This window comes from Erpetoichthys calabaricus, chromosome 4 (genome assembly GCF_900747795.2).
Source record: "Erpetoichthys calabaricus chromosome 4, fErpCal1.3, whole genome shotgun sequence".
Lineage (NCBI taxonomy): Eukaryota > Metazoa > Chordata > Cladistia > Polypteriformes > Polypteridae > Erpetoichthys > Erpetoichthys calabaricus.
The window spans coordinates 219,483,753-219,772,110 of record NC_041397.2 but is presented as its reverse complement, the minus strand read 5'-3'; positions in this window follow the sequence as shown (position 1 = coordinate 219,772,110).

The following is a 288,358-nucleotide window of genomic DNA, read 5'->3' as shown; positions in this document are numbered from 1 at the left end:
CTTTTTGTTTCCTTGCTAAATGTTAAATCAATTCTGCCTATAATGTTTTGCTTCTACTTTTCTTCACTTTTTTCACGTGACAATTCTAATATTAATGTTACCAAAAGCCTTATTTGCTACCTACATATTGCTAAACAGTATATTAACTCAAGTGCATCAAGTTTAACTTTACTGGCTATACTCTTAATTTTAAGTTCTAACTAACAACATGATGTTCCTTAGTCTAATAATTTTCCATTTTGCTAACAGCTAATTTCTTTATTTCAAGTTAAATTTGCACTGTGTTCTGACAGACAAAAAAAGATCATATGATTTTCTTTAAAGAGGCAAGTTGCAGTTGCTTTCCATCTGTGGTCCCAACTACTTCCTAAACCGAAGGCCCTTAAGTAAATCTTTCAGGAAGTTAATTTTCTTATTTACTGTAGAATTCAGTTTAGGCACCAATGCAACATTAATACACTGAAATCTATAAATGTGGTCTAGTAGTTTAAAACCTAAAGGGTTGTATGTTATACAGTAACTAACTGTAGTGATTACCATATTCTAACAGGGGCACAATCTACATTAGAAAGGGTTCACTCATTTTTCCTTTAATCAAACTATCATCCTCTTACATACACATGCATGCACTGCACCCAAAGGAAGGACAAAATGCTTAAACATTATTCAAATATATCAGTCAATTTGACTTTATGAAACAGTTTCATTTCACACACTTCCATTCTTTCTCAGCTGCCTCGTGTGGATTGTTTGGACAAAAAAGTCCAGAGGCTGGATGGCTTGTCTGTATGAAAGGGCAGCATTCTGATTCTAAACCATAGCACCAATGGGTATTGTAGGTAATACCTTGTACAAATATTATTTACAAACATTAGATAAATAATCTTTTTATGCAATATGTTTTTATATCTGTCTATTAACTAGAACATTCAAATTCTTGCCATATAAAAATATAAACATGTGCTCTTGAATTACAGAACATTTTCTCTTTGTACCTACTATATATTGTTTATATTGAACAAACAGAGACTTGTTCAATCCCTGTAGTCTCTCCTGGTGGTTTAAAATAGTTTTCTTTGTCTTTTTTCAGCATCTTTTGTGTAGTGCATGCGAAAAGGGTAATCAAAATGATTCAAAGCTGTGTGGAAGAAACAATTTGTTTGGCAGAAGAAACTAAGACCTTTATTAACAAATAAATGCTTGCTAGTAAGGAGAACAGGATATCAATAATATACCAGCTCATTTTTTAGAGCCACAGAATACATCAAATATGCAATTTAAACACCATTAGCTGCAACCCATTCACTATTCCTTTTAATGATCTGATAACTATAGATTAGGCAGCCATTTCACATCATTTGGTACTAGACAATGGCTAGGGTTAACTATAGCTCATAATCCTTATTTAGTCATTGTGATTAAGTCCAACCAGTCTTAGTGAAGGTGTTGTTGCAGGTCAAAGTATAGCTTTAGGCATAGTAACAGAAGATTCTAGGATACTTAACATATTACAAATAATCTTCCATATGTGAACCATTAAAAGAAAAAAAAATAGTTAAACTTGAACAGAATTGAATACTAATACACTTGTTACACATGTTGACAAAAATGTTTCCCTGCCACTTAAGATATTTTATTTTGCTTGTATCTGAATAATGTCTTCATTATTGGCATGGCACATTCCACTTCAGATTGGAGAACAGGTGGCATTTACACAGGACAAGGTCTGGGAATAAGGTGGGTGTGTCATCTCTTTCAACTCTTGCAACCTGTCAAGTGTGAGTGGGATTATTATGATGAAGCAGAAGTGGAATGGCCAACGGCATCTCTTGCTGATTTCCCTAACTAACATCAAAGCAAATCAGCATAATACCAACCAGTTATAGGGGCCTTTTGATACAGATGCAGTAATCAAAATTAATTATACCGACATAGACAATTGTGTATATTATCTTGCCAGCATGGGCATTTTCCTGGAATTTCTCCAGTCTTGGAGCATCACAATACTTCCATTGTTTCTACAGTTGTCTGAGTACAAAACCATTTACTGAAGAATCTTGATGGAATATTTGATGCAATGATGTTTCCATTCAGGAGCCAACATTTTCAGTACCCAATTTGTGTAGACACTGCTCATGTTAAATTGTTTATGAATAGTGACTTGCAACTATTCCCTATAGTTCTGGTACCTCATACACTCTTACTGTTTAATTTTCAATTATAATTAGCTCATTAGTGGCAACATTTACTCCTTTTGTTGACATTAATAGCCAGTCTCACCTTGGGTCATCTTTTAGAGATGTCCTTCAATAAAGGCATTCTAAATCTCATCTTTTGTTGTTATGTTTTAGCAACACCAAAACACCCTAAAGGGTGAGCATCCACAAATTAAACAAAAGCCAGACCACCAGATCAGGGGGTATAAACAGTGCGTACGCACAGAAATGTTGCGTAAGAACGTTTCCACATTCAAATCGCGATGTATAAAACTTAAACTTGGCGTAAAGTCACACACATTTCCATGGTACCTCATAACCTGTTGTACGCAAGTTCTCCGCTCGGTTTTGCAGACTGGCGGCACCCAGCGTCAAAGCAGTGCTACTGTTCCTGTGTGGTTTATCATTCTTTTTCAGATCCACGTCCCTGACACGGCTTTATAAATACACTGAAATTAACCACATATTGTTTATTAGTTTAATGCACCTGATTGTAATTAACCAGTAACAATATAATGGTCTACGGAATGGTCAAACTATTCCAAATACCATAACTGCTTTAACGTTGTTACTCTCACCGCACCTTCTTCTCCTTCTTTCAGCTGCTCCCATTAGGGTTTGCCACAGCAGATCATCTTTTTCCATATTACTCTCACTGCACCACTCGGAGCAACTGATCAAAAAGAGAATTATCGGTATACAGCATCAAGCACATGCTGCCTCAGCCATGCTTCCTATTTGAACTGCTTCTCACACGGCAAACGCTTCAAACCTTTCCTGTACGGACCTCGCAGTTCAGAAAGACTTTCATCCCAAGAGCTCTAAACGTACTCAATCAGTCCATCAACTGCTCCTTGTAGAACTGTTTGGACTTATAAGTACAATCACCTCACTGTCAACTTGCACTACAGTTATAATATTGCACAACCTGAGCCACTTTATAAAGCGCTTATTTACATATGACAATGATATCATTTTTAAGATGAAATGCAGCAAAATATGTTTATTATATTATACAGATAAAAGCACTGTATGCTTCACTGGGACAGGTGTGAACGATAGAATAATTAAACATGTACTACGAAGATATTTCAATGTTCCTTAAAAGTTTTGAAGAATTGCCGTTATAAACTTACAGATGGCTTAACGTCTATTACAGAGCTGATTGTGTGGCGATTGGTTACTTGGAGAAAGAAAACGAAGGACAGGAATTGGAGGTTAGTACGTTTGAAAGAGACAGTACTGCAGGGGCTGGCCTTAGACATGTGCAAACTGTGCACCTGCACAGGGCCGCCAAATCCCAGGGGTCGCCATGCCAATATATATTGAATATAAAACAGAAAGAGAAAATAACGACACAGCTAAAAACACAGCGGCAAATTTCGGCAAAAGTTAAATGCTTGTGTCATGAGCACGAGGCGGCTATACAGTGTCCGCAACGGACGTGGCCATCTGCCGTGCATAAGATACCATATTGACATTGGCAAGCGAAGGGGCCACCGATTCTTTCTCTGCCCAGGGCCGCCTAGAGCCGCTCCTGAGTATTGCTGCAATAAATTATTTCATCGAAGGTCACGCACAATCACTACGCCACCGTGTTCCCATGTTTAATAACTGCTTTAACTCCTATCATGATGAAAATGATATCACGTATACATCTCAGTATTTTAGTTATTCAGAGAGCTGTAATATCACGAATGTAATGGATTCTGTGTCCTGTCGGAGGAAGAGAAAGCTGGTTTAAGAAGCACGTAGTGATTCACACACATAGAGCACATAGAAGAACACATACAAAACAAAGCATTTAACGTGCACTTTAATTACAATGTGATTTGAGAAACTGTTTAATTAAACGATTTTAAGATGAAGTTTATGATGTTCTACTTTAATGACAAAATAAACTACGTAGTTAAAGTGGAAATTTCGAGATTGAAGTTGACATTTCGTGCTTTTTCCCCACTGTGTGCCTTTTTTTTTCTCTATACCCTAATAAGTTTTCATATGACACTCAGATGGTGGGCTATGTCTCGCCTTTTCACGGTGACTTTGATATCTGACAACTTCTTTTTTATTTCGGGCACTGTGCGACTTTGTAAACTTGAGCTTCTGAGTTTCTCCGACACGCTATGTCAGTCGATTAGTTTCCTTCTGTTGTTTATACCACTGTTTAAATCAACAAATAGTACGTTTTTCCTTGCCTCCACTTGGTATTCGCTGAAATTCTTCCGTTTTCCCTCTTGCTTTTCCCATTGTCTTTTCACAGAACACTGAGCTTAAGGGCTATTTATATTGCTTTGCATATTCAAATATGTGTAATTCTGGGAGGTGTTGGGGCGGGACAGCAGGCGCGTGCACGAGCGTTACTTTTCACACTGGTCGGGATTTATGTAGCGTAAGAATGTGGAAGTTTGCATACACACAGATTCCTGCATCTGGATTTTTCTGTGCGTAAGCACATTTCGGGTTTTGTGCTTACGTCATGTTATAGTGCGAATTCTACGCACGGCGTTATGCATGAGGCCCCAGGACTTGGGCCTCAGAAGCAGACATCACACCAGATGGCCTAGTCCCAAACTCAAATGTGAAGCCAAAACAGACCTAAAATATGGCTCAGTGTTTTTGTAGTTCAGTAATTTAAACTACTGAAAAATTTCCTTTGAGACAGAAATGAAATATATATATTTCAATAATTTATTAAATAAAGAAATGGGAGAACAAAAAAGGGAAAAAGAAAGCACAAAATACTCAAATGTTACTCAAAGATATTTGTTGTGTAAGTTCAACTTGATTGTATGCAATGTTATTTTCTTGAAATAAAATGAATAAATAAAAATTTTAAAAGGGGTTTACCTAAATTGGTAACCCAAAGCAAATTGATCCTGTTTGAAACCCAAAAGCAGTATCCTAAAAACAAATCAAAAATAACCTGAAACATTAAACATTAAAAAACTGTTCCTTAGTGCACACACCTCAATGGGACTCTGAAGGGCTTTATTCCTTAGCCAGAATAAATAGGCTGAAGGCAGTCCTTCAGCACTGATATCATTGTAGACCCATCTTTAAAATAAAACATACCCGAACTAGGGATCAGACCATGGCTATCATATAGTAGTAGGAACACTTGTTTGTAAAAATAAATTGGTGCTGCATTGTGAAAAAATGTAAATTGCTTGTCATGCGCACTTAGAACAAATACTTAACTGGGAAGAAATTGTTTCTGGATTTTTTCTACATCCCCCTACTTAGCCTTATGGATGGAAAGCTATTACATTACCTTAAGCAGTACATAGAACAACTCCATGGCACAGTGATCCCACAAAGAAGAATCATTATTATATTAGTTTAAATGTTAATATCACTAAAAGGTGAACAACTCAAAATAAGTTGCATTCTATTAGAACTTGTGTGGTGTTGAGGTGTCACCCATTGCACAGCTGTGCTGGGGTCCTAATTTGGGATCCTGAGGTTGTTCATCATTTGGTGGGTGTGGTAACGTGCTGTATCAGTGCATGCTCCCAACCTCTCCTCTCCCCTCTCCCCTCTCCCCTACTTAGCCTTACGGATGGAAAACTATTGCAATACCTTAAGTAGTAAATAGAACAGCTCCATGGCACATTGATCCCATAAAGAAGAATCATTATTAGATCAGTTTAAATGTTAATTTCACTAAAAGTTGAACAACTTAAAATAACTGTTTAATGTGGATAAAAATAGAAAAGAAATCCATCAGCATGCAAACTTCGGCAAATAAAATAATTTTATTTAATGTGCACATACAATAATCCAATACAGTACAACTTATTCATGGTAGAGTGCCTGCAATTGCTCCATCCTGGGTATAATGTTAACCTGCATCCAGCCCTGCAAGCAGGTTCTCCAACTTGCAGGGAGAACTCTGGGGTTGGTGGCAGGACTGGCAGTCTAGCTATTGTAAAAAAAAACCTCACACTGTTCTATTCAATTCGAACTAGTGTGAGGCGGAGGTGTTATCTGTTGTACTGCTGTGCTTAGGTCCTAATTTGGGATCCTGAAGTGGTTTTGTTATGTGGTGTAAGAGCTGAATTTGAATCCTGATCCAATTTGCACCTAGCATGTGTCTGAGTCTCATATCCTTCTGAACTTATGATTAAAAGCTGATGCTGTTATTTTATTATTCACTATGATAAATTAATTTTTTGTTATTTTATCTAACCCTTAAGAGAAAATGTTAGATTTAATCGTATAATCATTTTTGTATAATTTGCTTAGTACTAAGTTTCCTGTTGATGTAGCCAGCTGGATTATAAATTTAGACCATTGTTTTTCAAATCATGAGAAACAGGATAAACATGAAAAAACTCACATGTCTCTTAAGAAAAGAATAAAAATAATTCATTTAAAAAGTCATGTACACCCTAAGCTAACTAAACTATCAATCAACCTAGTAGATGGGGTTAACTTGTGGTCATTTAAGGTATCAACGTTCGTCATGTCCTGTTAGCAACTAGGTGTAACCAATCATGTTAAAAAAAGTTTTCTGATTATGTAATGAATTCCTTTTTTGGAGTAGCAACCTAATCAATGAATTGTATATATATAGCGGAGAGGACACTTTTTTTCTTTGTAACATGTTGCTAATAAGATATGCATTTGTTGCCTCTTGCAAGATTTAGATAAAGAATAATGAATGATGTTTTCTCCTGCCTGTGTTCTATTGCTTAAATGGGGGCATTCCAGTGGTGGGTGTCTGTTTAAAATTTTCTTCCACAGTGATGGGTGCAGCAATTTGCTGTATCAGTGCATACTCTCAACCCCCACCCCTCTCTTTTCACCAATTGCTACAGTAAAGTACTGTGAAATTTCTCAGTTAAAATGCAAGTATAGATTATACTTATTACTAAATATTTAACTGGTACACATGTAAATGCAGATTTGTTAAAACACACAGAACAAGTTAGAAAACTGATTAAACATAAATGGAAATCAACAGTATCTGTTCATTAATTAACTGATGAACTATGGCCAGTTGACAATGGTGCAGATTAAAATCATACAAGAGAAAGTCATAGTAAAGTCATAGTCCTGGAGATCTCAGCCACCTATCTACTTACCGGCTCCTAGGCTTTAAATAGTGAAGTCCAATTTGATGACAGAATCTGATGATTGCAACACTAATTTATTAGAGATGAATTTTCCATATGCAGGAAAGCGGCCTGACAGTAGAGCAGTGGCACAAAGTGTCACATTCAGGTATAAAGAAGAGAAACAGAACAGAGGAGAGTTAGTAATGGTCTGTAAATACTGTAATATGTATATTTCAGTACAAACGACTAACAAACAAAAATGCAGTATGCACTGCTAATCAGCAGCTCTATGTCAGGGTATGCTAGACTAAAGTATTGAGTCTTAAGCCTAGATTTAAATGCTGAGACTAAAGGTGCATCTTTTATATTAGTAGGCAGTTCATTCCACAGATTCAGAGTCCTGTAACTAAAATTCAACCAACCACTGTTATTTTTTTAATACTTGGAATCTTAATTAGGCTGGCATCTTTAGTTATCAAAGTGCACTGTGGTTTATAAGTAATGATAAGCACAGATAATTAAGCATGGCCTTGATCATTTAAGGCTTTATGCATATACATGCTATTCTCTATGGTGTACTGCAGGGATCAATTTTGGGACCATTATTATTTTCACTCTACATGCTTCCATTAGGCCAGATAATTTCAAAATATATTGTAAATTACCATAGCTATACTGATGACACACAGCTCTATTTATCCATTGCGCCTGATTACCCAGAGACTCTAAACCCTTTAATCCAGTGCCTTACTAATAGAAAAGAATGGATGAATATGAATTTCTTTAAATTAAACAAGGAAAAAACAGAATTGTTAGTTATTGGCAGCAGTAAACAAAGTGAGAATCGTAGAAACAAAATTAATCATCTGGCCCTGCGAATCAAACCAGAGGTTAAGAATATAGGTATTATTATTGACTCTGACCTATTTTCAGATTGTATATTAATAATATTACCAAGACTACTTTCCTCCATCTAAGGGACATTGCAAGGGTGCAATCTCTTATAACATTTAAAGATGCCAAAAAGTGAATACATTCGTTTCTATTTAGCCATCAAGATTACTGCAATGCATTCCCATTAGGACTGTCTAAAATGGATGTATATTGGCTGCAGCTCGTCCAGAATGCAGCAGCAAGAACTTTAACCAAACAGAAAAAATATGAGCATATATCCTGAATATTTTTACATTGGTAGTCGGTGTCCTTTAGAATTGGTTTTAAAATACTTCTCTTTGTATATAAGGCTTTAAACAGGGCGGCACGGTGGCGCAGTGGGTAGCGCTGCTGCCTCGCAGTTGGGAGACCTGAGGACCTGGGTTCGCTTCCCGGGTCCTCCCTGTGTGGAGTTTGCATGTTCTCCCCGTGTCTGCGTGGGTTTCCTCCGGGCGCTTCGGTTTCCTCCCACAGTCCAAAGACATGCAGGTTAGGTGGATTGGCGATTCTAAATTGGCCCTAGTGTGTGCTTGGTGTGTGGATGTGTTTGTGTGTGTCCTGCGGTGGGTTGGCACCCTGCCCAGGATTGTTTCCTGCCTTGTGCCCTGTGTTAGCTGGGATTGGCTCCAGCAGACCCCCGTGACCCTGTGTTTGGATTCAGCGGGTTGGAAAATGGATGGATGGATGGCTTTAAACAATCTTGCTCCTACCTACATCTCAGAATGCCTGTTTCATTATGTACCTAATCACAGTCTTAGATCTGCAAATTCTGGTTTTCTTGTAATTCCTAGATATAAGCATAAAAGAACTGGTGAGGCAGCTTTCTGTTCTTATGCACCTAAAATTTGGAATAATTTACCAACAGAAGAATGCCAAGCTAAATCTGTTGAACATTTCAAAAAACCTCTAAAACCCTTTTTTTTAATCTGGCTTTCCAGTAATTATATAATAATATAGTGATCTGATTACAAGTCTAGCTCTTTGATGCATTAATAAGTACCTAGCATTAATCCATTGCTTTTTATTGGTTTTTGTCTCCCATCCTGTGTGGTGCTGCTATGTACCACCCACACCTGCTCAGAGTGCTCTATTCTGCAGTCATCTGGGGTACTGGAGGAAACAAGGGGGACTTGGAAACCTTATTATCGACTGTGCTGTTTCAACTGTACCCAGTGCAGGGTGGGTGACCAGCTGGCCTAGGTCATTCAGATTTTCATGGTACAGAAACTTGATTACCATCAGACTTAACTATTTGATGTGCTCATTTGTCTTCCAACCATAGCCTTCCAGAGGTTTATTTTTCTCCTTTGGCCCATTGTAGGAGTTTTTTGTTTTTCTCTCCTCGGTATGAACTGGTCAAACAATCACATTCAGGAATCAAGAACTTCATCTACATCCTAAATCAACTGAAACCTCTATGGACCATTCTATTTGCTTTTGTATCTATTCACTAACTTTAAAAACATCAGACTTTTTCCACTCAATGGGTGGCCATGTATATATGCCTAGGTAAAATATAAATATACACTGTATATATTTATTTTTGTATATATATTAATTATATTTGGTGGTTTGGCGATTCTAAATTGGCCCTAGTGTGTGCTTGGTGTGTGGGTGTGTTTGTGTGTGTCCTGCGGTGGGTTGGCACCCTGCCCAGGATTGGTTCCCTGCCTTGTGCCCTGTGTTGGCTGGGATTGGCTCCAGCAGACCCCCGTGACCCTGTGTTTGGATTCAGCGGGTTGGAAAATGGATGGATGGATGGATATTTGGTGGTTCTGTTCTCAACCTTAATGTACAAATATTTTAATTAGAACACCTTTGTTTGATAAGAGTGAAGGTTTGTTTTGCACTTTGGTGGTTACATTTTGCTTAACAATACCTGGTTGATTTTGTATTTAGTATATCTACATTTATTAGAAATTATCATAGTATTAATTAATGGTAATAATTTAAGTTAATGTGGTATATCTTTGTTTTTGTTGATTAATCTGTGGAAAGCACCATGAGTTGCGTGTAAATTTATGATACGGTGATATAGAAATAAAGTTATTGTTATTATTATGATTTAGTAGTTTCCAGCAGCTCCAAGTAGGATTTTATCTTCTTTATCTTTGTACCTTTTTCTCTATCTCTCTGATCACTCCTACCACTTTCTTTTATGTGGACTTGTTTCCTGGACACTTTTTACTACTTGGACATGGATTTTTACATGCTGAGTATCGTCTATTCATGTAGTCAACTTCTAGCGCTGAGAACAAAGGCCTGTGCCAGTGTAGTTCCTAATTTACCTGATGAGGTAAGAAGGATGTATCGTGGCAACAGAGCTGGCACTAAGCTAAAGTCTAAGCGGCTAGCGAGGAAGTGGCGATACAAGCCTTCGGTGCCTTCTGTGATCCTGGGAAATGTGAACTCACTAGCAAATAAGATAGATGAACTGGCTGCGCTGGTGAAAAATGTCAGGAACTACAGAGAATGCAATTTGTTGTGTTTTTGTGAAACATAGCTAACAATTAGCATCCCAGATGCTAACGTGGAGCTACCTGGATTTAGCACAGTTAGGGCAGACAGAGACGCAAATACCTGCGGGAAGTGGAAAGGAGGAGGACTCGCTCTCTATGTGAACACAAGGTGGTGCAACCCTGGACATGTAAACGTCAAAATCTCCACTTGCTGCAGGAACATCGAACTGTTGGCTGTAAGTCTGCATCCCTATTAATTTTTTCCATACAGACGGCGAAATTTTGTTGATAAAGAGATTTATGTTTACTTGTGATATTTACCCCTAGGTATTTAAGCTGATCTGCAATAATTAAAGGGAAGGTGTCCAATCTAATATTGTATGCTTGAGAATTCACTGGAAAGAGCACACTTTTATTCAAGTTAATTCTGAGACCAGAGATCTTTTGAAATTCTGTAAGTGCTGTTAAGACTGCAGGCACAGAATTTTGTGGGTCTGATATATACAAAACCATATCATCTGTATACAGAGAAATTTTCTGTTCCAGTCCTTCTCTGATAATCCCCTTTATCTGATAAGCATTTCGACAGTGAACAGCCAGTGGTTCAATGGCGATTGCAAATAGCAATGGTGACAAGGGGCATCCTTGTCTAGTCTGAAGTAGTCTGAGCAAATGTTGTTAATACAAACTGAAGCTTCTGGATTGGTATACAGTAGTTTGATCCATGCACAAATATTCGGGCCAAACCCAAATTTCTCTAATGTAGTGAAAAGGTAGTTCCATTCAATCATATCAAATGCTTTTTCTGCATCCAATGATAATAATATCTCCAGGGTGTTTGTCTTTGCAGGTGAATATAGTACATTGAACAGACATCGGAGATTGGAAGCTAAGTGTCGGCCTCTAATAAATCCAGTTTGATCTTGTGATATTACCGAAGGCCGCACTTTCTCCATCCTTGTAGCTAGGACTTTGGAGAGCATCCTAACATCATTATTCAGAAGTGAAATTGGTCTGTATGTTGCACATTGTAATAAGTCCTTATTTTGTTTTGGAAAGACGGTGATTAATGCTTGGCGAAAAGTTTGAGGTAGAATTTGATTGTCTCTAGCTTCTGTAAATGTTGCTAATAAGAGGGGAGTGCAGAATTTCTTATAAAATTCGACAGGGTAGCCATCAGGGCCTGCTGCTTTCCCGCTCTGAAGTGACTTTATAGCATCTAGTAATTCTGATAGCACCAGAGGTTTATCCAATTCCTCTGTAATAAAAGTATCTATTTGTGGTATCTGTAATGTATCCACAAATGCATTAGATTGTGTGTTGTCTTCTTTGAACTCAGTAGAATATAAGGATTTATAGTAGTTTTCTAAATGTATGCATTATATTTTTATGGTCAATGATTTTATCTCCGTTCATGTTGGTGATTGTTGGGATTGTATTGTGAACTTCTTGCTTGTGGATTTGTTGAGCTAAGAGCTTATTAGCTTTCTCTCCGTGTTCATAGTAATGATGTCTTGATTTAAAAATGAGTTGTTCAGTTTCTTTGGTTGTTAAGAGGTTGAGCTCTGAATGCAGAACCTGTCTTTTCCTATGAAAAGCTTCACTTGGACATCTGGCATGTTCTTGATCTATTCTAGTAATTTTGCTGGTTACCTCTGATACCTTCTTGGTTTCTAATTTATTTCTGTGGGAAAGATATGAAATGATATGTCCTCTTAAGAAGACCTTTAGAGTTTCCCAGAGAATTCCTGCAGAGATCTCTGGGGTTGTATTTGTCTCTAGGAAGAAACTGATTTGTTTTGATATAAATTCAGTTCTCATCTGCTAATAGAAGTGGGTTAAGATGCCATCTGCGAGTTGAGTATGTGGGGCATAATGATTTCAGCTCCAGGATCAGAGGGGCATGGTCATAAATAACAATAGCGTCATACTTGCAAGATTTAATCGCAGGCAAGAAATTATTATCTATAAAGAAATAATCCATTCTTGAGTAACAATGATGTACTGATGAGTAGAACGAATATGTTCTTGAGTTTGGGTTTAGAAACCTCCAGGAGTCTGATAAGTTGTGGTCAGTTAAAAATTGTGTAATTGTCTTTGCAGTGTTAGATGTAATCCCCCCTGTGACAAGAGACCTATCTAAGAGTGGATTTAAAACACAATTAAAGTCCCCAGCCATTATAATTTTATGAGTGTTCTCATTGGGAATAAATGCAAATACATTTTGCATGAATTCCCTATCATCGACATTGGGTGCATAAACATTTATCAAAATCACTTTACAGTTACATAAGTTGCCCATGACAATCACATATCTCCCTTCAGGATCAGATGCTACATCTGATGCTGCAAATAACGACTGTTCTATGTATAATAATTCCCACACCTCTAGCTTTGTAAAGCTGGAATGGAACATTTGGCCAGTTCAGTCTTTTTGCAGCCGGAACTGATCTTTGCTTAATAAGTGGGTCTCCTGTAAAAATACTATTTTAGCGTTTAGACCTGTTAGGTGAGAGAATACTTTCTTTCTCTTTAATTCGTGATTCAGGCCTTTAACATTCCAGCTCACAAAGTTAACTGTCCCATCGTGGAGACATAGATTCTAAATTTTTGATGTCATTTTGTAGTCTTAACTGGAAGTGAGACAGCTTTAACCTTAATTTCAAATTTGCCCACAAGTTATTGCCATGCAGCCTATTGTTACGTTGGAAGTTACAATTGTAAGGATTAAAAGGATAGATTCGATATAGCTTGCTCTCTTTCTCTCTACCCCCCCTTATCCCCCCACCCCCCATTTTGCCTCCCCACATGAGGCTGGACCCCACATCACAAAGTCCAAGTCCTCTGACATACCTAGAGACAGAGTATGTCCAAAACAAAACAAACCCCCCCATCAGGGGCATTTGAGGATTAAAAAGCAGACATATCTATTGCCAATAAAGTCTAAATACTACAAGCATAAAATATAATCATCAAAAGTCTTGAAATATTAAGACAGTAAACCCAGGAAATGGTGGGTTAAAATGTGGCCCTGGATATGCATAGTAAACCCTAATGCAATAATAGCAATAACAATAAACCAAGGGTATGATGTTGAACAGTCTCCTTTAGGTTAAAAAAAAAAAAAAGAACTACTGTACTTTTATTTCTTCCACACATATGCATGTAATTGTAATTAAAACATAAACAAAAAGTGTCCGAGAGGAGAAAAGGATGTATAATTATGGTACCTGTATCATTGCAAGCAGATCAGCCAGCAGGTAATATGCTCTTGCCATACCATGACAGGATGCAACTCACTTTTGTATTTCAAAAAAGAGTTGGGATCAGCTTTCTTAACTCCTTTTCTGCTTCCTCCTTGGAGGAAAAGATGTGGTATTTGTCTCGAATATCCACTTTCAGTTTGGCAGGATACAAGAGGCTGTATCTGATATCGGCTTTCCGTAACCACTGTTTAATGTTGTAAAAAACTGCACATTTAGCAGCTGTTGAGGGTGAGAAATCAGGGAAAATACGAATGTGGTTATTTTCAAATATAATCTCTTGTTTGTGTCTGAGACATGCCATTACATTAAGCTTAAATTGTAATCTCTCAAAGCGGACAATTAAAGTCCTAGGTTTAGAGGTATTTGATCCACGTATGTGATAAGCTGCTGCTATCTCAGTGTCTGATTTAAAGTCTTCTCCAATTATTTTTGAGAATAGTTCAGCTATGAATTTCACTGGGTTTGGACTTTCACGATTCTCAGGTAGCCCTTCAATTCTAATATTATTCCTTCTGCATCCATCTTCCAGAACCGCAAGTCTGTCTCCGAGTTTTTTGCATTCGGAATTTGCAGCTGTTGCTTTTCCATCGGAATTAGATGCCAATTGTTCTGCTGTTTCAATTTGAGCCATGAATGTCTGCTTAACGTCTTCCAGATGATCGGCAAGTTCTCTCAGTTTAGACGCATTTTCCTGAATGTGTTCCTCAACTTTTCTCAGCATATCTTTAAAGACTGCATCAAAATGATTATATATACGTTTTTCCAAGTCTTTACATTCCTGCCACATCTCTTGCAGCTCCAGCTGCAGCTTCTCGTTTGTCTTGAGCAAGCCATTTATTTCTTTCTTCATATTTTTCTGAATGTCTTTCATGGCCACGGCCAATGTTGCGATCATTTCCTTCATTTCGGACAAATTGTTTCGGCTTTCGTGCTCCGTGGGTGAAGTGGCAACCCCCGTTACAGCCAATGCTTCCGATGAAGCAGTGGAACAGGGTCCTGGGAAGTCTGTACTTTCGCCTGCCTGTTCCAGGTCAGTCTCTGAAAGGCCGTACCTTCTACTTGCACTTGCACTTAGGCCTGCCACCTGTCTTGGCTTGGGTGTAGTTTTAGATTTCTTTTCCGTTTCTTTTTGACCCCCTTTCTTGTTACTCATGTTTATATACTGTAGTAGAGACTGTTTTGGTTAGGTAAATACTGGATACCTTGGGATAATAAGAAATAAGAGAAAAAATAAAGCTGCTGCAACGGAGCTCCGCTTCAGACTTACATCTCTCATAACAGACAAGACCGACTCCCCTCATCTTGTTTCTTTTTATCAACTGGACAAGATAAAAATGTTGTTTGAATGGATGGCCATAGTCATTCTGGGCTTTGTTGACAGATTGTTGGAAGTATCAATCAAGTTGGTTTTGCTCAAAATAAAGGACAAGACTATTGCATCACAAGTTAATGACCTAGCAAAAAGACCACTTTACCTGCATTAATTATGTAGTTAATGATAAGTAAAAGGAGACTGCTTTTTATTCTATATTTTTTGTTTCAATGCAATGACTTACTATTACAAATGTGTTAAATTCTACTAGTAAATGTTTGAAAGTATTCCATTTATAAACAATTATGTAGAAATTCGTCTTAATAAATAGTAATTAATTTTGTTTAGAGCACTGACTACCTGCTATCCCATCCTCCATCAACACAGCTGAAGTTCTCCCAGCTAAAGGTGAAAGCTGCTATTGCACTGGTGCCAAGCAGAGTTATGTTGTGGTGCAACAGTCTATTACCCAGCGAAAGTGACGTGAAGAAGTTGTCTGTTGTTACGATTCTGCCTTTGTCCAGAAACAGCTCCATAAGCTTTATGACCACAGTCTTGGAAAGTCTTTCTCCTGTGGGATGACTGGGATCTTTTGCTAAATCAGGAGTGGCATTGCACGTGTACATTGTCAGCATGTCCATGTCAATCAAACACAGGAAGCTAACTTTATGCTGTAGGAAGATAAGTAAATAAATATAGGTAAACAACATTCAATGTGGCTTTTATATAAGTAATATATAAATGTTTTTCATATAAAGACCATCAAAAACATAAACACAAACAGAACTTTTCACGATATATTGACGAGCTCTGTAGGCCCTGCTGTTTCGTTGAAGGACATGTGTGTGCCAGATTTACTGGTAGGATGATGCCCAACCTCTTGCTGCATCCAAACAGTGCCATATTTTGCCTTTACACCTGGTGCAGCTGTGTTGTTCTTATGTGTGAGTGGACGTTTCTTGCTTGAGGGCTTCTGTTCTCTTTCTCTGATTTAGAACCCTCATCTGAGTTCACCTCTGTTATACCATGTCTTTATTTGAAAACTAACAGTGTCAAATCAGGGGGAGCATGAACATGACTGAGAGAATAAAACTGAATAATAAAAAAAACACTAACCCCCTTACAAGTACCATAAATTTACACTGGCTGTTACAGACTCAAATCAAATGTATGTTTTTTATTCTGTAATAGTAACAATAAGAGAAGGTCACTACTTAAAATGGTAAATGCAGGAAGAACCCGGGATTGAACCCACAACCTCTTGATTATGAAACAGCAGAAACAGACAGTCAAGCAGATGTCTCAGCCTCCTCCCCTAACCCAATTTCTTTTTCTTCATTATACAGTATGTTTGAATAAAAGTGCACTTGTTTTGTTGTACTTGTACCTTTTGTGAAAGTATTTACTTGATATTCGGACTTCAGTCTTCACACATTATACACTTTATGTCAACATTTTGCCAATTATTAGTACAACATGAAAACAAATTCTGTTTTAGATATGTGTTCAACATTTCTTGCCTTGCATTTTCTGTCATCCAACATTTACCCAGATCATTGTATACACGGAACACGTGAATGAGTGCATGTATTCCAAATAACAATATATTATTTACCCTATACAACTCCAGGCCCCTCACACCCAGACAAAGAGCCTTTAGCTGGGAGAAATTCAGCTGTGTCAAATGGGGATGGGATAGCAGGCTGCTTTCTGCCAGTGCTGATCGACACATTTGTAAAACAAAGACACTGATGAGGAGGAGTGAACGAATTTAAGGTGGCCTGGGATTACAACATTTTTCGTGGGCTTCAGGGATTCTAGTGTTAATCTGCTTTACTAGTTAAACTATATATATAAACTATGTTCACTGTGTCTGATCTAAACTTTATTTTTATCAATTTCAATATAATATTTAAAATGTCACCATGGTTTTCTCAAAAGCAACCAGACACAGCCTCTGAAAATGGACTTGAGTTTACAACTCAAGTGTCACAAGGGCAACTCCTAAACCAAAAGAGGAAGGACGGTCCTTAGGTGTGTGGGAACTGTTAACATTTGAATATCCATCCATCCATTTTCCAACCCGCTGAATCCGAACACAGGGTCACGGGGGTCTGCTGGAGCCAATCCCAGCCAACACAGGACACAAGGCAGGAAACAATCCTGGGCAGGGTGCCAACCCACCGCAGGACACACACAAACACACCCACACACCAACCACACACTAGGGCCAATTTAGAATCGCCAATCCACCTAACCTGCATGTCTTTGGAATGTGGGAGGAAACCGGAGCGCCCGGAGGAAACCCACGCAGACACGGGGAGAACATGCAAACTCCACGCAGGGAGGACATTTGAATATGATGATTGTATTTAGCGCAGAACTGACATCTCTGTACTGTTCTGTCCTCTACATCTCCTGGAGTACAAAAGAAACACCACCATGCACCAACATGTGGAGACTGGGCAAGATGGGAAAAAAAAAACTTGGTCACTGACTACAACCGCATGAAGGTATGTGAATGAATATAACGTTGCATTAGTGCAATGTTTTCTGAAATGAACTATATAGATCATAAAATTAATTATTCCAAATGTCATATATACCTATGTCTCTCTTTTTTGTCAGTGTGGCTTTGACATCATGGACCAGATGTGTGCATACTAATTCAGCATGAGCAGGAACAGTCAAGAATAAAAGTGAATAAAAAAAAATTCACATCCACAATCATTCTTAGTCATGCACACCACTCACACCCATGTCCACAGTTTTCCCAGTCTCGTTCGTGCACAACATCTGACAATGCTTTCAAATAAAGAGGTGGTATAACAAAACAAGTTTGTTTGATATACCACATCTTTATCTGAAAACAGCATCAGATCGGGGGTAATGTTTGTGGGAGCATGAACATGAGTGAGAGAATAAAACTGAAAAAAAAAACGCTAACTTTGACAAGTACTATAAATTTACATCGGTTGTTACAGACACAAATCAAGTGTATGTTTTTATTGTATAATATTAACAAGAAGAGCTGCTCACTACTCAAAATGGTAAATTTGGGAGCAACTGGTATCGAAGCCACGACCTTCTCTATTGGAAGTTAGCAGTTCTTAGCATTGCACCACGCAAGCTGTAGTATCAACAGCCTACCCTAACCTGCTTTCTTTTTCTTTGGTTATATTCTTGAATAAAAGTGCATTTGTTTTGTTATACTTGTACTTTTTGTGAAAGTGTTTATTTGATATTTGGACTTCAGGCTTGATACATTATACACTTCATGTTTACATTTTGTCAATTATTACTAAAACATGAAAAACATTTCTGTTTTAACAATGTGTTTACATAGATTGTTGTAGACACAGAACACACATGAAATGTATGTATTCCATATATTATTTACCCTATAAAGCTCCAAGTACTTGAACTCCAAGATAAACACTGATCACTGAGAACCTTCTTTTCGAATTGAACTATGGCGGAGGGCAGGAGGATGGGATACCAGGCTGCTTGCTGTTTGCGCTGATCGACACATTTACAACACAAAAGACGCTGATGGAGAGGTGTGAATAGATTTAAAGTGGGCCAGGATTACATTTTTTTTTGTAGGCTTTTATAATTCTAATGTTAAGTGGGACAAATGTGCTTAAACAGGGGCAGCATTCAAAAAATGAGCTACAAGAAACTACAACCCTTTAGGTGAAAGTTTGCTGTGGGGGAAGACAGGCAATGAGGTAAAAAACATGGCAGTATTTCTTTTAGAATGTCAGAATCTCACAAAAACATTTGATAATAAAAAAATTGTATATACATTTTTTTTTACAAAATTGACATGCATATGCTGTTTAACAATATGCATTCAATCTCAAGACATGGATCAATACTTAACATTCTTGACTTGAAAATGAATGTATTTAGTATATTTTAAGGCTTTTTTCATGCTCCGCCGATCCCATTTTAAATTACAAAAAAAAGGCTCAATATTTAAAAAAATGTTAAAAACTTAAATTCCCAGAGGTAAATTGATTGCATGTCATGATTGTGGAAAGATAACTTTGATCTGAAAAATGCCAAACCTGTCCTTTAAAGCATCAAATTTACAATATTACAACACCTAATTGTATTAATTAAGTATTGGTCAACTTTTTAACATTTTGCAGTGTCTTTAGATTTTTTTTTTCTACAGTAAAAGGAGTAAACCAAAAAATGAAATTTCAGTGGTTGTATCACTCCAAATTTAAGCTTATTAATTGATTAATATTTAACATTTCAACTGACATGTTGGCTCATTAGTTAGTGTTGTGTCTCAAAGGGGCCCCAGTTGTACTCCTGTTTCCTCCCATGGAGGATGTGTTTTAGGTTAACTGGTATCTCTGAATCAGGTTTCCAAGTAATTCTGTGTTTAATGGATTAACCAAGGATTGCAAACTATAGGGCCATAAGGTTTTCTTTGAAGTCAAGTTTTTATTTAAAATGTAATTATTGCTGCTAATAGTTAATATGTTTTTGACTTAATTTTACTTTTATGATTTGTTAAATTTTGTGTTTATTCTTAAGACTCTCAGACTCTTTAATTTCTTAACCAGCTGCTAATAAGTAATAAAATGTAGAAAGCAATAATCTAACTTGGTGCCATTTTCAACTATTTAGATAAAGAAAATACATAAGCAAATCTGTTAATTATAAACTGTTTTCTGTTTCAAAAATATTTTTGAAAAATAGTAAGAGGGAGAAATATGAAAGATGGTTCTAATTACTGACAGTCTACAAACATTTAGATGATCTTTGAAAAAGGGAAAATGCTGAGTATTAGAAATATGTGTATGCACAACTTAAGAGCACCAGCAAGCCACATCTCATTAACATCAAGATTGTGCTTATAAATAATAAAACTAGCTTGAAATGAAACCCTTCTGCTATTCAGAAACAGTTTGATGCCCATTTAGTAGGTCACTCTCTGACTAGCTGACCAGCATTTGCTTCCTTTTATGGCTTTCATGTAATGCATTGTCATATCCCTACTACATCAACTCCTACCACTTCAACTGGAATGACCAGTGATGAGTCCACCTCTGACCATTACCATTTGCAGTCTGTAACTAAATTGGGGACTCAATTGAGGAAGCTATACACTGGAAAAGCTGCAGGACCAGATGGAGTCAGTTATTGAGTTCTTAAGGCCTGTGTAGACCAACTGTGTGGTATCCTCTGTCACCTGTTCAGTTGTCCTCAAGGATTACGAAAGTGCAGCTGATGTGGAAAACATCCTGCGTTATTTCTGTTCCAATGACGGAAGGTACCTCTTCACCTAATGATTACAGATCAGTGGCACTTACATCTCATATCATGAAGACATTTGAGATGCTGTTCCTGGACCATGTGAGTTCTTTTGTGATAGATCATCTGGACCCACTGCAGTTTGTCTATTGTCCACTGACAGACTGAGACGATCGTTCCTCCCACAAACTATGCGACTGTTCAATTCCACCCGGGGGGGTAAACGTTAACATTATATAAGGTTATTGTCTGTTTTTACCTGCATTATTATCAATCTTTAATTTAATATTGTTTTTTTTTGTATCAGTAAAGTGCTGCTGGAGTATGTGAATTTCCCCTTGGGATTAATAAAATATCTATCTATCTATCTATCTATCTATCTATCTATCTATCTCAATTGGAGTGGAGCAGGATGCAATTATCTTTTTACTCCACAAGACCTATTTTCAAATGGACAAAGCTGGCAGCACTACGAGGATTATGTTTTTTGATTTCTTCAGTGACTTCAGTACCATCTAGCCACCCCTGTTAAGGGATAATCTCAGATATATGCAGGTGAATGAGCTTGTTGTGTCCTGGATAATGGACTATCTGTTCGACAGACCATAATTTGTAAGACTGAAGAACTGTTTTTCTGATACAGATGTAGCACCATAAGGAACAGTCCTGCCTCCCCTTTTCTCCATTCTGTACATCTCTGACTATAAAAATAACATCAGGTAATGTCACTTGCAGAAATTCGCAGGTAACTCTGAATCTTATGGGATGTACTGATAAAAGGGATGAAATAAAGTATCGGTGTTAGGTGGAGAACTTTATTTGTTGGTGCAGAAGAAATTGTCTGGAACTTAACATTAGCCAAACTAGTTGATGTACATGTGGTCCACTCCTTCAAGTACTTTGGGTCCACATTAGTAACAGGCTGCACTGGTCTTGTAACACAGAGGGACTATATTAGAAAGGGCTGAGATGTTTTTTCTTAGTAGACTGCATTCCTTGAATGTGGGTAGTGGCATCCTTCACAGGTTATATGCTTCTGTAATAGCCTGTGTGATTTTCTACAAAGTGGTGTGCTGTGCTAGTAATATCACTTCAAGGGAGGCCCACTGAATCAACAAACTAAAATGGCAGGCTCAGTTATGGGATGCACTCTCAACCCCTTTGAGGTACAGCAAAGGAGAAGATTAAAACAAAACTGAGTGCCTTTATGAACAATGCTGCACATCCTCTCTCTGGCACACTAACACTGTGGCTTTCAGCCAACAAATGTTTTAACAGAATTGTGTGTGGCACCCGGACGGGGCTCACGCCCGGCCGGGACGCCCAGGAGGACAGGAGGAGGGCTCATTCCTCCTCCAGAACGCGAGGGGGCGTCTGCCCTGGTTGTATTGGGGGCCCGTGGCCACCGCCAGGGGGTGCCCCGATGCCTTGGGGACCCTGGACCCCAGCGCTTCCGCCACACCCGGAAGTGCTGGGGGGAAGAGAAGAGGGGACACTCGGAGTGCTTCCGGGTACACAGCCGACACTTCCGCCACACTAGGGAGTGTTGGTGGAAGATTGCCGGGGAGCACCTGGAGCACATCCAGGTGTGTATAAAAGGGGCTGCCTCCCTCCAGTCATGGACAAGAGTCGGGAGGAAGGAAGATGATGTCAGGAGGACGGCAAGGAGGCGGCCTGAAGAGAGAGAAGGCATTGTGTTGTGGCCAGGACTTTGGGGTTTGTGAGCACAATAAGGACCGTGTAAATACTGTAAATAAACGTGTGTTGGGTGACATGAGCGTGTCTGCTTGTCTGTGTCCGAGCCAGTTACCACATGTGTCAAGAAATGCTACTGGGGCTCCTTTATACCAAGAGCAATATATCTGCATAATATCTCACTGTGACTGTGTCTGCCAAGTCACAAGTCTTCCTTCTTTTTAGCTTTCTTTCTTTAGATTTTTTCTTAAATTTTTCTTTCCCCATTGGATTAAAAACGTTTTATCTAATCCATTCAATCTGGTGTGTGATCTGACCATAGCATTTGTATGTATGTGCTTATAAATTTATCTATTTCTTGACTTAATGAGGTTCTGTAAAAATCTAAATTTCCTCCTGGAGACAATCTATCTATATACGGAAGGCTGACACAAGACTAATGGCTCCATTTTGAAGAACACCAGGGTAAGATTTAGAAGTTACACTGCTTCTCATATTTGCCTTTTGTTTTTGGATAACAATCCAGAAGAATTCTCCTTGTTCACTCCATACTACATAGCCCTTAAAATTCAACAAATAGTTGTTAGTTAGTTAAAACTATCTCATTAAGGCAAATGTGACTGGACAAAGAATCCTTGGATTTATCTTCTTTTTATTTTTCCCCTTGTCTGCTTACCTTTTGTGCGTTTTTTTTTTTTTTGCAGCATATAACTTTTCTTTGTCTCTGGTCCCTTTGTCTACAAGAGTAATTTGCTAACTTACTAACTGTACACTTTACAAATTCATTTTTTGATGCCTCTGGGCAACATCTTTCTAAATCCTTACTTTCCTTACTACACACAATGACATGCAACACATTGTGTTCTCTAGCTTACCTGAGTGTGTTCAGTTTAACTTATCTATTACTGTAATCAATGTCTAATTTCTTCTTCTTCTTCTAATGTCTTTTAGTCTTTCTTAGGAATTCACCTTTGCTCTTGACTGCTCTTAAATCAATGAATTTAAGTAAGGGTGAATTTATTTACTTACAGTTGCAGTAGTCCGTCTTCTGGCTGCTGTTCCCTCCTGCTTACAAGTTGGTAAGTAAGTGTTACCTGTCTATGTTGAACGGTCTACGGTACATGCTTTGCTCATAAATTTTAAAACAACAAGAACAATCTAATAGGAAAAAGAACTGTAGAGTGGCATGGATACTTGCCTACAAAAGGTATACACAATTTGAAAAACTGCTCTAACAACAGCATCCTAAAACCTATAGTGATGTCGCTGCTCAACAAGCTCTCTGTAATCATTCTGTTAGCAAAGTAAGATAATGATTAGAGTGAGCAGTTATTTGATGATGTACTTATTGTAACTTCATAAATATATTTGCATCTCATTACAAAATGCTTATTTCTATTTTATTACTGATACATTAGATATTAAAAATTTACTTAAAAATGTATGAGTAGGATTTTCTGCTCTTGGCAAATTAAATGTGCTTATTTTGTCATTAACATTTGTGTTAAATGTGCATGAGAACATTCTTTTCATTTACCTTTGTCAGATTTTCTGGCATCTGTAATTCACATTATTTTAGTGAACCCTTCTCTTGGTTGAGTTGCTAGTACAATAGCGACTGATGAATAATTGTTTTTGTGACAAATGGAAAGCATTTTAGACGAATAGTTGATTTTGTGCATTCAGTCTTTTGACTACTGGATGACATTCTGACCTGGATACTGTTTGTGTGAGAAGTTTCATTCTTTGATTAGGTTGATTTTTATCTAGATACTTTGTTTTTGTTTCCCACAAAGCAAAGACATATGCATTAGATTGATTTGCAACTTAGAATTGGTACCTTATGAATGGAAGGTGTGTGTGCCTTATAATGGACAGTGTTGGCTACAGCCTTGCAACTAATACTCAAAGACCCTTTATTGGATTAAGTGGTTTGAAAAGGGATGGACAGATAATTTTTCATTAGAGTTACAAATATCATTTCTTTTTTCCCTGGCCAAATTTTTTGTTCTTAATCTATTCAATGCTGCCATGGCTAAGTATCTATCAGTCAAACATGGCCTCAGAACTATTTGATTTTCTTCAGTATACCTGTGATGACTTAAGTTTTTTTTTTTTGTTTTTTTTTACACTCACTGGCCACTTTATTAGGTACACCCATTCAACTGCTTGTTAATGCATATATCTGATCAGCCAATCGCATGGAAGCAACTCAATGCATTTACGCATGTAGACATTGTCAAGACGACTTGCTGAAGTTCAAACTGAGCATCAGAATGGGGAAGAAAGGTGAATGTGGCATAGCCAAATGGGTTGGTCTGAGTATTTCAGAAACTGCTGATCTACTCGGATTTTCATGCACAACCATCTTTAGGGTCTATAGAGAATGATCTGAAAAAGGGAAGTGGTAGTTTTTTGGGTGAAAATGCATTGTTGACGCCAGAGGTCAGAGGTGAATGTCAAGACTTATTCAAACTGATAGAAAGGCAACAGAAACTCAAATAACCACTCATTACAACCAAGGTATACAGAAGAACATCACTGAATTCACAACGAGTCGAACTTTAAAGCAGATGGGCTACAGCAGTAGCAGACCACACCAGGTGCCACTCCTGTCCGCTAATAATAGGAAACTGAGGCTATGATTTGCTCAGGCTCACCAAAATTGGACAATAGAAGATTGCAAAAATGTTTTTTGGTCTGATGAATCTTGATTTCTGTTGTGATATTTGGATAGTAGGGTCAGACTTTGCCGTCGACATCATGAAACCATTGATCCATTCTACTTTATATCAACGGTTCAGGCTGGTGCTGGTGGTGTAATGGTGTGGTGGATATTTTCTTGGCACAGTTTTGGCCCCTTTGTACCAGTTAAGCATTGTTTAAATTCCACAGCCTAACAGAGTATTGTTGCTGACCATGGCCCTTTATGACCGCAGTGTACCCGTCTTCTAATGGCTACTTTCAGCAGGATATCACACCATGTCACAAAGTTCAAATTATCACAAACTGGTTTCTTGAATATGACAATGAGTTCATTGTACTCAAATGTCCTCCAAAGTCACCAAATCTCAATCGGAAACAGCACCTTTGGGATTTGGTGGAATGGGAGATTCGCATCATGGAGGCACAACTGACAAATCTGCAGCAACTGGATGATACTATTCTCTCAATATGTACCAAAATTCCTGAGGAATGTTTTTAGTATGTTGCTGAATCTATGCCACTAAGAGTTGCGGTAGCTCTGAAGGCAAAAGGGGACCCAACTCGGTACAAGTATTGTTTACCTAAAATTACGTCCGGTTAGTGTATGTAACATGATATTTTGGTCATTTTCTGCTTTTGTGTGGGTTTTTTATCTTTCTGGTTCCATGTTTGATGATGAGCCCACTACTCAGAGTCATAGCAATGACAGTGAAAACAAACTTCTATAGGTGGTGGCACTGGTCACTGCCAACAACTGTCAATTATTTGCACTTTTATGATATCTCCTTGTGTTAAATAGCAGCTCCATAAAGTTAAGTTTTTCACAGCATCAAATTTCTATACCACACACAAAGTAATGAATTTATAAAATGAATACAGACTGCTATTTTTTTCAGATGTGAACATAACTGACAAAGTAAGACTGAATAAACACAATCCAGTTTAAACAAGCCTCAATTATCTTAGTATTATTTAAGACATAATTTTTTAGCAAGAACACGTTTCCTAGTTTTTTTTTTGTTTTTTTTTTTGTATTTATGCTTATACTTGCTTGATTGTTGACTGCAGATCGGTCCGGTTTGAGAGAGCATGAATGTGTTTACTCTGAAATGGTCAAGATGGACCCATATCTTATTCAAGATTAGCTTCTCTTATGTGCTCAGGATAGACTCCAGCTATCAGCTACCCTGAACTAGAATTAGTACATTAGAAAATTTTGTGATGTTTTATAAATAAACCATTTTAGTAAAAAGAAAAATACATCATACATTTAATTACAATGAAATTCTGATTTTCATACTAAAAATAAACACATACACACAACGTCATCAAGTTAATAAATACTGGAAAAAATGTGTGGAAGTCCAAAATAGGTGCAGAATTTTAACAGTTAGAAATACTTGTCATTTTCTGCAGTGACAACTATTCTTAGGGGGCTTCACCTTCAGGCTATTACAGATGTCATGGAAAATTGAAAAAGCTTAATAGGATGTCTCACATTCTGGATACTCCTTGACATTTTACTTTCCAACCAAAAAGTTTCCAAGAAAAATCAATCTGGCAAATAAATAAATAAATAAATGTGTTTAACAGTGACAGGTGTGGGGGCTGATATTTCACGGGGGGGGGGGGGGGGGTTGTCTTGCTTATTATAGATACAGTATATACTGCATTATTTACAGTGGTGGATAATATAGAGAAGAATATGCAAATGACCTGATCTGTTTTTCAGTAAATGTATTACAGAACTGTCAGGAAAATTCAGCAATCAATTACAACACCTAGCTTGCATTTGTTCAATTTTGATGGAGGATAGGAAAGTGGATGAATACATATTTGTGCAGCTTAATGTTTTTACAATGCACATTCATTGTTCCGCTATAACATTTCCTCACTGGCTGTTTAAAAAAAAGAATTTGTTATCCAAGCTGCTTAACTGAAATCCTGTTGTTCTTTTAACTTTCAATGATAATGATGGTCATCACCTACTCTGTTTTTTTGTCAGCCTGCCTGAGTAGCTACAAAACATATGTACTGTATATCAAAGACATACTGTATTATTTTTGCATTATGTATAATATGATTTAACAAATACTTGCAATTTTTATTATAATTGCAGTTATTAAAAAAAACATGCCAATACTTTTATTCAATTTTATGACACTTTAAAGTTGTCCATTTGGATAAATATCAATACTTTAATGCCTTTTCTTCTTGATTGTTCCAAAAGGTCTAAACTGTGGTCTGCATATAATATACTAAAACTTACTTTTTAACTATGTTTTTTTCTTTGACTGTGACTATATAAAATATGGCTACCATATGCTGACAGAAAACACACAGCTGGGATGCACAGTACTCTATGTTTCCCAAATAATATTGTACAGGAGGACAATAAAACTTGGCAGGCATTACTTAAAACTGTTTTCTGTAAATAAATATTCCTAAAAACATGTTGTGCTGTGGGCGAAAAATTGTTTATGATCAAAAATTTTACTTGAGGCCATTGGGCATTACTCTAATCCAGAATAAAACTGACAACAATATAAGCAAAGTGAAAACTCCCTCCAAATATCAGAAAACATTAAATAAAACTTGTCTACAATCCTAGCAGATGCTTCTCTAGCTAAGGCTGTCATTCCCTGTCTAGCCGGTTAACTTGCCCAACTTGAATTTGACAAAACCACACTTTATTTTGGCTTCTCTTCCTCTTGTTCATGCCTTTTTCTTTTAGGATAGCCTATCTACTTCTCAGCCTTTTCGTCTATTGATACATTACCTCTAGGGTCATGAATATTAGGCTTTTGGGCCAAGACTGTCCTTTATCAGCAAATGAGATAACATTTCCCTCCAACCAACACTTGGTTTGGGAGAACTCATCTGGCTTCCTTCCCATTTACTTATTTTGTGCCCCTGCAGAATTCCTTTCTGGTGCACTTGCAAAGCTTATCTCCATAAAGGCAAAATATTTTACCTCACTGGCTTTATTCACCATGCTGGCTTCCTTCTTCCACTGTATGGTCTTGCACCTTCTGCCACTTTCAACTAAAAATGTCATCTTTAAGGGTTTAAAGAAAAAAAAATTACACAGTTCAGTATATACATGTGCAAAACATATAAAAATACAAATAAAACAGAAGTGACTTCATATGGTGTTTATTGATTTGGGGAAGGCTTGATAACCTCACACTGTTCCATTCCATCTGAACTAGTGTAGTGCTGAGGTGTCACCCATCACATGGCAGCACTCGGGTCCTAATCTGGGATCTTGAGGTGGTTTGTCATGTGGTGGGTGCAGCAACGCACTGTATCAGTGCATGTTCCTAACCTCTCTCTCTCTTTTATGACAAAAGGGCCACATCAACAGTTCTGGAGGTGCATAAGAGAGAAAGAAGTACCAGAGAATTATGTGTGGATTGTCCAGGATATGTATGAGGGAGTGAAGGTTATAAGCAGTGCTGAGGTAACTGACAAGGTCCCAGTTAGAGTAGGTCTGCACCAGGGATCTTCTTTAAGTCCTTACCTCTTTGACCTGGTTATGGATGTGTTGAGTCATGCAATAAAAGACCAATTCCCCTTGGTGTATTCTTTTTGCTGATGATATTGTGTTGTAAAGTACCAGAAAAGAGGAAGTAGAGAGGAAGTTGGAAGAATGGAGAAGGACTTTGGAAGATAGAGGACTGAAGATAAATAGGAAGAAGACTGAATACATGATGTTTAATGTTAATCAGGATTCAGAAAATAGCTTCTCAGGGAGAGCTACTGAAAAGAGTGGATAAAGTTAAAAATCCAGAATCAGTGGTATGCCAAGATACAAATCTAGATGCAGAGATAACTCATATAGTGCAGTGTGGATGGAACAATTGGGAGAAGGTATCAGGAGTGATAAGACAAGTCATGATGTATGGAGCTGAGGCATGGACAGTAAAGGGAGTTCAAGAAAAGATGTTAGATGTGGCAGAAATGAGAATGTTGAGATGGATGTGTAGAGTTACAAAGAAGGACAGAATAAGAAATGAGACAATCAGAGGTACAACAGAAATGAGAGAGATATCTAGGAAAGTACAGGAAAGTAGGTTGAAGTGGTATGGACATGTGATGAGGTGAGACAATGAATTTGTGGGCAAAAGAGTGATGGCAATGAAAGTACCAGGGAAGAGAAAGGTAGATGGACCAGGGAAAGCGAAGGTAGATGGATAAAATAAAAGAAGATCTGAAGAAAAAGAGCATGACTGGTGAGAAGGTGCAGGATTAAGCTGTTTGATCAAGCACATTGACTCCACATAGAAACGGGAAAAGATGAAGAGGAAGAAGAAGTATATATATATATATATATATATATATATATATATATATATATATATATATATATATATATATATATATATGCAGATTAAATCAATTTTCTGTCATTTCCGGTTCTCCACTTTTGAAAAAATGTCATCACTTCCTAAAATGGGAAACTTGACACACAAATAGTTGTTTATTTGGAGATGCTGAGAATGGTGTTTTCACACAGTTAAAGGTGGAATTTACTAACTAAAAAATACAAATCAATTTATTCTTATTAAGCATACTCCCATTTATATGCCAAGTGTGGTATACTGTAAAAAGAAATACAGTACAAAAAATTCCAGTTACATATTTCCATGCTTATTCAGCAATTGTAAATGCAAATTTGACTGACATGTCCATCTGATTAAAATAAAGCAGTACTGGTCTGTTTGTTGACATAACCATCTGTGTGAGCAGGATAGAAGAGGGGTGATATTTTCACTCTCTATCTGTGCAAACTGTATCATTTTTAAGTTTTTGTTAAAATAAAGTCTTCTTTTCTGCCTGTCTCAAGTTACATATAAAATATAACAGTTGTCATCTTTTTAAGTATAGTCACCACATACTTGTTTTAGAACACAGATGATCAGCATAAACAAATGTTGCTTTTGTCATGGAGAAGAGTCACATCTGGTAATTAATTAGAGAAATAAAGCTGAGGTGAGCCCAGCACAACATCTGTGACTCTGCTGCTCCCTGCCTTTGCTTTTGTGAGCTGAACCATCTGACGCTGTTTATGCACAGGTGCATATTTAATTCTGTTACCTATTTGCTTTACTATTGTATCGATTATTGATGTTAATTTCTGGCTGGTTAATGTATTATATTAATCTTCCAGACAAGGAAAGGGAAAGAGAGACAAAGATGAATGTGCTGATTGCTTTCAATTGTAATTTTTCAATTCCAGGGACTCAGGAATTATAATTACAATAAAAAACACAAAATGTACTCTAATATACTGTAATACAAATGGTGCCACAAAGGCCAAAACATACAAGAGGTGAACAAAAAGTTTTGCACCTGACTAATTAAGATAAATACCAGTAGAAACAAAACAAGATGTTTTTTAATCCTCCTGAACTCTAATACACTTGTTATAATGTTCACAAAATTCTTCTACACCACTTAAAACATTTTTTCTTCTTTATGCAATTGGCATTGCACATCACTCTGCAGTAGTTTAGATTCTGGAACAGATGGTAGTCACATAGGGCCAGATGTGAGGAATAGTATGGGTTTGGCATATCTACCAGTCTACACATGCTATAAAGCATTTGCAATTCATGCAGTGTGAGTAGAGATATGATCATGAAGCAGGAGGAGGATGATTGACTGTGTTACTTGCTGGTTTTCCAAGACTGACTACCATAAAATGGCACATTAGCATACATTTTGATCAGATATATGGGCTCTTTGAGGGTTCAATATGGACTGCACCCTCAATATCATCCAAAGTTGTGCATATAACCTTTCTAGAGGCCTAGATCTTGAATTTCTTTGGTGTTAAAGAATTGACAAGTTTACATTGTTTTGATTGTTGTTTGGAGATTGGGTCATAGTGATATGTCCAACTTTAAACTCCTTTTATGAAAATTTCTTCAGAACTGAAGTCATTACCTCAAGATATTCTATGGAACTCTGGCTGAAGGAAGGCTTAACTTCAGTTGTCAACATTCTGGTCGTTAGCATACACAAACTTTGCTCATGTTTAATTGTTCCTGAAGAAGGGGTTCAAATGACCCATAACTAATCCCTATAGGGGTAACTACCATACACCATCATTTTTTGATTGTCTATTATGATTCACTCAATCGGGGAACATTTTGTTCTGCTCTCAGTATTGAAGGCCAAACAAATGGGGTCAAATTCGAGAGATGTCCTGCCATGAGAGAACTGTGCAACTCTTTTCCTAATCCAGGGGACGAACATGGTACATGTTGTCTACATGAGTGTGAATCTCCAGAGTACGAAATTCTATGATACCTTTACAAAATTAACACTGTTGAATAAATGAACTAAAAAAGTTTTAATCTTCACGGTGGCGCAGTGGGTAGCACTGCTGCCTCGCAGTTGGGAGACCTGGGGACCTGGGTTCACTTCCCGAGTCCCTCCTTCATGGAGTTTGCATGTTCTCCCCGTGTCTGCGTGGGTTTCCTCCGGGTGCTCCGGTTTCCTCCCACAGTCCAAAGACATGCAGGTTAGGTGGATTGGCGATTCTAAATTGGCATTAGTGTGTGCTTGATGTGTGGGTGTGTTTGTGTGTGTCCTGTGGTGGGTTGGCACCCTGCCCGGGATTGTTTCCTGCCTTGTGCCCTGTGTTGGCTGGGATTGGCTCCAGCAGACCCCCGTGACCTTGTGTTCGGATTCAGCGGGTTGGAAAATGGATGGATGTTTTAATCTTATTAATAAGGGAAAGACATTTAACAGTTTAAATATAAAAATAGCATGTCACCTCCAGCCATAAGTGCTTCCCAGAATAGCACCTGCAGCAACACAGCTAGTAGCCACAGAATCATAAATAAATTTTACCAAAGCATTAGTTTAAAAAAATTATCATTTCACAAGAAATGGATTATTTCATGAATGCATCAAACCATTACAGTGTAATTACAATTAGTGCAATAAAATGTTACAACTTCTTCATTTGGGGAAAAGGGTGAAGAGGTGACATTGTAAAAAGTACAGAGATGTACATTAAAAAAACAAGTTAACAGAAAAGGAAAATACCTAATGTCTTTAATTTACAAGGAAGCTATTCTTTCAACAAGATACATATTTATAACAGTACCCTATATTATCAAAAACAATAGGTTTTGCAACTCAAACCATAGTATATCTACAAAAGTCAAATGGGAATCCATATTACTAACTGAGAATGCTAAACCGGATGGACGCAGGGACATCCGGCCATGGGCCGTGGCCACAAAAGACGTACTGCGCAGGCGCCCCACAAACCCCCCCCCCAAGCAATGGAAACCGGCCGGATGGAAGGCAACGTAAACGCACGAAGCCATTGCACACGAAATGGGACACACACAAAGAAGAGGATTGAGACCCACGACACCCAAAGCCCCCCTCCAGTAACTGAAATAAGAAATGATGCCACGCGCTCCTAGGACACCAAAAACAAAGGAGTCACACGCAGGCACACATAGCACACGAAACGGTTCGCACACAAAAAGGACGATTCAGCCCCACGACACACAAACACCCCCTCCACTAACAGAAATAAAAACTCAGGCAACAAGCCCCCAGCACACAAAAAAAAACAAGCCACGAGCGCCACACAAAGCCCATTGGACACGAAACGGGACAGACTACGGACATAGCACGCGAAACGTATACAAAAAGGACGATTCAGACCCACGACCACACTAACGATTGCGCCAGTTAGCTGACAGCGCGTTCAATAATAAGTCCACTTTTCATGAAAATTCATTGGGATTAATGAATGTCATTTGCAATCATTGTCATTCACTTAACTTCCCTGAAGAAACAAATGGCAATACAAGTAATGAATTTACATGTTGTTGTCAAAAAAGTCAAATTACACTGCCTCCTTTACATTCATATCCTGCATATCTACAGAAGCTTCTAACTAACGAAGTACCTGAAAGTAAAAACTTTATGAACTGCATTACATCCTACAATAGTTCATTTGATTTTGCATCTACTGGAGTAAATATCAGGTCACCAAAAGGCAATGACCCATACTGCTTTCGCGTATGTGGACAAATATTACATCGCATTGGAACAGTGCACCCTGAAACAAATCAAGAACGCAAATATGCACAAATCACGTCGGCACCTACAAAGCGCTTCTGAAACCGCGGAAGAAAAAATGTCTCGGCTCCAAAAACACATGTCACTCCTTATTCCAAATACCGGTCCCAATCACAGAAACATCGGTATCCACTATGACAATGCACAGTAACAATGCACGTGACATCCGTCTTGCCACACTATTAATTATAGATGAATGTACAATGGCATCCAGTCACTTACTCAACACCATTGATAAACTTCTACAAACGTTGATGAATAATAATATTCCCTTTGCGGGAAAGGTACTTTTATTAGGAGGAGATTTTAGACAGTGCTTAACTATTACTCCACTTACAATGCGCTCAGCCATTGTTCAGTCCACCTTAAAATACGCGGACAATTGGCATCGCATTGATGAATAATAATATTCCCTTTGGAGGAAAGGTACTTTTATTAGGAGTAGATTTTAGACAGTGCTTACCTATTGCTCCACATGCCATGCGCTCAGCTATTATTCAGTCCACCTTAAAATACGCGACGATGTCATATAAACAACACGAGACCGAACTACAATACATATACAGGCGCGAGACCTGATTGGTGATAATACGAAGAAACGAACAGTCCGCATATTAACAGTGAGTTCAATCCTACTTATTACTTATCCATATTCCTAACGATAAAGATCAAACAAGTCATCAATTCACGATCACGGATACAAAACTAGACGGCTCGAGTAACAGGAACACAAACACGAACCCGCATCAAAAAAAAAAATTCACCTCGGCGCGCTTCTAAAACCGCGGAACAAAAAATGTTACGCGAACAATTGCCATTGCTTTCTAAAGATACACTTGGTACAAAACATGCGATTTCCAGATCCCGAATATAACAATTGGTTATTACAGCTAGAACATTGTACACTCACCAATACAGATGGACTTCACCCAGATATTATTACAATTCCTCAACCCTTCATCTGCGACGACTTACTTACGGAGATATTTGGAACAGCGGTCTCATTAGACCAAATGCCCCTTTTAACACAACGAAGTATATTATGTCCAAAAAATATTACTGTTGATCACATTAATAACCAGGTCATTTCATTACTTCCTGGAGAGTCACACCTCTTTCTAAGCTCTGACAAAGTTGACTCTGATGACGACAATGACCATCTTAATTTCCCCTTAGCATATTTGAACACTATTAACCCAGCCGGATTACCACAACACAGTGTTAGCCTTAAAAATGGAACAATACTCATGCTATTAAGAAACCTTAACACTAAACAGGGTTGATGCAATGGTACACGTTTAGTCGTCTACACCAATGTTCCCTCTAATTTTTTATAGGCTATGTGCGCAAAAAATATCATCCGTGCGCATTTTAAAGCAAGACTAAATTTTTGTGCGCTACAGAATATTTGTTGGAGTTCAGTTATGGCCATTTTTGGGCAGCTCTTTCAGTTTGTCTAAATCAAGTTACAAAAACACAATGTTATTTCAGTTATCAATATCAAACAAGTTTCATTGTTAAATGCTATACCTATTAATAATGTGTAATTATATTTTATAGGTAGCATTTCGAAAATAAGAGTAATTTAGTTTTCAAAGTTTTTCTCTGCGATCTTTCATATTTATCCAGTCTGAATAAATTCTGTCAAGATCTATCGTGCCTCCATCTTGAAGGTTACTCTTAATACGCATCAGCATTTCCAAATGTTCTAACTGTAAACGGTTCCTTTGCTTCATTTTCAGATTGTTCATTAAACTAAAACCACGCTCACAATCTGCACTCGAAGCTAAGAATGTGGCACCAATGTCCATCAATTTTGCTAATTCTGCAAATTGATCATTCTGAAATGCAAATTTCGTCATCTCTGGAAAGCTGTTTATCAGATTGCTTTTGATTTTTTCTGCAACAAGGAATTTAAAGTCATTGTATTGTTGAATAATGACACTTTCCTCCTGAAGAAATTGTTTGTACTTTAAACAAAGAGATCGGATATGTTCAATTCCAAAGTCAAAGTCGCGTTGTGCTATTGCTGTACAGTCAAAAGCAGACAATTCCTCAATTTCATTTTCAGGAAATCTTTCACCCAGATGCAAACATAGGATGTTGATGAAGGTTAATATGGAATTAGTATCCACTGAAACTTCTTTTCCAGACACCTTGTCAAGAAGACTGTTAACTTTATCACTCCATTTAACCTTCTCACCAAGGTACTGCATTCGAAGTTTGTTCAGTTTACCCTGTGCAAGATGATAAGCTTCCAATGGCGTCAAACCACGTTTTTGAAATGCCATAGTTAAAGACATCATTCAAAATTTCCAATGTTATATGAAATTGTTCACTCTTCAGCTTCTTATAGCAGTACTTTGATATAGGATCATTATCTTTGGATTCTTCAAAATATTTTAATAGGGGATCATAATTTCGAATAATTGCTTGAAGTGCAAAGTGTCTGGATAACCAGCACACTTCATTCAGAGGTCTGAAAGCAATTGATTCACATTCAGAAGCATCTGCTATTTCCTGAAATTTGTATCTTTTAGTAGAAGACCGACAGAACACGGTGTACACAGTTCTCATTAAAGTTTCTACTTCTTTCATTAATTTCACTTCTTTCCATGAATCAGAAAGTCCCAAATCTTCCCGATGTGCAACACAATGTTGTTGCACTAAATGAGGAACATCTTTTCTCAGCTGTGCTGCAACACCATTTATTTTGCCCAACATAACAGAAGCACCATCGGAAGTGAACATAACCATTTTATTCAGGTCAAGTTTATGTTTCCTATAGAATTCCCTGACTGCTGTTACTATTGATGTAGCATCGCATGCTTCCAACTGTAGCATCCCACCAAATGATGTTCTATACTCCTTTGAATTAACTGGCCGATACTTAAAGTAGAGTATTAAGTACTTGTTGACAGAAATGTCTGTACTTTCATAAACAGTTAACGTATGATACGTTGCTAATTTAATGTCAGCCATAAGATCCTCTTGCACGATACCATTTATAATTCCAAGAAATTCGAACGCATAGTTTTTGCTCCTCCAGCTATGTGGTATACTGTACTAACATACTTTGCCATGTGCTCATTGATATCTTGAACAGAGAGCAATGAGATATTCATCTTAATGGCCAGCAGAACACTGTCGATAAGAACCTTAACTTCATCAGGACTGGAACACTTCCGTTCATTACTAATTTGCCTGTTTTCTTTTTTGGTTGGGCTTTCAAGCAACATGTGAACCAGTCCCCCTCTTAAAGTTGGATTTTTACTTCTGAGTTTCCTAATACTGTCGGTATGAGACTTGCTTGATAGATGGCGTTTCAGAAAGTCCAGTTTCCAGACATCATTCCATACTTTTCCCGTAGAGAAATCACCAGTTGCTTTGGCATCTCGACAATAACAGCAAACAACTCCGTCGTCTTCGTCATACGTAAATATTTCACGCAGTTGAACACGCATTATATTTCGAGATTCCGGTGTCTCCATTTCAACAACTTCTTCAAGCCATTCAGACTTAAAAGCTATTGCAGCTCTCTTGCGTTTTGCACCTTTTATCGCTTGCGGTTTCGACATTTAAAAAATTATATCTAGCTACAAAGTACCAGGCTGTACACCAAGATTCCACGAAATAAACAATACAACGGAAGTCAAAGAATCAAAAGTTAGCGCGTTTCGTACAAAGATGTTATAGGCTTTTAGGCAAAAAAATGTAATTTTTGTGCGTGCTATTTTAATTTGTGTGCGCGGGTTCGGAAAGTCGTGTGCGCACGCACACGCGCACAGCTTAGAGGGAACAGTGGTCTACACCATAACACACAATGTTATTCAAGCAACAGTTCTTACAGGATCACATGCTAACAATACTGTTCTAATTCCTAAAATTGACCTTACAAGTTCTGACCTGGAATTACCTTTTACACTTAAACGGAAACAATTCCCCATTAAACCTGCCTTTGCCATGACCATCAACAAATCACAAGGACAAACCATGCACAAGGTTGGCATCTACCTATCTGAGCCCGTTTTTGTACATGGACAACTTTATGTGGCCTTCTCACAACTTCGACGTTCATCTGACGTTAAAGTTAAGGTCATAAATGCTCCATGCCAAGGAAAACTCATTCAAGGACAAGACACCATCTTTACTACTAATGTTGTTTACAAACAAATTTTCCAATAAATCTTTACACTGTGCCAAACACTTTATTGTTTACTTCCTATCTGCGTCATCTACACCTTCACACTATGCTATATCTCATTCATACATCACGCTCTTTGTAATTTCCTAACACCAGGGGTTGGCGAGCAAAGCGAGCAGGGGGTGGAGCCCCCTAGTGTTTCTACATTCCAATATTTTGATACATTAATAAGCAATATTATCTCAGAAAACCTTGTTCATTCTTTGCTTACTGGCATTAGATCCACAAGGCCTAAACTTATGAATAAGTATGGCACCGTGTTTAATTAAGTATGGCACCATGTTAAATCTACATTTGTACTCGACTTCTAGATTTGTGTAAATTTGTTTTTAGACTTATTTAATGTTTATTCCTCTAATACAGGATGTGTCACTGTATTTGCTGAGCCAATGGTTTTCCATGAAGAGTGTTTGCTTGGGATTGTCCGATGGGCTTTAGTGATGCCTTTCACTAACTTGTCATGATCTGGTGACAGATCTAGGAAAAGTTCAATACATATATACATCTACCAGTTTATAAATATAGTTTTTTTGATCACTATATTGTTTATTTTGTTTTATGTGACAGAGGTTACTTTTTGATCACTGTATTGTTTATTTTATTTTGGGTGACAGAGGTTAAATACCTAGGTACTAGACAAAATATTGGTAAAAATTAGGCAAAAGCAATTAACACTAGAATTACCAGAGCCTGAGAAAAAACTTGTAGATCCGTCCCACCTTGAATCTCTTCTCACCTCTCCGTCAGCGTCTTTTGTCCTGTAAATGTGTGAATAAGCAGCAAACAGCAAGCAGCCTGCAATCACATCCCCCCACCCCGCACAATTTTCTCAGCTCAAGTCTGTTTACCTGCGTGTCAGTTACTTAGAGTTGTATAGAGTGAGAAGTCAAGCAAAATCACACCTTTTATAAATACTATATCGTTATTTGGAACACATGCATTTCATGTGTGTTCCGTGTCTAGAATGATCTATGTAAACACATTGTTAAAACAGAAACGTTTTTCATGTTTTAGTAATAATTGACAAAATGTATACATGAAGTTTATAATGTGTGAAGCCTGAATTCCAAATATCAAAGAAACACTTTCACAAAATGTACAAATATAACAGAACAAGTGCGCTTATATTCAAAAATATAACTGCAGAAAAAGAACCCGCCTTAGGGTGCGACATTGACACACATTTACTATGACTGCTTCGGTGGCGCAACGGTATCAACTGTTGACTGGTAATCAAAACTTCACGGGTTTGATCCCCGACGAGTCCGTTTTGAGAAGTGAGCTGCTTTTATTCTTACTATTTTAGAATAAAAACATACATTTGATTTCAGTCTGTAACAGCCGGTGTAAATGTATCTTGTAAAGGTTAGCTTTGTTTTGTTTTTTTTAATTCAGTTTCATTCTCTCAGTCACGTTCATGATCCTACCCTACACATCTGACACCTTCCCCATCTGACACTGCTGTTTTCACATAAAGACGCGCTATAGCTCTGCAGTGTACTTGTGACTTGACGCTGTAACTAAATAAACCAAGGTAAATAAGTAAATAACATTTGATCTGGCTCTTATATACAAAGTACAGCGATAATAACATCTTATTTCTTGCACACACTATTAAAAACTGCATGAAGGAACAGAGAGTCTGCCGCATGTACAGTATTTTCTATAAGAGTTTCACCTATAACATCACACGTAGGTGTATCTGATGACATCATCAATGTGAAACACAATGAGCTTCATAATATAAGCATGGCAAAGAGGCCAAGAATTGTCTGAAATAAAAACAAAATGAAAAAAAAGTCTAGAAACACCAAAAGCCTGTCAAGAGTTACTACAAATAGGAGTCCAGGACCTTTTATCGATAAATCTTGTACAGCTGGAGCTGAAGCATGAGGTTTGGTGGAAAGTTTGCAAGCTTTCCAGAAATGTATGTAATCGAACAAGGACATTATGACCTCTGCAGACCCTCAAGGTCAGAAACATGAAACTCATTGCATTATTCGTTTTTCTGGTGCCTGCCATCTTCCTCGTATGTACAGCATGTAAGTTTTCTAAAATTTCTCCTGTTATCAAAATGTAGCTCATCAAACACCTAGAACTGCCTGAAGAATACTTTGATGAATACTCTATCCACCCTTGCAGCTCTCAGGGAAGTGTGTAGATCTTGGGCCTTTTGGTGAAGCAATTTGCATGACCAAGATAAATTGTCTTGGCTGTAACAGGATAATTTTATGAGGGTGTCAGTATCAGTCTATCCATATCACCACATTGTACTAATAGTCTTAGACTTGTGGTCATCTCTTGCTTTGAAGGCATTGAATTTGGAGTGATCCTTAACATGTTTTCTATGCTGGACCCAGTAAAAGGACAAGGGAGCACAGTAATCAAAATCATCACTTCTCCTTGCCATTCCAAGTTCTTTAAATGGAGGCAGAGGAAACCACAGTAAAAATTGCTAAGACATATAATTCCACAGCCATTTTATGATAACTCACCATATTTAGAAAATAAGCCACATATGTGAAATAAAGAAAACTGAAGAGCATCAACAGCAAACAACTTGCAGGGATCCATGTTTATGCCTTGCCTTTCATAACACATGTACAGCATATACTGTACCCTCCACATAAGCAGAACGTGCATATAAATGCTCAGTCTTCATTTAAACTGTATAATATGAAATCCTACAAACACTGGCTGAAGCGCAACAGAGGGCAAAAGGCAAACAAAAATAAAATAAAATTGCAAACCAAAAATGAAACCACAAACAAAAATGATGAAAACTGAAGCAAAAAATGAAAAAACCAAACAAAAAATAAAAACAGAAATGATGTCACTAGCAAAAGGGGAAAGTGTGTGGTTCATTAGCGAGAACAAACAAAACAGCAGTAACACTTCTTTCTCAAGAGGCAGACATTCGTGTAAGTCTGGGGGCAGTGGCAGTGCTGCAAATTCAGTTTCAGTTGAGCTGCCTATCTCATGCTTCAAAGTCAACATGCTGATCTACTATGCCCAAGCTTAGCAGATGAAGAATCTACTTCTGAAAAGGGTAACTTGTATATGTCCTTTGATAACAGTAACTCAAATAAAAATAATTAATGATCAGGTCGTTCAACGCCTAACTGAGCCTCATACAAGCAAACATATTAGAGTTGAAACAGTGATTGCTTCTAACTGATAGGGCAACTTTAGTCTACAGATTGGACTTTGCTTAACTAGCATGTCCTGGTTTTGCTCTTTATATTCAATTGCACATGTGATTGCTCAACCATGATTAATGTGATGATACCTTCATCTTAAAAGTCAAGCTTAAATGAATGACATCCTAGTCCTTTCATTTCCTACTTTTTCTATTTGCAGCTGAAGTTGGTGCTCGGGACATGTGGAGTTCCCCTCTCTTACCCTCTTCCAATGCATCCCTGTAATCATTTTCTTCATCCCCTTCTCATAAATCCAAACAGTATCTGGCCTCTGTTCCCTCCTCTGCAAGGCTTCCCTCTAAACTCTCCCAGTCATGTCTAATTTACTATTAGACCTTTCCCATTCTCTGTGTTGTGCTGGCAAACTAGTTTAAAAATATCACAAATTGTTCTAAAAATCTTAATCGCTAGCACACACAATTTAAAATTGTCCTGTACCCTAGATCCCCTATGTCATCTTTTCCCTATTTAAAGTCCCTCCATATGTTCTAGAAATGTCCTCCGGCTGTGGCTGTCTGGTGGTATGTGACCAAATCCCGCTCCAAAATTATTTCTTTCCCCATTCCTCTGTCCTCTCAAGTTCTCTTCCTCTTGGACCTTCCTTCTCTTTCCTTGCTGTCCCTTTCTCTCATCCAGAGGAGACTTTTAATGACTGCTACCATGGCAGTTAAGTTGCTTTAAGCCTCTCACTGTAAATCTCCTGCCTTTGTCTCTCCTGTAGTATGGAAATCTTTACAGTAATCCCTCACCTATCGCGGGGGTTACGTTCCAGAGCCCCCCGCGATAGGTGAAAATCCGCGAAGTAGCGACCTATATTTATTTTATTATTTATACATATTTTAAGGCTTTATAAACCCTTCCCACACTCTTATAAACCTTTCTCGCTCTCTTGTTAACCTTTCCCACGCTCTTATAAACACTTCCTATGCTCTTAAACACTTTCTACATTCTTAAACACCTCAGACCAACACTGCACACTGCACGCAGCGATCAGACGTCAATGTGTCTGCACTCGCTTTGTGAAGGGGGGCAGCTGAACTCACGCTGAGCAGAAATGGACTTTGTGCTGCTTCTGCCAGAATGCCTGCTTGTCGCTCTGCGCGTTCGGAAGGAGGAGGAGGAGTGTGTGTGTGGGGGGGGGGGGGGGGGGGGGGGGGGGGGGTGTAAGGGCTGAACGCACGTTCGCTCAAACCCCCCTCCCCGGAGGCGCAGTACGCTCCTGCAACTTCGCATTGTCAAGGGGGTGGGGAGCTGAATGAACGCTAAGGAGAAGTGGACTTTGTGCTGGCTTTGTGCTGCTTGTCGCTCTGCGTGTCAATAATTTAAAAGCCTGTACATCACCAATTTTCCTGTCTCACTGTCTTGTCTTGCGTGAAGTTAAAATGTTTTATAATACAGTAATCCCTCCTCCATCGCGGGGGTTGCGTTCCAGAGCCACCCGCGAAATAAGAAAATCCGCGAAGTAGAAACCATATGTTTATATGGTTATTTTTATATTGTCATGCTTGGGTCAGAGATTTGCGCAGAAACACAGGAGGTTGTAGAGAGACAGGAACGTTATTCAAACACTGCAAACAAACATTTGTCTCTTTTTCAAAAGTTTAAACTGTGCTCCATGACAAGACAGAGATGACAGTTCAGTCTCACAATTAAAAGAATGCAAACATATTTTCCTCTTCAAAGGAGCAAACAGATCAATAGGGCTGTTTGGCTTGTAAGTATGCGAAGCACCGCGGCACAAAGCTGTTGAAGGCGGCAGCTCACACCCCCTCCGTCAGGAGCAGAGAGAGAGAGAGAGAGAGTTAGAGAGAGATAGAGAGAGACAGATAAAAAAATCAATACGTGCCCTTTGAGCTTTTAAGTATGCTGCACCGTGCAGCATACTTAAAAGCTGCACACAGAAGGTAGCAACGTGAAGATAATCTTTCAGCATTTTTAGACGAGCGTCCGTATCGTCTAGGTGTGCGAACAGCCCCCCTGCTCACACCCCCTACGTCAGGATCACAGATAGTCAGCGCAAAAGAGAGAGAAAGAAAAGTAAGCTGGGTAGCTTCTCAGCCATCTGCCAATAGCGTCCCTTGTATGAAATCAACTGGGCAAACCAACTGAGGAAGCATGTACCAGAAATTAAAAGACCCATTGTCCTCAGAAACCCACGAAGCAGCGAAAAATCCGCAATATATATTTAAATATGCTTACATATAAAATCCGCGATGGAGTGAAGCTGCGAAAGGCGAAGCGCGATATAGCGAGGGATCACTGTAGTGAGATGTTACTCATATCCTTAGCCCGACATCCACATATCATATGTGTTAACAAAGTGTGTTTTATAAGTTTACATGTGTTTAAAGCATGTGGGATGGGTATTTTAAGGCTTAAACTATAAACATGTTTATTTATATGGTCTTTCTATATCGCGGATTTTCTCCTGTTGCTGATGGGTCTGGAACATAACTTCCGCGATAGGCGGGCAATCACTTGTATTTAAAAACCCGCGAAGTCGTGAATCCGCGAAAAGTGAACCGCGAAGTAGCGAGGGATTACTGTACTTTATAATCTTAACATATTTTGAAATTTATGCATCTCACATCCCTAACTCTTCTAGCTATACCATCCAAAACTGACTTTATGCTGTTCAATTAGTCAAAAGCTTGCTCCATGATATAGTTTCTTCTTTCCATCTTTCTTATTTTTTCTTCCTTTCTTTGCCATGTGCAAACACCCATTAACTAAATGTTTAATTGTGTTCCTATATAGTTAGCTGTCACTTGTGGGGATGAACCCACCAGCAGTGAGTTTTGTTTTTGCTCTTACATAGCCCAAAGATCAGTTATTTGTGGATTCCTTTTACTGTGATACTTTTTCACTTTATCAGCAAAATTTTAATCACAAAATAACAAACAAAAAAAAAACAAATAGTTCACTTGATTATATTGCAAAAACATTCTTTGTCTAGACCTGAGAGGGACGTTTATTAGAGGGTTAAGAACTGTCAGAGCTAGCTTCTTGAAGAAGCAGTTCCTGAGAGCATGGAAATAGGTGGCAGAGACAGAACACTTAAGAGAAGCACTTAGAGAAGACCATGCCTCGACCTACCTTTGAGTAAGCTTCTGGAGCTTAAGAAAGTTTGGCAGAGAGTGTTGTCACTGTTCCCAGGTAAACAATATGAGGCAGAGTAGCAGAATGTATATGAAGTTTCAGGATGAGGCAGATAGGAACTTGTGGAGCTATAGATAGTTGAAATGGTGTTGCAGAGTGTCAAATGAGTTCGACTACAGAGGTATCAACTGTCCTTTCAAGGGAAACCTACTGCAGACATCGCCAAAGTGCTAATTCCACTCCTCCTCATACCGTGGGTTGTTACTATATGTTTAGCTGATGTCCTAATCCATGATTAGAATAAGTCACAACTATTTACATCTGATTTTTTTACAAGTGTAGAACAAACTTGTTAGGTGCTTCAATCATCATCATGATCAATGCAATCTTTGTTTTAAAGTCTAGTGCCTTGGCCAGCAACCCACTCTCCCTGCTTATTGTTCAGTACTAACTGATAATGCAGGAGTTATTTTTCGGTGCCTCATCAGAAAGCTATTCAAGTGTTTATCACATGCTAGTATATCAGATTTTGCATCGTCATTTGCTCAGAAGTTCAAGAGAGGGTCTTTACATAGGAAACATGATACTGTATCATCATGATAAGTTTGAGATCGTGGGAAAGCAAAATGATTAAGTAAATAATTAACAAGAAAATTATTTCTTTGAGTTTCTCCATCAATCCACTTTGAAATTCAAGTATCCAGTTCAAGGAATAAGCATGAAGTATCACTGGGCATCTAATCTGTAAACTTACAGGTTCAAAACCCTGCCTACACAAGGCACCCGTGAAATTAAAGACAGAAAAAATTAAATAAATACACTGTTTCTTCAAAGAAAACAGGCTGACAGTAAATTGCACAGTGATCCTTGACAAACACTGAATGGATATGGAGCAAGAAATTTACCTGAGTATCTTTATTTTGAAATGGGAATGTAAGCCAAATAAAAGTGAAGTGATTACTACTAGAAATGATGTGTAGCCACTGAAGATACACACATTTTGCAACTTAACTCAAGTAGCATAAGCTGTGGAGCTGCAGATTTTGCTGAGTTCTGATCATAAAGGGATGAAGAATAAGAACTTTGATTATTTTTTGGTTATTGGATTACTTAAAGAGCTACAGTGTAAAATCTAGAAGAGAATATATAATGAATGTGCGGAGTACCAGAAATTGTTTTAATACCCTATTAATAATGACTTTGATTAACTGCAAGTTTAATGGTTACAGCTAGAATAAACTTGGTGAAGTTTACTTTTATTTGTGGCAGAGGGAATAAACAAGAAAATAATGAAACCATCATAGAACCAATAGGGTTCTGACACTTTGTTTCATGGTCTTCTAGGCAGAAAATGTATAACATTATCATTATAGCCATGCATACAGTGCCTTCAGAAAGTACCCAGACCCCTTATGCTAAAACCATTTAAATTCATGTTTTTCCTCATCAGAAAACCTCAATACCAAAGAAAGACAAAAGAAAAAAAGGATTTTATGACTTTTTGTAAATTTATTAAAAACAGAAAACTGAAATATCACAAGTATTCAGACCACTCAGTACTTAGTTAAAGCACGTTAGACAGTAATTATAGCCTGGAAGGTTATAGGGTTAATCTTAAAGTTAATCTTTCAGGGTACCCTGATTAAGAAAATGTGCACACAGCAATTAAAAATATGTGATATGCTGTTCCAGAAGATTTGAATTATTTCCTTGCCAAAGGTCGATTTTACTCATTTTTTTAATCCTCATCTTGTACATTCAATGCAGCATTTTCTTTTGTAAAGAAGAAGTTATACTGTATGTCACTATTCTGTATCCACTCAAGCATGTACTGAGTGTGGCTCTTGTTATTAACTGTCATATGACTCATATTATGAGTTCATATTTAAAACAAGATTTAGAGTTCAGAACTAGCTTTGAAATATTTGACTTTAATGAGTGCAATAGACTTTTTCCATTACCCGTGTGAAAGCTAACAGAGCTTTATTTTTATAGAAGCAGTAGTGACTTAACCTACACAGATGACCTTCTGTCACTGCAGGAGCACTGAAATTAAACTGAGAGTATAGCTTAAGGATCTTTAGCCTAATCCCTTAGCAAAGCAGTGTTTTGAGCCACTGGGTTTTGTCCTTGTGTGTGTAAGTCATGCTCTGGGATATCAAAGTAATGTTGCACAAGATTAAGTGCTTTGGGCTGCATTTCAGTTATAAAACTCAAAATAGGGAAACAATATGGAATGCCAATTTTCTTTTTCTATGCTGAGCATTTGTCTTTATGGGATTTGTATGTCCTTAGCAGAAGACATACACTTTAATAGTCTAGCCTTATGCATCTGCCATGTACAACAGTTCATTAAGAAATAATTCAAAATCCTGCCAAAAATGTTTAATTAAATAATAAAATACATATTATGGCAAGTTTTGGCATTTCTTGTAAAATATTAGTGAATTGTATTATTGATGGATACTAGCAAGGTTTGTACCTAACAGGATTTTGATTGAGGGTGTTGGATTTAGAAGTACTGACCCTGCCAGAAGAGTCCAGAGGGCACTGTGTTTTTATCTGTATTCATACATTTTGTCTTAGAAGTTGTACTGCAAGAAAATGCTAAAGAAAAGAGGCACTGAAAAAAATAAAATCAAGTAAGCATCAATATACAACCAGAGGTTGTGACTGCTTTTTCATTCCTTTTATTTCAAAATTTCATGCAGGGTATTAAAATGCACTCAAAGTTAACAAATCAGATATAATTATATTTCAAATATATTTTCTGTGACACAATATGGCAAAATGCATTGAAGTCAATAGGGAAGGAGAAACTGAACTAATTTGGTGCAATGGATGTTTGTGTCCCTGAGGCCACTGCCAACTATTCTGGAACAACAACAACAACAACAATATTTATTTATATAGCACATTTTCATACAAATGATGGAGCTCAAAGTGGTTTACAGGATGAAGAAAGAGAAAAAAGACAAAATATAAAAATAAAAGAATACTAATTAACATAGAATAAAAGTAAGGTCCGATGGCCAGGGAGAACAGAATAATTGCCCTGAATAATTGTTCTTGCCAAATATTGACGTGTGAGGAAGCCGTGGTAACCTTTGCACCACTGTGCCTCCCACAGATAAAATGAATAGAGTTAAATATGAGAATAGTAAAATTTCTTGAAGACAGTGGCAACAGGAAACCCCACAGATTCCATTGTAGGTATTCACCTCTCTGAAACTAAAATGTACAGTTTGTTTTTTTTTTCCTTGATGCTCTTGCTTGCTCACTGCCACTGCTACCAAATAAGAAAAGCACTAAAGCACATGAATTCTTCACTCCTTCCTGTTTAAATCAACTACACAGCACTCTGGGTAATACTATTTCAGGGGTAGGCTTACATACTACACACAGGTCACATACAAGTCCATACAAAAAGACATTACCTTTAAGACACAAATACACTGACATATTTCCAGTTTCCTTTTGCATTTATGTTTTTTGTGTTTAAATGTATTCAGAAGTTTTCCACTAAACTGTAGGCATCCATACTGGAAGAACAATTTCATCTGGTATAGTGATTGATCTGACATACCACCTGCTACTGGGATCTGCATTATATACGTGAGGAGCTGCTCCATTCAACATTGGCTGCCTCAGCTCTTTCATGACACTCTGGCCTTGCCTAAGCATCATGGTGCGCTTTGAGAAAAAATTTGTCTAAGCTTGACACACATCGAATTTTCAGGAAAATATTTGGTGAACCAGATCACCAGTGAACCCCACAAATTTGCTGCAAAATCCACCAGAAGCAAACATGTTTGGCCCCAGCCTGTACTTCGACGAGAGACCATCTAGGAAAAGCTTTGGTTGCTGCTGGAAGAGGTGTTTGTAAGGCCAGCAGGGGGCAGGGGGTGCAGTGACAGGGACACTGTGCTGTAAAAATGGTGTTGTCCTTCGGATTAGACGTAAAACCAAGCAGGGTATATCCTGATGCCCAGGCTAAAGCCCACCATGGCCTGGTCTTTCTGGCCCCCAGTTATCCCCTGCCTCCAATTAGCTGTCTCTCTCACCTCTTCACCACTTAATAGCTCATGTATGGTGAGCACACTGGTGCAAAAATGTCTGTTATTGCATCATCCAGGTGAATGCTGCACATTAGTGGTGGTTGAAGTGGCTCCACATTCACTATAAAAAGTGCTTTCAGTAGTGAGAAAAGCACTATAGAAATGTAAAGAATTAATATTGTTAAAAAATGTTTTGAATTTTGCCAATCAACATGATCAATTTCGCTGGTCACAGTCAGACCTTCTTTTTCACTAAGTAAAGGAAACAAAAAATACTAAACCAAAGATGAATGAAAGGACACAAATTAGAAGATCATCCATCCATCCATCCTCTTCCGCTTATCTGAGATCGGGTTGCGGGGGCAGCAGCTTGAGCAGAGATGCCCAGACTCTCCCTGGCCACTTCTTTTAGCTCTTCCGGGTGAATCCCAAGGCGTTCCCAGGCCAACCGAGAGACATAGTTCCTCCAGCGTGTCCTGGGTCTTCCCAGGGGCCTCCTCCCGGTTAGACGTGCCCGGAACACCTCACCAGGGAGGCGTCCTGGAGGCATCCTGATCAGATGCCTGAGCCACCTCATCTGACTCCTCTCGATGCGGAGGAGCAGCGGCTCTACTCTGAGCCCCTCCCGGATGACTGAGCTTCTCACCCTATCTTTAAGGGACGGCCCAGACACCCTGCAGAGGAAACTCATTTCAGCCGCTTGCATTCGCAATCTCGTTCTTTCGGTCACTACCCATAGCTCATGACCATAGGTGAGGGTAGGAACATAGATCAACTGGTAAATTAAGAGCTTTGCCTTGCGGCTCAGCTCCTTTTTCACCATGGCAGAGCCCGCATCACTGCGGATGCCACACCGAACCGCCTGTCGATCTCCCGCTCTATTCTTCCCTCACTCGTGAACAAGATCCCGAGATACTTGAACTCCTCCACTTGGGGCAGGATCTCGCTCCCAACCCTGAAAGGGCATTCCACCCTTTTTCGGCTGAGGACCATGGTCTCGGATTTGGAGGTGCTGATTCCCATCCCAGCCGCTTCACACTCAGCTGCGAACCGATCCAGAGAGAGCTGAAGATCACGGCCTGAAGAAGCAAACAGGACAACATCATCTGCAAAAAGCAGTGACCCAATTCTGAGTCCACCAAACCGGACCCCCTCAACGCCCTGGCTACACCTAGAAATTCTGTCCATAAAAGTTATGAACAGAATCGGTGACAAAGGGCAGCCCTGGCAGAGTCCAACTCTCACTGGAAATGGGTTCGACTTCCTGCCGGCAATGCGGACCAAGCTCTGACACCAATCATACAGGGACCGAACAGCCCTTATCAGGGGGTCCGGTACCCCATACTCTCGGAGTACCCCCCACAGGATTCCCCAAGGGACACGGTCGAACGCCTTTTCCAAGTCCACAAAACACATGTAGACTGGTTGAGCAAACTCCCATGCACCCTCCAAGACCCAGATAAGGGTGTAGAGCTGGTCCACTGTTCCACGACCAGGATGAAAACCACACTGTTCCTTCTGAATCCAAGGTTCGACTATCCGATGGACCCTCCTCTCCAGGACCCCCGAATAGACTTTTCCAGGGAGGCTGAGGAGTGTGATCCCTCTGTAGTTGGAACACACCCTCCGGTCCCCCTTCTTAAAGAGGGGGACCACCACCCCAGTCTGCCAATCCAGAGGCACTGTCCCTGATGTCCATGCGATGTTGCAGAGGCGTTTCAACCAGGACAGTCCTACAACATCCAGAGCCTTGAGGAACTCCGGGCGTATCTCATCCACCCCTGGGGCCCTGCCACCAAGGAGTTTTTTGACCACCTCGGTGACCTCAGTCCCAGAGATGGAGAAGCCCACCTCCGAGTCCCCAGGCTCTGCTTCCTCATTGGAAGGCATGTTAGTTGGATTGAGGAAGTCTTCGAAGTACTCCCCCCACCGACCCACAACGTCCCGAGTCGAGGTCAGCAGCGCTCCATCCCCACCATATACAGTGTTTACACTGCACTGCTTCCCCCTCCTGAAACGCCGGATGGTGGACCAGAATCTCCTCGAAGCCATTCGAAAGTCGTTCCCCATGGCCTCCCCAAACTCCTCCCACGCCCGAGTTTTTGCCTCAGCAACCACCAAAGCTGCATTCCGCTTGGCCTGCCGGTACCTATCAGCTGCCTCCAGAGTCCCACAGGACAAAAAGGTCCTGTAGGACTCCTTCAGATTGACGGCATCCCTCACCGCCGGTGTCCACCAATGGGTTCGGGGATTGCCACCACGACAGGCACTGACCACCTTACGGTCACAGCTCCGGTCAGCCGTATCAACAATAGAGGCACGGAACATGGCTCATTCGGACTCAATGTCCCCCACCTCCCTCGGGATGTGGTCGCTGGTCGAAGTTCTGCCGGAGGTGGGAGATGAAGCTACTTCTGACAGGGGACTCTGCCAGACGTTCCCAGCAGACCCTCACAACACGTTTGGGCCTACCAGGCCTGACTGGCATCCTCCCCCACCATCGAAGCCCTCTCAACACCAGGTGGTGATCAGTTGACAGCTCCACCCCTCTCTTCACCCGAGTGTCCAAGACATGTGGCCGCAGGTCCGACGACACGACCACAAAGTCAATCATCGAACTGAGGCCTAGGGTGTCCTGGTGCCAAGTGCACATATGAACACCCCTATGCTTGAACATGGTGTTTGTTATGGACAATCCATGATGAGCACAGAAGTCCAATAACAAAACACTGCTCAGGTTTATATCGGGGGGGCCATTCCTCCCAATCACGCCCTTCCAGGTCTCACTGTCATTGCACACGTGAGCATTGAAGTCTCCCAGCAGAACGAAGGAGTCTCCAGAAGGTATGCCCTCTAGCACCTCCTCCAGGGACTCCAAAAAGGGTGGGTACTCCAAACTGCTGTTCGGCGCATACGCACAAACAACAGTTAGGACCTGTCCCCCCACCCGAAGGCAGAGGGAGGCTACCCTCTTGTCCACCGGGGTAAACCCCAATGAACAGGCTCCAAGTCGGGGGGCAATAAGTATGCCCACACCCTCTCGGCGCCTCTCACCGGGGGCAACTCCAGAGTGGTAGAGAGTCCAGCCCCTCTCAAGGAGATTGGTTCCAGAGTCCAAGCTGTGCGTCAAGGTGAGTACGACTATATCTAGCCGGAACCTCTCGACCTTATGCACTAGCTCAGGCTCCTTCCCCTTCAGAGAGGTGACATTCCACGTCCCAAGAACCAAGTTTCTGTAGCCAAGGATCAGACCGCCAAGGTCCCCGCCTTCGGCCACCACCCAACTCACACTGCACCCGACCTCCTTGGCCCCTCCCATAGGTGGTGAGCCCATGAGAAGGAGGACCCACGTTACCTCTTCGGGCTGTGCCCGGCTGAGCCCCATGGGTGCAGGCCCGGCCACCAGGTGCTCGCCATCGAGCCCCACCTCCAGGCCTGGCTCCAGAGGGGGGCCCCGGTGACCCGTGTCCGGGCAAGGGAAAACGTTGTCCAAAGGTTTGATTCATCATTGGAGGTTTGTTGATCCGCTCTTTGTCTCATCCCTCACCTAGGACCAGTTTGCCTTGGGTGGCCCTACCAGGAGCATAAAGCCCCAGACAACAGAGCTCCTAGGATCATTGGGACACGCAAACCCCTCCACCATGATAAGGTGGCAGTTCAAGGATGGGAATTAGAAGATCAAAAACTGTTAAATTAGCCAGAATGCTTGAAATGTGTTACTGCAGTCAGTGAACACTTTAAGGGGCACTAGTTGAGTATAGTAATAAGAAAGGACTGCCATGAATTTAAAAATGTCTTAAGCATTTTTTACTGACTGAATGTGGGTTTTTTTTTATTCTTCATAGTATAATACAACTGTTTACCACTGTAATATGCAGTAGTAGGTGGATTAGGATTCTTTCAGCTGAACAAAATGAGACTTTAAGCTACTAATATAGTAAAACATTTTATATAAAAAATGATGACTTACAACAGTATATTATATAAAAGGACCATGGAATTCAAACAAAAGCCAGTGATCGCAAATTTTTTAAAATGAAAACTTTATGAAACTGTGGTTTCTTTCAGAGATACCTGCATGGTGGCTAAGCAATGGTTATATAATAAATAATTCACACATTAATGGCGCTACAGTAAAAATTTTATAAATTTGACTATGTCTGTGGTGATATCATTGCCGTTATTTCAAAACAAACGAGTCAAGTTAGGCCTCGTTGTGATGTATTGTCCTTTTTACTATGGTGAATAAAATGATACATTAGACTTTGAATTTGAGATTCCCATCCAGCTGCACTCAGTAGTCACATTTGTGGAAACAGTAAAGTTATATTTACAATTTAATGGCCTTCAGTTTGCATCAAACTTGAAATGCAATGTTTTTCAGTGAGACACTGATGGGAAGGGCTCCCTCCATTGATGATGTGGTGAATACTGCACACTGCATCTGCCGATGGAACCGTCGGTCAAATTTTCAGCTTTCTCTGTCATTCTGTCATGCAGACACATACTGGATTTTTGCTTTTTTAACATGCAACTTGAATAGCTTATTTTATTAGAAGCATTCCTTGTACTATTCAGTAAACATATTGAAGACTTTCAGAGAACTAAAAGGACAAGGCAGAGAGAAGAATTGCTGCCGAACTTAATATAACAGGAATGTTGTTTTAATTTGTAGAACAGATGAGATTGGGCACACTTGCTACGGTTAACAACATAGGCTGTCCATTAGGACATATATATACTGTATATATTATATATATAAAATTGTCTAAAATACGTTTGCATACTCTGAGAACAGTGATATTTTCAAAAGTATTTCAGACAAACAAACAACTTGCTTTCCTATGCCTTTATTATGTTTACAACAGACCTTCTAGTTTCCATGGTTACACTGTATGAGTTTGAAAAAGAGGGTTGTTTTGGAGCTTTTAGGGCCTCTTGAAACACTTGAGATCTTTTCACAAGATTAGTTTTAATAGGCTTCAAAGTATACACATTGGGTCCATTTTTACCAGATGTGAGAGAACCATACAAAAAGTAAAGTGCCAAACTTCAATAAGACCAATGTACTGTAAATGAAGAGAAGACTTTAAAATATGGCACACTGATGTATACCATCAACTACAGAAAGTATGCTTGTGGCCATTTAGATTATATTAGCGTTCTTTGGTACCAGTAGCCTGCTAAACTTTCTGTATACAGTAAGTCATAAATGTTTAAGTAAGTGAGCAATTATCATGAATGTGAATACTGAAATATTTATTTGAATTAGCTCTCTTAATTAGTAAGGAGTTATAACATGTAAAATAATCCCCAGCTGTAGACAAATTTGATATTGTTAAACACAATGTGTTTTGTACCTCTTTTCATACATTCATTATTTATGATTCCTTTTTGTATGAACTGTTTATAATGCAGGATAGCCTGCTGTAGTTCATGTTTATGAATGCTTTGTTTTTTATATTTAGTAAGATATAAATTGATATGGAGTACCTCAATTGCATTTCATTTGAAAGTAAACAATTTTGTAATAGCAGGTCAGAATAAGTGTGAAAATTGAAACTTGCCCTGCATTTATTTTCCCACCCTGTTCTTACCCAGCAGTATCTGTGCCCTATATATCACTTGAACTTAAGAATTCTGGAGGTAACTCAAAAATAGTCAGCAAAGACAATTCAGAATGAGTAAATATTTTGCTAACAGACGGGCATTCATCTACCATATTGTTTTTTGCTTTCTGTGAAATCATTGTATACCTCTACGAAAATGTGCAAGCAAGCTTATGGTCACAAGTAAATTTAGTGATAAATGAGTTAGCTCCACTGCAAGTTCCTTCCAGGCTCACCTGTGGTATATGGTACCACCCCAGGATGAGTGGGGGTGCTATTGCTAACAGTCTTGCCTCCATTTTCTCCCTTGAGGGCAAAGAAGCGAAAGAAGCCCCACCCCTTCCAGTCCTGCTGGTATAAAGGAGGGATGCTCCTAAGAAATGGTGTCTCATTTCAAACCTGATGAGCCATGAGGAAGGTCACACAAATGCCTCAAAGCTTTTCACACAATGGCAACGTGACGGTCGTTTTTGTGCCATTGTGCACTCTTTTCTGTTAAAGCCTTATTTTCACTTTTGTGGCAACATATTAAAAAAGGTTTTGCCCGGTTGGCACAAGAATTATTTTTGGTCCCACCTAGAGTCATCTCTTGGCCCGCTACATCAGTTATAAATATGGAGTGTACAGTATTCTACTTAGTATATACTTTAAATAGTAATCTACTATAACAAACTTCTTCCGTACTAAGAGAATGGAGAAGACAATGAGAACTTCTTTGAACTTTGTCTAGTGCTTTAGTGCCCTTCTTGTTCAGATCTGTTATCTGCAAGTGCATTATACAGATTAAGTAAAAACTCCATTGTCTTCTACTAAACAACCATTGTTGCTAAACATTGTCAGGCTCCAGACAAAATCAAATTTACTAAGGTCCAAAGGCTTTCCGTTATGGATGGAAATATTCTACTCTTGTAAAATAATATATTTATTTTTCTCATGCATATTTTGTTCAATTCATTCTTTGATGTATAACTATTTATTTCAATTCCCTTTCCTCAAAATATGAATAAGATACACAATCATTGTATTTTAATTTTTTTTGTTACATAACATATGGAGTAAAATAATTGTTATGCCAAACTTTTTGTATGCCAAAAACAAGAATTTGTAAACCTCAATACCCTCTCACAGTTGGTGCCTGTAAATGATTCCATATTTGATTGGTGAACACTTAGGTCTGCTCTCCCCTTAACATATGCTCAACCGCCCACTGCATTCCTTTAAATTCCCAAGCTGAAAAGAATACTCCACTCTGGGCCTACCACCTACTAGACGCATTCCCAGAAATAGCAGATATCAAGGATTGCACTCCCCTGGCATATTGATTCTCTGTTCTGTTTGTCAGAGGGGGACATTTTTTTTTTTGTGCACTGGGTGGTTCCATTAGGCACCCATTGTTGGGACTGGGGAGTGAGAAGTTAAAAGGCTGTCTGCAGGATGTAAGTATTTGCTGTATTGCAAAGGAGTCACCACTTTGAAGTTTATGGCTGGTTGAGATTACAAACAATACCACGTGTGATAAAAGAACTGCTGCTTCCTTGGAGGATCCTGGATAATCCAGTTACTGATTGTGTCAGGGTTGTTTGTGGAGGTATTTGCTGTCTTGCAAAGGAGTCGCAGCTTTGAAGTCTGGCCTTGGAGGATGTCTGTATTTACCTGACTTGGAAATATTGGTTTCTAATCAGCATATCTGTACTTATTCATGATTGGTAACAATTCCTTTTTTTTAACTTGTGTTTTCATTAATTGTTAAACCCAGGAAATGCAGATGTACCATTGTTTAATCTGATTGTCCAGAACTGATTATGGCAGGGACTGAAGTAGATTTAAACTCCTGGGCAGCAGAAGGCAGGAGGACAGTCCACAGAAAACGCTGTCAAGGCACTCGGACAGAGCACAGGGGCTTGCAGGCAGACAAGGGTACCTGCCTGGCACGACGTGAGGCACAAGGACGGCAACACTTCCAGGGAGGAAGAGACAGTTCCACAAAGAGACGCTGGATGTGGGTTCAGCGAGAGAGGGAATCCGCATGAAAGGACCAAGCGAAGCTGACAGACGAAAAATGAGGCGTGCCTAGGTCCCAGCAACACAAAGAGCCCAGAGTGGAAGAAAAAGGAACAACGAAGAGACGCTGACAGGGATTCAACAATTTGACACAACATACTGTAGGGGAACGAGTGTCCGGGGAACAGAGTGCATCCATGGAGAGTTGAACAATTAAGTGTTGGGGTAACACAGTGCACAAACTGGACTCTGCACCACTAAAGGTTGTATCCTCCAATTCTTGTTTTTAACGGACTTTTAGAGGGTGGACTGTGTATTTTCCTTTTTTAAAAAAAGGGAAATTGATTCCTGATATGTTTAGTTTTTGTTATGTTCGTTTATCTTTTTAATGTACCTTATATTGTCTTGTGTAATAGAACTTACTGTTGCTCTTTTCTAAAATTACTGTTGTGTCTTTCATTGTGTGTTTACTCACCGCCCAATTTAAAGAAACCTGTGTGCTATTATTGGTAAATTTCAGGAGTTCCCAGTCTCTTAATAAAACTGGGTGGCGTAGTCGGATATTTTAATGGTGTCTAAGTTAGGTTACCTATAAGTGTGACCAGACACCTGTGACATGTTTCTTTTAGAATTCTTCTTCCCTCTTACTGGAAATCCTGAGATGGTAAAGGGAATGGAAAATCATGAAGTGACGGTTGTACTGGAAACTTCATTTTAGTGCTTATAGTATGCTGGACCGACTTTAATGTATCCTTGTGGGAGAAGAGGCACTCAAGTTTCTTCTATAAGTAATTGTTAACTACTTGTTGTAGTAAAAAATCTTGTGGAGTATCATAATTGTTAAGTCTGAACAAGCAGAACATGCAATATTTGGTTTTAGGTGGTGCACCCTCCAAGATATAGAAATGTTTCAGTAAGAGCTTCAACAAAATGGAATCACTGGGAACACTAATATCCTCAATTACCGATTATGAGTGATTTACTATAAACCAGTAAAAGAAATGAGGTCCTCACATGCTATTAATCACTTTTTTACTCATGTGTTAAATTAGTATGTATTGATCATACAAAATACCAAGGTTAGAAAAAAGTGAAAGATGAATTAGGCTCATGTATGCTGTGTGCATATATAGAAATCCTGTACAGTGATTCCTAATGCTTATTTTAGTGCATATTTGGGTAGCTTGCTATCCTTCCAAAGACTACTCTCTTTTGCTTTACTAAGATGATGGCGACTGTGGCAGGTTTGCCCTTTTTATAGGCTCTCTTACGGCTCGCACCAAAGCTGCTCATCGAAATAATGGAATTCCAGCTATACTGTTGCCTCTTTCCTATTTGGTACACATGCTGATGCACTAGAAAGCACTACAATGCAGCTGCCCAGTCCTCCAATGCTCTGTGATCTGTTGCCAGTAGTTGCAACCCCTTCTTCTTCACCAGGGAGATGGTTTTAACTAATTTCTAAAAGGGGTTCAGTAGAGACTGACTCAGACTTGCAGTGGAGGCAGGATCTACTTGGAAGTTCCATTTGCAGAGTTGTAGAAGTGCTTGTTCAGGGTGTCACCTCCTTTTTTGCATTGCCAGGCAGGCACATGATCACTACTGTATATTCAGCCTCTGCAATCACTTCCCTGTGGCACCGGTGTATCACCAAATGGCCATGTTTCTGCATGTTCAGCGGTGTCATTGTTCAGAGGAATGTGTGAAGGACAAGCATCTTCTACAAGTACACTGAGAATTTAGGGTATGCTTGACAGGTATGTGAAAGAATATTTGCCATCAGTGCTCCAGGCTTTTAATGGAACTTCCGCTGTCTGGTTGAGAAGGCACTATGAAATGTGTTCTGGAATCTTCCTTTACTTCACCCACCTCTTAATTCTTGTCATTAGCATATTCAGGTCTCCCTGGTCTTCCAAGTAGATGTCCAGCAATGCATTTATTGCTTCTTCCTCCAACACCATCCCCAAGTATGTTGATGTTGAGTCCTTATCCTATTTATGGTGATGGGCTGCCAGTCGTAGCTGTCCATGAAAGTTTCCCACAATATGTGACCTTTATAGCCGGAGAGGCGTAACTCCTTGTAATGTTCTATGCATGTAGTTTGTCCTTCCTTGTGTATCCACATGGAAACTGGCATTCTATTCCGGATCACAGCCTTGAGACTTTCCAGTAACTCCTCAGTAGAGCCCAAGAATCTATCTTTGGTCTCCGCTGCACTTGTCACTTTGCTGAGTTATACCATAGGTCTTCTACTTGGCTCACTATGACACCAATGACATGCTGCGCAGTGATTGCCACAGCTGACCTAATGGATTGTTGCTCATTTTAATGCTCTTCTAGGTAGCTTGCTATTTTTATAACTGCTCACATTTGCTACTCTAGCATGGTCACTGTGGCAGGTTAACCCTTTTTATAGGCTGCCCTACAGCTGGTGGTAAACCTATTCATTTGAATAATGAAATGGCAGCTCATACTGCTTCCTCTTGCTGACTCAACTATTTTTACTGCCTTTGCCCGCTGACTGAAGAGTCAGCACCATTCCAGTATTGTATATATATATATATATATATATATATATATATATGTGTGTGTGTGTATGAAACAAAATGTAAAAAACATTTCTTATATAGCTTCTAGGAAGAGTGTAAACAGCGTGATTGTTTCAGAATATTCACAGTCATTGATATAAATAAGTCTGAAGAGTGCATTATAATATCAGCAATATGTATGGAAATTTGATGTGCTTCTTTCTAACACTGAGTTAGTTCCATGAATTGGTTCCAGTCCGCTATATCTGTTGAGTTTTAATTCTGCCACGATAAAAGAAAAGTCAAACTAGATAAATATATAAAACTAAGACAGATACTTAATATCAGTGTTTCTTTAAAGTAATTTTTCATTTCAGAAAGTTCATTCTGAAAGTAAGGCACTAGCATTCTAGTAATATTAATTTTCAAATCAAATCTTGGTTTCTGACATTGCATATATGAGTTTCAATAAGTCAGATGTTGAGTTTGCCAGTAGCAAAAATAGATCACACGTGACAAAGATGTATCCATTTTGGCCACTTGTTATCATAGGAACATCTCTTTTTGTCATTTATTAAATCCTTTGAGAACATTACATTTTCTTGGCTATTCAAAATGCAAAGCTCTGATAAAGTTATTAAAAATAAAACCATATTACAATTTAAGACGTACAGTAACCAGCAGATGAAAAACAGTTGATTGCTTATCAGAAAATTCAGTATGCTGAAAATTTTTTAGGAAATAGCAGAAAACACTGTATAGCTACAGAAAACATAGTTAAGATTTTTTTGAGCTTGAGTGATTGTGTAAAATGAAACTCCATTGAATTCAGATGCAAGAAGCATAATATGCCTTCCTCTTGTTTATCTAAAGAAATAATTTAATTAAAATGTTTAACTTCCGCCTTTCTCATTTTAACTGACAAAATATAGTATTTATATAAATGCCTTAGCCACTGACAGTTCAATAGAGGCTGTTCAAGCTCTAGCCATAGGTGGTTGTTTTATATTCCTGATCTGTTATGAATGCTTATTTCTCCTTGTAGTCTGAATACTTAATATATAGTATTTAAATTGAAGTTAGTAGTATTCAATTTTACATTTTCCCAGTTTTCTTCACGCCATCAATTTTCTTAACTCACTTTTTTCACTATCAGGCTACAGAGTCAATCCCGTCATCAATATCAGGAGGGAGGCAGAAACAAACTCTAGGGAGGATGTCAGTCAAGCACACACTTATGGGCAAATACTAATGCTTGTTCATAATGGTGTAACCTAACACACACCTCAAAGGATCACAGACGTTTCTGGTTATCAGATTTCCTTCAGTGAAAACTTACAACTGTTGCAACTCTTTAGAGTGGAAATATGCACATTGTATTTGTCACCCCTTTTAGGGTGACATTTAATGTTAAGTAGTCTAGTGGGATATAGTGGGTTGGATAATGGATGGATGGATGGATAATCTAGTGGTAGAATGAAAAGTCTCAGTGTCTAACAGTTAAAGATTTAATCTGATATTAGTAAGTGAAAAGTTGTTAACATAAACACTTCTTGTGCCACATTTCTTTCTTCTCTCTCTCTCCAGAATATCTAACACAGCCTTGCTCTATTGCCATCTAGTGGTGTTAGTAACAACACATTATATTTCTGCCTTACTTAAGAATAGTAGTGTAATTACATTCATCACACTGTTTAAATTAAGGTACATAGTCCTCAAGTCATTGAGGACATCTTCTCACACAGGCTGGAGGAATGTGAGCAACTTCTGGCATGGGTGTCAATAAAAACTGTAGTGGTAAATCCACTGGACATCAGGTGCATTATATTTGGATAGGTGGAAAGAGTGTAATTTATCCCCATCTGCCAACAAGTAAGTGTATGGACCAAATTCTCTTTGAATTTCTACAGGTTGTGAAAATCTTGGATGCACTTTTGGAACATGCAGCATATTGGATTCCAAATATGCACCTTGTCCCTTTTTTGGAAGTGAGTGAAGTGAGAAGTATGCATTCCACATCTAGTATCAGGGCACATACAATAAGAAGGTGATTAACATATGTATAGTCATACATATGCTCAATTTAAAGCAATACATAAATGAGGAGGAGCTGTGTTATATACAGATAAAAAAAATCTGGGAAATTTACAATTAAATATTGAGTGTTGTACAAAAGTACTAAGTACACAAGTCCTCCATTTGAAGAAGCAGTGCTGGATATATGGTACCAAAACATATAACAAATAGTGTTGCCAGAAAAGCTTAAATGAATATGTTATAAATATTTTTCGCATTATTACACTACCTGTCTGGAATCATAACAAGCTACTTTAACACTAGAATCCGGGAGCCTACGAAGAAACTCGTAATCCCGGCCCGCCTTAAATTCCTATGGACCTCTCCATCAGCGTCTTTTGCAAATGTGTCGATCAGCACAAGCAGCAAGCAGCCTGCTATCGCATTCAACCCACCAACAGAGCTGAGTCTGTTGCAAAATTTTCAGAGCTCAGGTCTCTGTGGGAGGAACACTTGACACTTGGAGGTGACAAAGGGAAAGATCTAGGGCTTATTGGAGGAGCTATTCCTCGTACCTGCCCTGGAAAATCCCTAGAAGTGGCTGAAGTAGGTTGATGTGGATAGTGAAATTGGGTGTGACATGCTCTGCTTGTAAATAAACAACCCCAATAAAGACGCTCACATAGAAAATGAGAATGAGCTGTGAGTGGGTCTAATTACACAATGTTTTAACTACTTCACAGTCATTTTAGGTATCTCGATGGATTCTGGTTTTCACTCCTAAAAGGTCCCTACAAACATACAGTACAATGTTTTATTGGTACTTATTATTTAAATGCTTTCATATGTGCAACGGTAGGAGATTTGTACTTGAATGCTTCACCTTTTTAGTGTACCTACAGTGTAATAACTCCTTAATGCCCTACCTTCTAATCTTGTAATAGTACAGCACATTAATCTGAATCTAATACACCATATTGCCATTCACTCTATGTAATTTTATAATTATATTGCTGTATAATTTTCTAAAAAGCCATTTTTGATTTGACTTTTTGATTTGGTATAATTCATTAATTCAATTAGCTGTTTTGGAATTTATTGTGGCAGTCTAGGGTACAAAGAAGGAAGTAGTCTTAATTGGAAGCAATTTCATCACAGAACACACTCATGTACTCATACTCGGCCAGTTTAGAGTTATTGATTAGCCTAAAGCCAGCATCACACTACAGAATTTTCAGTTGAAAAGCAATTTCCATTTATCAACTGCAGTTGGTGGATCTTGTCAGACAATATGACAACTTTCAGTTTCAAATTTCGTATGGCAAGCTTGCTGAATTTTGACTGCCAATTAATGTGCTGCCTGAAAGAGCCAGTGGCTATATGAATGTTTTACAGTCATAGTTAGTTCAGCCGCTGTCACAGCCCATCTTTTTTACTTTTTCCAGCCTTTTGTAGTATGACAAACATGAGACATGGAAGCCTCTCTACTGATTGTGCAATCCAAAACAAACTCTTTCCTTCATTATGCATTGTAGTTCGTGGAGCCCACCTCTACAAAATAAGAAAAATTAAACCTGTTTAAGTCTGTGGTGGTTTACCACAGAGGAACAATAAAAAACGACATAGGGAACAAACAATGTTTTCAATGCTGCTGCCATTGACTGTCTTTTCTTGGTTTTGAAAAAAAAGAAGAGGTGAAGACCATGATTGTTTGGTCATGGACAGCAGGTTGCATGCAAAGTGCCATTGGTTGTCAGCTCTTACACACCAGGACCCCATGCATGCTTTATAGCAAATTCAGCCCTGTTTGTTATTTAGTGCAACGACTGAGTCGCACAATATGACTGGCAGTCACAGGTATGCAGTGCATCTATCTACGACTCAAAGTTAAACAATTCACTAAAATATGTGTATTTTTCTTCATGGGGAAAATCTAAAAAATAACCATTCCTAACCTAAATGGATTTGCATCAACACGCCTATTCTCATTACAAGCGAAAGGTTTGGATTGTTAGTCGCCCACTGTGGAAGTTAGGAAAAAGCCTACTACACAGAAGAATAAAAAACATGGATGACACTTGAAGTATGTGTATTGTTGGAAAGCCCAAAATTCTGCCTTTAGATCAGGTGACAAGGTAACCCTCACGGCAGCACAGGCAAATCTATCTTGGGGCATCAAAGTAACTAAGTGAGCATGGTAAAAACATTCATATCCAGTTTTTGGACACTAGAGACGCACGACACATCTGACAAGGAAAGCCATCACAGAATATATGACCACACCACCTGTCTCTATTGATGATGCCCCCCTTCCACATGTTCTAAACAACCTCTTCACATTGTTTGATGCTTTGAATGATATACCTGTGAGGAAGTCCATCCCTCCACAGAAGGTACAGGCACTCTGTTTGCTCAAAGCTGACATGGACAAGAGAAAACTTGTTGAATGTAATCCATGGCAAAGTTACTGGACCAGAAAACATACTTTGCCAGGTGCTCAGGTAATGTGCATACCAGCTGATGGATAACTTTATAGATATCTTCAGCATTTTCCTGTGGCAGGGAGCTTTCCCCAGCTGCTTCAAAACCACTACCATCATACTCTTGCTGAAGAAGTTTTCTGTTTCTTGCCCCATTGACTGTCGTTCTACAGCACACACTCCAGTTATAATGAAATGCTTTGCAAGGTTAGTCTTGGGATGCCTGAAAGACGGACTTCACATATAGCATGACCCTCTCCAGCTTGCCTATTACTCGAACCATTCCATTGAGGATACAATATCATCTACTCTTCATCTGGCCCTGTCTCATTTGGACAAAAGAGACACTTACAATAGGATGCTTTTCTTTGACTTCAGTGCAGCTGTTAATGCCACCATCCCTCAGAAGGTCATATGGAAGTTCAGTCTGCTAGGCTACAGCATTTCCCTCTATAGTTGGATACTAGATTTCCTGACAGAGAGACCACCAAAAGACTATGTTTGAAACACCATCACTAGCACTGTCAGGCTTAGAACTGGCATCCTTCAAGGCTATGTACTCAGCCCACTTCTCCTCAGTCTGCTGAGTCGTAACTGTACAACAGCATAAAGTTCTCATTCCACAAAATGGAAATGTAATGATTGGCGGACTGGTGCAAGTACAAAAATCTACCTCTTAACATGAATAAAATAAAACAGATGGTTATTGATTTCAGGAATGCCCATGCTGCCCACCCAACTGCCCATCAAGGGCTCTGTAGTGGAATTGGTCAACAGCACCAGATTCCTTGGTGTGCACTTGGCAGCTGACCTTACTTTGTCAATTAACACCACCTCCATAGCTAAGAAGGCACAGCAGTGTCTCTACTTTCTTCAGCAGCTGAGAAAAGCAAGCGTACCACCCCCATCCTCACCACATTCTGTACTATCGAGAGCATTTTGACCAGCTGCATCTCCATATGGATTAAGAAATGCAGTGTCTGTGACCCTAAGGTCCTACAGCAGACTCACAAAGCAGAAAAGATTATTAGGACCTCTGTGCCCTGCATTAAAGACATCTTTATCAATTGATGCATCTGTAAAACCTCCAGCATTGTGGAGGACTGCCCCTACCCTTCCCATGGTCTCTTTGTCTTACTGCAGTCTGGCAGAAGGTTCTGCAGCATCCGAAAAAGTTCTGCCAGCTTCTAACACTTGGCTGTCTGGACTGTGAACTCTGTGCTGTCCCCCTGCCCGCAGATCTGCTCCTAGTAGCTTATTTACATGCAGGACATTTGTTACATTTGCTATGGCTGTTGTTCTGTATTACTAGTTGTTATTATTATTTATTTATTACTATCTATTTCAATGTATTACGATCTATTCATTTACCTATCATTTATTTATCTATATTTTTATAGTGTAGTGTGTTTATGTATATATTGCACTGTGGTCCTGGGCTACTTTATTTCATACCATGATATGCTGCAATACTGTGTATGGATGGTATGACAGTAAAGCTACTTGACTTGAATTAAGTTAGGAGAAGTTAATTGTTAATGTTACTGCCTATATAAATAGTGATTTATTATGAGTATCCCAGGGTTCTGTGGTTATTAAGGCAGTGCTTGTTTCACTTTCATGTTAATTAAGGACAAATAATGAGTTCTTTTGAAACTCAATGTTCTGTCATCTTCAGTAACAAAGAATACCTTGACCGCTAAGTCCCCTCATCATCATTACAACTCATAAGCCATCTTTACTCTACAGCAATCCTCTGCACTCTCCTACAAGAAACTCTTACCAAGTCCAGAATGAGAAATTGAGATCTTTGCCAAGAAAAAAAATCTTGTGAAATGCAGAGAGAAAAGAGTTTAAAAAGAATGCATTAGTCGATTGCTAGGTCTGACTAGGGAATTTATGCTGCACTGTTCGGCTTGTCCAGAATGTGGCCACTCTGTTGTTTTCACAGAGACAGAAGTAAAGGAAAAATAGGACGTGAGCTTGAACCGGAAGCATGACATGTCTGTTTGAATCTGGGAGTTTCTCTTGACTGAACCTGTCTGTCTATTTTTCCAATTTTTAAAAATTCAACAATTATCAACATCACTATTTCTTGATAAGATGGGAACAACCCTCTGATCCGGTGCAGCAGTATGCTAACAAATCAGTCTTTGTTCTGCTTCAAAGTGATCCTGCTGGAACCAGAACACTCTTTTTTGGTATCTTTTCAATATTTTTAAAAGATGTTCTAAGTGAATCAAAAAAAATGATTCATGATTTTCTCCAATCAATCTCATCCCATTTAAACCTTTAAAGTGTAAACATTTATCTCCTGTATTAGAGCAACAAAAGTTGGTTGTACACACTACATACCTATTGATTATGGATATTATTAATTCTGTTGATGCATTAAAAATGATCAAATTATATGTCAAAAAGCACATGCTGAGGCTCTGCAAAGCACCAACTATATATGTACTGCTTTACATAAAATAACATGGCAATCAAAATTGGTATTATGAATGTAAGCTTACCCCTGAATTGGATAAGTGGATAGAAAATGGATGGATGGATATCTTCCTAACTATTTATAGACATTCACACATATAAAATATCTGATATCTGAAAGTAGAAATTCAAATACAAAATCATTGAGGAGCTTCCTGGAAAGGTCAGAGTTCTCTAATAAGATGGTCATCAGTGACAGAGCTAGCAAGGGATCGGGGGGAGGGGGGGGGGGGCATTTGTCCCAGGCCCCACCCTAATGGGGGCCCACAAACATGACAAAAATAAAAAAAAATAAAAGTTTATTTAACAATATTCTGATACATCACAATATAAAGCCTCATATAAATAAAGCATTTTGGCTTCAGTAACACCAGTTGTGGATGAATATTACAGTACCAGGCTATTTTAAACACCTCAGCTGCTGCAGAAATGTGGTTTAGTTATAAAATCTAAAACTTGCTTCTGCACCTCTGCCTGTTTTGTTTAAGTTAATACTAATATTGACAATATATGATAATTACCTTTAAAGCTTGACATTTTGTTTTTGTCACAGCATCCACCTAAAGTTTCAACATGACAGATTCCAAAAATGTAGAATGTTTAGTACTGTGCAAAGTATCACTGCATTGCGGTACAACAGTTTACTACATTTCATCACCAGTAGTTCTGAAGTGCCAAAGGCTAAACAATGTAATGAGTGCAACAGCTTCTCTAAACGAAGTCCAATGTGACTCCCAGCAATACAGTATTAGGCAGTAAATAAGCTTTGATTTCATGAAATGAAGACAAAAGATGGTTTGTGTGTAGTCAGTATCTAGAGATAAGCTTGTCTTCAGAAAAAAAAATCCAAAAGATTTTGCTGGGATCAGAAAGTCATCACACTTAAAGCATTCCATTTTCTACATATCCAGTGATATTTTTTAGCTTATCTAGAAACTATTGTGTTTTCAACAAAGTTTCACAAACCAAAACAAAGGAAAAAAAGTAATCTAAATATGTTTAAGATATACATGCAGTGCCTAATTCTGTTATATACTTCAAGTAAATTGTAATAATGAAATTCTAAAATTAAAGTTTTACTAAGCATATAATAAAGTACGTCTATAGCAAAAAGAGAGGAGGCCATTCAGTCCATTGAGGCTGCTTAGTTAGCTAACTTGTCCCTAATATTTCATTCCGATTTGCTTCAACTATATGACTCAATAGTTTGTTCCAGATTACCACACACCTTTTTTTTTTATAAAGATTCTATTTGTCTGAATGTTATTCCCCTTGATTTCCACTTGTGTTCTCATGTACATGATTCAGAAGAGCAAAGTCTAAACTTTAGCTGTACATAGCAGCTTAACAGGGGAGTCAACAGCATCTTAAGAAAGACATCATTTTACTTTGAGTGCCCAGTGCTACAACAGGAATGCCACCACCAGAAACAACATTTATTTCTAAAGCTCATTTTCATACAAAGAATGTAGCTCAAAGTGCTTTACAAGATGTCAAAGAAGTAGTTACATGCAAAGAAAAACAAATTAAAATTAGATAAGAATAGCAATGAATAAACAACATACCACAATGACTAAATACCCATAAATCAAAACACCTTTACATAATACAAATGTACAAGCCAATGATAAAGTAGACTCCTTATTTGTAGATTAATTTTCAAGTCTCAGATGATAAGTCTGATGCTATGGTCAGATGGCCAGGGAGGACAGAAATAACAATAATAATAATAATAATAATATAATAATAATAATAATAATAATAACAACTCCAGGGGTGCAATGCTGGAGATAAAAATAAAATCTGATGGGTCTCAAAGCCAAAAATGCACCCAGCCCTCACTCGATCTAACATAAATGTCCTTAAGTGATTGTTTCTTGCTTTTTTTAAGCTTCATCCTAGAAGATTTCATGCAATTGGTCTTGGCAACAAAACAACACCACAGGTTAAATTAACAGAAGGTGACCATTTTCCAAAAAAAAGACCCACTAACTATACTTTAAGGTTAACCTAGAGAAAAGTAGAGTTTAATAATGATTACAAATGAATGATTACCACCTAAATTCTTTAATTCCACTTTAATTATTAATGCTAAGGGATCAAGTTTATTCCTAAGACCATCACTATCTTCATTTTTGCCAATAACTATGATTTCTGTTTTTTCCTTATTAAGCTTGAGGAAATTACTACTCATCCATTCAGAAATACAAGTAAGACATTCGATCAGTGGGCCCAGAGCATCAGAATCATCAGGTGATATAGACAAGTAAAGCTGCATGTCATCAGCATCTCGGTGGTAGTTCACCTGTTTAGATATAATTTGGTCTAATGGGAGTATGGAGATTGAAAATAACAGCAGGTCCAGAATAGATCCCTGTGGAACACCATATACAATATAGCGGATCTCTGAATTATAATTAACACAATCTAACAAATAATTTAAATTAGACTGAAACAAAATTTAGACACTACCAGAGACACGCAACCATTGTCTAAGGCGATTAATAAGTATACTGCAGTATAAGGCGTCAAATGATGCTTTAGATCTAGAAAAACAAGAACAGATATGCTAACAGTGTCAGTCATTTACTACTTTAACCAGTGCATTGTCTTTACTAAAATTTATTTTATGATTTAAATCTGAAGGAAACTTATCAAGAATAGAATGTTTATTCAAGTGGTCATGTAATTGCTGAAAAACATTTTTTTTTTCTTAAAAAGCACAGATTAGAAATAGGTCTAAATTTGTCAAACACAGATCCTCAATAGTCAGCATGAGTGATTGAAGCGATATTGTGAATATGGCTGTGGTTTTATGCCTACCTATATAAACAGTGCTGTGGCAGTCTGTGAAAATCATCACACATCACACATAACCCTGTGACAAAATATTTTCAAAAACAAAGATGTGATAGCTGTCTCTTTGATGAAGAAAATAACAGAAAATGCTACAACTTTCAAATCAGTTAACCAAGTTGTACGTAAATGTGTGACACAGATTATTTTTCTTGAGCATGGCTTTAACTGCTGCAGTCTTCACTGAATCTGGGAAGCACACTGTCAATTAGCACATGAGAAAGATCTTTGAAGCTCAAGTAGAGAGCTTTAGTTGAGCAGTTATTCGATAGCGTTCAGTTAAACCTGTTTTAGTGAAGGAATTAATCCACTAAATTGAGCAGAAGTTCAACAGAATTAAATTTGGAGGAATGTGTTATACTGCGGTGGGCTGGCGCCTTGCCCGGGGTTTGTTCCTGCCTTGCACCCTGTGCTGGCTGGGATTGGCTCCAGCAGACCCCCATGACCCTGTGTTCGGATTCAGCGGGTTGGAAAATGGATGGATGGATAATGGATGGATGGATGGAATGTATTATATTACATCTTTATTTATATTACATCTTTATTTAGTGAAACTTAACGTAAAGTTTTTCCACCAAGTATTGCCACCTTATATTAAAATGAGATCTTCAAACAAAGTAGTCAGTCTTCACCTGGGACCCCAGTTATAAAACCTTGCTTAGATTCCATGCTAAAATTTCTCTTATGCTTGAAAGGCAAAAAAGGAGTAGACACAAAGAAAAAAATCACAATTATAAAAACATGCATATGCCACATTCCATTCCAAATCCATGCCAAGTTTGTGCTTTCTAAATCCCAACTTTTGTATAAGAAATGACTTACACACATTTGCGAACATAAGCATGTTTTATGTACAAGGTTCCTCCATCAATACAGCTAACATTGAGGAACTGGAAAATTTTATATTTCAATCCATCCCTTAAACCCAGTTTATCCAGAGCAGGGTTGTAGGGAAGCTGAACAAAACCCTGGATGGGATGGCAGTCCATTGCATGATAAAAATACTCATGCAAACACACACTGGGACCAGTTTAGAAATGGCAGATTCACCTAACCTGCATGTCTTTATGTTGAAGCAAATCTACTCTAAATAATACAATGCAAACTATGTTAACTGAACTGAGGGCCCATATTAATCATTGTCCATGCCAATATGGCTGATGGAGTAAAGATTGCCTCTTCCTAATATAATGGTGAGTTAGAGTCACAAACAGAAGAGATTACTGCTCAGTGGGAGAAGGTGACTGATAAAGGAGGACAGACTGTGCAGAAATAATTTTAAAATGTGGCTGTAACTGAAAGAAGCTAAAGGATTAACACAGTGGGTTTTATTAAAGCCTCCTTGAAGAAATTGATTCCATTCTTGGGCTCCACTGAGACAGAAGATATGCAAGCACTTTGTGTATGTGCATCAAAGAACAACAACTCAAACCCAGAAATTTTATTCTATAATTTCTACATTATACTGACAGGCAATGAGCATTCAATGCTTATCAAAAAGAAACCATGTTATGTTATGATTCAGACTTTGTTTTTTCTCACTACAGTGCTTCTACAGCAGTGAAGAAGAAGTCATTTAACCTAGTGAATGAAATGGCCAAAAAGTAGCAGGTTTGTAAACCCTTTTTAATGAACCCCACATGACTAAAGTTAATTTATAGTTCTTTTCAGCATATTTTCAAAATACCTGAATCAGCCTTTTAGGGTGTAATGTCTAAACATATGGCCTGCTGTTCCCTTAAAAAGGACTTGGGCTGGTCACATAGCTGCAGCATCAGGGGGTCTGCCATCTTGGACTCAACATATGAAATAGATTAAACATATGAAAAATTGTATATACATACTTTATACAGCAATAATAACAACATAATATTTCATTCAATAATATAAAATAATTAACAAATGTATTCATAAGACAGAAGGGATAATCATATTCAATGACAAAACAATATTAAAAATATAGGGCAAAACCCTGGTGAGTCCATAACAATAAATCTTAAATTTGTTAATATTTCTACTAATCTAAAGAACATGAAAGCAAAATGCTGTTTTGCTTTCTAATCCACAGACAGCTCTCTAATGCTACTATTGATGATTTTCTTTCTAAACTGAAGCTTCCAAATTGTATGCCTTAAGATGCTGCACTGTTGGATGCCTCACTGACATTTCTAGAAATGAAAAAGGCCTTATCTAGTATGAATGTGAAAAAAGGCACCCAGTTTCAAAGTCTCCCAGCAGAGTTTTATGCAGGTACATCATATTGGAAATTGTTATCATTCCCCAGTGTGGATGTTCCTTTATCCTTTATTTTAATTACTTGATTAAATACTAGCATTAACATGGCAGTTGTTTCGCTTCTGCTGAAACAGGATCTGGACCCCCATCTGGGCTCTACAGGCCTCCATTCTGGTTGAGCATAAATGCCAATTTACTTTCTAAAGTTCTTGCCCTCAGCTGGCAATCTGTTATCACTAAGCTTATCCACTCTGACCAGACTGGCTTTACAAAGTCCTCTGAAAATATCTGCCAGTTGCAACACAAGATGCTTTTTCCTCTCATTTTCATTTGTTTGCTGTTTTATCTCTAAATGCTGGAAAAGCATTTTATCATTTAAATTGGTCCTGTTTAATACCTTTGGAAAATTCTCCAGCAGATGGGATTTTGTCCAAGATTCATTGGTATGATTAAAACATTATATTAACACCTTTAGATTTTGTTCTCCCACATTTGTAGATGTTCCAATATTTTCATATGACAAGGAGCACCTGACAGGGCTACCCATTTTTAACAATATTAACCTCAGGCTAGAGCAGCCTCTAGCTCTGATGCCTTTGCACATATCTCTATTAAAATTCACATCACTACCTATTCTTATACAGTAGATTCAGAAAGTATTCAGACCACTTCAATTTCTGCACACTATGTTCTGTTGCTGACTGAATTTTAAATGGATAAATTTGCCATTTTTGCCCATCAATTAACACCCAATAACCCATAATGACAAAGTGAAAACAAGTTTTTGCAAATGCATTAAAAATCAAAAAATGAAATCTCTTATTTCTATCAGTATTTAGGCATAATCCTGTGTATTAGAATACAGTTTGTGATCATTGTTTTTATCTTCAAAGAAGACAGCTTTGATATCAAAGATTATACCCAGTCAGGAATCAGATTTATAGTTGGAGCTTGAATCCTTGTTGCCCTTTTATTTCTGTAATGGGGTGGCTGGGGCATTTTCAAGTGAAAAGTAACATAGGTTGAAATGGCAAGTCCTACATCACCCTTTGGGCAAACCTGGGTGAACATTTTGTCTATAGACAAAGCAGGTACCATTAAAGGGCAACTAATTCCTTTTTGGAGCTTGGGCAGTTCTGGAGAGCTTGTAACAAAGAAACAGTGGTTTATCTATGCAGTTAAATTAACAGAAGGTGACCACTAACTATACTTTAAAGTTAACCTAGTTTCCTACTTGGATCCTGGCTGCTTCTGTTTCTATAATCATGTGTGTAACACTGGTATTCATTGCATTTTCTCTTCTAAAATTCTCAGAAATGTGTTTTTGCAAGTTTTCCCCTAACTTAACTGGTAACATTGACAATGCCAGCTTCATAAATGTCATACTATTCCTTGGGTTAGAGTAACTGTTGTCACACACGTGCGACTAGGAGCGAGCTGAGTGGATCAAGTGGAGGTGATTACCTGCCAGGCCAGGGGGTGGCGGGGTGCTCTAAACGTATTTCTGTTATTTCTGCGGACCAGATACAGGAAAACCTTCCTGATCTGACGTTACTTCCTGTTCTGGCGCCCGGATTGACGTCACTTCCTGTTCCGGCACCCAGACTGATGTCACTTCCTGTTCCGGCACCCAGACTGACGTCACTTCCAGTTTACGGACTATAAAATCTCCATCTTGCCAAACTAATTCAGATCATTCTGGGAACTCAAACTAGCAACATCATTGTGTTCAACTTAAATCTTTTGCAGCCAGGAACAATATACGGGTGGCTGCCCCAAACCTTTTTCAGTGTGTTGAGACTCATTCTTTCACACTGTTCAATTTCCACCCATACAATAAATACTAGTTATAATGGTTTTATAAAAATATTCCAATTCCTGTACTTTGCATCTGATCAGAACGTTCATAGTGCAAATGGTTAGAACAGATGTAGCATTTACTTAAAAAACTTCAATAGTTACTGGTTTATGTTGCCAATAACATTCTCCCAAGCCAATGTCTGTACAAAAATAACCAAAGATGTAAGAATTATTTTATTAATATTTATTTTTATTTCTATCACACATATTCACATCCATAAAATTGCTGCAATGTTGTGCTGAACAGTAGGGGTTTAGTCTTGTTGAAGCCAGACGTATAATATACCGTTTATACTCGTGGATAAGTAGGGACTTGATTATACAGTATAATTTCTGGTATTTTATAATGTCGGTCATATTAGCTGAATGCAGAAAACTCATGCTATTGGTACATGGGATTATGATATGCTAATGCCCACCTGAGGCATAGGGAGTAACCACGGAGCACACTGCCTTTTTTTTTTCAATGCGCTGTATCAGTGCGTGCTCCTAACCTCTCTCTCTCTATTGTGCCCGAATACCCGAATTATTCCGAAGCAATGTTTGCACTGATTTGTGTTTTTGTATCTCACACCCTTATAAACCTTTATCGTATGAACATTTCTTATCAACAATGGAGCGTTTGATCAGAAGAAAATATGAAGCTGGTTTTAAATTAAACGTTGTTGAAGTAGCAAAAGAAATTGGTAACTGCGCTGCTGCAACAAAATTCGATGCGTCTCAGAAAGTGATGCGAGTTTGGAGGAGACAAGAAGATGTAAAAAAAAAAAATTAAGTGTTGCATTTTTGAAAAGGTGTATAAGTCGGGGTCTGATTTTATGATCAATTTTTGAGGTTTCAAAACACAACAATGAATGAATTTTGCTTAAAACTGGGTGGGAACAATTAGATGCCTCACTGAGTACCATATTTCTAAACCAATCCAAGGTTTCATGAAGGCTGTGCTCAAATTAGAGATGGTGATTTCGAACTGGTAACGAGCAGTGCTACTCTTATTAACCTGGTCCGACAGAGAGCTAGTTCCGATTACAATAAACAATCAAAATGAATCCTAAAAAAACCCTATTAAACAAATAAATGTGAGTCACATGTGCAGAGGACACTTTGCACATATTAAAAATAAACTTAACCTGTTGCAAGCGAAAAACCTTTTTGTAACTTCAGATTATACATTGTCATTTGAAGAACTTCAATGGACAAGTGATAAACATTAATGATTTGTTGTCCCAAGTGTGTGCTCTCTGTTGTTCACCGTTACAATAATAGAGTAGGAGTCAATGTGAATTTGAAAGAAACTGGCAGCTATACTTGTGAAAATATTAACTACAAAATATGCATTTGAAATAAATGGTGTGTCATACTCCATCGAAAGGACTACCGTTAAGAGAAGAGATAATGAAGATATAGATATCAGTACTGAAAACACAAGAATCAACAAATCTGCTTAATGACAGTAGTAAAGCACAGACAGAATCCACCTTCTAACTGCACATCCAAATGCTAAACTAAAGTAAGTTAACATTACTGTCTAATTCAAACATGCCATGCTATAATATAGCTGCAGCAGTTTAACACAGTATATCCATACTCCATAATACTTCTCTAAAATCTGTTTGCTGTTGTTATGCCACATAGTGATACAATAGTTAAAATGACAGAAAGATATCGTAGCAAAAAGAAGCACTTCCCCAATGCATGTAGCTGTGGTTGTCTATGTATGTGTTTGTGTGTATCTGTCTGTCTCTCACCTTTGTCTTTACAATGAACAAAGTAATCATTAAGCTTTAACTGCATTGTGCTACTGAGCTACTAAATGGATGGACAGCAATTTTAGCTCTTTATTTCCTTGCAGTGTCAAGTCTCTTTTTCAGTTTCTTTTGCTCTCTCCTTGAACTCCAGTGATTTAGTTTAGTACACTGAAGGAATTAGGGTTGGGTGTTTTAGGGAAAAGCCTAATTTTTTAATAGGTTGTACCCAGATGTATTTTCTCGTTTGAGAATCACATCTGGTCACGCAAGACTAGTAGGTGTTAGTCCTATACCTTCCCAAACTCTCAACAACGCAAAATACTAGCTCTCTTTAGGAATACCCTTGAACTGCAAGGGTTACACAAATACTTTCTTAGTGATTTAAATCAAATTCCTGCCACCAGATTAGATCCTTGGTTTTTGTGTGGGATTTCCAATTCACAAACTGCAGACTCACCCTTTGCATAAAAAATTCCTTCTCTGTTGTGCCAAATTATTACTTTGTTTGGCTATTTTCTACATTACTTTGACTCAAGAAGCCATAATATTAGTTATCTGTTCTGTACTGCCACCAACACCTGTTAGCTTAGACTATATCTCTGTCTATACTACTGGAATTAGACACTTTGATAATGTTAAAACCTATACTACACCTTATAATTTTAACATCAGTTATCAATAATGTGTTAATTGGGCTGACATTAGCTGGCATACACTTCTTCTAACATCTTAAAATACTAACATTAAATGAAGGAGCTTCTTTTGATAGGTTTGTAATTACTAATGTGCTTGTAGTCACTAATGTAATACAAAATGTAGTAGCTGTCATTTTTGTTAAATTCCAATTGCTACAATTACAACTGAGACAAACTTAGTTGTGATCTTCCACTCACACCAAATGTCATTGTGTCTATAGTATAGAGTAATCCTAAAAGTACCAGCCATGTTAGTATGCTAGTCACATTATTTAAACTATTTGTTACTGTTATCTCTATAGGGGTACAAGTTAAATCCAAAATAATCACCATTTCCATTATGAAAACAATAACTACAAATAAACAAAATGTATATATTACTGGTATAAACAGTTCAACTGCCTGGTTGTGCTTACAAGTACCTCTCCTTTTTTAGTGTCCATTATTCTCACGGTTCAAGTCCTCTTTGAAAAAGCATGGCTGCAGAAAAATAAATATCAAGTTGTGTTAAATCGTCTTCTATAGTAGAGGATTTAATATAGTGTAGTAAATCAGGCCTTGGAGTGCAATATGCCAAAGGAAAGGATAATAATATCCAAAACTGTTGTTCCAACATAGATGGACGCCTTCTACATTTTGGGACTCACAAAGATTGAGAGGTTTTAGGACAAGTTTACTTTAAATTCTTCTTTTGGTGTCAGAGGTTACCAGCACATAACACACCATTGTAGGGTCATCTTTACCATTGTCTTCTCTAATTGCAGCAAAAGTAGGTTCAATTTTTACTGATGTTCCACTGATGGTATGTGATTCTCTTACTGGGGGTTCTGTAGCTTTTAGTTGACTTGTTTGTGTTGGGGACCAGTGATCTCTTTAACTGGAACTTGACTGTGTTGCAATGGCTTGATCAGAATTAGGCCAGGCAATTCTTTTACTTGAAAACCTTTACCATAGCCTAATTTCTGGGTTCAAACTCGTTCAAATGGGGTAAGAAAAGTACCCTTTGTCTGCAGGTATAAAAACATAGGAGTTGTGCTCATTATCAGTATTAGGACGTTTGATAGTTTAGAAGAAGATGGGGGTTGTTGTATTAGTCCTCCCATTAATAGCAAATGAGGTGTTAGGCCTGCAGTTTTGTTGGGAGTGCACCTTACTGATATAAAGGCTACAGGTAAAACAGATAGTGATGGCGATTTTAATCCAGTTCCTGCTTTTATCTTAGCTAATTGTTTGCAATAATTAGAATAAACCCTGTGGGTGGTAAGCACAATAAACAAGTTTCCTTTAATTTTATCTTCTATTTATGATCTGCAACCAACATCTTTTAATAAGACCTATTGTTGTATCTGCCATGGATGTTGCTATGGCCTCCACTCAATTGAAAACCCTATTCATCACAGCAAGTAAATATATTCATATTATCTGACCATCTGGTCTTACTATATTCAAACTAATGGCACATACACTTACTGCAATGAAAGTAACTAATCTCCATTTACTACAACATATCTGAACAAAATTCTTCCCTCCTTTTTGACACCTGTATCAATTTTGCCATAGGTTTTAGTGTGTTTGAAAAAATATATAACTGGAAAGCCTGGCGTACACCAAAGGGAACAGGGAGCCACTAAATATTAGTCAGGGAAAACCCTAAAACCAGGCCCAATAATATAATAACCTGATAAGAGCCAAATGTTAAAACTTTCCTATAGATAACACAAATATGTCCAAGTGTGTGAAGCAAAATTAAAGGAAAGTGAAGGCAGAATTAGTATGAAAGTTATTAGTAAAAGAGCCATGTTCTATGAAGAAAAACAAATTGCATTTCATAGCTCTTTTCAAGACACTTAGGGGGTACCTACAGGAGTTAAGAAAATAATAATCTGTTATTCTAATCCTAATCTTATTATTCTAAAGTACAAATTTGTTTTTCTCCATATTCATTATATCCTTCGATGGCGATAAAGAGCCAGTGCATGCATTCAAGGAAGCTAGGAGTTAATGGAAGGCAATGAAGAACCAGTGTCATCCAGAGAACAGCTCTGAGTCAGCAACAATAAGCACACGTCAAGGAAGAAAACTGAGATCAAATAAGCAAAAAATGTCTCCACATTCCCAATTTCACTTTTCTAATTACAGAATATTGTTCAGGTAGTTTCTCCTCTTCATATTTAAGTCTCAGGTTTAAAACCATTTACATGAGTGATAGATATTTTACAGTATCTAAGGTTAACAGGTAATTCATACAGGATGCATTTTATCTCTTCCTAAATAAAGTCCTTTAATTTGTTACAAAATCAATTTAGATCAGCAGAAATTAACTTATATGCATTAAGCATCTCAGTGTGGTCAACCAGTGGTCAACTGTGATCCATATCTTGCTTGGAAGCAGTCTAATTGCAGAGTGATCTAATAAGAGAACTAAATTAGTCAGCCCACACAGAAACCATCTCTGAATACCGCATCAATGTGCTTCCTGATGACGTCAGTTAATCTCTCTCTCTCTCAGTCAGCCTCCACCTTTTCTGCAAAGTGTTGGTACTACAATCCACCAGTCCACTGCGCAAATCCCATTCTTGTCGCCAAGTAAATGGCTGTGGACTCATTACAGGAACACCCTCACTGTTAGGAAAATTTTAAGCTAAATAAAGAATAGTCTTCATCACTGTTACAAATGTATCCAAGATGGATGTCCTTTATTACAACAAGTTTGAAGGCACCTTGCCTGTAATTAGGTCAGTTTAGCATGAGGAGACGGTAGAAAAATAACAAAGCAACAGTCTTATGTAAGTCAGGTTCATTTGTATAGCAAAGTTAAGATGCACATCAGTTTGCACCAATCAACATACAGATTAATGGTAAAATCTTTAGCATACCTTTATATTTTCTATATTAGGGGATCCCAGAATAGTTAAACAGATTTAAAGTCTCTGGCACACATCTACTATATCTATAGAGGAACTTCTTAGTGTGAGCAAAATAAAAGGTACTAATTGTCATTAGCTCAGCATTCCCTTGGTAATGTGCTGGGTACACATGGTACTGAAGGTCTTAGTTAAATAGACAGTCGCAGTCATGAGCACTTTAAAAATTTATTCAAAAAGTCTTTCCTTAACAGGGCCATAGATACAACCAGAGTATCTCTCCCAGACTTGCCATTCTTTCATTAAGCTTTTGTCATTCACCCAGTTTATAGTGATGTGACTGAAACCTCTCTTACAAATCTGGTCTCCCTTATGCTAAAATCAAATTAAAATCTGCTAAATATTATTATCATTATTTTTGGCCAAATTATATGTTATGCATTTATAATTTGGGAATTCAGTATCTGAATGACACAATAAAGTACTTATATTCAGAAACTACTCTATGTGAAAATATTTTCTTCCTCTGACTGGTCTATACTTGGCATTAAAACACTGGGGGACATTTTCAGTCATCATGGTTTGTAGACATTAAGCTGCTTATGCAAGGTTTACCATGCATTTTCTTCTTTTTTATTCTAATATCTGCAGCTCCATTCTTTCTTTAAATCTTTTAAATTCAGTTATTTGTCCATCCAGTCTATGTCATTTTAACCTCACTTTCTCCTACTAGCAATATTGTTTCAGAAGTGTATCGACCTGCCGGTCTCTTATCACTTCAATATGGTTCATATTGGTTCATTACACGGCAACTTGGATATCATACAGGCTTTGTCAGATTTGTGGTAGATGAAATTTAATGTAGGTAAACATAAAATATTACATATATTACACGTAGGAAGTAAAAAATCTTGGGTTTGAATACACAATGGGAGGTCTGAAAATTGAAAGTATGAGAAGAATTTAGGAGTTGTAGTGGACTCGACACTATCAACTGCCAGACAGTATTCAGAAGCCATTATGAAGGCTAACAGAACGTCAGGTTATATAGCACGATGTGTAGAGTAAAAGTCCAAGGAAGTTACAATATGCTCAGGTTTTATAACACACTGTTAAGGTCCAGCCTGGAGTACTATGCGCAGTTCTGGATCCCAGGCTACAAAAATTACATAGCAGCACTAGAAAACTGGCTGCCTTCAGGGCTTCAGTGGATGAATTATGAGGTAAGATTAAGGAAAGTTTAGGAAAAAGAAGATTAACTGGAGATTTGATTGAAATGTTTAAATTATGAAGGGAATAAGTACAATGGATGGACTGTTACGTTAAGATGAGTCGCTGAGAGACATGACAACACAGCTGGAAACTTGTTAAGGGTAAATTTTGCACAAAACAAAACAAGTTTTTCTTTACACAGAGAACCATAGATACATGAAATAAGGTTAGCAAGTAGTAGGACTTTAGGGACTTTTAAAACTAGACGAAGTTATTTTGGAAGAATTAAGTGAATAGGACTGGTGAGTTTTGTTGGGCTGAATGGCCTGTTCTTGTCTAGATTGTTCTAATGTTTTAATATCTATGCTCTCCTCCACCAATGGTTATTTTTTTTATAACCTTAAACAGTTGTAGCTTCCAATGGCTAAAATTTTCAGAGCTTCACAGAATCTGTCCTCAAAACAGAAAACCCAGAAAAGACCCTTAATAAAGGTATATGAATTAATTTTTCCCCATTATTTTTTATTTTTCTCTCTGCTCAGCTTAAAGTTTAGCTAGGGTGTTTCTATTTCTCTCTTCTATGGGGCTGGGTGGGTGTTTGGGATATAATATGATCAGCTTTCTCTAGTTGGATGTTTTCCTCATTTCCTTATTTTATTTATGTGAGTGGGGGGCTTGGTCATTGTTTGCAGATGTTACATTTTAAACTGCCCTCTGTAATGGTTGTTGTTTGTAATATTGCTTTTCTCAGTTTTGAAATAAAAATCCATCACAAAAAATATAGGCTCTGGGTTGCAATGGGACTGAATGCAAGGCAGGAAACAGTCCTGGAGATAGTGTCACTCCATAGCAAGGCCCTCTGTAATAAGTTGAGTCCACAGATGTTTTAATGGATTAATTTATTATTAATTTTAATGGTTTTTAAGCATGGCCACCAACAGCTTAACCAATGTTGGATAGTGACATGCACGTGAATAATTTAATTATGGGAGAAGTGCAGTACTTGACAGACACTAGCAGGAGATAAGGGTGGATAAAAAAGTGGCCAGTTAGTGCTAAAGAGAATAAGGAACAAGAGAGCAAAAAAGAATGAGAAATATGAAACAGCAATCACTCATTATAAGAATCACTTGATTCATTGGCAACATTGGCTTTGCTGAGTTATGAAATGAAGCAGGACAAAAGGCTGGAGTGGAGGATCCACATTGTGGCTATATTCAAGTCTGCTGGCTTTCAGCGAGCAGGTGAGATGTTGTAGGAACAATAAACAGAAAGAAGCCAGGTGAGCTGTACGGCCCAGACCAAGTTGGAAGTTCAAGAGTTGCGTGACACCAACTGAGGTGGCAGATTGGGATCCAGTGGGCTAAGCAAAAGGCATTTGTTATGATGTCCTGATGAAGGGGAAACGGAATGCTTCATAAAAATTTGCTGGGATTTTGAAAGCATTTATTTAATTACTTAAGTGGAAATTTTGCACACCTGAACTCAATGTTTTTTATGGGCATAATTTTAAAAAGACTTATTTATTGAAGCACTGAGACAATTTAATTCTTTGTTACTTGTTAAACTTTGTACATTTTTAGCTGAAATTCTAGTCTGCCTCCTCACTCTATCAGGCTCATCTTAGTTCATGACTATTAGATGTCATGACAGGAGTTGGTGCCCATGGCTGCAGATACTGGGGCATTACACTTCCCCTGAAACACACATCAACACCTATATGAACAAAGGGTTAGTTTGAAGTTGCTAGTCAACCTAAATAGCACATCTTCAGGAATGTAGAACACCTAAATATGTTGAAGAAATCCAATGCAGATACATAAAGAATGTGTTAACTCCAAAAGTACAATGACTAGAAGGGGCACAGCCAGGATTCTAACTCAGGATGCGGGGTCTGTGAACACCACACCACAATGCTACTTCTGCTTTAGTTCACATAAAAAAATCATAAAAGTCTTAACTTGAGCTATAACAGTATTTAAAGTTGAGCAAATATATAAACTAATATGAAATTGACAAAATAAGATGCATTCTCATAAGTGTCTGGCATTGTGTGTTTTTTCAGTGCAAAGAATATTCCATCACTTTCATCACTTTTTAGTTTGTCTACATAATATAATTCAGATTAACTGCCTATTTATGTGTAATCATTCAACTTGTATCCTCAATGTGCCATGCGTAACATTAAAAATTACTTCTGTAGATTCGTGCCAGGCAAAATGATCCATTAAATTGTCAAAATCCCGAGCGTTAGCTGGTTTTTTACTTACTTTCCTGTCTTTTTTGAGTAACGGTGGCAATCCTTTTTCACTACTTGCCTTAATCATTAATTTTTGTGAACTCATTCGTATGATACTGAATAAAAAATGTATTTTTTATCAAAACTCTTACTCAAAAATCATAAATTAAAACAGATACCTTGTTCTTATGAAATGTTATATTACAACAAAAAATATGTATGCAAAACCTCATCTATGCCATCTCCCCTGCTGTGCTCTGACAGTGTTACATTGCCTGTTGATGTTGAGGCTGTTCAAGTATAATGGTTATAATGGTTACTAAAGGAGACAAGGCTCCCACTGCTTTTGGTTTCCACTAGGAAATGGCTCGTTTTCACTGTCAGCCTCACTCGCACAGTCACTGGGGGCTGGATTGGAGGTTTTATGGTCAGATCTTAACTGAGTGGGCCCTTTATATGTCTACTCAACCTCAATCTGGATGAGGCTATACCTTGAGCTTCACCGTGAATTTGACTCTAGCTTAGACTTTGGCAGATCTTTAATTAATTATTTTCACTTTCCTTGGAGTCTCCCTCTTCCTTTAGGTTTAGTTCTATTTAAATTAGGGATACTTCAAATATTTTGAAGAGAAAATAAACACTATTGCCAGTAAAGTACTGTCTTAAGCGTCTATCTCACGCAACAGATGAGACCAACAAAACCTAAATTCAATTACTGAAAAAATAAAAAGATAGACTATTGGATTACAATCACCTAACCATAGTCAAATTTCATTCAAGATTGAACACAGGCTGGTAGGCTTTGATGTGAGAACATGATTAATAATCAAACAGAAATAATACATAACATGGCAAAACATCCTCAAAGTGGCATAATCCAATTCAGGGTCACAGGCAGGCATAGCCTATCTCAGCAGCACTGAGCACAGGGCAAGAAACAGTAATGGACACATTCATATTGACACAAAGCCAATTTTGGAACTGATGTCATGGATGTCTTGAGTTTTTGTGAGAAAAAACATTCCAACATGGAAGAAACATGCAGGCTCTTCATAGAAAATATTCAGGCACAGGTTTCCCTACCCAATGCAACACCAAATGCTTTTAAAAATTAAATTAATTAATGTAATTAAAAAATTACAACATGGACATATAAATAGTTAAATGCTTTAAATTTGAAATTGCACCATTTGGTAAATGAGGAAGGAGCAATTCATAAAGCAAACAGGTGACTGTACATACAGAATGCAAAAAAGTGAATTTATTAAAAAAGTGGCCTAAAGATTGTAATGTAGTATAACATCCCATATGTTGAGTATTCTTTCATCTTTAAATTTGTTTAAGCTAATTACAGTGATATCTGCTTTGAGATTGGGATGTAAAATAAAAAATGTGCCAATGTTGAGTGCATATACAAGAATAAAAGGCAGGAACATTCATAAACATGTAAAATATCTTAATCAAATTCTTCATCATATTGCTTTATGTTGAAAAGAGCTATGAGAACAAGTGGAAATAATATGTCCATTAAAGTAAAGTTGTTTCTCCAAACCATCTTCTGTGTTTTTTTTTGTTTTTTTTTTGTCATGATATTGGTTTAAAGTACGTAACTATAAATAAACCAGTTTATTTCTAATTCCCATAGCCTTTTGTGAAGTGAATTGGTTTGTGACTTCTGCCTTGATTACTTTCCCTGAAGTTCAACTAGTTTTTGTAGCCATGTATTTCATAGCTTTTCTGGAAAATATTTTCAGCATTATTATTTTTGATATGGATGCCTTTCAAAATCCTGAAGGCTCAGTTTGGACCCAGGCATCAGATTTGCTTGTGAGAGTCAACTGTTAGTCCAAGGATTTACCTTTGGTAATCAGAATTTCCATAGTACTCTAAATACATTCTTCTTATTGTACTATTGTGTTTGAAAATAATGTTTCATAATACTTTTTTTTTTACTGTTATTGTATCTGAATGTTGTTCATTGCTGGACCAATAGAATTACTTATACTTGCAGTAAATAAATTGTGTGAAAACTAGGGGTACCATTGCGCCCCAAACCCCCAAACACGAACACACAAAACAGTCCTGAGTTGAAATAAAGGGGGAGTTTACTACACAAATACCTAGGTGTCTCTTCTTCCTTCTCTCTCCATACTGCTACTCCTCCAAGGCAAGTATTGCCTGCCTCTGGCAGTGTGTCTTTTTTATTAAGGACCCAGGAATACTTCCGGGGCCAGGGCATCGCCCCTTGGAAGTACATCTGGGTCATATGGAAGTCCCAAAGTATAAAGAGTGTAACTCCGTGTAGGTGGAGTATCGAGTCTCAGAGATGCTGCCACCTAGCATATGGGGGGAGACAATAACCTGGATAAATTGCTCTCCTCAGTCCTTCTATATTAATGGCATCCCTGCCAGGTAAGGTTCCCAAGTCAAGTCCAGCTGGGACGCCGGTCCTCAAATGTCATCCCTCTCACTCCATATTTAGTGTAAGACACAAAATGAATTTTCACCAGGTTCTTCACCTAAGCTCTTGCAGCAGCAATTCTGCAAGGAGGACACCACCACTCCGGATAATTGTTGGCGGCGATTCTCCAAAGGCACTAAGAATTGCAAGATTGGGTTGCAAGAAAATAAAAAGTTTAAGAAACACTGCCCTAAAGTGTTCTTGCTCTTACGTCTTCTTTCTTTATAATATAACAACTGGTGTATAGCCATGGACTCACACCACATGCCATTTCAGTTTGCATATTTGCACAGTGGTAACTGCGGTAGTTGCCGGTGATCAGCTGTAAACCCACATCTGTATTACAATGGTCTTTAGAAGCAGTCTCTTATCAGCCTGAACTAAAGGAGGTTTCTGGCCTTGTTCTGAGCAGGGCACTTATTGGTGATAGTGGCCGAGCTCTCTCTCTCTCTCACTCAGGCACTAACTGTACATCACAGCTCCTCTGACTCTATGCCCTGTCAGTAAATCACATCACAAAAGAGCTACAAGTGTAGGAAGAGGAGGGTGCAGCTGGAGAGCTGTGAGCCAGAGAGGATGTGAGAGCAGTTGTAGAGCTAGTGATTTAATTCATTTCAGGGGATACGTCTTTCTCCCATGTCTACTTAGTATCCAATGTGGAATATTTTTCTACACTCTTAAAAATAAAGGTGTCAGAGTGTTCGTTCAGAGCAATGCCATTGGGGAACCATTTCTGGTTCCCAAAAGACCCATCCACATGAAGGTTCCAGAAAGAACCATTTATTTAATTAGATCTGCAACAGGCTCCATACAGTACATATTTATGAATAAATTGAACATTAAAGGTTTCATTTTTTTTCTACATATTAGGCAGTATTTCAAAGCAAAAAGAACCAACATCATATGCAAAGAACCCTCCTCAGAATGAAATGGTACGTTGTCAAGCAAAGGTTGTACAAGGAACCAAACAAACCGATAAAGATCCAAAAAATGCCATTAAAGAACCATTATTTTTAAGAGTGAATCTGGAAGCTCAATTTCAACAAATTAATTAACACATAATACAGATATGGCTTCTGCCTAGATTTGACCTGAACCAATTATCCATTACAAATGGGTAACCATTTTCTGAAAATGTTATACTATACAGTGTCTGCTGACTTATTTGACTTACTGCAAATGTACAGTACTAAACAGAGGAATGGCAGACTCACTTCTGTGTGTTCTTTAAAATGTGGAAAATCTTAATTACAGGATGTCTGTAATGGATTACTGAAATTAATTTTCTCTGTCGGCTGTACTTCGAAGTCCTAGCCTAGTACAGTTCATGAAAAAACCATACCATTACTGCAAATGATCTCTCAAGTGCTATTGCTGGCTTATAATACCATCCATTTTAGCACCCTCCTTAGGATACCTATCTTCATCTTTGATAAAATAAGTTACATTCAAAATCTTCTGTCATATTTCTTGCTCTCTCATAGACCTAGCATAGTGCTTCCCACAAAAGCTCATTCACTGTGGAGCTGTCTCCCTAGACACTTTTGGACACTACCTTCAAATAAACCAACTCTTTTGTCATGAATTTTATATTGCTCTTCATCTACTGTACATGGCTAATCTAAAACTGGATTCTTTAGTTCTTTACATAATAATTATAATCCTGTTTTCCTTTCCTATTTATTATAATTTATTGTCAATCAATTCCTATTAACATTCATTTCAATATTTCATATTTTAATTTGATGTCTGAACATTTCTTTTTTTAGAGTGTCAGTATTTTCTGGCCTTGAATTTTCTTATCTACCTTTGAATATTGTCTTCTTTTTTATTACAGATCTGTTTACTTTGCAAAAGGCTCTATTGTCATTACGTGGATTTAATATTGAGATAAAAACAGATATTCATCATTCTGTGTGTGCTTTTTCTTTGGTGAGATAATGTTTATTTAATATTTCCCAAATCCCACAGTGGTGTGCTAAAAGGTGCTACTGCACTTAGTTTTTGCATACTGCCATCAACTACACAATACCTCTGTCCTTCATAGCCATCTTTACGCTAGCCATTTATAGTAGACATACTTGCAGAGGGACAATTTTTTTTTATATTACATTAATAATAACAGAACCACAGAACCTTGTTCCAGTGGATTTCAGAGTCTCCCCCTGTACTCTTTTGTCATGTGCATTTTTTAACAGTATAGTCATGGCCTAAAGGTTTGAGAATAACACAAGTATTGGTTTTCACAAAGTTTGCTGCTTCAGTGTTTTTAGATCCTTTTGTCAGATGTTTCTATGGTATACTGAAGTATAATTACAAGCATTTCATAAGTTTCAAAAGCTTTTATTGACAATTACATTATGTTTATGCAAAGAGTCAATATTTGCAGTTTTGACACTTCTTTTTCAAGACTTCTTTCTTTCTTTCCTTCAAGACTTTCAAGACAATTCACCCTGGCATGCTGTCAATAAACTTCTGGGCCAAATCCTGACTGATGGCAGCTCATTCTTGCATAATCAATACTTGGGGTTTATCACAATTTTTGAGTTTTTGTTTGTCCACCCACCTCTTGAGGATTGACCACAAGTTCTCAATAGGATTAAGGTCTGGGGAGTTTCCTGGCCAAGGACCCAAAATTCCAATGTTTTGTTCCCTGAGCCACTTAGTTATCACTTTTTCCTTACGTCACAGTGCTCTATCATGCTGGAAAAGGCATTGTTTGTCACCAAACTGTTCTTGGATGGTTGGGAGAAGTTGCTCTTGGAGGATGTTTTGGTATCATTTTTTATTCATTTTATGCACCACCAGTGCAGAGCTTGCTCATTAATGGCAGCAGGCAGGTGTGAGTGCATCTGTATGCACAGTTAGGTAGAAGATTTTTGGAGGATGGCCTGGTGTCAAAAGGGCAGCAAAGAAGCCACTTTTCTCCAAGAAAAACATCAGGGACAAACTAATATTCTGAAATATGTACAGGGATTGGACTGCTGAGGACTGGGGTAAAGTAATTTTCTCTGTTTAATCCCCTTTCTGATTGTTTGGGGCAACCGTGAAAAAGATTATCCAGACAAGTACCATCAGTCCTGTGTCATGCCAACAGTAAAGCATGCTGAGACCATTCATGTGTAGTGCTGCTTCTCGGCCAAGGGAGTGGGCTCACTCACAAAGTTGTCTAAGAACACAGCTATGAATAGAGAATGGTACCAAAACATCCTCAGAGAGCAACTTCTCCCAACAATCCAAGAACAGTTTGGTGACGAACGATGCCTTTTCCAGCATGATGGAGCACTGTGCCATAAGACAAAAGTGATAACTAAGTGGCTTGGGGAAGAAAACATCAAAACATCCATGGTCAGGAATCTCCCCAGACCTTAATCCCATTGAGAACTTGTGGTCAATCCTCAAGAGATGGATGGACAAGCAAAAACCCATAAATTCTGACAAACTCCAAGCATTGATTATGCAAGAATGGGCTGCCATCAGTCAGGATTTGGCCCAGAAGTTGACTGACAGCATGCCAGGGTGAATTGCACATGTCTTGACTCTCTGCAGGGCCAACACTACAAACATTGACTCTTTGCATAAACTTAATGTAATTGTCAATAAAAGCCATTGAAACTTATGAAATGCTTGTAGTTATACTTCAGTATACCATATAAACAGCTGACAAAAATATCTAAAAACACTGAAGCAGCAAACTTTGTGAAAACCAATACTTGTGTCATTCTCAGAACTTTTGGCCACGACTGTAGCTTTCTCTTTCCCATAGAACTGAAACTGCTGAAGCACCTGAGCACTGCTTGAAACTCCTTCAGAGTTCTCATAGGTCTCTTGGTGGCCTCCTTCACTAAGTCTTCATCTTACATGATCACTCATGTGGATGGATTATTCCAGGCAGATTTACAGCTGTGCTATACTCTGTCCATTTCTTACAGATTGATTTAACTCAACTCCAAGAGATATTCAGTGACTTGGACATTTCCTTGTATCCACCCCTGACTTGGGATTTTCAATCACCTTTTTATGAAATTGCCTGGAGTGGTATTTTGTCTCTGTTATGTAGGTAAGGCCATAAAACTGACACACCTTAAATTGGACCTTCCAGATACAGGTATATTTATATTGCAATCAACTAAAGCACCTTGACTATGTAAGAATGTAATAAATTTGTCCAACAAGAGGAGACTATTTAGTCCATCAAGTCAAATATAGCTAAGCTGTACCAATATTTCATCGAGATACTTCTTAAAGGTTGTCAGGTTTTACAATGAAGTAATCCTCAATTAATGAATTATGTGACTTCTAAAACCAATTTGCTACACCACTGATGATTTAGATGTGTCATATTAAAGAGGATGAATACAGTTATTTTATGTTTTATATATATATATATATTTAATTTTAACCAGCGTGCATAGATATGTTTCACTTTGACATTATACTGCCTTTTTCTGTTGATCAGTGTCAAAAAAGACAATGTAAATCCATTGTCATTCAGTGTTGTATAACAAAAAAAATGTCAAAACTTCAAAAGGGTTAAATATTATTTGTAGGCAGTGCATCTATGTAATATATTTAGAACAATTAATATTGACAAGCTTTTCATTGCTTTCCCAACTAATACTACTTAAACTACATTTAAACTGGCAGTGTTTCTTAAACTACAAACACTTTTATTTCTAAATGTACTAACAGTAATCTTTTAATGTTTTATGTACTTCAGAAGAAAACTGAAATAGTGAAAACAGGTATATATTAGATACTGTAACACTGTAACATCACCTATACTTTAGTTTAGCAACCATACAAAAAGCTACATATGTAACATAATAGACTGACATATTTTCTTTTAATTGATCCACCTTATTGCATTAGTATTTTATAATCTGAAACACTTTATGTCTGCAAGGAACTGGTGCCCAGTCCAGGACTGGTTCCTTCCTTGTATTTGATGCAAATCTACTATTGGAAAATGTGCATTCAGAAAATGGATGGATGGAGTTTGTGTTTTCAGTTACCACCAGGTGGCAGCAGCAATACAGACTAGGACTTTTATAAAGCAAATGCTTTGTTTTTAATTTTAATCTTAACATTTACTAAGTTAAATGTATTAAATTGTACTGAATCTTCACCTAGGTATAAGTGACTTTAACTGCATTTCTAAATTACCAAATAAATATTCATGTTCTCATTTTCATCATTAACGAAATTATATTTGATTTATTTGTAGAAGCTTACTTGGCAATTTATGTACATTTTTTTCATTACCTTTAAATAATGAAATGAAAGTTTAAGCATATGTGACCTCTGTTCATATTCAGTTACATTTAAAGCACTAGCATAGTTTATAAAAAGCTCAATTGTTTGTGTGGTTTTGAATTTCGCTTCATAAATTATATAACTGGGTGTCATGGTGGTGCACTGCTGCCTTGTAATAAGGACATCAGGGTTCGCATCCTGAATCCTCTCTGTGTGGAATTTGCATGTTCACCCTGTGTCAGTGTGTAGCAACCGCACAATACGAATACGCGATTCCTACACTTCACCACCTGTACAGGGGGTGGACGATGTTTGAAAGTATAAGAGCACAACCATATTCGGTCCTCATCCCCTCTAGCCACGATCCCCTTCTTAACAATTTGTAGCAATAAAACACAACAGGAAATGGAACAGAAAAAATATATTAAAAGGTGCTGCTACATAAACTTAACCGGTGCTTGAGTGCTCCTAAGTGAACCCCTTCCCCAGACGCCCTCCCTGGCGCCCCGTATACTAACCCCCGGTTTGACACAGACAAAAGAAAAAGAAAAATAAATAATGAGAAAAAACTGTTCTTTGATACGTTTAGTTTCACGGAGTCCAAAGATATAGAAAGCACGAAATCCTGGAAGCAGGAAACACAACCGTCCTTTAGCGGGACGGCTTCTCTGCGGACTATCACGAAACGAAATTCAGGAATCCGACTCACCAGATGGGAGCACCCGGAGAACACCAGACCCTGGCCTCTTCTCGGGGATTCGTCCTTAAAATATTTCTTCGGGGTGGCCACCCATGAAAAGCAGACGTCCCTGGGCGAAGTAAAATCCTGAACAGTTCTATAGCGTAGATAGTCGCTGCGATGCCTTGAAAATCGTGTCTTTGTTTCTTCCTCCTTACTTTCTCCTTACTGTCTTTTTTTTTCCTCCTTGTTCCGCCATTCCCCTTAAAAAGAGAAAGTTTCCCGCCGAAAATCCTTGCCTCTCTCGGTGGTCATGGCAACCAATACGCCGGCATCAGGCAGCTGGAGAGTGTACTCGGGCGGGATCCTCCCAGAACGGGACGTCACCAATGGTGCCTGAAGGGCTATTTAAAACACCCTCCCAGTCAACATTAAGAAGTGACGGACAATTCAGAAGGCTAACCAGACTGTCCATTATGTAGCCTTGCTACATAGTTCCCCCCCCACAGGTTTCCCCAAGGGGGGACCGAAATATGGCTTAATGCTACTTACATTAACCGTATCTATTTTAGACTCAGAGTTAGTCCCTTTCTGTACCCGGTAATTATTCGGTCCAAGCTGCTTTAAAATAATAGCTGGTCCTACCCATTTGGGCGCAAGCTTAGAGGAAAATTTACGAGCAGCATCAGACAAGTAATGAGTTCGAACCCAGACCAAGTCTCCCCCCTCGTAGTGCACTTTCCGATGACGGGCATTATAATACTTGGCTTGTCTTGAAGTTGACCTCACTAACCTAGCCTGTACCTTCTTTCGTAACTCCTCTAGAGTTTCCAGCGTACGATATTGAGAAGTATCTGGCAAAGGGACGGATTCCACTAACCGATCAAGTGGGCCTTTGATTTGACGACCTAGGGTAACCAGTGCAGGAGTTTCACCCAATGCCTCGTGCTCTACTGTGTTAATGGCAAACCGTAATTCAGGAAGCCATTTGTCCCAGTCTTGATGACGATCTCCCACGTAGGATGCCACCATTGTTTTCAGGGTCCTGTTTACCCTCTCGGTTAGATTGCTCTGGGGATGGTATGCTGTTGTCAATTTTCGTTTTACCCCCCAAGCTAAATATAATCTTTCCATGATTTCACTGGTGAACTGTGGCCCACGGTCCGATACAATGAACTTGGGGACCCCCCACCGAGTAAAAATCTCATTTTTTAAGAGGGTGCAGATCCGGTGAGTCTTAGCATCGGGCAGAGCAAAAAGCTCTACCCATTTGGAAAAATAGTCCACTACCACCATCAATATAGTTTTCTTGGTGGTAGAAGATGGCAGTGGTCCCATCAAGTCGACTCCCAACATCTCCCCTGGCTCCGAAGGAATCATAGATTGAAGCTCCCCGGCTGGTTTACCAGGTGGAGTTTTATACTTTTGACAGACCTCACACCTTTTAACGTAGTCCCACACATCTCTGCGTACCGATGGCCACCATGCCACTTCTAGTAACCTCAGTAGGGTTTTTAACTTCCCCAGGTGTCCACCAAAAGGGCTATCGTGATAATAATGCAGGAATTCATGTATATATTTTTCTGGGAGTACCAGTTGGAGCTTGGTGCCCCCGCTCTTAGATGGCACGGATCTATATAGCACCCCTTGCAGCTCCCTGAAATGAATGCGGCCAGGTTCAGTCTTAGTAACACTCTCTCTGAGCTCCAAGCAGGCCGGACAAATCTCTTGTGCTTGTGCTATATCCTGTAAACTTAAAGGCAGGGCACACCACTGGCTTTGTGCTATAGCCATACACACCACTCCAGTCATCTCTGGTATTCTTGACAAGGCATCGGGAACAATGTTGCTGCATCCCTTCCGGTAAAAAACTTTAAAAGTAAATGATTGAAGGCGCAATACCCACCGGGTAAGGCGTGATGACACTTTGGGTTGATTAAAAATATACGTCAGGGCATTGTGATCCGTATATACTTCGAATTCCACCCCTTCTAGAAAATGACGCCATTTCTCTATTGCCCAAACCACAGCTAAACACTCTTTTTCAGAAGCTGAATAGTTGAGTTCAGGGCCTCTCAGACTCCTAGATGCATAGGCAATCACCCTCTCCATTCCATCCTTATTTTGTGTGAGGACCCCCCCCTAGCCCTACATTGCTGGCATCAGTGTGTACTTGGTAAGTTAACTGTTGGTCTGGTTGAGCCAGGATGGGCGGACATTGCAGTGCTGCCTTGAGTTGGTCCATTGCCTCCTGACACTCTGGGGTCCAGTTCCAGGAAATGTCTTTTTTCTTCAAGTGGTTGAGCGGGGCTGCTATGTCAGCCATTCGTGGGATGAACTTATGATACCAGCCCACAAGACCAAGAAACCTTTGCAAACTTTTCAGATCAGAGGGTGGAGGGTAGTTTTGAATAGCTGAGGTTTTCTTAGGATCAACCTCAACGCCCTTTCCTGATACTACATGCCCTAAAAAATGAATCTGCGGTTGTGCAAGGCGACACTTCTTCACATTTAATGTCAGTCGGGCTTGCCCCAGCCGCTGAAAGACAAGGTCCAAATCCTGGAGGTGTTGGTGAAGGTCAGGGGAGAAAACAATAATATCATCTATATAGACAAAGCACATCTTCCCGATCAACCCACGCAAAACCTGCTCCATCAAACGCTGGAAACTTGCACCCGCATTCTTCAGGCCAAAAGGCAAGACCCGAAATTGGAACGAACCCTCCGGAGTGGAAACCGCAGTCTTATGTATGCTGCCCTCTGCCATTCGCACTTGCCAATAACCACTGCGTAGATCTAATGTACTAAAGATGGCTGCTCCGTGCAGGGATTCCAAAATTTCCTGTACCTGAGGCATGGGGTATGCATCTAAGAGTGTCTTGGCATTAAGTCCCCTGTAGTCCACACAGAATCTGTATGTACCATCTGCTTTCTTTATCAAAACTACAGGTGCCGCCCATGCTGACGATGAAGGCTCAATGATCCCTTGTTCCAACATCTTGCCGATATGTTCTTTAATAATCCCTTTTCTAAGGGGCGAGACTCGATAAGAGCGATGACGCACCGGAACCTCATTCACCGTATGGATGTCGTGTGTAACCACCTGTGTTTCCCCCAAATTCTCCGTCCATACATTCGACCATCGGCGAAGCAGAGGTTTGACTTCATCCAGCTGGTTTGACACAATATCCGGATCTTTGGTCTCACAGGCCTCCACCTCTGCAGCATAAAACCCCAAGTATGCCCCATGCAGTTCTTCCCGGACCTTTGTAACAAAAGGATGTTCCCCACTGCCTGGCACCAAGTATTTTCTATGATGGAAATGAATGGTCATCTTTACTGCAGTGATACAGTCTAGGCCCAGGAGCAAAGGCAATGACTGGTGCGCATCCTCTATGATATAGGTTTCCATCCTCCAAGCTACATTATGGAGTAAATACCTCAGCGAGACCTTACCCAGGGCCCGGTGCTCAGTCCCATCGGCCATAATAAACTTAATGGTCGAGGTAGCCAGAAGTTTTTCGTTCTGTCTGGCTATTTTGTTCCACCAGCTTTTCTGCATCAGTGTGAAATGGCTACCTGTGTCTACTACTGCGTCCACACACCAGCCTCGAATATGGACTGGGAGCACTAAGAGGGTAGCTAGAGTGGATACCACTGAGACACCTGCCTCAGTCTGTCCACCTTTTGATTGCTTGGCTGCCTTGGTGGTTTGGGTTTCCTCTTTACTGGCATGAACTTTCTCCCAGTAGCCCTTGTTAGATGCCCAATCACGTTCGACTGCACACCCGACCTTTACCAAACCATCCACGGTGGTCACAATCCCTCTCAGTCCCCCAGCCAAACGGGGGTTACAGGCATTTAATATTCGACGCACTACTTCCTCTTCCTTCATCTCGGGTCGCCATCTCAAACATAGAGTCCTATAGTCATAGGCAAAATCTCGGATGCTTTGTGTTGGAGTTTGAACCATGAGCCGAAGTTTTTCTTCTAACTCAGTCTCATAATCTTCTGGAAGAAACGCCTCCAGGAATTCCTTCTTAAAAGCATCCCAGGTGTGGATTGACTGTTTGCTTGCCTGCCACCAACTTTTCGCAGGACCCTTCAAAGAGGCATTAATCACCCCCAAAAGTTCATCTTCCCCCATTGGAGCAACAGACAGAAAAGCATCTGCCTGTTCAATGAAATTAATTATGTCCTCCGAGGTATACGACTCTCCCAATTTAGGAAACTCCATGCGAAGGGACGGTACGGCTGGCAGAGTATACAAATGCACCGTGCGGGCTGCCTCCCGGGGAGTGGAATGCGCGTTCACTGAACCAAAGGAACGCAGATTATTCCACACTTCGCGCCGAAGATGTTCCTTCCATAGCTGATCACGCCTCTCCAGGCATTGCACAACATCCCGCTCCAGCCCAATAATCTGCTCCTCCACATATTCTCTCAGTTTTTCCATCGAGTCATCTATATAATTTCGCAAAGCGTCTTCACGGGATAAGGTGCTGTCAGCCATGGATGAGATCCGCTCGTCCAGCGCTTCAATCCGCTCCGTAATCTCAGCAAGCAGGGGCAGAGTGCCATCGTTATCCGCCTCATCAGATCCGGGCAAATCACTTAGGTACATCGATTGAAGCAGGCTCGCTCTCTCTCGGACGGCTGAATGTGCCCTCACCGTTACGTGGCGGCTACCGGCTACCACATCCTCACACAAAGAGCCACTCGGCGGGGCGATCGCCTGCCCCGATTGCCCTAAAGACATCATGGATGATTTAAAGGATGATTTTTAAAGAATGGACTAAAAGGAACCAAAATATGACAGATGCTTATTATACTTCCTCAGAGAGGGCACCACTCTGTAGCAACCGCACAATACGAATACGCGATTCCTACACTTCACCACCCGTACAGGGGGTGGACGATGTTTGAAAGTATAAGAGCACAACCATATTCGGTCCTCATCCCCTCTAGCCACGATCCCCTTCTTAACAATTTGTAGCAATAAAACACAACAGGAAATGGAACAGAAAAAATATATTAAAAGGTGCTGCTACATAAACTTAACCGGTGCTTGAGTGCTCCTAAGTGAACCCCTTCCCCAGACGCCCTCCCTGGCGCCCCGTATACTAACCCCCGGTTTGACACAGACAAAAGAAAAAGAAAAATAAATAATGAGAAAAAACTGTTCTTTGATACGTTTAGTTTCACGGAGTCCAAAGATATAGAAAGCACGAAATCCTGCAGTTAGTTCCTCCTGGAAGCAGGAAACACAACCGTCCTTTAGCGGGACGGCTTCTCTGCGGACTATCACGAAACGAAATTCAGGAATCCGACTCACCAGACGGGAGCACCCGGAGAACACCAGACCCTGGCCTCTTCTCGGGGATTCGTCCTTAAAATATTTCTTCGGGGTGGCCACCCATGAAAAGCAGACGTCCCTGGGCGAAGTAAAATCCTGAACAGTTCTATAGCGTAGATAGTCGCTGCGATGCCTTGAAAATCGTGTCTTTGTTTCTTCCTCCTTACTTTCTCCTTACTGTCTTTTTTTTTTCCTCCTTGTTCCGCCATTCCCCTTAAAAAGAGAAAGTTTCCCGCCGAAAATCCTTGCCTCTCTCGGTGGTCATGGCAACCAATACGCCGGCATCAGGCAGCTGGAGAGTGTACTCGGGCGGGATCCTCCCAGAACGGGACGTCACCAATGGTGCCTGAAGGGCTATTTAAAACACCCTCCCAGTCAACATTAAGAAGTGACGGACAATTCAGAAGGCTAACCAGACTGTCCATTATGTAGCCTTGCTACAAGTGTGGGTTTCCTCCGGGTGCTCCCGTTTCCTCCCACTGGCCAAAGACACGCAGGTCAAGTGAACTGGCAAGACTAAATTGTTCCTAGTGTGTGTTTGTTATGTGGGAGTGTAATTGCCCTGTGATGGACTGGCATACTGTCCAGGGTTTGTTAGCCATGACCCTGGACTGGATTAAGTGGGTTAGAAAATTACATGACAATTATATAATTCACTGTTTTTTTTTTTGTTGATTGACATTGTATTCCAGCATCCTGGATTGAATCCTGCACCTAGATGTTGTGTTTGTTTACCCTGTTTCTCCATTGGCTTTTTCCCCATAACACATGAAGGCATGCTGGTTTGATTAATTGGCCCCCGTGGTTGTGTGCATGAGTTGGGCCTGTCATGGAATAGTACCCTCTCCACGGTTGTTAGCTACCTTTCACCGTGGTGTCAAAACAGAATTTGCCACCCCACCCCACAACCCTAAGTTTGATTAAGCAGTTTTGAGAAGGATATGCAAAAAAAAAATGTGTTGCATTCATTAAGAATAACTGTTTTCCATTTTAACCAAGCCACTTTTGAAAATAAAGATGCATGTTTATTTTCATGTGTGCAATGGTCAGTCATTTTGCTTCCTTACCTTGCCCAAATAATGAATTTTACTACTTTTGAAATGTTATGCTCTGCTGTGACTTTCAACACCTATCCATGCTTTTTCTAAGCAGATGGTTACAGGAAGCCAAAGCCCTTCACAAGCACTAATAAGCCTTCAACACTGACCACAATTACACACAAACTCACCCTCACTAATACAGAGCCAATTCAGTGTTGCCAATCAAACTAACCACATGCATCTTGACTCTGTAGAAACTGCAGTCTCTTGAGGAAACACTAACAAAGCCTAAAGAGAGCAATTTCACACAAAACATACTCTAGCAGGAAACTGTGGCCCAAGCATTTAGATGTGGTACTGTTTTTTGTGTTAAGTAGACATTACTATCACTCTAATTGTGACAGAATAACCTGTTTATGTACAGCTTTATGTATTTGTCTGATGGTTATTGTAAGCATAAAAGGAAATCAAAACCCATAATTCATTTTTCAAAATCTGCTTAATGACACACAATCTGTTGGTCATTCCATACAAAGGTGCATCAAAGTATATAATAAAAGCTAAATGAAAAGGCACAAAAAAGTAAAAATAAAAGTTAGGTGGACTAAATCAAAACATAAATAACAATTATTCCACATCTCAAACAGCTAGCTCTACACGTATGAGCCTTATTTCCTGAGGTGGACAGTGCTAAAAGTTGATTTGCAGTCTTTGCAGTGTGTAATCTCTTAAATTCATACTGTGACTCAAGAAAGGCAAACTTAAAAAAAAGTAAAAATATATAAAATTTGGATTTTATTTTTAACTAACCATTTGTTTTAAATAATAAGCTTACAATTAAGTAACACTCCAAAATACTGTATATATAATCCTTTTAATGTCTTGTGCTTTTGACTTTTATTCCCTCCAGAAACTGATAAACTATGTAGACAACTGACAGCAAACTCCTGGGTTTTGAGTGCTGTGTTGTACACAGGAGAGCAATATGTAATAATTATCACATGAAATTGCTATCCAAGGTATTTTTATAGATGATAGCTGTACTGTGCTGTAGATTTTTGGAAAGAAATTAAAGTCAGGCCGTCATCAGTACAATACGGATATTTGTTTTTCTGAAACCAAAAGGTCAAAACCAAACATGAGGTCAGAAGCAGATAACTTGAAATACAAACCAGATTAACAAAATACACATTTTTTTAATCTCTTTCCCTCAAATCTAGTGAAAGTGATTTAAGTTGTCTAAGTGGAGTTTGTTCATTTCTCACATACTCAATTCAATTCACTTTAGTTTATTTTTGTATTGTGCTCTTCAATGAACGGAGGCTGGGGCTGCTGTAATAAGTTCTCAGGTAAATGCAATTACAAACTTTATAAATTACTAATTAAATACACATAAAGAACACACTTGTTTAAACAAATAGGAAAACAAATTGGTTTGAAACTGAGTAAGATAAATGAAACCCAATAAAATCTATTCATTAATTAATTGTTGAACTATGGCCAGTTGACAACACTGGAGCAGAAAACAAAAACTGGGGGGTCAACATTCAGTTATAACAGACAAAGACAAAAGACAAAGTCAGACACTATAATGACCCTATCCGAGTAGATTTTTATCTAGGTACTGTGACGGACGGCCGGGACCCATGCCCTGCTGGGACGCCCCTTTGACACTAGATCCAGGGGAGCAGCCATGGGATTCATGCCATGTCCTCCGAAACACTTGGTGGCAGCCCCCGTGGGTTGCATTGGGGCCACAATTTTGGAACACCGGAGCTCATTCCTGTTGGGCTCCGTGGCCACTGCCAGGAGGAGCTGCACAGCTTAACAAGCCCGTCTGGGTGGGAGCGCAGCCACACCCGGCAGTGCAACCGGAAGTAGGTCAACGAGCTCCTGCAGCACTTCTGGGTGGGCTATAAAAGGAACCGACAGTCACCACTCCAGGTGCCAGAGTCGGGAGGAGGAGTAGGACAACGCTGCCTGGGAGGAGTGGAGGATAAAAAGAGTGTTTTGTGTATTTTTGGGGACTGTGTTAGGGCTGGGGGACACGGGGAAGACATGGCTCCCAGCTGAAGAAAATAAATATTTTTGTTTCATTTTCACCTGTGCCTCCGTTGTCAGTCTGTGTTGGGTTGGCGCCAACAGCACTAATTCCACAGTACTCTATTTTCCTCTTCATCATCAAAGACAAGTATATCAGGTTGACTTTCAATTCTCAAATGACTTTATGGGAATGTAAGAAAGTGTGCCTGTGATAGATTGCCTGCCCATGTAGGGTGTCTTTCTGGTTTGTGATGTTACCAAGTTAGTCAATATGTAATCCTCAAAAATGATTCCCCCAAACCCCCCATCTTTTGTTGGTTTAACCAGATTTCAGAATGTTATCCTAAAGTATGAATTACTTTTTGCTCAGTAATTCATTGATAACTATACCCATAAGAGAGCAAGAGTAAACTAGTGTGTTATTCTATAGCTAAAGACAACCAACCTCAGATTCCAGAAGCAACTTTGTGATTGGGCTGAATGTGACCACAGAAATGGATTTAAAGCTGTCTCAAGAAGAGAAAAAATTGATTTTATGAATTAAGATAAAGGCTTACAGGCTGTAGAAAACTAATATAAGTGAGAGAGAGAGAGAGAAAAGGGGAAAGAAAGACCAGGTCCTACTTGATAGGTGTTCTACAATGCCAACTGACCTACTTACAGGAAAGGTTAAAGACCTGTTATCAGTAGTACAATACAAATAAACAGGCAACTGACTCATAAATTAAAATAAACAAAATTTAGCCAACCTATAAAAAACAATATGTAAAGGTCAATTACATTTAATCATAGTAGGATTATCCACTATTTCATGAAAAACTTGTCAAAACTCAACTCATGCATCTAGGAATGTTTCCTTATTCTCAGAGGAATAGCAAGTGAGAAGTGTCTTTCCTGGATATGCATGGCTTGGCACCTGACAATCTATATTTTGATGTCTTCAGAAAAGTAGTTTTGACTGCATAATTTCATTTCTTGGTTTTCTCATATAATTTTAAAAATGAGTAAAGGTGACTTATAAGTAAAAGTTGTTGCACAAATTCTCAATCTGGTAATATTTGTTCATTTACACACAAGTAAATGATTTAGCATTGAAGCAAAACATAATATGCATGAATGAAGGTAAATGTAATTACACCGTTGTGACTGATTTAATTGAAATTGGAATTATGTGGATTAAAAGTTCCATTCTATTACACAAACAGTGATTTAAAAAGACTAACTCAGTGCATTCTGGTGGGAGCACAAACATACTGTGTGTGGAAGATATAGTCGGAGTAGTTTGAAGCATGTAATGCTCCCCAAAGATGTGAATGTACAGGTGACCCAGCTACTGGCAGGGGGTCTTGACCTTCTACTGGAAAAGGGAGAAAAACCAGGAAGAAAACATCAAATGACAATACCTTCTAGTCAAGAGTGAGTATTTGGTACAGGGGTGGAAACATATTGAACAATGCTACCACTCTGACAGATGGGTCCTTTAGGAGCAACTGAAAAAACTTCTTGATGGGGTTGTTATCCTGGTTTCCCTTCATTCTGGTATTTGGCTATCAGTAACCCCCCCATAAGTGAGTTACCTCTTTGGAGGGTGATTTTTGAAAAATCTGCACATTTTATTATTATTTAAATGGTTGAAAACATACAACTATCAGATTATATAGAAATATGGTCAATTTGAGCATATATACCTTTCACAGCAACACAGCAACATACATTTGTAATTTGCACTGTTTGCAATATGAAGAAACTGAGTCTGAAGCAATATTGTGTGAGAGAAAGAAATAAGAGTGATCACAACAACTGAACAGGGCAGATCAAGAGGAAACAGCACTGAAGTAACAGTTGTTATTGTAGTTCAGGGATTTCAGGCTCAGATCCTGGAGGGACGCAGTACCTACAGGCTTTCCTAATTAGTAGCCAATTACTTTACTTTACACTTTATTTGTACTGTAGCTAATAGAAAAAATATAAAATAGAATAATATATTTACTTTAAGGGAAAAAGAGACCATTAAGTATGAATATTAAAAAAATAAGTCAAATAAACTTCAGACAAAAAAAGTACGGTACATTAGCAGCCGCAATTGCTTACTAACTAACAAACTGCAGCCCTCCAGGATTTCTGTTTGACCCGCCCCACCACCCCCCTTTGCAGCATATTGCATAGATTACACATACTACCTGTAATAGAGAAGCATGCATCTTACTAAAAGAATTAAAGAAAAGTAGATTTGTCCTGGCCATAAGCTAGGGCATATGTGAATAAAAAGCAATGAATGACACAATAATGATGTTTTCCTGTTGTTAATTAACAAAGTTTTCAAAGTATTCACTTTTCCTTGTTCACTAACCCAGTCTTGGTCTGCAAGAAAGTTCAATAGTGTGCTTTATTGTGGTAATTCTAAATGCTTCACTACAATCATTTAGTGGAATGAATGTTGTGCAGCAATATGACTTTTGTAAATAAATACCACAGTATATATATGATGGACTGATGTATTTGAGAGAATTAAAAATTACTTGTGAACTACTGGTGGTCAGTGGACCACATGTTGAAAACCACTGAATTGCTTTCCAACCTAGTTTGCTAGTTTAGCATTTTAGTTCACATTAGCCAGCATTGCAGTTACCTAAATTAATCCATTCATAAACTATCATCCAAGAGATTAATTATGTGCACACATTTAATGCTTGGTTGACTGGTTCCATACCTGAAAGCAACTTATTTTTTATGATTTTGCTACTCTTCACTTCGTAAAATCACCAGAAGCATTGGTGATACTGAGACAGAAAACCTTTGCGATATATTTGAGGTATATTATCTTCACACTTTGGTAGGTTGACCTGTTTAATAGTTATGGACTGATCTTTTGTTGGTGCTGTTATTGTCCTTTACGTTTGCAGAAGGTTTGCAGTAGCCAGTTGTACAATTGCCATATTGGGGAGTGTAAAAAGAATAACATTAGGGTTAATCAAGGAGTCAAAGCTTAATTTTAGCATGATAGTGGCAGTCATACCTATTAAATTATAATCGATATGTCTTTAGAGAAAAGCTAAGCAAAATGACACCTTTTATTGGCTAACTAAAAAGATTATTGTAATCTTTTCAGTTAGCCAATAAAAGGTGTCATTTTGCTTGGCTTTTCTCTACATTCATAATGACTAACACGGTACAACACCCTAGTAATGAGTAAATAATAATAAATTTATAATAGCAAATAGTAAATGAGTGTCTCCTTAGAATTCCAAGAGCAAAACTTAAAAGAAGTGATGAGGCGGCCTTCTGCTGTTATGCAACTAAAATCTGGAATAGCCTGCCAGTAGGAATTCGTCAGGCTAATGCAGTGGAGCACTTCAAAAAACTGCTGAAAACACATTATTTTAACATGGCCTTCTCATAACTTCACTGTAATTTAATCCTGATACTCTGTATATCCAATTCATTATAATAACTATTCATGGTGGCTTTAAAATCTGTACTAACCCCTACTCTCTCTTCTGTTTCCTTTTCCGGTGTCCTTTTGGTGGTGGCGCAGCACCGTGATTTTCCAACAATGATGGATTAAAAGCCAGAAGTCTGCATGACCGTCATCATCAAGTCCTTCCGTGAGAACCCTAAATACAAAGAGGACTATTTCATTTACGTTAGGTAGAATGCCCAGAGGGGACTGGGCAGTCTCGTGGCCTGGAACCCCTGCAGAGGGTTATTTTATTTTTTTCTCCAGCCATCTGGAGTTTTTTTTGTTTTTTCTGTCCCCCCTGGCCATCGGACCTTACTCTTTTTCTATGTTAACTAATGTTGTCTTATTTTAATTTCTTATTTTGTCTTTTATTTTTATTTTATTTTCTTCATTATGTAAAGCACTTTGAGCTACTTTTTTGTATGAAAATGTGCTATATAAATAAATATTGTTGTTGTTGTTGTAGTACAACCGATATGTCTTGTAACTTTGGAATTATTTTTTTTGTCTATTCCTGTGTTTTCAGGGGCAAAACTGTTTAATTTGGGGGAATTTTCATCCATTGCACTTGATTATTCCTGAGATTGTTATGAACAACAAATAAAACATCTTTTGGAAAGTATTTTTGACGAGAATGACAATTGGAATTGGATGATGTGCTGTAAAGAACGTGAATGTCTGATATGTGTTGAACTCCATTTATCTTACTCTGTTTGCTGCCTTCTAGTAAATTAGTAAATAAAATCAAACAATACAGTTTTAGTTATTTTTTCCCCATCTCCTTTTCTCCTTCTCCTTCAGTTTAGCCTTCTAGTCTTTAATGTTGATATCCTATCATTTTTTGTTAACTTTTGTTGACTTTGAAAGACCTATTTAGGGCACAGTCAAAAGGAAGAGGTGCAAAGTTGTGGAAGGTTGAGAGACAAGGCTCAGAAGTGAGTGTGTGTGTGTGAGACTGAGATAGACCAGAAATTTGAAGTGCTTTTAGCACAGTCATGACTCAGTTAACAATGTCCCAACTAATTACATTGTTCTTTAACAACACAGTTTCCATTGAGATCAAATAAATAAAATTACACAGTGTACTAATATAATATACTACTACTATACTATATACTAAGTTGTTGCAATGCACTGTGCACAGAATGCAACAATGCAGACACAGCATCTTGTATCCAAAGTTAGCATGGCAAAAATGATATCAGACACATTTAACACTGAAATTGAACAATAATACTCTGGTCAGAACCATATACTGTGATTAAATGAGTCAAGACTGTGCTTGTATAATAAATAAGAGAATAAGCCACCTCTTCTAAAACATAGTGTTGAACAACTCTTCAAGCAGGTCTAGAGATGTTGTAGGTTTTTTGTTTTGTGCTTGGTTTTTTTTGCACTTGGTATTTTTTCTGTGTTCATCCATTAACTCCTTCAAGTTGGACATTGACAAATGTTGACATTTCGAGGGCTGGTTGGTTGGTTTTATTTGCTAAAAGGCAGCGAAGACCACTCAGAACTCATGAGTTCTGAGTACTTCAGGCATCAGTTCACCTTACAATACTGCATCAAGTACCAGCTGTTGCATTCACTTATCAAGCAGACTAATTGAATGCTATTTTCCAGACAACTATAAAAACAAGAAATACAAATCAAACAATGTACTACAGTTTATGGAAACCAGCAGAAAAAACATTACCAGTGCAATACATATTGTAAAAAATGACTTACCAATATAAAGTTATTTTTATTTGAATGGTTTCATGTGGTTCAAAATGGTCATAGTATAATGTAAGGTGTTTACACATTTTCAGAAATTTGATAGATGTGTGTTTTGCACAATTTGAATATAAAAGTGATGTTTACATTTTTTACAAAAGTGAGTTTTTCTGAAAAAAAAAACAGTTAATAGTCATTTTTGTTAACCAAAAGATCCAATTATTAAAAAACCTCTTAACCTCTTTTAACCTCATTTAGCTCTGTGCAGGTCCCACTCTATCAACAGTATGTTCAATGTGCTCTGAAATAGTACATATGACAATAATGACCCTATAAATCTACATGTGTTTATAAGTAAGGGGAAGTGTCTTGAGGCAGAAAAGATCTGAGTGCCCTATGATGTTTTCTTAATTGTGATAACAATAAAAGGTCTTTGAGTATACTGCCTTATCACTTTCTGATCTTAAAGTCATTTGTCTTGTAAGAATAAGTTTCAGCTTTCATTCGAAAAGGTGTATTGCAAAGCTAAACAATTAGTGTGATTTATGTTTTAAATGACTATGTAGACACATGTTTTATTATTACTCTACGTACACATTTATACCTTAGTTTAGCTTGTATTAAAATACTGTATTTAGATACACATACTGTAATGTGCTACAGTATAAGACAGATGTTAGATGTAAGATAAAGCTCTTTTTAAGTTTAAACATCCAAATAAATAAAATGACAAATCAGGCACAAAATCTTGCAATATTTTTCTAACCAAATGTCCAATTATCTATCTAAATTGTCTATCTAAATCCAATTGTCTATCTAAACCAATTATGTTTAGATAGACTAAGAAGCAGGGACAAAAACCAGACTATAGAGCAACTACTTTAGTTATTTGATAAGTTTTTGTAAACAATACTTATAGGTTATAAAATTGCAACTTCCTGTCACAATGGTCCAACAACTTGTTCATCAAGCTACTCACCCTTGGGACCTTTTCACCGAAGTAAGTTTCCTAGACACAAGTGAACAACATGTTCCTGTTTTCACTTTTAGATCAGATTTGGTTTTTCTTTTTTTTACTCCGGGGAATGTGGGATTAAAACCAATGACATGCATTTTAGGTTAACTGCTGTCTCTATATTGGCTCCATATAGGTGCGTGCAGAAGTTTGTCCTGCCATAGACAGGTTCCCTGTCGAGGACTGTCTCCTTCCTTAGTCTTCATAAATTGAACTAGATTAAGCAAATATGAGAATGTTATTTTTTTGTGCAACTTCCAATATGAGCATGTTTATTTAAAGATTAAAGATGTTGGGTTGCACACAATCTACTTTCATTTCCTGTCTTGAAGACTAATATTAAAAGTCGCCGCTTTTTCCTCTACCTATGATTATAAAAGAAAATAGCTAAAGGCTGTTGACATTAAAAAAACTTTATGGATATGTAATATCAGCAATAATAGTATAAGTAAATCAAAATAATTTTAACTCATTTTCAAGTCACCACAAAGATAAGCATTTTAAAGCAAAAACAGAAGTTATTAAAAATCCAGGCTATTGCAATACTATACAGAACTCTCAAAAAACAGAATTTGTAGGAGACATTCAAAGTTTGACTCTGCAGGAACAATAAAATAAGTGGTATGTTGAGCTTGAAATATAGATTAATGTGCATCACCTACATTTTTATCATTCATTGAAAGCTACATGAGTGTTTTAAAATGAATTTTATTCACCTGATTTTATTTTATTTTTTTTACTTTTATTAATTTTTATTGTAATCATTCCATACAGTAAGATCAATTTATAACCAAACAAAATTGAAGACAAATCAAACCCCACCCCTGAGAAGGAGAGCTAAGCCAAAGGAGAATTGCTAAGGGCTTTTTAATAAGGCAACAATAAATAAAAGAAAGGGAGAAATGAATATATAGGTAAATAAGAGATGGAGAAGGTGAATTAAATGTGGTAATAGTTATTTCTCTTATTCTAAAATAATATTGATTAGATCCTGCCAGGTTTTGAAAAAATTTTGTACAGATCCTCTAACTGAGAATTTGATTTTTTCCGATTTTTCACCGACTTATCAGAGGAGAGTTAGGATTCCTCCAATTTAACAGAATAAGTCTGCGTGCCAAAAGTGTAGCGAATGCAATCACCGTTTGCTTGTCCTTCTCCACTTCAAATCCATCTGGAAGAACACCGAACACAGCTGTTAATGGATTAGGAGGAATTGTGATACCAAGGCTGTCTGAAAGGCACTTAAAAATTTTGGTCCAAAATGATGTTAGTTTGGTGCAGGCCCAAAACATGTGACCCAGTGAGGCAGGAGCTTGGTTGCAGCGTTCGCAGTTTGGATTTTGCCCTGGAAACATTTTGGACAGTTTTAAGCGAGACAGATGGGCTCGATATATAATTTTTAGTTGAATAATTCTATGCTTTGCGCATATGGAGCTCAAGTGAATTTTCTGCTTTGCTACCTTCCACTCCTTTTCTGATATATTGATTAAGAGATCTTCTTCCCAATGTCCTCTTGGATCTTTGAAAGGTAGGGACTCTAATAGGATTTTATATAATGCAGAAATGTTGTTTAATTTCTCAAATTTGAGCAGTATTTTTTCCAGCATTGTGGAGGGTGCGAGGTGGGGGAAATCAGGCAATTTCTGTTTAAAAAAAATTTCTAATTTGAAGATAGTGAAAGAAATGTGTAGCTGGGAGGTTGAATTTTGAGCGTAATTGTTCAAAAGATGCAAATATGTTGTCTATATAAAGATCTCTGAGCATTTTAATCCCAAAACTTTTCCAGGGGGGTATTTTTCGTACGTCGCTTAAATCATCCGAGATCAGGTGCCTCATCTTGGATCAGTTAATGCCGGTGACACTCATCCGGGATAGGTCGGTTTTTCAAATGCAGCCGTGTAGTAGATTAGTTTAGCTGGATCTAATCATACGAGATGAATGCGCGCGCCCGCGCTGAGTGAAAAGCCCATATATATTGAGTCTAGAAAACACGATCAGCAAGTCTTTGATAGGCTGTAACAAAATGACCAAAGAATGGGCGCATTTTTTTTTTCACACATGCGGCGCAAGACCTTTTATTCGAAGGACATGAAGAATTTCAAGTTTTAATATGCACAAGGGGTAACACTGCAAAAGCAGCCCAGACCAGAAAAGACAGCTGGCAAAAAGTGGCCGTCAAATTAAACGCTAAGTAGTGTGCATTGTACTTACTGAAAGCAGCGTTTCGTTTCCTATGTGTCAGATTAATTACTATTTAATATGTCATAATTCCAGATCAAACGTGAGCACAAGGAGAACATGGGAACAGGTTAAAATGAAGTACAAGAATATACTTCAAACTGGTAAATATTGGTATATAACTATTTAAAGAATTGTTGACATAAATAATCATATATAATATAAAAAACATTAATTTTAAAGCTAATAGAAGGTAGACAAGCAAAAAACAGGTGGCGGTCCACACCTAACCCCTGCAGAAGAGTTGGCTCTCCAGCAAAATGCCCATTGCCCTGTTTCTGAGGGCATTCCTGGGGGAAGCTCCTCCTCAGAACCAGTGGCAGGATGCAGTGGTCACTTCATTTCAGGTAAAGGATGGTCGTCTATCTATAATAATAAAAGGCAAAGCCCTCACTGACTGATTCACTCACTCACTGACTGACTGACTCACTCATCACTAATTGTCCAACTTCCCGTGTAGGTGGAAGGCTGAAATTTGGCAGGCTCATTCCTTACAGCTTACTTACAAAAGTTAGGCAGGTTTCATTTTCGAAATTCAAAGTGTAACGGTCATAACTGGAACCTCTTTTTTCACAATATACTGTAATGGACGGCAGCTCGATGGCCGTGGGAGGAGGAGTTGAGTGTCACGTCATCACGCCTCCCACGTAATCACGTGAAAAGACTGTGAACGCAGTAGGGACAAATGAAGGAGGAGCCGCAAACAGCGAAGAACAAAAAATTCATTAAACAATTGAGAAGGGAGCGAGTGAAGCATACAAGCATGTTCATAAGGGAAACGAAGCACGGTGTAAAACGTAAGTTTAAATTAAGTTTATAGAAACGCTCCCGCTGCGGATTGCAATAACATATTCGCGAGATAAAAGTTTAATGAGAAGACACGAGGTACAAACGAACCACACGCCGTAGCGCAACGTTAGGGGCAACAGTTTCAACCATTCTATGATCTGCTTCTCGCAACTGAAAGACGGCACATGGCGGATGTTAGCCCACTTGCTGACAGCAACGTTAGAGGCTTCAACTCTGGCGCTGACGATATTCGATTCTCGAGAGGGGATGCAGTGAGTGTGTATGCCTGATGAGCCCAGAATTAAGGAGAAACACGTGTCGCATACTCTTTGCATTATTTGAAAGTAAACTATTAAAACCATTCTATGATCAGCTTCTGGGAACAGAAAGAGGGCACGTGGCGGATGTAAGGCGACTTCCTGACCAACCACAAGCGTAACCTGGCAGGTACCATCCATACAGTCAGATTGTGATTGAGAAAACGAATGCCATGAATTTAATTACCATGATCTACATACTGTCAAATAAACGAAACACACGCCGTAGCGCGACAGCTGTGAAAAGCGAGGTTCACAAAAAAACAGATCCTTAATAAATTGTTATTGGTATATTTTCGATCCGTTTAAAAAGGTTTTATTTTCTTCTTAAAAAATTAAAAGCAGTACTTCGCCGCAACGAAGCGCGAGAATTTGGCTATATATATCTGCTTCTCACAATTAAAAGAGGGCACGCGGCGGAGTTTAGACGACTTCATGACCAAACATAAGTGTTACCTGCCAGGTAGGGTTACCACTTTTAATACAAAAAAATAAGGGACGCATACTGCAGCGGGTGCCACATCCCAGTGCCAACAGTTTGCAGACTCTACTTAAAAGACCCGCCCTCCTCACTGGACAGTTAAAAAGACCAATCAAACTAACAATGACATCAAGTATTACCCAATCAAAAGTAGGAAAGGAGGCATCTTCATAAAATGCGTGTGGGATGATTTGCATGAGACGCTGCTTTAAAAAAAATGATAAAAAAATATGGGACAAATCCCGTCCCGTATTGATTCAAAACGGGACGCGCAATTTCATTCTCAAATACGGGACGATTCCGTATTTTAAAGGACGGGTGGCAACCCTACAGTGCCAGGTAACCACCCATACAATCAGATTGTGATTCAGACTAGGAATGCAATGAATGTAATTACCCCGATCTACATACAAGGCGAAAGTCTTGCAACATTCAAAGATGATGGGTTGGGATAAGTACACCATAGAACATAAAAGAGCTTATGAAGCCTTGAACCGAAAAAAGCAAGATCTCAGAGATCGTAAAAAAAAAATAGGAGGTAATGTCGTTTTACTCGCTGTCGATTTTAGTCAAACATTACCAGTTATTTCACGAGGGAGACCAGCAGATGAACTCAACGCGTGTTTAAAATCTATGCTTCTCCCACGCTCGGTTATATGTCGCGTGTTCTCGGGTAGGTGCACCAAAAAATGTATACATTTAAGCATGTAATGGGCAAACAAAAAATGAGGTATACCCGAAGGCACTGCAGTAGTACTTAATGTAACTTTACTTCTTAAATGTTAATGTTTTACTGTTTAATAATTTATATGCTTCTTATATGTTGTTCAAATTCTTTTATCAAAATACCAGTGACAGCGCAATGCACGATAACGTGGAGTGAATACACCATACGCATCCGCCCACGGCCGCCCTGGTGTGCGCAGATAGGAGTTGATTCTACAATAAAATAAAATAAAGATAAAACCCCAGGATTGTTTCCTGCCTTGTGCCCTGTGTTGGCTGGGATTGGCTCCAGCAGACCCCCGTGACCCTGTGTTCGGATTCAGCGTGTTGGAAAATGGATGGATGGATAAAAAGAGTAGTACAATCATCACCCATAAAGTGGATAGTAGACGTGACGTTCTATATGTGTACCAGATTTCAAGTCAATAGGTGAAACGGTTTGCGAGCTACAGGTGATTTAAAATCCTGGACAGACAAACGAATAGCCATGGTAGCAAATTACAGAAGAAGATTTAACTGTTTAATAATTTATATTTATATGAAATGTGCTTCTTATATATTACTTCATATTCTCATATGATAATGATGTTAATGTTGTTTATATTGATTTCTATGTTATTGAAACTGCATGTATGTGTGTATATGTATGTATATATTTATATACAGTATATATATATGTGTGTATACATATATATGTCTGTATATATATATATATATATATATATATATAATATATGTGTATGTGTGTATATATATATATATATATATATATATATATATATATATATATATATATATATACTAGCAAAATACCCGCGCTTCGCAGCGGAGAAGTAGTGTGTTAAAGAGGTTATGAAAAAGTAAAGGAAACATTTTAAAAATAACCTAACATGATTGTCAATGTAATTGTGTTGTCATTGTTATGAGTGTTGCTGTCATATATATATATATATATATATATATATATATATGACAGCAACACTCATAACAATAACAACACAATTACATTGACAATCATGTTACGTTATTTTTAAAATGTTTCCTTTTCTTTTTCATAACCTCTTTAACACACTACTTCTCCGCTGCGAAGCGCGGGTATTTTGCTATTTATCTATATATATAAAGGAGAGTTGGGATCCGAGAGACTGTGTTTGTGTGTTTGTGGAGGGATGGAGAGTTAAGGCGGGTGTTGGAGTCACGTGATCATCTCCCCTCCCATTCACCTCATTTCATTCACTTCATTTCGCTCCAAGCTGAGCTCCGCAGCTGGTGCGGTCTTGCTGTTCTTGATTTGCTTTTCACATGGCCAAGTATACGTTGCATGCTCAAGAGTAAGCTCAGCGCACAACTTGGTCATATTACAACCGGAGGGGCGAACTGACAACATGGTATACAAAGAGATCCTTAACAAATAATTATTGGTATAATTTCCCTCAGTTTATTATTTAAAATTTTAAAGCACTACTTCGCCGCTGCGAAGCGCGGGTATTTTTCTAGTTGCATATATTTGTCCTCCATGTGTGCCATAGGTATGTTCCATATAGCCCACTTTTTTGTTGGGTCAGTTGCAGGGAATATCATAACCCTTGAACCTGTGTCTGACCAACGAGATATTGACGAAGGTCAAATACTTGATGAAGACACTGTGTTGGTTATTCTTCAAGAGGAGAGGTACATTTTCCAAATAATGTTTGATCAAACTCCACTCTGATCAGTCCCATGTGCCCCAATCACATTTGGAAATCCTGGTAATGAGAATGTTAGGCTGATTGAGATTCTTCATGGAACTGTGGGTGTTTTAGCCTGTGTATTACCTACCTGCAATGGCATGAAACGCCTCTTTTATTGTCTGCACACGCAGGTGTCCAGGAAACACTATAAAAACCCGAAGGAAATATTTCAGAGCCAAACAGACTTTACGAATTGCCTGGCAAACTGCACTTTTAGTTAGATTTTCCGCATCGCCTACAGTATATAAAAAAGTGCCGCTTGTAAAAAACCTCAAAGCAATGCATACTGTCTGTGTGGTTGTGAGAGCCCGACTTCGCCTAGTTTGACTTTGAATATAAGGTGCTAATAAATTTTTGAGGTACAATATTCCCCCTCGGCTAAAGCGGTATCTTTCGAAAAGAATTTCCTCCAGGAGCAATAAAGGATCTTGCTGATCGCGCAAAACCCTCTCTATATGAAATTCTCTTCGTATAATTTGCGCATCAATATCTATTGGTCGCTCATTCATGAACGGCGAAGCCATGACTGGATGACTTCCATGCACCGTCACTGATTACGTGTGTAAACTAATCCTTGTTTACGTAGAACAAACCTGCTCCGAGCAGGTTTGAGGATTAGGATGTGTTGCTATGACAACACTTCCAACAAGAGTTTCGAAAAACCGAAAGATCCAGGATCAGGCCAAATCGTCAACAATTACATCCGGCTAAACGACTAATCCACGTACGAAAAATACCCCCCAGGTATTAAAAACTGGATATGTTTGCGAGGGTTGAAAGAGGTGGTTCTCTTGCAGAGGTGCCACTGATAAAAGATTTTCCATCTTAAAATGCTTTCTAAGTTGGTTCCATATTCTGATTGAGTAAAGCACAATTGGGTTATTAGTATATTTGCGATAACTTGCATTTATTGGAGAGCAGAGCAGGGAGTATAAAGAAGTACTACAGGATTTTACTTCTATTGCGGACCAAGCCTGTGTATGTTCATTTATTTGTGTCCAGGTTTTTATGGCTTGTATGTTTGCTGCCCAGTAATAAAACTGAAAATTAGGTAAAGCCATGCCACCTTCTGCCTGAGGTCTTTGTAAGGTCATTCTTCGGATACGTGGGTGTTTTGAGTTCCAAATGAATGAGGTTATTGTTGAATCTAACTTTTTAAAAAACGATTTATTGATATATATTGGAATGTTTTGAAATAAAAAAAGAAGTTTAAGAAGGATATTCATCTTAACAATGTTAATTCTTCCGGCTAGAGTAAGATGAAGGGTTGACCATCTATGCAAGTCTTGCTTAATTCTTTCCATACAGACGGCAAAATTTTGTTGATAAAGAACTTTATGTTTACTTGTGATATTTACCCCTAGGTATTTAAACTGATCTGCTATGGTAAAAGGTAGGGTGTCCAATCTAATATTATATGCTTGTGAATTCACTGGAAAGAGTATACTTTTATTCAGATTAATTTTAAGACCAGATATCTTTTGAAATTCTGTTAGTGCTGTTAAAACTGCAGGGACAGTGTTTTCTGGGTCTGATATATATAAAACCATATCATCTGCATATAGAGAAATTTTCTGATCCAGTCTTTCTCTGACAATCCCCTTTATCTGATAAGAATTTCGGCAGTGAACCGCCAGTGGTTCAATGGCAATTGCAAACAGCAGTGGCGACAAGGGACATCCTTGTCTGGTACCACGTTCTAGCTTAAAGTAGTCTGAGCAAATGTTATTAATACAAACTGAGGCTTCTGGATTGGTATACAATAGTTTGATCCATGCACAAATATTCTGGCCGAACCCAAATTTCTCCAATGCAGTGAAAAGGTAGTTCCATTCAATCATATCAAATGCTTTTTCTGCGTCTAATGATAGTAATATTTCTGGGGTGTTTGATTTTGCTGGTGAATATATAACATTAAACAAGCGTTGGAAATTGGAAGATAGATGTCGGCCTTTAATAAATCCAATTTGATCCTGTGATATTACCGAGGGCAGCACTTTCTCCATCCTTCTAGCTAGCATTTTTGAGAGTATCTTAACATCATTATTCAGGAGTGAAATTGGTCTGTATGATGCACATTGTAACAAGTCCTTATTTTGTTTAGGAAAGACGGTGATTAATGCTTGATGAAATGTTTGAGGTAGTATTTGGTTGTCTCTAGCTTCTGTAAATGTTTCCAATAAGAGGGGAGCTAGCTGAGTGGAGAATTTCTTATAAAATTCTACGGGGTAACCATTAGGGCCTGCTGATTTCCCGCTTTGAAGTGACTTTATAGCATCTAGTAATTCTGTTAGCGTTAGAGGTTTATCCAGTTCCTCAGCACTTTGTGGTGTCTGTAACGTATCCAGAAATGCATTGGATTGTGTGTTGTCTTCTTTGAGCTCAGTAGAATATAAGGATTTATAATAATCTCTAAATACGTGCATTATATTTTTATGGTCAATAATTTCTTCTCCATTCGTGTTGGTGATTACTGGTATTGCATTGCGAACTTCTTGTTTGTGAATTTGTTGAGCTAAAAGCTTATTAGCTTTTTCTCCGTGTTCATAGTATTGATGTCTAGACTTATAAATAAGTTGTTCAGTTTCTTTAGTTGTTAAGATGTTAAGTTCTGTATGCAGGGCCTGCCTTTTCCTGTGGAGAGCTACACTTGGACGCTTGGCTTGTTCTTCATCTATTCTAGTAATTTTGCTTCTTAATTCTGACACTTTCTTGGTTTCTAATTTATTTCTGTGGGAAAGAAATGAAATAATCTGCCCTCTTAAGATGGCCTTTAGAGTTTCCCAGAGTGTTCCTGCAGAAACCTCTGAAGGCGTGTTTGTCTCTAGGAAGAAGCTGATTTGTTTGGATATAAATTCTGTGCAGTTCTCGTCTGCCAACAGAAGAGGGTTAAGGCACCATCTGCGAGGTGAGTGTGAGGGGCTTAATGATTTTAGCTCCAAGACTAGAGGGGCATGGTCGGAGATAACAATTGTGTCATATTTGCATGATTTAATTGTAGGCAGGAAATTATTATCTATAAAAAAATAATCAATTCTTGAGTAGCTATAATGCACTGGTGAGTAGAACGAATATGTTCTTGAGTTTGGGTTAAGAAACCTCCAGGGGTCTGATAAGTTGTGATCATTTAAAAACTGTGTAATTGTCTTTACAGTATTAGATGTCGCCCCCCCTGTCACAGGAGTCCTATCTAAAAGTGGATTTAAAACACAATTAAAGTCCCCAGCCATTATAATTTTATGAGTGTTCACATTGGGAATGGATGCAAATAGATTTTGCATGAATTCCTTATCATCGACATTGGGTGCATAAACATTTATCAAAATCATTTTACTGTTATATAAGTTGCCCATGACCATCACATATGTCCCTTCAGGGTCCAATACTACATCTGATGCTACAAATGGAACTGTTCTGTGTATGAGAATTCCCACCCCTCTAGTTTTCTTTATAAAGCTAGAATGGAACATTTGACCAGTCCAGTCTTTTTGTAGTCTGAACTGATCCTTGCTTAGTAAGTGGGTCTCCTGTAAAAATACTATTTTAGCGTTTAACCCTGTTAGGTGAGAGCATACTTTCTTTCTCTTTAACATTCCAGCTCACAAAGTTAACTGTCCCATCATGGAGACCTTGATTCTGAGTTTTTAATGTCATTTTATAGTCTTAACTGGTAATGAATCAGTTTTAATCTTAGTTTCAAGATTCCCCATGAGTTATTGCATTTTAGCCTATTGTTGCATTGATACTTGTAGTTGTAGGGATTAGAAGAATAGATTAGATATAGCCTGCTCTCCTTCTCTCCCCCCTTTATCCCCCCCCCCCCCCCATTTTGCCTCCCCACATGAGGCTTGATCCCACTTCACGATGTCCCGGTCCTCTGACATACGAAGAGACAGAGCACGTCCAAAACAAAACAAACCCCACCCCACAGCAGCGTTAGAGAACTAAAGCAAAGAAATATCTATTGCAGCTGAATTCTAAATACTATCTGCCGAAAATATAATCATTAACAGTCTTTAAGCTTAAAATAATCTTCAGCAATTTTAAGATATTAAGATAAAAAAAAGAATGAACCCTGTGAATCATTTTAAAAAGTAGTCTAGGATAAACATGGTAATTCCTAGTGTAATAGTATAATGTAATAGTACAAATGTAATAGTAATGTAATACTAGAAATAGCAATAAACCCAGAGTATCATGTTAAACAGTCTACTTTAAGGTAGTTAAAAAAAAAAACAAAAAAAAAAAACAATCCTACTTTAATTACTTCCAAACATCCACACTCACGTCTATAACTCTAATTAAGACATAAACATATAATGTCCAGATAAAGAAAAGGATGTATAATTATAATACCAGTCTCTTTAAGAGTGGATCGGAGAGCAGATGATAGGTCTTTCCCATACTTTGATAGAATACGGCTCCTTATTGACTTTCAAAAGAGTGTCAGAAACAGCTTCTTTAATTTCTTTTCAGCTTCTTCCTTGCTTGGAAAATATAATATTGATCTTGAACTTCCACTTTCAGTTTGGCGGGATACAAGAGGGTGTATTTGATATCGGCTTTCCGTAGCAACTTTTTAATGTCAAAGTAGGCTGCACGTTTTACAGCTGTTAATGGTGAGAAGTTGGGGAAAATACAAATAAGATTATTTTTAAATATAATGTCTTGCTTATGTCTGAGAAGTGCCATCACATCAAGCTTACATCGTAGTCGCTCGAAGCGGACAATAAAAGACCTGGGTTTTAAGGTACTTGACCTGAATGTGCGATAAGCAGCTGCTATCTCAATGTTGAGTTTAACATCATCTCCAATTATTTTAGACAGTAATTCTACTGCAAATTTCACTGGGCTTGAGCTTTCTCGTTTCTCAGGTATACCCTCAATTCTTATATTATTTCTTCTGTACCCATCTTCCAGGGCCCCAAATCTGTCTTCAAGTATTTTGCATTCGGAATTCGCAGCTGTGGCTCTTTCATTGGTGTTAGACGCCACCTGTTCCGCTGTTTCAACTCGAGCCGTGAATGCCTGCTTAATGTCATCCAGCTGATCTGTAATGTCATTAATCTGGTCGGTAAGCATTTTCAGTTTGGATCTATTTTCTTCGATGTGTTCCTCTAATTTCTCCAGCATGCCTTTAAAGTTCACGTCAAAACGTTTAAATAGATTCTTAAGCTCATTCTTGTTATCCTTCTTAAGCTCATTTATGGCCGTAGCCATGGCGGCAGCCTGTGTAGCAATCATCTCTTTCAGTTCAGTTTTCAGTTCGGACAGTTCGCTTCGGATTTCGAAGATTTCCCAGAAGATCTGCGCATTCGTCTGCCTGTTCCAGGTCAGTCTCTGAGAGGCCATACCTTGCACTCGGGCCGGATGTCTGTCCAGACTTTGAAGCGGCTTTAAGTTTCTTTTCTGGTTCTTTCTGACTTTTCTTCTTGTTACTCATGTTTGTATATTGTAGTGGAAGTTCTTTGGTCGGGTTAAATACAGGATACCTCTAAATAATATGAAATACGTGGGAAAATAAAGCCGCTGCTAGCGGAGCTCTGCTTCAGACGTCCATCTCCTATAAACGGACAAGACCAACTCCCACCTGATTCACCTGATTTTAGATAAGCATGCAGCCAGTTGTCACAAATTTCAAGGCATGTGTTAGTATTTGTAAAGTGCTTTCAAGAGAAGAAAGGGAAGACCTGTGAATATGAGCAAATGCTCCTGTGACCCGAGAATACTGTACAACGCAGTTAAATTGTGGATTACCAACGCTGCCTTTATTGGGTCAAAGATTGCTAATATAAGAGGTAAAATATAGAAAATAATGAAGATAAAGGTTCATAAGCAGAGCTTTGTTGAACAAAAAAAAAACACAAGATTTGCTTAAAAATCATGCTGGTGTGCTCAACTGAGCCATAACATAATAATAATTTCAAAATAAAGAAATAAATTAATTCTTACAACTGTTGTGTGGCTCAGGAATGTGTGAAAGTAAAATTGTTTCAAAATTTTACTAATTGGAATGAACAGTATGTCAGCCATTGTGTCATTTGTACCAAACTCTCCATTTTTGGTATCAGATTTTTTTTTTTCAGGCTGTATTTTGCCAGGAATTTTGCATCATCTTTACCTTTTTCCATTTTATACAGTTATAATTCATGCACGTCAACAATTGTGAAATGTTTTAAGTGATGACTACAGATCATTTTTAATTGGGTAATTTTAAAATATAATTGCTCCTCATTTGAGTTGAGGTTTTTGTGTTGTTTATATGTATGTCATGTCTATAATCTAACATAGTACATGGCATATGCTGTATATCATCCAGGAATTATAATGCACTGACAGTGTTGTCTAGAATAATGAATGTTATTTATTAAACTTAGGAGGGCAAAAAACAAAGTTTTTTATACCAAGCTTTTCCAAACAGTTAATGTAATGTACAACATTTTTCTCTTTCTCTCACAACACCCTTTTGTTCATTCTCTTCACTTCCTCTGCAGAAACACTTAAATTGGATGGAGGTTTTATTGCAAGGTTGTCCCACTGTTCATCTTATTCCAAGAGAAAGTTTCCTGCCAAGGTACATTTGATACATATATCTTCTACAAGCTCTGTACAATCTACTGAAGTGAGTTTTTGAAAGCCACAATGGGAAATCCAAAAACTTGCAGACAATAAGAAAAAGATACTAAAAAATAATTTGATGGAGCAGGTTAACAGTATCCAGGCCTTGTTCTGTCAAACTGTACTGAATGGTACATTGAGAAATGGTGAGAGAGTGACATAGTTAGTGGCCATACAGCAGCATAAAAAAAGATTAATAACGTTTGCAGGAAAAAATGATTTTCTACTTGAGCCTCTGAGTTACCATTATTAGAGTTTATTGCACATTTTGTCAAAGGCATTTCTGCCCGGCTTTTAAAACAATCGCAGTCAAATTTACTTAAAAAAGCAGGCACAATGGGTAAGAAGCTGGTCTTTAATCTACAAGGTTGCTGGTTCAGTTTCCCACCTCTCACCCACTGTGTTAACTAAGTACTATTTTCCTAATAAAGTACATGTGCAATGCCACTCCAAAATATGTGCAACACTACTCCTTAATCAGGAAAAGATCCCAGCTGTTCCAAGGGAGAAAGACTTTCCGAGACTTAGCTTATACTTAGTGAAACTGTTTCTGGACAAAGGCAGAGCCATAACAACAGTTGTGTAGATTGCGGCAGGAGCTTCCACCTGCAGCTAAAGTCACTTCGGTACACATGTACTTTGTAAGCATGCCTGTGTCGATTAAACACAGGAAGCTCTGCAGTCTACTTGTGACTTTATGCTGTAGAAAGATAAGTAAATAAATATAGGTAAATAACATATGATATGGCTTTCATACAAGTAACATATACATTCTTCACACACAGACCATCACAAAACATAATCACAAAAAGGCCTTTGCATGCTCGGCATGCCCTGCTGTTTCATTGAAGAACACGTGTGGGGCAGACTGACTAGTAGGATGACGCTCGACCTGTTGCTGCATCTAAATGGTGCCATCATTCGCCTTTATGCCTAGTGCTGCTGCATTGTTCTTACATGTGAGTGCACTTTTCTTGTAGGGAGGGCTTCTGTTCTCTCTCTCCCATGTAGAACTGTCATCCTCATCTGAGTTCACCTCTGTTATAGCACACCTTTATTTGAAAATTAGCAGTGTCAAATTTGGGGGAGAGTCAACATGACTGAGAGAATAAAACTGAATAAAAAAAACTACCATAAATTTACACCGGCTGTTACAGACTCAAATCAAATGTATGTATTTATTCTACAATAGTAACAATAAGATCACCTCACTACTCAAAACACACATCCCCGGATTCGAACCAAGAACCTCTTGATTTCCAGTCAGCAGTTCTTACCGCTGCACGACCAAGCAGTCGTGTCAGTGTTGAACCCGAACCCAATTTCTTTTTCTACGGTTATATTCTTGAATAACATTATACGTGTACCTTTGTGAAAGTGCTTATTTGATATTTGGACTTTGGTCTTCACACATTATACACTTCATGTAACATTTTGGGCAGCACGGTGGCGCAGTGGTAGCGCTGCTGCCCTCGCAGTTAGGAGACCTGGGTTCACTTCCAGGGTCCTCCCTGCGTGGAGTTTGCATGTTCTCCCCGTGTCTGCGTGGGTTTCCTCCGGGTGCTCTGGTTTCCTCCCACAGTCCAAAGACATGCAGGTTAGGTGGATTGGCGATTCTAAATTGGCCCTAGTGTGTGCTTGGTGTGTGGGTGTGTTTGTGTGTGTCCTGTGGTGGATTGGTTCCTGCCTTGTGCCCTGTGTTGGTTGGGATTGGCTCCAGCAGACCCCCATGACATTGTGTTCGGATTCAGCAGGTTGGAAAATGGATGGATGGATGGATGTATACATTTTGTCAATTATTACTAAAATATGAAAAATGTTTCTTTTTTAGTTATGTGTTCAACATTTCTTGCATTTCTCACATTTCCTGTCATTCAACATTTATCCAGATTGTTGTAGAGACGGAACACAAATGAAATGTATGTATTCTAAATAACGATATATTTATTATTTACCCTCTATGATTCCAGGCAACTCACGCAGAGATAAACAGACTTTAGCCCTGAGGATCTTCTCTGTGACTTGAGCTGCGTCGGCGGGGGGGGTGGGATAGCAGGCTGCTTGCTGCTTGTGCTAATCGATACATTTACAAAACAAAAATTGCTGATGGAGAGGTGCGAAGGAATTTAAGGTGACCTGGGATTACGAGTTTTTTTTGTAGGTTTCAGGAACTCTAGTGTTAAATGGTGAAATGATTGACATCTTAAACATTGATGAAGAATTGTTTGTCATGTACCAAGTTTTAGTACTTTGAAAAAGTAAAAATGGATGGTGATTCACAACATGCAGCCTGAATAAACTCTACTTTTCAAAAAATAATTTTAGTGATCCCCGTGACCCTGTGTTCGGATTCAGCGGGTTGGAAAATGGATGGATGGATGGAATTTTAGTGATAAGACTGAGGTATAACACTTTGTATCTTATAAAAATCAAATACTTTATATATTCTTTTAGAAGAGATACCTTCAGCTGTTAAAAAGTACCACAATTCTCTTTCGTCCTCTAACCTTCTCTTGTCATTGTTGTCATCTTGTATTATGCTTTTATGCCTTTCTTACTTTTCTCCTCACAGCTGGTACCCAGTTTTCAAAGGAGCATACTTTTCAAAAGCCTCTAACCTGCATGCTTTTGGAAAAAGATTACTGACAGGAAATAATGCTAGTGCCACTTTTGCCTCATTGTTTCAATGACATTTACTAATGTTCACTATATATTATCCTCCTTTTATATTGTTCTCCCTTACAGTAAACAGTAAAAAACACACACACAAAAAAATCAATATAAATTGACGGTATGTTTTAAAATAAAAATATAAATACTTCCACATAAGAATGTAGTTTATTTTCCAGAATTAAATGTATTTTAGTTACAAACAAGATTGCATTTTTGAATTGAATTTTTTTTTTTTTTGTGATAATTCATTTTCGGATTTAAAAACAGGCAAGATATGCAACTTTTCAGAACAGACTTCCAAAGGTAAGATTGGCTGAAGTCTTTACAGAAATCCCGAGACAACTGAAAATGGGCAAAAGGCAAATGATAGCTGAAATTCAAACACATTTTATTGATAAATATATTCCTAATTGCCAAGTAAAGCAATGCTAACAGATATGAAGATTTTCTTTCATAGTGGGTGGTACCTTTGTTGAGGCTATGATTCAAATTGTCACAACAGCTCCTCTTTTTCACCATTTCTTCATAAAAAAACAAAAAAACAACATTCTTTAACCATGGCAAATTTTCTGTCTAATCTCAATAACCCACACATGGAAGATAAACGTGACAGAAATTAATAGCCTTGTGCAACAAGTTAGTTTCAGAATGATTGCATTAAATGATTAATGCATAAACTTCCTTAATCATTAGGGAGACTGTTCAATATTTAACACTAGAATTACCAGAGCCAACAGAAAAACTCGTAAATCCGGCCCACCTTAAATCCCTTTGCACCTCTCTGTCAGCGTCTTTTGTCTTCTAAATGTGTCGATAAGCCCAAGCAGCAAGCAGGCTGCTATACCATCCCCCCCACCGCCTCAGAACGGGCAAGAAGTTCTCCCAGTTCGTGCCTTGATTAATTATCTGGGAGTGAGCTGCCCAGAATTGTAAGGAGAAATAATTTGATGTGTGTTTTGTGTCTACAACAATATATGTAAACACATTGTTAAAACAGAAACTTTTTTCATTGTTTTAGTAATAAATGACAAAATGTAGACATGAACTGTATAATGTGTGAAGGCTGATGGCCAAAGATCAAATAAACACTTTCCCAAAAGGTGCAAGTGCAATACGACAGCTTCCATGGTGCTATGGTTAGAACTGCCAACTTATCCAGAGGTTGTGAGTTTGAAACCAGCTCCCCCACAAATTTACCGTTTTTGAGTAGTGAGCTGCTCTTATTGTTAACATTATACAATTAAAAAATACATTTGATTTGTGTCTGTAACAGCCGCTGTAAATTTATAGGACTTGTAAAAGTTACCGTTTTTTTTTTCTACTTTCATTCTCTCAGTCACGATCACGATACAACACCCACCCCCCGCCCCAGATCTGACATGGTTACTTTTTATCTGAAACTGGGAATAACTGTAGATGTGAGTGGTGTTTTGAGACGATGGAAGTGGAAGTTCTATGATCTGGGGGGTATTTTTCGTACGTGGATTAGTCGTTTAGCCGGATGTAATTGTTGATGATTTGGCATGATCCTGGATCTGTCGGTTTTTCGAAACTCTTGTTGGAAGTGTTGTCATAGCAACACATCCTAATCCTCAAACCTGCTCGGAGCATGTTTGTTCTACGTAAACAAGGATTAGTTTACACACGTAATCAGTGACGGTGCGTGGAAGTCATCCAGTCATGGCTTCGCCATTCATGAATGAGCGACCAATAGATATTAGTGCGCAAATTATACGAAGAGAATTTCATATAGAGAGGGTTTTGCGCGATCGGCAAGATCCTTTATTGCTCCCCGGAGGAAATTCTTTTCGAAAGATACCGCTTTAGCCGAGGGGGAATATTGTACCTCAAAGATTTATTAGCACCTTATATTCGAAGTCAAACTAGGCGAAGTCGGGCTCTCACAACCACACAGACAGTATGCATTGCTTTGAGGTTTTTTACAAGCGGCACTTTTTTATATACTGTAGGTGATGCGGAAAATCTAACTTAAAGTGCAGTTTGCCAGGCAATTTGTAAAGTTTGTTTGGCTCTGAAATATTTCCTTCGAGTTTTCATAGTGTTTCCTGACACCTGCGTGTGCAGACAATAAAAGAGGCGTTTCATGCCATTGCAGGTAGGTAATACACAGGCAAAAACACCCACAGTTCATGAAGAATCTCAATCAGCCTAACATTCTCATTACCAGGATTTCCAAATGTGATTGGGGCACATGGGACTGATCAGAGTGGAGTTTGATCAAAAATTATTTGGAAAATGTACCTCTCCTCCTGATGAATAATCAGACACAGTGTCTTCATGAAATATTTGACCTTCGTCAATATCTCGTTGGTCAGACACAAGGTTAAAGGGATATGACATTCCCTGCAACTGACCCAACAAAAAAAGAGGGCTATATGGAACATACCTATGGCACACATGGAGGACAAATATATGCAATGACCATCCTTTACCTGAAATGAATGGACCATTGCATCCTGCCACTGGTTCTGAGGAGGAGCTTCACCCTGGAATGCCCTCAGAAACAGAGTGATAGGCATTTTGCTGGAGAGCCAACTCTTCTGCAGGGCTAAGGTCTGGACCGCGTGGACCTCCACCTGTTTTTTGCTTGTCTGCCTTCTTATTAGCTTTAAAATTAATGTTTTTTTATATTATATATGATTATTTATGTCAACAATTCTTTAAATAGTTATATACCAATATTTACCAGTTTGAAGTATATTCTTGTACTTCACTTTAACCTGTTCCCATGTTCTCCTTGTGCTCACGTTTGATCTGGATTTATGACATATTAAATAATAATTAATCTGACACATAGGAAATGAAACGCTGCATTCAGTAAGTACAATGCACATTACTTAGCGTTTTATTTGTCGGCCACTATTTGCCAGCCGTCTTTTCTGGTCTGGGCTGCTTTTGCAGTGTACCCCTTGTGCATATTAAATCTTGAAATTCTTCATGTCCTTCGAATAAAAGGTCTTGCGCTGCGTGTGTGGGAAAAAAAAATGCCCCCGTTCTTTCGTCATTTTGTTACAGCCTATCAAAGACTTGCTGATCATGTTTTCTAGACTCAATATATATGGGCTTTTTCACTCAGCGCGGGCACACGCATTCATCTCGTATGATTAGATCCAGCTAGACTAATCTAATACACGGCTGCGTTTGAAAAAACCGACCTATCCCGGATGATTGTCACCGGCATTAACTTATCCAAGATGAGGCACCTGATCTCGGATGATTTAAGAGACGTACGAAAAATACCCCCCTGGAGGGATAAAAGCTGACACACAAACGCTGGTGAATCTGCCTTCTTCGTATCTCACCGTCACTTGAATTTTTTTATTCGGTTTTATTGAGTGTTTCTGCTCACGCTGAATTAGTATGCACCTTATGGTCCATGATGTCAAAGCCGCACTGACAAAAAAACAGAGACATAGGTATATATGATATTTGGAATAACTAATTTTATTAACTAAATAGTACATTGCGGCACAGATTCAACATTATTCATATTATTCATATTCATTTGCATGCCTTCTGGCACTTGTAATCAGTGATCACATTTTTTTTTTTTTTTTTTCGATCTTGCCCATGCATTCTCCACGTTTTGGTGAACAGTGGTGTTTCTTTTGTACTCCAGGACATGCAGAGAAAAGGATAGTAAAGAGAGGTCAGTTCCGCGCTATATGCAATCATCAGATTCAAATGTTAAAAGTTCACACACACACCCAAGGACCGTCCTTTCTATATTTACGATATGTGTACCTGTTGCAATATACACACTTCTCTCTGTGCTGTGTTACTATTACACGGAAGGGGCTGGGGAAGCGGCAACAGAAGCTTATCGATGTTGCATCCTCTTTTGTTTTATTCATCGCCTTTCTTGTAAGAAGCGACGACGAAGTTCCCTCTGCCAGGTGAGTCATGAACACTCTTCTTTTATCAGTGGACCCTGTGGATGCCTTGCACAGCACATGTGCGTTGATCGCTGCCAGGTCAAGCTTTTTATAGCATAAGCAACCTGCCACCTGCGTGCATCTGCTTGCACTGAATAAGCTCTCGGCTTGTCAGATCGGGTGTGAATTTATACTGGTGCTGTTAGTTAGAGACAGATCAGAAGGGGAGGGGGGGGATGTGGGGAGAGGGAGAGCGTTAACGTGACTGAGAGAATAAAACTGAAAAAAAAATCTAACTTTTATAAATACCATACATTTACAGCTGATCTGACGCTATTCGTTTTCAAATAATATTGCATTAGTGCGATGATGTTTTCTGATTGGTAATATTCAGGTCATGATTTATACAAAATGTCACTTATTGTCTCTTTCTTTCAGGTGTGTAATAGAAACCACAGTATAGAGAGCAGGTCTTTGCGTGTGGTGTGAACTGTTAACATGTGAATCTGATGATTGCATATTAGCACTGAACTGACCTCTCCGTACTATTCTTTCCTCTGCATGTACAAAAGAAACACCACCATAACAGCAACATGTGGGGACTGGCAAGATCGGGGGGAAAAAAAAAAACATGCGGTCACTGATTACAACCGCAAGATGTTATGCAAATGAATAAGAATAATATGAATAATCAGTGCCACAATGTTTTTCAAAATGTACTATTCAGGTCATAAAAGGAATAATTCTAAATATTATATATACAGTGGAACCTCGGTTCACGACCATAATTCGTTCCAAAACTCTGGTTGTAACCCGATTTGGTTATGAACTAAAATAATTTCCCCTATAGGATTGTATGTAAATACAATTTAATCCGTTCCAGACCATATGAACTGTATGTAAATATATAATTTTTTTAAGTTTTTAGCACAACTATAGTTAATTAAACCATAGAATGCACAGCGTAATAGTAAACTAAATGTAAAAACATTGAATAACACTGAGAAAACCTTGAACAACAGAGAAAACTAACACTGCAATAGTTCGCGCTATAGCGCTACCAACCGCTGGCTAAAAACACTTTTTTAAGTTTTAAGCACAGGAAAAAAAAAAGAACATTTGAAAAAATCCATAATTTAATAAACCACCAAGAAAAGTAACATTGCAACAATGCACGCTATGAACCAATCACTGTAAACAAAAGTGAAAAACAAAAACAAGCCCAGTGCATTCTTTAACTGCCTTCCTACCTTATGCGTCCAGCTCTCTCTCTCACACTGCTTGTGTGTGTGTGTCTCTCTCTCTCGTACTGTGTGTGTGTGTGGGTCTCTCTCTCGCATTGCCTGTGTGTGTGTCTCTCACTTGCGCCTGTGTGTGTGTGTCTCTCTCTCTTGTGTGTGTGTCGCGCTGTCTCTCTCTCTTGCTCGCTGCACAGGAAATGCACAGGGAGAGACTGAACACATACAAACCAAAAGGGAAACTGGCTTGTTCGTATACCGAGTGTGTGGTCGTCAACAGATGCAAAAGTTTGGCAAACATTTTGGTCGTAAACCGATTTGTACGTGTTCCGAGACGTTCGTGATCCAAGGTTCCACTGTACCTATGTCTCTGTGTTATTTTTTTTTTTTTAGTGCAGCTTTGACATCTTGGACCATAAGGTACATACTAATTCAGCGTGTGCAGGAACACTCAATAAAACTGCATTAAAAAAAATCAAGTGACAGTGAGATACGAAGAAGGCAGATTCACCAGCATTTGTGTGTCAGCTTTTATCCATCCAGATCAGAGAATGTCCAGTTCCATTGTCTCAAAACACCACTCACATCTACGGTTATTCCCAGTTTAAAATAAAAACTAACAGCATCAGATCACTAGGGGGGGCGGTAGTATGTATAGTGAACATGACTAAGAGAAAAAAAGTGAAAAAAAAAAAAAATGCTAACTTTTACAAGTCCTATAAATGTTCACCGACTGTTACAGACACACAACAAATGTATGTGTTTACTGTATAATGTTAACAATAATAGCAGATCACTTCTGAAAACTGTAAATACAGCAGGCAGTCAGGATCGAACCGGGGGAACTCTTGATTACAAGTCAGAAATTCTTGCCACTCCACGCCACGGACGCTGTTGTATCATCCTTGAACCTTTTGTGAAAGTTTTAATTTGATCTTTGGGACTATATCTTATGTAGTTTATGCCTACATTTTGTCATTTATTACTAAAATATGAAAAAAAGTTTCTGTTTTAACAATGTGTTTACACAGATTATTGTAGAAACGGAACACACATGAAATGCATGTGTTCCAAATAACAAGCTATTATTTCCACTCTAAAACTTCAGAACTTCCTTCCCGTTCTGAGGTGGTGGCAGGGATGGTATAGCAGGCTGCTTGCTTCTTGGGCTTTTCAAATATTTAGAAGACAAAAGACGCTGACGGAGAGCTGCGAAGGGATTAAGGTGGGCCGGATTTGAGAGTTTTTTCGTTTGGCTCTGGTAATTCTAGTGTTAACCGATGATTCATTGTCATATGTATAACTGAATCTCCTTTCTAGAAATGTAGGAGTCCAAAAGTAAGTTGAGTTATCATCAAGGCCACCCCATCTAAGGATAAGTTCGGTATTTTTCAAGCTGAAGTTATTTCTTTTTATTCATTTTTTAAAAATATCTTGCCCACCTTAGAACTTTACAATTCAGGATAATGGGGCATCACCAGAAAATAAAAGCTTAAAAACTTACCAAAAACTTCCACCACAGTTATCTAACTTTGATTACACACACATTGTAAAATTGTTTATACATTTCATTTTTGAAACAAAAAAACACAAACAGTATTAGATTCAGCCATTTTAAAAGAAGACCTGTGTACACGCCATTTCAGCGTTTGTCTTTTGCCTCAACAACCTTTCACCACTTCGCTTCAAGGCATGATATCCTTATGAAATACCAAACCAAACTAAACTTTTCGTGCCACCTGGTTTGTTCTGTTTTGATTTACTTCCATAATTATGTGAGAGCTCACACAAACAAATAGAAAACGTATCAGCACCACAAGAAAAATAATACCAGAAATATGTGATAAAGTGATTATTATCAGATCCCATTTGTAGTCACACACATGCTTTGGAGACACAGAAAGCATGTTTTTCTGATATTGAAGCTTTTGCCGCTTCATCTGTACATTTTTGCCATTTCATTTTCTGCTCGCTGCCCATGCCTCATTAGCTTCTACTGTAAAGCACCAGTGAGGGTGATTTGGATAGGAATATAAGTAACAAGCCTGATTAAGTGTATAGATGGTACCAAGCTAGGTGGACTTGCAGATAATCTAGAATCCTTTGAATCATTAAAGAGAGACTTGGACAGCATACAGGCTTGGGCAGATTTGTGGCAGATGAAATTTAATAGATAGATAGATACTTTATTAATGTAAGTAAATGTAAAGTATTACATGTAAGAAGTAAAAATGTTAGGTTTGAATACACAAGCGGAGGAGTGAAAATTGAAAGTACACCTTATGAGAAGTATTTTAGGAGTCATAGTAGACTCAACACTATTAACTGCCAAAGTGTTCTTAAGTAAGAAGATTAAGAGAATGTAAGGTTATATAGCACGATGTGTTGAGTACAACTCCAAAAAGGATAATAGCTTTATTGCACACTTCTTTTTTTTTCAAGCTTTTTAGCACACTGGTAAGGCCTCATCTGGAGTACTGTGTGCAGCTTTGGTCTCCAGGCTAAAAAAAGGACTTGGAAAGGTTAGGGAAAAGTCCATAGGAGAGCGACTGGGCTGATTCTAGGGCTATAGGGGTTGAATTATTAGGAAAAATTAAAAGAGCTGAGCCTTTTTAGTTTCAGCAAAAGAAGATTTAGAGGAGATCTGATTGAAGTGTTTAAAATTTTAAAGGGAATTGGTAGTGTATCGAGACTGTTATTTTAAAATAAGTTCATTAAGAGCATGGGGACACAGTTGGAAACTTATTAAGGGTGAATTTCACACACAAACATTATGATGTTTTTCTTTACACAGAGAACCATAGATTCATGGAATAAGCTATCAAGTAGTGTGGTAGGCAGTAGGACTTTAGGGACTTTCAAAACTAGAGTTAATGTTATCGTAGAAGAATTAAGTAGATAGGAACAGTGCGCTTTGTTAGGCTGAAAGGCCTGTTCTTGTGTAGATTTTTCTAATAAGCACAAAACATAAAAAATAAACGGGCACACAATCGATGCTGAATCTGCCTTGCCAGGCATTAAACACAAAGGGCTCAGTACAAGCTGGCCTGGCTTCTGAGAGCTCTGTCTTACAATGGCTAAGCCCAAAATGTAACAACTCCTTACTGGGAATGTTTTCTGGGTTTTATCCCATCCCAGCCAGAAGGGGCGGACCTTCTAAGGATCAATTGCAATCACTGAGCATTTTCTCAGCACTTTGGAGAGAAGAAGACATGATACCATTAGCGATAGCACCTCCTCTCATCCTGGGTGGTACTGCATAACTTTAGAAAGCCTGGAAGGTGATCCTTCAATGTGTGGATAGTTTAATTTAATAAATACCTTTAATAAATACCTTTTCAAGTGTATTCTGTAATGCATCAAAAACTCAGATTATTACCTATGAATTGATAATTATATTGTATATAAATGGGAAGATACTGTCTGATAGTATTTGAGTATAACACTAACCACCAGAAAGAGCCAGTGTGTAAATGAAACACAGTGATAGGGAAATAACCTGACAGGTGAGATACACCCTATAAAATGTTCAGAATAAAACTCTGTGTATTGATGGCTAGAGCAAGAAGAGGCTCGCCAAGTTTGTTAAGGACATATCTGCATATTTCTATAATATCTTTGCTATATAAAACAGTGTGCATTTCTTAATCTTCATTGAAAAGTTATTTTTAAGATGGAACAAAAATAATTCCCTGAAGACAAAAACTAATTGAGGTAAGTCAGCACAGATAAAATAGAAACTGTCGAAAGTTCCATAAAAATGAAATGAAGGTAAACTGAAATTTAACGAGAGGTGAAAACACAATCTATAATTGAACTAAAGTAATCTTGGTTCTTTTGCTTCTGGACAATAAAGTTTTATTTTATAAATCTCTTATTTTGTCTTTAAACAGATCTCTAACATCAAAGGTAATTCTTACTTACAATAATGTTATTCTTTGTCATCTTCCCCAAATAATGAGATGTGTGTCCTAAAACCCTCTAAATAATTCTCCAATTCAAACTAAAAGTATTTCTTCCTTTTCATTAAAAATAATTGCTCTCTCAAATAGTGCACCACTGTCCTCATAATAGCAAATCTAGAATGGGGTCTTTTATTCAACATATGCCTTATACGAAACAACATTGTGTGATACCACATGGGAGACAACATAACACATGGAGAAAATAAACAAAAAAAAAAAACATTGAAATGCCAAAAAAAAGGGAAAAACTTAAAATGCAACCCTTTGTTACAACCATATTTATTGAATACATCATAAATCTAGAGGGGTGGTCTTCATAGATAAGCGCATAAGCCAAGTAACTCATAGTTTAACAGTGTTTAACTTAAAATATCTGCTTGAAGGTGGCAACCTGGGTAAGCAACTGACAATATGAAAAATATATGGTTGGAAGCTATGCCAGCTGGGTAACTGTTTTGGGTAGAATGGATGCAAATACATGAAACCCTGAATAGAATAGAAAGCAGCTCTTTCAATGTAAAACATGCCATAACTTTTCGTGTGTGGCAAGGTTGAATAATATCAGCCACATATGATCTGCACACAGCATTCTGGAGGGATCCCAAAGGAGTATGAGGACACTCATAAGCTCCCAGGCTAAGTGCTGTACAAAGTTTAATAAATGACAATTTTGGTATAATGTAACTTGCATTAGAGAGGAAGATGTTTTGGATTAGGCCGCATTACCAGAGACAGTAGATTCACTGTTAAAAAGTACCACATGCCAACTTTTTAAAACTGCTTGGAAATGTTGATGATACCAGGATGGAACAGCCTGCCTGTTTAGAATCATAGTGATTTGAGTATAGGGTGATTCAGTTTCTGAGCTAGTCATGAATTGTCCCTTAAAATATCCTGCTCATAATTGTACTTGGTTAAGTTAGGTTAGGTAGGTTTTATTATCCCATAGAGAAATTTATTTGCAGCAGGAAAGTACAAAAAACATAAGACAAAATCAGAATCAGAATATCTTTATTGTCATTGTAACAAATACAATGTTACACAGATCCAATAAATAAACAATGACACAACATTTTGACAAGTAATGTTATTGCATAAACACATACAAGATTAGTACAAGAAAGAACCAATTACTTTCAACAGTACACAAAACAATATACAGAATTTAACATTTAGCAGCATCCCTATAAGTAACGTAATTTAAAATGCTTATAGCTCTAGTAATAAAAAAGTTCTTATACTGTGTTTCCCCTTACCTTGGAGACACCTAAAGCAGCCTGATGGCAACAGCTGGAATTTAGAGAAACGACGATGGCTACTGTCTAACAGAATTGAGTTGGCTTTCTTTCTAGCCTGATTGTAATACATTTCAGTGATAAATGCCTGCTGTATACCAACAACTTTACTGCTAATATCTGTGATGTTGTTAAGATGTTTTATATTCTTGTTGCTGAGGTTACCAAACCAACAGATAAAAGCAAATGTAACAATGGATTTATTGTTCCCAGATGTTTGTATTGCTCTGCCATCTCCACGGTCTCCTTTTTAATTAAAGATGAGACTGTGATAGTGGGAAGTACCTAAAATCTAACACCATATCCTTTATCATAGAAATATTTAGTCCGTAAATTGGAGCAATCAAAACATTGTACAAACTCATTGACAGTAAGTCCTTATCTTGTAAAAGACGTACAATGACAGAGTTATGTGCAGATTTCAGGATATACCTATCCTGCAGTCATTTATAGCAAGAAGTCCACAAAAGGAGAAAATAAATCACATGTCTAGAAATAGTCTTTTATTCCTTTGCTTTCAAACACCTACCAGGTGGCAGCATCAGAGGAAAATGATCAGACATACTGAAATTAAAGGCGATATTTATCAAACAAGGAAGGGTATGTAGGTGTGGGGGGTTTGATCAGTAAGGTGGAGTTCAGATGGTGTAGGCTGTAATAAATCAAGAGACACAAGACAGGTAAAGGGGTGGGTAGCCTCCCCATATACTGGCCTTAAGTTCCAGTTCAAGGTTGCCACAGTCAAAGTTGCACAATAAATACACATTTGACAACAGAGTATGGGTTCTTGAGCTTAATGAAAACAGGAAATAGGGCTGACAGAAATGACGGGGTTGGAGAATGGGCCAGAGATGACGTCAGGAGGAAGTTAAAGGTGTGATGAACTTAGTGGAGCAATGTGGCGTTATTCTTCGGGCGAAGATCGGAGCTGTTTCTTGCGGTAAGGCTTTTTATTCTGGTGTTTTCCTGTGTGAGTAAAGGAGAAGAGAGCATTAGTGCCGCATTCCGAATCCCCATTTCTTGTGGTTTCATGCACGATCAGACCGTTCAGTTGTCCCCTAGTCGCGTGTGTGTAACAAGGTTTTAAAGTCTTTTTTATTATTTGGATGTTCTTTTTAAGCCTGTATATACCCACCTTTGTTTGCCCTTTTTTGTTCTTTCCAGGTTACATAATATGATAGTCCAAGTTAGGTCCACACTACATGTTCCTTTCGGGAGCCTCTTAATCCCAGATCATCAGTAGTCATAACCAAAGTGAGCCAGACAATTTAGGACACATATAGTTAGCAAGGGGCTAGTGCAAAAAGGTGATAGGTGCTTTTATTAAAAGCAATTCCAAAAAAAATCAAACAGTGTTCAAACAAATAGTGCAGTGAGGCAAAAAAGTCTTCAATAAATAAATAATCCAATAAAAACAAGGTTAAAAACACTGAGACAGTTCCCTTACCACAGACTCACAAGCCCAAATGCTGCAGTTTAAATGCCGATGTCTCCTCAGTTTATCCCGCATAAAATCCAGCAATTGAGGAGATGCCCAAACCGACAAGTGCAGTCAATGTTCTCATCCAGGCTTGGGTCACCATTACCAAGCCTCTGCAACCCTGGGGTGCCGTGCCAAGTGGCATACATCTTTCGCTCTGCCAGTCCCTCAGTGTCTCCTACTCCCTGGCAGTTACTCAGTCCTCCTTCATCCCTCAGGCTCACTCCTGACCACCTGCCTCTTTTCCCTTCAGCATGTCTCTCTGGCTTAATTTCATTAAAATTTGAGTTTGGATGTTTTATTTATTGTGGGCTGAGATTAAAAAAAGTAGGTTTTCCAAAGAAAAAGGACAAGAGTATGTTTAAGTCTAAGAGATGTAGTGGGTTTTTGAAAAACAGGTAGTCAAAAAGTATGGGAATGGTGCAGGTAAAAAAAAAAAATTGATATAGTCACCCTCTAGATACTGTATGTGGATTTGTGGTGTTTCCAGCATTCTTTCCGGAGGGATAAAACCAACTGTGATATGACTCTAAAATAGAGCGTCACAACAAAATAAGACTGTGTCTAAAAAAAGCTGACGTCTGCACTCAGGGAAAAATGGAAAACTTTTGACATAGACCAGGTGAGTATTATTCAGTCAACTTGAAAGATGGGCTAGAGAGTTTATTGAGAAGTCTAATCTTTCATTTCCAATTCAGTTGAGGCCATAGGAAAAAAGCCACAGCTATTCTGTAAATGCAATTCACCTTTGAAGCTTTTGAGTTCCATTAAAAACCAAGCATCAACTGTATTATTCTAACATATACTGTACTTTTCATAAAAATAAATTGCACAGTTTAAATTAGTTGTGACACATTATACAGAGGTCACAGGCTTTGTTCATGTTTTCATTTTGAGTCATATTTGAATGCATATACTGTGAGCTAAACTTATTAAAGTTATAATTGTGGTCATGTATACAGTTATATTCAAAACAGATAATTTTGGTACAATGTATAAAAATTACAATTTGGATGCCGGATTAACAAGGGCAATGTAATTATTTTCATTGCATTCACTAAGTTCAAAGTTTCCTCTGAGTCCATCCATTGGCAGAAATTTCGCTTAAGATATTATATTCTGTACCAGCAAATGATTTCTTGAAACATTATTTCATATATATCTGGGTTTTTTCACTATTACTTCTTTAAGTGATCTTTAAATAATTTATAAATTGATAAATTGTTGGTTTTATTATGCATTGCATATTAACTTGATATGGAGATACAAATTATGATTGATTCTTATCCATTATTTTTGCTGTACAGTATAACACTTTTACTGCCTAATGTAATAAAGCTCGCGATTGTGTACTCTATATGTATTCTTATGAACAAAAAAGGAATCTCTCTTTAGTGATGAAGGATTTCACTTTTAACATGGCGGGACAGTGCAACTAAATAAGAAATTTGAATATGTACAACATTTTTAAACAACAACACAAACACTGCAAACATTGTTTTGTTTTTCTACAGTATGTTTTAGTCATAAACATAGAGCAGATCAATCTGCTATAGCCAATGGTACTGGTAAATCAAAAACTATTGTGTTTTGAGCAGGGGTATGAACTGAAAATGAGTTCAAGAGTAGCTTTTTATTCAGTGCACCATTTTGATTCATCAACTAGTCATTAGGGTCTCATCAGTGCTTTTCCTGTTCAGTTTTCCTTGCTTTTAGCATGATAATCAAAGGAATGTATACCACAGGGGAAAATAATCCATCACAATGGAAAAAAATCATTTATACAGAAAAAACATTCACACAATCTTCACAATTTATTGATACCTTCATATCAGGCAACTCAGTTTAAAAAATGGGCATCTGTAGGCTATAAGCTAAATGCTGAGGTGAGCTAACCTTTAGAAAAAAATAATTGGGATATTAATTCTAAAACTGTATTAAACATAAGAGATATCTTTTTATTTCATGAACACAAAACAGGATAAGAGTGAATCTTAAATTTGAGAAAGTACTGTAAGAATAAATATATTGTTAAGCATGTATGCCTGAAGACCACAATCTGAATTCGTCAAAAGTAAGCAATACCCTGCCAGGGCAAGAGAAGTCTCTGTTGTTAATTGTGTCATCTCTTTTTGTCTACTTAGCACCATATAGATACCTTATGAAGGTAACTGACTCCTCCCCTTCCAGACGGTCCCACAAGCTGGCATCTCATTTGGACTCTGGCTACAAAAAAGTATGGAGCTCTAGTTCACAGGTCCCTTAATAGAAGAGTCCAAGTAGGCTATAACATTAGTTTTAGTTTAAAAATTCAGCTGTCGTGTACTTATTTTGTTTATTTTCGTGTTGGAAGTGGTGACCTGGCAAGCCACTTTTAAATTTCAGCCAGATGACTAGGGTTCAAATGCTATTTTTATGTGTTCGTGTTCATCTTGATTCCTTTGTTTAATATTGTTGATCAGTTGTTATGTACCTCATATAATTTGACATGACATGGGGCTACCCTATCCATTACTGTCAAAGGACTGCCCTCAGCCCTATAAAGGCTGAGGAAACCCAACAGTCCCTTTTGGTGCATTCTGAATGCACTCATGGTGAGTTTCTCTAGTGATTACTGTTTACTGATTCTGGATTTTTGACCTCTGTGCTCTGTTTTTCAACTATTTTTTTTACTTGTGTTTTGTGATATTGTTTGCCTTTGATTGTCTTTGCTTTTCCAGGCAACTCCTTTTGCCTTTTATGTTCTTTGGGGGGCTTTGATTATTACCGAGCATTTTTTTAAAACAAATCTTTTTGCCCTTTCTGATGGCTAGTCATGGTATGAAGGTTCCCCTTCTGGTGTGCATTTTGAGCTATTTTTGGACTTATTGTGCTTCAGAACTCTTGAGTTCATAACACAAATATGTAAATATATCTCCTGAAACAATAACAGTACTACAGGCTTAAAGGATTAGCAAATCTCTAGAGAGTAGCCTGAGGGTCCACCTTTATATACAGGTGTATAATAACACATTTTCCCAATATTAGTACACATTCCATAGCCCTGTTGAATAAAAATGAGTTAAAAGTAATTTAACAGGAACTTAATATCTATTAATAGATAATATATAAATAATGACAATAGCTTTTAAATTACCAGCAATTATATAAGAATGGGCAGCCCCAATAAATTCACTTGTAATGTTGACTGAAAGATCTTGGAGTGTACCAAAGGCATCTCCTTGTGTGATTAAATTGTGCAATAGTCAAGAATCAGAAAGAGGTTGCATTATTTGTCCTAAATGAGGAATTTCAAAAAGAACATTAAAATAAAACAACATTATCATGCTTAAGAACAGGACCTTGACAGGACTCTAGTCCATCACATGGCCTACTCATGCACACAAATACACAGGTCTAAAATGAACCTAATGTACTGTAACTCTTTTAAAGAGGAGTTCCACGAACAACAAACCCAAGGAAAGGCTTATGCTAATATAAGAATGCAGTGCCCTCTGTCAAGACAATAATTGGATGAGTTTTACATCCAGAATATGGTATCCACTAGACAGCAGGGCTAACCACAGATTGTACACAAAAGAAAATGCAAAAAAAAAATTGGTTCATACAATCTTATGAACAAATAGAAATTGGAAATAGAAATTACCACTGCACAGTTAACAGTGATTGAGCATCTGTGTTCTTTGCTGGGTACACTTGATGTAAATTGTAATCCAATTAGGAACTGATTAACTCAGGGGTTTCACAGTCATCTGCACAACACCTAACTGTTAGCTACCTTTTTTTATATTAATTCCTTTATATATTGAATGCATACAATTTGTGGATTTTATTGTTTTATTTTACAAAGCAAAAAAGTATTCGATTTTACATGGACAAAAAATTAATTATTAACAAGTTACAAAAATTACAGTATGTGTTTACATTTAACCCATAAGTAGCACTGTATATAAAAAAACAGCCCTTGCTAAATAAAAAAGTTAGGTTATATTCCAAGTGGACCTAAAAATGCACAAAAATGCCATAGTCACAGTTTCTCTTGTACATTACTGAGGACTAACTTTTTTTCTGATACAATGTGTAATAGATGCACAGGGTACTACAACCACAACATTTATTTATATAGCACATTTTCATACAAACGATGTAGTTCAAAGTGCTTTTACATGATGAAGAAAGAGAAAAAAAAACTAAATAAAAATGAAATAAAATTAGGGAACACTAATTAACATAGAAATAATAGTAAGGTCCAATGGCCAGGGAGGACAGAAAAAACAAAAAAAAAAAAAAACTCCAGACGGCTGGAGAAAAAAATAAAATCTGCAGGGGTTCCAGGCTACGAGACCAACCCAGCCCCCTCTAGGCATTCTACCAAACATCATGACCTTAATCAGTCCTCATTGTATTCAGGGTCCTCATGGAAGAATTTGATGATGACGGTCCATGTGGACTTCTGGCCTTTAATCCATTCAATGTAGGGACATCACGGTGCTTTGATTAGGTGTGGTTGCGCAGATCGCCACCACAGAAAACTGGAAAAAGAACAGAAGGGAAAGTAGGGGTTAGTACAGATTTTGGAGCCACCAGGAATAATAATGGTAATTAATTGAATATACAGAGCATCAGAGTTTAACTAAGATGAAGCTATGAGAAAGCCATGTTAAAGTAATGAGTTTTCAGCAGTGTTTTAAAGTGCTCCACTGTATTAGCCTGGCTAAGTCCTATTGGCAGGCTATTCCAGATTTTAGGTGCATAACAGCAGAAGGCCGCCTCACCACTTCTTTTTAAGTTTAGCTCTTGGAATTCTAACTAGACACTCAATTTGAAGATCTAAGGTTACGATTTGGAGTGTAAGGTGTAGAGGCATTCCGAAATATAAGATGGAGCAAGATTATTTAAGGCTTTGTAAACCATAAGCAGTTTTTTAAAGTCAATTCTAAATGACACAGGTAACCAATGTAGTGACATCAAAACTGGAGAAATGTGCCTGGATTTTCTTTTCCTAGTTAGGATTCTAGCAGGTGCATTCTGCACTAGTTGCAATCGATTGATGTCTTTTTTTGGTAGTCCTGAGAGGAGTGTGTTACAGTAATCTAGCCAACTGAAAACAAAAAGCGTGAACTAATTTTCACCATCTTGCAATGTTATAAGAGGTCTAACTTTTTCTATATTTCTTAAGTGAAAAATTGGTGTCCTAGTAATCTGATTAATATGTGATTTAAAATTCAGGTCAGAATCAATAGCTACCCCTAAATTCTTTACCTCCATCTTGACTTTTAATCTTTAATGCAAGTTTATTTCTAATAAACTCTATTATATCCATTATTGCCAATCACTAAAATGTCTGTTTTCTCTTTATTTAGTTTGAGAAAATTACTACTCATCCATTCGGAAACACAAGTGAGACATCGTGTCAGTTAATCAAGAGTGTTGGGGTCATCAGGTGCTATTGATAAATACAGCTGTGTGTCATCAACATAGCTGTAGTAGCTCACATTATGCCACAAGATAATCTGACTTAATGGAAGCATGTAAATCGAAAAGAGCAGCGGAGCCAGGATAGAGCCTTGTGTAACAAAATATAAACAAACACTATTTTAATGTTGTGTTGACTCTTTTCACACTTAAAATAACAATGATTAACAGCAATACTTTTACTGTTCTTAATTGCTGGGTTGTCTCTAATATAATTTTCCGCAATAATTTTCAGTTTTAATACAAAGTATACATTTCCTCAATTTGAATAATGTTGGGTGTGAGCGTGACTTGTGACAGACATATGTCCCCTTCTACTTGTTTCATTTTATATCTGCTGCTGCCTTGATATGTTAGGGATCACAGAATTCTAGGAAGTTGACAATGGATATGTGTGGCTGCACATTCTTATATTTTTATAAACAATCTAAGTTAGAAGAAACAAATATTTTAGCAGAAAATATATAACAATCTAAAAACAAATCTCATTGTCATCATCTCGTCATCACTTACAAATGACACATTATGCACAGTTAATAATAAATACTGTATGGAAACTACAGATACAAACTTTGTGTTCTTCTGATTTGCGGGGGACAGCATCAAAGGTACGTTTCTTTGCAGGCTAAATCAATTTCATTCTCTTCTGGGTGCACATAATGGACAAATCTAAAGCATCGTGCAGTATTACAGGACCCACTTTTGTTGCTGCAGGTCTAATTTTCTAATCAGTTTCCTTCCTTTCCTTATCTGCATCAACTGTCTGCCAGTACAGAACTTATGAATACATCAAAAATATTAAACAGAAGCAACCTTCGGTTTGCTTTTAATATTATGATAATTTGGAAACTTGTTTACTTTATGAAATGACAGGTTGGATATCAAACATTCAATCCAGAGGTTGCTGATTCATATCCTGCCCAAGGTAATAACTAAACATTGTTTTGATTTTAAATGAGGAAGAATTTTGAATAACATTTTGCTGTGACTTTTTATCTGGCTGTGAGCCCTTAAAATAATAATAATAAAAAAAAATTCAAAATTAAGCAATATAGCATGGTTACAGACAGAATACCATCTAGTATTAAAATAATTATAATAAGTCTTAATAATTATATAATTAATTATTACAATAATCACAATAATTGTATTACCTCTTAATGACAATTTTTTTTGAGGAATACAAAAATTGTTTTAGTATAATTTTATTTGACATCAAAACATTTTTTAAACTATAATAAATGGAAAACAGATAAATCTACCAATGATATGCTGAGACATAAATAACAGAAAGGACAAATACAATTAATCTATAGGGTATGACTCAAATCACATAAAATTCAGTTCAGCTATACGTTGGGTACCCTAGACATAATTACAACTGTGAATGCATTAACAGTATCTTATCAAAATTCAACATTTACGTAATGTAATTTATATATTTCTATAAATACACACAGTAAAACAGATAATCTCAATCATTAGCATAAACAGATGTGGCAATATGGAGCTCAGTAATGTTATAATTGTGATATTGCCAGATGATAATAGAGAGGAGGAAACTAAAACTGCATTCAACAACATCATTCTTTGGTAAAATAAACCTCTAGTGGGGTTCATAATCAGTTATCACAGTCAAGGTGACAGTTCTAATGACCTTGGCCAACTGGCAGCCCTTTTATTCCATTCTATCATATCATAATACAATAAGAAGCAGATTAGATCTTTCAATCATTAAATCCCAAGCCTCCCCAGTATCTCTGCTGTTAATTTCCAAGTGTCAAAAGAAGACACTCAAATAGAAACACAACATAGTAGGGTCATTAACAATTCAGAATTATCACCCAAATGTTTATTTCAGAACAAATGAATAACAAACTGAGCTCTGTGAGCTCAAATCCAGGCTGAAGACTCACTACTTTAGTCTAGTAGGGCCTCGATTAAAGAGCTAAGATTGATGGGGCATCCCTTACATGAGGAGACAGATCTCTTTAACCTTTGTTAGTTTTATAAAATTACTTTGTAGCGCAATCGATCATGCAATACGTAATACTATATATCATATCAAATTTAACTCTGACACTATCAACTGCCTTTCAGGTCAGTTTATAAAACAGTTAACCCAATATTTAGTTGTCATTTATAGATACTGAAGAATCTAAATGGTCAGTGGATGTTTACCATTCTTAGCTATGGACAATATTAATAAATTCTTGGCAAGTTCTAAAGAAGCTTGTAAAAAATGTATTTTCCCACTGTGTCATATTGGATGAATTATGAATTAGCTAATTAACTAAGGCACCAAAAAAGCAATGTAGATTGTGACTACACAAAATGGTCTCATTCAGTAATACTCCCAATTTAAGTGTAATTGGTTTTGTAGTTAACAGTAGTTCCAGTAATCTCTAACAGATAGGTAAAGTTATTTTTTCTGAATGGCAGATGTAGACAGATTCTCAACTTTTGAGCCCCATGATGAAAGTCTCACCCTCCCACAGTTGTTTTTTGTAATTCAGCATTTTCAGAACATAACATACATTTTGATATATTTACACTTGTGAGATACTGTATGTTAAGACCCAGGCTACTGAGAGTATTATATTGTGAAAGAAAATTTGAAATCAATCCATAAACGTAACTGAAAGGCTATTGAGACTTAAAAACAGGAGTTATATGGTTTCCAGTTTTAGTTGTGACACTTGCAGCACTTTGAATTAACTGAAAGTTGATAATAGAACAATATGAGCAACCTGTAAGTAATGCATTGTTGTGGCCACTTCTGATAAAAATAATGCATGAATTCTCTTGATTCAATATACTTAGAAAATGTCTTGATTGGCAAAAAATTTTTAGTAGGAAATATGCCGTGTTCACCAGTAACCTTTTTCACGAAATATTTCATAGAAATTCATCATTCAACCAGCTTAGATGAACACTTTTTTCCCCAATGCACCATGATCCTTTGCAAGTCCACTGTAACATCACAGAGCAATAGCAGTCATGCACAGAACCTAAATGTATAGATACTGTAAGCACACTCTATCTTACATTTAACCTGCTGCTCAATTTTCTTTGTGCATGTGTGATGTCACTACCCCAGCCAGACTTGCAGTATTTGTATTTGAGGGGTACATTAGCTGACCACAATAAAAAATTTTTTTAAACACATTTCTTTGTTCTGCATTGATTTACAGTACAATTTATCTTCAATATTGGATTAAGCATGTTATGCTTCTTGTTATGTAGCACAGATTAGGTAGTGAATGACAGGAACAGCCCCCCACCGAGTTTATGATACAATGGTGATCCCTCACATCACAGACTATCTGGGTGGGCTGGTATACATACATTATCTCTCGGAACTCCAAAGTTCAATATGGTTCCTAATCCAAAGAAACTTTAACGGAAAACTCTCCCAAAACCCGGTCAGAAGACATGAGAACATGTGATATAATAATACTACTGATAGAGTTATTACTATTTGCAAGGCACTTCTGTCTTTTTGATGGCAGAAAAATGTGCAAAGCATTAGCACAGATGGACGTGAAACAATCTCTGCATATGCTTTACTCATTTTTCTTCCATCAAACGATAGAGTCCTTTTGTAATTAGTAATACATTTTTCTTTACTATTGTTATTTCATTTGGTTTAGGGTTTGTTGGGCATGCCTTCAGCTCAAAGCCCTTCCCTTATGTGCTGCCAGCTAGCAGACTGGGACTCAAAGATTTGGTTTGTGCTACCTGCTTCTTGGCTTAGTCAGTCAGTTCCCAGGAGACTGGAATTCTGTGAGTGCAATATAGAACGGCATTAACAGAAAGATCACGATAAAGAGTTGGGGTACCATCCTGGTAACCCTGTATAATAGAATGATTACAAACAATAGAAAACACACAATTGTGGAGATGTTTTCAAAGACATGAGTTCATAACAGAACTGACTCAAAATGAACAATCTTCTGGCAAAGTGAACACCTAAGTCTACATCATAATATGAAATCAGGTTTTGGTTATGTGGTTACAAATATAACACTTAGGTTGCATGCTGACTTGAAAGGACTAAACATTTTGTTTATCAAATGATAAGGCGACTGGAACTTGTAGTTGTCTATGTTGATGCCACCAATTAATATTAGTTTACTGTGTTTTTATATACAGATAGTTATTGTTTATTTACTCTTTTAAATTATTGACACAATTAATTTGGAACATAACTAGAAGAGAGGTTATTTAGTCTGAAGGAAAGACAGTAGAGAGCTTATTATCACCTATGAGTGATAATGAACAGAATGTTTTATAAGAATATCTGCCAGCTACAACATGCAGTGTAAACAGTTATGGACCCAATGCTAAGCTGTAAGAGATACCATACATAAATTCATAATTATAGTGTTATCATCGTACAGTATTTCTGCACTTACTATAATCAATTTAATGAATACGAACTACATGACAGAAAGACAATACCTGAGGAGCAATGTAATTTTTAAGCTTCTGTAACAGTACAGTATAGTGTGGCCAGTAGTGTCAAAAGATCTGGTTAAATCTAACAACATAATAACAAAGCCAAGCATTTCCTCCGTCAGAAGACATTAGGATGTCACTGTCAACAAGAATTTGTTTATGTACTGTGATTAGTGTGAAAACACTGGCTGAAACATTTCTAGTAAACTGTAATGAGTGAAGTGAGTCTGAACTGGAAGGGCTACTACTTTTTAAAGTGCCCAAGAAAGATATGGAAAATTTGAAACTGGTGTATAATTATTCATCTTATTTGAATCTAGATCTCATTAATGTAATGGTCTGACAACTGTCATGTTGGGAAGGAATCATCACTTTTTTTGCCAGGCTGGTAATATTAATAATTGGTCCTGCCAAAATAGTGATTGAGCTTTTCAGAATTTAGGACTGGTCTAGAAGATAGAGTCATAATGTCCATTTCTGTTACTATGTTGAGATTTCTATATATAACATCATATATGTGAGGTGATTTTGAAATCTGTACTCTTACATTATTACCTAACTGAAGAAATTCATAAAGTCAGTGTAGCTAACGTTTGTAAGGATTTTGCATGACATCTGTTTTCCCATTTATCAAATTACAAGTGCATATGAGCTCTTTTGATTTTCATCATTTAATGTGGTACATTGTTAAAAATTAACAAGACTAAAAAAAAACTGCTTACACCGTCAGTCAATGCAGTGTAAAGTCTCTCTCAGAGATTACAGTCAGAACTGATTTATAATGCTTTCCAGAATTAAGTTTAAGTCTCACAATGTCTCCAATTTTTTATTTTCCTTGTTGATTGTATAGGTTTTCCTCTGGGTAGTCTGGTTTTCCTACCACTTTCCCAAAGATACCTAGGTTAGGTTAACTGCCAATTGTAAATTATCTTTGGCTGTGGATGTGTGTGCCTGTAGGTCCTCAAATGGCCTGGTGCTGATCTTTGCCTTGCATAAACTGCTACTGGTATAGGCTTTGGTTCATCGTGATTTAAGTTAGACTAAGTGTGAGAATTTTATGTTATTGTGTAATGTAGATGTCACACTATTCTAGCTTTGACCTGTGATCGTATTGTTATTGGCAGGAAAGAAATGAATCCTAATTAGGTAATATTAGAGATAATTTAATTTAACAGTTTAACAATCAGTAAGTAATAATTACTTAGACCTATGATTTTGTTAGTCAGACTTTTATCAATTTGGCAAAAATCAACCAAGTTCAGTATGTGTATAAAGTGTTTCCTCAAGATCTTTCATTTCACAACCCCTAGAATATTAAAATCACCTGTCAATGCTACATGATCATTATTAATAGCTTGGTTAGATAAAAACAATGAGTATCTCGTAAGAACACCTTTAAGGATGTGAATTCATCTAAATTGTTTAAACCAATATGCAGTTCACAAGCTATTTTTTATGATTCACTGATCTGTTTAACAATTTTTCCTATGCTTTTACAAATTTTTTTAAAATTTTTTTTAATTTCGTTGAATGATAAGGCATTTGGCTTCATGATCATTTTCCACATTAAGACTCCTACTTTTTGTTTTTATAATTTTTAAATTGTGTGACACCATTTTGATTTTTAATGGGTGCCAGCAATTTGACAGCTGGTTCCTATTATGCAGCAACCCATTTTGTAGTCCAGGAAGTTTGTGTTTATTTTTTGAAATTATGATTCCTCTGGTCCTCTTTGGCTATCTCTGCCTGTGGTCGTGTGGTGACAGAAACATGGCAAAAAGGGGTGCAAGGCCTCCAACATACAGCACTCCCTCAGCAGGCTTGAATCTTCACAGACCTGCCCCAGATTTCCTTCACCCCAAGTTGGCCATCCCAAACAACTACCTGCAGGCTTCTACATGCCCAGGCCACAAAAATTAAGAACCGGCTTTAAAAGATTAAAAATGCAAGAAAAATTCCAAGACCTTTTAGAAAAACGTCTCACAAGAGAGCGAATCTATAACAACTTTGGGAGACAAGTCCCACAAAGTTTGTTTATACATGTATGTATTACAAAAATGAAAAAATAACAAAAATGCTCACAGTGATGCCAAAATGATGTACCTAAAGGCATTTTGAAGCAGAAAAGTCCATAAACACAATCCAAAGAACACGTGTCAAGAAAAGAGCAAAAAAACCAAGAAACCAGTAAAATGAAGAAAAAAAAATACAATAAACTCCAAACAGAAAATCAATGGCAACCTTGGGAAGCTTCCACATTCACCAGAATATAAACGTGGAGAGTGGTCCCTTACGTGTAGCGTTATGATGGCCCCACCATTTGGTATTTCACCCACAAAACACAACATATATAAACTTAAAAACAAAGTATGTTAAGCTGTATTACACAATGTAAGCTAAATTACACAAAAACATTAAAACTAGTAATACAAAGTTAATCAAAACAACAATAAAACAGAAAATCTACTTTACTATACTCTGGCTGAAACCTGACACTGCATGTCAGCTTTGTGTTATTTTGGAAGAATTATGTGAATAGGACTGGCAAGCTTTGTTGGACTGAATGCCTTGTTCTCATCTAGATTGATGTAATGTTCTGATATATATAAGAGGTTCAAAACCTGTGAATAACCTGAAATGAACAAAGGTAGCCATTAAACAAAGGCAGACATTAAAAAAAAAAAAAAAAACTTACCAAAAACTGAAAAACAATGTAATTTTCAGTTTCACAAAAAGTTTTTTTTTTTTTAAAGGAACAAATAATGTGTTAAAGGAATACTCCACCCAAAAATAATGTATTTATATTGTTATATGTTACTTAGCCTAAGTAATTTATGCCTTAAAAATCATATTTTAATGGAAAACAAAGAGAAAAAAGTTCATGATATACTGCAAATACAAGGCAATAGTGGCCAGTGGTGTACAACAGCAAATGATGTGGAAAAAAATATCTTAGGTTTCTTGTGTCTGAAACTCGACATGTCATTTGTTCAGTCGTTTGCTCAAAACATGTAAAACACATGCTAAAATATTTTTAAATATATTGTAGCTTGTTGTGGGGCACTGTTCTGGTTCCAAAACCCAGAAAAGCCAAAGGTACTAAAAATATCCATCCATCCATCCATTTTCCAACCCGCTGAATCCGAACACAGGGTCACGGGGGTCCGCTGGAGCCAATCCCAGCCAACACAGGGAACAAGGCAGGAAACAATCCTGGGCAGGGTGCCAACCCACCGCAGTACTAAAAATATAAGGGAAGAAAGTTTGCGTGGATGCATGCTAGATAATTGGAGGGGACTGGGTGATGCATCCATCAGGATTGGAGGAAGGGATCCTGAGGGGCATATAAGAACAGGAAGATTGACAACAGAGGTGTCTTCATGTTTTAGCATTTGAGTCTGTCTTTAGTGGTGTGTGCATTGTGCTACTCTTGTGCTGCCTGAATGAGAATAGGTGGGGGTGTTTTATCTCCTACAGCACTGAGAAATGGGAATAATTTGGTGAGCTGGCACATTCATTTAATTTGGTTAAGTTTTCTTTATTAGAAGTCTTTAGATCACTTGAGCAACTTGGAAAAGCGTGAAGGGAAAAAGACTGAGATTTTTGTTGTGTTCTTGTATTTGACTGCAAAAATCCTCAGAGAGCAGTCAAGCATCCTGGACAAGGGAGAAAGGAAAAGGACTGCAGTCAGGACATTTTGTCTGTATTTTTTGGGTTTTTTTATTTAATTATTTTAACCTACATATAGGTTAACTGTGCATTGATGGACTTATTAGTGCGGTTTTCACTCTCACTGATGAATTTCAGATTTTGATTTTTAATATTTTAATATCACTTTTTTGAATAAAGAACTGTCTAAATTGTACCATCTTGTCTGTGTTACTCCCACTCACTTTGGTTAATCCTCAGTACGATAACTTGATGCCCCATTGTTCACCCATTGCAAAGTACATGGATAAGGACGGAGCATCACAATATACTATATACACAAAAGTCAGTGTGCATCTAAACAAGAAACTAGTACAAAAGTAAAGCCTCACTGGGTTGTTTTAGAACTGATTAGTCAACTCTCCCCCTCATTTGTTGATCAAGAGTTCTGTCTTCAATTCAGAATAACAATGTGGCTTTAGATTAATATACATTTACCACTGTATACTTGTAGGATTGGTCACTATTGCCTTCTTTTATAGCATAAACTTTCTCTCTATTCTGCATAAAAACAATTAAAAAAATTCTCTGCTATCACTGCAAACTAGACAATGCTAGTAACATATGTAAAATGTTTGGGTGGAGTATTCATTTAACAACTTAAAGCTCAGGTCAAGTATGCCTTGAAAGTTGATGCAAATAATCCTAAAGGTGTCTCTACTCAAAAGCAGTGTTGGAACATACTGTGTTGTTACACTCTTGTGATGACTCAGGTTGGCTTCAGCTGCCAAAACATTCTTGATCCCAGGCCATCAATAGTCATGAATGAAGATGAGCCAGGATGACGGTGGAAATACACATGAAGTTTACTTGTTCACAATGAGTAACAGTGTTTATTAAAAATGTAACATTCAAAGTGCAGTTAAACAATTGCAAAACAGTGCAATAAATAAATAAACAGTCCATAAAATCAATATTGTCTTGGGGTGGTTCAGAAAATCCCTTAATCAGTAAATAGGTTCTAATCCACATGGAAAGGTAAAAATCCACAGATCTACACTGGTCTATTTTCATTCATCATCACCCCAGGCATACCACGGACGCAGTCCACTGAGTCCCTCTTAGTCCAAAACATCAACAGGTACCTGCTCACCTGCTATGTCGCTATGTTGGGACATCTTCTCTCCTTAGCTCCTGTGACCTCTCTCATTCTCAGCAGCTCTATCTTTTCAGGCCCACAGCTGCCAAGAGTGCTGCCACCTCTCAGAGCTCTTCCAGCCCAACATCTTGCTCTCTCAAAATTGTCCAGCAGTCCGGTGTTGCCCAACTCAACCTCCACCATCTACCTTTCCCATCTTATTCTGTGATCACCTTTTCTCTATTTTCTTTCGGTTCTATTCTCTGACTCCTCCCTACACTAACTCATCCATTTTAAGCTCTGCAAACTGGGCAGCTGGTGTCTTCCTAACTGTCCCACTGCTTTCAGCTGGTAGTCACTAATTACGTTGTGCACCAACTGAAGCAAAAACACGGGATATGACGTCACTAAAAAGGATTAAATAATTAAGACTAAATCGCAAAACCCCCTTGCCTCACAACAACTCACTGAAGCATTATTTGGAGAATATTGTACTGTATATTGCTATTGTAACAGTGAGAAAAGGGTATTTAACAAAGGCAGACAGACAGACAATTATAACCCTTAAAAGTGTATGTCTTTCCTTTACAGAAATTGCAAGGAAAGCAAAGGAGTCAGTGAGTACAGTTTCCTACACCATTAAACAGAATTCGAAAATTGGAGCAAACTGTTATAGGAACAGAAATATATATATATATATATATATATATATATACAGTATATATACTCTCTCTCACACATACACAATTTATAATAATGTGTGATTGACATTAATAACAAACCTTACAAAGAATGAATTTAACAATAAAAGGGTTAATTCATTTCACAGCTCATTATTTCTAATCTTCTGAATGTTTCTCAAGGGGCATTAATATGCAATTATGTAATTACATGGTCATTGTTAAATTTATATTACTATTTTTCACATTACTACTCTTGTATTATTGAATATTCCAACTTTCATACAATGTCAGGATACAAAACAATTACTGGAAATAATAAATTTGTAATAGTTAATAGTTTATTTGGATAAACCATCAGATTTCAATAATAATACTAATTTTAACTTTAATTTAACTTTCAGATTTACTTGCATTGAATTTACAGATGTTTCTGTTAATTATATAGCCATTTTCTCTGGGTTACACACAAAAAACATGGTTTATTTAAACATTTACTGTATAATCCAACTGTAAGGACTGCTGTCATCCTTGAAGTTGTTTTATGTTTAATTATGGGATGTTTGTTGGACAAAAGTTTCAGTCAAAACATAAGTAAAAAGGGTATGAATAGAGTGGTTTTAGTGGCAAAATAATAAAGAATGGTTGTTTTTGGGTTTATTTATTTCATGGAAGTAAATCCCAAAAATTGCAATAAAGATACATTTCTGGATTCCATAATGAGAGATTTATGTTATTACCATATAGTATATTTAATGAAAAAAAATACGTGTTGTTTATACATTTTCTATGGCATAGTTGAATGAATCCAGTTTGGTCCATATATTTTTATTCATAAATCATTAAAAAATTATGATTTCAAGGAAGAACTTTTGATCTTACCTTTTTACTAGGTCACAATCAACGTATTATATGACCACTGTCCCTGAGATGTGACAGTGCCACTGCCATTAATGTATGAGCTGTAGTCAAAAATAAAAGATAAAAAAGAAAACAAAAAAGGAGATAATGATCAAAATAGCACAAAGCAAAACAACTTTATGAAGAAATGTCTATAATCATGTTTTATTTTTATAATTGAGAAAAGTAATATATATTCTTAACACAAAAATCTTTGGACTATAAACTAATTAATAATAATAAAAATAATAATAATAATAATAAATTATTACTGGTGATGAGCTGTATCCAAAAGTAAATGCAGACTACAGGAATATTTTATTGTAATAACCTTCAGTATACTGATTTCAGTTTGCACAGTATGTTGGGTTGTTTTTAAGTCTCCATTTTTTGAAGTGCTACATGCTTCATCACTTAAAGAAATCTTCCTCAGGCTGCTAAAAGCACTCACCCACAAGAGACTTCTGAAAGTAAGAAGTTTATATTTCTGCAGCATTTGTGCTAGCTCATGCGTTCAGAAAACTGAGGTGGCAAGCTGGAAAATGTGAGAATGTTAAATGGACAGAATTACTATATAAAAAGAAGCTATGTGATTATTATTTTTTAAAACAAGTCTTCTCTTTCATTGTGTGCTCTCAGCCATGGTGATGAAACTTTTTACAGGTTTTAGAGAGAGAGAGAGAGCCAGAAGAGAGAACAAGAGAGAAGGGTGAATCAATCAGGCAGAGCAGGATTGTAGAAAAGGTTAACTTGCATTCTTTTTAATTAATGGTGAATTCCAATTTTGTTCATCTTATTATATGTATAAATTTAGCAAGGCTATGCTTAAAATATATGAAAATTCAAATTGTAGGTTAACTGTTCTCAACTCTAATGGTCATTTACACAATTAGCAAACATCTGCCAGTTGGTATTGATCAAAACACAAGGATAAGAAACAAACAGTTGTCTTTTTAGATAACTATAAAACAACCTATAATGACTATTTTTACATCAAAGAGCTAAAACTAACCTATATTATGTACTGGACCAGCAACAAAGGGCACTGACTATAAACATATTTCAGATTTTTTTTTACAAATGTTATTTGTAAAAAGAAACCACCAAATCAAATTCATGGTTGCATGGACCAGAGAAATCTAATATTGGTTCTTAATAATATATAAAACTAAAATCTTAGGCTTACTCATCAAAAGTATTTAGTAACATTCACAAACGTTTGTGACAGGCCGCGCACCAGCACAGCATGGAATTCAGGAAGATAGCAGGATGTAAGCATATCTGCAGCACAAACACTATCATGTTACTACAGTAACTTTAAGTAAAATATCAGGCTGATATTGATATCCATCCATATAATGTTTTTTAACCTACTCTACTATATCAGGTTTGCAGGTGCAAAGTGTATCCTTTCAGCACAAAGTACAAGGCAGGGACTAACACTGGACAAGCCACCATAGAGCACTCTCTCATACACACACACACACCCACGCGCACTGACACATATACATGCACACACCCACACACAGACACACACTTGCACTCACTTATACGCTGGAATTGTCAGTTAACCTAACTTATGAGTCATTAGTATGTGAGGGGGAAACACGTGCATTTTCTGATCTAAAATGTGAACCTAGAATTCTGTACACATGAGCCATCAGTATCAGCCATTATACTACTAAACATTGTTACAATTTCAGCCCTCATGCAGAATGACTGCTCACAATAGTCCGGGCAACTATGGACATTTTTTGTGCATGTAATTTTTTAACTATTATTCCCATGTGGTTCTATTAAATGTTGATGCTAATAGTTACATCTGTAAGACACCTGTTACACATGTGATTCTATGGATTGCTCATTGAATATCAGTCGATTATACTTAAAATGTGTGGTAAAATATGATGAAAATGAAAGATTTTGGATACTTTTTTCCATTATTTAGTAGAACACTTATACTGAATTCTATCTCTGTCTCTGACAAGATAATTGCAGATAATCTGCTGTGGATTTCTAAGTGTATTTATACAAAACAAGTCCATTATTAAGTGAAGCACAATAACATCACAAATGTTTTTTTCTTTTTGCAGTACCCTTCCTTGAAAGATATTCAAACAGCTCTTACTGGCACAGAAGAGCAATAAACTTACAGGATACCTTACCAGCATAAATCATAAGAAAAAAATAGCATTAGTTAATTTTTCAAAACCTAATAATTTATTTTAATATATTTCTTGCATAAATATTCATATTTTTAATGTTCATCAGTGAAAAGAATAACTGTCTTTTTTCTTTCTTCATCATCTTAGTTCACTGTTTATTTATTTATTTTTCTGCTGAAGGAACTAGAAATTTGCCTGAAATATTTCTATTTTCTTGTAAGGCAAAGTGTCATTTAAAACATGCATTACTTTTCCTTATCCTTACCACTTACAAACACCTGGACAATCCCAAAACACTGATATACATCTATCTATGAACTTGTCTTCAGTGCAATATTGCAGATGGTAACAGCCATCACAGGCATTAACAGCTCTCTCGAAGAGTGCATGTTGCACATATACATATGTAGTCACAGCCAATTCATCCTTGTCCAATCTGCTGTTTCAGGAAAGCAGGCTTACAGGGATGGATAATTTTCCAAATACTGAAGCCCTGCTGTAAAATAGACTATCACAAAATTCACAGCTGCTTTTAGCATTGTTTGACCAATGTAGCAAACAGAGCTCACATTGATATGTGTTAGAAAATTAAAGATAGATAGATGTTTATTTGTCCTCGGGGGGGAATTTGACTTTTTACATAAGCTCTTGAAACAAATTAATACATAAATAGATAAATGAATATATATATATATATATATATATATATATATATATATATATATATATATATATATATATATATATATATATAATATATATAGATAGATACTTTATTAATCCCAAGAGGAAATTCACATACTCCAGCAGCAGCATACTGATACAAAAAAAATATTAAATTAAAGATTGATAACAATGCAGGTAAAAACAGACAATAACTTTGTATAATGTTAACGTTTATCCCCAAGTACTTTCAGGAGTGTACCACTTCAACATCCACTGAATGAATAGTGACCGGACATAGAGATGTGTGCAGTGAAAGTTAATAACCTATTCCTTGGTTTTGGTGAAATTAATTATTTTTGCACCAAAAAACAACGTTATCCACCTGACTTGCTGACCTGCAAAAATTAGTCACTCTCTGTCGACTAGATTACTGTAACTCACTTCTCTCAGGATTACCCAAAAAAGACATAAATCGTTTGCAACTAGTGCAGAATGCAGCTGCTAGAATCCTTACCAGGAAAAGAAAATCCGAGCACATCTCTCAAGTTTTGATGTCATTACACTGGTTACCTGTGTCATTCAGGATTGACTTTAAAATTCTGCTTATGAATTATAAAGCCTTAAATAATCTCGCCCCATCTTATATATCGGAATGTCTGACGTCTTATATTCCAAATCGTAACCTCAGATCCTCAACTGAGTGTCTCCTTAGAATTCCAAGAGCAAAACTTAAAAGAAGTGGTGAGGCAGCCTTCTGCTGTTATGCACCTAAAATCTGGAATAGCCTGCCAGTAGGAATTCGCCAGGCTAATACAGTGGAGCACTTTAAAAAACTTCTGAAAACGCATTACTTTAACATGGCCTTCTCATAACTTCATTGTAATTTAATCCTGATACTCGGTATATCCAATTCATTATAGTAACCATTCATGGTGGCTCTAAAATCTGTACTAATCCCTATTCTCTCTTCTGTTTCCTTTTCCGGTGTCCTTTTGGTGGTAGCTTGTGCCACCACCATCTACTCTAAGTACCATGATGTTCCAAAAATGATGGATGGATTAAAAGCCAGAAGTCTGTATGACCATCAGCATCAAGTGACTCCGTGAGAACCCTAACTACAAAGAGGACTATTTCATTTATGTTAGGTAGAATGCCCAGAGGGGACTGAGCGGTCTCGTGGCCTGGAACCCCTACAGATTTTATTTTTTTCTCCAGCTTTCTGGAGCTTTTTTTTGTTTTTTCTGTCCACCCTGGCCATCGGACCTTACTCCTTTTCTATGTTAACTAATGTTGCCTTATTTTAATTTCTTATTTTGTCTTTTATTTTTCTTTTCTTCATTATGTAAAGCACTTTGAGCTACTTTTTGTATGAAAATGTGCTATATAAATAAATGTTGTTGTTGTTGTCTGTTATTTTATAGAAAATCAGATTATTTGAATTTGTTGAAAAATAAAATGATTGCTTCAGATACAGAAGCAGCTGTTCAGGTTTATCTCAAATTGACAACCAAATCATTGATAGGGTGGATGAGTATTATTAACTTGTAACATATAGTAAATTGACATAAGGAAAGTGGAATAAGAACACAAAACTGCTACACAAAAAGTTTACAACCATTAAACATTTGTGCTTCAGCCATACAATACTTCATAAATTTTGATTGTTTCCTCAATGTTATTAATTATTAATCACTGTTTTAGTGTTTTGTTACCTTTGCAATCATGATTACATTTAATGCTATTTTATCCTGTGGTATCCTTTAATCACCTCCTAGTACTTTTGCTTTATTTAGATGTTTTGTGTTCTTCAGAATTAATTTAAGTCATTACTTCTTATGTTCAGTTTCATTTTGACTTTAGCATTCATTTTTCATGTTTGTTTTTTGATGTTCATATGCACCACAATTTTGTTGCTTCATTAATATGAATGAGGTGCTGTGTAACATCATCGATGCAATGATTCAAAAACTAGAAGCTTGTTTTTACAAGCATCCGAAATTGTGCAAAAAAATGAATATCAAAACAAATCATGGGTGGCACGGAGGCGAAGTGGTAGCGCTGCTGCCTCGCAGTAAGGAGACCTGGGTTCGCTTCCTGGGTCCTCCCTGCGTGGACTTTGCATATTCTCCCTGTGTCTGCATGGGTTTCCTCCAGATGCTCTGGTTTCCTTCTACAGTCCAAAGACATGCAGGTTAGGTGGATTGGTGATTTAAATTGGCCCTAGTGTGTGCTTGGTGTGTGTGTGTGTGTGTCCTGCGGGGGGTTGGCGCCCTGCCCGGGATTGGTTCCTGCCTTGCGCCCTGTGTTGGCTGGGATTGGCTCCAGCAGACCCCCGTGACCCTGTGTTTGGATTCAGCGGGTTGGAAAATGGATGGATGGATGGACAAATCACTAACTCTTTCTATAGATTTGTGACATTTAGGGCCTGAAATTCTGCAGCGTTCTTTTGGCTGTAATTTAAGATTATGTACTGCGGTTTGGTGAAAGATATTGCGGTTACCGTATATACTCATGTATAAGTGGGGTCTTGAAACCCGAAAAATCGATCATAAAATCAGATCCTGACTTATACGCCCGTTCAAAAATGCAACACTTAAGTTTTTTTTTTTAACATCTTCTTGCCTCCCCCAATCTCACATCAGTTTCTTAGATGCATCAAATTTTGTTGTAATAGCGCAGTTACCAATATTCTTTCGCTACTTCAACAAAAAACATGCCAGCTTCATATTTTCTTCTGATTGAACGCTCCATCGTAGATAAGGGATGCTCTTATGATAAAGGTATAGGAAGATGTGAGATACAAAAAACACAAATCAGTACGAACGTTGCTTCGGAATAGTTTGGGTATTACCATGTGGTCATGTAGGCACAATACATAGAAAAAAAAAGGCAGTGTGCTCCGTTGTTACTCTCTCAGGTGGGTGTTAGCATATCATAATCTCTTGGACCAATAGCGTGAGTTTTCCACATTCGACTTATACTTAACAATATTATTAAATAACCAGAAATTATACAGTAAAATCAAGTTCCGACTTATCTGCAGGAGAACTTATGTGTGAGTATATATGGTAATTGGTTTTACTATGAATATAACAACTGTTAGCAAACTATAACAGTGTCTAATGATTAGGATTTGGTTCTAGATCTTTAATCTCCCTTTACATACATTTTTTCAAAAATAATACTGTTCTTTTACCTGAAGAGTTTCTAATTCTGAATCTGGTTTTGTTATGTACACTGAGTAAATGCACATCCAAAATACTGCAAGAACGTGTTTTATGATAATAAGATCAAGACAAGACTAGTCAAAACCACAGAAGAAAAAAAGGGAAGTCTATAAAATAGTGTAGGGTCAAGAACTAGGAAGTCAGAAAATACTGATCCTCAGAATACAATAATTTATGTAAGATCCCGGCTACATAATAATCTTTTTCTTCACCTTTTTGAATGAAAGTTTACCTTTTAGTTCTTACCTCAAAATTCAGATGCTAGAAATAACATGACACCATCTTAAACAGAGTTTACGTAAAGATATCACACATAGTAACTTTGTCTGACATGTAACATGAGAGGTTGGGCATCAAATTAAAAGAAGTGGGAGTTCAGGGTGATGTTTTTAGATGGGTGCAGAATTGGCTCAGACACAGGAACCAGAGGCTGATGGTGCAAGGAACTTCATCAGAACTGGCTGATGTTAAGAGTGGTGTTCCACAAGGATCAGTGCTAGGGCCGCTGCTATTTTTAATGTATATAAATGATTTAGATAGGAATATAAGTAACAAGCTGGTTAAGTTTGCAGATGATACCAAGATAGGTGGATTAGCATATAATTTGGAATCCGTTATATCATTACAGAAGGACTTGGATAGCATACAGGCTTGGACAGATTTGTGGCAGATGAAATTTAATGTCAGTAAATGTAAAGTATTACACATAGGAAGTAAAAATGTTAGGTTTGAATACACAATGGGCGGACAGAAAATCGAGAGTACACCTTATGAGAAGGATTTAGGAGTCATAGTGGACTCTAAGCTATCGACTTCCTGACAGTGTTCAGAAGCCATTAAGAAGGCTAACAGAATGTTAGGTTATATAGCACGATGTGTGGAGTACAAGTCCAAGAAGGTTATGCTCAACCTTTATAATGCACTGGTGAGGCCTCATCTTGAGTACTGTGTGCAGTTTTGGTCTCCAGGCTACAAAAAGGACATAGCAGCACTAGAAAAGGTCCAGAGAAGAGCAACTAGGCTGTTTCCAGGGCTACAGGGGTTGAATTATGAGGAAATATTAAAAGAGTTGAGCCTTTACAGTTTAAGCAAAAGAAGATTAAGAGGTGACATGATTGTGTTTAAAATTGTGAAGGGAATTAGTACAGTGGATAGAGACTGTTATTTTAAAATTAGTTCATCAAGAACACAGGGACACAGCCGGAAGCTTGTTAAGGATAAATTTCACACAAACATTAGGAAGTTTTTCTTTACTCAAAGAACGATAGACACTTGGAATAAGCTACCAAGTAGTGTGGTAGACAGTAAGATATTGGGGACTTTCAAAACTCGACTTGATGTTTTTTTGGAAGAAATAAGTGGATAGGACTGGCAAGCTTTGTTGGGCTGAATGGCCTGTTCTAGTGCAGAGTGTTCTAATGTTCTAATGTAACTGCTAATAGCCATCACTGCTGAAAACAACAAAGCCATGGCCATGAAAAATGATCAAATGGTCACAAACACAAAAAAGTAAAAAAAAATGGTATAATAAAGAGACAAATAATATAGCTTTGGAAAATACTCTCAGATTATCTCCATAAAGAGTAATATATATGAATCATTTCAGCAAATTTTTAACAGTTTCACTTTGGGTGAATTATAATAAGTTAAAAATAATATAAATTAGTTTAACCTGTTGTTAATATACAACTGCCAATAAAACTTGTGGTCTGTTAATAACTCAGAGAGATTTGAGCAGGAGGTGTGATCAGAATATGGTAGTAAACACAAAGTGAATCCAGAAATACAAACAATTGCACTGAATAAGACAGGCATAAAAGTCCTAAGCAATAATGTCTTTCTAGAAAAGCCTTTTAGCTTTGTCTAATTGTAAAGGAAATGCCAAACTGGATGACAGAGCATAGGGGATGACACTGCACAGGCAAAGGATGTTAATGTCAAGAGAGTGTCACAACCAAAAGCTGAAACCAAACATTGCATTCAAAAATGTAACCACATTCTTGACCAACTAACAATAAACACAAGTGATTTTTTTTCAGAAAGCATGCAATGATTTGTAAACTCACATAAAATGCACAAATGAGACACTTTGACCTCAAAACTGGGATTATAGCCTGCTCCACCTTAAGCCAATTTGCAGCTGCCTTTTCTTTTGAACTTAGTCTGCAGCACCGCACTCAAGCTATTGTCAGCTGCAATGAGGCCAAAGCAACAGATATCACCATCCAGCAGACTACAAGTTCAATAACTTAAACCCCCTCTTCCAATGGTTTAAGCAACTTAGTATCTTACTCAGAGCTTCTCTAGGTCTCATTTAAGAGCTCCTGAATATGATAATATAGTACATTATTTGGCACTGTGTACTCAATGTATGCATCTGTTGCTTGAAAATTGATGGAACTATTAATTGGAAATGCTTGACAGTCAATGAATGATGAAGTTTATTAATAAAAGTGTAAACAAATTTGTTATTTCTAAATAATGAAGTTTAATGTAAATATGAGTAGAAGTGAAATGCATAGAAGGTTAGAGGAACAAGTTATTTCAAGTGTTTGATTTCCAATTGTGTTTTAAATAAAACTGTTAATTGTTCACTAGTTTTGTAATAATTGAGCAACAACATGGTTTTTACTTGCACGTATGGAATATGTCAATAAACAAAGGAAACTAAAGGGCAAAACAATATGGTGATGCTCCTTTTGAAGTCATCAGCTCTGGTTCTTACTTGTTTTATGACTATATTGCAACTGAGTATCTCATTAGTTACTACCTATTTTCATACACATTATTTCAGTCTAACTGAAGTTCATAAGTTAAAATTTAACATTAGTTTTCTCAGCACAGTAAGGTTAAATATAAAAAAAAACAATTATATGTAAACATGGCCTCCATTTCTGCTTTGATTTTTTTTTTTTGAGCTGACTAAATTGTGACCCTAGCATATCTTCATTGCATATTCACACTGTTTATGTCTTTGTTTTGATGGTCTTATGTTGTTATTGTCATGCCATGTACATGTACGCATCTCAATATGATGTCATGGATACCATTTTTTGTATCATATGTGAACAATAACTTTCTCTGTCAGATATATTCATATTTTGAAATTATGGAGGCTGTTTCCATTTGTTGAAAATTTTGTGACGAAAGAAAAAAGAGGGTGTAATGTTAAAGCTAATAGCAAGATAAATCAATTGTGAAATGAAGTAGCAAATTGATAACCCAGCTGTCAAGATTGTTAGAAAAATTAAAACATGTAAGGGAGTGTTTGGAGTGTATAATTTAGAGAAACACAACTCATCTAAACTCAAGATTTCTGCTTTTACCATCAGGATCACACATTCAAAATATCATGGATAAGAAACAAGAGATTGAAACAGTTTTTCATTCTAACAGCTGTCTGCTTTCTCAATAAGTTTATATTCATTTATAGATGAAGGCCTATCTTGTCATCCTTAAAGTGGATATCAATCTCAATAAAGATCTGTAGAACGCTTATGCTAGATTTATTTTAATTTTGCTCCGAATAGTCTGATATTGAATCATATGTAATCATACTCACTATGTTATTTATTATGTATGAGAATATGTTTGATGGTTGAGTTTATGTGATGTCTTGTCTTTATTTAATAACCCTGCTGGCAAACCAGATTTTCCTCCTGGGACAATAAATATTGAACTGAACTGAAGGGAAGTATTGGCAATCTTGAATGTGTTTTAATACATTCAAATAAATGTTTTATGCTTATGTAAAAGATATACACTGGTAGATGAATCCAGAATTACCCATATAGTCTGAAAATTAAAATGAAATGAATTATTATGCATAAGGATTGTTCCATCATTTTTTTACAGTAAATTGTTTCTTATGAAATGAAATCTGAGATTTACTATTTCTGTTTCATTTTTTAATATGTGGTACATTGCTTACACTGAACCTTTTATTATTGATTGTAAGAGTCAATTTTAAAAACATAATGTTAGAATTCTCATAAGAATTTTTTTAATCAACATAAATGTCAGTTTCACATGGTTACTTAGTTAATGGATGAGTCTTTTATCCTCTGAAGCTAACATGTAATGGAACATCCTTATTACTCGGCTTTATTTGTTATGTGATAGCAAAATGTTAGTCACTCAGTTTGTTATTCAGATAGAAACTTGAACTGTTAGATAGATAGACTGTTAGATTTGCTTGTAAACAGCAAGACACAATGACATCCAGTTTTCCGAATGTATGTTATATGTATGTATGTTGTGTATGCATTTTATAACATATAGAAAGTTAAAGAAATTAAACCAAAATATGAAAGCCTTAAGAGAAACCTTACAGACATGAAATGTATTTTTTGGATGTATTATCCATTTTCTCTTCATGTTTGTTTGAACTGTTTTTGCTTTGATTTTCACTAAACCTTATAAAACAAAGAAACCTGGACTGCTGAATTTTCTGTGTATGTGTCACACTCAATGCCTAAACCTTTCTATGAAGTTGAAGCTGCAGAATTTAAGAAACTGAAGACAAACACAGCTACATTGATATGTGATAAGTGTTAAATTAAATTATGGTATTATGTGTTTTAGAAATATTGTGTATAAGTATTTTATAATAAAATCTGTTTGTTGGAAAGAGATCTGTTCACCATTCCAGCCTCTAGAAGGAAATAGTAGAGTATAAGGAGATAGAAAATTTTTATTAGAAACCCACTTAACAATTAAGAATGTAATACTGTACATTTCTTTAATAAATGTAACAATCTATGTAAGAAATCACATATAATTGGTATATATTCACTGTAAAAAATAAGGTTGTTTAAACTTTAAAATTCTGTTGACTGGAAATATTTAGTAAATTTTCTCATTCAGATTCAGCACAACTAAAGCATCTGAATTGGGTGAAATTGAATATTTGCATTAAAGGAATAGTAGGTTTATTTTTAAATTAAAGCTTATCAGAAGTATTGCAAATACTGTACATACTCACGTATAAGTTAGGTCTTGATACCTGAAAAATCGATCATAAAATTAGACCCCGACTTATACGCCCATTCAAAAATGAGACACTTAATTTTTTTTTTTTTACATCTTCTTGCCTCCTCCAATCTCACATGAGTTTCTCAGATGCATTGAATTTTGTTGCAGCAGCGCAGTTACCAATTTCTTTCACTACTTCAATGATATTTAATTTAAAACCAGCTTCATATTTTCTTCTGATCGAACGGTCCATCGTAGATAAGGGATGCTCTTACAATAAAGATGTAGGAGGGTGCAAGATACAAAAAACACAAATCAGTGCAAACGTTGCTTCGGAATAGTTTGGGTATTACCGTGTGGTCACGTAGGCACAATACATAGAAAAAAACAGGCACTATGCTCCATGGTTACTCTCTCAGGTGGGCATTAGCGTATCATAATCTCTTGGACCAATAGCTTGAATATTCCGCGTTCAACTTATACGACCCACATTAAAAAATAGTAAAATCAAGTTCCGACGTATCCGCAGGAGAACTTATCAGCGAGTATATACGGTAGTTTTGCAGGAGTTTCGTTGCTCTATCCGGCATTTACCTTTAGGTCTAATTCACTATAAAACTGATATCACAGAGCATGTACAATTATATATTGATAATAATCAAGCTACACAATTGTTTAAGGTTTTGATTATGGTTTAAAAATGTGAAATCATGTTTGCACATGCTCAGAACTTAAGAGTATCAGCCCACCAACAGAATCAAGTCCATGCATGCCCTGTTTCCTTGTGGCATGCAAAGCAAATGTGTGCACATTTTCAGTGAGCAGTTATCATTTTCCTGAATACTGACTTTTATGTGCCAACATTACTCACTTGTTGCTACAAACATCAAAGTAAATTAATGACATTCTTATATGTCAGTAGATAATTTATTATTTTAATTTTTATGTGTGTTTAATGCAGACCCCCGTGACCCTGTGTTCGGATTCAGCGGGTTGGAAAATGGATGGATGGATGTGTGTTTTATTACAATACTGATAGTATGATAGACAGAAGGTATGGTTTAAATAGTGCTTGTTTGTGATTTAGTGTGAGCAAACGCTAGATGATACAGTATATCTCTTTTTCATTGTTTACTTTGCATTATTTCCAGCATTATATGTTTCTAAATAGTTGGTATTGTGTTAATAAAACATTTTTTCTTTTTAGAGTGTTTATGGTATCAGAGTACTTTCAATGTCTCTCCATCTTTTAATTTACTCATGTTTGTCAATTTACACATGAATAAATTTTGGTTAATAGGTTTAACACACAAAACAAAAAGCATATATCTGTGTCCTATGCCTATTTTATTCACGGCCCATTTGAGTGCCGTGCTTTCTCTACATCTTTAATCAAATAATGTGAAGTTTAAGTAGCCAATGTTAGAAAATACTTGTAAAATAATGTGTTAAAAACAAACCTTTTAAAATGTAGCAGTGAGGAGAACTGCTTTAATTAGTCATCAGGTTCAGCAAAATATTTTTTGAAAGAAGTCTTATTTTCTGCTCTTTTAAGAGAATTAACTTAAAAAAAATTTCCAAACTGAAATATTAACCTTTTTGCCTAATATTTTACAATGCAGTGCATTTTTCAACTTTCCCCCTCTTGTCATTTCAGAGACTAAGCATGGAGTCTGAGTGTCTGGGCTTGCGAGTATCCTGGATAAAAACCAAGATCCAAGCCTTTAATGACCTCTTGGACACAGCCATCAGTAGTGTGTCTGTCTGCGGAGAAAGCCTCAACCTTGTCAAGAGGTTTACTTACCTCGACAGCGACATTCATGTCTCTGGTGACTCTTCCTATGAAATCAGAAGAGAGCATGGGGAGGTCATGAGATCACTGGAAAGGGGTATGTGGCTGTCCCGATATCTTTGCAAAAGGATGAAGGTCCAACTCTTTAGAGTCCTGATGCTTCCTGTTTTGGTCTGTGGTTGTGAGACACAAACGCTATCCAGTGACCTTAGATGAAGACTGGACTCCTTTGGTACTGTACGGAGAATACTTGGGTACCACTGGTTTGACATTGTGTCAAATGAATAGTTGCTCATGGAGTCCTGAATGAGGCACATTACCAGCATTTGTGAGGGAGCGTCAGTTATGACACTACGTCCTATGTGCAATTCTCTGAGGGTGATCCAGCTTGCAGGATCCTCATTCCAGAGCAGCTGTAAAGGGCAGGGGATGCCCACGTATCACCTGGATGCGGGAGATAGATGGTAATTTCCGGAGGATGGGACTGGACTGTGTGTCTGCCTTGGGGGTTGCCAACCAGGATCCCGAGCTGTTTCATCATGTGGTGGGTGCAGCAACGCACTGTACCAGTGCATGCTCCTCAACCTGTCCTGACCTGACTTGAGTAACTCCCAACAGTGTAGAAGAGGGACACATTGTTCATCAAGTGATAAACTTTGAACAGGAAGGTGTTTTAGAAACAACTGGTTCTAGTCTGTTGGACAAAATATATACTAAAACACCTGAAGATAAACTGGCATCTTTATTCCCATATATGCAAACTATCTTACATTTATGTCCAGACAAGTGACACAGAAAATAACTTAGGACAATACTATTGCTTATTTCTCAAGATCTGATACACAAAAAGTGCATTTAAAACAAAGCACTCATGTTGATGATATAACATTTCAAAAAATAACAAGATACTTTCATTGAAAATACTTTGTTTGTGGTTACTCCACCAAAATATGTTTTTTTAACAGATCACAAAACAAATAAATATTTTAGAGAATATTGTCCAGTAATTGAACCCACAGAATATCTCTATGACTGTTCTGATCTCCAAAGCACTTAAACATATATTTAACTGAAAGGATATATTAGATAATTTAGTGTTCATTCATGATACTTTACATAGCTGTTTTCAATCATTTCAAGAAGGTCAGTATTTAAAAAAAAATCAACTTTTAGTTGAATGAGAATTGTGTGTTGCTGTCAGGTTGTATATTGATATGACTTTGAGCTTTGTAACCCCTTGGGTACATTGTGAAAAAAAGAATAAACTAACTGCAATGTATATTGTCCTGCAAAGTATCATTGCAGCTAACAAATTTAGCTTGCTGCTCTTGCCAAGACAGATGATGTGAAATAATTTGCTTTTGAAGAATTTCTTGACCCCTTCATTAGGAACATTAAGTCTCTAGAAAGAAAAGGAACATCCATTAGGGTGCTAGACAATCATGTGAGGTTAACTGTTTTTACTGTTTGTGCAGACAATCTTGGGACCCATTGATTAGCTGGATTTCATGAATTTTTTTTCAGTTCAAAATTTCTCCAAATTCTATTGAGTGTTATTGGAAGAACATAGGTTTCACAGAAATTAGAGACATTCAGTTAATAAAACCAGAACAGCACAGCAAAGTAGTTGAAAAACTCAAAAGTAGCACCAAGCTACATGCTTTGGATGGTGTAAAAATGAATGTGTTTTGAGTAAGCACTTGGCATACTTACGTGCAGTAATGGAATTTCCCCCAGATGTTGTGCATGATTTATTTGAAGGCATGATACTGGTTATCACTTTGCCTTAAAGAGTTAATATCAAAAGAATTTATTTCAGTTGACAGACTGAACAGTTGTATTAAGCCTTTACGTTATAAATATTCAGATAAAAACCAAACATGCCGCAGAAAATCCCCAAGTCAAGTTTTACAAAGGGTAGAATAGGTGACAATATTCATGAAAGCAGGACATTATTAAGGTTGTTTCCTTTAAAGATTGGTAGCCTTGTTTAAGAAAAAAATGAGCCTGCATGGGAGATTTTAATGAGTCTCATTGTTGATATTGTTGTAGCCAGCCACTTAACAGAGGAAACATTGTTTTACTTGGAGAATAAAATTTCTGACCACTGCAATCTATTGATTGAGACCTTTAGAGAGACTTGTTTGCACCCAGAACATAATTTTATTGAACCTTATGCACATATGATTTGCTGCTTTGGAATCCTGGTAGAATTATGGACTACGTGTATTGTAGCAAATAGCTTTTTCAAACAAGTAGTTCATGACATGTGTGATTTCAAAAACATTCTTCTCACTTTTGCAGTTAAACACCAGTTTATGGAAAGCAAAACACTTTGACATTTTTTTAAGCCAATGTTGCACATTGAAAATGTAAAGATTCTCCTTGAATAAAGGGTAGAAGTTTTTAATAAAAGTAAGGATGCTGCAATCAGGTTTTTATAGGGGTGACAACAATCAACTATAAAATGTTACTGGATTGGTCAATTCTTTCTTTTTAAAAAACTTTTACACCAAGCTCTTGCATAACCAGATACACAGAAGCCTTATGTTCTATATTAAAGTGTTAATTTTGGTATGTTTATAATTAAACCATAGGCCAGAGGTGTTACCTGTTTATTATTTATCAACATAGTGAAATTCTGTAGGCATATTGTTCAATGACCATAAAATACTAAAATAAATAAAATGCCCTTAAAATACATAATCTTTTAACTATTAAAATATGTAATAATATTTATTTATAATATTTAGTATTATAGAAAATAAAATGCTTCTCATAATTACAAGCTGTCATATTATACACATTCTCCTGTAATGTACTTAAATGAAACAATGCTAAGTTAAAAAAAAGTTTTCACAATTTGTCTAACAAAAAATATATATTTTCACCTACATTGAGTCAATTGATATAGGCAAACATTTCTTAAATTTAAATAAGATTTCTTTTTGCTGTTAAAATATACATTTATTATATATGGTTTTTTTCCAGTATACTAACAACCCAATTGTGCTTCATTCACTCAGAATATGGAACCAATGTAGGAAGTACTTTAAGATAGGGGCAGCATAGTGGCGCAGTGGTAGCGCTGCTGCCTCGCAGTAAGGAGACCTGGGTTCGTTTCCCAGGTCCTCCCTCCGTGGAGTCTGCATGTTCTCCCCGTGTCTGCATGGGTTTCCTCCGGGTGCTCTGGTTTCCTCCCACAGTCCAAAGACACTGGATAGGTGCATTGGCGATCCTACATTGTCCCTAGTGTGTGTGTGTGTGTGTGCCCTGCAGTGGGCTGGCACTCTGCCCAGGATTTGATCCTGCCTTGCACCCTGTGCTGGCTGGGATTAGCTCCAGCAGACCCCTGTGTTAGGATATAGCGGGTTAGAAAATGACTGACTTTAAGATAGAGAAGCTTTTATCTGTGGCAACTCTTCACGATAACCACCTTTTTGTACCCTCTTAAATGTACACAGTTTTTAATGTCTGGAAAACATTTGGGATTAAATCACTTACAGATCTGTACACAGACGTCTTTGCATCCTACGAACAATTACACTCCAAATTTAACTTTCCAGCAACACATTTCTTTCACTACCTCCAAATTAGAAACTTTGTTAAACAAAATCTGCCCACCTACTCTATTCCAGAAAAAATATTGATCAGTCTTCAGGACTCAGACAGCATTTAGAAAAGCATTGGCCAATTTACGGATCACCAATTCAGTCTTTAGTAGTGAAAACACTGATCAGCCAGAGCATCAATAGAGAAAAGGTATACACATCAATGTACTGTATGCTTATAATTAGATATAATTTTTGGAATCTGATATTCCAAAGGAAACATTGTACCTTCTGGTCAATGTAGTGTGTTGCCAGAATTCTATAAAATCCAGAGGATTATTATTACAAAGAAAGTGGTGATTCTATGCAAAAACTTCCCTCTTGATGTATTAAATATCTAAGATCATATGAGCCTCCTGAAAGTAGCTAAAATTTTATTGTACATCTGTGAAATGAAAGTCATTCTATTCTATTAACATGCTTGTTTTTATTCTAGATGATCTAAATTATAGGTAATCTTTCGTAGTTTACACAGCTGGTGAACAGCTTTTGATATTTCCCAAGTTATGTTTTTTAAGCTTTGAGGAGAACAACTTGAGAAAGACACAAGTGGATAATTTTACTGTTAAATTAAATGGAAGTGATTGTTCTATTATTTGAATTTGTGTTCTCACAAAATATCCTTTTTTCTTTCTCTGAAGGCACTGTATTATTTATAAGTTTGGCTTCTCATTATCCTTTAAAGAGTAAAATGATGATACCAATGTACTATTAATATTCTGTTTACTAACTTTTTTAAATTTTAAGTAATCTGCGGGGTGATGGCTGTAATTTTAATATTAATTTAGAAAATGAGTCTACCAGGGCATTTCCACCTTTATTATACATTTCTTTTTTTGTCTCATCAGTAGTTTCAGCAGTAGGTCTTTACTAGAAAACCTAATGTAAAAGTTAACAATACCTACTGTGTTAAACTGAGTTGCATAAATTAATTAAAATTTGCATATATTAAGTATATTTTCTTTTTTCCCCAAATAATTTCATGGACAATGCTGTTGTGTGTAGAAATCCCTCCTATTAATATCCAGAAGGTCTCCATTACTGAGCTCATCACTTCACTAAATCATCTAAAAGCACGCCTTCAAGAGAAACTTCAACTGAATGGTGGCTTTAGCCTTCAGTTTGAAGATCCAGAGTTTGGAAATTAACTATACATAGGTGATATATGAAGATTTTGCCTAGACCTTGACAATTACTTCACTTGATACTGCATCACTCTCCAATTCATCTTGTTCCTTACATAGTATTGCACATCTCCACCATCTTGCCAGCCTATGAGATCTGCTCAGTGGCCATCTCAGTTCTCAGTCCGAAGTTTTTAATTTGACATGGAACTTTATCTGCAAGAGGGAAACAAGGAGGAGGAAAATAACACTGCCCTTAAGATCACACAAAACATGAGGCATACAATTCTTGACAAAATTACTCAAGCAGTGTTTGCTATGACTGTTTACCCATAAAAGCATGAGCTAGATAATGCTACAGAAGAGCATATTTTCTAATACCCTTTCCTTTGTGAACCAGGTGAGGAAAAACAGTGGCATGGTTAGAGGATGAGTATTGATTTTAAGATACGAAACTACCAGTAGAAACTAAAAAATGCAAGCTGTGAAGAAATTGAAGTCAATGATAAGAGAGGGCACTGTGAAAAGGGTAAACATTCTTTAAAAAAAGCACAGCAGAGGTGAACGTCCTGCTTGATCATCCAGGTAGGAAGAGTGAAGTTCATATTTACATGAAAAAAGACAATGGTGATTGAAATAATAAAAAAATTCTAATATGAACATCATAAGCAGATATATGGCTATCACTTTCTCCTTGAGAAGGATAGAGATTGTAGAAGAGGAACCACTAGTTAGGCTTGTGAAAGAAAGATCGCCTGCATTGTTTTTGGAACATCAGATTTGTGCCGTTCTTCTAATATGTGTTACTAGTAAATATTCAATTATTTCTACTGAGAATAAAAAACTAAAAGTCTTTATTTTTTTAAACAACTGCCAGAGATTTAAAACTCTTACACATGACTTCCAAGTTTATCTCACAGACACACTCACTTTTTTCTTTTTCTTTTATACATATGAGCTGAGTTTTATAGGATCGCAACACTCAGACTCAACAAATCTTTCCTGACAGCTCTAGACACCTACACACCAAGGATTCTCAAAATGTTTAGAGCCCAGAGATGAGTTTTTGGACATTTACTGTTGGACTTATCAGAATTATCATTGTCAGAAATGTATTATTAGATGATACACTGATTTAATGGCCAGTACTTCTTTTTTTTTCTTTTATGGCTTCTTGGTTAAGATCCCTGCCTTTGATGTGCCCCTTACATCTATTGATTTTCAGCAAGTGTTTTTGCTTTCTCCTGCAGTCTATAAACTTGAAAGGTAAGTAAATTAGGGTTTCAAAAATCACTGTCTGTGTGTGCGTAGACTTGTTTTTATCACTTCATGGGGACAAAAATCTGTTTACACACAAACATCATAAGGACTGTGAACGTCATGGGGACAAAAATGTGTGACCCTATAAGCATAATGCATTGGAACATGTAGGAGACACTTTTTTAGATGCCCCATGACGTTCACTGTCCCTATGAACTTTTTAAATTAGGCCCCCAAGTCACAATTTGAACTGGAAAGTGTGTGTGAAAATTTGCAATACAGCAATCCTGTAGTCTGGAACTGGTATTGCAGGATAGGCAGTGTCTCATTACTCATTCATACACTATGCAATACTAATGCATACAAATTACGGTGACATCAGATGTATGGCTGTGCCACAATTTGATTTAGACTGCACGTGTTAATAGCAATGGATATGGCAAAAAGGTAGAGAAATGTAAAATATGTTGTTATGATTTATATTTAGCATAATATTTTGATATTTATAGTTTTATATGATAAAAACATGTCAGTAATAACACAGAAAAAATGTTTTAAATAGGACTTGATCCATACAAATTGTGCTAAATCTTAGTATTTAATGCAGGTACAATGGCTGTATCTCAAAATATTTGTGATAAAACTTTGAGAGTCATGTACATTTAAACATTTTAATGTTTATTTTTTTCTGTAAAATGTAAGAACTCCTGTAAATGATCCTATTTAAGATTTGTATGCAGTGTCTAAAGAGTTACCTTTATAAAATAGTGGATGTAGTTTTTTTAATAGAATCTTAATGGTCCGAAAACACTTAACAGGAAGCAAGAATAAACTCCAAATCCCTACTGACCTTCTAATGAAGCTGACAGACTGAAATCGATTTTCACCTCATTACTATCAGATTATTGCAAACAAAGCTAAGGTAAGAATATTATTCCTTATTAAAATTTTTGGATTTTATGTTTATGATTGTAGTCCAAAACAGAACTGCTTACATGGAGGTAAGATGGCGGTTTTAAGGGCTAGAAGAGGAAATTATGTCATCCATGCCAGAACTGGAAGTGACGTCTTCAAAGGTGCCAGGACCAGAAGTGATGTCATCCGAGGCACCAGAGCCGGAAGTGACATCATCAGTGGCACTGGAATCTGCCGGGATTTCCTGGGAACGGTCTGCAAGAGACTGAGAGAGACAGTCAGCACATTCCGCCACCCCCCTGGTCTGACGTAGTATTACAGTTACTCAAGTCCTTTAGCTGCCTCCTAATCGTATGTGTGTGTCAACACATAGAACAGGAACAGTAGTCAAAATTTGAAAATTTACAAGGACTATCTGTATTGTTTTAACCTCCTTAGAGGTAGAACCAAATATACTCAGGCTGCAAAAATAGTGCTAAAATCATTAGCCCCGAGTCTTATTCAGGAGAAGGTATAGCTGTGGTTCATGCAACTGTTAGAGCTGAATAACACTCAGGCTGTAAAAGCACTAACAGCGTTAATGCCGAGGGTCACTCAGGCAGCTACATAAGCGTGCCTGAGGTAAGTGTCAGGCTCGAGGGTTACCTTGGCAACAATGCCAGCACATCCCAATAACACTTTTCAGCAGCCCAGGAGTTGCACACTCTTGACAGTGATAAATGCTGTGATTTTGAGAAGCTTCTCGTCAGCAGTGATGACAAAGTTAAACTGTCCTCAGGCAGTCAACTTAATACAGATAGTGAAACCGAAAGTGATTATGATGAATCCGAAAGTGATGCTTGCATTTGGGCTTCTGTTGACCCTGCTTCAAATAAACCAGCAACACATTGTTTTGATTATTTTTATGGCTTGTAATGATTTTCAATATCTGTTGTCTAAAATGAACTTTTAAATTCTACAAACAGCAAAGTTTTTCTGCTGTCATATGATATACAGTAATCCCTCCTCCATCGCGGGGGTTGCGTTCCAGAGCCACCCGCGAAGTAGGAAAATCCGCGAAGTAGAAACCATATGTTTATATGGTTATTTTTAGAATGTCATGCTTGGGTCACAGATTTGCGCAGAAACACAGGAGGTTGTAGAGAGACAGGAACGTTATTCAAACACTGCAAACAAACATTTGTCTCTTTTTCAAAAGTTTAAACTGTGCTCCATGACAAGACAGAGATGACAGTTCTGTCTCACAATTAAAAGAATGCAAACATATCTTCCTTTTCAAAGGAGTGCAAAGCAAGCAGTCAAAAAAAAAAATCAATACGGCTTTTAAGTATGCGAAGCACCGCCGGTACAAAGCTGTTGAAGGCGGCAGCTCACACCCCCTCTGTCAGGAGCAGGAAGAGAGAGAGAGAGAGAGAGAGAGAGATAGCGAGAGACAGATAAAAAAAATCAATACGTGCCCTTTGAGCTTTTAAGTATGCGAAGCTCCGTGCAGCCTGTCCTTCAGGAAGCAGCTGCACACAGCCCCCCTGCTCACACCCCCCCTACGTCAGCGCAAGAGAGAGAGAGAGAGAGAGAGAGAAAGTAAGCTGGATAGCTTTTCAGCCATCTGCCAATAGCGTCCCTTGTATGAAATCAACTGGGCAAACCAACTGAGGAAGCATGTACCAGAAATTAAAAGACCCATTGTCCGCAGAAACCCGCGAAGCAGCGAAAAATCCGCGATATATATTTAAATATGCTTTCATATAAAATCCGCGATGGAGTGAAGCCGCGAAAGGCGAAGCGCGATATAGCGAGGGATCACTGTATACATTTACACTTACTAATAAGTTTTAACTAATTTTACTAGAACATCTAAAGGGATAAAAATACTTTTTAATTGTTTCGCTTTTAGATGTAGTGATATTGTAAGGATTTTCATGTCCATGTAAGAAGGTCTGAAATAATGTTACATTGTATAAGATAACAAGACAGATAGTGTAAATTTACCATTAACTAAGCATCACAAGTGCACATAAAAATAATATAGCATTTTAAATTTGTAATAATCTAGTGCTGTAAATTTATTCATAGATACAAAATGCAATGTAGGATCAGCCCACTCCAAGATGCCATACATCATGTACTGGCAAAAAATGACAAGAAATCAAAGCTGGAAGTAAAGTACACTAATCCTATAAAAGATAAGTGAGACTGTAACTTTTCATGTATTCTATACAGCTACGGAAGGTACCAGGGTTTAATGTGCATTTATATAATTTAAAAAACAATGCTGCACATGTCTCCATATTAGGAACATGAGTAATTGTATATTAGGCATTTGACACATTTAGAATACTCATTTAGCCATCTGTATTTCTTCAGTGATGCTAAAATGGTGACTTGTTTTTTCACATAAGCTAGCAGAATGCTCAGACATATGACCTGACAGGTTACGTATCAGATACACTGGTACCTTCATGTGCTCCTTGGAAGCTTGAATTATAACATGAGAAGTAGTAAAGATCCTTCAAGTAGTCACTTCATAAATATCAATTAAATCATGGGAAATGTAATCTATATGTGGCTTCAAACTGGAGGTAGTCAGAAAAATTATGGTTCTGTGATTTGTTCCGAATTTCCCACTGGTAAGTCTTAGTTGAGAAGGTGTTTATATGATAAATCAATATGTCGGTTGTACATTAAGGCAGCATACCAATATTCAATATCGGGATCAATCAATATTTGCCAGTTCATTTATGTGATTCTTTTAAGAGGTCATGGTGTTTTCTCTCTGGCAGGATTTTCTAAAGGCGACTTTGTGGTAGAGTATAGGGGAGAAATGATTGATTTTGCAGAAAGTGAAAGAAGAAGGAAAATTTGCGACAATGCCTTACTTTGTTCATGCTTGACCTCTACTCTAAAGGAAAAACATGGTGGTAAACTGCTGGATTTTATTTTAATCCCACTTGTCCATATATTGAGAGAGATAAAACTTGATTTAGATTTCAGAAATATTAATATATTAAATATAAGTTTTCAGTTTTACAGAAGTTCTCTGAATGGTACAATTTTCAATGGAAGTTTATTTATAAAGTAATTTCTATGCTTTAATGTGATCATCAGTCAAGTGGAGAATACACAAACATGAATAGTCAGGGAAACACAGAATATTCTGACATCACATAGTTTTTGCAATGCCAAACCTTTTATGTATGGTTGCACATCAGTTATGGTTACATTTTTTGAAAGTGACATATTGTTTTCCCTATTATAATTTGTAACAGTACATATCGTTGCAGTATTATTGACTTGATTTTCTTGATGAGCACAAGCATTTAAATTGCAGAATGAAGAGGATTTACATAAAAGGAAAGATTCATCTTTACTTGTTTGCTTTAAAGGACATAAAAGAAGGAGATGAAATTACATATGACTATGGAGGAAAAGACTGGCATTGGGGAAATAAGGTATGCAAAGTTTATCAGTTGGCATCAAAGAAAAGTACAATACTGGCTTTAATTAATTTCTCTAAAATTGTTATTAAAAATTTTAAAAACTGTATGTTTCTAAATTACATGCAGCATTACGTAAAGAAAAGCTCAAAGATGATTGCATGTTGGGTTTGGAAAACATTCGTTGTTTTTTAATTATTACTATAGGTGGATAACAAAACAAAATATTATAACTTTTAAAATTTTGGATGATGATGATGATGAATATAGTGGATACTAAAATAAAAACAAAAACTAAGCTAAGTCATGGAGTAAGTCATTGTTTGACGTTGTGAAAATGCGCTATATAAGCGCCTGAACCAACACAGACTGGACATGGAGGCACACGTAAAATAGATAAACTATTTTATTTTTCTTCACCTGTGGGCGCATGTCTTCCCCATGTCCCACAGACAGTACACAGTCCCAAGCACAACACACCAAATAAAACACACAACAAAGCACTCTTTTCCTCCTCCACCACTCCTCCCAGGCAACCTCGTCCTCCTCCTCCTCCTGATTCTGGCTCCCCAAGTCATATCTGCTGCTGGCCATTTATATAGTTCACCCAGAAGTGCTCCAGGTACTTGATTGCCGAGCTCCGGCTGCACTTCCGGGTGTGGTGAAAACACTGCCCACAAGGGCTCAGAGTTCCAGCTGCAGCCTCCCCTGGCAGCGCCTGCGGGACCCAACAGGGCTGCCCCCAACTCCAGTTCCCATGGAGCCCTGCGGGAAACCGAGGCACCTCTCCAACCCAGGGGGGCGGCCATCTAGCGTCCAGGGGGAGGTATTGCACCATCCAGGGCTGCTCCCCCTGAATATAGAGTGAAGTGGCGTCCCGGTCAGGGTCCATGCAACAACGTGTAAAGACCTGAACCTAGCTAACAGTAAAACAACTTGAAGGTTTATTACATAAGAGATTCGTTAAACTGAGCAAAGTTCCTCTACTACAAAAGACAAAAAACAAAAACACATTGGCTATAGGCAAAACTAATCTTATTCTAATCTTAAGAGTAATAATGTTTTAAGACTAGTAACAACCAACAATCCTCACAGTATACCATTGATTAAATGCCTGAAAACAAATGTCTTGAGATAGGTGAAATTGGAAAGCTTGTTTTGATGAAGTTTCAAGTTAAAAAATCTGCTTATTTTGTCAGTTAATTCATTTGGTGTTGAATCCCCCACAATGTCTCCACAAAGCACTTTAATTCAAAATTTTGTGTGTGTGAACTAAGGAACTGGCAAAGGGATGTTTCCCTTAGAAATGTTCCCAAAAGGAAGATATACAAGATTTGTGTTAAGGGTTCCCTTAAAGTGTGTTATGACCAGTATATGAGTTAAAGAGTTTATATTTTGAAAGATTTAATTAATTTCCATTGTTATATTGTGCATTGATGATATTTACTTTGGTTTTACTATGAATTTCCATTACATTATTGTTAATAAAATGTATATTCACAATCTACATTGAATGTCTGAACTTAAGGTATTACATGGAAATACATAATCTAAGCATTCTGTGCTAATATTCATACTATAACCTTCATTCTTGTGTACCTAGATACAATGTTGTCATTTGTTTCAAAATGTAGGCTTTGATTCCATATCAAGCTCATTGTTTGTCAAATTTTATTTAAAAATGTTGCTCTTGCTACTAAATTATACTCAGAAGTTTTTCTGGCAGTTTTTAGTCATTTTAATATTTTTATTTCCTTATGTATGAATCATTTGTTTTTATACTATAGATTAGCACTTCAACAAGAGGTTAAACTTTAAATCCTTTTCTTGTTTTGTTTTTTGTAGCTCATAATTGGAATATGATGATGACAAATTTTGTATTGTAAGTATTTTCTGTATAAAAAAGGTGTTTGGGTTCGGGTTAGGGTTAGGTGCCAAACAACAACCTTGTATCTTCAATTTTCACACTGTTATTTTTATTTCATAAAGTAAAGTACAGTCCTGCGGTGGGTTGGCACCCTGCCCAGGATTGTTTCCTGCCTTGTGCCCTGTGTTGGCTGGGATTGGCTCCAGCAGACCCCCGTGACCCTGTGTTCAGATTCAGCGGGTTGGAAAATGGATGGATGGAAGTAAAGTACAAGTACTTGTCTATGACTTGATGATTTAAACATTGCCCATAAGTATATAAAATAAATTTCTATTAAACCACAAAGCTGTCAATTAAATACTCAGAAAGGCAGGCCAGTTCCCCTTAGATAACCATTTTCATCATTCAGTGGAGGTTTTAAAAAGGCATTTGAAACCTTAACATAGCTTAATACATTAAAAATTGAAACCATAAAAGTTAAACTCTCACAGACACATCTCATGATAAAGTTTATTATCAACACAATTTGAGTCAGATTTGGTGCTCAGAGTTTGTTTCCTTCCTAGGTAATAATAAAATAAGTAATTTAAATTTTTACATTGTATTCGAGTAATATGATAGAAAATCTAAATGTGAAATTGATTGTCTATTTTTTTTTTCTCCATGTTAGCGTTCCTGCTCAGATCAAGGAGGTATTTTTTCGTACGGGGATTACTCGTTAAGCCAGATGTAATTGTTGACGATTTGGCATGATCCTGGATCTGTCGGTTTTTTCGAAACTCTTGCTGGATGTGTTGTCATAGCAACACATCCAAATCCTCAAACCTGCTCCGAGCAGGTTTGTTCGATGTAAACAAGGATTAGCTCACACACTTAATCAGTGTCCGTGCATGGAATTCATTCAATCATGCCTTCACCGTTCATGAATGAGCGACCAATTGATATCTGTGCACAAATTATAAGAAGAGAATTTCATATAGAGAGGGTTTTGCCCGATCTGCAAGATCCTTTATTGCTCCTGGAGGAAATTGTTTTCGAAAGATACCGCTTTAGCCGAGGAGGAATATTGTACCTCAAAGATTTATTAGCACCTTTTATTTGAAGTCAAACTAGGTGAAGTCAGGCTCTCACAACCACACAGACAGCATATGCATTGCTTTGAGGTTTTTTGCAAGCGGCACTTTTTTATACACTGTAGGCAATGCGGAAAACCTATCTAAAAGTGCAGTTTGCCAGGCAATTCGTAAAGTCTGATTGGCTCTGAAATATTTCCTTCGGGTTTTCATAGTGTTTCCTGGACACCTACATGTGCAGACAATAAAAGAGGCGCTTCATGCCATTGCAGGTAGGCAACACACAGGCAAAAACACCCACAGTTCCATGAAAAATCTCACAATCAGCCTAACATTCTCATTACCTAGGATTTCCAAATGTGATTGGGGCACTGGATTGTACGCAGATCTGAATAATCAGACACAGTGTCTTTATCAAATATTTGACCTTCGTCAGTATCTCATTGGTCAGACACAGGTTCTAGGGATATGACATTCCCTGCAACTGACCCAACAAAAAAGAGGGCTATATGGAACATCCTTTACCTGAAATGAAGTGACCACTGCATCCTGCCACTGGTTCTGAGGAGGAGCTTCCCCCTGGAATGCCCTCAGAAACAGGGCAATGGGCATTTTGCTGGAGAGCCAACTCTTCTGCAGGAGTTAGGTCTGGACTGCGTGGACCTCCACCTTTTTTTTGCTTGTCTTATTAGCTTTAGAATTAATGTTTTTTTATATTATATATGATTCTTTATGTCAACAATTCTTTAAATAGTTATATACCAATATTTACCAGTTTGAAGTATATTCTTGTACTTCACTTTAACCTGTTCCCATGTTCTCCTTGTGCTCACATTTGATCTGGAATTATGACATATTAAATAACAATTAATCAGACACATAGGAAATGAAACGCTGCATTCAATAAGTACAATGCGCACTACTTAGCGTTTAATTTGTCGGCCACTTTTTGCCAGCCGTCTTTTCTGGTTTGGGCTGCTTTTGCAGTGTTACCCCTTGTGCATATTAAATCTTGAAATTCTTCATGTCCTTCGAATAAAAGGTCTTGCTCCACTTGTGTGGAAAAAAAATGCGCCCCGTTCTTTCATCATTTTGTTACAGCCTATCAAAGACTTGCTGATCATGTTTTCTAGACTCAATATATATGGGCGCGTATTCATCTCGGATGATTAGATCCAGCTAGACTAATCTACTACACAGCTGCGTTTGAAAAACCGACTTATCCCGGATGAGTTTCACCGGCATTAACTCATCCAAGATGAGGCATCTGATCTCGGATGATTTAAGCATCGTACAGAAAATACACCCCAAGAGTGTTCCACCTCAGATTAAGAGGACATATTTGTACCCAAGTTAAGGAGGACTAAAAGTGCCATAGTAAGTTCATGTCACTTCATAACAGGAAATGTAAGATTTGTGAGTATTATCTCATTATTAATTTACAATTAAATACCAATTCACAGCCAATTTGAAACCCTGTAATTAATGTAAAAAATTTGACATAGGATGAAAAAAATGTTGGAATTTTGCAATGTACTTAACTGTACAGGGTTGACATTATTTGTTTTTTTCTATTTTTCTATAATAGCTTAGGCTATATGATCTATTCAGAATCATACTTTACAAGTAATATTTTCCCCTAAACTTCTTATATTAATAAAACTATAAACAGGATTACAGAGCACCAGTATATGTCATTATTTTTGGAAATCCGGCCCACCTTAAATCCCTTCACACCTCTCAGTCAGCGTCTTTTGTCTTCTAAATATGTCGATAAGCCCAAGCAGCAAGCAGCCTGCTATTCCATCCCCCCACCACCACAGAACGGCACAAAATTCTCCCAGCTCATGCCTCGATTATCTTGGAGTGAAGTGCTGGAGTTTTAGAGTCGAAATAATAGATCGTTATTTGGAACACATGCATTTCATTTGTGTTCCGTTTCAACAACAATCTATGTAAACACATCATTAAAACAGAAATGTTTTTCACATTTTAGTAATAAATGACAAAATGTAGACATCAACTCTATAATGTGTGAAGCCTGATGTCCAAAGATCAAATAAACACTTTCACAAAGGGTACAAGGATGACACAACAGCTTCGTGGCACATTATAGAGTTTATATCTACATTTTGTCATTTATGTCAACACTATTGCTTGTAAAACTGATGGGTTTTTTTACAACTGTTGCACAGCACATGGTTTTCTTTTTGCAATATATAATGTAAAAGTCCAGCTCAGTCAAGTACAGTAGTTTCTATTTCCAAATACATCTGGACTGGGAAAAAAATGTGAGTGGTTTCATTTTCATTTAAAGTGTGTATTGTTGCAAGGCTTTCAGCTTGTTAGTTGTTTAATTTGTGAATTTTTTAACAAATTTAGTTAAATCTAAATGATTTTAAAATATGTCCCCTATATGTCATGTCATGAGAAGCAATATGAGTACACTAAAAAATGTCCCCAGTTAGTAATGTATACCAAATATTTGGTGTGTATGCAAATCATGTCCCTAGAAGTGATGAGTGTGAGTCTGTCCCTATTCAGTGTGATAAAACAAAGTGAAAAATCCTACTTAAAGGAAACAAAAATTTGAAGTGTTGGTTATGTTCCCAGATTTCTATAAACATCCATAATTTATTTCACATCTGTAGGGCCACGGGAAATTGGTGTCCTCAGAAATAATATTCCTGAATTGTGTCCTCAAAAATACAATACAACACATATGTCTGTGTGTGTGTGTGTGTTGGGTTTAGCTTTGGCATACTGTAAACTGATTCAATATAAATCTTTATTGAAAGTGAGAGATAAATGTAATTGCAGATCACATTTAATATGATCTTGTTGTTCTTCTCTCCATATCTCTGATATGATGAGGTATAGAAAAAAAAAACAGTGCTTCAGGGTCTACCTTTATTTTTAAGAGAAACAAATCTCGATGAACTACTTAAGACATGCCTGGTTAAAACATGTCAATTGTGTTTGTTACTTCCCACAGCACAACAATCCATACCGCAAGTACTGGCTGGAGTATAGGGCCCTATCAAACTTACCTCTACAGTAATTATTGGATAAAGAGAATTAGTGAGGTATGTTCTCTGAGATTCCATTGATAATATACAGTATAACACATGCTACAAATGAGAACATAGATATTACAGTGTTACTACATGTCAAATTCAAAATCTTCATGGTTTGTTTTAAAATTGGCTAGCATCAATTTGATCTGTAAATAATTAGTCTAATTCCACCCATAGTAGACAGACTCCTTTGTAGATAGATAAGTCATTAACATTTTTTGACATTAATCTGTATTTTTCATATTGTTCACAAATCAAAGTTATATCTGCATACATAAGAGATACTTTGCTTCCCTATTATTAAATAACATCCTCTATTTTCATAGCAATGTGAGATACTCACAACTGAATTTATTTTGTGAATTAAGCTGGAATGGTTGTTAGCTACTGTCCAACCCTCAGATCTACAGATCCATCTTTTTGTTTATATCAACCATTATGTGTCTGTTTTGACTTAGGAGCATACATATCTTTTTTCTCAGGTATCTTTTCATTTTATTAGGAAGTGAAATTGAGAAGAAACCAAGTGTGCTTACAAATGAACACCTTTAACTACTCTTCTCTTTAAACATTTAACACCTATGTGAATCACAGTAATAGGCAACTGACCTAGAAGACAAGAATACTATAGGTGTCACGATGGTGAACCTGACAGTTTTAGAGGATGATGGTTCTATCTCAAATTCAGAAATGTGCATTGTCAACATAGGAATTGTGATGGAGGAGACTGTTGTTCTGGAGGACATTGTGATTTGCCAAATGTTTTTGCACTCTTGTTTGGTTTACTAAATGCTGTTACTATTGAATACCCTGATGAGTAATGACCTTGGTAGTTACTGCTCTGCATGGGTACAGTTATTTAAAAATAGACTTTTGCAGTGACCATTTACTGGGACTGGGATCTGGGAATGTTTGTACTATCTTTAATTTGTAAATGTCTGTGTACAAAAGTATTTTACTGCTCTTTTTAATTCTGAAAACTTGTTTACTCTTGAATCTGAAAAAATGAACTGTGTACTTGACCACTGAGCATTTAAACCTTTAAAAGAATTTCTCAAATTTTCATAATTTTAAGCACCTGAATAATATGTGGCTTAATTACTGCTTACCTGTGGATTTTGTAAAAAATAGTTTTGTCCTAACAAGATTTACCATTGTATTTTCTCAAGTGATTTTAGAAATCCCCTCATAGATGCTGCCATTTCAAGAAAGCGCTTACTGAGTGTGCAGATTCCTAAGTGAAGGCTTTGCTTTACTGTCAGCAGTTTTTGTTATGCTTTTGGATTAACTGAATATATAATAATTTATAGTACTGATTCACTGAAGAGTTACAATTTTGTCAATTAAACAATATGATGAATGCAACAGTTCTGTGTCTTGTAATATTAACCTTCATTCTAAAATGTCATAAGTTAACCTTGAATTTGGAAAAGAGATGCTGACCTAAAAAACAAGACAGTTAAATATCTCTTTAAGTTCTATTATTTTTGAGATAAATTCTACAAAATTAAGTTAATTAAACTTCAGCTACACTTTACTGTGAAGAAAACGTCTTGAAGTTGAGTAGACTACAGAATGTACTAAAAGCTGAGTTTCTTTAACTAATAAGCCCAAAATGTAGTGTGTACTTAAAAAACTGAATACACAATATTAACGTAAGTTGCTTTAAATTGAGATGTTTTGCTGTGTTGTCATACCTGATTATTGAATTTCCTGTTTTTTTCATTCTCTTACCTCTTATTTTCAATCATAGTTTGTTGCTGATATATCAAGAACAATGCCTTATACATTGCTAGTATTTGTATTGTCTTTCTTCAGAATTTTTTTGCAAGAAATATTTTCATAAATGTTTGTTTGCACTAAATGCCATAATAATGTAAATTCTACTAGGTTATGATGGGTCAACCACATCATATCACCATAAGTCTAGTTAGTGTGGTGTTTACAGAAGAAGGAAAATGTGGACAGAATTTATTTTCCAACCAGAATTAAGGGCAACTTTGAATTTATTTACTTAACGTGCTTAACAAGCATTTTTCAAAAGTGAGAAATCAAATTCTGTTTAAACATTACTTCACCTGTTTGTTTTTATCATAAAAATGTTTGCCAATGTAACATATGGCTTTGTAGTTACTATTTTGGCAAGACATATATTTTCACAGATTGAAAACTTTGTCCAAATTGTATTGCAGATTTGTAATTTTACATTTCTTATACTCAGTATTGCTTCTGTGTATACTCATGAGTTTGTGTGTTGGTTTGGATTGTAACAGTAGTTCTCTTCTGTGAGTAATACAATAAACAAAGACTTCCTTCCGCCCTCTGTTACTTGCGTCATTGAAAGCAGATACTTTAATAGTGTTATTTTCTTCTTAAATGCTGTGATTCTTAGGGTAAAACTGTAGCTAATATGATGGATGTCCAGTTTAATTGATTAATCGGTTACTGATATAGAGCCTAAGTGAAACATTAATTAAAGTCTTTGGTCCTTAAATAACAAATTGTTGGTAAACAAAGCTACCAGCTGTAGAGTGGCACAATGTTCAGGTTTGAAAAGACCTGATTTAGATTTACAAAAGGTTTATCATTTTTATCTCCCTTAAAACCCAGCACAAATTAAGTGCTGGCAGAATAACAGACAGATGCTTAATTTCAAGCTTAGTCAAGATTCCAGTTGCTTTAACAATGTTTTGTTTAATATAAGGCTGTGACTGAGATCTGATACTCTGATTAGTCACTTTAATAAAAGGACTGAAATGGGTACTTCCAGCTTGCAACAAATGTTAGTATTTCATTCGGTTTTCCAGTAAGTCGCACATTGCTCAAGTGCTTGACCTCTTGCCATCTATTTCACAAATTACAATTGGTTTTTTTTTTGTGGGACAGGATCGATGCAGATTCTAAGTAGAAAACCTTTTGTATAGAAAAGATTAAAATCTCTGTTCATGAAAGATAATTAAGACACAAAATAAGTGAGGTCAGCTCTGCAGTTTGTTTAGTTTTTTTTTTCTTTTTTTTTCCATCTATAATTGTTAATAGCAGCATTTAAAATTCAGGACTGGCTAGGCAGTTGAATGTGTTCTGTAGCTGGCTTTACATAAATCACATAAGCTATCCGTGTTCTCTTTCAGACTCTGATGATATGAATTATAGAGAAAGTGCAGAATAGTGTCACTCAATATTACACATGGCAATAACAGCTAGAATAATGGAGGGGACAAAACATCTCCTACAGATAATTAGGAATTTCAACTTTTTTGCACTGAGAATTCTTTTTCTTGAATTGTATATTGTATTTTTCATTTTTGTCCTAATTCCTTCCTGTGTATCACCTTTCTGTAAACATTTTAATAAATACACTGAAACCAGGGCAGGACAGCATGAGGCGATTCTTAAGCTATCATAAACACTCGAAAATCAAATCCAGATATTCAGAGAATAGAGGCAAAAAAGGATAATTAGTTAACACTGTATGTGCGAGATAAATTGGGCAAACAAGATACAGGTTACTAAAGAATGGAATACAGCACATCATGCTGCACGAAGGACAGTGCAGTGCAACATTAATTGTAGCTAGTATAGTAAATAGAATCCTTAAGAAAACAAGAAAAGCAACTTGATATTATTAGATGAAAACTTCAAGCTGCAATAATGTCATACCTAAAGGATGGGTTTATATAATGCATGATCTCAAAATTTACCTATTATAAGGGATGGCCAGCAGCCAACCTGGCCTGAATGCCCAAGGAATGGAAGGATGGGGGAAGGCAGCCTTTTTAGCACACTGCCTCCCACAGAACACTAGATGATAGCCCCTCTGGGTCATACATGGCTCCATGGACGTTGGAGTTTGTCACAGCCCTGTTGGCTTCAATGCCACACCGGGAAGTAATGCTGGAAGAAGATCACCGGACACCTGGAGCACTTCTGGGTGCCCTATAAAAGGAGAGTTGGGATGAAGAGGGACAAAGCTTGCCAGTGGAGGAGTAGAGGCGGATGGACAAGAGAGAAGTGAAAGACAAGGGTGCTGTGTGCTGTATTGTGCTTAGGACTGTGCTTGGTGCTGTGGGGAACAGTTATTAGGAAGCATGTCCCCAGAAAGAACAGAAATAAAAGTCTTGTTGGGTGCAACACTTGTGCCTGTGGCTGGTGTTTTTGGGTGTTTGGTGAGCCATATGCTCCCCCTGATGGTCACACTATACATACTTAATATTTTAGTATGTACACATACAGTAATATGAAAATAATGTTAAAAGTAAAATTTAGAGTAGTATTGTGCTTTGGTACTATGGGGAACAAACAGTAGTACTGGTAATGACCTCATTGTGTTGTGGTACACTGTGTCAATGAACCCTAAACCTAACCCTAAGTGTAATCAAAGATGAATCGAGTTTCTAAAGATAAGGATAACTTAGAACATGATAAAGTTTATAAGCTGTTTAGATCAAATGATGATTATGGACAAGCAGGTCAAGTTGGATGTAGAGTTGTCACATCTTTTGCAACAAAGGAGTTGTACAGATTTTGAAATGTTCAAAACAGATGACATGAGCACTGTTAACTAGGCCTGGGTAACGATATTGATTTTCTGATTAATCATTATTTTTTTAAAGGATTTGATAATTGATATTTAAAGTCTCAAGATCAATCTCATGAATCTCTGCTCAATTACTATACTGTATGTAGACTTTTGCTTATCTTCGTTTTTGCTGTCCTATCCAGTAAATGTTGCTAAAGTGCCTGTTGAGGCTTTCTACGGAAAAAGCACTTTACTATAAAATGTTGTATCCTCATTAACTGAAATCAGTTTCTTAGAAACTTAAATCAGATGTGTGGACTTTATACGGATGCAAACGGTGTATGGGTAAAAAACAACTGGATAAAAGCAAAGCCATATGTAAGCTGTGCAGCTCAGACGATAATTATTGTTGTAACACAACAAATTTGACAAGTCATTTACCCTGAGTCATCAATAAACATAATCTCATCGACATCCAAACAAGTTGAGCCTAAACAGTCAGCGGGTAGCTCCAAGCTCCCGTTTAATTCACCTCGTGCCCAAAAAATAACACAACAATTAACCGTTTTTATCTGTAAAATATGAGACCCTAAAACATTGTTGAAAATGAGGCCTTTCGACAAACGATACAGGTTTTTGAACTGCGGTATGCTATACCAACCAGAAAGCAATTAAGTACACATTGCAATATGTAACCAAAGATTTTTCATAGATACATTCTCAAACCAACTTATTACCAATTCCAGGTTCACAGATCATGCCAGTCACACTGGGAGCAACCTTGCTGTCTATATAAAGAGCTGCTGAGATGACTCGCTGCCTTTCTAAAATCCTTTCCATGCATTTTCAATGCTTTTTTCCACAGCATAGCCACATCACTCACAACTGTGTTTTGCCAAGTCTAATAAACGTTGCTTCTCTTTAAGCACATGGCTAGCTGTACTGCTATGGTGAAAAAAGTTTGCAATGTGTCTCACCCAGCAAAGTAATCTGGCAATTATTGGACTTTTCAGAGCAGTCTGTGATACAAAAGTGAATGAGTGCATAAAGCAGCCGAATTGAAGTAGTTCCATAATAGCGGTGTTATCAGTCATGATGGCCAGTTATGTTTCTTTTATATTACACTCATTCGATGCCGCTGTCAGCAAGCATTAGTTCTAGATCCTTGTTTTAAAATTGTTCTTTTTTGTCTGAGGACTGTCAGGGCACATTTTCAAGACGATTACATGACTGCTATAACTAAGCAACTGAAGAAATGTATAACTTGTAGAATTATAGAAAGACACCCGCTGAATCTTTAAATTCAACTAATTCAAGATTAATTTAAATGTCCAATATGTGAAGAAATTTGGCTAACAGTGTAGTTGAAGGGTGTCTACATGGAGATTCATAACACACAAATAGGTTATTGAATAACATTTATTATTTAAGAGACAATATTTGGTTATTTTATAATAATACTATTTGCAAGATGATATAAGTGTTTTATAAAATAGATGCTTTGCATTGTATTAAAACATGGAGCCCCCCAGTTTTTTTTTAAAAGAGCAATGATATTTTGTTCCACATGTTCCAAATTCTGATGTTAACTGCTCAATACTAATCAAGTATTTCTTCTTAAATGTCATTCTTTGCTTATGCATATGTTATGAAGTCACTATGTAGACACCCTTCATATAAAGAGTTACCAAAATTTGTCACATTATATTAATGTTCTTTATACAGTGGAACCTCGGGTCACGAACGTCTTGGACCACGTACAAATCGGTTTATGACCAAAGGTTCGCCAAACTTTTGCATCTATTCACGACCACACACTTGGGTGACGAACAAGCCAGTTTCCCTTCCGGTTCGTATGCGCCGGTGATTTCAGCACGTGTTCAGTCTCTCCCTGTGCATTCCCTGTGCAGCAAGCGAGACAGAGCGAGCGAGAGAGAGAGGGGGCTGGCTGCATAAGGCCGAGAAGGCAGTTAAAGAATGCACCAGGCTTGTTTTTAAAGAGACTGATTCGAACATTGTTTTAACCTCGTTGTATTTAATGAAGACTTTTTTCTATTGGATTTTAACCTCCACTTCACTTCTGTTTACAGCGATCGGTTCGTAGCGTGCATTGTTGCAATGTTACTTTTCTTGGTTGTTTATTAAATGTTTTCAAATGTTCATGTTTTTCCCTGTGCTTAAAACTCATTAAAAAAAAAGTGTTTACAGTGAGCAGGCTATAGCGTGAATTCTTGCAATGTTACTTTTCTCTGTTCAAGGTTTTCTCAGTGTTATTCAATGTTTTTACATTTAGTTTACTATTACACTGTGTATTCTATGGTATTTTTAACTATTTTTGTTCTTAAAAATCTTTAAAAAAATATATTTACATACAGTTCGTATGGTCTGGAATGGATTAATTGTATTTACATACAATCCTATGGCGGAAATTACTTCGGGTCGCGACCAAATCGGGTTACGACCAAAGTTTTGGAACAAATTACGGTCGTGACCTGAGGTTCCACTGTACATGGTTAAGTAATTTGTAAAAAAACCAACACTTCAAATATATCAGTGCAAGCTAATTCAGTCAAGATAAAGTCAATATTGAATTAATATTGAGGCACTGTGAATCGGAATCGAATTGAATCAGGACATCACTGCCAATACCTATCCCTACTATTAACTAATGATTTCAAAACCTGTACAGAGAAAGCAAATGTCCAAAAGCTCCATACCCATGTGTGCCTGATAGGCAAACTGCAGAGGATTGAAATGTTCTGAAATCAGGGATCAATATTTGTAATACCTTTCCTTGAAATTCACTATATAACAAATGGTTTCCAAGTTCATCTGTGTGCCATATCAATAAAAGTTTTTTCTACCTATCAAAATAAATTTTAGTTAATGTCAAAAATCAAATAATTTTTTTAGGAAAGCATATAACCATGCATTGCATAGAGTATTTACACACTATTTGACTATGGGTTTAACAAGTACTAACTTTAAACATGAATGTGTAAGAGCTGAAATGTGTTTCTCCAAAGGAACTACAGCACATTGTTATTTTGATTCAAAGGTATTAGCTGAATATACAAATCTTATTTTGAAAAAAAGAAATCACACAATACCATAAACTACTTCAAATTAACTTAATCTGAAATATGTTGTTTTGTATATATATTATACTGACTTGAGGTTAGATTCAGGGCTTAATTATAGGGTTCCACACAAAAGAATAATGGCCAAAGCAAAAAGTAACAGAATTATGATTTACAAAATGATGTAAGGTAAATTGGTATTAGAAAAGATAAATAATTTGCACAAGTGATGTAACTGCAAGCTAAAACTGTGTAACAAGTGGAAACAAAGCCTCAAAAACTAAAGGCAGTGAAATTATGTAGCATACCAGTGAATGTTATATTGTGCTCCAGATAAAAGAGCTTGAGAAAATACTGTATAACCCTTCATTTCAACTATGCCAAACAAGGGTCAAATAAGCATTATTTGTAGAAAGTCAGATAAAAATGAATGAATACTATATATTCTTTTAGCTGAGTAATAGGTTTTGTTCTATACGGATGCACAATCGATAAAAATTGAATTTAGAGTGATTCTAATAACAAACAACTATTACCAGAATCTATATAAAAAAATCAAGGCAGGATGGTTATTTATTTAGCTTTGGACTTATTGTTCTGTACTATTGAAGAGGTATTCTTCTAAAATCAGGACACAAAAATGCATTCATGATCTGATACTGTATTAATTTTATCCTTTCTGGATGTTTTTCACATTTATTTACTTTAGATTGATTTACAAGGAAAATGTACAATATGCTTTATGATTTAAACACAGCTTAATGTCCTATAAATGCCATTTAAAACCATAGCAGTTTAATTTGTAAAGAGCTTTGCTTCAGACCACGATAACCCATTGCAAATTACTGCATACTATAACTGTAAAAAAAAAATTCACCTGAAAAACACAAAACTTTTAAGTTATAAAAAAGAAAAACGGAAATATCATTAAATTGTAAATTTCAAAAGTTAAAGTGGTAAAACTCGGTGTTTGAATTAATAACATATGCTATGGTCAGATCACCAGAAAGGAGAGGAAAACAAAAACTCCAGTTGGCAAAGATTCTGGAGAAAAGTGGGGCTACAATTCCAAAAGACTGGCCAGCCCCATCTGGGCATTCTGCAGTACTTAAATGTTATGAAGAAATGCAGTATTATCTTCATATGATGAAAAGTTCTTGACGATTCAGGACTGCAGGTATCATCATAGCAGTAGCATCCCTTAATGCTTTCCAGCATCAAAACGAGATGCAGAGTACTTATGGCAGGTGGCCATGGCGCCAACAAGAGGCTGGAAACTGGAAACAGAAGGCAAAGGAAGTTATTAGTAAATATGACGTGGACTACAGTGCCCTAAGAATACATGTGCTTCCATTGCCCCATTGCCAATTAACACTATTTGGAAGGGCCTGGGTATTAACTACATCTTTCTAGCCATACATTAGCAGCACCAGTGCCTGTCCCAAAAGAAGCCTCACCTGTCAGCCAGCCACTGTCACATGTGAATACTGCAAATTGAAATTTAAAAAAGAGGAACTTGGGAAACCACATCCAAATGAAGGATATAGATAATGTGGAGACAATGTTGAAGGAAAAATATCTTAGCTGTCAGTGTGTGGATCCAGAAGGAGATGTGTTTGTAGTCCATTCACTAGTGCAGGTAAGATAATTACTTGATGAAGCTTATAAATCTGAATGTGAACTCAACAATTGCAACTTACATTTTTTTTTTCAATAGAAGTGTATTCCACCTTTTTAAAGTAAGCATAGCTGATTCCTGTATGTTACCCTTGCACGAGTAATAGCAAACTAGGTCTTGCAGAAAAAGTGCTTATTATAATTATGGTCCAAAACAACTGGTTTTGTGTTTAATACAAGAAATAGCTATATGAGACATACCAGGATGTAAATGTAGGTTATGCATTCTTGTCATTTGTGCTAATATGCATATTTCTACTATATATATATATACTTGTATATAGATATATATATATATATATATATATATATTATATTATTATATTATATAACACACAGCTGTTCAGTGCAGTAAGGTATTATATTTTCCAATCTTGCTTCCGGCATTCACAGGCTCAATCACTGGTCCCCCAGATGCACACTCAGAATGCACTGAGCTTATGACATTTAAAAAACACAAAAAAAAGGAACACTTAGCTTGTTCCTGTATATCAGTTCAACGATATTGTGTACAAAAGACAATAGCTAAATTATATGCTTTTTAAGCATAGAAGGTGGAATTTCATGTGATCTAATACAGAAAATGGTGATAAACTGTAGTCTCTAGTGTGAAAACCTATATACAGAAAGACGTGCATCATTTGAAATCTGGTGTACAGGTATCAAGATTAAATGATGGCATCCACAACACTGATGGTTATGTAGTGCTTTCTGCTTGTGACATACTGTGTATATGTCTATTTTGTAGGAATACAACCATTTATTCCCAATTTGTTTGAGTATCTGTGGAGTGATTTTGTAGTCACTGAACCATAGTAGGTCTTCCACACAATCGAGATAGATCTTAAATGTAACTACTGTGCCAAAAGCATGTTCTGCTGTTACAAATAAAATGCATGTATTACAATGAAAATTACAGATGACATGTAATGAAGAAACTAACTAATTGGAGGATGCAGGTAGAGTGGATGATCTATCCCTAAAGTGTATCTAGAAAGTGGAAAGAGATAAAAGATTATAAAAAATTATGCTTTGTTTGATGATGAGAAAAAGTTTATATTGAATTTATACTGTATTACAATATATAGGATTAATGGCGTGGATTTGCATACCAAGCAAACACACACAAATACACATTTAGCTTTAAATATTAGATTAATTAAGTAAGTAACATGTTAAATGTATCAACAATTAAACTAATTTAAGCAGTGAAAGAATTACAGAATTTGGGATTCATGTGCAGGAGTATATTAGAAAAGCATTAGCAGCTTGAATGTGAAGTGGTCTTTATGGGAAATTAATGAATTATAACTACATTTAGAAACAATTATCTCAAAAAAATAATAAAACACATTCATTCCATTACTTTGATGCTAGTCATAACAAAGTTTATGGTTTTGCAAGTTTTAGCCAAAGCAACAACATTCATAAACATAAATAAATGAGGAAACCTGTTTAACAAACAGTACATAAATTTCAGTTCAAAACTTCACCCGCTAACATCTGTGCATCAAAGCACCAGGGGCCTCATGTACAATTGATGCATAAGCACAAAAATGTTGCGTGCGCCCGTTACCACTCTCATTTCGAGATGTGTAAAAACTAAACTTGATGTAAATTTTCTGCTCAGTTTTGCAAATGGGTGGCACCTAGCGTCAAAACAGTGCGCATGTTTCTGTGCCATTTCCCTTTCTTTTTTAGATTCACATCCATGACGTGGGCTGTATCAGGTACATCGAAAATTAATTGCACGTTGTTTACAAGTTTAAGGCAATTTATTGTAATCATTCTGTAACAATATAATAGTGCATGGAATGGCCAAACTATTCCAAATACCATAGCTACTTTAGCGTTGTTGCACTCAGTGCACTACTCAAAGAATTTCAACCCATTGTATCTATGCGTAGTATCACAGCTACATAGCAAGTGACTGGAAAGCTCTACAGCGGGTAGTGTCGAGAACATAGAGGTTAGCACACACTGCCTCAGGTAAGCCACGCATGTCACAGTCTATTTGAACTTCTCCCATCTGGCAAATGCTTCAGACCCTTTCCAGCACGAACCTCAAGGTTCAGAAACAGTTTCATACCAAGAGCTATAAACACATTCAATCAGTCCATCAAGTGTGCCTGATAGAACTGTTTGTACTTATAATTACAATTATCTCACTGTAAACTTGAACTACAACTGTAATATTGAACAACCTGAGCCACTTATGCTTTCATATTGTATATTTTTCATTGTTCTTATTGTATTATTATTATTGTTGTTGTTGTTGTTGTTTTTATCTTACCATTTTATTGGAAAATAAGTTTATGGATGATTTGCATATTGAATCTCATAATAACATACAATTACAATAAAATGAGTTCAACAGAAGAGAGGCCATATTTACAGATGATGACGACTTGCTTCTAAATCGATTTAGATTTCTAGGCGCTATCTTCTTGGAGCTTTTGCAGTAAAGTATATATATTACATTATACAGATAAATTGTTAACTTCATTTAAATAATGTATACTGTTAATAGTTAAATGTGTGGATACAGTGGACAGTGGTAGTGATGAACTGGCACCCCATTCCGGGATCGTTCCTGCCTTGCGCTGTATGCTTGCTGGGACTGGCACAACCCTGAATGGATGGATGCATGTACAATGAAGATATTTCAATGTTCCTTAAAAGTTTTGAAGAGTCATCGTTCTAAACTTACAGATTGCTTTTATTAAAGAGCTGAATGTGTGGTGATTGGTTACTTGGAGAAAGGAAAGGAAGGACAAGAATTGGAGGTTAGTACACTTGAAAGAGACAGTACAGTTGCAATTAGTTATTTTATCGAGGGTTGCGCATGGCGCAGCAAGCATCTTGCGGGAGGCAGGAATAATCTTTGTACGGGGTGCCAGCTCATTGCTACCATTGTGCCACCATGCCCACATGCATAATAAATGCTTTAATTCCTATCATCATGAAAAGGATATTAAGTGTACATCTTAGTATTTAAATTGTTCAGAGAGCTGTAATATCATGAATGTAACGTATTCTGTGTCCTGTCAGTGTAAGAGAAAGCCCGTTTAAGAAGCACATAGTGATTGACACACATACAGTACATAGAAATACACATAGAATACAAAGCATTTAACTTGCTACTTTAGTTACGATTGGATTTAAGAAACTAGTACATTAAAATAATTTTAAGATGACGTTTATGATGTTCTACTTTAATGACAATATAAACTACACTAGCCATGTGCGCCCAACTACGTTGCGCGTGTTAAAGTTGTCTGTGAAGGGCTCCCTGTTTAAACGCGGCTGCCATTCGTGAACTGGGCCCTTCGTCACACAGCATTATGATTTTTTTATAAGGGAAACAAAATTACAAAAGAAAACCCTTGGACATTGATTCGATAGGAACGGCCTACTCGGAATCACTGTCCGAATAGTAATTATGTGGTGGTGTAGGAACATTTCTGCTTCTTTCCGTTCACAGTCCGTTTTGTTTTCACGACACTGTCGTTTCCTCTCACGATCTCTTCTCAACCTTTCTCCAATCTCGCAGGTTGCTTTGTGGCAATCCAAAGAGTAAGGCAATATACACGGAGCAATGGTTATAAAAGGGGGACACATAGGTATCCAGGCTCTTTAAAACATAAATAGGGATCACTTGACTGACATGTGTGCAAGCCACGGTACAACTGTGAGACGCGCAGCACTTGCCGGCTACAATGTGACAATAATAATTTCCGAAACGTGCTGTTACGTTGTCATTCATTTTACCCACTGTCTTTCTTTCATACATATGTTACGTAGGCACGTACCTTTTATCTTTGGCAATCTCATTCTCTAACCAGGCCTCAGGAGCTAACCAGCGTAACACTGTCCACCACCCATTTCGTTATTCCGGCACATTGTTGACATCCGTGAGTAACAACAACGTACTAAACTGGAAGGTGGTCTACGCATGTGTGGAATTCGCGGACAAAGAAAGATCAAGATCCAAATGAAGATTATATATAAAGATTAGTTAATTTAAAGCACAACAATTTGTCTAGTTTGAATGTCTGTGTTTTGAGGTGTGACTGGAGTACTACAGTCTTCAGTAGTATAAGCCTGGAGGAGATTCTTAATGCAATGCCTATGTTTTAGCTGTCTCTCTACTGCCATCTAGTGCTTCTTCTTCTAATTCATTCACGGACAAACAAAGATCAAGATCCAAATGAAGATTATATATAGAGATGACTAAAGTGGATATTTAGCCTTTTTTCCCACTGTGTCCCTGTTTATTTTCTTTTCTCTGTACCTTAATGTGCTTCTATACGACATACGGCAATGTTGATATCTGACCACTTCTTTTTTATTTCAGGCACTAAGCAACTTTCGAGTTTCTCCACCACTCTATATTACTCCATCAACTTTCTTTTGTTGTTTATACCAGTGTTTAAACCAGAAAATTGTACGTTTTTCCTTGCCTCCAATTTGCTGAAATTGTTTTTCCCCCCATGCTTTTGCCATTGTCTTTTCACAGAACGCTGAACTTAAGGGCTATTTATATTGATTTGCATATTCAAAGAGGTGTAATTTTGGTAGGAGACAGGGTGGGGCGGCAGGTGCGTACACGTGCAATACATTTCACGCTGCCTGGGATTTATGTAGCGGAAGAATGTGGAAGTTGGCGTATGCACAGATTTATGCATCTGGATTTTTTTGTGCGTATGCACATTTCTGTTCTTGTCCGTACGCCATGTTTTAGTGTGAATTCTACGCATGGCATTATACATGAGGCCCCTGGACTTTTGTGGGTTTATTTTTTCAGAGGACTGCTCCCCCTTTTCTACTTCATTCAGGCAGGATTCCATTACAGTTACAGCAGAAAGAATTTCAAGAGATATTGTGAGCGAAAAAAGACCAGGAGGTAATTAGGATACAAAGAATCATATTCAAAAAGGGGATACTGGAGTCAAAAATACCAGGATGCAAAATAAAACCAGGTTATCAGAAAACAGAGAGCAAAACGGAGTCAAAAATTGAAGTGATCAAAAAACCAGGAAATCAAACCTAACACAACAGCCTAACTGGCACTAATATGAACAAGAGGGGTTTGTATCCACTGAGGGATAACTAGTAAAGTAAAGGATAACTAGTAAAGCAAAGTAAATTGTAAACACTCATAGACTTATTAAACTGGTCACTAAAATGTCTTCGCTTCTGGATGACTTAAATGTATGAGGTCTAAAATTTCAATGGAGCATTGCACTTTTGGAATATTCATTTTTCATTAAAGTGCTGAAAAGTATAATCTATTTTGATTTTGGGATTTGAATTATGCAGTATTTTTTTTTACTTGTTATCTTGATTATTTATTGGTTTGGCAACAATATTATTTTTATCATTATTTTATTTATGTTTTCATTAAAAAAATAATTTTGCATTTTCCAAAGCCCTCAAACTTAACATAATGAAATTGAAAGCAGTTCTCCATTTCTCTGAGGAAACGGCAGTTTATTGCTGACGCAATGTAATTTCCTTATCTCACATGCTCCAATTTCCTACAACAAGCAGAAAGAATATTCAGATGCTGATGTTCCCTGGTACAAAAATAGATAAGATAGCTTATAAAATTACATGTGTTTTGTTTGAGAACAATAAATGATGGAAAAACTGGATTTTGGTAAATAAATATTGACATTTTTTGAAACAGTGAACTGAAATGGACTACAAAAGGCTGCTTTACAGCAAATGGCTACCATTCTTGATTTTCTAATCTGTATAAACTAAGCAAAATAAACAATATAGTTATCATTGTTGGAAAAACAACTCTCAGTTACAATCATGGTTATAAACGAAAGGTTATGAAGATGATTTCCCCCAAGAACTAATTTTTAGAATCTGTGAACTGAAATGGACTAAAATAGGTCAGATTTGATCAGATGAGTGCAGTAACATATATTCTAAGCTGAGAAGAAGCTAAACAAATAAATAATGTAGCTATAATTATTAAAATATAAATGTCAGTTGCATTTCTTTGCTATAACCTTAACAATAACAGGATAATTTCTGCTAGTGTCCAAGCCAATCTAATCAATAATAGAGTGACAGCAAATGTAACACTGAGAATGTTACCACAGCAAACACTTCCTGCTGAAATCTTGACACCAAAATGGGGCACAGACTATCTATTAGAAGACAGTCTAAAATCTGTATCATCTGATACTGCCCTGTGGACCTTTTGGAAATTTCCCTGAGAATAACTCATTAAAATGTGACCTGATTTCCACTTAAAATTAAAAGGGGAATATGTAGTATCATTGCTCCAACATAAAGGTATGATACACATTTATTTTATATCACAATGAATTTATGTCATGTCTATCACAGGTTTTTCCCTGTGGGATTCATGTTCAGTCTTATTCATTCCCAGCCCTTCTGTGTGTTGACTATCACTTTTTTGCGCTGAGTAGTGCTGATAGGTCTGCACTTTTATAAATTCCTTTTTTATCAATGCAAGATGTACCAAATATAATGACAAAAAAATTTATTTTTTATTATCGTTTCCGCAACTTCAGATTTATTGCGTCTTTATAATACCATTGCGTAAAAGCAGTAAATACACTTTTATGTATATCAACTATACACTCACTGGCCTCTTTGTTAGGTACAACTTGCTAGTACTGGGTTGGACCTGCTTTCACCTTCTGAATTGCTGTAATTCTTTGTGGCATTGATTCAACAAGGTGCTGGAAACATTCCTTAGGGATTTTGGTACATATTGACAGGGTAGCATCACGCAGTTTCTGTAGATTTGATGGCTGCACATCCATGATGCAAATTTCCCATTCCACCTCATCGTAAAGGTGCTCTATTGGATTGAGATATGGTGACTGTGGAGGCCATTTGAGTACAGTGAACTCATTTTTATGTTCAAGAAACCAATTAGAGATGATTTGAACTTTTATGAACACAGTCTACCAATTTTATGATGGCTACTTCCAGCAGAATAACATGCTATGTCACAAAGGAAGGATAAGGTCAGCAAAAATACTCAGGTAGGCTGTGGCATTTAAACAATTCTCAACTGGTACTAAAGGATGCCAAGAAAATATCCTCCACACCATTACATTAACATAGGCACCATACTTTCATGTTGTTGATGCCAAATTCTGACCCTACCATCCAACTGTAGTAGCAGAAATTGGGATTCATCAGACCAGGCAACATTTTTCCAATCTTCTATTGTCAAATTTTGCTGTGTGAATTGTAGCCTCAGTTGCCTGTTATTAGCTGATAGGAGTGGCACCTGGTGTGGTCTTCTGCTGCTAGAGCCCATCTGCTTCAATGTCTGAAGTATTGTGCATTCAGTGATGCTCTTTTGCATACCTCAGTTGTAATGAGAGGTTATTTGAGTTAATGTTGCCTTTCCATCAGCTTGAACCATTCTGACCATTCTCCTCTGACCTCTGGCATCAACAAGGCATTTTCACCCAGAGAACTCCCACTCGCTGAATATTTTCCCTTTTTTGGACCATTCTTCGCAAATCCTAGATGGTTGTTTGTGAAAATCCCAATAGATCAACAGTTTCCGAAATACTCAGTCCAACCTATCTGACTCCAACAACCATCCTACATTCAAAGTCACTAAAATCACCTTTCTTCCCATTCCGATGCTCGGCTTGAACTTTTAGCAGGTTGTCTCGACAATGTCTGTATGCCTAAATGCATTGAGTTGCTGCCATGAGATTGGCTGATTAGATATTTGAGTTATGAGGCAGTTGAACAGATGTACCTAATAAACTAGCCAATGAGTGTATATTATACTTAGCTAGACGTGGATGTTTTGCCACAAGAGAAATAAACTGTTACTAACAAGAAAAACAAAGTTCAGATAGATACATCTTTTAAATTCATGCCGTAGTGATTCATTGGTATCCTTATGTTTCTTACTAAAAAGCTGTTAGCAAAGACACAATCGCAGGCTTATGACAACTCCATTGCAAATACTAAGTACTAGTGTGATTGTCACAGTAGTATTCAAACTAAGTTTTTTTTTTGCATTACATGCTAGCTATGATTACCTGTCAAAGATAGGTAATAGAATAAATGGAATCAACAAGCTAATTAAAAGGGCAAGCTCAGTTATAAGATGCATCATGGACCCCATTGAGGTTGTAGCAAAGGAGAGAGTTAAAAAAAAAACAACTGTGTGCCATTATGAACAATGCTGCAAATCCTCTCTCTGACACACTAACACTGAGTACTTTCAGACAGCAAATTATTCAGCAGAAGTGTGTCAAGAAACACTACTCTATCTCCTTTATACCAAAAGCAATACATCTGCATAATGCCTCACTTGAACTGTGACAGCCAAGTCAGAATTTTTCTTTCTTTTTAATTCTCTTGTTTGTTTAGACCAAAGTGTGAGTATATATTTATTTATGTATTTATTAATTTAGATTTTAAACTCCTCAATTTTGTGACTTGACACAGTTTTTGAACTCTTTAAGTTTACCTAATTGAATAAACAAGGTAATAGAAGCCATTTGTAAGTGATTCAACTAATAACACTTGTTTTTGGATTACATATATATATATATATATATATATATATATATATATATATATATATATATATATATATATATATATATATATTGCTTCTATTGCATTAATTTAAATAAGTGAAGGTTACAGTTTTATTTTGAAACTTAATATATTTAGTTTGGTATTGTTGTAATGGATATAATGCATGCATCTCTTCATAATGTACAATTACTTTTTATGCTTTATGAATAGATAGTACATTATACAGTATTTGTCACTTTTGGTACATATTTGCTTTTTACTTATACTTCAGATTCATTGCTTACATAAACCTTTACTATTTGCCTTAAGACCTTTTATATCCTTAATGATTGAGTAAATTTAATGCATGTACCTTTCCACAGGTTCAGAAGTTACAGCTCAGATGAGTTTTGTGATTGACAGCATCTTCTCAAATGCAGTCACAAGTTCAGTGTTTATTATGTATGGTCTGGGTCATTGCTTTGTCTCTGTGGATTGCAGCATCCCAATGGAGAAAGTGTCAAAAGAAAGAGAAAAAAAGGTTCTTTTACACCTTACAATTCTGTTACACCAGTCTTCATCAATATGCATTTCTTTCCAATAGCTCTGGCTTGTGCTCAGTAAATGTAACCTCAAAAAAACTTACAGTGACAGTGACAATGTGCTGTATAAACATATTTTGGCCCTTGTTATGCATGTTAAACTAGGAAGAGGATTGTTTTGGTTTATTCAGGATCTAGAACTGTTAGAAAACTTTCTGAAAACTGGAGTATATTAAAGTTACTCTTTTATTGTTAAGGTTAAGCTCAATTAAAATGTTTTTTCTTTATTATTAAATAATGAATTTTTTAATTATTTTACTTGATAAAGACGGCAGTCAGTACATTGCAAATCCAGAAATATATAATTAAAATCTGTAATTATCCAATACATGAAAAGCACCAAAGGAATAGAAACAGTTTGATATTTATTTCATAAGGTACTTTTTTCCTTCTGAATATCTCTTTTTTGTATGTACCAAAATGAGCTTTTAGGACACAGCAGGACAAAAATTTAATCATTATGTGCACCTACAACTAACTATCAGTATGAACTGTATACATTTCTTTCAGCTCCATTACTTTGTACTAAATTTCAGACTCACACAATTAAACCTGCTTCTATTGTATCAAAACTATCCTAGAGGCTACTAACTAAAAACACAAATGTAAAGATATTTGGTATAGTTTTGTTTTATGCTTTGAGTCACAGGTGCCTTTTTATGTGAATTGCAGGAAACGAAAGGACTCCCATGAACAAGTAGAAAGAATTTTTATTTTTGAAGAAAAAGAGTTCATTTTGTTAAGTTAAACAACTGTTTACCTTTATACACATCTTATATCACCCAGATGTCTCAAATTGAAGTAGACACCTTATGTATTGGTGTAGGTGCAATTTCTTCACAGTGATTTACAGATACAGGCAAGCTCCAACCGTGCTGTTTTTATAAAGAAATGTAACCCCTGTAGAACAGAATTATTGACCATATCTTTTTTTCATGTAATATTAGGATGGAGAGCACAAGCAAAATGTGGATGGATTGTCTAGACAGTTTGGTGACGGTGATCAGTCTGGGAAACCAGAAAAAATTTCTGCCTGTACAAATGTTTTGATGCAGGAGACCTGAATAGTTTATTCAAACAAATCAGAAGAGAGACATTATTCCCCAGTCCATACCTGATGTGGCAGACTATGTGCCTGATGGTATCAGGCATGAAGTTTCGTACTGGTGTCACAAGTCACTTCTCTGAAGTCACACAGGTGTGTCAAAAACAAAAGAACTAATTAAAAAGATCTTTTTAGTGGTCAAAGATGAATAAAGATAATACAAAATACTGTATTTCCAGTCTTGTTATGTTTGATGTTGATCTGAGTCTAACCTAGGAAACATTACATTCTGCCTTTAATCTATTAATCCTTTCCTAGCCTCTTCCATAAACATGCTACATTATACGTTTCAAGCTTGAAGTATCCTCTGCCCTGATTTATAACAGTTGAGGAATTGAGTATTGTTGTATGTCCTCCACTCTCCTCTAAACTCATGTTAATTCTGTTTTTTTAACACTCATCATTTTGACCTTAATTTGCTCTTGTAGTTGTTAAAGGATACCATTTTTTCAATATAAATACGTATTATGTTTATTTCTTTGTAGCTTTCAATAAAGCCTGTTGGGGTTTTTGATTCTTCTCTAGAATTGAATTCAGTTTTCTGCTTCTTTTTTTCCAGACTTTTGAATTTTATTATTGGTTTCTTTTTTAATTTCACGTTGTTAGTTATAGTTTATTCATTTTTATATTATTTTCTATTTGTGTTTTCTAGTTTGCCAGTGTTTAGTAGCAATTACCTGAAGGTTGTTTAATGTGGTAAATAACAGTAATGTGAGTGTTAGTAGTTAATGGGTGTGTCTATTAGAAGTAAATCCCAACAGTATCTTGAGCAGGCCATTAGTGTGCAGTTATATTGTCTTGTGAGATATGACACAAACAGTGGCTGTCCAGTTTTTGTTGCAGCAACTCATTCTCACCAAGCAGCAGCTGGTTTGTTTCTCTGCAGCAGTCCCACCTCCAGATGGCTGTGTTTTTGCTTAGTCTGAGCCATTGCCTTGTATTTTTTATCTGCCCAGGTAGCTAATTCATGAGTATTTTGTAGTTATCTTGTCCCAGCCCACTATAAATTAAATTGGTTTGGCTCAGATTTTTCTCCCACTCCTTCAACTTCATGTAACTTAGTTCTTAAAAACAGGTCATTGGTTTAAAGGAATCTTATTCACTAACAAACTCAATTTAAAATTGTCCACCAATTATATGTTACCCCTTGTAAACAACATGCTTGAGAATTGTCATCTGGCCCAAATTGTCTCTTTTGCTTCCTAAACAACTCAGGTTCATTAATACATATGTTTGGGACTGCCCTTCTGTGTTCAGTTATTGGTCTGGAGTGTCTGATGTTCTATCCCCTTGCTTCCCCAAATTTTCCCACTTCATTAATCTATTATCTAGCAGAAGCTATTTGCATTAGGGACAAATGCTGCTAAAATTCTCTTGCCTCTCACTAGAATTTCCCAATTCTTTTTCTTTTTCTGTCTGGGGGCCTTCCTTTCTTAATCTGATCATTTTGGAGTTGTCAGTGGCAAGGATCAATGAGGCATCTGTTGAAAAATGGAGAAATATGGTACAGTTAGTCCAAGTATGGATGCACCCTGGCACTGGCTGCAACCCTAATGCTTAATTCTTTTTCTTCATAATGGGATTGATTGTACGAACTTGCCTCACTTGTTGGACCTCACAGTTTCCTTTATTCTGTTGTTGTTGGCATCAATTTTAATGTAACAGGTTAGGGTTTGGGGTTGTGTTTTGAGGTGGTAGAATTGGGGGTGGGCGCAGAGCTGAGGTTTTACCTTATTGTATTTTCTGTCATTATGGCTTATGTTCCTTATTTAAAGTGTTTACTTTGTATTTCACCAAAACGTTGATCAGAAAAAAAAGCTATTTTGTCTCATTTTTGTGTCTGTGCATCTTGTCCCATCATTAACTAAGGATATACAGTCGACCCTTTATATATACGACCGGCCTGACATGCGAACAACTTGATTTACGACCAAAATTTTTGTTTTGATTTACGACCGACATCTTGCGTTACGACCTGAATGTGGTCACGTGTATCCGCTTGCGCAATTGTAAACAAGCCGAGAGCGTTTGTAAGCGTCAGTCAGAGCCCAGATACATGAGTTTGTGGACGTAATTTCGGTCAGTGCAGTGATTTATATAATTCATTTCGATAATTGCTAAGGAAGGAAGAGAAGGTAACGATCGAAACGAAGAAGGAAATTGTGCGGAAATATGAAAGTGGTGTTCGTGTGACCGATCTCGCTAATATGTATAACATGTCGAAATCCACCATCTCGACAATTTTACAAAGAAAAGATTTGTATAAGGAGGCTCCTTCCAAACAATAACCACCTTCCATTTCATTCTCCTCCTCCTCCCTTCCTGCAGCCCAAAGATGTCAAATTAAATGGTGAGTACAGTATGAAATTGGTGTTTCTGGTAGGCTAGGCACTTTTTATAACTTTTTGGTTACTACACTAGGAAAATTATTGGTGTTTTGGTAAATTATGCACATTATACAACCCTTTTTTATTATGAAAAGGTTAAGTAAGTGTTGCTGTGGGAGGTTCAGAATGCATTATGGGTATTTCCATTATTTCTTATGGGAAAAATAGTCTTGACTTATAACCAACTTGAGTTACAACCAGCCCTCGCGAACAAATTGAGTTCGTAAGTCAAGGGTCCACTGTACATTAAGCTGTTCAGGTAATAGGTATTGTTTCTAGTCTGAAGTCTTGTCAAGCTGAACAGAGCACAGTGCTCAAGTGATAACGATGTCTGTAACATTTTCTGTGCTAGATGAACTTCCTCAAAAAATGTCAACATGCCCTTTTAATGGAAATGAAAACTAGTATGCCAGATGTTCTGTGTGTTTGTTTGTTTTTGGGCAAGAATGGATTAAGGCTAAAGACACTTTTCAGAGGAGACCCCTGTTCCCCCACTCTCTGTTGTGTTTATAAACTGACAGTTGTTTTTCAAAGAGATGTCTGTCTCTCTCTCTCTCTGTTGATCTCTATATCTTCGCTTTACTTTGAACACATAATCTGTAGAAAAAATCTGGGAATTGAATGGACATCAGAATCTAATTATTGCTACTTGAATTAAATGAAGACTTAACACACCCAGGTTGTACAATTTTTATATCAGTATATACTTGCTGTTAATTGTTTTGATGCAAATAAATAGAATTTTTAAGTAAAAGCTTAAATGTCATAACTATGGCTGACTGTTACTAGTGTTGCTTAGAATCTTGGATTGTCATTCCTTGTTTAACTGTGGTCCCTAAGGGCAAGACAGGATGCCCTTGTGAAGCCCTCTATTAATGGTAAACTGGGTTGAGGTAAAGTTTTGAAAGTAAAGACAGCCTCTGTCAGTGAAGCAGCATATTTATAGAGGTCCCTCAGGTTAAATACAATGGAGTACTGTAATATAGGTATGAGGTTACTGGTAACAGTTGTATAGCTGGTTTTGACATTTCTTCATATTCTCCGTTGAGAAAAGAAACTAAGAAGTTAGTTGGTGCCTTTTCATGTTAGGTGCTCTGACAACATGATAAAAAGGAAAGCACAGAGAGCCTGTCTTAGGCGGAAGCAGCCTTGTTTCTTTCTGTTTATTCAGTAGTTTAGGCTAAAACGCCTTATGCAGACTGGCAAATATAATAAATTTATATATAACCTTACAGCATAACATAACATTCTAAAACCTGCCTAATCAAATTCAGTCTTCGGGGGGGACATTTAGTTTTCCCAGCTTCTATTTGTGCCTCTGTGTTCTTGTTGATAATTTTTAAAATAACACCTTGAACTTATTCCCAAAATAATTTTGAACATTCCTATCATGTGTCCTTTTAACCTCTGTTTGTTTAAACTAAAAAGATTACACTTTTGACATAGCTTGTACCTTGTAACCCTGGAGTCAGTTTGCTGCTCACAGTATTCCAGATGAGTCCTCACTTATGCTTTATATATCTTAAGAGTAACCTTTTGTATTAATGACATAATACTATTTAACATAACATACTATTAACTTTTTTAATCACTTACACTGTAGACTGGATGTGGTCAGTAAAAAGTACACTTACAAATCCTTCTATTAATTAATAATTTCAAGATTCAAAATCCTATTCTGTATTTAAATGTATTCTTTATATTTATTTATGATTTATTTGATCAGCCCACATATCTGATCAAGTTTGAATTCTGGCCACATCAGTAGGTAAAGATTTTTTTTGACTCTAGACATTCAGCCTTTCTACCAAATGTAGTGTCATCTGCAAATTTCACTAGCTTGTTAGTTACATTTTTAATAAACATCATTTCTATAAATTAAAAGGAGCAATGTCTCAGGGAAACATAACATTACCAAATTTTTTTTTGTATTTGTGTCAGTTTACACCCATATATGATGTATGTGTTGTACCCCCACTACTTTTAGTTTGATCATTCGCCTCTCATGCAGCACCTCATTAAAAGACTAGAAATTAACAAAATAAATATGTGCTGATGGAAACATGAGATAAGGGTCCAAGGCAGTGTGCTAGTTTTAATTAGAAACAGTGTTCTCAGGCTCAGCTGTATATGCGTCCAGTAGGGTGGATGAGTGACCCTGGGGTGTTGATGAAGAGATTTGGTAGAGCACACATTCATGTGCAGGCACATGCAATTCAACCCATTCCCTCATTAGCACTTTGGGGTGCATGATTAGGCATCTGCGCCCACTAAAGTATAAAAGGAGCCTGATTGGGAAATCAGCTCAGTTCATCCTTAGACATGACCATTTACGGCCCTGGATTCAAAGGAGTATACCAGCTGCAATCAACCTGGGCTGTCGCAGTGCTCCTTTGATCAAATGCTTTTGTTGCTTTGTCACAGAGTTCTAGCATATTAGTGTAACACAAGTTCACTCAACTAAAACTGTGTTAACTGCTAACTAATACCAACAAATTGCAACCATCACACTTTGGAAACACAAAGCTTAATTGGACAACAACAACAACAAAGCAGCCACAATGGTTATCTTGTTGAATTTTAGGTTTTATTTAATTTGATTTTCTTTTTGTCTTTGTGGTTTTGATCTTTTTAATCAATTGTTTTGTTTCATCATGGTCAATTTAATACTGCTGTTTTAAGACAAGGCTATTTTACACTTTGGCCACAAAAAAATATGGACAATGAAATGTACAACCCCAAGATGGAACAAAAAGTTATGGAAATCTGGCAGTTACAAACTAACCAAATGGCTTTACACTAGGAGATCAGAGATATTTCAACTATTATGCTACATGCATTTGATGAAATACTAGGGTCGGCTTGCATATCAAAAGCTCCCAGAATGAATAGATATCAAGGTTCTTCTCAGCTATCACCTTCTGTTTTTAACAATACAGGGTCTGTTATGGAAAAAGGTCAGGAAAACCTGATTTAAATTTAGCATTAGAACTGTCATGCATTTTGCCAGTACTATAACTACCAAAGTTATGCCAAATGACATTTTAATCACTTTGTTCTCAGTAATGGCACATCAGATCCTCAATCTGATAACGCATTCCTATTGCTCTACCCCATGGCAGCTTCACACTGGAATCTCTGATGCCTACGAAAAACTCGTAATCCCAGCCCACTTTAAATTCCTTCGTACCTCTCCTCATCATTGGCTTTTGTTTTACAGATGTGTCGATCAGCACAAGCAGCAAGCAGCCTACTATTCCATCCCCCCACATCTGCAAAACAAAAGATGCTGATGGAGAGGTGCGAAGGAATTTAAAGTGGCCTGGGATTTTCGTAGGCTTCAGGGATTCTAGTGTCAAAGCAGCTTGGGTGAGTGTAAAGATAAATAATTTATTGATACACATTGTTTGCATAATTTTCACTTTAAATGTTAACATATATTATAAGTAAATAAAAAAAACTTTCCTGGATTGAACTGCTACTAGTTTTGAAGACCTCTTCATTATTAATTAGTATTAATGAAAAGAAAATAACTGACAAATGAAGTATAAACTGTTTTTTTCAGAAATCCTTTAAAAACTGTACTCAGATATTTTTGTGGTTATGTTGCATCAGCAGTCAGCACAGGTTCCTGGTTCTAAAGCACTTTGAGCTACATTATTTGTATGAAAATGTAAAAATATAAATAAATGTTGTTGTTGTTGTTGGTATCTTATTTATTTTGTTTTCTTGTGAGTGCATCGTCCTGCCTAGCACTGCATCATTCCACCGGGAAGGACAGGGACTTCAAGTGATGCAGTGACACAAGTGACTTTCCAAAGCCACACTGCTTCCTGGCATAAAACTGCTTCAGTATTTAATTGTAAAAAATAAAACAATACTTTACAATCAGCTGGAAACATAATAAATAGGCTTACCATACGTCCTGGTTTAACCGGGATTGTCCTGGTTTTAGACATTGGTCCCAGAATCCCAGCCGGTTTGGTATTTTGTCCTGGTTGTTGTTTTGTGTCATGATGAAAAGCGCGGCGCACGGCGTGTGCAACTGCCTCCCCTGTCCCGTGCATCTCTTTCTTTCGCGGGGCGGGTGACAGTCAGTTTACGCTGATCACTTGCAGTACGATTACTTATTATTTGAGGGACACAGCTACGCGTAATTTATCTACGTAATTTAATTTAGATTTTAACCCAAATGTGTTAAAGTTGTGTTTAAAATGCCGAAAAGAAATTGCAAATTTATGAATGAACTGTAAGAGGACTATCCATTTATAAAAAAACTTTGTGGTGAGGATAGCAGAGTGAGGTGCCAGCAATGTTTCTTGGAATTTTCTGTTGCACACGGTGGGCAAGCGGACATTAAGGATCACTTGAAGTGTGCGAAACACAAGGCTGGTGTTACGGCGACTGCAAGCACTTCATCTATAAAAACATTTTTTAAAAACAATGATCCCATTCAAGATGATTTAGTTATTGCAGCCAAAGAGGCCACATTTGCTTTTCACACAGCAATGATTGATATGAGCTTCAAAACTTCTGACTGTACGTCCAAACTGATCTCAAAATTCTTTGAACCCAAATTTGGTGCCGCGAGAACCAAATGTGAAGCGATAATTTTAAATGTTCTGGCACCATTGCCTGTGGAAGAATTACATGCTGACTTACAGAAGACGCTTTTTGTAAGTGTTACCAACGACACTTCAAATAGAAATGACATAAAACTAGCACCCGTTGTTGTTAGATATTTTTTACCATTGGAAGGCGTACAAATAAAACTGCTGGATTTTGAATCTGTTCATGGTGAGACATCAGAAATATTGACTGAAAATATAATTTCAACATTACATCGTCATGAGATTGACAGAAAAATAGCTGCACTTTGTGGTGACAATTGTAACACAAATTTTGGAGGCGTACATAGAAGAGGACAAAATAATGTTTACAGTCGGCTCAAACAAGAACTTGGAATTAATATTATCGGCATTGGACGTGCCGCACATATTGTGCAGAATACACTTCAACCTGCTGTGGATGGTCTGCCAATCGAAATTGAAGGTCTTGTTGTGAAAATATACAAATATTTTCATATTTACATCGTTAGAGTGACTCAATTAAAGGAATTCTGCGAATTTGCAAATGTGGAATACAAAAAACTAGTCCAGCATGGAAGTACAAGATTTCTTTCTCTGTTGCCGGCAGTCGAAAGAATTTTAAATATATTCGAAGGACTGAAATCATATTTCCTTGCACAAGAGAACTGTCCACATGCAATGCGAGATTTTTTTGAAAGTGACACAGGTGAATTATATTTTTGGTTTGTGCATGGACAACTGAATAATTTTAACAAGACTGTGCTACTCATGGAAAAAAGTAAAGCAAGCGCAACAGACATTATTTTGGAGCTAAAACGATTGAAATCTAATCTTCAGGAAAGGTTGGATAGTAACTTTGTCCCGTTAGGAGCAAAACAGTTGTTGAGAAAACTCGGTAGCCAGGATGTTAATAGATTTATGACGGAGGTAACTGTATTTTACAGACGATGCATTTCTTACATTGAATTGTTGGAAAACAGTTTCGGTGGCGTCGAGATCTTTGCATGGGTTGGATTGCAAAATGTACTGAAATAGGACTAGATTGAACGATCTGCTGAAGCTATAAATGCAATACACGGTTCAGATGATCGACACAAAAGTAATACTGATATTCTTTTTGATGAGTTTTCACTTGCAAAATCTTTTTTTGAGTCAAAAAACGAAGAGTGGAGATCAATGACGACCCAAATTGAGTACATTGACAAATGGGTCCAATTATTCAAACAATGCACCTAATCTGGTTAAAATGATCCAATATATTTTATGTCTGCCAGGAACGTCCACACCTTTGGAGTGTGTTTTCTCGATAATGAAACACATTTGGTCGGATGACTGAAGCCACATGCTGGAGTCTACCGTACGAGCGATACTGTACTGTAAATTAAACTTTGGCATAACATGCAACGACTTTTATGAAAAAATTTTAAAAAATGATAAGGTATTGAAAAAAGTTCACTCCAGCGAGAAGTACAACTGGTACAATAAATAAATAAAATAATTTAAACTTCTGCTCTAAGCAGACTTTCTATATAAGTTATGTAATATGTAAAAAGATTTATAGGTACTTTTGATAAACAACTTTTGGTAGTTTTTGTTTCTTTTTTCTCTAGCTCCCGCTCCTGTCCTGGTTTAAAGCTTCATGATTATGGTAAGTCTAATAATAAATGAAGTAAACGTTTGATTGTTATTGTGTAATAAATTAATTATTAGCTATGTCAGATAAGCTTTTAGCCTTGTAAACCTTTAACTTATTTAGAGATAAAAGCCTAAGAGAAATATTAAGAAACTCCAGAAAACTAAACTAAGAACACCTTCTGTTCTCATCTTGACTTTAATGTCACTATATGACCAGTTATCATATTTATATAATCCTTGTTGTTGTCAATATATTGTACTATTCTGGTTGCTTAAAATAGAGAAAGGTATGAAAATTAAGGATGAAGCCTTACCAAAATATTGAATTATTAATTTTAACAAAAGCAAAGCCAATAATTAATTCATTGGTTAATATCAAATTTACCTTTTCATCTATTCTACAGTTCCTACAAAATTTGGTACTTTTTCTTTTGGTATAATAAAATATGTTTATTTGTTTTGTTTTGGTTCTGTAAAAAATAACTTTACACATGTATTTTAGCAAATGTTCAGTTACTCGTACAAAATTAAACTTCTTTTATTGTATACTTTCATGCAGAAGGATTTTTGCTCACTATATCCTTTACAAGAAGTACCGCAGCATTAAGTCATATGTTATTGTGCAAATGTAGCTTTTATATTATAGCAGATACTTTCTAATTTCCTTACTTTAGCAAACTTACATTGCTTTGTTTGACATGAATTGCATCAATTTCAGTAAATAAACCATTTAGCTAACAAGAACCTGAAGTGCTTTGTGTAATGCATGCACTGTGTCATCCTTAAAACATTTCTATATATTTCACAATAGTTTATTCAGATTGGATGAGCTATTACACTTTTCTTGCTACTGAAGCTCATGCTATTCAGCTTATGCAGCATGATTATGTATGAAATGAAAGTTAGATTCCTGATCACAATGATATTTTTGTTTATTCTTGATAAATATAGGCTCAGGACACCATGTAAAATATTCAAGTCTTTGAGGGTTTGACTGTCCAAATGCTTAGCTTTGCAGTATTCAAGGTAGATGATGCAGAATGGTACTGGAAACAGCATTTTCTGAATTTTTTTTGAAAATGTACGTGCTTTATCATAATTATTCATCCATCCATTATTTTGTGAACTAATTAGATGGACATAAGGTGCCAGACAATGTTCTACCACAAATCAACATCCAAATCCAAATAAGATGTTTACTGCCACATCATACCTTGTATGTGTCCCCATGGTTACTGAAGTCCTGGGATGCAGCCATCTAGCGGAATGGGGATAAACATATTTCTGAACAGAAGCCTTCCCCAACTGCCCCTTTTCTTTGTCCTCCCGTCTGGGTAAAGATCTCATACCCATTCCAAATGGCAAGGGTCACCCTTTTCTCCCAGGCAGGATGCCAGATAATTCTGCCTGGCACTTAAACCAGTTACCAGCATTTGCAATTCTTTTACTGCTACATTTCAGTTATTAAAAGAAAAACTGCAATGTGAAGCTGTCAGTGCTGACAAAGACATGACATTGTCATATATTGATGCTGGTTCCATTGTGATAAAGGTCTATTTAAAACTGTGGTGAAGACTCATTGGGGACATTTTTTACCTCCTGTGACTTCTAGTCTTAGAATCTCGCAAACACCTTAAGAGCAAAAGAGATTCTGGAAACTGGCCAGCTCACCTACTGAAAGTTGCATGGTGTTATGCCACCATAGTCAAATGTGTCTGATACAAAATTTCTAAATAGTCCAATAATTTCATATCGAAAAGTAATAATGCATTCCTAGCATACCCAAAGTCCACCAAAGATTTCTGCATAATATGAAACATTTAAAACACCAAATATAACCTAACAGATTCAATAATGTTTATGTTTAGTTAGTTCTAAATTAAACGTAACAATACTATCCAGTTTAGAAATGGTGAAGAATTATTGTTTAGTTAGTGAAAGCCAGCAATGCAACTAGTTTAGGAATTCTTGAAATGTTAGCAAAATAGCAGGAAAGTGGAAAATGCTATATAATTAATAGTAATTCCAGTCTAAATTCATTAGCACAAAAATGGCAATAGTGAAAAAATATACATACTTGTCACATAGGTGAATGCCCAAGAATATTACATTTTGTTTATTAAATATTTTATAACAGGGATGTGCATGATGTGTGGCAGATTTGCTCCAACGGTCATGCTGCCAACCCATGATTTCATGGCACAGTATCAGTCAGCTGATGCAAAAAACACAGTACAGTACTGAAGTCAGTGCCTGATTACATAGCAGTCATATATTAGCATTTTCAAAAAACATAGTTATCTCTATTGACACTGCTAAATGAAGCATTTTCAAATTTTGCAAACTTCGGAGAGCGTTTTTAAAACAACAAGTTAACAGCAGCCAAAAATGCCATTTCAATGTGGATGAAAGGCCACAATGAATAAAAAAGATGTATTTGTGTGGACTAGGTCTAATGGATTGCAGATTCATGACTCAGTGTTATTAGTGTAATCTATTGTGACATTATCCCATGCTGTTTTTATTACTAAAGCAAATTAGACATGTTTAAGATTATTCAAAAATGTTGTCCACCTGTGCAGCTGTAATTTAATCTTTTTAAGCAAACCTATTCTCAAAAGTCACATTGCCAGTGAACAGCCATGTTAATATGCACTAAAATCACAACAACTATGTTCATCACACAACACTTCACAATGTTTCTTCTACAGGTGTGGATCATCTACCCTTCTTATTAGCAACCCCAATGAACTTGCATGAATTACTTCCAGAAATTAATGTAATGTACAAAGATGTCACTGCTCCAGGACAGAAAATTCTGTACACAATACAGATTGAAGCTACCGGAAATGATAACCCTTTTAAGTTTATCCTAGATAAAAGTTGTTCAGTTTCTAGTATATCATAGATTTTTTTTTTGCAGAAATACTTCACAATTTACTAGTCCTGCTGTGAAATTAGACTTAAATGCAAAATCGGCGCGTTCATAGAGAACATCAAATTACCCTTCTTCCCTGGCTCTGTTCTGTGTGGGTTAGTGTGAGTCAGCATTGCATTATTTGGCATCAACTTCATTAAGGCTCTGTATTGTCATATTTAATCTCTTATGGTTCACTTAAGAGCCTCTGTAAAAAAATATGCAAGACTATAGATGAGCCAAGAACCATCTGTTACTGTATATGCAGAACTAACACAGTAGAATTTACAAAAGTTGCAATTCTTCATTGGGGTGGCCTGAAATGCTTCTGTGGAGAATTTTGAAAGACCATATTAAATTCTCTGTTTGGGTTTCCACTGTGTGGAAATATATATATAAAACAGTAGAGTTAGATTGTGCCTATATGTGGAGGGGCCAATATAATGTGAGTTCTGAATAGTCACCTATTACTTAAAGTATGGGAATATTTTACAGAAGCACTGTTATCTTCTCCACAACATACTGTACCTAGCGCATGTTTAGCACCAGGTTGTGCTGTTTCCAGAAAGTTGTGACATGACTGTGTTTATCATCCATTGCAGGATATCCAGCTACTGTGCGATACAGTACCTTATGGAGTGGGATATGCACCATTCTAAATCCGTAGATATCAGTGCTGACTTTAAATGATATGACTGGAGTTAATCATTACCAAAATAGCCTAAAATTTGTAATAGATAATCCTAAATTGATTAAGATGCACAACTTTAAACAGACTTTTGCTGTCTGTTTAACTTCATCGTGGAAAATGCACCTTCAATCTGATATCATGAATCACCAAAGTTTCTTTTTCACATTGTTCTAAGAAGAGACAATGTCTTCACATGGACCTTATCACAAAGTTCCTACCTGAATTTGCCTTGTTGTTGAGCCCTTTCATGTTATCCACAAAGATGCCATCAAACACACACTCACGTAGTCTACTGAGGAGGGAGGCAGGTTTTCATGGTAAAGGTCCTCATTGTTGACATTAAAGTTCTGTTTTAAAGCCAAATGCACCATGATAAAGTGAAACCAGTTGTGCCATTTTGTTCTTGAACACTGTGAAGCTCTGTAAACACGTATAGTAATGTGGAAAGTTTAGGACCTTTCTTTAGGGATATCACCTTATGCTGTGCACAGACCACCAGGCACTAATTGCATTACTGTCAACAAAATGAGCTGGTTGGGTTGAAATGGAAGAATTACATACCTGGGACTTCATGTATAACAATGTGCGTAGAATTCACACTATAAAATGACATACGGACAAAAGCGGAAATGTGCTTACGCACAAAAAAAATCCAGATGCATAAATCTGCAAACGCCAACTTCCATGTTCTTCCGCTACATAAATCCTGGTCAGCATGAAAAGTAACGCACGTGCATGCACCTGCTGTCCCACCCCAACTCCTCCCAGAATTACGCCTCTTTGAATATGCAAATCAATATAAATAGCCCTTAAGCTCAGCCTTCTGTGAAAAGACAATGGCAAAAGCACAGGGGAAAATAGAAGAATTTCAGTGAATACCAAGTGGAGGCAAGGAAAAACGTACTATTTGTTGGTTTAAACAGTGATATAATCAACAAAAGGAAGTTGATCGAGTGACATAGAGTGTCGGAGATACTCGAAAGTTCAAGTTCATAAAGTCGCACAGTGCCGAAAATAAAAAAGAAGCGGTCAGATATCAAAGTCGCCGTGAAAAGGCGAGTTATAGCCCACCATCTGAGTGTCATATGAAAGCTTATTAGGATACAGAGAAAAAAAAATAGGCACACATGGGGAAAAAAGCACGAAATGTCAACTTTAATCTCGAAATTTCCACTTTATTCATGTAGTTTATTTGTCATTAAAGTAGAACATCATAAACATCTTAAAATCGTTTAATTTACTAGTTTCTCAAATCCCATCGTAACTAAAGTAGCACATTAAATGCTTTGTTTTGTATTTGATCTAATATGTGCACTACCTGCTTCTTAAACAGACTTTCTCTTCCTCTGACAGGACACAGAATCCATTACATTTGTAATTTTACAGCTCTCTGAATAATTAAAATGCTGAGATGTATACATGATGTCATTTTCATGATGATAGGAGTTAAAGCATGTTATTAAACATGGGAACATGGTGGCACAGTGATTGTTCATGCCTCACGCAAGATGCTTGCTGCGCCATGCAGCAGTACTGTCTCTTTCAAACGTACTAACCCCCAATTCCTGTCCTTCCTTTTCTTTCTCTAAGTAAACAATCAACCACACAATCAGCTCTGTAATAGATGTTAAGCCATTTGTAATCTTAGAACGCCAATTCTTCCGAACTTTTAAGGAATATTGAAATATCTTCGTAGTACATGTTTAATTATTCCATCCATCAGTCTTTCCGCAGTGTCGCGCCAGCCCCAGCAAGGATACAGCGTGGGGCAGGAATAATCGGGACGCCAGCTCGTCATTAGTTCTGCGATACTGTGTCCTCACATGTTTAATTATTAACAATAAAGATTATTTAAATGACGTTAAGATTTTATCTGTATAATGTAATAAACATATTTTGCTACATTTCATTTTAAAAATAATATCGTCATCATATGTAAATACGCGCTTTATAAAGTGGCGCAGGTTGTGCAATATTATAATTGTATTGCAAGTGTACAGTGAAGTAATTGTACTTGTAAGTACAAACAGTTCTATATGGAGCACTTGATGGATTGATAGAGTGCGTTTATAGTTCTTGGGATGAAACTGTTTCTGAACTGCGAGGTCCATACAGGGAAGGCTCTGAAGCATTTGTCGGATGAGAGCAGTTCAAATAGGCAGCATGGCGGAGGCATCATGTGCTTGATGCTGTATACCGATAATTCTCCTTCCGATCAGCTGCTCCGAGTGGTGCAGTGAGAGTAATATGGAAAAAGATGATCTGCTGTGGCAACCCCTAACGGGAGCAGCTGAAAGAAGAAGAAGAAGGTGCAGTGAGAGTAACAACGCTAAAGCAGCTATAGTATTTGGAATAGTTTGGCCATTCAGTGGACCATTATATTGTTACAGGTTAATTACAATCAGATGCCTTAAACTAATAAGCAATATGCGGTTAATTTCAGTGTATTTGATAAAGCTGCATCAGGGATGTGGATCTGACAAAGAAAGGGAAACCACACTGGAACAGTAGCACTGCTTTGATGCTGGGTGCCTCCAGTTTGCAAAACCGAGTAAATTGGCAGTCTATTCAGTAAAATAAAACTGCAACTGTGTATAATTGTACAAGATGCACATTATGAGTACTGTACTTAACTGATCTTTCATTTTATTTCTTGAATGAATACTCTCAGCTTGCAAAAAGTTTTTTTGTAATGCTTTTGTTTGAAACTACATTAGAAACATTACTTTTTGTAACTATAAGATTTATACTCATGTTTTTGTAAATTCAGTATTATTATGTGTAACTCCAAAAAGTTTAACATTTCAAAAATTCACATTTCTAATTTTTAAAATCTCTGGTGACAAAACAACATAAAAAACTGGAAGCACATAGATTAGAAATTGATTGCTATATTATTTAGCTTTTCTAATTGCCAAATATGAGATTCATTATCATTTATAGTTATACATTTTTAGAATCATGATAGCATACATGAAAATCTAAAATTCACTTAAACCTTTTTTAAGCAGCACTGTGCACAAGGCAGGATTCAGTTTGGAGTGGATTCCATTCTATTGTACTGCTCATTCAGACACGTACTGTACAGCCACGTAGGGCAAATTTAGAATCACCAATTAACCTAATGTGCGTGTCCTGGAGAAAACTCTATACAAACATTGGAATAACATGAAGATTTCACTCATATAGTGCCTGGCTAGAGGAGAAGAACCCAGGATGCAGACAGTAGCAATGTCCAGTGTCACTGTAAGAAATCTGGCAATAACAGAACATAACAAAAATAAATAAATGTACAGACACAGTTAAGAAAACTGTTTAAGGCACACTACAGAAACATTTTCCACACCTCAGAGCACTTTAGAATTGACCTCCCATGTATTTATCTTTTATTTCTGAGTTCTTGCCAGCTTTTCGAACACATTTATTTGATGGGGATGCATTTTTTTTCACAGGTCCTCTGGGGATTTATTGAGCAGCCTCCCAATGTATTATAGTGAGTGTCTCAGGATTTGTAAAAGTCATATAAAGATTTATTGAACTACAAATTTTCATCACATTAAACTCCACTTTTCAGATTTGATGTAGTTTGTAATGTGGCCTTCTTGTTGTAAACATAACTTTTTTTATTATTTTTACGATATTTAAAAATAAAATGAGGATAATATAATAAACCAAAAAAATCTAATTGTTTCATACTGTATGTTTGTTCTTGGCCTTGTACCTGTTGCTGTCAACAACGATAGAAAAGAATGTGAAATGAGTGATATTTTGGTAAAGGTTGGAGCCTCACTTTGAGACATATTCTCTGACTCAGCTAATTATGTTATTTTTGCAAGGACCAGGCTCTGACCTGCCAGTCTGGTACTGAGTAATAGGACATTTTTGTTAAGTTATGGGCACTGTAACAAAATCTGTCAAGCTGTTATTGGCAGCAGAACACATATAACCTTCAGCTATAGGTATAATTATGTTTTTAAACAATGTCAGGCCATGACAGGTTCCAGTTCAATGGCATTCAGATGAAACATAGCATAAAGCTATCTATACTGGCACAGATCATTCTGTCAAGTGAATATCACGCCTCTTTTTAAATGTAATTTTCAGAAATTGAATTATTGCATACTGTAGGTTATATAGACCTCTCATTTTATGTTTTTCCCTTTTGCTGCATTTATTCTGTATGCTCATAGCAATATTTACTTTGTAGGATGTCAAGAAGAACTGAGAAAATGTTTATAAAATGTAACTTTTTTATAAAAGATGGTATAATACTCTTAATAATATTAATATTATTATTAATTCATTAAAAAAGATCTGCCTGATACAGTAAAAGTATTGCTGATGTCCATGGAGTCTTTATGTTCTGTATGTTTAGGAATTCCATCAATGTGTTTAAAATACTTTTTTAATGTGATACATTTTTTTCTTGATGTCAAAAACAAGTAGTAAGGCAACAAAAAAAGGAACAAAATGAAATGTTTATGCATAGATTTGAAGAAGCCCTCCCCCATCAATGCCCATATCACAACCCACGCAACCCATGAACTATTTAAAAACTTGGATTAAATTAGAACTGATAGAACACACAGGTCACTGGCAGATCCCTGAGGCCCACAAACCCTGCTAAGGAAAGAAAACTAATAAAATGATGTCAATTTCAAAATCAGGGGTTTGCTGCCAGCCATGACTTGATCAGGGAGGTAGTGCTTTCCCATTTACTCATAGTATGTGCAGTTAGATCATTGATCTGTGCGGCTGACAGTTCTAATAAGGTAAGGTTGTAAAAAGAGGACTTCTAGACTGAGAAAGTAACAGGTTCTGGATTATTCCTTTGGGAAACTATTAGGCTTCTGTCTGTTATTGTGGCCAATGAAATAATGCACTTATAGTGATGAGAAAGAGGAGCAGCAGAGAAATCTAACAGAAGTAGAGTTGTAGGAGAGCAAGGAATAGAGATAGGTAAGATGTCGCATTTGAAGCCCAAAGAACAACAACAACATTTATTTATATAACACATTTTCATACAAAAAGTAGCTCAAAGTGCTTTACATAATGAAGAAAAGAAAAATAAAAGACAAAATAAGAAATTAAAATAAGACAACATTAGTTAACATAGAAAAGGAGTAAGGTCCGATGGCCAGGGTGGACAGAAAAAACAAAAAAAAACTCCAGAAAGCTGGAGAAAAAAAATAAAATCTGTAGGGGTTCCAGGCCACGAGACCGCCCAGTCCCCTCTGGGCATTCTGCCTAACATAAATGAAATAGTCCTCTTTGTAGTTAGGGTTCTCACGGAGTCACTTGATGCTGATGGTCATACAGACTTCTGGCTTTTAATCCATCCGTCATTGTTGGAACATCATGGTGCTTTGAGTAGATGGTGGTGGCTTGCGCCACCACCAAAAGGACACCGGAAAAGGAAACAGAAGAGAGAGTAGGGGTTAGTACAGATTTTAAAGCCACCATGAATAGTTATTATAATGAATTGGATATACAGAGTATCAGGATTTAAATTACAGTAAAGTTATGAGAAGGCCATGTTAAAGTAATGTGTTTTCAGCAGTGTTTTAAAGTGCTCCACTGTATTAGCCTGGCGAATTCCTATTGGCAGGCTATTCCAGATTTTAGGTGCATAACAGCAGAAGGCTGCCTCACCACTTCTTTTAAGTTTTACTCTTGGAATTCTAAGGAGACACTCAGTTGAGGATCTGAGGTTACGATTTGGAATATAAGATGTCAGACATTCCGATATATAAGATTGGGTGAGATTATTTAAGGCTTTATAAACCATAAGCAGAATTTTAAAGTCAATCCTGAATGACACATGTAACCAGTGTAGTGACATCAAAACTGGTGAGATGTGCTCGGATTTTCTTTTCCTGGTTAGGATTCTAGCAGCTGCATTCTGCACTAGTTGCAAACGATTTATGTCTTTTTTGGGTAGTCCTGAGAGGAGTGAGTTACAGTAATCTAGTCGACTGAAAACAAACGCGTGAACTAATTCTCAGCATCTTTCAATGATATAAGAGGTCTAACTTTTGCTGTGTTTCTTAAGTGAAAAAATGCTGTCCTAGTGATCTGATTAATATGCGATTTAAAATTTAGATTACAGTCAACAGTTACCCCTAAGCTTTTTACCTCCGTTTTGACTTTTAATCCTAATGCATCCAGTTTATTTCTAATAGCCTCATTGTATCCATTATTGCCAATCACTAAGATTTCAGTTTTTTCTTTATTTAACTTGAGAAAATTACTATTCATCCATTCTGAGATGCAAGTTAGACATTGTGTTAGTGAATCAAGAGAATCGGGGTCATCAGGTGCAATTGATAAATACAGCTGTGTGTCATCAGCATAGCTGTGGTAGCTCACGTTGTGCCCTGCGATAATCTGACCTAACGGAAGCATGTAGATTGAGAAGAGCAGCGGACCCAGGATAGAGCTTTGTGGAACACCATATAGGATATCATGTGTCATAGTAATTACCACAACTAACAAAGAATTTTCTCCCTGCCAGGTAGGATTCAAACGAATTTAAGATACTGCCAGAGAGGCCCACCCATTGACTAAGGCGATTTCTAAGAATATTATGATCAATGGTGTCAAATGCAGCACTCAGATCTAAGAGGATGAGAACTGATAAATGACCTCTGTCTTCATTTACCCGCAAATCATTTACTACTTTAACAAGTGCAGTTTCTGTGCTGTGATTTGTTCTAAAACCTGACTGAAATTTATCAAGAATAGCATGTTTATTGAGGTGCTCATTTAACTGCATAATGACTGCCTTCTCTAGAATTTTACTTAAGAAAGGCAGGTTAGAGATGGGTCTAAAATTTTCAAGAGCAGAGGGGTCGAGATTATTTTTGTTAAGTAGGGGTTTAACTACAGCAGTCTTAAGATAGTCTGGGAAGACCCCCGTATCTAATGACGAATTTACTATGTCAAGAACATTATCAATTAGCACGCCCGATACTTCTTTGAAAAAATTTGTTGGTATTGGGTCAAGGACGCAGGTGGAGGGTTTCATTTCAGAAATTATTTTATGTAAATCAGGTAAATCTATCCTAGTGAAAGAGTTTAATTTGTTTATAACGGAATACTGGTGTTTAGGAGGATCCTTAGTGTTGGGGAGATGTACTATATTATTTCTAATATCATTAATTTTTTGATTGAAAAATACAGCAATAGCCTTACAGGTTTTACTGGAAGTACTTAGGAGGCATTCCTTTGAGTTACCTGGGTTTAACAGACGATCAATCGTCGAGAATAAGACTCTGGGATTACTAGCATTGTTATTTATAATCTTACAGAAATAGCAGTGCCTCTCAAGACGGACTGTGTTATTGTATTCTGTTATTTTAACTTTTAATATTCCATAGTGGATAGTTAATTTAGTCTTCCTCCATTTACGCTCAGCTCTACGGCATGTTCTCTTTAAATCAGACACTCTTTGGGTCTTCCATGGTATAACAATGCTAGAAAATTTTTTAACTGTCTTTTCAGGTGCAACTATGTCAACAGCAGCTCTCACCTTAGTATTAAATTGTTCCACCTTACTATTTACATTATCCTCGCTATTATAGTTGGCACTATAAACGGACTGATTGCTTAGAATGTTTGTAAATTTTAAAGCTGCTGATGAGTCAAAGAAGCGTTTTTTAACAATATGCTTCTCATGAGTGTTTTCTATCATTATTTCTATATTAAAAAGTAGAAGAAAATGGTCTGACAGACCCGTATCAATGACCTGCTTTATATCAACTTTTAGTCCTTTAGTAATCTCTAAGTCTAACGTATGACCTGCTTTATGTGTAGGCTGATTAACGAGCTGTCTCAAATCGAAAGAGTCCAGGAGGTTCATAAATTCTTTTACTTTTTGGTCACACTGATTATCTATATGAAAATTAAAGTCGCCGACTATTAAGAGTGTGTCATAGTTCGTAATTAGAATTGACATTAAGTCAGAGAATTCCTCAAAAAAAGACGCGTCGAATTTTGGAGGTCTATACACAAATAATACTAGAACGTGAGAATCTCCATGGATAACAACGGCGAGATACTCAAAGGACTTGAATTTACCAAAACTGACATCTTTACATTTTAACCGGCTTCAGTAAATGTTTGCCAAGCCGCCGCCTCTTTTTCCTTGGCGATCTGCATGAGTAAAACTGGAATCCGGAGGCGCAGATTCGATTAAAACTGCTGCGCCATCTGAGTTAAGCCACGTTTCACTTAATGCAATAAAACATATTTTTTTATCACTAATAAGATCGTTGATAAAAACATCTTGTTAGTTAAAGCTCTAACATTTAATAGAGCCATATTTAATGTTTTGGAGGGGCAGAGATGAATACTATGTGCGTTATTGATATTTGGAACAGGAACTAAGTTATTTGTATTAGCGCTGCTCTGCGTGTATTTTTTGTTTAATCTATAATCTGTTTTTATAGTTTTAATACATTGTTCATGTAAAGTAGTAATTTTAATTAAATTATTGGTGTTTATGCTGTATTGCCTAGGTTTTTACGTGCATTGAGATTGGTTATTACAGTATTTATGTTGTGCACTTTTATGGAAGATTTTGTTAAACAATTAGCCTATCATGTCCTAGCACAGCAGTAGCATTTCGGAAGGGGTTAAGAGCAGAGATAGATAGTCAAGATAAACAAATTACCTTAGATATGTTTTCGGAGAGGACCCGGGCACCGAAACTGTTTGGATGCAGGCCATCTCGCTTGAAGAAACGCGGTCTTTCCCAAAAGAGGTCCCAGTTGTTGATGAACCCGATGTCTTGATTCTTGCAGAAGCCCTGCAGCCAGTTGTTTAATCCTAGCAGACGACTGTAGTACTCGTTTGATCGTCTGACGAGAGGCAGTGGACCGAAATGAAGATCTTTTCCGATGGGGTCCTCTCCTTCGTGTCTTTAATTAATGCTGGAGTGAATCAGGGGCTAAGCACATCAAGAAATGCATCCTAGGGTAATAATAAACTACAGAGAATTTTATACTGGATGAGTTGGTGATTAGAGTTCCTATAGGAATTTAAAAGTTTTTAAAAATTGTGCTTCAACACAATGGGGTTGATAGGGAAAGATTGTTGATCCATTTTTGAGTGACTGGGATAGAAGTAGATATGGAATCATGAAGGTGTGCGTACAAAAAAGAAATGTGTTTAGTGGAACAAGAGGGTAAGAAAAAGTAGTCAAATAATGGGTGGTTGAGAATGGGGGCAGAAAAACTTACTCCAAATATTCTGAAAATGGATTTAACCTGTAAACAGAAAAAAGGAGGAGAGAGGAATAGAATATTTGTCTTTCAAAAAGTTTAAAGAGACAAGCCCCTTTCCATCAAACAAATTGCTGAGTGGGCTCAGCCCATGTGAAGCCCAAAGTGGGTAAAAAATGGGTTGCCCACCAATGGCTTAGAGAGCTATTGTGAAACCAATGGTATGAGGAAGTCACAGCGTGTTGTGGAGCCAAGGTGTTTTTCTGCTTTGTGCCAAACATGCAGAACATAATTTATAAGGAAGCAAGGTTTGTTTCTATAAGCAGCAACGATGGGGGGTTTCAGCCATAGAGATAGCAGGTGAAGAACATATACACAATGGGACATTCATAATCCAGAAGTGAGATACCTCCTCTCATCTTGGCTTGAATTAAAAAGGAGTATTTGATAGCAGGTCTTTTTAGTGCGGTTAAGATACTTAAAATCAGTAAATCCACTTAATATATATAACTGACATGTCTTTCATTAAGTATAAAACCACACTTTTTAATTATAAAAGTACAATATGCAGATTTGAGTTCACAATTATTTAAGTGCCTTGAGCATGGGAAAGGCGCTTTATAAGTAAAATGTATTATTATTATTAAGCAGAGTTCTTCATATATGCGTAAAACATTTTTCAGGTCATATGCAGTACACTTCACAATCACTAAAAGTTTTTTTAAAATGAATTTGTCATGAGTCAAAACCCAAAAATACACAAAAATAGATATAAAAATGTTTATTATTTCATTAGTAAAGAAAAAAAGAAAAAGGTAAAAAAAGGAAAAATTAAAGGTGGAGTGATGGCTTTTAGGCAAAGGATCTGCGTTGGTATTTGAAAGGTTGCCAATTCAGATCCTGTAACTGCCAGAAGGGATCCTACTCCATTGGGCCCTTGAGTAAGACCCTTAACCTGAAAATAATGGCAGACCTTGCAATCTGACACCCAAAGGTCATGCAAAAAGACACTTTCCCCTTGGGGATTAATAGAGTGTATTAAATTTTAAAAAAAAATCAAAATATATATCCAAAATTTTCCCAACACATCAAAAATTCAAAATCAATCCAAAGTAAAACATCGACCAAAAAATCTACATGAAAAGGCCAAAAGACCAACAAGAGTATCCAAAATAGTGAAACAAAAGGTGACCTGAACAACAAGAGCAGGAAAGAGCATTACTCCAGTCTCATCTGAGGTATCTATAATAAGCCACCCTAATTTGGGGTGTTCATAGGAAATATTACGATTTACTTTATAAAGTAGAAGTACATAATAGACAAGAATATATGTAACAGATATTTGGAATATTACAATGTTTGCTTTAATTTAAATGTTTAAAGTATAAATATTCTCAATTGTAATAGTCATTTTCACAAAGGTCCATAGAGGGTTAGATCCCTAGTAAAGGATCAAAAATAACATCATATTTGTTATAACTGACCTTGAAATAGTCTAAAACGATGCTCACATCCTTATGTTTGAAATTTATCATTTTTAACTTTCTGGAAGTGACTCTTAGATGACTAGGACCACTGGTGATGAATCATGTATCAAAAACGTATTTTTTTCAAAATTTGAGAAAATGAGTAACTTTGACACCTCACATCCATAGGGGGGTGAACCCTGGGGTCATTGGATGTATGCTTCACAACTTCAAGTCCTTTTGGTCATTTTACTGAAAACACCTATTGGTTTACCGTTTATCATAATGATGTAATTTCCTGAACAAAATATGGTCCAAAAAGACATAAAAAGTAGGGGTTTTTGGGTCTAGAGGGCCAAAAATATAGGGAAGGAAGGAAAATTAAATCCATGGAACTGTATATGTTTTAACTTTAATATGGAAAGAGGGACAGAGGAGTTTCCAAGCAACAAATTCAGACAATGGCTGGTCATGTTTCTTGCCCTCCAGTCTCATTTTGTGGACAAGCACACTCCCATTTCATCCATTAACACTAGAATTACCAGAGTCTACGAAAAAACTCGTAAATCCGGCCCACCTTAAAACCGTTCTCACCTCTCTTTTGTCTTTTAAATGTGCTGATTAAGACGAGTAGCAAGTAGCCGGCTATTCCATCCCCCACTGTCGCAGAACGTTCACTACGTTTTCCCAGCTCATGCCTTGTTTGATTATCTGGGAGTGACTGAACTGCTGGAGTTTTAGAATGGAAATAATAGATCGTTATTTGGAAAACACGCATTTCATGTGTGTTCCGTTTCTACAGTAATCTGTGTAAACACATTGCTAAAACAGAAACATTTTCATATTTTATTAATAAATGTTACAAAATGTAGGCATAAACTATAGAATGTGTGAAGCCTGAAGTCCAAACATCAAACAAACACTTTCACAAAAGGTTCAAGGATACTACAAGTCTTTCTGTGGCTTAACGCTAAGATTTGCTGACTTGGAGCACAGCAACCCTGCCATGCTACAGAGATGCGAGTTCGATTCCCAGCTTTGGAGAAAGTGTTTTTTTTTTCCTCAAACGGACATAAAATTTATAAATTGGTATGCACGTTAAGTTTAAAATGTCGATCGCGGTTATTTCTGTTGATTAATTCATGCTTTTTACTTAGAGTCAGAACAGGAGCTTGTTCAGCTTATTCAGCTTCTGATCTGACTCAAACAGCGCCAGTATAACTTCACACCAAACCTGACACTGTTCGTTTTCAAATAATATTGCGTTACTTTGACAATGTTTTCTGATTGGTACTATTCGCAGCATAAAATGATTTCTTCAAAACGTCACATATATTTGTCTCTTTCTTTTTTTAAAATGTGCGTTGTCGCACGCAGCAACTGGCCACTGTAACTTGCTATCTTTTTTCTTCGGTTATAGTCTTGAATAAAAGTGCACTTGTTTTGTTATACTTTTACATCAACATATGTTTCTGTGTTTGAGCTACATGGGCATGCTCAAAAAATACGCGTGTAATGCCACGAAAAGTGCATGCAGACACTTCAGTTCGCAAGCATTGGTACGACAATGCAGTCACAAGTACACTGCAGAGTTATAGCGCGTCTTTATGTGAAAACAGCAGTGTCAGATGGGGAGTGTCTGATGATTGCATATAGCGCTGAAGTGACTGCTCTTTACTATGCTTTCCTCTGCATGTCCTGGAGTACAAAAGAAACAGCATACAGCAACATGTGGAGACTGGCAAGATTGTGGGAAAAAAAACACGTGGTCGTATGTATCGTGATGCAGAGCTATAGCGCGTCTTTATGTGATAACAGCAGTGTCAGGTGGGCTAGGGAAGGATCCTGAACACGACAGAGAATGAAAAGTGAATTTAAAAAAATAAATAAATAAAGCTAACCTTTACAAATATCATAAATTACACCGGCTGTTACAGACTGAAATCAAATGTATCTTTTTATTCTAAAACAGTAAATATAAGAACACTTCACAAAAGGGAGTCATGCAGGATCAAACTCGTGACCTTCTGATTGCCAATTAGCAACTGATACTGTTGCGCCACGGCGGCAGTTATAGTAAATGAGTGTCAATGTCGCACACTAAGGCGGCTTTTTTTGGCAGTGGCTTTTTTTTTTTTACCTTTTGTGAAAGTGTTTCTTTGATATTTGGACTTCAGGCTTCATACATTATATAGTTTATTCCTACATTTTGTTACTAGAATATAAAAAGTTTCTGTTTTAACAATGTGTTTACACAGATTACTGTAGAAACGCAACACACATGAAATGCGTGTGTTCCAAATAACGATTTATTATTTCCACTCTAAAACTCCACTTCACTCCCAGATAATCAATCAAGAAATGAGCTGGAAAAAGTTTGTTTACGTTCTAAGTCGGTGGGGGGATGGAATAGCCAGCTGTTTGCAGCTTGTCTTTATCAGTACATTTAGATGACAAAAGACGCTGGCGGAGAGGTGAGAATGGTTTTAAGAAGCAATTTAAGGTGGGCCGGATCTACGAGTTTTTTCGTAGGCTCTGGTAATTCTAGTGTTAATCTATGGCAGCATGCTGTGGAATGACTGCAGAACCAAAGCACTATTTTGAGCTATAGGTTTAGGTAAGTTCTTAACTAAACCCAGCCTTGGTTTCCAACAAAACGTGAAGTAAGCAAAAGGAATGATAGCTTAAACATCTGATAAAATATATGTTGTCAAACATGTGCGACTGGGAGAAAACCTCAGGGTTTTGTTGATTGTAATTACACTTCAAACTAGGGGTTGTCACTGTCACTTAATATCTCTTCTCTTTCTCCCTATGCAGAAAGAATGATTGACGGGCTAACCACCGATAACATCATTTCGGGTTTCCAGCCTCTTCTGCTTCCTAGTCCTTAAAACCAGATCCTTCCCCATCTTGAAGCAGTCTGTGATCGACTCCCATCTGAGAAGACATACTTACATTTATTTTCTTTTGATTAAGATCTTTTTGTTTATACAGGAGACCACTTCAGCGCCCTAAATCTTTATGATCTCTTTGATTCTGTTATTACAGTGTATTATTTTACAAGTGACCATTAATTGCATCTTGAACTTATATTGGTACAAAAATATTGAAAATTATGATAGCACATTTACATACTTAACTGTTAAAAATTAATGTTTATATAGGGTTTGAAGTAATCATTTATAACTGGTATACTATTTACTGCAATACAAGTGGGTACCTCCACCTGGAACCATGCCAGAGACACCAACAATGATATATTTATTATAAAAAGACCACAAGGGATGGATGGTAGATGAACTAAGTACCAAATTATCAATTGAAACAAAACTCTGCCTTTCTCTGCATGCAAGTGCCTACCTCTCTGGTGTGGTGATATATCAGAGTACCAACCCCAGTTCAGCATCCACAAACTCCATTTTCCATCTTCAGTCCCGCTCTCTCTCTCTTTTTCTGATCCAGGCCCTTTGCCCTCCTGCCATTTGAGTTGAATTATTCACTACAACTCACCACTTGATTCCATAATTAAGACACAGCTGACTATGAGGTAGCTTAAAACATTTTTTTCAAGATCACTTCTGCCGAGCCCCAAAATTTCTCCTGGGGTCAGAGGCAGCCCTACATCTATGTAAGAGACACCAGCCTAGAGCTTCATGTTACAGTGTCTGGTGTTCTGTACTCATGACTTTCTACTTGCCCTTGTAAAGCTGTGTGCTAAAGACAGCTACTCACCTATGTATCTGGTCAGAGGAACATCATATTCCTGTCTAAATCTGGTACTGTAAACCATCCAGTAGCCAGAAGGTGTTATCATATTTATTATTCCATCCTTACACTGTTTCTTAGAAGGAGGTCAGGTGCAATGCCTGTATTGCCTGCTGGATAAACTGCCCTCTAGTATCCTGGGGAAGCACTACACACTTCCACCAAGGTCAACTCACTCTCTCTCATTGTCTCTCTCTCTCAAACTTGAGTTGAAGCCACACCCATTGTAATTCTTGAACAAGCAGCACTTACTGTATACAGGGCATATCGCTCAACAGAAATACCCATCTTAACTCACTGGTATCATAACATGTGTTGCCTCTGTCAGTGCCAGCTCTTCTGTTTGTCTTAGGCCTTGGTTAACAGTGCCACATTGTTTCTATCTATAAATCTCTTGTTCGCAAGAACATCCATCTCAGTTAATTTCATCAATGTATAATTACAGCCAGAAATGATAGAATTACTGAAACCTTTTCAAAGATTTTCTTATTAAGGTGAGCATATTAACCATGCTTAGTTAGTATTCATCTTTTTCACTTAAGTCAAACCTCGGCACATCAGTTGGAATATAATATACAATTTTCTTAAAGTAATTACTTAAATTTCAAATTCGTATCAATGACAGATTAACTAAACTAAGTTGGAGAAGTTATATTTTTTAAAATCTGCTTCTTTCATGATTATTCTCTAGGGGCTCAGTTAAAATGACAAACAGCCTGTAGCTTCTTGTTTAAGATGGCTGCACTATCATTATGCTTTAATTTACCGGTCAAGCCTCCCATCACTGTTGTGTATGAACATATGGCATACATAACAGGTATAGTATTTAACTGCACTTCCCACGCATTGCATTTTATTTCATAGTCTCCTTTGGGGATTGTTATATATCGGCTGGATTTTGATTTCAGCAGTGCCACTCTTCTGCACAATTCACAGAGAGCTCTCATTAAAGTAAGGAAGATGAACTTTAGCATTGAGTATGGCTTCCTTTAAATAGAAAACATAATTCTTGGGTTTTTTGCTGTAACACCTAGTGTACTGCTGTAATTTAAAGTACAACTGAACATAAGAAATTCATTGCACTTCAGTTGTTTTCTCTGATATTTAATTATTTAGAGCATACAAATGTTTCACTTACTTGTTTTAGCAGAATATAATATAGCACAAATCTTTGAAAAGTGTATGAAGACCTCATTAACTTCAAAATATTATACAGGACATCATAGTTTAAATCCCACAGAACAGTTATGAAAAAATGTACAGTTTGCAAGTATGTCTGCCTTGAGTACAATACATAAACCTTGGAATTAAAATAGCTTGTGATTGTTTCTTTAATAGTCCCAAAATGGGCTAATTACAACAAGCATTACCAAGAATACCAAGTTTTTATAGTTTTGATAAATTACAGAAATATTGGAAGCACTTTAGGATAGTCATACTATTCGTGACATTAGAAACTTACTTGTAGATGACAATAGTAAAAGCGTTATTCCTTTTTAACCAAATACATTTTTAGATAGTCCTAAATTACATTCATATTCTTCTTAAACAAAAAAGGGCAAAACAAAATACAAGGTCAAAAGCCATAACAAACTTAGTGTACCTACATTTAGCACAAATCTAGACAAATTCAGCCTTCTTAAATAAATGAGTATTTCACAAATACCATTTAGATTGTAAAATGTATCTACATATTTTAAAAATATTACATACAACTTTACAATACAATATCACAATTACATGAACTCCGAGTCCAGCTCAGGGCGGCGAAGGAGCAGTACAGGAGAAAGCTGGAGCAGAAGTTGCAGAATAACAGCATGAAGGAAGAGTGGGATGTGATGAAGATCATCACTGGCTGCAGCTCGAAGTGGGGTGCCACCATCGAGAGAGACGTGGAGAAAGCAAACCAGATAAACAACTTTTTTAACAGGTTTGACCACCCTAACCCACTCTCATCTCGGAGTACTGCACCCTCCACCCATCCTTCTGCTGATACCAGCATAGGTGAGAGTTTACCCCAACCCACAATTACAGCAGCCCAGGTAAGCAGAGAGATGAGGAGACTTTGTACCAGCAAAGCAGCGGGTCCAGATGGAGTATCGCCACGACTGCTGAAGGCCTGTGCGTTGGAGCTGGGGAGTCCTCTACAGCGCATCTTCAACCTGAGCCTGGAACAGGGGAGAGTACCGAGGCTTTGGAAAATGTCTTGCATCACCCCAGTCCCAGTCCCAAAGGTATACCGTCCAGGTGAGCTGAATGACTTCCAGCCTGTCGCTCTGACGTCACATATGATGAAGACCATGGAGCGGCTGCTGCTTCACCACCTGAGGCCACAGGTCCACCACGCCCTCGACCTTCTGCAGTTCGCATACCAGTAGAAGGTGGGAGCAGAGGATGCCATCATCTATATGCTACACCGATCGCTCTCCCACTTGGACAGAGGCAGTGGTGCTGTAAGAATTATGTTTCTGGACTTCTCTAGCGCCTTCAACACAATCCAACCTCTGCTCCTTAGGGTCAAGCTGACAGAGATGGGAGTATATTCATACCTGGTAGCATGGATCGTGGACTATCTTAAAGGCAGACCTCAGTATGTGCATCTCGGGAACTGTAGGTCTGACATTGTGGTAAGCAACACAGGAGCGCCGCAGGGGACTGTACTTTCTCCGGTCCTGTTCAGCCTATATACATCGGACTTCCAATACAACTTGGAGTCCTGCCACGTGCAAAAGTTCGCTGATGACACTGCTATTGTGGGCTGCATCAGGAGCGGGCAGGAGAAGGATTACAGGAACCTAATCAAGGACTTTGTTAAATGGTGCGACTCAAACCACCTACAACTAAACACCAGCAAAACCAAGGAACTGGTGGTGGATTTTAGGAGGCCCAGGCCCCTCATGGACCCTGTGATCATCAGAGGTAACTGTGTGCAGAGGGTGCAGACCTATAAATACCTGGGAGTGCAGCTGGATGATAAATTGGACTGGACTGCCAATACTGATGCTCTGTGTAAGAAAGGACAGAGCCGACTATACTTCCTTAGAAGGCTGGCATCCTTCAACATCTGCAATAAGATGCTGCAGATGTTCTACCAGACGGTTGTGGCGAATGCCCTCTTCTATGCGGTGGTGTGCTGGGGAGGCACCATAAAGAACAGAGACGCCTCACGCCTGGACAAACTGGTGAGTAAGCCAGGCACTATTGTAGGCATGGAACTGGACAGTTTGACATCCGTGGCAGAGCAACGGGCGCTGAGCAGGCTCCTGTCAATCATGGAGAATCCACTGCATCCACTAAACTGTGTTATCTCCAGACAGAGGAGCAACTTCAGCGACAGACTGCTGGCACTGTCCTGCTCCACTGACAGACTGAGGAGATCGTTCCTCCCCCACACTATGCGACTCTTCAATTCCACCCGGGGGGTAAACGTTAACATTATACAAAGATATTGTCTGTATGTATACCTGCATTGTTATCACTCTTTAATTTAATATCGTCTTTATCAGTATGCTGCTGCTGGAGTATGCAAATTTCCCCTTGGGATTAATAAAGTATCTGTCTATCTATCTATCTATCTATCTATCTATCTATCTATCTATCTATCTATCTATCTACAAATACAGTCTAGAACTCCAATCTGAAGAAGGTTTATTCCTTTATAAAAATGCACACATTAGCTAACTTTCATTAAATTTTCAATGAATTTAAGGATATCACTTTTCAATAACATAATTAAAATTAGAATTACAAGAGCCAACGAAAAAACTCGTAAATCCGGCCCACCTTAAATCCCTTCGCACATTTCCGTCAGCCTCTTTTGTCTTCTAAATGTGTTGATAAATAGCAAGCAGCCTGCTATACCATCCCCCCACCACCTCAGTAATGGGCAAGAACTTCTCCCAAATAAAAAGTAACCGTGTCAGATCTGGGGCAGGGGGTGGGTGTTGTATCGTGATCGTGACTGAGATAATAAAAGTGAAAAAAAAAAACGCTAACTTTTACAAGTACTGTAAATTTACACCGCCATTTACAGACATAAATCAAATGTATGTTTTTATTGTATAATATTAACAATAAGAGTAGCTCACCATTCAAAATGATAAATTTACCGGGGGAGCTGGTTTCGAACTCACAACCTCTGGATAATAAGTTGGCAGTTCTAACTGCTGCACCACGAAAGCTGTTGTATTGTACTTGCACCTTTTGTGAAAGTATTTATTTGATATTTGGCCATCAGCCTTCACACATTATACAGTTCATGTCTACATTTTGTCATTTATTACTAAAACATGAAAAACGTTTCTGTTTTAACGATGTGTTTACATAGATTGTTGTAGACACAGAACACACATTATTTCCCCTTACAATTCTGGGTAGCTCACTCCCAGATAATCAGTCAAGGCAGGAACTGGGAGAACTTCTTGCCCATTTTGCTTGCTGCTTGGGCTTATCGACACAATTACAAGACAAAAGATGCTGACGGAGAGGTGCGAAGGGATTTAAGGTGGGCCGGATTTACTAGTTTTTCCATTGGCTCTGGTAATTCTAGTGTTAAAGGTTTGAACCATTTAAAAACATGTGCATTGTGTGCCTTTCCTCGTTTCCATAAGTTACAGTAGCCAACATTTCTATAGAATTAGCAATGAGGTAGGTGGTACATAAAAGTTATTTGAAAGGGGCAGGAATTGTACAGGTCCTATAGCAAGTATTTGTTCTTTATTTTAAATAGTGTGTACAATTCACCACTCTGACATATTCAGGATAATAATCTACTTGCTTTCCTGAGTTGATTGACATCCATCCATTTACAAACTTGTGTAATTCATTTCATAATGGGTCAGAAAATTGACAGAATTTGTAAACTGAACCAGTCGATTGAAAAGCATGCACACACACAAATCATAGCCAGTTACAATTGCCAACTAATCTAACTGACATGTCTTTAGGAGGAAAATTGGAATGCCTATAGAAGAAACTATGTAGACACAAGTAAAGTATGCAGTCCACACACAAATGGTGAAATAGTTAAATCTGAAAACAGCCTCCTGGATTTCTGAGGTAGCATTATAAACCAGTGCCTTACTGTGCCACCCTTGAACTGATTGCCATGACATTAATTATGCTTCTTCTTTTACTATATTAGCAGAGTTCTGTTTAGTAATATGTATACTTAAATGCACAAACGTTTAAGTTACCTTTAAAAAATATTCACTTCAGTCTCCACAAAAAAAGTATTAAGAGGGCAAGGAAAAATAAAAAAACTAGATGTAAAAATATTTTTTTTAGCTCTAGCAGCTGTATCTCTGCTTCTCTCAGAAGGAATTGCTGCTGTTAGCTTACACATGTTCATGAGCAGTAAGAACAATCTCATTAAATGAAAAGAATTCATTGTTAAGAATGCCATGGATGTGCGGAGATTAATGATGCTCCTCTCCAGTACCAGCCCTCCCTAGTTACTGTTTTAGTGAATTCTGAATTTTTTCCTCACATGTTCTTGAGTTTTAGTATATTGTTACTAAAATAATATTATTTATTTATTATATTAAAACAATATTATTTTAGTATATTGTTTTTTTTCTTCACACAAAAAACACATACATGTTAAGTTAAGTGCTTGTAAATTGACCTGATGTTGTTGAGTACAGACTGAAGAAAATTAATGAGTCAATAAACTTTAACACATATTTATTTTATTTTGTATTTTTTAAAGGTGTGTGTCTACTCTGAACATGTTTTGGGGGTGTAGTGGAGTAATTAAGCTGAATTTTGGCTCAATAAAAAAAGTTTATTTTGCTTTTATTTTGTTGATTATACAACATGATCATATTTTTAGTTTAAAATGTAAACATGTTTGTGGAAATTCTTATATTATAACCTTACACTAAAATTTGGAATACATTTTCTTTGCCAGGAAGGTCTAATAAGTTATAAGTGCAATGCAAGAAATTAGTTAAATGCATTTTAAAGTCAACATACTGTCTGAACTATATGTTTCGTTGCTCACCTTTCCCTCTTCCTGACCTACTTAATTCAATTCAGACTGAGAGTTTTTAGTAGGTTTTACATAAAAATCCATTAACTACATAACGCTTATTGCAGAGTAAATTGGAAAAATGTTTGCATCATTTTGGCCAACCATTTAGTACCTTTATGATTAATAAAAATTGAACAACTGGTTATGACACAATGTCTGTCATTTTAACAAAGGAACTTTTGTATGAGAATGTTTATTGAATTCAGTTTAACAGGCAACTTCACTATCCATCTAAAGCTAAATTCGGTGTTTAGGGCACTTGAACTAAGTGTTGCTGTGTATAACTGATACTGGAATACCCCAATGCTGTGTGCTCACCCAATGGCAGTTTTCATTCTTTACTACATGGAAGAATGTCTAAAAACCTTATCAATCTCTAGGCAGTACTTTGAGAAGTAAGACTGTTTACATTGTGTAACTTTCCTCTTTGATCTAATTGCTTGGCAAAGCTTTGATGTAATTAGCTTTTATTGATCAAGTTATTTACTGTCTTTCTCAAGACAAGCCTGTTGGCTTGTGATAAAACTCACCTTTTACAAATGTGGGGCATGTTTTGTAATTAAAGGGATCAAAGTGTAATATTGCCATTTTGCCTGAGGAGTATACATGCTTTATCTGTTGTGGACTGTGTGGGTTGAACTATAAAAGATCTTTCATAACATTCTCAAAATGGGATTCACACATTCCTAGTATCTGGTTGTTTTTATTTTTTAATAAAAAAAGCATTGCAAGTTTTGCTTCTGTGTAAACAAATAGTGAAGAATTTATTTCTTCCACAACTCATTCTTGTTTGTAAAGCATGACATCAAAATCTGTCATCAACTTTATTGATGACATTATAGTAGTGGTCCTAAGTGGAGCAACAAATCCTTTGCCTACACAGAGGAGGTTAACTTCTATACTGAATGTGCCAAAACTGGTGATTGCTAACTTCAGTAAATTGACATGGATTACTCTCCTATTATTATGGAAAAACTGAGAAGCTATAAATTCTGAGACATTTCATTATCCTGTACAACCATTTGTTAATAATGATCAACCATGACTTTACTTTTTAAGAAGGTTAATCTATTCCTCAGCTATTGCTGACTAATATCTGAAGGTTTACAGTGGAGAACACACCAGCTAGCTCATCTCAACTGGGTATTGGAAGTAATAAAGTGAAAAACTTGAATGTGCTGCTTGCATAAGAATTAACTTGATTGCTTTAGTCATTCTAAGTTTCAAATATCAAATAAAGTGCCCCAAAAAGGATATCAAAGCTTTATCATTATCCTGTCTCTATGCACAACCCAAGTTATTGTCATGTTTTCTGGATAAAGAACATCAGTCTGTTTTGGAATCATGTGAATATTAATGAAACTAATTAAAAATAATTTTAAAAATATTGGAAGTTAGAGAAGTTAGTTAAAAACATATGGTTAACAAAAGAAAACTGAGAAGGGAAAGACGTAAGTCCATCAACAACATTTTTTTTCTTGTATAGCTCAAAATCAGACAAGAAATGCCTCAATGGACTTTTAATAGGCCCTGTTTTTTGATAGCGTTCCAGCCTTGACTCTCTAAGAAGACAAGAAGAAACTCCCAAAATCCTTGTAGGAAAAAAAATGGAAGAAATCTTGGGAAGGACAATTCAGAGACAGACCCCTTTCCATGCAGATTGGGTGTGCAATGATGTGCATCAACAGTGACATGAAGAATTTGCAGGGAAACATGGACAGAACTGAAAACTGACTCAGAAAGAGACCTGAATCAATTAAGCACAGAGAAGGTTTGTGTTTATTTATTTATTTTTTATTTTTCCAAAATAGAAAATAGTGTTTTTAGCAGAAATGCCATACTGCTTATGCCTCAGCAAACAATATTCCTGATGTGAAGTATAGTGGCATATTCTTGAAGAAACACCTTCATCATCTAGGGTAGCTAGTTAGAACTGAAGGGAAGGTTAATGGTGCACAGCAGCAGAGCATACTGCAAGTACAGTACACTTTGTAATAGCTGTAAAGGAATAAAAAGGCCTCAGGTCCTGTATGACAGTAAAAGACAGTAATGTAATTTAATTCTTTGATGAAAGGAAACAATCTGTTAGGATGTGTCTTTTTTGAAAATCTTATTTATTCTGAGTGTTTTTCACAACTAGGATATTGACTGCAGTGTAATTATAACTTTTTATTTTTCAAATATAGATAAAAATCTGTTTTGTTATTCAAACTGCTTCTCAGTGTGATAAATGCTCTCTTTTGGAAAAGGTTATTTGAGTCAGGCTGGATAGTGTGCTAAGGCACTGTACTGCTGGCTCCCAGAATATTCGAAATAAAATAAATTGGTCCAAATAGGTATTGTAATCTCTTTCTTTACAGAATCTGAAAAACCCATAATATCTAGGAATTCTGCAGTTTGTTTGGGAAAATTATTCCAATCACAGGACCAAAATGCGGCTCAAATGTAAAGGACCATGCCCAGTGAAATTTCCAACATCATTCCTATGAAGAATGGCATGATCTGAAAAAATGCAATCCAGAGTTATTGATATTGAAATCTAAATAACTATAAACAATGTTGCAAAGAGGAAATTTATTATAGCTGTTATTGCAGTTAAAGGTGGCTCAACCACATATTAATATGAGAAGATTGAATGCTTACTGTAAGCAATAGATTTCAGTTTTCAACTTTGGTTAATAATCTGCTGACAGATCATTTTTCATTACATTTTTATTCAGGAGGCTATGAATTTGTAACAAAAATATACACTTGAATAAGTTAAGCAAGTATCATGTATAATCTTGTGTAAAAGGAGGCACACCAATGTGAAAGGGTTGGGACACCAACCTGGTGACTCCATATAACTTGCCAAAAAACTTGCCATATAATTTGCCAGAAAATAAAAGCATGCAACAAGTTGCGGAAATGTCCTTCCAGATGCAAATCCAAAACAGAACTAAACAAGGAAGGTTTCTGTGTTATAAAGTTGCTTGTCAGGAAGGGGTGGGTCCAGGATGACGGACAGAAGAAGTCAGTTTTCCGTTCTGCAGAGGGAGGAAGATAGCATGCATTAGACCACAGCTACCATCATCCGAGCCCCTAAGCTGCCTCCCATATGCACATGCATGACACATGCAATATTTAAAAAAATTTAAAAGCTAATAACACCAATGCTGGGCACAGTAGCTTCATGTTTATTTTAGGATAATAGAAACTAATTTTCATATTTCCTTGAAGAACTTCTTACTTATTTTTCCATATCTAAACAGAACATTTCATGAAAATTCCTTTCTTTTCAATGTTACTTCCTGCCTAAGTCAGCTTAGCATAAATAAAGGTTCTTTCAGATAAGCCAAAACAGAAATGATTTTCATCTATGGTATCTTAAAATACTTTTGAGATACAGTATCTCTATCAGAAATTGGCTGAAGCTAATAACAAATATCTTAAAATATATTGGAATATCCCTTTATATGAGAACAAACTCATTTTGAACTACCCATTCCATTTCGGTGTTGCAGGAGGCCAACCCTATATCAGCATTATTGAGCAAAAGGATGGGAACCAAACACATCCTCGACCCTACAATGTGTATGCTAACTGAAATAGTGGTTTAAATTCTTCCAACTTGGCAATGTGTGTTCATGATTGTGCCCTGCAGTTTACTGGCATTTCTTTCACAGTTTGCTCCTTCCAATCACCTCCTGCTAGGATAGCTCTGGACTCCCTCAACAAAATAATGAAAAAAGTGTGTTACAATGGTTATAATAAAATTTTATGATATCTCATAATGTTAATTTAGCTTGTCATATACTCAATACAGTTTGCAAAGTGGTGGCTCTGAGGTTAAGAAACTGCTCTGGTACCTGAAAGGTTGCTGGTTCAAATCCCATTACTGTCAGATGGAATCTTACTCTTGTTAAACCCTTGAGCAAGGCCCTTAACCTGAAAATTGATTCTGGGGCACTGTACAATAGTTGACCCAGCACTCTGACCCAAAGAGTTCATGTGAAAAGACAATTTCACCTTGGGGATCCACAAAGTATATTAAATAAAAAAAAATCTAAATCAGTACTAACAGGCTTTTAGATTAAAGTATTACTACTATAATTAGTATTATTTCATATTACTATATACATAACTATATCTCACTGAACTTCTCAATGTAGTTTATACTCAAGTAAAATATACTCCTAATTAGCATAACAGTAACTTTAAACATGCTCATTAATATTGGCTAGTAAACAGAAGAAATAAAACATTTGTAGACTAAAACAAAGCTTGTATTTTATCAATTTATTGAATTTAATATCTTCAATTTATAAAGGACATGTAATAATATAAGCTTTCTATGTTTCCATTTTTAAAACTAATACATTCTGTAAGTCAGATTTGTTGGCCTTCTTGTAACCTCCTTATCCCAGACTCATTCTGAAACATCAATGGTTCTCCCTTTTCCTTCCCTTTCGTCTCACGGGATACTGACTCCATTTGCACCTCCTGTACCTATGATAGCAGCAGCATTAAGAATTGTATTTGACATATTAGGAGTAGACTGGTTTCCTTACACCTGTCCTAATGGGTTTTCTGATGTGGTCACACAGAGATTCATTATCAGCCACTACTACTTGTTTCACATTGTGAGATAGCTGAGTTATTGCAACATATTGCTGTTTTGAAAGGTTCAGAGAATAACAATTACTATGTGCAGTGTGTATAGCATTCTCTTGGGAGTTTTCCAACACAGCTTACATATTTTCTTTTGGAAAATTAACACTCTTAAATGAAAGAAAAACAACAGTTATATTTTATATTTTTGACATGTGGAAATACTTGTAAATGTCATTTACTTTTTATGCAGTTCAAGCATTATGATTGAAAAAAATATTTAAAGTGAAGTTCGTCAATGAAAGTAAACTTTAAATATTTTAGTCATACAGAATAATGTGATTTACTTGTGTGATTCACAACATTTATAGATGGTAAAATGCCATTATACAAATTTAATTTAACACCTTTCACACATGTCAGTGAACATTTTATTTATTAGTTGCTATCAAAGTAATCATAATTAACAATTATCTCTGCAACAACTCGATTGTATTGTTCTAAACAAAGCTTCTAAAGCATTATAGACAAGTTTGGGAAAAATTCATGTTTTAAATAGAAATATTTTAAATAGATTTTTAAAAGCCTTAATATTAAAATAGAGATATTGTAGATATTGGAGGGGATGAATTGGCATCCTGATGTGAATCGAGGTTAATTCCCTACCCAAATGGGAGATCATAATGGAAAGACGGAGGAACACTGGCTTCCAGGGCCATGTTATTCTCCCATACACACCAAGAATGCCTAGATGGGCTTTAACAGATCTAGTTTTTTAACAGCCTTGTAGAAAAAAATAAATGGAAGAAATCTTGGGAAGGGCAGCTAAGGGAAAGACCCCATTCCTAGTAGGTCAAGCATGCAATGTGTGTCAAAAAAATGGGGTAAATACAACAACCAAAAAAAAATAATCCTCTTCACAAAGCTAGATGGCCAATCTATCTTTGTCATCTCAGAAATACATACAATAGTACAAACTACTTTGATCTTGCACAGCACTCCTCACCAAGTACAACTCTCAAGGCAAAATGCAAGAATAGATTATGCTACTCACTAAATATAGAATTCTAACATATAAGGACACAGATTTGTTACATACATCAAAAACAAAGTAGAAACTAACATACAGGTAGTCGTGGACTTATAACCACATTCATTTCCAATGGACCAGTCATAAGTAGATCTGGATATAAGTTGTACCAGTATATGTATTCAAACGTGACCATATGTATAGTACTGTCCCATAAGTCATATTGTTTTCTGTATCCTTTTTTATCATCATTCTTAGCACATTGTGTAGATTTTCTAACATTTTTTTGAGATTATATTTTTAAGTTTATTATTTTGTTACTACTGTTGCTTGCATGCGTGCCGAACCTTTAACAGCTTCATGAATCCTTTCTTTGTCTATTATGTTACATCATCAGTGTGAGCCTCTCCCTTGTGTTTCATTGTGTTAACTTTGAGATGAAAATTTGAGAACTAATATGTTTTCTGTTTTAACGTTACAGCTTGTTAATAATAAATATTAACAGATAAAGGAGTTCAGTGTGGTTTCATTACCCCTTCGTGGCAGTTCGCACAAACATCCATCCATCCATCCATCCATCCATCCATTTTCCAACCCGCTGAATCCGAACACAGGGTCACGGGGGTCTGCTGGAGCCAATCCCAGCCAACACAGGGCACAAGGCAGGAAACAATCCTGGGCAGGGTGCCAACCCACCGCAGGACACACACAAACACACCCACACACCAAGCACACACTAGGGCCAATTTAGAATCGCCAATCCACCTAACCTGCATGTCTTTGGACTGTGGGAGGAAACCGGAGTGCCCGGAGGAAACCCACGCAGACACGGGGAGAACATGCAAACTCCACACAGGGAGGACCCGGGAATCGAACCCAGGTCCCCAGATCTCCCAACTGTGAGACAGCAGCGCTACCCACTGTGCCACCGTGCTGCCCCCACTGTGCCACCGTGCCGCCCTCGCACAAACATCAGGAAATACAATGCAGAAGCTGCAGAGCATGCCTTTTTTTCCTGTAATTGTAAGGCACATGTAACTAAATGTAGTAATAAACAGATTGAGATGAATAAGTCACGGCATATGGAACTGGCGTGGTGAATACTGTCATTTGCCCGTGAGATGCGGTAGTGGTCATAATATGCATAGGTTGTAAGTTGAAGACTACCTGTAAATGAAAAGCAACAATATCTGTCCATCACTTAATTGCAGAACCACAACCAGATTACAGAAAAGGAGTCAGACAAGCCAGATGCAGTTTGAGTCCTGGAGATCTCAGCCAACTAGCCGCATTCTCCCTACTGGCCATTCTATAGCTGGTCCTTTCTACCAGATGATTCCAGTGCTCCTTTATCTGAGATGAATTTTCCATAGGCAGGCAAACAACTTGGCAGTAGAGCAGTGGCACCAAGTGCCACACAAGGATACCAAGAAGAGAAAGGGAATAGGTGAACATTAATATCAGTTTATAAATATCTTATTACTTATATTTTAATACTAATAGACTAACAAAAGAGATGCAGTATACACAGCAATCAGCAGTTCTACTTAGGGTATGCTAAACTGAAGCAGTGAGTCTTCAGCCTGGATTTAAAAACTGAGAATGAAGGGCCACCTCTTATAGTGGCAGGCAGATCATTCCATTGTTTCTAGGCCCTGTAACTAAGAGTTCAACCTACATTAGTTTCTTAATCCGTGGGATCATAATCAGGCTGGCATCTTGAGATCTTAATGTGAGCTCTGGTTTGTTAGTAATGATAAGTTTGGATAAGAAAACAACGCCTTGGCCATTTAAGATTTTATGTTTAATGGAGGATTTTGACATCTGCCCTAAATTTAACTGGGACCCAGTGTAAGGACTGAAGAACTGGAGTTACAGTAGGTGTTCATACTTTCTGGTTCTTGTAATAATTCTTATAGCAGCAGCATTTTGAATTAACTGAAAGTTGTACAAACAGCCAGTGAACTCTGTTGCAGTAGTCAATCCTACTAGAAATAATTGCATGAATTAATTTCTCAGCATCCTGCATATTTAGAAAATGCCATAATTTTCCAACATTTTTAAAACGGAAAAAACATGTCTTGAATAGTTTCGCAATGTGTGCTTTAAACAACATGCTAGTATCAAAGATAAAGCCTAGATTGTGGGCTGATTCAGTAAAACTAACAGTGATACCAACTGAGTTAACTAATGACAAACTATTTTTGTGATCAGCATCTCAAAGACAAAAGGAGTTCTCATCCATCTGCTCCTTTAATTCACTATCCCATCTAATTAAGGACAACATCAGAAAATGCCATTAAGTCTAAAAGCAAGGAATAACTGGGTGTATTCTGCATACAAGGGAAAAGTAACATAATGTTTTCCAATGATAGTACCTAATGGAAGCATGTAAAGTGAAAACAGTAAAGATATGGAACACCATTTTTAACTTATGTGTATAATGATGTACACATAAGTACTGTCAGCATATTTCTGTATATACTGGAATCAATTTGATAAATAAGAACTAAACCAGGGAAGGACAGTGCCTTTGAACCCAATGCACTTTACTGCCTGTATAGTAAAATGGAATGGTCAATGGTGTCAAGTGCTACAATAAAAAAAATATACTTCTAATTACCCCTTACTTTATTTTTGTCCTTAATTTTGTCTAGCACAATGTTTTCTATATGTCGGCTCTTCAGTAAAATAAAAATAAAGAAATACCAATAGGTCAATTTATTTAACCATACAGAAACTTTTTCTTTTTTTATGTTTGCTCAGCCCAGATCAATCATTCTAAATCAGATTGAACCCATGATCACACCTATTTAAATGCTGCAGTCAGTAAGACAGTTATCCATAAGAAGACTTCCTTTCTTTAGTTTACTAATTGCAAACATTTTTCTGCCAGTCAATGGTTGCAGTAGCCGAACACTGACTCAAATGTCTATTCAGATTTTTGCTTGTAGAAATTTGACAGCAATTTACTGCATCCATCTGTATTTCCCATCAGTGTTTCAGGAAAAAAGATAGATTGCTGTTAATGTGATATTTGATGTACTTTATTTTGTGCAAAAAATGCATTAAGTATGTACATATGCACCATACAGCATGATGTGATGCAAACCTCCCAGAGATGCATGTTGCCTCCTCTTTATTATATTTTGTCCGCTTGAATCCTGACCTAGCTTTATTCATTTTAAAGATCCTGGAAGTCCATCTCACATCACAAACATAACCTTAATTCGGAGACTGTATATTAATGGACACATTGTCATGCCTTCTCACTCATAGCAATTAACCTCTGCAAGCTAGAAATTAAATCTGGGCCCTTTTTAAAATACAGGTACATAGTTAGTGAGTGTTAAGATGAATTTGCAAACAAAAAAGTAAAGGTTATTCCTGCAATGAAAAAAAGATTAGAGACACAATGTTGCGGCTATGTACCATTAATAATGTGTGTTTTTTTATTTACCAGCAATAGATTTGATGACTCCGGAGTAAGTAAGCACTCTCAGGAAATAGTTTTGTTCTGCTCTTGTGTGGCACTGGCTGTTCTAACATAAGAAACCAACTGGATTTATATGAGAAACAGATGATTTGCACTGTTGAAATGAGCAGCAGCTGTTCTGTCCAGTTGGGTCAGCTGAGCATCACTCAGCAGCAGTTTCCCTGCCCTTTTAAGTTAGACATGCCTCAATAAATGACAGCTGTCCTCTCATCTGAAGCAGCGCAACAATCATGGAGCCAGGTTTGATGCATTCCCATTCTGCTGCTCTAGGCAAAACACAATTGTGCTGCTCGTCTCAATTAGCAACATCACAACCCATACACTATAACACATAAAGATTAAAAATATAGCATTTAAAGTTTTTGTGCAGCAGGTCATTGTGTGCCCACAAAAGACACAAAATGGAAGTCTACAGGGAAAACAGTCCACCCAAACCAGACCAATTGTGTTCTTAAAAGACTAAAAAAGCATTATTTCATGAAGTATATCATTATATGAATTAAACTTGCTTTTCAAAAGTTTATGCACAGTACATTCATGGCTGCAAGAGCAACTTCTATTTCAGTTTTCTGTGCCAGTTCATCTTCCATGGAAAATGAAACCATTCTATTAAGACTGTCCGGTGTCACTGTACTGTTGAAAATGATCGGGTTTATACATCTTTGTATTTTTGGAGTGCCTGATCTTTTAAGAGTCTCCTGATCTGTATTCTCAGACAGACAGTTGTGGTCATTTTATCAAGCCTTTTCCTATCTGTTGATAATCTCTTACCCAACTGAACAGAATTGGTGGCAGTACCATAATTTCACAGGTGGAGAGCCCTACCTGAGCTGGATGACGTATACAGTACGTTATCTCTGCCATTCAAATGCTATATCAAAAATATGAACTACTTTTTATGCATTATCAACAAGGAGGAGCAAAACTAGTATGACTTTATATGGCCCAGTCTTTTCTTTAATAAGTCATGTTTATCTTTTGTTACAGCAATTTATATTTATTTATATCTTTTTATTTCAACTTGTACAGTATATTAATATTTTATCTGATAATAATACTGAAAATTAATATAATCATATCAAGTTTTAGTAGAAGGTCTATTTAAGATAAAAAGTGTGGTAGTTCCAATATTATATAGTAGTAGTAGTGGTAGTATATAGTATAAGAAAAAGTAAGCCATAGAAATAATTAATAAAAATGGATATTTAATTAATTACATCTTATACAATGTGATTCAATCTCTATTAAAAAAAGCATCAGTTCTTATTATCTTAGATATATGATGAGAATGAGAAAAAAGGATTGCTAGTGTAGAGTCCATATTTTCTTTTTGTTTTTTTAAACAATGGGTGGTTTGTGGCTTTTTTTCATAGTCACATATACTGTATAGGCAGAAATAAATTGCAGGTTTTCACATTTTAGAACAATGGCTATTCATTTTACACACAATCCACACTTTTACACTGCAATATTAAAAATACGAGGGGGAGTCAAGCTAAAGTTAGAAAATGGGATTTATCAGAAAATTTAACAAACCTTAACAAAACTGATAATTTCATTCTCAATGTGGTCTCCACCCTTCTTAATGCACTTGCGCCACCTGCCTGGAAGTGCCTGGATTCTAGCAGAATAAAAGCGTTTGTCTTGCCCTCGCTACCACTCATGCACTGCTTTCTTCACATTGTCATCTGTCTTGAATCAACGACCACCCAGATGTTTTTATTGTGGTCCAAAAAGGTGGAAATACCATGGTGCCAAATCTGGTGAATAAGGAGGATGTGGGAATACCTCTAACTTTAGTTTCTCCAGACAAGCCTTAGTGTTCTTAGCAGTGTGTGGATGGGCATTGTCTTGCAGCAAAATGACTCCTTGAGACAGCAGTCTGTGCCACTTGGATTGAATAGCAGGCTTCACATTGGTCTCCAGCAAGTCACAGTAACTTACACTAGTGACTGTAGCACCCCTCGACTATAACTCGGGTGCTCAAGTGGTTGCGCAGGACAAGATAAAACCTTTAATTCTGGTGGAATCCAGGTACTTCCAGGCAGGTGGCGCAAGTGCATTGAGAAGGGTGGAGACTACATTGAGAAATGACATTGTCAGTTTTGTTAAGGTTTGTTCCATTTTCTAATAAATCCCATTTTCTAAATTTAGCTTGTCTCCCCCTAGTATATTACATATTAAAAATTTTTATGCACTATATAGCCCTAATAAAAAAGGTTTTGGGTCTGTTATTTCTAAGGGAAAAGTCAAATGTTAAAAAAGACAGACACAACAATGCAGTGTCCACCACACACACGTTTATTTAACATCCACTATATACAATATTTACAAATATGCAATACTTGGTTCTCTTGGCCGCCTCCACTCCTGCCACGCAAGCTCCGTCCTTCTTCCACCTGACTCCGGCTCCCTGATTGGAGTGAGGTGGCCCCTTTTATCTTGTCCTGGATGTGCTCCAGGTGCCTGACGATGTACTTCAGGCAACACTCCCCAGAGTGGCGGAAGTGCTGCCCTTGCACCTGAAAACACTCCGTGCATACACCATCCCTGGTCTGTCAGCACTTCCTGGTGTCCCAGAAGTGCTGTCCCCCAGGGAGCAAGGGCCGGCCGAGTGCCCAGGGAAAAGAAGCGCCGCTCTCCCAGTTCCTCCTTCCTCCAGGCATCCCGGTGGGGCAGGGTTCCTGGCCATCTATCACACACGACAGTATTCTGTATTCTGAAAATAGGCATTACGTAATGAGTTGAAAGCATATACAGTAATTTATAATAAACAATGCCGCACATAAAGTGTTTTAAAAAGACAAACACAGAAAATATAAATACTCACTGTAATATTACCTAATTCGTTCAACAACTCAAAAAGCATCATAAAGTATTTCATGAATGTCTTTTGCCAAAATGTAATGTGAGGCTTTACAACACTTGAAACATTTGTTAAGTAATATGTTTTCAAGTGCCAATAAATCAATATTACAGTTTTAGATAGAATTCCTCTGGACAGAAACTGGTTGAAAGGAGGAAGCAGGCACTAAAATCCTTTAATCTGAACAAAATTTTCTTTGAAGGCATTAAAGGCCAAAGCTCTGCTGCAGAAATGTATTTTGTGTTTAAGTTAGTTTACCTGCCTCATATTAAACTTTTTATTGGAAAAGTGATTGTTTAAATAAAGTGCTGGGAAACTCGTGGCACTGCCACATAATTTCTTTAAGAAATTAAAATGAATAAATCAATAATAAGTATTTTGTTTATAATACTGGATAATTTTAGGTTTATTCAGGCTGATGGAATAAGAGTGCCAAAGATCCACATTTAATCAAGTAATTGATGTTATTGTACGTAGTCAGAAAAGCCTTTTAACCTACATTGATTTTTGGTTTAGACTTTTCTTGATTTTGTATGGTCACCCCCAAATAGTACTGTTTAATTAAAAAAGGGCCTGAGGTCTGTTGCTTTATTTTTTCATAACTAAATTCCCCATAAAAATCATGTAGCCAGGTATATTTAGCAATTACTAGTGCTTGAAGTTCTGTAGCATTGGCACCAGAATTTAAGTTGATTAAACACATTTGTATATCCTGGTAGTTTAAAATGAACAGGCACAAATGAAATGTATTTAAATACTAAAGAATCTAACTAGGTTGGTTTAAATGATTTAAAGATCACTCCAGCCTGGATAGATGTAGGCCATGCTTGTCTATCTGTCCGTGTGACTTCCACTACACTAATTTTACTGAAATTTGGTACAATTAAATTTTAAAGAAATTTGGTAAATATACAGTATATTGAGATATCTTCAAGAGAATATGCTGTAAAAATTTTGAAATTTCAAAATCCCCAATTGCAAAGATTATGGATTAGTTTACTGTTTCAAATTTACCTTGAGAAACGACACCTCAATTTGTATACTGTCCGCCTTTACACATCCAACAGCCAGTTCTGGCAGCAAATAACTACAAATTATATTGATTTAATTTCTCTGACACTATAATTTATTGGCAAAGTTGCAGATTTGGTCTCCATCATTGTCTGAAGCAGCCAACAATTTTAACTTGAGACTTCAACAGAAATTTTAAATACTCTATAGGTAATTATTTCAAAGATATTATATTTAAGAAATTTGAACTACAATTATTAATCGACCCTCTATATCAATTAATGCCATTTTACATCACTAGATTTTGAATTTGCTGTCTATTTTGAGTTCTGTTTTTAACTTCATGATATTTTAAGGTACTGTTAACATAGTTTACTAATGTATTTAACTGCATTATTATTATCATTTTTATTTTTGAATATGACTCATTCTATTATCTATCTCATGTTACAAAATATTAAAAAAAAAACAAAAACATGATAACTGATTCTTTGATAGTAACTAAAAAATTAAATACTCCAACATTAAAACCTGTTAACTTAGTCGTTGAATACTCCAGAATGTTACACCCATTAATACATTTTCTGACATGTTGCATGTTACTTCGGTGTTTGCACTGCAGCCCCATTCAGCTTCCTGTTTCAAACATGCATACTTGAACTACTTCAACCTATACTCCTTTGATATATAAAAACCTCAGTCAGGACTGCCTTGTTCTTGTGGAGATCTAGCACTATTTCCTTAGTTTTACAAATGTTAAGATACAGGTTGTTCACACTGAACTAGTCATCAAAGTCATTCTCGATTACCAAGCACTCTCCCTTGACTAAAATGCCCACTATCCAAACTCCCACCTCAGCCCTCCCAACTGAGCCTGTCCTCTATTCTTCCCAACAGTAAATCTTTACCCAAATTCATCACTAAATAAGCTCAATGTCTGTTCTAGACAAAGTGCAAGAATTTCTTGAGGGTTCTAAGACTGCCTTGTATAGGCATAGTGCTAGGTCTTTGAAAGGGAAAGATCAAAATTCTTTAAATTCTCAGCTAAAACTACGATTTGATTCAATAAATCCCAAAATCTTAAATGAATAAAGGCCTAAATACTTATTAAAAACAAAAAACATTTAATGACCACTGATCAAAATCCAAACAGCCAAATATAAATTTTTTAAAGAGATTCCTATATTTACTTTAATATTGAGGGCACCATAAGCAATGCAATGCCACAGTGAGTGACTATTAACAATACCACACATTTTAATTCTCTATTAGGTGATTGCATGCAGAACCTGCAAAGGAGAACCTAAAGAAAAATAAAAGGGTTCTCAATTAATAAAGCACTTAAATCACAAGACACTGAGAATAATTAAGGAAACAAATTACAGGAAAAAGAAAACTAAAATTAATTTAAAAAAAGTTTGGACTAAAGTCAGGACTAACCCCAAGAAGGTGAAAATAAAAAAGGGATAAAGGAGAAGGAAAAAAAAAGTACAGGGTGGAGAGAACATTCACTTGACAAAGTTCAGGTGGGAAGGGAATAGCAGGAAAAGCTGTTTCCTTCAAAGTTAAAAGCACCTAACCCTAAAGGCAGGATATGAGCAAGGTTCTCACAAGTACAAGTATATTCTTTGAAGAGTTTTCTAGTGTTCCTGTGAGTCAGAAAGATCTTTAGCAGTAAGTCATTTGCTCCTAGTTGATAATGTGTGCTCATTCTTATCTGTCTTTGATGTTTTTCACCAACACAGAACTGCTGCTTGTTCCAAAATACATTCAGCACTAACTTTCTTTGAAACTTGGTGAACCTGGATGGTTTAAAGGTCAGGTCTTCATCAAAGTCAATATTCAGTGAGCAAATAAGTACTCTAATCCATAATGGTAGCGTTGGCTAAGATGATTTGCATGACATCTACATTTCAACTCCTGGACTTCGTCTTTAAGGCCAGTAGCGTTCCAACTAGGGAATGCACAGAAAGGACATTGTTTTACATGCTTCAGCATCTCCAAATTTTGAAAAAAATTTGAACCTATCAAACTCTAAATAAGCTGGTGTGGCTGCCCTTTTTTGCTTTCAAAATGTATGGGGCTGCAGTATGTAAATCTGGGCAATGCATAAATGGTTTAGCCACCTTGTATGCCTTGTGAAATTTGACAACCTTGAGTATGGAATATGTATTGCTTTTTCAGGTGTGTATGACCATTTAGAAAACTGGCAAAATCAATTTTGAGAAGAGCGCAATCCCTCCATATAACACTCTTGAAATATGGTAGCCTTAGCTTAGGAAATCATCATGAGAAGGCAGTCACCAAGCCTATTTTATTAGATGAAGGATGTTCTTTAGGCAGAGGATCATATCACCTGAACTGAAGGGATTATCAGTCTCTGCAGTTAAGTCAGATATTGTAAATTGTGCCTCTGCAGATGGGAAAGGATGTGCTGTAGGCATAATACACCAGGCTTTGTCCTTTATATCACACTGCAAATTTTAGATAAGGGGCTGTAAAAATATCGTACAATGTTAAAATGGTTATCACTGAATCATAATTAACAGGATTCTAGAAAACACTTTGAGGCTGAAGGACTTAATGGCTGCCACTAGCCTTGTGCAGAAATAGAAAAATTATTTGTACATTTTGAAAGATGCAATATGCTTTGAGAAGCACATTTCTCGGCAACCTGTGGCTCTCTCGCCACATGTGGCTCTTTAACCACATGGCTGTGGCTCTTATCAGAACGAGACGCATTCACATTTTCATGTCTTAACATATTATTTGATAGTACTTTTGTAAAGAATTTATTTATGAGTTAATATTATTCTTTATTTATTTAAATATTTCTTTAGCTATATGTGAATCAGGCTGTCCGTTGTGCACATGGACCACCTGAGATTACGTCTTTACTCAACTTTTCTCGAGCCAAGTGAACATTACTCAAGAAAGGAGGGATGAGTGTGAAGAATATCACTACAGAACTGAACAATGTTGCAATATTAGTCACCTTTGCGGTGTTACATGTTCGAGTGATTTAAACCTTAGATGCCAAATCGCAAGATGGCAACTAAGAAAAGACAATGAAAATAGAAGATGTAAACCGTGAATTTAAAGCCAAATGGTAAGAAAATCATACTTTTACGCAAAACTAAATGGGTCTTCCAAAGTATCTAATTTGAAATGAAAAGTTATCCAATAACAAAAAATCAAACAAAGCACAACGCATTTGCAAAAAAAATTCTTTCAGTGAAGAAAGGAAAAAAGCGGTGACAGAATTAAAGCAATAATGCAACAATCAACATCGATATTCAGCAACAGGATACAATCTTCAAGTAATGTGACCGCAGCAAGTTTTTCTGTTTCTCCTAAGATTGCAAAGTATGGAAAACCTTTCACAGATGGAGAATATGTAAAAGAGAGCTTTTTAAATTTGGCCGAACATCTCTACTCTTACTACAAAAATGAAGAAGATATTATGAAAAAAATTTAAAGACACTCCACTATCCGCAAAAACTGTTCACAACAGACTCATTAAGATGGGGAAGAATGTGACAGATGTTGCAACAGATGAATGATATAAAATCAGAATCTGTATTTTCTTTGGCATTTGACAAGTCATGCGATGTGAAAGAAATTGCACAAATTAGCCTTCTGTGAAGGTATGTTTCCAATAAAGGTCTCCAATAACAATTACTGGCTCTGATACCTCTTAAAGGACAAATTCGAGGTGAAGATATCTCTGCAGCAATTTTGGAATTTTTAACTGTTTAACTGGTGTCTATCATTACAGATGGAGCACCCAGTATGATGGGTAAAAATAAAGGTTTTGTAGCCCTCTTACAACAAAATGTGAAGCACAATGTATTTATGTTTGATTGAAGAGCTATGCGTGCAGACATTTCCCATTGAAGTTGTAAAGGTGACGGATTTGGTAGTAAAAACAATCAACCAAATAATGGCAAAAGGACTTAATCACTATTTTTGTGCCCTTCACAAAGAAGTAAACAGTCAATATTCTGACCTTCTTTTACACAGTAAAGTTTGTTGGTTATCCAGTGGAGCAGTTATGAAACATTTCGCTTCATGCCTTGAACGTATTAAAACCTTTTTAACACTAGAATTACCAGAGCCTACGAAAAAACTCGTATATCCGGCCCACCTTAAATCGCTTCTTAAAACCTTTCTCACCTCTCCGCCAGCGTCTTTTGTCATCTAAATGTACTGATAAAGACAAGCTTCCAGCAGCCGGCTATTCCATCCCCCCAACGACTTAGAACGTAAACAGGCTTTTCCCAGCTCTTGCCTTGATTGATTACCTGGGAGTGAAGTGGAGTTTTAGAGTAGAAATAATAAGATTGTTATTTGAAACACACGCATTTCATATGTGTTGCATTTCTACAGTAATCTGTGTAAACACATTGTTAAAACAGAAACGTGTTATATATTCTAGTAGCAATTGACAAAATGTAGGCATAAACTATATAATGTATGAAGCCTGAAGTCCAAATATCAAAGAAACACTTTCACAAAAGGTACAAAAAAAAGCCACCGCCAAAAAAACCCGCCTTAGTGTGAGACATTGACATGACTTAACTATCACTGCTTCCGTGGCGCAACAGTGTCAGTCACTGACTGGGAATCAGAAGGTCATGAGTTCGATCCTGCACAACTCCCATTTGAGAAGTGTTCTTATTTTCACTATTTTAGAATAAAAAGATACATTTGATTTCAGTCTGTAACAGCTGGTGTAATTTATGATATTTGTAAAGGTTAGCTTTATTTTTTTTAAATTCACTTTTCATTGTCTCAGTCGCGTTCAGGATCCATCCCTACCGCCCCCCACCTGACACTGCTGTTTTTACATAAAGACGCGCTGATTTAGTGTGCGCAAGAACATGCAGGTGGCCAGTTGCTGAGTGCTACAACGCACATTTTAAAAAAAGAAAGAGACAAATATATGTGACGTTTTGAAGAAATCATTTTATGACGCGAATAGTACCAATCAGAAAACATCGTCGAAGTAATGCAATATTATTTGAAAACGAACAGCGTCAGGTTGGGTGTGAAGTTATACTGGCGCTGTTTGAGTCAGATCAGAAGCTGAATAAGCTGAAAAAGCTCCTGTTCTGACTCTAAGTAAAAAAGCATGAATTAATCAACAGAAATAAAGAGATTCCTATATTTAGAAAGCAACAGAAAGCAAAGATTTGTGGTCTTCAAAATTTACATCTTTAAAAGTGGAATTAGAAAACCCGGAAAGAAAAAAGGTGACTTTAGCCATGAATCACAAATGGATGCAGCTTTCCAACTGTCAAAAGGAGGACAAACTAATTTTCGAAATGTGGAACAGCCTTCTAGACTATTATTGTCAACTCAAAATAATTGCATTTGGAATTTTGACAATTTTTGATTCCACTTATTCTGAGCAGACGTTCTGCAACATGAATGATATCAAAATCAAGCTAAGAAGTCAGCTTAATGATGTAAGCTTGGAATTCCTTTTATAATTGAAGACTTCTAACTACTCACCGAACATGAAGCAACTCTGTGCAGTGTCAAAAGTCTCATTAAATTGTTTTTCTTCATTTTCTGTAAGTATTTGAAGTTTTGTTTTTGTGTTAAATAGATGTATACCCATATCACATTAAAAAAATTGTATCTCAAACTCCTTCTCTACCCATTTTTGTAAATCATTTAGGATAAAATGGCTCTTTGCTTTAAAAAGGTTGCTGAACCCTTGTATAGACTGATAGAATGTTAAGGAATGGAAGTCAGTCAGGAAAGGTCAAAGTCAGGAATCAAAGAAACCATATAACCTTCTATCTCCAGTTCAGCTTGTCCAAGACATTGTTGTTAACATAGCCGCTGGGTTATAGCCCCTTTCTTTTTCACTGCCTCTCTTTACTAGTTATACAAGTAATCTACATTCTTCATCACTATTGCAATCTTCCATTTTTGTCTTTTGAGTCCTTGCAGTTCAGTATACTTAATCGTTTGCCAGAGAAAGTCAGACTTGGAATCACTGTGAGACAAATGTAATGCACTGTTGTGCCTAGGCTGAACAGTATACTGGGAAAAAGTGGGCACATATCACATGCAGTTCCAGCAGGACACCATGTACCCACAATAATTTTGTGCTTTTAGTTTCATTTAAGTTTAGTTAATATTTTTTCACATCATATTTTGTTTTTACTTTTTTGGAGGGTCATGAATTTCCATTTATCATTTACAGTGATCTAAATAGGTCAATGTATGTTAAAGCTGCCAAAAGACTTAATGCTATACAGGCCAGTTGTCCTTATTTTTAGCTCATTTAATTTTGCAGTTTTTTTATTATCCTGGAGATAAAAATGGGAAAGCAGATGCATTCTGCAGGCAATTTGAGCCTGATGAAATATCCACCAAACCAGATATTTTACCCAAAGAAAAAATTCTAGCAGCTATTTTTGTTGAATGCCCCGTTAACTTGATTTCTAGAGTTATTGCTTCTGAATCTTGTCTATAAAACCTAAAAAATGTGCCAAGGAATTTTACCTTCCACCTGACTTTAGGGGAGAAGCTTTAGAGCAACCTCTTTCCCCTTTCCATTGCCCAAACTCTAGAGCTTCTTAAGGTTTATTTTTGGTGGGAACACTTGTAAAAAGAAACTAGAGATTTTATTGTTGCCTTTGAAGTTTACACAGATCTACACAAGGCTATTCTATAGGCATTAACTATTCCTTTTTCTGGTCAACTATGGAAAGTGGTGTTGATGCATTTCATCACTGATCTTTCACATTCTCAAAACTGCAACACTTTTCTGTGTGCTCATTTTATGCTTCTTAAAAAGTTACCTTTTGCAACTGAATTTTACAGATATACCTATTACAGAAATTGTCCGCCTTCACAATTGTCTGAAGTCTATGAATTCTAACATTTTCCTCATTTTATTTCATGTTTTTGGCGATTCTTTTGTGATAAAACGGGTAGTGGATTAAACCTGACGTCTGGGTATCATACAGAATCCAATAGACAAACAGAAAGAGTAAATTGGGATTTGCATAAAAGTATTCATATTGCATTAAAAATATATTTAAATCATTCTGAAAACCTGTGGTTCCGAGAATAGAATTCTCTTGAAATGTACTTTGTGATATGGCCACTAAAATCTTGCTGCCTGAGTGCTTATGCACTTTTAGATTACCTAGCCACTTCTTTGGGACCTAGTGTGCTGGAGTACCTGACTGGTTTAATCTAGGTCATGGATTTCAGAGATTCTGCAGACAGGAGAAACTCCTGTCAAGTGGTTTGCGGACTGCAAGTGTAAAAAACTTACAGCATTCAAAGTATGGCAGAAAGTGTAACTCACAACATAAAGCATCCACCTAAGGGTTTTTGAGGATTCTTTTTTTACACTGGATGTTATATCCCTAACCAAATAACAGAATCCAATGATCTTAAACTTTTCCAGCTTACTTTAAAGTCTAGTCTTTGCTTCACATGTCTAGATTAAAACCATTTCATTAGTGCATATGGTAAAAGAACTCCTTGCCCACTGTGCTGTGTACATGGTGACAATGAATATGAATGATATCATGATTCTCAGGTCTAATATCTGGTGCCCTGGCATGAGGAGGGTCTCAAGGATCGCCTGTGAGCTCCCTTTGATCACATTATTTCTTTACACCTATTGAAGTAATTTATTGTTCTTCATCTGGAGGATTTGGTTTGATATGCGCAAATTTATTTATTTTTTGTTCAATTTTGAATTTGCATTTCAGATTTTCTAGATTTTGTGTACTTGATCATTTTTCACATTATACTGTTTTTATAAGACACCATTTTGTGTTTAATAGAAGTCACCAGTTTGAGTAATTTTTTGTTGGCAACTAGCCTCCATCATCATCATTTGAGCCCCAGAAGTGGCTTTATATGTTATCATCTTACAGTGAGTGTTTACAATGGCTTTTAGGATATGGATTAAAACAAACAAACCTTGTGCTGCCTGGTATTTATCTTGGGAAAAGATTATATGAAAAATAGGATTTTTGGCTTCATTTCTTTTTTTACTTTGTGTTTTGATTATTGGTGTATTGTGCTTTGAGATGCTGGCTTTTTGACTTTCTGGCTTTGACCTTACCCATTTAAAGACTTCACTCTTGTTTTGCCCTTAGTGAAATCATCTCCTGGTTCATCTTGCTTATGTTAGTCCTTTGGAATATGATTTCTTCCATCAAACAACAACAAACTTACCATATTAAAAAATCAGCACATTTAATAAAACATTCCAAACTCTGGCAATCTTTAAGACTTTAGACTATTATCAACAATAAAAAAAAAACCAACAGTGATGCAGAGTTGGTGATGATGTAGGGTACAGAGTAAGAAGTAGAAGAAGTGAGTAGTCCCAGAACAAGCACTAAGAAAACAGGAAAATAAACAAACAAAACAAATGAAGTATAATCTATGAGTGATTATAGAAAATATTATATTGATGTTATACTCTGCAAATGAGAATGCATTATCCCTTCCCACTCTCAACAAAAACGTTTTTTTAAAATGCATTATAAATTTCAGCATCACACAAAGTTTTTTTTTTTTTTTTTTTTTGTTCTTTATTTCGCCTTATACAATTTCTTGTATTAGGAATTTGGTAGTTTTCGCATACCCCTTGGGGTCAGAGCACAGGGTCAGCCATTGTACAGCGCCCCTGGAGCAATTTCATGTTAAGGGTCTTGTTCAAGGGCCCAGCAGAGCAGTGGCCTTTTTGGCAGTGACGGGAATTCGAACCGGCAACCTTCGGGATACCAGTGCAGATCCTTAGCCTCAGAGCCACCATTCCGCCCAAGTTTAAGTCTATCATAGACAATAAATGGGCAACAATTAGAAGCACTAACTAATTTAAATGCATTTCATTAGGACAGGCAACAAACACATGCTAATTTATTGAAAAAATTGGTACAGACATGGCATGAGCACATAAAGCCCTGATAGGAAGTGACCAGGCTTGAATATGGCATAAGTGCATTTACATGTACTTCTGGTCTGTACTACAGCATGTTTATTAAACAAAGATATACAAAGAAACTAAAAAATTTTGCTTCTAGCATTGTACACACACACATACACACACATATATATATATATATATATATATATATATATATATATATATATATATATATGTATGTGTGTGTGTACAACACTAGAAGCAAAATTTTTTATTATATATGTATGTATATGTATATGCATAGTATATGTACATAATAAGTGTAATGGTATTACACTTGTGACATTCAGTTATTAACTTTGGTGCAGTGCAATTCATGTGTTGTGAGTTGACAGATCCAATTAATTAATTATAGTCCTGCTCTCTTCATAGCTCTAGGCTGCAATAAATTCTGAAGAATCTTGGTAATATCTAAGAGGACAGAAATATATCACAATTGTAACTGTACCTTAGGTCTCATTAAAACCATTAACATCAAATCTTAATTCATCTAGTAAAGGCATCAACCAACCTTGACTGTTTTAAACAGTCTCTAAACAAATGAGATTTCCCCTTTATGTGTCAAACATACAGAAATTATTTATGAGTATACTATATTTTTTGTGATTTGGTATCTAGCTGACAAGTGCTTGCCAAGGGGAGGAACCCAAACAAGATCACACAGGGTAGGAAATGTAAAGAGGCGAGAAAGGCAGATACCCAGATTGGCAGTATTCTTTAAAAGTAATGTAAGATATCTGTTTACAAGACTGGTATGCAAAAAATAAAATTTTACTGAGTGTGAGAGAAAGAGAAAAGCCATAAAGAACAGGCAAAAGAGCAAAAGAATGGTAGAAGGCTACTATTTTCTGCCCAACCAGCAGACACCCATACTCAATCCATGTCTGATAAGGTGTAACCAATTTGCTCCACAGCCTTTTAGTGTGTAAGCAAACCTAAGCGACACCAGGACTGGCAAAGGTGAGATTTGTCTGTTTAGCCAGACAAAGTTGCCTGGTGTCAAAAGTGATTTCTGGGGCCTGGTCATAATGTAAATACTAAGTTTTTCAATTTTAATGCAAAATTGAAGGTAATGGATGACATTACAGCTCCTGAAAAGTTGTTTAAAATTGACCACAAGCAATTTGGAAACTTAACAGATAATGCTATAAGGCTGAGCATAAATGGAGTAAAACTAAATTATCAAACCACTTTGAATTACTAAAGGCTTAAATTATCAAATATAGTATCTTATTTCAATCTGAGAGATTGTCCTATTTTTCCAAAATTATAAGCAACACTGCAGAAAATCTAAGAACCTTATTTACCTCTACAAGTATTGACTGTCACTGCATATTTTAACCATCAGTGGGTAAATATAAGGCACTCGCAGCATTATTTTTAGAAAAAGAATTTAATACAAGAATATTCCTCAGACCTCAATTACAGACCTAGCTGAACCTCAATGTAGTCAACACAGTTACTCCATAAATAAACTATGATTAACTGATCTTGAATCATAACCACATTACCACCATCTATGTGTGTAGTTGATCAAGTTCCTACAGGCTTTTTTATAGATGTCTATGATTCACTAATCAACAATGTATTTGATATGGTCAATTGGTCATTGGACATGGACATTTTTCCTGATTCTTTAAAAACATCTGTAGTTGGGCCACTACTTAAGAAAAATAATCTTGACTTTTCTGTCTTGGACAATTTTAGATTTGTCTCTAACCTGCCTTTCTAAGGAAATTGTAAATTTCCATCTATTTATATATTTTCTAAACTCACTGTTTCCTAATTGTATTTCAACAAGTAAATGACTACTTTGACTACTTGAATAAAAATGTGATTCTGGTTAGGTATCAGTCAGAGATCAGACTAAATCATAATGCAGAAACTGCTTTGGTTAAATTAATTACTTATGTCTTAATGCTGATTCAAATAATCTATCAGTTCTTGTTCTATTACACCTGAGTGCAGCATTTGATTCCATTGATCAGAGCATTCTTAATGGCCACCTTGTTGTGTGCTGGCATTTCTGGCACTGCCTTGAGTTTGTTTAACTCTTTTATTACAGCAAGATAATTCTTTGTCAGTTGTGGATATTATATATCAGAGATCCATGATATTATTTATGGTGTGCCAAAGGGATCTGTTTTGCACCCCTTATTATTTTCTATCTACATGCTCTTGTTAGGCATGATCATTTCAAAAAATAAAATGAATAAACTACATGCTATGCAGATGGCACAGATTTATTTGCCAATGGTACCAGATGACCCTTGGGTTCTAAAATCTTTTACCCAATGCCTTACCAGCTTTATGAAATAAATGAACACTGGTTTTTACAAACTTAACTAGAAAAAAACAGAAGTATTAATTATTGGTAGCAAACAAAAAAGTGAGTACCCTAGAAATAAACTAGGCCATCTGGCTTTACAAATAAGGCCAGAAGTAACAAATGTAGGTAATATTTTACATTCAAATCACATGTTTAGTATATTACCAAGACTAAATTCTTTCACTTAAGAAGCATAACACTAGCTAGAACTTTTATATCACAGCAAGATGCTGTGCAAGTAGCCCTTGTGTGCCAATACCGCATGCACTCATTAGAAGAACAGTTGTATTGTGTGATGGAAAAAAATTTAATTAATGAATGACTGTAAGATATTATCATCAAGCATGTTTGGTCTATAAATGATTTAAAGTTTCCCCAAAGGAGTGATTTTACATTAGCCAGTGTTCAGATCTAGTACAATACAGTATATGCATAAAATGATGGAATAATAGGATAGTCTATTATTTTTATTATTAAGGGTATTATACCATTACTTGATGCAAATGAAACAGTCATACACTATCAATGAATTACCCACTAGCTTTTTTTGAAATATTGTAAAGCAGAATTATATCTTCTGTAAAAAGCCCCGTATGCCTTTGCATTGCAGTACAGCTTGATTTAAAGCAGCACCATACACACACACAAGCATGTAAAAGACAATGGTATAGAACATACTAAATTGATATTGTATTATTAATAAAAAGGATAATTAAATATTTTTATCTGTATGATCATTCACAAGTCCAGAATGATAAATTAAACACGCAGAATTTATTTCAAAGGGGTGTTCCAATATTACACAGTAATTTAATTATAAAAATGTTCATGCAGTCAGGCGTTTAATCTCAGAGCACAAACTCTGTTAATTGCATTTATTGTAAAAATGTATCATAATATAATGATAGTAAAGCACTGTAATAAATAACCTCCCCTAAAGGGAACATTAAAAAGTAGAGTTTTATTTTTATCCCAATGTCACTGCCTTTTAGTTGAGAAGCATGACTGCCATCATCATGCTAGTGTATGTTAGGTGCAGTGGTACACAGAGGAAAGTGTTGGTCATATCTTTTTGCTTTATAATGATAAATGTTCTTATCAAAACGTGCGTCCCAGGCAAAATGACTTGGAAATTTATAGCAAGGATTATAATTCAAAACTAACTTTAGGCCTTATCTCGTCTGTACTATTTTGCTACCAACTGCACTTTAAATCAACATTTTAGTTTCATGGGGCTTCTAATATAAAGTAAAATATTTACTTTTGATAAAAATTAAGTACTTTATATACAATATGTGTTGTGCTATGGTGTCTCTCTGGAAAGAGGAAGAGCTGAGAGAGTCTGGGTTGAGATAGACCGAAAGAGAAAGACAGAGACAGTATCATGAAGTAGGAATAAACTGTGTAGCATTTTGTTTTCAGACCTAAAGGCAGTGATGCTGCCTCTCTGTAGAAGCAGGGTTTTTGGAAAGAATAAATCAGGATGGTTTCAGGATATAAATAAGAGAGAGGTGCCAGTTTCTGATATTATCAGTGTATTAACGATCATGTGGGGCTTCCCTGAACAAAAGCATATCTTTGTTCAGCAGCACCTTTTTCAAGTTCTCAAAGTTGAGCAGCTACTTAGTTGGCAGCATACGTCAAACGGTTCTATTCAATAAGGGCGCGCACAAAAAGGCGACCTTCAAAAGGGCGACCTCAATTAGGCGCGGAGAATAAAAGCGCACATAAATAAAAGCGATCTTCAAAAGGGCGACCTCAGTTGAGTGCCGAATAAAGGCGTGCGTAAATAAAGGCGAGCTTCAAAAGGACGACCTCAATTGAGCGCCGAATAAATGCGCGCGCAAATAAAGGAGCGCTTCAAAAGGACGACCTTCGGAGCGAATTAAATTAATTGTCCTTGATTATGCTAATAGACCGCATCTCGAATATCTACGTGGCATTGCACATAATCTACAGCTTCATGTGTAACTTGCTTTCACCTTTTTATACATTCAGTCATTGCCTTAATCGAATTTTCTGTAATTTTGAAAACAACGAAATATAGAGAGCTTTAGAAATAGTTCGTTAGAAGTTCATGCATTAATTAATTGGATGTTTTAATATTCTTGCTTTTACCTTTTTATACGTTCAATCATTGCCTTTATCTAATAAATTTTCTGTAATTTTGTTGCGTTTGCCTTTATTCGCTGCACCCAATTGACTTCACCCTTTTGAAGCACTCCTTTATTTATGCACGCAGTTATTCGGCGCTCAATTGAGGTCATCCTTTTGAAGCGCTCCTTTATTTGCGCGCGCATTTATTCGGCGCTCAATTGAGGTCATCCTTTTGAAGCGCTCCTTTATTTGCGCGCGCATTTATTCGGCGCTCAATTGAGGTCGCCCTTTTGAAGGTTGCCTTTATGTGCGCGCCCTTATTGACGGATACCACGTCAAACACATAACAAAAGAAAAATCCACGGTCCAATAAAGTTTATTTTAGAATTAGTATTAAAGAAAAGTAAATCATAAAAAATTAGGAAAAACATTATCAGTCACACACACAAAAAAAACATTTTAGTTTTTCAAACTTAGCATCTTAGCTTTCTCATGTTAAGCTTCAGTGACATTCTATGCTTTATATTGCATTGCTTTTCTATAATATATTCTAATAAATTTACAGTTACAGTCACAGATTACCGTTAGGGGGTACAAATTACAGTTTGAAACTGTCCAACAAGTCAGAACACAGCCTGAATAAGTCGCTTCTCAGAATGACAAAATAATTTAGAAAAATCATTTACTGTACATGTTACATCTTAGGGATAAGGTTAGAACCTTCCATTTCCTTCCATTTGTTCAACTTTGTCCTCTATATATAGTAATACAGAGCTAATCATTTCAGCACAACAAGGCAAATACTTATATTAATTTAACATAATATTAACTTATTTAAAATAACTTTACAGAAATAAAAAATATACTTACTCATAACCAAACTAATCATTTTGTAGTCACTTATTGCATCACCAAATATTAAAAAGCTTGTACAGTATGTTATGCCAAAATCTTGTTTAAAGACTAATTATTTTATTTTTGTACATTTACTAAAGATAAGTCTTGCCTCAGTGATGCAGGTATTGCAATCAGTAGTAGAAAGTGGTAGGGTTCAAAAGACTAAAAAAAGAAAACTGAAATATTGAAATAGATCCATAATTTCTTTTTTCAATACTAGTATGTTTTCAGGAAGTTTTATTTTTTTGCTTTTAAGTATATTTTACAAAGCTTGTTCTTGAAATATTTAGACTTTTTACATGATTGAGCTTTAGAAAATATGATATCTTCTTATTCCCAGGTTTAAGCAGACTTAAGTTATCTTTTTAAGGTAATTTATAATGTAATTTTTTAGGCCTTAAAGTTAATCATGTACATGCAGGAAAATACATAATATTATGACAAAGGAGCATTTTGAACTAGCATGGTACCTTAAAAATCCTATATATCTCTAACATGCAGCAGTTACTACAAGCTGGATTTGATTTAGCTACATATTTAAGGAGATTTGACCTTTGGCATGTAAAAATCACCCAGAGGCCTGGAATCTGTTTAATCATTCTATTCCTATTTATTGCAAAAATTCACTTCAGCTGCTCTAGATTTGCTCCACCCTGCACAAGGTCACGCCACATCTTTTTAAATTACAATGTCCATGCTCCAATGATGATTAAAAACACACAATCATTAATGGATTTTATGCTTGCCTCTCATTTAAATGTGCTTTTACTTCAAAACATTAATGGTCCTCGATTTTGCTCCTTACCAGAAATGACAAACTGCATTTAGTAGTGGTGGCTGCTCATTTTTTACTTAGCTATAGGAAACTGAGCAGTAGATTGACCCTTAGGGATTCTACAGATGACTGGACATGGTTTCATGTTTTACAGAATATTAAAAGCATTTGTTTTAAGAGGCTACTTAAACATGTCTCTTGCAGTTAATTCTAACCATATATACTATGCGAAGAGATTATTAAATTGATTACAGGCAATAAAATATACTTTACAATGAAAAAATATACATGTTTTTCCTTTAATGGACTTTCATTTTTGAAAATTGGTTAAATAAAACAGTTTATTGATTTCAGTGAGTATACCTGACTTATTCAGACTTAAAACCAGCATTGCCACTTTTTTTCATAGTAGTGGTCAATGTGATGTTTTATGTGAAGATTCTTTTAATGTTTTTTTTTTAAACGACATTTACAGTATGTAATAATAGTGTAGTTCAATTTAATGACTTTAAAAGAGACAAACATTTAGTCTCCCTTTTTGATCGTAACTTGCCATTGGAGAGACCCTGAAAATTAAAAAGTGTTTCCTTTTGTTTGAGATATTATTCATGTTAATCCTTGCTTACCTCATCAAAAAATACTTGCTAGGTTATATTGAATTGTTTGGGAGCTTAAGAAATGCATATCACAGAATTTCTACAAAATGTAAAGAAAAGCCAAGCAAAATGACACCTTTTATTGGCTAACTAAAAATGTAATGATAACTACTATTAAATTATCATGCATTTGTCAAAAACGTACATGTTTACAGAAGAAACTAACTTTCTTGTTATCAAGACAAGTATTTCTTTTCTGTTGTGCTTGCAGAGATCCAGCACAATTGCTACCAACACCAGATATACTGTAAGTCAGAAAGTAGGAAGAACACTGTCTTTTTTGTATTTCAAGGCGCATTTTTGCAAATAGTTTAGTATCATGGAAAGTATAGAGACAGAATTGTCTGCTATTTATTCATTGAATTAACATTCACCTGTGACTTATGATGTGAAGCTTTATCTTTGTTGTTTTTACTAACTGCAGTTTATACTGGATATAAGGAAAACTGAAGGGTTAAATTGGCTTGTCCTATTTTAATTAATTCTGTAGTCTCATGGATCTGTTCTTTTGATTTTGATCATGTGTAAATAAGTCACAAGAGTCATTTTCTCTAGCTAGTTCTCTGAAGAAATACCAGCCCGCTTATCAGAGATAAAATCTTCTCTGAAATGTTTGCCTAGCAGCCAAAGCTTCTCTGCACCTCTGTAAGCCGCTGCACAGGCAATGCTTTCCTACTATCTGGTCTGAAACGCTGGTGACTCTCACTATTGCATAACCCATGAAGCAATAATACACATAAACCCATGTATCTCTTTAACACTTAAACACTCTTGTGCTGGATAGGTGGATTCATATACTGTAGCACTTACACACTGTATTTGATTATTAATATTATTATTGGCACTCAACATCATAGTACTTTAATATGGAATCACTCTGTTACCAGGTTTCATTTATTTTTGCTACAAATTAGCTAGCTCTGCTAATACCCCAAAAATATTACCAACAGAAATTATTTAATCAAATCAACAACATTTTTGCTAAGTACTTAAGTATTTGAGTATACTTTCCAAAAGGAGGAACAGGCACCCAAGATAGCTAAGCAGCCTTTCCCATCTTATCTCTCTCTGTCTGTCCTGGATCTTGGTTGGGCATTTCACAGTCATAAGATCAACATGACAGACTCTGACTCTCTCTGCTGCACCAAATGTCTCTGTAAAAAAATTCCTGTGCATACGCCTATTAAATAGGATTATAATTGCTATATCATACCTGTTTACATTAATTATAATTGATTAAAATGTCGTTTACACTACTTATATTATTCTTTACATTAATAGCCAGAGTCCATTATGTTTCCCTCCATTTGCTACCCGTATTTCAAGGTGTAGTTTGCTATCTGTTCAAGCCCAAGGCTTATTTAACTTGTTATCTTTTTCATATCCCGGGAACGCTGTCTTTGATTCCCTCTTTATTATGTTCATCAAGTGAACAAGTGTGTCTTTGAGTTACTGCTTTAGGCCTGCAGTCGTTTACGGTGCTTTTGCCCACTGAGCCTTTTTTTGTCTTTTCATGCGTTATGCAAAGCAAAAAGGCCAGACAGCTTTGGTTGTATCCAATGCACTACAGACTGTAATATTGAAAAAAATATTTTTCATTATTTTTCATACATTATTACAATGCAACTTTGTTTTTGTATTTGGTTACATGCACCACCAATTTATGTTGCTGCATCATGTGATGAGGGAAAGTCACTTTGAATGCTGGCAGCATGTTAAAACATTTGAAGATCTGATACATCTAACCTTTTGGATTAAAAAAGTAGCACATCCATACAGTAGTTAGGTTTCAAATATATTCAGACAGACAGGACTTTTGTATAGATTTATTCACCTAAAGATGTTTGGGTTGTGTTTTGGTGTTTTTGTTTTCACCTTACTTCTGAACTCATATTCCACCTTTGATTGAGACCTGAATTGGTATACTACTTAATTAAATAATGTTCTCTATTATTAACTGATATTTCATTTCTCATAAATTACAAGTATAATAAAATGTGGCCACAGTTTAATGAGTATTAAAGTAGCTCTCCCTTACATGGATAACTTTATTTCTGGCACTGCTGTAATGTGGTAGATTAATGCATATGTATATATAGTCTTGCTTAAATGACTTTTTCAATATTTTAACAAAGTTCACTCAGGCCACTGTTACAATTTGTTTATTCCTGTTTCACTAGATGCAATGAGGTTGAAGGGCTAAAAAACAAACAGAAAGAGAAAGAATCAGCAGCAAGTCACAAACTGCTTCATAGTCTGTTTTGTTTGCTGAGCTGCTACTTAAAATAAAGGCATACACTTTGGAAAATTAGTAAGGGTTTATAATAAAAGGTATCTCTGTATTGAACTATGGATATTAAAAGCTTAATTGATTTTTATAGAAGATTACTTTTTTCTGCTGTCATGATGGCAACATGTTGTGGATGGCAAAGGAAGTGGAAACAGGCAAAATGGACAACAATACCAGAGTGAATATTGACAGATTATTGTGAAAGATGATATGCACACATATTTATGTAGTACCCTGTATAAACATTAGCTAAACTTAAAAACATCTTCTTCTAAAGAGATAGCTAGCATTATAAATACACATAATACATTATTTTGTGATGTTCTAAAAGCAATTCACTGTTATTATGCTTTTGTGTCTAAATTACAGAAATGTCTGCCTTTAGTTAATTGGAACCAGGATGGTCACCAACACGTAAATGATCCTCTCCAGCTGGCCATATTGTACCATAAGAGAATGAAAAATTGAGCCGCTTATCTCTACTGCAGCTTGCTGTTCTTCAGGAATCCTTGCAGAGTAGTTATACTGAAGTCATTCTAGTGCCTTAAATGTGAAAATTGAGACATCTTTAAAGGGTTAATATATTTACACATTTTTCATTATGTACTTTTGTGATTGATATTAAGTGTTATTAATGATTCATTTTGGTGAAAACTTTGGTGATTTTGTAGTTCTAAAAATTGAAAACTGACATGTATAAGAAAAACTACTATGTGTGCTCCCTTTAGGCAAACAAATATGATGGATTTGTCTTATTTTAATTTATTCTAAAGATCCAATATATTTATTACATTAGTATTTTGCTATTTTTGAAATGTTAAAATGTTACATAATAATAATACATTAAATTATGTAATTTATACCCCATCTACAGTATTTCTGGAGTGGGCTCAGAGATGGACAAGCTTCCTGAAGCAGGACTGGTTGCTACTGGGATTTACTTAGGTTCTATGCAATCCTGAATTGGTCTAAGAATGGTATGTTTTTTTAAGTACTTTATGTATGAGCACTTCTACAGTATTTCAGCTTACTTCTACAGATTCTTTACATTGCAAGTGCTGTTAATGAGACATACCCTTTTTCCTGAAGCAAGATAAATATGAAGATATCTATTATTAGCATATTAAAGTCCACTGTCAAAATTTACATTAGTATGCACATATATACAGTAGTAATTCAGGAAAGAGAATCATTTAAACTGCATAATTTGTCTTTTTCTTTTAATGTTTTTCAGCGTTATGAATACTAAATTAAATGTCAAAAATACCGATTTTATTATCTACACCTAGCAGTTAATGACATACTGCACTTATTTTAGACTTTACAATCAAATCAGAAGCTCTCCTGAAGTATAATACACTGGCAAAGGCTGATTCCCCATTAACCATTACATTTTCACATATTAAAGTTAGTGAGTCCATTTACATCAGATTGGAATGGTTCATGTATCCTTTCATTGTCTGAATCTCTTGGAAAGAAGGAATCTGTCACAAGAGGCCCTAGCCCAAGGCAAGAATTAAACCAGCATAATGCATAACTTCATTGCAAAGTACAGTCAGAGTCACCAATTACCTCAAGATACTTCTCCAGTGTGCCGAAGAGCACTGAAATACTGTATACTGAAAACCTCACACAAAAATTTGAACAAACGATCAGGCTAGGAATCAAAGTACCATATCATTCAAATTACAGTAATAAATAAAATATTAAGTTTGAATTATGTTACTTTTCTGGGGATGCATTGTTTGGCAAAGATCTTTGTCGTCTTATTGTGTGGCCCACCAGGCTGGCACCGCCAGCTAAACCTGACACAGACAAACGTGGGACACAAGTTCAAGACACACCAGGTTTATTTTTATTTTTCCCTTGTAGGAAATGCCTTCCCCATTCCCCACAAGTATAACACAGTCCAAAGCACAGCATAATGCACAAACAATCCCTTTCTTTACTCCTCAGGTAAAGCTTCATCGCTCCTCCTCCCGACTCTGGCTCCCCGAGTAGTGGTTGCTGGCTCCTTTTATAAGGCACCCAGAAGTGCTCCAGGTGCTTTATTACTCATTTCCGGCAGCACTTCCGGGTGTTGCAGAAGAACTGCTCAATAGGGCTCAGTAGCTCCTGCTGCAGCACCCCCTGGCGGCACCTGCAGATCCCAACAGGGTTGCACCAAACTCCAACTCCCATGAAACCCTGTGGGAGTCTGAGGCACTGCAGCAACCCAGGGGTGTTGCCATTTAGCGTCCCGGGGGAGGTAACGCTCTGGCCACGCTTGCTCCCCCGGTCCTCTCAGCGTGGAGGCGTCCCAGCCGGGCAAGAGCCCCGGCGGCATGCTACACTTGTGACTGTGCATACTATTGCAATCTTAATGTGGGTATTTTCCTTTCTGTGGGCAGGCACTCATTAAAATAAATTTCCAGTATAAAGTCTAATTGGTTCTTAATTAAGTTGGTTATGAGAACTATTTAAAAAAATGACAGATGTTAAAAGAATTTAAATGAAACAAATGACAGTGATGATGATGCTGTAATCAATTAAAGCACTAGACTGAAGAGATAGTTCTTAACAAGGAATTGCTGGCACTATGGTGCCACTGACATCAACAGAATAGACCTTTCAATCAGAAGCCACACTTAAGGTTAACCAAAAAACAGCACAACAGTACAAACAGGAAATAAATGCATTAAACATTTTGAACACCATAGTAGATGCTGTAGGCATAATATTAAAATATATAAATCAAATACATTAATCAGATGCTCTGAAGTATAATAATTACTAGCAAAATACCCGCGCTTCGCAGCGGAGAAGTAGTGTGTTAAAGAGGTTATGTAAACATATATATACATATACATATATACATATATATACATATCTACATATACACATATCTACATATACATATATATATACATATACACATCCACATATATATACATATATATATATACACATATCAACATATATATACACATACATATACACACATACATACACACACACATATACATATATACATATACACATACATATATATATACACACATACATACATACATACATACACACACATCTATATATATATATATACACATACAGACACATATATATATACATATACATATATATACATATCTACATATATATACACATATATATATACATATCTACATATATATACACATATATATACATATCTACATATATATATATATATAGACATACAGTACATATATACATACATACATTCACATATATATATATATATACATACATATCTACATATATATATATATATATATATATATATATATATATATATATATATATATATATATATATATATATAAATAGCCAAATCCCTGTGCTTCGCAGCGGCGAAGTACTGCTTTTAAATTTTTATTAAGAAGAAAAGAAAACCTTTTTAAATTGAGGGAAAATATACCAATAACAATTTGTTAAGGATCTTTTTTTTTGTGAAGCTGCATTCAGTCAGTTCACGTGAGCCGCTCTCTTGTGTGATGTTGCGATGTCCACGGCTTTATTTAATGTTAGCTAAGACCCGGCACTTAAAAGTTTCTCGCTACAGCAATTTTAAGTCCGTTACAAAGTGATCCAAAGTCTCATTTATACCTTGTGTCTTCTCATTAAACTTGTATGTCACGAATATGGTATTGCAAACGGCAGCGGGAGCGTTTCTATAAAGTTAATTTAAACTTACAGTTTACACCGTGCTTTGATTCCGCAGTATTGAAGTGATCACTCGTTCTGCATTCAGTCAGTTCACGTGAGCCGCTCTCTTGTGCCTTCTCAATTGTGTAATGAATGTTTTCTTCAGCGCTCTGTGGGGCTCTTCCTTGTTTTCAGTTCACGTGATTACGTAGGAGGCGTGATGATGCGATACGCGACTCCGCCTCCTCCATTACAGTATATGGACAAAAAAGAGGTTCCAGTTATGACCATTATGCGTAGAATTTCGAAATGAAACCTGCCGAACTTTTGTAAGTAAGCTGTAAGGAATGAGCCTGCCAAATTTCAGCCTTCCACCTAGACGGGAAGTTGGAGAATTAGTGATGAGTCAGTCAGTCAGTCAGTGAGGGCTTTGCCTTTTATTAGTATAGATGCACTCAATACCAGAAAAGAGCATCACCACGGCAGACAAAATATGTATGTACAGTATAAGCAATACAAACTCCATGGCAGGTGCAGGACTAAAGAGACTAAAGTGATAATTCACTGCATGTGGAGCTTCCTCAGTATGTGTGAAGTAGAACTTGCTTAGAATTGTCTTACCCACATCATCCATAGTGAACATACTTTTCACTCTGGTTGGAACCACCTTCATGACTAATACTAGCACAAGACCTGTTCCTACCACATGCTAATTTCATTCTTTTCCCAGTTTTGCAATTTTTTACATTAACAACTTTCCATCTACCCATAGGTGTCCATCTACAGTAAATTATATTACCTAGATTAACCAATCTGTGTTAGAAAATTAATTATGGTTGCTAAAAGGGTGTCATTCAATTACAAAAAATGGTTCCTATTAAATTATTATTTTTTGCTTAAAAAATATTAATATACAGAGCTTGCAGTCTGATATGGCAGAAATTGCCCTCAGAGGCCCACCCAGAAAAATATGACTGACTGGCACCTCATCTAGGGTTGGTTTCCATCTTTGCTATGAACTGGAGCAAATGGGTTTCAGAATGCTGTTACTTTAAAAAGAAAAAAGAATGTATACGTTTTTGCTTGCTTTGCAAGTAATTATTTATAAAACAGATGTAAAATATTTACATACAGTATAATTCAACACATGCAGCTTCTGCATTAATGTATATTTTGTATTCCTTTCAATATCGGATATTTTCCACAGATAATACTCTTGGGACCTCAGCATTGTAATAGTTGAACTGCTGGAGCAGCCACATTAATTATTCAGCCTTGTGATTAGTAAATAACAAGACTTTTGGATCCTTTAAAAACACATATTGTATGCATAGAGAACAAATCTTTTTTAAATTTTCAATGTGCTTACATACTTAATAACACACTATTATTTTCGATAGATGTGTTATTGTTCTTGCACTTATTTTCAAATTAAAAAAAACATGTTTTCTTTAAAGGTATAATGATTGAGTGCAGTTAGCTTTATCATTCTTTGCCTAAAACCTTTTTCAGAAAAATAAAAAACACTTCTTCAGTAGTCAGACGGGACCTTGAAGCAGACTACTAAATAAATTGATAAAATTGTGATTTGCAGATAATGCCTTTTAATGGCCCAATGAAATTATTCATGAGATGTGTTTTGAGAAATAGCATTCTTTGGAATAGTTGCCACAAAGGCTGGTGAAAAATACTCCTCTTGTCTAAATGAAATCCATTAATTTTTACAAACACAATACTCTCCTTTCACTGGAGTGATTTTCTTTTTGTGTCTGTTTGATTGAATGCATACAGTCATTGTTACTTTAAAATATCAGTAGAAAAAGGGTACATTCAAAGAAAAATGTTCAAAATTGCCAACATAAAACACCTTTAATTTGGATCAAGGAAAGGAATAAAGTAAAACGTGCAGGCGTGCAATCTCCCTCAAGTATTCTATATGTTTAGTGTGTTCTTATTAAATTATCTTTATGCATGGAACTTGGACAGAATTGTCTTAATTTAAACAATGTGATGCTATAGTTCTGCTGTTTCAGACATGTCCAAGTAGTTATCCGATGTTGACCAATTATAGGAAAGAGGTCAACAATGGCAAACAGGTTATTAAACAGTTGTGAAGAAATTACAGGTTATCTGTGTATGTTAGACTATTAAGACAACTTTGAGACAAATGAGAACAGGACATGCAGTTCACAAAACTCATCAATCCTATTAATTTAATTTCTCCAAAACGTTACCATGTCCACTTTTGAATTTCTCCAAAGTGTAAGAAAAAAGAAAATGACAAACGGTAGAAAAAATTAATTCATGATTTAGTGGATGTATTCATTGGGACAATTTTTACTTCTGATGAAACAAACTATTTGCTGCTCTATTGTGCAGGACTTCCACATTTTCACAAATGCAGTGATAAATTGACATCTCATCCCGGTTTGGTGCCTTTCTTGGTCCAGATTTTCAAAACTAGAAAAATAAGCAACAGAACAATAAATTGGTGTAACAATTTTACTTGATATGTTTAATATTGATATTCATAAAACACCTCATGACTATTTTCTGCCTACTATTTTCACTCAAAGTTCTGAAAGGATGAGTGGCTTTTGAGGTGATGAGTACAGAGATGGTTGGTCATCATACAAATCTGTGTGACCATGAAGCAGGGGAGTATAATGAAGGATCACACATTGTAGTATCAATTTTTCAGTTTGCAGAGTTGTTTTACTATTCCTCAAAGCTGTCCCATGTTTAAATCATGGATGAGATAATTACATAAGACTTAGTACTGCGATGAAGATACACACACACAGACTCATTGCAAGATTACCCTAATGTCCCCCTGCAGCACTGTGTTTAATATGTTCAGATAATTTCCTGTACTTATAAATTATCACTCCAGCTCAAAATACTTTGTGTTTCCTACTCCTATTCATATGACATAAAATGTTTTGTGAACTTAATTTCACCTTTTTTTCGTAAATTCCTATTAGCAAAGTTCTTGATACACTCCCATGACCCTGTATAGGAATAAGCAAGTTAGACAATGATTGACTGACTGACACCTCTTGATGGTGTTCTCTGGGCAAGGCTATATATATAGTTCAATAAAAAAAACTTACAATACAATTTTTTTCATAGTGTCCTTCACTGATTGTAGGTGCAGAGTGCTGTGAACAATTCTCAGTTAAAATACAAGTATAGATTATACTAATTACTAAATACAGAACTGGAACACATATAAATATAGATATGTAAAAATACAAAAAGAACAAGGTAGAACTGATTAAACATGAGGGTAAACCAACAACACCTGCCCATTAATTAATTGATGATCTAGGACCACTTGACAACATTAGGGATTAAAATCATACAAGAGGAAGTCAAAAACAATGTCACAGTCCTGGAGACCTCAGCCAACTGGCCACCTACCTGCTCCTAGATTTTCTATAGCATTTCTGTACAAATGACTAACAAGTAGAAATGCAGTATGCCCAGCTAAGCCGCAGCTCTAGTCAGGATATGCTAGACTAGCATAGTTAGCCTTCAGCCTGAATTTAAAAGCAGAGATTGAAGGAGCACCTCCTACAATAGCAGGCAGATAATTCCACAGCTTCCAGGCCCTCTAACTAAAAAAGTTCAACCTCCTACTGTTATTTTATTAATCCTTGGAACCATATGTAAACTGGTGCCTTGAGATCTCAGTGTGCACTCTGGTTTGTAAGTAATGAAAAGTTCAGATAAGTAAGCAGGGCCTTTGCCATTTAAGGCTTTCTATGTTAAAAAGAAAATTTTGAAATCAGCCCTAAGCTTAACTGAGAGCCAGCATAAGGACTTTAGTGCTGGAGTTATTTGATTTTATTTTCTAGTTTGTGTAATACTTCTTGCAGTAGCATTTTGAATTAACCAAAAGCAGCAAAAGAAAGATTTGAACAGCCAGATTGCAGTATTCAATCCAACTAGAAACAAATGCATGAATTAATTTCACAGTATCTTGCATTTTTAGAAAATATCTTAATCTTCAAACTTTTTTAAAACATAAAAAAACATTTTCTGGACAATTTTGTTATGTGTGTTTTAAATGTCAGGCCAGTGCAAAGATAATGCCTAGATTGTCGGCTGATTCAGTAACACTAATGGTGATACCAAATGAGTTAAAGAAATACATATGTCACTTTTGCTCTGTAGAAAGTCAGACCCTCAGCCACTTTTGATAACACAGTGTATGGGGCTTCATGCTTCATCTTTTTTATTCAAGGTTAGCATTATACGAGGTTTACTAGTATATTCTTACACACGCACGTATATACACATAGTGTTAATTTATTTTATGTTTTTAATATAGTCATACTGCCAGTTTGTTACCTTCATCTGTCATCATTATGCTTAGGTAGACTGGAAATTTATTTATATCCATTTTCAAAAAAAAGAATCATTTATTATTTTTGTGAACCTCTACACATAATGGTCCTACAATTCAGATTCCTAATCCGAACCCTCACATCAGCAGTTGCCAATTGTAAATATTCACATATACTGTGACATTAGTAACATAGGTAATAGATAAAAAGATCTAGATTAGGGTTGAGAAATCTTTATCAGGGCTTCTAATACAGGAAAAAGAAAAAATAGCTAGTCTAGATTTTTCTTACTCTGTTACATCTATTCTCATGCCTTCCCAGAAAATTCAGTTTATAGATGTATTTATTTTGATGTGATTATAGGAGAACAGTAATTTTCAGTATATTTTGAAAAATCTTATTATTGTTTCAGTGTAAAATAATTAATATTTCCATATAATACCACTAGATGTCACACTTAATATGAGTTGAATATATGCACTAGTTGTCGCTACAACAGAAACACAAGGACTCTTATTGAATATAAAGTCTCAGCTTCTTAGGAAAGTCACAAAAAAGCAAAGAAGGCTATTAAAACCTAGTCTCCAGTGGTTTACATAACTAATCTTTAGTGCAATAGCATCTGCCTTTAGTCCGCTGAAGCTAAACCAAATTCCTACTGATACAACAGACTGCATATTTTCTGCCAACAGTATGACAGAAAATTTTGCTTGGATATCAAGGATCATTACAAAATTGTCTACAGATTGCTTTGTGCATAATTTAGAAATGAATGTGCCGCACACAGAAAGCATGTTGATTTTAGGGATGTGTTTGCTTTAGCATTAATTATTTTAGAAAAGCAGGCAGTGTAAGTCCAGATGTTTAAAGTCAGAGCCCCTGAGGTACCCAACTGCCTGCTCAATCAATAGCAAGTCTAACAGAGGCTCTGAAATGATCCTCTATATTCACTATGTTCAGTACATAAATACTGTCTTTCTCTGTACATGCAGCAAGGTGAGGACATCTGACTCTTTGACACAATTTGATGTAGAGGAAATCCAGTGGAGCATTTTCCTCCTGTGATTTTTAAAGTAAGTCTTCACTACAGAAGCAGCTAATAGCCCATCATTAATTCCCTTGATCATCAGGAAGTAAAAAGGGGAAGCCCTGAAGGGAAGCCTGTCTTTTTAACAGTTTTTCAAACTCCAGCTCCATCAGCAGAATTTTTTTTTGTTTAGTAACTGTTTGCAGGTTGAACTGCTGTCCGTATAGAAATATTATTGCTTCTCACTTAAAGAAGTTGGCTAGCAGTTGTCACCTGAGTTGTCATCTTGTGATCACTCAGCAGGAAGAAACCTTTTTTCACCATTATTGTTGATTTGTGTTTTGTTTTTAGCACTATGGTTCTCTTTGAATGTTTGCTTGTGACTGTATGTTTGCACTCCATTTATTATTCTCTCAAGCCTGTTTTACTTGGCATTATCCCAATTCTTATAATCCAGGTTGAATGTGCACATTAAGGAAATTGAAAATAATGACATTACAATGACTCTAACTCAACATTTACTAAAAATAATATGTTCAGATACTTTTGATTTAATTTTTTCTTTTCCTTTTCTATCCTCTTCTCACTGCTCACCCAGTTACTACAGCATTATTTCCATGGTTTTGGTTTTAGATTTATTCAAGAGAATTTAGAGAACAAATTTCATCATTATCTCTACTTCTAAGTTTAAACATTTGTTAAAAGACAACGGTGACCACCTTCTGCTTCTTCAAAGCACAATGCAAAGAGAGTCTCCCTTGCCTGCAGTGATTTTGACATGCAATCAGTACTGTGACAGATGAGCTTCATTTGATGGTTTGGCTTGAAAGGTTACCATGGTTTAAGGGGAATAAATGTAAACTATTTGTTGTGATGTGTGATGTCAAATAGTTTGGTCCAGTTGCCAAATTAAATCTCTGCTTTTCTAAGTTGTACTGAGCAGCTGCTGGAATTATATAATTCTGTTATGCGAAATTTCCATATGTTCTGTTTAGTGTCAATGTCAGAACAGTCAGACTCAGCTGAGCATTTATTTATGATTATTTATAAAATGTAGCACATTTCTATTCCAAAGATGATAAAAAATACTATATTTTGCATAACCTTAACAGTTTCATATATAACATATGCCCTTTTTTATAGAACTGAATGACACATAAAAACTATTATGTGGTGTTTGTCAGTAATCTTCATAATAACATCCTTCATCCTTCACAAAACTCACTCCATGTAAAATTAGGAAACAATACAATTATATTGCACAAAAGATACATAATAGCATACATCTTCTCCCAGTGCTTGTGTATTTTTTTCTAAATGTAGTCTATTTGTCTCCAACATCTGAATGATATACTGTATATGCTGAATAAGAAAAGTGATAGATTACAGAGGAACAATAAATCGGAAAACTCATTGCAATCTGCTGATAATAGAGTAAAAAAAATTATTGACATCCGTCCTTATGTCAGTTAAATTTATGATGTACTGGACTGATATGAAGACGTGTGAATTATAAGCCACAGAAGGAAGACACATGCAGTAACTGATTTAGTATTCACTGGACACCATGCAGTTTGCTCAGTTACAATGTAAACTGTAAAATCATTTTTCATTCTGAAAGCCAGAGACAATAAAACAGCAGAATTCAACATGTGTTTGGCAAATGCAAGGTGCAAAAATAATTTGATGAATTTAATCAGTCATCTAAAAAAAAAGCCGCCACCTGACAAGTACCCAGGCTGCCTCAAAGCTAAATGTAAAAAATCTAGCCTATTTGTTAAGACAGTCTCGAAAGCAAACTGCATTTTTGGAAACTGAATTTATTGCACTCAGTGATGAGCTATTCACCTTTGAATTTTGCAGTCTTGTTGAAAGACCGAAAGCTCTGCTTCCTTGTACCCAGTCGGTGTTATTTTTCTGATGTGGCTTTCCTTAAGCTTTACAGGGCACTCACAATGCACTTGTACCAGCTGCTCACATTTGCTTCATCACTCTATGCTCAGTCTTACTGCTCACTAGATTGATTACGATTTTCCAATTACACAAAATGATCATCTACCCAAGATACAAATGAACCTGCATATTACAGAACAAACAGAAATAAATAATTTAAAAAAAAACACAAACTGAAGGCAAAGCTGAAAAAACATGCAAACAATCCTGACTCCTCAAAAAATTATTAGCAGTAGCTGCCAAACAGGTTTTTGTTTTGCACACCTAGAAACGTGAATGCTCATGATACTGTGGGAGCATCTTAAATTAGAATGATGACTTTTGGCCAGTCTGGTAGCAGTGACCCAAGTAACCATATATGATATCACAAGTGGCCACAGAAAAATACAAAATGACAGTGTGCAACAAAAAAACAATACAAATAACGTAAAAATTAATAACTGGTGTAAATCTGAATAACAAGCACAAAATAATAACAGAAGTAAATGTTCCCAAATCAAAACCCCCAAATAATTATAACACTATCTGGGTACTTAGGCGGGCAATCCAAAATTAAATCTGATACATTAAGTGAATGCTGAGTATACAGTTGATTCAGAAAGTATTTAGGCCCCTCCACGTTCTTCACATTTTGCTATGTTGCATGCTTGTGGCAAATCGTTTAAATTAATGTTTTCCCTCACTTAATAGCCCAGAATGACAATGTGAAAACATGATTTTAGAATTTTTGGCAAATTCAATTCAATTCAATTGTGATCTCATTTGAAAATGTTATTTTTACAAAATAATATTGGACAGTTGATTAATTTGTTTTTGAGTACTTTATTCCTTACTTGGCACCATGAGTCAAGTGACTAAATTCAGTGGCATTCATACTGCAATTTCAAAACTAATATCCTCATATCATACCACCTGTTATAAAGATTATATTTCTTTAAGCTTAACTAAAGCTTACACTAAACATTTGTACTGGCCATGATACGCCTCAGGAGTCAATTCAGTTTTGAACAAGAATCATTTCAACTTTACTCTTCTAGTTATATTTCTGTGCTGAAATATTCTGGAATGGAAGCAACAACATTTACTGTTATTATATGGAAATTGTTTTTTGTCTGTGAATCTCTATACTGTCATTATGGTAATTAAACCTCTACTGCAGATGATTCCTTCAATTTGGAATTTGACAAATTTAATAGGCTAATGAATTATCTGATTTTCGCTCTCTTATAATATAACATCATAATTATGTAATACTACTAGTATAATTTACCTGTGATATTCTACTGCAGGCCTTCCTGCTTATGCAGCTTGAATTTTGTTGAGGTTAGGCTCCTGTGATGACCAGTTAAATACTGTTAGTGATTATTTGCAGACATCTACTCCAAGTAGGTCTTAATTGCTCATTATTGTGAATCCATGAAATGCACATGTGCTTTTATGTACAGACTAGTTGAAATACCTGGTGGTGCCCAGGAGTAAAATAAAGTTTTTTTTAAATTGTTTGAGAAAAATATAATTACGGAGCACACCAAAAATGTTCCAAGCGTCAACTGGATGATAAAAAATATAATTTAAAAAAATACAATGTGACAGATTAATTTTTGTTTTGTGGTGTACTAATAAGTTTTTACATGCAGAATGTTTGATGAAAAAGACAAATTAATATTAATATTAGGTTGATTTAATTCTATTACAACTACAACATTGTTATAATAAGGATAATGCAAGATGAAAATATAGTTAACAAAAACAAATATTAAACAACAAATAATACTATGGATTTTTCGTGATAAAACTCTGAGTGTCAACTGGATGATAACATACATACAAGACTACAAGATTGTTACAGTCTGCTTTATATACTGTATAAGATTGTGGCTAATTGTTGGAGATGTGTTTATTTGAAGGTGCTTTGTGGAATAAAAATTGTTTATTGTATTTATATTCTTATATTGTGGACTGTATTGCTGTGTCTGGGGCTCGCCTTTTCTTTAGCTTTCACCACCTCTCTCTTCACCTTGCACCTTATCTCCTTGTACTCTTGTCTACTTTCTGCATCTCTCTGACTAAACCACTTCTTCTTCACCATCCTCTACCTCTGTATACTCTCCTGTGCTTCTCCATTCCACCACCAGGTTTCCCTTTCCTCCTTCCTTTCTCCAGATGTCACACCAAGAACCCTTCTTGCTGTCACCTTACTACTTCTGCTGTAGTTGCCCAGCTGTCTGGTAACTCTTCATTGCCACCCAGTGCCCATCTTACCTCCTCCCTAAACTCAACTTTGCAGTCTTCCGTTTTCAACTTCCACCATTTGATCCTTGGCTCTCCCCTCACTCTCCTCCTCTTCTTCTCCAACGTCATCCTATACTCCACCATCCTATGCTGTCTAACTACACTTTACCCTGCTACCACTTTGTATCTTTAATCTCCTTCAGATCAACTCTTCTGCATAGGATATAATCTACCTGTGTGCATCTTCCTCCACCCTACGTCATCCTATGTTCCTCCCACTTCTTAAAATACGTATTCACTACAGCCATGCCCATCCTTTTTGAAAAATCCACTATCATCTGACCTTCTTCATTCCTCTCCTTGACACCACACCTACCCATCATCTCCTCGTCTCCTCTGTTCCCTTCACCAAAGTGTCCATTGAAATCCACTCCAGTCACCACTTTCTGTCACTTGTCCATCACTTCATCCAACTCACTCCAGAAATCTTCTTTCTCATCCATCACAGACCAAACTTGTGGGGCATATGCACTAACAGCATTCATCATCACACCTCCAATTTCCAACTTCATAATCATTACTCTGTCTTACATTCTTTTCACTTCCAAAACACTCTCGACATACTGTTCCTTCAGAATAACTCCTACCCCATTTCTCCTCCCATCCACACCATGATAGAACAATTGGAATCCACCTCAAATCCACCTGGCCTTACTCCCCTTCCATTTAGATCTCTTGCACACAAAATATATCAACCTTCCTTCTCTCCATCTCCTTCATACCGGCATATTCTCCCCTTACCAGTCATACTGCCAACATTCAAAGTTCCTACCCTAGGTCCCACTCTCTTTAACTTCCTCCTCTCTTTAACTTCCTTCCTTCCTCCTCTCCTCTTTCCTCCGGACATGTCTTCCCCCTCTCCTTCTCATTCTTTGGCCAACAGCAGCCCAATTTCTGCCAACACCCTGTTACCTAACAGTAGTGGTGGTGGTCATTGTTAACCTGGGACACAACCGATCCGGTATGGAAATCTGTATTGTTGTCTGCATGTTGATCTGGCAAAAATTTCACCAGATGCCCTTCCTGACATAACCCTCTCCATTTATCTGAGCTTGGGACCAGCACAAACAAACAGACTGGTTTGTGCATCCCCTGTGGCTGAGTTAGATATATATGGACAAAAGACACAAACAACACAAAACATTAAATTATGAAAGCTAAGTTTAACTTTTTCTCTCCTGTAGAAAAAGGCACACAACTTGTCATCTCTATCTCTTGACTTAGAACTTTCTTCTCTTATAGGAAAAGGCATATACAGTGGAACCTCAGTTTGCAAACATAATTTGTTCCGGAAACGTGCTCGCAGTCCAAACCACTCGTGTATCAAAGCAGATTTCCCCATAAGAAATAATGGAACCTCAGATGGTTCGTTCCACAACACAAAACTATTCATATAAAAATTATTAATACAAAATATAAAGTATAAATACATAAAACAAATTAACCTGCACTTTACCTTTAAAAAGAATCATGGCTGGTGTGAGTGAGTTTCTAAACTCTTGTGGGATTCCACCCAACAGGACGACATGCGGAAGAGTGTCCCAAAGCAATCACAGTCTCCCAGTGCTGTAGCAGTTCGCCGTAAAAGCGAATCCAAAAAGATTGCGGACATGCTATAAGCGGCTGCCATCGATGGGTGATACAAGGAACAAGGAACATTATAAATGCGCAGGGCACAGTATTACTTAACCACGGCCCTGCCTGACTGCTGTGTGTGTGTATAGGAGAGTGGCAGATCCTGCTACAATAAATAACTGCGCTGTTTCTGTTTCAAGCTGAATAAAGCTGGTGTTGCTAAAGTACTGAGACTCAGCTTTGTGTTTTGGGGTGCAAGTCGGGGACTCGCACATCACAGCGCACACACACACACACACACACACGCACACACACACACACACACACAGAGTGAAAATGCTGTAGTAAACAGTATACATGCGTACGGATGTTGACTATATGAGTGACGCATGCCGACTAAGACGGAGAATAGGAGACAATTGCCCACAATCCCACAGCGAGAGAGAGAGAGAGAAGAACCATCAGCTCAGTTGTGATCACATGATGCTCAGCAGACAAAGCGCATACATGCTACTCGTATTGCAAGACCTCGCTCATTTATCAAGTCAAAATTTATTAAAAATTTTAGGTCGTCTTGCCTTGCAAAACACTCGTAAACCAAGTTACTCGCAAACCGAAGTTCCACTGTATATATATATATATATATATATATATATATATATATATATATATATATATATATATATATACAGTATATATCTTATGAATCCTAATTTTTCACTTCACTAGGTTCAGATGGATAAGTTCTCTGGCTGGTTATGGTTATGAAGTTTCTGTTGATGGCAAGTGGCGCTCATTTGCTTACAGCAGCTATCTTTTACCCTGGCTCAGGAACCACACCTCCACCATCACCACACCGAGTTCTCTCTCTGAGGGTGTATGTGTGCATGAGTGTATCAGTAGTTGAGGTTCTGCTGTGCCCTTTCCTTTTGGATTTAGGGTGAGAAACTTATAATAACCGGAACATATCCTTCATAAGATTATTATCTTTAGTTACAGTTAACATTAATATCATAGTGCATTTATCCCATCTATTAAACTACAGATAAAAGTTCTTGGAATTAAAGTATACTTATGGTTTGAGGTGAGCAATACTTTGGTCTTTTACTGGTCAGCCTATTCCAGACAGGTGGAAGGATTTTTCAGCATGTTTTTTTTTTTACTTGTTCAGGAGGTCTCCTTCTGCACCTTTGGTTGTACCTTCTGTTTGCATTACGCACTGCAGTCCTCTCTTCGAAGGTTTTACATAAAGTTTCCTCAGATGTGAGCAAAGTTACGCCTGCTAGGAAACTGGTGATCACGCAATGGCTGTTGTTAACAAAGTGAACACATGGCTTACATACAGTATGTTCTCACTCACTCCTGTTCTCGCTGTCCTTCAACAGCATTGGACTAATGGCAAACTCGTTCAAACTCCAAAACAGGCAAGTATTTCATCTTTTCAGTCCAGCACAGTTGCCTTCTGGAGTAAACGGATCACTTTGACCTCTGCTGCGACCACAATCTATCACCAATGGGTACTGGCTATAGGCAGCCAAATTATGGCCAGGGCAAGCTGTAGCATATTGAGAGAAGTGAGAGAAGAATAATTAGTTAATGTCTTAGAAGGTATTTTATAGGGAGGAATAGAGGTCATGTCATTAGGCACACATAAGCCCATCCTTTTGGTTGGTCACTGGTTCAAAGTTCTGTCTATCAGTGTTACTCATTTTTGATTTTTGGTCTGCTGTTCAGAACTTGAGTCCATTTCGTGCCTTAGAGAAGATGTTCCTGGCTGTTACATGGTCTGAAATCGATCATCAGATCATCTAATCAGATTAAGCTCCAGATGTTAACTCCAAAGGGAGGCCCAGTCAGGCAAACTGAGACACAGCTGGCAATAAGATGAACGTAAACAGGTTCCAGCCTGATAAAATGGATAATGCCAGTCTGTCCTAAAATAGTTATTTAAGGTAAGGATGACAGAGGTTTTGAGATAGGGATTTGTGTGCACTAATCATGCCACTGCAGAGGGTGACATATTGCCACTTGTTGATTATCACGTTTTCAAAGGCAAGTAAGAATTTCACTGTACTCTGTACACTTCATAGTAATGACCCTATAAACCTATATGATCTGCTTTCCCATGTCAGTCACCTCCAAATCTAATCATATATAATAATTATATATGTGTAAAAACTATATATTCTTTTACATCAAACTTAATAGCTTATCTAAATATAAAATTATTTCAGATCCAGTCAGTTTATAGCCTACTGCCTTTGATGGTTACTGAGCACCCACTAATCCACTAAATTTAGCATTTTCATCAAACTTTTTGTCAAACTTACAACTTATTGCTTACTTTTAATGGGTACTATTTACATATTTGAAAAAGAGCATTGGCCCCAATACCACTTCCTAAAGGTTCAGTCCAAATTGAACATGTATCTCTTTTTGTACTTGGGGAAAAAAACCTTTCTGTAAATTCTTTATTTAAAAATATTTTAGTCCAAATACATAAAGTATATGTGGAATTTTGTGAGCCCATCATTGGATGTTATGGTTTTTCCAGAGCTCTGGCCCTAGCATGGTTTTTCCTTTAATTTTTTGTTTTTTTATATATTTTAACATGAATCATTTTGTTATGGTTATAACCTTTTTATTTTTTTATATTATTTTGTTATAGAGTAGTATGGTTTGTAGTCCTTTAAAGTATGTAACCTGTGTTCTTTATGTTGAGACAGAAGGGAGGGCATCTGATGCCGCAGCTGTGGAACCCCAAGTGCTATTTAAAAGCCAGCTGCCTATGTAATGGCTGCTTTAAGCATTGCATTTTTCTCCTGTTTTTTGTTGTCAGTTTTGAGATTTTGATTCTAATCCCTGGCCTTTTGACTTCAAGCTTTTATTAAAATGTACCGTTGCTGGATTTTGTCTCAGATTTGTTCCCTTAAGGCAAACCATTTTGCTTTCTTTTTCTTGAGTCCTTCCCATGTTTTCACCGCATTCTGAATTCTGAATAAATCTTTAAATATTTCAGGAACTTTGTTTCGTTTCTATGGGCCAGTTTTCACATTCTCACTTTGTGGATACTTTTGACTTTAGAGCCTTTGCCCCATTATTGGACACATGCAGGCCATAAGTCTGGAGTTTGGGGCTGGGCTTCTTTGGAATGGTGAGGCCTACACTTTTGCATCAGATCTGTGTGATAGTGCAGGTCTGATTTTTGTTTTGTGCTTTGTGAGCAGGCAGAAGATCCTAAGACTGGATACCTTACATTTAGATAATGCAACACTAGTTCTCTGAGATTTTGTATACATGATTTGATATTGTTTGCTGTTGGTCAAGATGGGTCTTCATTAAAGTCCCATCAGGAATTTTACGATCTCTGGTTTGCATGCAGACAGGATCAAAAGGTCTTCTTGGTCATAGCTGTAAACAATGTGGGGCAAGTATTCCTTCAAGTAAAGTGTCTTAAGATCTCGCTGCAGCTATTTCCTAGCTCAATTTAATTTATTCCTAGTAAAATATTTTTCTTTTTTCTTACCTGACTGTTTTTCAGAATTTTTGTTTTGATGTTTGACAAAGATTTATTAGCATAGTGAAAATTAATTTTAACTACAGAGCCTTCAAGGATCTAAAGCCTCTTCCAAATGGTTTCTGGGTAAGGTACTGGGACCTTAATCTTCTGTCAGTTGAATTAAGTTAAATATCTCCAGAAGAGTAAAGTAAAATTAAAACAGTTTTTGGAGAAACTGTTGAAATATCTGTCCTAATGAAATATTAAAAAGAGACTGATTAACACAATTTCAGCACATATATAAAAACAAGTGACATGTGTTTAGACAGTACTCTTGAATATTTCTTTTTGAAAATACTTTCTTATCCTATGTGAGAGAATTCTTTTTTGTAATATTTAGCCTTATACGCTCTTAAGTTCCCTTTAAGTGCTTCAGGCTGGTACATTTCCAATGTGGAGCTCCTATCCTTGACTAAGTGCCAAAAAACTGTCATATAACTATGACTTATAACTAAGTCATAGATATTAATATTTCATAAAATTGTTGCTTCTTTGTGACTTCCATGTGGTAATCAGGTGTATACTAATGAAGAATCTGTGTAATTATCTCACCTATAAACCTATGGTTAGTAAAGTTAGCAAAGTTGAGTTCTGCTGCATACACTAGGTAGGTCTGTGTCCTGTGCTCCATTGATATAACTTGGCTAAATAAAATATTTCGATGCACAGTTTAACCAGAGGATTTCTCAGACACCCACAAATTATACCATGTATTCATAAAATTCTTTCTTGTGTCTTCTTTTGTTTTTCTGATAATGCTGCATATGCGCATTTGAAGGCAATAAAGGCAAAGATGCAAATATTAGCAACAGATGATGGGGTGGTCATGTGATAGGATAAGCAGTCACATGGAAGAGATGAGTGGTAAAATTGAAAGGACAAATGTGAAACCTTTACCAGGACAAGACCAATAGTGCAGTAGTCCTAATATCAGCTGTCCTTGAAAAAGTAAAAATGTAAATGTATGAATAACATAAGATTTTTAAAATGTAGATTATAATAGCTAATTCATGTTAAAACAATTTGGGTGCAACCTACATTTAGCTGAAAGGTAACACATATTCTGCGGTGGGTTGGCACCCTGCCCAGGATTGTTTCCTGCCTTGTGCCCTGTGTTGGCTGGGATTGGCTCCAGCAGACCCCCATGACCCTGTGTTCGGATTCAGCGGGTTGGAAAATGGATGGATGGATGGATGGTAACACATATTGTACTTTCCATTTGAAACTATGTCTGTCCATAATAGACTGGCAAATTTTTTTAGATCATTTAAGTGTAAATAAAGATAAGCAAATACAAATTTCAATTTTTAGATTATAGTTACATGAGATAAATGGTTGAGAACTATTTCCTTGTTTACTTTTTGTTTATTTTTAATTATAAAAAGCCTCAATGCTGCTTTTTTGACAGTAAATAATTTCTTTGCTGGTGGTTGTAATTCTATAAAATATTTAATTTTATGTGTAACTGCATTTTATGTGTCCAAATAATGATGTCTATAACAAATTAAATAGAATTGTTTTTTATAAAAAAAGTTCCCAACATTACTAGAGTATATGGCTTCAAATTCTTGACCATCAAAGTCAAAATTATTATACAATATAGAAAATCAATCAGGACTGAAAGACTGATGGAAAATAGGTTTAAACGTAAAAAAATAAACAGCAGATATCAAAGATGTCAGTAAAAAAAAAGTGTGAATAAAATCACACGATTAATTCTTAGGAAACTTGGATAAAGGTTATTTGATATTTAGGAGTCAAAGGAAAGACAAAATGTTGAAAATGTAATGGTCAGATTCCACAGTCTGCTGTGCAAATTTTGTGCATTGTTTTTATTTATCTTCTTAATTTTACATTAATGTTTGGGTTTGCTGATTTTGCCTTCATTATTCTAAGATGGCTACAATTCTGTGACATTTAAAAAAACGTGACCACATAGTGTATGAAATTAGATTCAGAATGGTGAAGTAAGTTTGACGTAAGGCTTTTATCTTAGATACTTCCTCTTTTTTTTTTTAATTGTTTCAGCTCTGAAATCATCTAGGTTAGTTATGTATTACAGTAATCCTACATGAGGTATGCCCAAAAGCTATGCTACTTGCAAAAAGCACCATCTGTTCAAATTAATAAGTCAGCTTGTAAGAGATTAACATAAAACATATGGTAACAGTAGCCACAGAGACTATGTTAAACAAAATAGTCTTCTTCACCTGTAAATAAGGGTATCAGAGAGAATTCTTCTAAATGAGTGCCTGGTAAACTGGTCAAGGTCCTTCCTGTCACTTTATAATGCATATTTTGTTTTAATTCACAAAATTGTTCCTTTTAAAAGTTTTAAGTAAAACAGAAAATGCAGTTCAATATATTTGTAGTGGAAATATTGCATTATATGTTTTTAGTTTATTTGAATATGTGTGCTATTTACAAGATCAAGTCTATTGTCATGTATATCTAATAGAATGAAATTCTTACATGCATGTCTTCTCAGAATACTGACAACAATATTATATTAGTCACACTTGCATGCAAAAAAGTATACATAGAGCTAATGTTTGTGTGCGTGTATGTATATTTACAAAACCCCACAAATAATCATTTGTATGGAAAGAAACATTGCCAAAATTCCAGAAATAGCAGCTATGAAACCTTTGCTCTGAACAGATGGAAAATGCAGATACAAAGAAAAAAGGACTAGGCAATAAAGAAAAAAATATCAGTCAAAACTAGTGGTCAAAACTAGAAAAACAACGTAACAGGTATGTCAATGCCCAACATATAATCCAAAAGTGTTGAAAAATCTTGACTCTCAGAATAGATTTTTGGGCTATCTAATGACACAAAGATTTGTCACAAAACTCACAAATGTGGACACCCACATAACCCCAGTGCTGGTTTAAATAGGGTCACCATGATGATTTCATGCCTTGCAACTTCCAGTTATCATTCAGTGGGATGTTGTTGCCAACAACAAAGAATTCCACAATACTCCAAAATTAGTTATGCCCCTGAAAAATAAAATAGCAGTGTGATAAATATATAAAATATGTCCAAAAATCTAAAAGACAGACAAAATTAAAATAAAATTAAATCTTACAGTGAACAAAAAAAAATTAAAAATAATCTCCAAAACTGGACACTCTTCAAACTTGTCATTGACAGATTTCTCACTTTAAAAATAAAGGTGCCAAATGGACAAAATGCACAAGAGTGTCTCCAGAACTATATAGTTTTGCAGGATCATCCACAACATAATATAGGGTTTACAATCATAAATGTGCTTTCGAACATTAGGACATTAGAAGGATTTAGACAGGAACAGGCTATTTAGCCCAACAAAGATCACCACTCTTTTCCTCTTAATTCCTCCAAAGTAAAACCAAGTCAAGTTCTGAAGGTCCCTAAAGCCCTACTGCCTAACACACTACATGGTAACTTACTCAGTATGTCTATGATCTATGTTGAAAGAAAAGCTTTCTAATATTTGTGTGAAGTCTACCTTTAACAAGCTTCCAACTATATCCCCATGTTCTTGTTGGACAATAGTTGTGATCCATTGCATTTGTTTCATAATTTCAAACACTTCAATCATGGCACCTCTTAATCTCATTTTAGTTAAACTGAAAAGGTTCCGCTGTTTTAATCATTTGTCACAACTCATCCCCTGTAGTCTTGGAAACAGTCAAGTCACTCTTCTCTGGACCTTTTCTAGTGCTTCTATATCATTTTTGTAGCCTACAGATCAAAACTGCACACAGTACTCCATTTTTACTACCTATGTGTAATACTTTACATTTACATGCTTTTCATGAATTTCATCTGCTGCAAGTCTGCCCAAGCTGTCTGCTATCCATGTCCCTCTGAAATGATTCAGTGAATTCTAGATTATATGCTAATCCTCCTATGTAGTTTAGTGTCATCTGCAAAACTTAACTAGCTTGTTATTTATATTCCTTTCCAAATCATTTTTTTATATATTGTAACAGATACCCTGGCCACAGACAGACATGACACCAATGTCCACAACACACGATTTATTTTACACTATTTACAACAGTGGTTCCAGCAACTCACGCACGACTCCTCAGTCCTTTGTCTCTCTTCGGCCGCCTCCACTCCTCTCTCGCAAGCTCTGTCTTCCTCCTCCCGACTCCGGCTTCTCGAAGGGAGTGAGGCGGCCCCTTTTTTCACGCCCCGGATGAGGTCCAGGTGCTCGGTGATGGTCTTCCGGCAGCACTTCCTGGTGTGACGGAAGTGCTGTCCTCCAGAGCTAAGGAACCAACCAGGCACCCCCTGGGTTTGACCACGAACCCCCACAGGGTTGAGCTTCCCAGCTCCGTATCCGTGGTCCTTGATAGAAATCAGGGGGCTGCCCACTTGTGCCCAGGGAAGATATTGCCCCTTTCCCGCTCCTTCCCTGTTCCAGGCGTCCCGGTGGGGCAAGGTCCCTGGTCGTCTGCCACAATATATATATATATATATATATATTTTTTTGCAGCTGGAGATCCACAAAGGGAGAAAATGAATCACGTATCAAAAGTAGTTTTTTATTCCTGAGCTTTCAACCCCTGTCAGGGGCCTTCATCAGAGGATAATGCTTAGACTTACAAGAATCAAAGGCAATATATAGTAAAAAATTATGGGGAGGGGGGGGGGGCTAATTCAATGTGATGGAGGGGGGGGTATTGGGTGTATAGTTTATTTATAATGAACATGTTCTTCTTAAGTTTGCCTATGCTGGATTTATGTCCAAGTGTCTGTTGATGGCGTTCTCATTTGATAGCCAAGATTCGGCCAGCTCTCTGGCACTTTTAGTACTGGCTTTAAATTTTACTTGTACATTGTCCCAGTTAAATGTATGTCCTGTTGATTTAGTATGATTTAGTATGCGTGTAGATCAGTGATCGTGAGTCCTATCTTCTGATGGTGTTCCGATGTTCCTGTATACGTGTTACGATTCTTTTTGATGTTTGTCCCATGTATACCGCTTGGCAAGAACTGCATGGAATGCTATAAACTGCGTTCCGTGTTTCTGCTGTCGATTTCTTGTTTTTAGCATTAAAGAGGACTGTGCGCAGATTGTTCGTGGGTTTGTGTGCGATTCTGATGCCTGACTTGGCCAGGATGCATGTCGCACCTTCAGACGCCTTGTGGTGATAAGGGAGTGTGTGCCAGGTGGGGTGGGGGGGGGGGGGTCTGGTTCAAATCTATTGTTTGCTGAGTTTTTTGGCGTCGTCTGTGTAAGCTACGATTAATGAATGTTTTTGAGTATCTGTTTGAAGTGAAAAGACAGAAGAGATAGCGTCTTTCATTCATTTTTGTCTCCTGCAGAGCTAGCCGAATATTGGCTATCAAATGAGAACGCCATCAGCAGACACTTGGACATAAATCCAGCATATGTAAACTTAAGAAGAACATGTTCATAATAAATAAACTGTACACCCAATAACCCCCCCCCTCCTGATCACACTGACTTAGCCCCCCCCCCCCACGTAATTTTTTGCTATATATTGCCTTTGATTCTTGTAAGTCTAAGCATTATCCTCTGATGAAGGCCCCTGACAGGGGTTGAAAGCTCAGGAATAAAAACTACTTTATGATACGTGATTCATTTTTTCTCCCTTTGTGGATCTCCAGCTGCTAATATGCAAACCGTATCACAGACCTTCTCTTCCATATATATATATATATACTGTATATGTATATATATATATATATATATATATATATATATATATATATATATATATATATATATATATATACTGTATATATATATAATATATATATATAGTATATATATTAAAAATAGTAGCAGTCCTAGCAATAACCCTTGGGGGACACCGCTTTTAACTTCCTCGCTCCATCACCCCCTGCTTCCTGTGTTTTAGTTCACTCTGCACCCATTAACACACTATACCCAGACCTCCCACTTGTTTTAGTTTGATGCCCCACCTCTCATGTGGAACCTTATCAAACATTTTATAAAAGTCAAGATAAATAAAATCATATGCACCACTCTGATCATATTCTTTTGTTTTATCCTCATAGAAATTTAGTTGTCTGAACCCTTTCTGACTGTTCAGCAAAACTACTGTTTTTGCCATGTGCTGCTCAATTTTATCCTAAATAATTATTTTCATGAATTTACCTGTGATGTATGTTAAGTTTACTGGTCTATAGTTACTTGGACCTAACTCGATCACCCTTTTTATATTATGGGATAATGGCTGCCATTTTCCAGAGTTTTGGAAGTTCTGCAGTGCACAGTGACTTCCTAAAAATATGCATCAAGGGTTTATATATTGAGGGCGGCACGGTGGCGCAGTGGGTAGCGCTGCTGCCACGCAGTTGGGTGATCTGGGGACCCGGGTTCACTTCCCGGGTCCTCCCTGCGTGGAGTTTGCATGTTCTCCCCGTGTCTGCGTGGGTTTCCTCCGGGCACTCCGGTTTCCTCCCACAGTCCTAAGACATGCAGGTTAGGTGGATTGGCGATTCTAAATTGGTCCTAGTGTGTGCTTGGTGTGTGGGTGTGTTTGTGTGTGTCCTGCGGTGGTTTGGCACCCTGCCCGGGATTGGTTCCCTGCCTTGTGCCCTGTGTTGGCTGGGATTGGCTCCAGCAGACCCCCCGTGACTCTGTGTTCGGATTCAGCGGGTTGGAAAATGGATGGATGGATGGTTTATATATTTACTCACTAACTTCCTTATGTAACCGAAGATAAATATTATCTGGTCCTGGTGATTTGTTTGACTTCAGCCTATTTAATCTGAGCAGTACTTTTACTGCTACAATTTTCAAATCGCTCAGTACTTCTTTAGGGATGTTAACCACTTCCTCACATATGAAGACCTCAAATGTGAATGCAACTTTAGAACATCTGCTGATTCACTGTGTGTATATTTTAATTCCCCTTTATTATTCCTGACACACTTTACCTTCTCCTTGATTGCTCTTTTTCTACTAAAACACTGAAAGAAGATATTTCATGTTATCTGCAATAATGCCCTCTAACTGCCTTTTAGCTTCCCTAATATCCTTCTTAATGGTTGCCCTCATTCACTCATATGTCCTACAATTCACACTGGAGTTATTAGTCTTTTATCCTTTATACATGTTTTTGTCCATTGCCACTTCTTATTTATTTCCTTACATGCCCACTATGGATTTTTTAAAAGTTCCTGTTAATTCCAGTTTTTAGGATATACCTGTCCAGTTTATTCCTTTTAAACTTTGCCTTCTAGTATAAAAGTCATATGTCCTACAACTCCTTTAATATTTGTGCAACAGTTTAGTCAGATTCTTCCTGTTCAATGATTTTCAGATTGACCAAGAAGTGGACAGCCATGGTTGTAAACAAAACATTAATGTTTGCATTGATTTCAGTGAGAATGCATTTAGTCAACCTCAGTAATGTTTTCAGAAATGATTTCATTCAGAAAAGGAAGACGAGATGTCATCTTGATTGTCCTGAGCAAAGTCAGGGAAAATTTTGTTTTCAACTTTGGATATGCCCAGTAGGTGGAAGGAACAATTTCAGGAAAATTTACACTCAAAAGACAACTATCCTCAGACGTGAATAAAATGCCAAAGCATGTTTTGGGTTAGGTTATATCTTATTGAATGAAATCTACATTAGAAGGAGCAGAGGTGATCTAGTCAGAAACACCGAAAGTTCTTGAATAATACATCAATATCTTGGTTAAACCCTTCAATATTGCCTGGATATTGGGGACAGTTTTTTTCAGAATTAGCAGACTGGGGTGACAGTTTCTCACCTGTGTTGGAATTCTTTAATGGCAATCTCAACCAAAAGTTGAACCTCACAAAAAAAGTTATTGTTTGGGAAGAGGTATTTAAACAGGTTACGCTTGAGCTGCTGTCAGCTGTGAAAGTTATCAATAGTCATAATCATATATTGTATATAAGCTATTAAAAGTTTTGACTTTTTAACCATTTCTTGTGGCTGAAATTGAGCCCTTTTGTCTGTTGAGTTGAAAATTTGCCGGAACAAAATATTTTTATATATTGTATATAGCAGGGTTCTCAAACTCCGGTCCTGGAGGGCCACAGTGGCTACAAGTTTTCATTCTAACCCTTTTCTTAATTAGTGACCTGTTTTTGGTGCTAATTAACTTCTTTTGAATTAATTTTAATTGACTTGTTTTTTAAGATTTGTTCCCCTGAATTTCTTCATCATTCCTCTGAATTGCTTCATTTCTTTCCTTAAACGGCACCCAAAAAGAAATGAAATGAGAAGCGAGTGAGCCAACAGAAGACCAACTAAGTCAGGGCCTCAGACTCCAACCAATTTCATTCCAACCAGTTGCTTAATTAGGTGCTGAGTCTTGTTGTTAATTAAACCCGTTCTTTAATTCCATGGCTTGTTGCTGCTCTCATTGTGCAATAGCATACATTTCCAAAATTGTTGATTTTCTCTTTTTGTGGACCTGAGCAGATCAGCATTCCTGAGACCTTCATCTTTGTTTATTTTCAGATATTGTGTGATGGACACAGTTTACTGGTCATGTTTTGGCTCATTTTTTATCTCAATATTGTTTGGCAGCTAATTAATGAAAAGGAATGAAAACCTGCAGCCACTGCGGCCATCCAGGACCGGAGGTTGAGAACCCTGGTGTATAGCATAACATAAAGTATATTGTTCTGTTTATGCTTTTTCCTTTGTATGTAAAAGATTCATTTGGTAATGGTACAAAAAACCTCAAAAGTGAATGTGTAACTATTAATATTAAACATGTTAAAAAAATTCAGAAAAATCTGAATTGTCTCATTTTATTTTATAACAAAATATTGTAGTTGTCAGACATTAAATGGGTAATGAAAATATTTAATAGTAAAAAAAGTAAACAGTGATGTAAAAAAAAACATGCAGATTACACTACTATTTTTATATTTCAGTCCTTTTAAAAATTATCTTCCCAACAAATCTAAAGATGAGTAGCTGTCATTCATTCTTAACATACATTACCAGCTCATTTAGGAAACACGTGAATAAATTTATGTTGTATTATTTAAGGCATCATGGTACAAATTTGTATTTCTAAAAAAAAGAGTTAAAAAAGAACAGTCAGGTGATATCTGAAGTGTTTTCAAATACAAAAATGGCACACTGCAAACCACTGTACGATTATGCAAGTACCACAAGGGATGTACTTTCGAAGTGTTGAGTATAACACAGATAGCCAAGGGAAACACAGCATAAACATAATTGAAATCCCACACCTGCAGTATTACTGCTTTAACAGTGCTACTGTTGGATCATCACAAACAAGAGAGAGAGTCTGGCTTCAGTAAGAAGCTGCAACTAAATTTGCTTTTCCACAGGGGACCCAATTCCTTGTGATGCTGTAAGATAGCAGAAGAAGAAAAAAATGAAATGTTCTTGATGATCCCTTCTAAAACCTAGTAATAAATGAATCATAGCTGGTGGTTTGATAAAAAGTATTCATTCATTCAGTCAAGATGTAATTTAGGAGAGTTAGACCAGCAGTGTGTGCTCTTTAGAGTCAGTGCCTGACAGTTTGTATTAGTGTAGGAGATTCACTGATAAGAGAAATAGGAAAGTTAGTGATGTAAGGCTCAGGGTTTCAATGTATCTTTTTAAATGGGTTACTTAATGGCCAGTGACCCATTAAATACTGTAAGAGCCCAGATGCCAGCAGTTAAGCAGGCACAACATATGTCTTTTTGTTTCTTTTTTATTCCTAAAATCGATTATGCATTTTTATTTTTCATGCTTCTTCTAAGCACTGCTTTTTACATAATTTAAAATCTTTTCATGACTGATTTGTCATTTTAAATAATGTGTCTTTCAATTCTTTTAAATTGTGCCATAGATGTTTATAAAGATGAGTAGTAAATTATCTGACAGATCAATTCCAGGACTGTGTTCCCACTCTGCCTTTTTGAAAATGTCTAACCTCACCCTTTGTGTTATTTTCTGTAGTCTATTCACTGTTTCCTCTTCGATATTTGTGTTACTGCAGCTTTGGTTGATAATGTAGTTGGTTTTTGATAGTCTAATTCAACCTGGAAAAATAAACCTTTAAAACCTTTGTTTATTTAAGAAGTCTCTATTAACAAATGAAGTAAAAAATATGGGTCAACTTTTTACTATGAGATTACCAGGAGATTATTCCCAGATATTAGTCCTATTGAAGTGAACAAGTTGTAGTAAAATGATAAGGTTAAATTATACACAAAAGTATCTTTTGTAGTGTATTATTTATACTTTTACATTTGATACCTAGTTGTGTGGGGATATT